This window comes from Capricornis sumatraensis, chromosome 22, assembly GCF_032405125.1.
Source record: "Capricornis sumatraensis isolate serow.1 chromosome 22, serow.2, whole genome shotgun sequence".
In the NCBI taxonomy this organism is placed as follows: Eukaryota; Metazoa; Chordata; class Mammalia; order Artiodactyla; family Bovidae; genus Capricornis; species Capricornis sumatraensis.
This window is the reverse complement of record NC_091090.1, coordinates 31,941,128-32,218,034: the sequence shown is the minus strand read 5'-3', so window position 1 is coordinate 32,218,034 and position 276,907 is coordinate 31,941,128. Positions and strand designations below refer to the sequence as shown.

The window sequence follows — 276,907 nt, the reverse complement described above, 5'->3', positions numbered from 1 at the left end:
CCAGTCGCCCCACCCAGGGTTCCAGACATCCCACGTTCTCCATCGCCATGACTGCCACATCTCTTTTTGAGTTAGTGTTTTCATTTTCTTCAGATAAACATCCAGAAGTAGAATTGCCAGGTCACATGGTAGTTCCATTTTTAATTTTTTGAGAGATCTCCATACTGCTTTCCATAATGGCTGCTCTAATTTTGTATTCCCACCAACGGTACATAAGAGTTCCTTTTTCTCCACATCCTCGTTCACATTTGTAGAAGACTTTAACTATCTGGTGTAAAGTTATCCGGGGTATCTGGTGGCTCAGACGGTAAAGCGTCTGCCTGCAATGCGGGAAACCCGGGTTCGATTGCTGGGTCGGGAAGATCCCCTGGAGAAGGAAATGGCAATCCACTCCAGCGCTCTTGCCTGGAAAATCCCATGGAGGGAGGAGCCTGATAGGCTACAGTCCATGTGGTCGCAAAGAGTCAGACACAACTGAGCGACTTCACTTTCACTTTAATTAAAGTCCAGCTTATCAATCATTTCTTTCATGGATTGTGCCTTTGGTGTTGTATCTAAAAAGTCATTACCATACCTAGAATTCATCAAGGTTCTCTCCTATATCATCTTCTGGGTGTTGTAAAGTTTAACATTTTACATTTAGGTCTATACTCCATTTTGAGTTAATTTCTGTGAAGGGTGTAATCTGTACGAGACTGATGTTTTTTCATATAGATGTCCAGTTGTTTCAGCACCATTTAGTAAAGAGGTTATCTTTCCTCCATTGTATTGCCTTGCTCTTTTGTCAAAGGTCAGTTGACAATATTTATGTGGGTCTATTTCTAGGCTCCTTATTCTATTCAGTTGATCTACATTGACCCTTAGCATCCACAGGGGATTAATTTCAGGGCCCTCAAAGATACCAAAGTCTGTGGATGCTCGAGTCCCTTTTAAATGATGTCAACCTGCACACATCCTCCTGTGTACTTTAAATCATCTCTAGGTTACTTCTAATACCTGTAATTCAATACCTGTAATTGCTATGGAAATGGTTGTAAATACAATGTAAATGCTATGTGAATAGTTCCCAGTGTGTAGTAAACTCAAATTTTGCTTTGGGGAACTTCTGGGAATTTTTTTTTTTTTTTCATGGTGAGGGCAATGGTTTGCCTGGTTTCCTCCCTTTTATGAATTCTAGAAGAATTGGTAATTTTTCAGCTCATTCAGGTTTTTACTTCTCTTAAGGACAGAAAGGTGATTTCCAAGCTGCTTATTTGTAGAACTGAAACCAGAAACTCCCCAAAGATCTTTTCACGAAACTTTCATTTTCCATTTCTAGAAAAGATGAGCTATAGTATTATGGACAAATCCTTCCACTGAAAAGAAGTAAAAATACCATGTTAAACTCAAAAACCATCTTCTTAAAAGCATCAATGAGTTGACAAGATAGTAATAAATGACTTAGCCTCCCAAAGAAGGGAAAGATCCTGCTTGCCCTTCATGGAGAACAGTGTCCTGGAAATGGAGAAACAGTTCTGTAAGTTTATTGCACCAGAGTCCACACATGGCAGTCCTCCACTTCCAGCTCTTTGCCCCAAGTTCCTGACTTTTTCTACCCATCTGTCTTCCCTTTCAAACTTAAACCAAGTTTTTAAAATTCTGATTAAAATGTATACAGATATTCTATAATATATAATAAAGTATGTTCACTATAGAAAATTTACAAAATGATGAAAATAAATGATACTAAAAATAGCTGTAGCCTTCACCCTTGGAAATATTCTGTTGTATTTTCGTCTAGTTTATTATAGAAACTGATGCTGCCCAGGTGCCAAAGCTCTAAGTTGATGGGCACAGATCTCAGTGGCCCCAAGCTCTGTGTCTGTATCTCTGCCTTCCAACCAGTGATGATGGATGGTCCCTCACCTATCTAAGGTCACCTCTCAGCTTGAGCGTAAGATTGGGCCCCTGCTTCCCCCAATAATCAATTTCCTAGTCTCTACTGTATCACTCATTTTTGCATACAGTGTGCTGTAATATTAATACCTCTCATTAGAACAAACAAAAGGAAACCAAATAAATGAAAACAAAATGGTCCCATTAAAATCCACCACTTGATGCCATATCGCCCCTCCAACCAGTGCCCCATTTCTAGGACTTTCCTTATAGAACAATACTTGAATCCATTCTCTCACCTACTGTGTTGTCTTTTATTTTTATCGGATACATACATGCACATATCTTGAACAATAAATACCACTACAAGGCCTGTTAATGGAAATAAGTGAGTGAGTGAAAGTCACTCAGTCGTATTCAACTCTTAGCAACTCCATGGCTTGCAGCCCCTGTCCATGGAACTGTCCGGGCAAGAATACTGGAGTGGGTAGCCATTCCCTTCTTTAGAGGATCTTCCTGACCCAGGGAATGAACCCAGGTTTCCTGCATTTCATGCAGATTCTTTTCCATCTAGGCCACCAGGGAAGCCTCCCAATCTTCCATACATCCCATTTCTGATCCCAGAGCCAACCTCTTTAACTTCGTGTGTTTCTCTTATTGGTATTTCTGTTCCTCTAAATAGCACATTCATAATACTCCTTTGTTTTTGTATGTGTATCATTTTAGTGACTTAGCTCTCTTTAACATACCACAATCCTTCAAATAGTTGTTTTATAATTTTTATTAGCTCAGTGTTCAGTGTCTACACTGTTATGACCGTGTAAACAAATGCTACTCACAGCTAAGCATTTAGTAGACCATGATAACTGTCCTCCCTTAAATTTTTAAAAACCTTGTTCTGGAGTTAATAAATGTCTTATTCCTTCATTTGCTTAGTTTCTGTTGTATTGATTATGAAATCACGCCCAAACTTTCCTCTGCAGCCTAAGGACTTATGAATATATTCAAGCACATAGATATTCTACCAACTTCGTCTCTTTGCACAGACTTTCCCACGGCCCTTGGTGCTGCCACACGGGGACAGGTTCCTTGCTCGCCTGGGCGTGGCTGACATTCAGAATCTCCTTCACCTTATCCCAGGCTGACCTCTGCCTCTCTTTCCTACTGGCTTCCCTGTTGCCTGGATCTCACATGTTCCTCTCTTTGGTTTTCTCAAACACTTTCCCTTTACTCCATCTAGTTAGTATCCTGAGAAAGGGAACATGTAAAGTAAAATATTGAAACTCTAAATATCTAAAAAAAAAAAATCCCCTGGAGAAGAGCATGGCAACCTACTCCAGTATTCTTGCCTGGAGAATTCCATGGACAGAGGATCTGGTGGGCTACAGTCCATGGGGTCTCAAAGAGTTGGACACGACTGAGTGACTAACACACACACACACACACACACACACACACACACACAAGTATCTAGAAATGTCTTCAGGCTACTAGCACTTATTCACATAGTGACTTGGTATAGAATTCTGTGTTGGAAATAATTTTCCTCAGAATTTAGAAAGCATTGCTTCAGCATTTTCTAGCTTCTCCAGAGCAGATTATTTTTTGTCTCTTGAAGTTTTCAAAGTCTCCTATTTTTAAAATCATTGTATTTACTTTACCTTTGTTTGTGCTGGATCTCCGTCGCCGTCCAAGGGCTTTCTCTAGTTGCCCCGAGCGGGAGGCGGCTCCTCTTGATGTGGAGCACAGGCTCCAGGCTTGTGGGCGCAGTAGCTGGGGTGTGCAGCAGGGCGAGCGGGCTGTCTAGTTGCGACACACAGGCTCAGGAGTTGTGGTGCCTGGGCTTAGTTGCTCTGGGCATATGAAATCTTCCCAGACCAGGGCTCAGACCCGTGTCCCCTGCATTGGCAGGTGGGTTCTTATCCATGGTGCCACCAGGGAAGTGCTCAAGCTCTCTTCTTTTCCACCCTTTTCACCAAAATTTCATCTGTGATATATCTTTGTGTGGATCTGTTTTCATCTTCTGTGCTGAGAACTTGGTTGGGACCATTCAAAGTAAAAACTTTTCTCTGTCAAACTCTGAGCAACTTTCTTGACATTTTAAAAATATTTGCTACTTTCCATTCTCTTTGAAACCTATGTTCTTGATGTGTTGGAATCCCTTGCTGATCACCTAGAATTCTTATAGTTCTTCTTTCCTTCTTGCTATTACTTCTCCATTTTGTAGCACTAAATGGAAGTACAACTTAATTTTCTGATTCTTCTATTGAATTATGTATTTCTGTGATCATATTTCTAATTTCTGAGAGTGCTTTCTCCTTCTCTGTTCACATACATGCTATTGTGTGTAATTCTGGCCTTGTCTCACATGCCAGATCTTTCTTGCATCGTTTATATATCATTGATTATAGTCATACGGAATCCATTAGGTCTCTTGATTATTTTCTTTTATGATCTCTGCTAAATGTTCATTTCCCTAATGACAGTTAAAGCACCATATCACCGAGGTCTTACTCTTGCTCTTCCTTCTGTTTCCAGAAACGAGCAGATCCTGACCCACTGGAGGCCTCAAAACATATACTGGATGATGGACTTTAGTGTGGCTCAGGCAGTCAAGCCACACTGCTACTTGATGTCCTCTTGACTTCTGGACCTAGCAGCCTCTTATCATAGAACATTCTGGAATACTGCAACAGTTCACTAGCATGGGGTGCAGAGTCATGCCTGCTACCTGACGGACAGGGAACTAATGAAAAATAGGTCACAAAGGTCTCTGAGAGAAGATATCCTGGGTTCAATCCCAACCCCAACTCCACCACCTCCTTAAACTCTCTCAGTACAAAATGATCACAAATTGGATGCTTCGTGGGTTTGCTTTGAGGATAAAATTTGACCATGTAAATCACATGGCCTTATTGCCTGAGACATATTAAGTGTTCCTTGGAGCTCAGACAGTAAAGAATCCACCTGCAATGCGGGAGACCTGGGTTTGATCCCTGGGTGCAGAAGATCTTCCCTGGGGAGGGACGTAACAACCCACTCCAGAGTTCTTGCCTGAGAAATCCCATGGGCAAAGAAGACCGGCAAGCTACAGTCCACGGGGTCACAGAGAGTCGAGCATGACTGAGCACACCATCGTTATACTGACTACAGCGTTTAGATAAGTTCCACCATTTTGCTTGTATAAACCACAAGTCAGGAAACATTGTTAAACACATATTAATATTTCTGAGACGTGTGTGATTATCTTCTTAGGATAAATCCTTTTCAGGAATTTAGTTACTTCTCCCTTTTGCTTTTTTTCTGGCCGCATCATTTGGCATGTGGGATCTTAGTTCCTCAGCCAGGGGTTGAACCCATGTCCCCTGCATTGGAAACAGAGTCTTAACCATTGGGAAGCCAGAAAAGCCCCAGGAATTTAGTTATTTCTGCATCAAAATACAAGCACACTTAAACTGTATGATTTGCAAAAGTGCCCTTTATAAATTTTACACTACTTTGGGTGGGAGGGAGGTTCAAGAGGGAGGGATATATATATATATATACATACTTATGGCTGATTGACCTTGTTGTACAGCAGAAACCAACACAACATTGTATAGCAATTATCCTCCATTAAAAAAAATTTTTAATACTAATTTATTTCAAAGTTGAAAAAGCTTAACTGCTTATTAAAATTTAACATACTCATTAATTCTTTTACTTCCCCCTCCAAATTCTATACTTCAAGATAGAGATGAGCAAAGGAGTCTGTATTTTAGATAGCTTTCTTTGAGTGGTTGAGAACGTGGGCTTTGTACTCACCACACTTAATTTTATATTATATAATGTTTTGGTAGGCTTCCTTTGTGGCTCAGCTGGTGAAGAATCCGCCTGCAATGTGGGAGACCTGGGTTTGATCCCTGGGTTGGGAAGATCCCCTGGAGAAGGGAACAGCTCCCCACTCCAGTATTCTGGCCTGGAGAATTCCATGGACTGTATAGTCCATGGGGTTGCAAAGAGTTGGACACGACTAAGTGACTTTCACTCATTCACTCTTTTGGTATCATTTATATTTAGACCATATCTAGAGAATCTAATATTCAATTACTAAATTAAATGTTCCCTTTACTCCTTACTTTGTAACCCTATAATATTCTAAGAGTAAACATAAATTAATAAGAGCTGGTAAGAAGAGGAGAAAAAAAGAGATTTTGTTTCCCCCAATACTACAACCAGTATATTTTTCCTTATACTGACAATATCCTCCTCATTCACTTTCATCTCTGACAAACTGATCTATTTTGTTATATTCCACTTCTTAGTGCACATTTTCATTTTTGTTCACATTTATTGCTAATATATTTGTTTGACATTTAACCTATGTTATATGTCAAAGAATTTACACAAATAATGGTGTGAGATAAAGGAACAGCTGGGAGCAGGAGATGTGTAAGTACAAGTGGGCAAAAGACAATATGATCGAGAACTGCAAGAAGCAATATAGGACATAAAACTTCAATATTTTTAATTATAAAACATAGAAAATAAACCAACCCAGATATTTTGTGTAAAGAGAAAAATGACAAGCTTGAAAATGCCATCATGGAGCATTAAGAATCAGATTTACTCTCTTGTCTTACACAATGATGAATTCAGATAAACATATGAAACAACAGTATTCAGACCCTGGACATCAGGCAGCACAAGCATTGTGACTTCTACAAAGAAGAAAACGAAAGCGGCAAGGCCTGCAGTTGTCCAGCTTCCTTCCTGGAGAGAGCTTCCAGGACACAGTGTGGGAAGGCAGGAGCCCTAAGACAGCCCAGCAGTCCCAGTGAGTTAAGGGGACAGAGTTGAGAATTGCAGAGACCAGGATGTTAGAATTAGCAGACAGGGACAATAAAAGTTACTCTAGATTATTATAGAACTGCCCTGGTGGTCCAGTGTTTAAGACTCTGCCTTCCAAAACAGGGGGCACAGGTTTGATCCCTCATCAGGGAACTAAGATCCTATACGTTGCACAGTGCAGTCAATTTAAAAAAAAGTTGCTATAAATGTTATACCAGAGACATGAAAGATGTTTAAAAGACAATTACAATTCTAGATGAAAATGTCTGAGATAAAAATACACTGGACGTGTATTGGTAGATTGGTAGATTATGTTAGATGTGTGATGGTAGATTTGACATTGCAGAAGAAAAAATCAGTGACCTTGAAGACATAAACATAGAAACTTCCCCAAATTATATGAAGTAAAAATTATTAAAGTGTATTATTAAATTTGGAACATACGGTTGAAGCAATATTATTCGTAATAACCAAAACACAGAAAGAACCTAAATGTCTATGAACACAGGAATGAATGAATAAATAAAAGGTGATATATCCACATAATGCAATATTATTTGACCACGAAAAGAATGAAGTACTGATTCATGCTACAATGGGGATGAACTTTGAAAGTATTTCGCTTTGTGAAAGAAGTCAGTCACCAAAGATTGACTTTGTATTATTCCATTTATCTAACGGGTCCATTTCCTCGAAGAGTCAGACACGACTTGGTGACTGAACAACAATGGGTCCTTAATAAGTGAATCTATAAAGACAGAAAGTAGATTTGTAGTTGCCTAGGGCTCAGGGAATGCTGGACAGAAATGGGGATGACTGCTTAGAAATAATGGATGTGTGGTGATGAAAATGTTTTTAAAAATGTTTTTGGAGTGATGAGAATGTTCTAAAATTGATGTGTGGTATTTGTTGCATTAGCTCTATGAACATACTAAAGACTACTGAGTTTAAACGACTGAATAATATGTGTGAATTATATCTCAAAAAGAAAACTGTTCTAATGAAAGTGATGGCTCCATTAAATGAAATATAGATGCCAGAACTGCCATGACAGTTTGTAGAAAGAAAGATGAAAAGGTTCAGAGAAGTGGGCCTGCTAGTCTGAATCTATGCTATAGAACTGGAAAACACACAGATGACTATTTCCTTGGAGAGACCCAAAGGATACTGTTTATCAGGCAATAAGGAATGCACAGGTAAGGGGAGTATCAAGCTCATTGTGTCTGTCCGTGGTGAGCTGGGGCTGACTCTAGGCAATGATATCACAGACCTTAGCATTAATGTCTCCTGAGCATTAATGGGGATAATAAGATCCCAGAAAGCCAGAGGACAGGTGACAGCAAGTACGAAACAAAGTGAGCAGAACTGTCAAAACAGCCATCATTGTCAGAATTGAGACCAGAAAAATTCTGACTGTGAGGAATTTTGGAAATGGGTGACAGACCATTATACTCCTTGGGGCAAGATAGAAGGGCAGCTTACAAGAGTGTTGCCTAATATTTGAACCAGTAGAAGAATGACAAATAAGCTGAAGGCAGAGATAAACGACCTCAATAGAAAGTTATGATTCCCTGACCAGTTTCCAGATCTGAGCCAGATCTCAGACCCAGAATCCATTAATTAAAGGCCCCTGTACTTTCTATAACACTACAGCAGGTGTGGTACATTAGTAACTCCCCAAGTCCTTCACTAAAGGAATCAGTGACCACAATACACTGAAGAAAGAAAATGCCCAGATCTTTGCTAGGCTTATTACACACAGAGTCCAATTTGACACTGATTTTTAGGGAACCAAAGCACCGTCATGGACTCCCATTAGAAGAGAGGCATGTGAGGACCAGGAAATAGTTTGTGGCCTGTCTCAGGTCCACCCGTGTCTCAGTGGATTCTCTGTGTCCACACATCCCCCCTGTGACTATTTCCCCAGTTTCCAAATGTGTCACTGGAATGGCCATGTTTAACAACTGCTGGAACCTCACATTTGTTTGACCTGTGCAATAAAAGCTTGGTAATATTATAGGCCAAGGGGAAGCCCATGAAATAGCCTTTGAACCTTAGCCAGGATAGAAAATTAAAACAATTTTATATCTCAAGGGTAATGAAAGAGCTTAATACCTCCCTTGAATACATAAGGGATGTGGGGTGGAGCATGGTCCAAACATAGCAGTGAATTTGCCAGTCTGGTTCTAGCAAAAATTGGATGGATCGTGGTAGATGACAGTGGACTGCTAAGAACTTAACTCGAATTAGCTTTATTGCAGCAGATGCGCCCAATGTGAGTTTTTAAATTAATTTACTTTTGACTGCACCGCTGGGCTTTTCTCTAGTTGTGCCAAGCGGGGCTTACTCTCCATTTGTGGTGCGCGGGCTTCTCATTGTGCGGGTTTCGCTTGTTTCAGAGCACCGGGTCTAAGGGGCGCAGGCTCAGCAGTTTGGGCACATAGGCTTAGCTGCTCCGCGCATGTGGGATCTTCCTGGACCAGAGATGGAACCCATGTCCCCTGCATTGGCAGGTGAGCTCTTAACCACGGGACCACCAGAGAAATCCTGCAATTGATTATACCATTACTCTACCATCCTGGAAATATCACAGATTGATCTTGATCTGGGCTGACTTGTATTCCAGGTAGGATTTTGCCCTTGCTTCCCACAGAGCTCAGAACTATTATCCAAGGGCTCATATAGTAATGTAAGTATAGAGGTTATACTTCTAGTCATTGGAGCTAAGTGATGGAGAGAACATTAAATTCTACTGGGCCCCCATTAAAAATAACAATATTTGCTTGTTTGGAGGTTCTAGCAGGGGAATGCAGCTACTCGTAATACCCTTGACCAAAGACCGGCCCACTTCTATCAGGGATGGTCATCCTGTTTGGCCATGCACGCAGCTTCGAGAGGGACACATGTGCAGCAGTGAGGGGGAAGGGGACTCCCGCCTAACCAGCCAGATCAGTTCAATCAACCCTGGTGATAAATGAGGTGAAGATGTCGAAACCCGATTGCCCTCACATCCACAATAATATCAATATTCACATTATTGTGAATAATACCGGGACTCTTTCAGTCACAAGTTAACAGTTCTAGCAGAAGAGATTAAATATGTTGATTTACCTGAGAGGGCAAGGATGGGGCTGACTTGAGACGTGACTGGATCCAGGGACTCAAATTTGTTGTCAGATCTCTCTCTTTGTTCTTAAGGAAAGTACCCAAGGTCATCTCTAACCTGCTTCACATTGCCCCGCTTAAACAACTTAAGAAGAAAGATAAACCTCCTTCTCACCGTGCCCATACATAAAGGACCAGAGACAGTTACCCCTGGACCAATCCCTGTTGCTAGGCAGATGTGGTATAATGTGGCTACACCCTGATTGGTCAGGTCTGGGTCATGTGCATCCCTTGGTACATAATAATACTTCCTAAGTTATTTAAGGTCATACTGATTATTGAACCATCTCACTATTAAATAAAAAGACCCTTGAGCATTCTTTGGTCCATGAGAAAAATGAGAGAACATTAACTATTAACAAAGTTGGCTTTCTTTTCTTTACCTTTAGTTTCTAGCCAACAACATTTGACTCTTTTCATCACAAAATTACTGGGTGGTAAACAGACAGACTCTAAGATCCTCCCCTACATCTTCATCTTCTGGCATCCATGCCCATGTGTAACTTTTACCTTTAGAGAATAAGCTGTAGATAGTGACTTACTGGTAGCAAATAGAATTCAAGAAGTGGGTGATGGAATATTTACTGGGGGATGACCAGGGACAGGAAATGAGGGAACTGGGATCAGTTGTCTTGAGTTCGGTTGTCCAAGCCAGGCTGGGAAAGCGGAAATTCCGAGTGAAAACCATTGTCAAGTGACCCTGCATTCCTTTTCCATCTAAGGAGTTCCTCCTCTGGATCTCATCCTTCACAGTCCCTGCCATCAGACTGCAGGAGGAGGAGGGAGAGACCACTAACCGTGACTAAACAACAGCAAGGACTGTTGTATATTGGTTTGAAATTACTTCAGATCCCCTTGTTCAGATCTTCTACCTTAAGTGGAGTCGTTTTAATCCACTTGTTTATGGCTAAGAGCAAAAAAATTTTTTTCTTTGAAGTACCCTTGTTTTGATATAAGAATGAAGTAAATTGTGAAGGATGTCATCGTGTCCTCTGCTGTTGACTGGCAAGCACTCAGCAGCCCAGTTGCTCGGAGGCTTGCTGGGGACTCACTGATAAGAACGTGTGCAGGAACAACTATGACAAAAGGACGGCTGGGATATAAAAAACCAAGAGACAGGGAGGACTATCTGAGAGTTTCCGTCAGGGCAAAACCATCCTTTGTAGATCTAGCTTTCTGAAGTTATTGAGACACTTGCTCCTGCTTTGGCCAAGGCACCCCTTTGGTCTGCTGTGATATCCAACCATGCAGCAGTCTCAGGAAGGAAAGGGATGACTGTTACTGCTCCACTAGGCCCTCGTTATTGGCAGAGACACGAGCCATGCAGTGTCCCTGGAGAGATAACCCTCTGAGCAGCCTCCCCCGCCTGCCAACGCAGGGGCCAGCGCTCCCTAGCCACACGCTCTAGCAAAACCTTCTCTCCCGAGAAACCAAACTGCTATAAAAGATGTGCCTCATGGTATATTTGGACATTATCTCTGTCATATTTCCTTGCCTAGAACAACAGTGTAGTTAATCATTTGTTTGGAGTATGTTATTTCTTTATTAGCTTATTAAAAGACATCATCCTGTATGCTATTGGCTTTTGAAATTATTATGATTTTCACAGTGAACCTCTGTTAAATGAACTATCGGCAAAGACAATCTCGATCTCTGAGTACAATTTGCCGCCTCCAAAACAAATCATAAAACAAACAAGGAATCTGATCTGTAGTGAAAACAGGAAGTGTAGAAACAAAGACTTCCAAACCTAGCACCTGGTGAGTCCCAGGGCCGGAAAGATCAGGAGGGTAAGTCTCCGATCTCCCCATGCTGCACCTGGGACCCAGCTCCCCTTACTCTAATTTAGAATAATATCCCGCCCAGGAGCCCACAGTGGTGACACGGCAACTGGATCTCTGCTCAGAACAGATCACCACGGCCACACACTCCTTGGAAGTCCTATTCTCTCAACAAGCATTAATTCAGTGTGTGTAGCAGAAACCCAAAGAATAGTGATCTAAACAGGATGGAAGAGACTCCCATGATAGTGAGGCAGGCAGTTCCAGGACAGCCTGAGGGGTTCTGTACCACGAAGGTATCCAGGCATCCAGGGTTCCTATGACCTACCTTCCTTCTCTGCTTTTCCTGAGGTGGTGCCCTTATTGGGATGACCCAAGGCACCTGAAGATAGTCGTGGCCAAGTGGTTAAGGCGATGGACTGAACCATCCATCGGGGTTTCCCTGCACAGGTTCGAATTCTGCCCACTACAGTTTTATCCACACAAGGGAGGTACCAAAGACCCTCATTTTCATGCCACAGTCAACTGAAACCGTTCAGCAGTCAATCAAGTCACTCTTGGGCCAAACAACCTGCCCTCCAGTTCCATTTGGTCTTGGTCATCTGGTGGCTCAGACAGTAAGAATCCGTCTGCAATGCGGTAGACCTAGGTTTGATCACTGGGTTGGAAAGATCCCCTGGAAGAGGGCATGGCAACCCACTCCAATATTCTCGCCTGGAGAATCCCCATGGACAGGGGAACCAAGCAGACTACAGTCCATGGGGTCATAAAGAGTCAAACATGACTGAGAAACTATGCACAAGATACCTAAGAGCATGTTCAGGGTCCATAAGCAACCAGGGAGAGCAGGAGAGGAGCAGAACGGAGCATTTAGAGGCAAAACGGGAAACTTAGTATCTGGGTCATCATATTGATCATAATCTAGTCACACAGGCATGGTTAAATTCAAGGAAGGCTGGAGAATGGATAGTTTTTAATCTGGGTGACTTTGTTCCCCAATAAAACTATTATTATGGAATAAGGATGAATTTTGTTACACTTGGTAATTTTTTAAAAATCAAGAATAATTTTTATTATCTTAAACTACATGAGATTTGTCTGTTAAAAAAATGGAATATTTTCAGAATATATTTTAAATTGAAAAACAAAGGCACAGATAGAACATATAGTAAAATGACCCCTGATTAAAAAGGGAAATCTCTGTCTATAACATATAGAAACCGGCAACAGTGTTGGGTCCAGGAAGAAAATTTGGAAAAACTGTAGATGGATAGGGGAGAAACATTTACTTTTCACTCTATACACTTTTTATTATTTGAGATTTTTCAGCCTTGTGCTTGTGATAGCTTATGGTGAACGATGTCGGATTTGTGATCTCCGAAGATTCAACTTCGGGAGCAGGGACCAAGCTTGACCACTCGGGGCTCTTGTGTGGCAGAAGTTTTGTTACAGTGAAAAGGGGCAGAGAAAGCTTCTGACACAGACATCAGAAGGCTGGCAGAGTGCCCCCCCCCACTAGTGTTAGCAAGGGAATTATATACTTTTTAAATTAGTTATTACAATAAATCAAAAGAATGTCTCAAGCTTGTAAAAATTTTACCAGACCCACTCCAACAATTTACATTTTAGGATAACAGGATTAGAACTTAATAATAGAAAGATCCTACCAGACCCCCTCCCATAATGTACATTCTAAGATATCAGGATTAGTCAGAAGGTTTTCAGGAAGGAGAAACTGTCCTCAAGCAGGATACACTGTTGTTACATAATCCCTAGTACAGCGTTTAATGGAGAAGGCATGGGGTTGCTAAGAGTCGGACATGACTGAGAGACTTCACTTTCACCTTTCACTTTCATCCATTGGAGAAGGAAATGGCAACCCACTCCACTGTTCTTGCCTGGAGAATCCCGGGGATGGGGGAGCCTGGTTGGCTGCTGTCTATGGGGTCGCACAGAGTCAGACACGACTGATGCGACTTAGCACAGCGTTTAAACTGAGTTGTTTATTGTGTAATCATTAGTTCAGGGCTTAAAGAAAAAGCCGTTTTATGTGACTAAGACTAAGGAATGTAGAGAAAAAAAAGTTCGCCATTTCCCCCTGGAGAACCCCAGAGCTCTCCTGGGTTGCTGCACGAAGCCTTTCTCTAGCTGCAGAGTGAGGGCTACTCTCTAGTCGCGGTGCTTGGGCTCCTCATTGCAGTGGCTCCTCTTGCTGTGGAGCACAGGCTCCAGGCTGCGTGGGCTCAGTAGTTGCAGCACGCCGGCTTACTTGCTCCGTGGCATCTGGGATCTTCTCGGACCGCAGATCGAACAGGCGGCCCCCATGTTGCAAGGCAGATTCTTAACTGCTGGACCACCAGGGAAGCCTGTATGTCTTCTTTGGAGAAATGTCTTCTGCCTATTTTTTGGTTGGGAATTTGTTTTAAGATATTGAGTTGTATGAGTTGTTTGTATATTTTGTATATTAACTTCTTCTCAATCACATCCTTTACAAATATTTTCTCCCACTCTGCAGGCTACATTTTTCATTTCATTGATGGTTTCCTTTGCTATCCAAAAGCTTCTAAGTTTGATTAGGTCCCACAAAATCACTGCAGATGGTGATTGCAGCCATGAAATTAAAAGATACTTACTCCCTGGAAGGAAAGTTATAATCAACCTAGACAGCACATTAAAAAGCAGAGACATTACTTTGCCAACAAAGGTCCGTCTAGTCAAGGCTATGGTTTTTCCAGTGGTCATGTATGGATGTGAGAAAGCTGAGTGCCAAAGAATTGATGCTTTTCAACTGTGGTGTTGGAGAAGACTCTTGAGAGTCCTTTGGACTCCAGTGAGATCCAACAAGTCCATCCTAAAGGAGATCAGTCCTAGGTGTTCATTGGAAGGACTGATGTTGAAGCTGAAACTCCAATATTTTGGCCACCTGATTCAAAGAGCTAACTCATTTGAAAAGACTCTGATGCTGCAAAAGATTGAGGGCAGGAGGAGAAGGGGATGACAGAGGATGAGATGGTTGGATGGCATCACCTACTCAATGGACATGAGTTTGGGTAAACTCCGGGAGGTGGCGATGGACAGGGAAGCTCGGTGTGCTGTGGTTCGTGGGGTTGCAGAGTCAGACACAACTGAACAACTGAACAGACTAATCTGAGAAAATACTGCTATGATTTATGTCCAAGTATGTTTTGCTTATAGTCTCTTCTAAGAGATGTATGGTGTCAAGTATTGCATTTAGTTCTTTAAACCATTTTAAATTTATTTCTGCATATGTTGTGAGGGAATGCTCTAATTTCACTGATTTACATGTAGCTGTCCAGCTTTCCCATGCGCTGGGAAGTTTTTGATTATTGATTCAGTCTTCTTACCCGTTTTTGATCTGCTCGGCTGTTCTGTTTCTTCATGATTTTCTCTCGGTGGGTTGTGTATACCCACTTCTTCTAGTTCCTCCAGTTTGTCTGCTGTATAATCATTCATAGTCGTCTTTCATACTCCTTTGTATTTCTGTGATATCAGCTGCAACATGAAAGACAGACACTACATCCTTCCATGAGAGACGAAAACTCAATTCCCCAAATATACAGCTGGGAAAGATGAGGCACTTTTAGCCACATGACATGTGCTGATTTGTGACTCTGGACATAATGACACATATTTGCTGGGTGTGTGCACACGCCATTTGGCAAAGGTGGTGAGTGGCAGGAGTGACGTTCAGTTGCCAAGAGCAATAGTGATAGCAGTTCTAGCCACACAGCTGAGCGTCCAGCATCAGGGGTGTCATTGTAACAAAGGCAACTGTGTCCAGCAGCAGAGCAGTGGTTCCTGTATGTACGTTTAGAAAAGCATCAAGAATTTTGTTCCCGAATGTGCTGACTCAGTCCCTGAAATAAAAAGAGCCAAGTATGTAAGCATATGTACACACACACACACACACACACACACACATATATGTTTAAATTAGAAAAACTTGGATTCCACTGATTGCACCAAGATGTGAATGAGAAGTCAATGCAGGGAATAGTTTCGGAGAGTAAGGATTCAGAGACGTTCTTTATGCTGAGCTGATAACCACTTTCTCAGTTTTCCACCTGGCTACATATCCCAGGGTAGGGCAAACAACATAAATGTCCCAGCAGATGTCTTGCTTTTTTCTTCCCAGGAAAAAAACAACATTTAATTGTGGATTTAAGACCCTTCCCCAACCTGAGCGCTCTGATCACTGACCCTTGTCAGTCGTCCTCAACCTGGTTAAGACCTAAGACTGCTTATAGGTACTACTGCAAAACACTTGGGCCTCTCCCTAGACCCACCATTTCAGAAAGCTGAGAACAGAGCCCAGGACTTGCTTATCAACAAGCCCTACAGGTGAGGCTGCTGATCAGCCATGTGGGAATCCTGCTCTATGTTTTTGCTACTATATGTGTGCTCTGACGATGAGCAGCATCAGCACCAACCTTGCTGTAAGTTCAGATTCTTACATTCAACTTTGAACCACTGGAACTTAATGCGATGTCCGGGGAATTCTCATGCACAGGTAAGTTGGGAACTACCTGGTCTCCGTGCTGTCTAGACGTGTGTCAGAATCATGCAGTCTGCTCAGGTGCGTGATCCAATCAGACTATATAGGGCTGTGAGGTCCAGGGTTCAGTCCTTGTTCCTTCCTCCTCTAATCCCTCTCAGCAGGTTATAAATAGCATTTATATGGTGTCACTTCCAAAATCTATTTCTCCACCCAAGACATCTCTCCTAAACTCCAAACATGTGCCCCAACTGATAACCTAACTTGAATTTCTAATAGGCATCCAAATCCAGCATTTCCTCAACTGAATACCCGTTTTTTGTTGTTTAGTTGCTAAGTCGTGTCCAACTCTTTTGGGACCCCCATGGACTGTAACCCACCAGGCTTCTCTATCCATGGGATTTCCCAGGCAAGAATACTGGAGTGGGTTGCCATTTCCTTCTCCAGGGAATCTTCCAGACCCAGGGATCGAACCTACGACTCTTGGGTCTCCTGCATTGGCAGGCGGATTCTTTGCCACTGAGCCACTTGCACAGTGTGAAAGTCTGGGTGTCCTCTTTCTCACAACTCAGACTTAATCCACTAGGAAATGCTGTAAAGTCCCTCTTTAGATATATCAGTTCTAGTCACTCTGTAATACTTTTCCCTGCCCACACGTGAGACAAGCACCAACATTTCCAACCTGGACACTGCACTGTTTCTACAGTCTCCACTGCTGCCTCGTTCACCCTGCACTTCTCAGCTCTGTCCTCAGCACAGCAGCCAGACTGATGGTTCTAAAAAGAAGTCACACCGGTCCCTCTTCTCCCAAAACTGTCTTGGAGCACTACATCTTTCTCAGAGAAGAGTCAATCCAATATTCTCAAAGCCACATGATCTGCACGCACATGAGACCTCATCTGAATTCTTCACTCCACCAGCCACACCTGACTCCTCTTCACTCTTCCTTGAACACAGAGCTCTCCTGCCCTCGTGCATTTTCACTGAAGCGCTTCTGCCTGGAGAGAACTCCCAGACCTCCTTGTGGGCATTCCCTCCTGTCCTTCACATCTTCCCTCAGAAGTCACCTTCTCAATGAGGCCCACTGACCACCCTAGTAGCACAGCCACCTTCCCTGGCCCCACACACTCATACTCTGGGTCACCTTCCTTAGAGCACTTACCAACCTCGAAGGGAAACACTCCCTTACTTACTAGGCTCATAATGTACACTCTGCCCCTTCTCACTAGAACAAGCTCCACAGGCCAATAACTTTGCCTGACTTTGCTTTTCTGAAATTTCTTGGATGCAAAAATAATGTGTGATGTATCTGACACGACACATAGATCAGGTGACTGACTGATAAGTGGACAGCACCTCTGTATTCTGTTGGGCTCTGTGCAACCTCATGGAATGTAGCCCACCAGGCTCCTCTGTCCATGGGATTTTCCAGGCAAGAATACTGGAGTGGGTTGCCATTTCCTTCTCCAAGGGATCTTCGTGACCCAGGGGTCAAACCCAGGTCTCCCACATTGTGGGCAGACTCTGCACCATCTGAGTCCCCAGGGAAGTCCCTGTTCTAAAGGCAGCGTCTTTAAAGGCCACGTGCTGTCCCGCGGCAGCTGCAGCACAAGTTTACTCTGACTGGTGTCAATGCTGCCTTGCTTTTCTCACAGGTGCTGCTCTCCCTCCCTCCCCCAGCTCCTTCCTCCCACAGCAACCCTCCTGCACACCACAGCACACAAATTCATGTCCCACTCGAGAAAGCAATGGTCCTTGACCTATGGGTCCTATTTCCCAAACCACTGCAAATCTAAATTAGACTCAGCTTCATAAATCCATGAGTCTGGATTTGAGCCAGCACCAGCACTTCTAGCACTAAAAGCACAGAAAACAGCCTTGGAAGGGGGTTAAGAGCTGGATGAGTCATTTCTGTAGAACACACACACTAACTATAGTGAGCAGGGGCCCCCTGGGCCTTGTGGGGACAATGACAGGCAAAAATTACTCCTGCTCCTGTAGAGATGGGGGACACCTGGAGGAAATTAAGACTAGAATTCATATGCAAGAACAAAAAGAAGAGTAATTCTCTATAGAAATACAGAAAAAAAAAAAAAAAACCACCTAAAAAACGAGGACTGAGGACCAGACCCAGTCCTGAGCACTGGTTGACCTGGCCACATAAGGTCCTCACTGCCCACAGTCCAGAAGACAAGACAAGGTTCAGGTGATGTCTCAGTCCTTGTGATCACAGGTCCTGGTGAGACAAGGTTCTACTGAAGAGACAAGGACACAGGAGTTGAGAAGATGAGAACAGCAGTGACCATATCAAAGCCCATGATGCTCTGACTGGGCCCAGGCCCCGTCCACACTCAGCTCCTCACAGCCTTCTCCTGCCCCACCTGCAACAGAGTCGGCACAGCAAACACACAGATTTTAAAAGCTTCTCAGCACTTCCATTCATTTCTTGCAAAATTTAAGAATCTTCCTAGCCTTTAATTAACCCAGCAACCCCACCTCATGACAAGAATCAGGAAAAACAAATTCAGGGCTCCCCTGGTGGTTCAGTGGTTAAGAATCGCCTGCCGATGCAGGAGACACAGGTTCAATCCCTGCCCCGGGAAGATGCCACGTGCCATGGAGCAATTAAGTGTGTGCCCACTGCTACTGCCCAGAAGCCACTGTAATAAGAAGCCTGTGCACCACAACTAGAGAAAGCTCGCGACAGCAACAGAGACTCGGGGCCAAAAATAAACAGGGAACAGAAAAAATGCATTCATATCCAGATTCCTATTTTCAACAAGAAGTTGCAACTCAGTGTAACATGGAGTTAAGACAAGGATGGAGATGGCCCAGCCCCACCTCGTTACAAAGGAGGAGGGTGGGGGCATGTCGGGAGCTGCATTAGGCATTACTGACAAAATGGAGGCACAGCCCCCAGCCCCCTCTCCTCATTCCGCAGGCGCGGACCCGGGATTAAGGCGTTAGGCCTTGTAATTCTGACTTGTTTTTTCCTCTTCTCGGCTGAGGTGACTGAAAAGGAATATTAAGGTGCTTATTGTTCTTGAGAGGAGCATGAGAAGGCACAAAGCCCTCTGCAGCATGAAGAAAGTAGGTGTGCAGGCCTGAACCAACCACCTGCCCAGAGGCCTGTCCTCACAGTGACCTTCCCTGACCTTCAATGTCCCCATCACCAGATTCATCACGTTGATACTGGTCTCCATTTTCACATGTGCCTTACAAAGAATAAGTGCAAGCAAAAAGCCCCAGACTTACCAAGCACATGTGTGTGGAGGTTACTTTCCAGTAACGAGACAGGCAAACTTCTACCTGGGCTTGAAACCCCCAGTGAGACAAGAAAAGTCAGATCCCTCCCTCCCTTCCCTACCTGAGGGCTTCTTCATCCAGATCACAGCTTCAGTCACCACAGCTCCAGTGACCACGAGGAGAACCAGGACAACAATGATGCCTATGATGGGGACGGAGGTCTTTGGAGGTTCTGCGGAAGAAAGGAAAGGGGCCCTGACCTCAGGCATGAATCCTAACCTTGCTGAAGTTCTCCGGAAGGCTCCTGATTACCCGATAATAAGGTTGACCATCCATCCCCCTCCTTACCCCATCTCAGGGTGAGGGGCTCCTGAAGCCCCTCGTGCTGCACACGGCACGTGTATCTCTGCTCCTCCCCAGAAGGCACCACCAGGGCCGCCCACTTCTGGAAGGTTCCGTCTCCTGAAGGCCTGGTCTCCACAAGCTCCATGTCCTGGGTCTGGTCCTCCCCATTGCGCTGCCAGGTCAGTGAGATCTCCTCAGGGTAGAAGCCCAGGGCCCAGCACCTCAGGGTGACCTCATGGTCAGAGATGCGGTGATGAGTCATGTGTGTTTTGGGAGGCTCTGTGGTACACAAAGCAGGGAGGGCTCAGGCAAGGGTTTGTTGAGTAGCATCAGCTCCAAAGATCAAGCCACCACAACTCCTGATGGCTCATCTGCCAACCAGTGGGAGAAAGGGAACTTCCTCTATCTGAGGGCAGAGGGACCCACAGTAAGCTGAGCCAGCCTCAAGACAAGGGTGTGGGAACTCAGTCTAATGTTCTCCTCCAGAATAAGAGCCCCTTCAAAGGCTCTCGACTCTTTTATCAAATCTTTGGTCAATGTTTTCTAGACACAGGTGTGTATCTAGTGGGAAAGTGCCAAAAGGATGAAAAATCTCCAAGACTCTATAAGGCAGGGCTGTGTCCTCCTGAGAGTAGTTTCCCCAGCACTAGTAAGAATGAGTGGCTCAGGGAACCTCCCTGGTGGTCCAGTGGTTAAGACTCCATGCTTCCACTGCAGGGGGTTTAGGTTCAATTCCTGGTCAGGGAAGTAAGATTCCACATGCCGTGAGGTGTGGTCAAAAATAAACCAAAAACAAAAAACCAACACTGTGAATCAACTATACTTCAGCAAAATAAATTTTAAAAAAATAAAGAATGGGTGGATCAGATGGCACTGCCCTGGAGACTCAAGATAGAAAGTCCCCTCACTCCCCATCTATGGCTTATAGGGAAGTTGTCATCAGCACATTGGCCCCAGCCATCCCACGTTAAATATCAACACCCCCGTGCTGAGTCAGTTCTGGAGGAGACACCCTCACCCACACTCTGCAGAGAAAATGGCCCAAGCTGGGGATGGGGGAAGGACTGAAAGGGTGGGCTGTGGGAAGTCATTACCGGTGCGGTTCAAGCTCTCCCCTCCAAACGTCAAGTATCTCCACAACCACAGGATGCACTCCTTCTCCAAGTAGTTCTTGTCTCTCTCTATGAAGTTCCCAGCGGCCTCCCATTTTTGTTTGGTGTATTGAGCAATGAATGTGGCTGCTGTGTATTGCAGAGGGTCCATATGCAAGCTCAGGTAGTCCTCACCATCATAGCCATACCGCCAGTGCCACGTGGTCCTGCCATCCTCCAGGAGCTCACAGCCGTAGGTGAACTGGAGGGTGTGGGGACCTGCCCAGCCCCAGGACAGTGGTGCCAGTCAGTGTCAGTTAGCCACAGTCTGCCCCCAAGGCCTCCCACCCGTGGTTCCAGCCCCCCCATACCTTCCCATCTCTTATCTTCTCCTTAGAGGACATTCAAATTCCATAGACAAACTAGTTTTGCCCTAATAACGATCTCTTTTCATTATAGTCAGTTCTGCTCTGAGGAATGGTCTATGGTTGGTTCCAGGAGGTATTGAAAAGGCCATGGATTGGGAGTTACAGATTTGAACTCTGCCATGAACTGCGTGATCTGGGCAAGTTATTCATTCTATATTTATCTTGCATAAATGGAGGGTTAGATTATGACCTAACAGGTCTCTTCTAGGCTAACAGCCTCAGAGTCTAAGCTCAAGTTCCTGAAAACAGGACCACACTACACAGCATTAACACAGGAGGTCACAATGTACTGAGTAGTTTTCCTTGAGCGCTATGGACCAAATTTTATCCCTCCAATATTCACTATATTGAACCCCTAACCCTTGATGTAACTGTATTCGGAGATTCTAGGAAAGTAATTAAGTTTAAATGAAGTCATGAGAGTAGCGCCCTAATCCAACAGGGACAAGAGGGGTTAAGGAGCTCTCTCCCTCACTCCATGGGCACACACCAAGGAAAGCGAGAATGTGGCTGACTGCAAGCCAGGAAGTGAGCCCTCACCACAGAGAACCCTGCTGAATCTTGACCTTGGACCTTCCAGTCTCTAGAACAGTCAGAAGATACATTTCTGGTGCTTAAATCATGCAGTCTGTGGTATTTTGTCATGGTAGGCCAAGCGGACTAATATGCATACTGTTGTTAAATCACTAAGTCAGGTCACTTGCTGTTTAGTCACTAAGCCCGTTTGCAACCCAACTTAGCAACTAAAGGACAACACGAGACAGTAGAGAAAGCAAATAGCATCAACAAGCCCAAACTGCTGAAAAATTTCCCAAATGAATTTCTAAGTCATATGTGAACAAATCTGAGATCACTGCAGCCTGGATTCACCACACGCGCTTCTAGGTGTCTACAGATTTCCAGCTCAAGTTCCTAATCTAACGCTTGCATACTCTAACTTTATTGTGTACCATCACTCTCTTCTTATACTGTGAGCCTCTGAAAGGCAGGGTCTACATCAGTGCCTGTAAAGTAACCATCAGATAAACCTTTGTTGAATTCATGTTCCTAGAAGGATCAACTGGTAAAAGCTGAGCAGCCTCAGTATTCAGCTTGAATTATACTTCTCACTGGCTTATGCCTTGATTGGGCTTCAAGGCCCTTTTCAAACTTGTTTCAACAGACCTAAACTCTCAAGAGCCATTAACTAGAAATGATTAAATTTCAATACACCCCTTGAGCTCACTAAGACAAATCCTACCCCACGCCTTGCTCCACTCTAATTTCCTACTGCTTGGAACATCTTTTATGTTCTTCATAGACCTAAGTAATACACATCCACCAGGTTCTATATAAACCTCCGTCTCATTCATGAAGCTCTGACCACTGCGGTATCTCATCTATGAATCTCAGTAAACTATGGCATTCAAGGAGGTTCCTGTCTTTGACATCTCTGGGTATGCAGTGAAGGGTCAATAAACTTTTCACAGAAGTGTGAGTACCTTCCCATATGAATTATACGCTCTTTGAAGACAAACATCAGTTTATACATTTCTGGATCCCCATTTCTAGCACTCAAAAGATGTTCAGCATATATCCACAACCCAATAAACTGCTTAATTGATCTATTAATTATTAATTCTTGTCACACAGACCCTACACCATTGTGACCAGACCAGCTCAGCTTTCATTCTCAAGTGATAACTTGTACACATTCTTCTGCCCCAGCCTGACGCTATGGGAACACTTGTCGAGAGCCTTTCACCCCTGGGGATTGGTATGAAGTGACAAGCGCCACTTCCCTCTGCTTTCTCCGAGGCACCTACTTGTTTGCTTTTGTGCCAGTGCTCTGTTCAGACCATCCTCCTTGGTTTGGTTGTAATATTGCTGCACATTCCTCAGATTTAAGTGGAAAATCTTCATCCGACTTGTGAAGATCTTGGTCTCATCATCAAAGTAACTTGGCTCCTCCCTCAACCAATGAACACAAGACTTTGCCTTCATCTCTTCACTGTCATAGCGAATGAAGGGCTGGTTGTCCACGAAGCCAGAAGCCATAAACGAAGGGACTCCTGGACCCGGTTCAGACACAACTGAGTAGAAATACCGCAGAGAGTGTGATCCTGAGGTGAGAACAAGCGACAGTGGGTCAGAGCGAGCTCCAGAATTTACTGTGTGAAGATCTAGGGAATGAGCGTGTGTATAATAGGAGACATGGCGCACAAGATAAAACAATGAAAAGACAATTACAACCCTCTGCATAAGTGAATTGAAATTCCACACAGAGTATGCACTGGGAGAATCTGGATAAATAAATGTACACACATATGTATACACATATAAATATGTATGTATGCACTATACAGATATTTATATGTATGTAACAACAGTATATTTACATATATACAGGGTAAGATTGATTTACTCTAAGGAATTAGCTCATGTAATTTTACAGGGCTGGCAAGCCCAAATCTGCAGGGCAGAGCTGCATGTTGGATACCTAAGGAAGACATTGCGGCTTATGTCCAAAGGCAGTCTGAAAGTAGAATTCACTCTTCCTCAGGAGTGGATTAAGGCCTTCAACTGATCAGATAAGGCCTACCCACATTACCAGCTAGGGCAGTAGTCCTGAAGCTTTTTGGAACCAGTTTCATGGAAGACAATTTTTCCGTGGCCCCAGAGTGGGGGAGATGAGAGCAAAGTGCAAATTTTTAACAGTTGAAGTACAGTTGCTTTACAACATTGTGTTGGTTTCAGGTGTACAGCATAGTGATTCAGTATTCTGAAAGATTATATTCCATAACAGATTAAAGGTAGTACGTGTAATTTCCTGTGCTATACAACAAATCCTTGTTGCTTATCTACTTTCCTTAGTATCTACTAATCCCATATCCCTAATTTGTCCCTCCTCTGTTCTCTCCTCTTTGTAATCTCAAATTTGATTTCTATGTCTGTGAGTCTGTTTCTGTTTTATAGGTACATTCATTTGTATTATTTTTCAATTCCATGTATAAGTAATCTCAAATAGTATTTTTGTCTGACATTTCACTAAATATATTTTCTAGGTCTAGTCACACTGCTATAAATGGCAGCTAAAATACATACATTTTAGTTTATACATTAATTTATGAAGTTATATGGAACATAATTCCATGCTTATCTGCCAGTTGAATTCATTCTTCTGTAAATTATTTATTCATAGCATTTCTGTTTTTAACAGCATTGTTCTTTTTTCAGAAGAACCTCTGCACTTTTACCCCTTGACATGGGCTCCTGCTCTGATGAATAAAGTCCCTCTCACTGTGAACTGACCCCACTCAGATCTAGACTCCATTGAGAAACACCTACTGAGTTCAGAGGTCATTCCTCAGGACCCAGTGAACATGCAAGTCCTTGTCTGCTCTCTGCTGATCCCTACTGTGACCCTGCACCTAACAGGGGCTATGCAGGGAGCAAGGTTAGATGTTCGGAGACACTGAACTCCAGGGAGTGACTGTGGAGAGGGAAAACAACAAAAACAAGAGCAAAAGGGAGACACTGAGCACAAACTCCCCTTTATTATACGGCTCAGCCAAGCAGCCATAGCTGGGTGACATTCCATTTAGGCAGATAGGAAATGTATAAATATGGAAATGTTTACACTGTACTCCTATTAAAGCACTCACCACACCACTTACCCCTGCACAGAAACTGATTCCTAAAAATTATCATTGTGTTGGAGCATTTCCTCTGTGGTTTGCTGTTATTTCTTTAATTCTTTTAATGACTGTATGAAGTAGCTGCTTAAATTCCATGTTAGAGGTGAGAAAACTGAAGCTTAGTAGCAAAGCTTTATTTAGAACCCATTTCTCCTTCTCTCTTGCTCATAAATAGGTAAGACTTAAAAAAATTCACCCTGCCAGATATGTTTCAGATATGTCAATTCACATAAATTCTGATATGTCAAGAATTTGTTTCATTTTCCATGAGTCGTTACTTGTTGGTCTGGAAACATTTTACCCAGTAATTAAGTCATGAGTCTGGCTTTCCTTCTGGCTTTCTCCATACACTTCTAGAGTTTGGAGTGCAACAATAGCTGCTGAGAAACTGTGCTAGGAGACCTGTGGCTGGGAACAATGGTTTTGCAAACAGTCTGCATGTAGGAAAATACAAAAATTGTAGCTTAGTGGGTGGTGAGAGTTTGCATCCTGTCCCTATGGGGTTTTCCTGATGAGCCATATTTAAACAAATACTTCAGTGAAGCCCTTTGAATAAAAGATGAATGTGTGTGCTACGTTTTTTCTTTCAGTTGTCATTAATCAAGCTTGTGCTCAATTTTTTTTAAGTTATTTAAAATATTTTGTCTCATCTTTTTGGATTTGTTTCTGTAAATTCGTATACTCTACATAATGTATTGGTATAATGGAATATGTACATACTTTGTAAATAAATAAACACTCTAAATTGTAAAGAAAGATGATCTAAAACCTTGGATACCATCCATCCCAAATTTTTGCTTCTGGCTGTGCCTTTGCCCTTCCGAATACTTTAAAAATGAAAGTGTTAGTCGCTCCCTCCTGAACGACCGCATAGACTGTTCAGTTCAGTCCCTCAGTCATGTCCGACTCCTTGCGACCCCGCATAGACCGTAGCCCGCCAAAATCCTAGGGGATTCTCCAGGCAAGAATACTGGAGTGGGAAACCAGGAACGTCTATTCTGAGCAAGAGTACAGAATTATGACTTCTGACCTGGTTCAGAGATCTGCCAACTTCTTTCCTGTTTACACTGCTGCTGCTGCTAAGTCGCTTCAGTCGTGTTCGACTCTGTGCGACCCCAAAGACGGCAGCCCACCAGGCTCCTCCATCCACGGGATCCTCCAGGAAACAATACTGGAGTAGGGTACCATTTCCTTCTCCTCTTGTTTACACTAGCTGCCCGCATTGACAGAGCCCGCACAAATTAGCCAGTGACGGCCTGCACCAAGGTTTTGGAAAGTCACCACGGAGCTTCCAGTGCTCTGAAAAATTCCACTCTCGGCCGGTTTCGGCTTCTCCTACTCTCCCAGCCCTCCACCCCTCGCTCCCAACTCACGGGTTTGTGTCTCTGGCAGGTAAGCTAGGAAGAAATTCAAGAGGACAGAGCCCCACAGCATCGCCGTAGCTGTTCCGATTGGCCCCAAGACTTCGGGGCACGGCTGTGGCACACAGCTCGGAGACCACCGTCTTCACTCCAGCTCCGGACTGCATGTGGGCGGCGCCTTACAGGAACCGAAACGGCTTGAAACTACTGCAGAGCACCAGCCACTCAGCGATAAGCTCGTCAGGAAACCACTGGGGAAGGACGACTGAAGCTGAATTTGGAGAAAATGAAAGCCCCAGCATGTGGCTTCCCGCATAGCCGATGCCACAGCAGGTCAGCCAGTGGCCCAGGACAGGTCTAGACGGCACCCACCCACTTGGACTTCAGATCCTAGGCGAGCCTCTCCGCTTCGGAGCCTTGGTTTCTTCCTCATCCAAATGCAAATAAGGTTAATCTGTATTTGGAAAACTATGGAGAAGCTGAGTGACTAGCAGCTTGGGAAAATGTAGCCATATATATGTTAAGTGGGGAAACGTGGTAAACAAGTTATTAAAGCTGAACTGGTAGCCATGTCAAAAAAACACGGAGCATTAAGGAATTCCCTGGCGGTCCAGTGGTTTGGACTAGGCGCTTTCCCTGCTGAGGACTGCGGGGCAAGAAAAAAACAATTACATGTTTAGGGAGAAAATAGACAATAAAGACACAAAAATAAGGTTCTCACTTGGGGTGATTAATGGTGTGAACTGCCACTCATTTAAAATGTCCTGTCAGCCAGACTGGCAGTCCTTTACCAGTACAAACATATATCAGATCATCATGTCCTCCACCGTTAATGAATATGTTATAGGTTAATTTCATCTGAAACACTGGAGGGAAAATAAAATGTCCAATTAAAATAAATCCAGCAGGATTACTGTGTAAGCCAGAAACTACTATGAGGAATTTGGGAGGGGCGGTTCCTTCCCCTGCTCTGGAGGAAATGAGTCCACCACTGAGTCAGAGTTGCCTCAGAGTAGGGGATGGCACCCCACTCCAGTACTCTTGCCTGGAAAATCTCATGGGCCAAGGAGCCTGGTGGGCTACAGTCCACGGGGTTGCAGAGAGCCGGACACGACTGAAGCGACTTAGCAGCAGCAAGCCCTTTTCCATGGCTTGGCAGTTTAAGGGGAGAAGGTTCAAACCCCCACAGTGGGGTTGAGGCAGGATGGTAGAGCCTGGGACAAGGACGTGGAGCAGAGAGAAAGATGAAAAAACAAAGGACATCGCCTTTCCATCTCCTCTTGGCTTTTTGTTATCTGGAGAGAATTTTTAAAATAAGCCAACCCTGGTTCCTCTTTATCTCTTTCCTCTTACATGTTGCTGTAACATAAACAGGAAGATGAAACCAAGCAGCACCAATACTTTGCTCAGAAATCTCCTTAGCTATATAACGTTTCATTTCTTACAAATTCTGCTTCCCACATAACTGCAGGAGATAATTTAGCTGAGCTTTCCACTACTATCAATATTTAAGAAAGATTTCCCCTTTTTCTATTTTCCAATAAGATGGTCCTCATTTTCTTCTGAACTCTCACTGGCAGAGTTCTCAAAGCCCTGGTTTCTACCAAGTCTGTTCACAGAAACATAGGCTTTCTCCAACATGCTTTTCTTTTGGCAGCGCAGGAAGGCTTGCAGGATCTTAGTTCCCCAACCAGGGATCAAACCCAGCAGTGAAAGCACAGCCAAAAAATAAAAATGCTAGAAGTCTGCCGTGCTTCAGTCCATGGGGTCGCAGAGCTGGACACAACTGAGTGAGTGAACAACACGATATTAGTTACAGGTTTTTCATACATACTTGTATCAGGTTAAGGGAGTTCCCTCTGTGACAGACAGACTCTAAGATGACCCCCAGCGATCTTCTTCTAATCTTTATGACCTTTCATTATCCCCCACCTCGAGACTGTCTCTGAGACCTTTGAATTGTTTCAAACCAAGAGAACGTAGCAGGGACTTCCCTCATGGCCCAGTGGCGAAGACTCAGAGCTCCCAATGCAGGGGGTCTGGGTTCGACTCCTGGTCAGAGAGCTGGATCCCACGTGCCACAACTAAGACCACAGGCAGCCAAATTAAAAAAAAATTTTTTTCTTTTAGAGAATATGGCAGGTGATAGGATGTCATGCCTATGATCACATGGCCAGAGTCTGTTTTGCTAGTAGACTTTCTTAAGACATTCTGCTGTGCTGTCTTTGAGGAAGTAGCCATGCTGAGAGTCCCATGTGATAAGGAACTAAAGGGCGGCCAATAGGAGCTGAGGCAGCCTCCAGTCAACCAGTCAAGTCCCTCAGTCTTATGATATAACCACAGGGAAGGGAATTCTACTGATGTCCTTAGTGAGTGTTCTTATCCTGCAGATAAGAACACAACTGACATCTTAATTGAAAAAAAAAAAAAAAAAGGCTTGCAGAGAATCTAGTTAAGGTATGCTTGAAGTCCTGACCCACAGAAATTGAGATAAAAATGTGTGTTGATTTGAGGTTTGTAATTGCTTATTATGTAGCATAGAAAACTACATATGTTTAATCCATTCACCTTTATTATGAGTGGATCTGTTTACCATTTTTCATTTTTTCAATGTTTCACATCTTTTTCTCTATTCCTTCTCTGTCTTTTATTAAGTATTTGCTATGACTCATATAAATTATTTTGTTCAGTCTCAGTGTAATTTTGAATTATAGTGATTTCTTTAGAAATTACAATCTCTACCTTAACATATCATGATAGACTTTGGATAAATACTACTTTAATTCCTGTAAGCACAGAAAACTTGCTCTGATGTAGCTTTATGTCTCCTCTTCTTTGTGTTATCATATATATGACATCTATGTGTATATTATAAAGCTGACAATATAGTGTCATACTGATTTATATAATTTTCTTTTAAAATTGAGGAAAGAAAAAAACATACTTGAGCCTTTCATTTTAAACTTTGTATTTAGCATTTCCAGTCCTCTTCCTTCTTGTGGATTCAAATGACCATTTTTGTCATTTCCTTACTCCAAGAGTTCCATTCCCTCCCCCATCCTTTGTCCAATTAGTCACATGAAAAGATATCTGTAGGTGTTATAAGCTCAATACAATAAATTCATTGTTTTATGTAATTTAAGTCAGATAAGATAAAAATACATTTATAATATTTTTCATAATTACCTTTCCTGGTGCTTTTTTTCATGTGGACTGGATAATCTGGTGCCATTTCTTTTCAGTCTAAAGAAGCTGACTTTAATATTTCTCGTTAAGACAGCTCTATTTTTTGAATTAATGTAATTGGAGGATAATTACAATATTGTGATGTTTTTTGCCATACATCAACATGAATTGGCCACAGGTATACATGTATCCCTCCCATCCTGAACCCCCCTCCCACCTCCCTCCCCACAGATCTGCTATTAATACCAATAAATTCTCTCAGGGTCTTTATCTGGGAATGTCTCTGTCTTCAGTTTCAAATCACAGTTTTGCTAGATATAAGATTCTTGGTTATCAGGTTATTTGGTGGTTTCTGTGTTTTTAGCTTTTCACTTTGAATATATCAATGCTTTTTGGCCTCTGTTTTTTCTGATGAGAAGTTAGCTGTTATTGGGCGTAGGAATGTATGTTTAATATGCAATGTTTTCCCTCATTGCTTTCAAATTTTTCTCTGTCTTTTGTTCGTAATCTCTTGACCTTAATGTGTCTTCGTGTGGATCTCCTTGTGCTTATCTTACGTGGAGTATGGCATGTCTCTTGGGTGTACAGATTAATATTTCTCATCAAATTTGGGAAGTTTTAAGCCTTTTTTTTTCTGCTTTTTCCCTTTCCTCCTTTTCTGAGACTATTATGCATATGTTGGTACACTGATGGTGTTCGACAGTATCTGAGATTCTGTTTGTACATTTTTTATCCTTATTTCTTCCAGTTCTTCATATTGCATAAACTCTATTCAACTGTCTTCAAATTCTTCCTTCTGCCAGCTCAATTCTGCTATTAAGTCCTTCTACTGAACAGGTTTTGGTTTTTGCTTTATATATATATATTTAAAGACTTCATTGTCTTAGAAAAGTTTTACATTTTCAACAAGATTGAGAGGAAGGTACGGAGATTTTCCACACTTACATCGTCTCTCCCAGTTATCAACACCACTCACCAGAATGGTACATTTTTTACCAAGGATGAACCCACATTGACACATCACAGCTACAGAGTCCCCAGTTTTCCTTAGTATTCACTCTCGATGCTGTACAAACCAGGCTTTGAACAAATGTGTAAGGACACATATGGCTTCCCTGTGGCACATCGGTAAAGAATCCACCTGCCAATGCAGCAAACACAGGAGACGGGTTGGATCACTGGGTCCGGAAGATCTCTTGGGGTAGGAAATGGCAACCCACTCCAGTATTCTTGCCTGGATAATTCCATGGACAGAGGAGCCTGGCAGGTTACATATAGTCCATGGGGTAGTAAAGAGTCAGACATGACTGAGCGACTGAGTACGCACGTACATAATGACATATGTTCATTATTATTACAGCATACCAAGTATTTTCATTGCCCTGAAAATCCTCTGTGTTCTGCCTGTTTATCTCCCTACCCACCCCACCAGCTGCCACTAGATTTTCTTGTCTCTGTAGTTTTGCCATTCCCATGTCATATAGTTGGAATCAGCCTTGCAACATTTAGACTCCCACCTAGTTCCCCCCAGTACGTGCAGAATATTTTAAACAAAATTATAAATATATCATCTGTAATATTTTTACTATATCACTAAAAATAACTTCATAAATTTGATCATTTTAAATCATTTCTAAAAACCATAATAATTAACATCATCAAACATCTAGGGCATGTTCATACTTTTCTAATCATATTATTATTTTTTCCTTAACAACTGAGGTGTTAAACCAAGATACAGAGACACACTTGTTGCTTTTGATTGCTTTGTCTCCTAACTTACTAATTTCATTTCTTTTGCATTTTTCCCTCTTGACATTTGGTTAGAAATCAGCCTTCACTCCTACCACAGCTTACCTACAGCTTCCTGTTTCCTCCCCTTTGAAGTCACAAAATTCTAAGTTAAGATACTAACATTTTCTTTGAAACTTTCTTCTCTTATTTTATTTGGTGCCTTTAACACCTCTTTCTTCATCGTTAGGTTTCAAAAGTCTAGGAGAACACATCCCTTCATAAGGGGGTTTATGACCCCCTGTCCTAAGTGAGTTAATATTATCTTTGTATTACAAGAAGCAGAACTGTCTGAAAATAACACCGAGCACTCGTGGGTAGCCTGAATAATGAGCTAATTAGAACCTGGGGTTCCTTCTTTTCCCAGTGAGTGGAGCTGCAAGAAGTTACCTTCTGGGACTTCCCTGGTGGTTCAGTGGCGAAGACTCCACATTCCCAATGCCGGGGGCCTGGGTTCAATCCCTGGTCAGGGAACTAAATCCCACATGCCGCAACTATTAACAAGATCCCACATGCTGCAGTGAAGAAGCAGTACAAATAAATAAATACAAAGAAATATTTATTTTAAAAAAGAAGTCACCTTCTAAGGGGATCAGTGGTGTTTTTAACACTTGGCAGAGGAGACTGTAATTTGCCATGGGCCCCCAGGTCTCCAGTTATTGGGCAGTTAACATTTCCAAACACCTGCAATGTATTATCTCCTGCTGCTGCTGCTAAGTCGATTCAGGCGTGTCCGACTCTGTGCGACCCTACAGACAGCAGCCCACCAGGCTCCTCTGTCCACAGGATTCTTTAGGCAAGAACACTGGAGTGGGTTGCCATTTCCTTCTCCTGTATTATCTCTCACTACGTAACAAATTACCCCAAAACAAGAGGATTGAAACAACTCAAAGCATCTCAGAGTTTCTGTGGGTCAGCAACCCAAGCACAGCATAAGCTGGGTCATCTACTTTAGGGTGTCTACAAGACTGCAATAAAGATTTTGGCAAGAGTGGGGCTCATCTGGACTCAACTAGGAAGGGATTTATTTTCAAACTTACATTTTTTAAGCAGGATTCAGTTCCTTGAGGGCTGTGTACTGAGGGCCTCAGACCCTCACTGGCTGTTGGACAGGGGAGACCTCTCAGTTCTTTACCACATAGGTCTCTCCAACATGGCAGTTTGCTTTATCAAAGACAGTAAAGGAGTTTCTTAGCAAGATGAAAGTCATAGACTTTTATAATCTACTCAAGGAAGTGATGTCTTTTTCCTTCACCATATTCTTTTGGTTAGAAGTCAGTCACTAGATCCAGCCCACACTCAAGGGGAGGGGATTTCACAAGTATGTGAATACCAGTGGAGGAGGATCATTAGAGGACACTGCAGGAGTCTGTTCACCACATCCTGTCAACAGCTGACACTAACCCAGAATGCTTGGTGCCTAAGCAGTTTGTGTCTCCTCACTGATAAGGTGGCTTCCACCTCCCCTCCAAAAAAGGGGATGTGGCTGCACTGAGTCTTGGTTACAGCATGTGAGATCTAGTTCCCTCACCAGGGATTGAACCTGGACCCTCTGCATCAGGAGCCTGGGGTCTTAGCCAATGGACCATCAGGGAAGTCCTGGTAAAGTGGCTCTTGCGCTGCTTGCCTTACGATGAGAGCAGCAATGTGGCAGGATTCCCCCACTATCCCCTGCTCCCACCCTGTCTGCCCAGAAGGGTGCCCACTTTGCTTGTTTATTCAAAGAGGAGGAGGAATGGGACTCGTGCCCTCTTTTTACTTGCTGACGCTGAATTTGAAACCTATTTCTTAACCTGTAGCATATGGTACTGTGGTTTTCTGTTGAGTCCTGGTGAACAGGTGGTGACCCTAAAGGGGCCCACTCTGCATGATAATCACATCTGATTTTCCTCTCTCAGCCTTTTTGCTTCCTGAGTCCTTTCACCCCTGAACACTGCTTTCTGGCTGTTTTCATGGCTTCTGTCTGTAGCTTGAAGGACATATTCTGCCCACCCTTTGCTCACCAGCCAATTCTGAAACCCTAGTCTAAGCACAAGATGTCTAGGAGCATGGTTCTGACATTCTTTATCAACTTTCTTCCACACCACCAGCACACGCACACGCGAGTGCACACACACACACATCCATTCTAGTGGGAACTGATAGCTACAGTCCTATGTATATACGCCCTCAATACACACACACATATCTAACAATATATACATCAAACAGTCTTCATGGTTCCCTACACTGTTAACGCACAAACTAAATCATGCATTCTTCCTTAGTTAGTATTTCCTTTTCTGCTAAGTGTAGGTAAAATCTCCAGCTTTATTTTTCTATTGTCCACACCACGCAGCATTCAGCATCTTAGTTCCCAGACCAAGGATCGAATCTGTGACCCTGCAGTGAAAGCACAGCCATTTGTTGGGGCGGCGGGGGGGGAGGGGGCGTTGTTTTCAATATGCTTTTTGTATTTTTATTTTTGGCCACACTGCGTGCCATGTGGGATCTTAGTTCCCCAATCAGGGATCAAACCTGTGCCCTCTACACTGGAAGGCAGAGTCTTAACCACTGGACTGCCAGGGAAGTCCCTGTTTTGTTTTCTGAAGTGTGAAATCTTAACCCCTGGACCACCAGGGAAGTCCACTTAAATTCAGTACAGTACCTGACACACAATAAACATGGAATAGATGTTTAACTCACTCAATACTCAGAACAACCTTAAGTAGTTACTGTTATTCGGTTTCAGGGTGAGGAAAATGAGACATGTGGCAACTGAGGAACTGAGTACACTTATTTGACTTACTGGATTAAATTAAACATACTAAAATTATTTTCACCTTTTTAGCTGAATAAATATGGCTACTAGAAAATTTTAAATTGCACACGTATGCATTCTACTTCTATTGAACTGTGCTCATCTAGATAACACAAATTACCTCCACACTGCCCACGTCTTACTTTACTCAAAAATTTTCACTTTTATTAATTTCAGTTTAAATTCTAAATGTATTAATAATTAGGGGTGGGTACCCTATGCAGCTTGTAGGATCCTAGTTCCCTGACCAGGGATCAAACCCAAATCCAGCACTGGTCTAACCACTGGACCACCAAGGGATTCCCTAAATGTAAATTTTTTATTTTTTAACAGCTTTCTTGAGATGTAATTTACATACCATATAATTCACCCATTTAAAGTGTATAATTCAACACATTTTAATAAATTTAGAGTTGTTTCAACCAGCACCACAATTTTTGAAGATTTCCATCAGCCCCCAAAGAAATCCCTTATCCATGGGATAAGGGACTTCCCCCCACCTAAAATCCCCCAACCCTCTGGCAACCACTATTTCCTATTTCCATGGATCTGCCTATTCTGGACATTTCATAGAAATGAAATCATTTGTCATCTTTTGTGTCTGGCTTCTTTTACTCAGTATATTTAAGACTCAACTAGGTTGTAACACTTATCAGTACTTGACTTTTTATTACAGAGTAATATTCTATTGTATGAATATATCATATTGTGATCATTGCTTAAATTTTATATTTTAAGGCAGGACAAGAAAAACTAAACACTAACTTTTCTGTTTGGATCTCCACCCTCCCCTCCCTAACCACATTCTATAAGTGTGAGAGAACCTCCTCTCTCATAACATGCTATTTTCTAAGTGTGAAATAACTTGCAAGAATGACAGTGAATCCCAGTCTTGCACTAAGCATTTAATAACATCTAGCTGCAAAGAGGAGAGTGAAAAAGCTGGCTTGAAACTCAACATTCAAAAAACGAAGATCATGGCATTTGGTCCTATCACTTCATGGCAAACAGATGGGGAAACAATGGAAACACTGACAGACACATTACTTTGATGACAAAGGTCTGTCTAGTCAAAGCTATGGTTTTTCCAGTAGTTATGTATGGATGTGCTAGTTGTACCATAAAAAATCTGAGTGCCAAAGAACTGATGTTTTTCAACTGTGATGTTGAAGACTCTTAAGGGTCCCTTGGACTACAAGGAGATCAAACCAGTCAATCCTAAAGGAAATCCGTCCTGAATATTCATTGGAAGGACTGATGTTGAAGCTGAAGCTCCAATGCTCTGGCCACCTGATGCAAAGAACTGACTCATCTGAAAAGACCCTGATGCTGGGAAAGATTAAAGGCCGGAGAAGGGGACAACAGAGGATGAGATGGTTGGATGGCACCACAGACTCAATGGACATGAGTTTGAGCAAGCTCCAGGAATTGGTGAGGGACAGGGAAGCCTAGCGTGCTGCAGTCCATGGGGTTGTAAAGAGTTGGACACAACCGAGTGACTGAACAATAAACAACAAAGCTGCAAATTATTACAGAACCACCAATACCCAGGCCACCTCATCTGACTTTAGAAATAAAGCGAAGAAACTTTCTCGTTTTTATTCAAACTCAGTCTATCTACTTTTGTTTATTCAGCTAAAAAGAATCAGAAAAAACAGAAAGACCATACCTTCCCCTCACTCCACAAGAGCCATGCATTAAAAGCAAGTATCCTAACTCTTGAGGCCTCTTATTACTGTAATTTCTAAATATGCCCCACCTGACTTCCAAACCTAACCAGCTCAATACTCAAAAGTCATGCTGTTGTTTAGTTGTGTCCAGCTCTTTTGCAACCCCATTGACTATAGCCCGCCAGGCTCCTCTGTCCACAAGAGTTCCCAGGCAAAAAGACTGGAGTGGGTTGCCATTTCCTTCTCCAGGGCATCTTCCCCAACCCAGGAATCGAACCCACATCTCCTGTACTGGCAGGTGGCTTCTTTACCATGGGCCACCAGGGAAGTGCTTAAAAGTCACAGTAGCATATTAACTAATGCTCACAGCCCTCTACAGTATTCTGTTCCATACTGGTATTCAGTTAGCACACACTAGTAAGCCATACTGATTGCTAAAGAAAACAAAACAGCCACTGATAAACAGTAAAAGAAGTGATATCAGTCCTAACATATACTCATTAGCAATGTCTCGGCTAACACAGGCTCTATCAGTAGAGGAATTCCTGTCATTGCAGGAGACACGTTCATGGTACCACCTGCCAGTTCAGTCACAAGCTCTGTGGCTAGGGTTGTACATTCTTCATTCTACATTTATAAAATTCATCACTTTGTTAAATCCTCATACTGCTAAAATTTCCAAACAATATATCTGTTTGGCTTCTCCTTTGTTACTGTTGTTACTGGACTGCTATTCCTGCAGTAATAACAGTTGTGCAGCGTTTTCGTATCTATAAATGCCAATAACTTAAAATTTGAGGAATAAACGGAATGAAGTGAGGAAGTCTGGATACACTTTGTATTTATTTTCATTATTTTTGTTTATTTGGCTGCACTGGATCTTAGTTTCAACCAGGCATCAAACTCAGGCCCCCTGCATTGGAAGCCCCCAGGGAAGTTCCTGGATACATTTTTAACACAGGTTTTAAATTTTATAAACATTCATCTCGTGGATCTGAGAGGGAACAAGGAAACAATGACATGCATCAGTCTGAAACACATGATACTGTACAAAAACTATGACAAGTAGCAATGTCTTTAATACTGTGTAAGATTCAAAGTAAATAGTAACTGGCTTTTCTAATACTTAAAAAAAGTGATTTTGACAAAACTCACCTGGGGCTTATAATTGTTAGCAATGTAAATACTGGTTCTAAAGCTGTGTGAAAGTTGAAAGTACTCAAAACATTGTCAGCGCTCAGGACTCAAAATAATTAGCAATGATCACAAAGAATTTAAAGAGCACTATGAATTAGGTTCACACAACAAAGTATCTGCTCTAAAACTCTTGAAATAAATTTTATCATAAAATCAACAAAACATTGAAAAGGTGCCAGAAGAGTCTCAGTCCAGCTTTTTAATTTTACTGGAGTATAGTTGATTTACAATATTTTATTAGTCTCAGACATAAAACAGCAAAGTGATTCAAAGTGAAAGTGTTAGTTGCTCAGTTGTATCCAACTCTTTGTGACCCCATGGCCTGTAGCCTCTGCCCATGGAATTCTTCAGGCAAGAATACTGGAGTGGGTAGCCATTCCCTTCCCCAGAGGATCTTCCTGACCCAGAAATCGAACCCAGGTCTCCCTGATTGCAGGCAGATTCTTTTATTGTCTGAGCCACAAAAATCCCAAGCTCTTGATTTATCCTCCCACCTCTGCATCTCCCATTTGGTAACCAGAAGCTTGTTTTCAATATCTGTGTTGATTTTAATTTTGTAAAAAAGTGCATTTTTAAAAATTAGGTTCCACACATGACTGAAATCATCTCTGACTTATTTCACTCAGTATGATAATCTCTAGGTCCACCCATGTGGCTTCAAATGGCATTATTTTCTTCCTTTTTATGTCCGAGTAATGTTTCATTAGATACACATGCACCACATCATCTTTGTCCATTCCTATCAATGGACACTTAAACAGTGCTGCAATGAACACTGAGGTGCGTGTATCTTTTCTAATTATGAGCTTCTGTGGAAATATGGCCAGGAGTGGGATTGCTGGATCATATAGCAGTTCTATTTTTAGTTTTTTAAGGAATCTCCATACTGTTCTCCATAGTGGTTATACCAATTTACATCCTCACCAGCAGTGTAGGAGGGGTCCCTTTTCTCCACATCCTTTCTAGCATTTACTGTTTGTAGCCTTTTTTTTTTTTTTTAAGAACTAAAGATTTTATATTTTCTTGGGTATGTATTCACTTTTTTATTTTACCAATTAAAATACCGTTTATTGGCATCTTCTCTTTTTTTTTCATGTCCCTACTTTTTTTTATTTTTAATTGGAGGATAATTGCTTTACAACACTATGTTGTTTTCTGTGTTTATCGACTTTTTGATGATGGCCATTTGTCAGAATGGTATGAGGGAACACGTCCCTATAGTTTTGATTTGCATTCTATGATAATTAGTGATGTTGAGCATCTTTTCATGTGCTTTTTTGGCCATCTGTATGTCTTCTTTGGAGAAATGTTTATTTAGATCTGCTGCCCATTTTTTGAAAAGTACTACAGAAGGAGAAAGATGCTAGGTCTTATAAGGTAGGTAAATCCTTTGATTGTTTTGTCTAAAATAGGTATGAACCTTGGGATGGCTTGCTCTGTTACTTTTACATAGTTACAGAAAAATTAACTACTGTATTCTAAATACAATTTTAAATGCAACAAAATAGCTTTCAATCCTGGATTATGTTGGTCAAAATTATTTGTGAATGTGTACTATAGTACTTCACTTCTAAAATTCCCAGGCACTAGAGAACTGAAATTTCTCTACATGCATGACACAGAAACATCAGTGTTACTATAAGATTTCACATTACTCTCCAGAATCCTCTAGAGGATTCTGGGTGTGAAGAAAACATCACCAGATGCAAAGCTGAAAACAGCAAGAAAGCCCTGAATAGATATGAAGATTCTGTCAGAGGTTCACAGGAGAAGCAAGTAGGGTAGGGGGGAGGTGGGGAGAACGGGAGAGACTGCACAGACCGGACTGTATCCAACAGTGTTCTGAGACTATGGAGGGAGAGGCGTGAGTGGTGTCAGGCGCCGCAGAGAAGCCTAGGGAAAGGCCTCTGGGGACCACTGGAAGACAGAGTTCAGTGGTGAGAAGAGGAGGGATTGCAGAAGTCAGAGAGAAGTGAGAACGGAGGAAACTAAAACGTATACCATTGCTTTCATTGCAGCAAAGGGAAGACTGCTGCTACCTAGGTCAGCAGGGTCGATGAAGGCTTTGTTACATGCTGATTTGAAAGCAAAAAAGCAACAGCACAAGAGGAACTAATAATCTTAAGAAAAAAGAAGACTATGAAGACAGTAACTCTAAAGGAGTTATGATCAAGACAACAGATAGTTTGGAACTGGTTATATCTCCAGAGCAATACTTTAAAACTAGCTGTCTGTTTTCCAAGCTATGATCACAGATTCCTGAAGGAAATATGCCTGTCTTGTTCACTGGTATCCATGTGACCGAGCACAGTGCCCAACATAGTCTTTTAATAAAAGTTTGTTTCTGATGGACTCTCTTTCCAGTATTTTGGGAATACATGCTTAATGAGTGTCCTCAGTGGTCCGTGGCCCACCTCTGTTATTACAAAGAGAAAGAGTAATTTCCATGAGCAGTTTGCAAAGATCTTGGCTTCCCTAGAAAGTACTCAGTTTGACAAAAGAGAAGGAGCCCTTTGCTTCTTTCATCAGCCAAAAAAAAGACTGTAGAAAGACCTTCTCTCCTTACATTTTAATGGGATCACATATGGAATCCCCAAAAACCTAAGTGCACAAAGATGCAGTTGTCTGCTGCTGCTGCTAAGTCACTTCAGTCGTGTCCGACTCTGTGTGACCCCATGGACGGCAGCCCACCAGGCTCCCCCGTCCCTGGGATTCTCCAGGCAAGAACACTGGAGTGGGTTGCTTTCTCTGCAAATGGTCTGTTCTTCCTCATAAATCCCCCATCTATAAACGTAGGACCGTCCACTGGTCAAGAATATCAAGAGCCTTGTAAGCCATTCCAAAGAGATTTAGATTTTATCCAATAGGTGAAGGATAAAAGTCATCATTAAAATGGCTGAGTAGTCAGATGACAGAGTTCTGAGTCAGAAACGTCACCAAAGACACAGTACAGAGGAGACACTGGGGGCGGGGCAACAGAGCAAGAACAAATGCTCAGATAAAGGCAGGGAGTCAGCGGCCACCATCCGGGAAAGACCTGAAACGGGACAAGGCGGAAATGGAGGAGACAGCTGAGATGTTTAAAAATGTCAGCAACTGGCAATTTATCAAATGGGAGGGACACAGGAGAGGAATAACAACATAATTAACAAAATAGTGAAGCACTGAATATCAATAGCAAAGAAAATACTCTTTAAAAAAAAAAAGAAAGAAAAAAATCTCATCCCAATAGTTTCACATCCTAAGAGTCAGGCTCCTCATCTGAATCTTTCTGTGGTTCTCTGTGGGAACAGGGAGAGGACTTTAGGACCATCATTTTGGGGTCATTTCCTAAGCAGCAGAATTCTTAGGATGGGAGGGAAGACGTTCTAGTTTCTCAGGGATTCACTGAGGTGAATCCTCAGGGTATGATCAATGACAACACTGTGTTGACCCCAAACTAAGGTCTGAGTGTGAGAGATACAGTTTCTGAAGTCTCTCTGAGAGATAAACCCATCAGCTTCTGGACCCTACTTAATCCTCCAGTCCTAATCTCCTTAACCCTACATCTGAGTTTAGTCAGCACCTCTAGAGTGAAGTCTGAGACCTCAGCAACAAGAGAAGCAGAGGTGGACTCACTGAGGCAGCCACAGAAAAGAGGGAGATGGAGAAAGACAAAGTAACAGGAGACCTGACTCCATCACCTCAGTAGTGCCTTTCATTCTCCTGTGTTTTCCAATAAGCTGATCATCTGCCATCTTCTTTTTCTTCAAGAATCAGTCAGGGGATTTCCCTGGCAGTCCAGTGGTTAAGACATCGCCTTCCAACGCAGGGGGTGTAGGTTCGATCCCTGGTTAGGGAGCCAAGATCCCACACTCCTTGCAGCCAAAAAACAAAACATAAAGCAGAAGCAATATTGTAACAAATTCAATAAAGACTTAAAAAAAAAAAAAAAAAGAACCAATCAGAACTCAAATCTGCATTCCGGGAAACAGGAATTTTCAGGAAGCCCAGGGGTATCTTTTCAGGACCTTGGAGAGCAGAAGGTAGTTGCTCCTGAGGAAATCTCACATCTCAACATGCAAAGAAAAAGAATAAACGGTAGTGGAGTCACCTATGGAGAGCATTCAGGTAAGGTACAAAGACTTGGAACATAAGGTCCAAAAGGGCCCTATAAAGCACCTAAACAACACTCTTCAGCTGCTTAGCTTAAAATGAATCTACAGGGAATTGAGACTTTTTCAATTTCCTTGGAAAAAACACATACAAAAAGTACCTTTGGTTGATGACCCTAAAAAGAGCATTACAAACAAGAATCAAAATATCATAAAGGTAAAGAATTGCACCCAGGCAGGATAACACAAACAGCTGTCAACTCAAGGTTAGTTCTTGGGTCTCCTGACACCTGTGCAGCGCTTTTTTCTTCACAGCTGTTGAGTGATTTAGGATCTAGATTCTCCTTCTGGTGCTGCCATACACCAGCTGTGTGACCTTAGGCAAATTACTCTTTCAAGCCTTGATTTCCTCCTTTGAACTAAGGCTTCCCATGTGTCAAGACACTATGAGGTGACGGGAAAACAAGGACTTTCTGTTCTCAAGTAGCTCTCAGTCTAGTGGAGGACAGATATAAAAACATCAATAATTCAAGAACACGGTAAAAGTACAGCAGTATTGCAGAGAAAAATGTTAATAACTTGGAGGTGGGAGCAAGATTAGGAGGAATCCAGAAGAAACAACAAATATCTAGCTGTGAAGTAGGGCACTAGACTTAGGGAACTGCAAATAACTTAGTTCTGACGGATGGTACTTTGGCAGTGAGGAGAACTGGAGAGAACTGGAGAACTTCCACATACTGCTGTTTTGGAAGTCAAAGGAGTCAAAGCACTATACAGGTAAACATTTAGCTATGTACTACGCCAAGAGCTACCCCATGAGGAAAAAATTCCTTAATTCAACATGCATTTATAGAATACCTTCTATATACTCACTGTACTAGGAGCTGACTCTTCTCCTTCTGCTCCCCTCCCTAAAATACAGCCAGCTTGAGAACCAAGAAAACCAAATTCTGCACTCTTTCCTAGGAGGTAAAAGTGCCTCTTCTGTCCCTATCAAGTAAGGGGAGTGGAGGAGCGCTTGACAATCCCATGATTCCTCTACTGAAGAGTCACTGAGATTTTAAGAGGCTTTGCCTACAGACGGAAGGATGCCAGAGATGACCTCTGGTATGACCCCTTGGCACCAAGTAATCAAGCAAGGTGGTACGATGACACAGAGCCAGATGATCAAAAGTGGCAAATGTCCCAGGCTCAGCTGACAACGAGAGCATACATAAGAGTGGTTAGAAAAGTCATCTTTATGTCTATTTTCAACCTCCTCTGCTTAGTACCAATTCTCTTAGCTTCCCATAACCAAGCACGTACATATGAATGAGTAACATGTACATATGAATGAGCAGCAGCCAAGGTTCTATTCTACAATCTGACTAGTCCACTGACCAACTCAGTGTCTACACTGAGGACCTCTGGAGATTGCAGCATCATGGAAACTTCTCTCTGGTGAAGTGTCTAAAGATACCAGTGAATTTTTAAAAAAGATTTATTTCTGTATTTGGCTGTGCCAGGTCTTAGTGCAGTATGGGATCTTTAGTCGTGGCATGCGAACTCTCAGTCTTAGCAAATGGGATCTAGTTCCCCGACCGAGGATAGAGCCAGATCCCCTGCAGTGGGAGCGCAGAGTCTTAGCCAGGGAGCCAGTGGACCACCAGGGAAGTCTGACACCTGTGAATTTTATTTCTATTATACTATACTGGATTGAATAGTGTCCCCTCCCAATTCATGTCCACTAGGAACCTCAGAATGTAATCATTTCGGAAATAGGATCTCTGTAGGTGTAATGAAATTAAAATAAGGTCATACTGGACTAACATGGGTGTTAGTCCAAAGACTGACGTTCTTATTAGAAGAGGAAGTTTTGGACACAGACACACAAACACACACACACAAAGAACACCTTGTGACAGGGGAGAGGGAGAGACTGCCAGGGAACACAGAGGACTGCCAGCAAACCTAAGAACTCGAAGAGAGGCATGGGGCAGGTTCTCCCTCAGGGCCTCCAGAAGCAATCAACCTGACCAACACTTTGATTTCCGTTTTCCTCCAGACGTTCGAGAGAATAAATTTTGTTCTTCTAAGCCACCAGTTCATGAAACCTTGTTACAGCAACCCTAGGACACCAATATATTAACCCCCAGAATACATGTTTTCCTCCTACATGCTCTAGGATTTAGGATATTTTCCATCTTCTTGGACAGAAAAGGATAGATACCAATGCTAGTAACTGTCTTAGCCCATGGAAAGGGGTGCTGGTGAGAGCAGCAGAAAGACTCAACAAATCAAAACAGCAACTTCACAGGTGATGTCATGGGCAAGGGAATTTATTTCTGAAGGCTCTATAGTGAGACTTTTTCATTTCTGCAGCAGTTTTTAAAATATCTACAAATTCTCTGATACTCCGGAGAGGGAGAGAAGGACAGCAGTTAAGAATTTCTAGAACTCAGTAACACATTAGTCATGAAAAAGAGAGAGGGAAAAACCTCAGGTTGTACATGTTGAGCTCCAGATGTCCTAGTTTCAGGAAAGAGAGACAAGCCAGAAACAAATTTTGAGAATCTTCAGCATACAGATTTGCAGATCTCAAATGAGCTTCTCTGGCCAAATGCATAAGAATGAGCTGGGGAAACACATGAAAACATGGAGTGCCAATAATACTTAAACTCTATACTTAAAATTTTACTGTTAATAAGAGATTATGATAGGGGTCTAGATGTAAGAAATAGTCAAATATCAATTATTTCTTCTTTATCCAAGCAATGAAGCACATGGTTTGCTTATCAGAAACTGGGGGAGAAATCTCCATGCATAACACACACCCCCCAAAAAAAGGTAAAAGAATCTGTTTTTTAAAATGAGGATCTTATTGAAGAAATAAAATGAGACCTGAATAAATGGAAGGCAAACCAAATCCATGACTGGAAGACAATATAAAAAATGCCAACTATACCCAAATTAAATTATACATTAAACCCTTTTCTGTTTAGAATCACAATAGGTTTTTTAAATTCCTTTGAGGGGAGAGAACAGTAAAAAAAAAAAACAAACTGATTTAGAGTTTATATATGGAATACATGTCCAAGAACATCTAAGAAAATTCAATGAAATAAAATCTGTGGTGTTGGTGTAAGAGATAAATAGATTAGAATACAGAATCAAAAATCCAGAAGCAGATCTCACTATGAAACAACTTCAGGTATGACAAGTGTGAAATTTAATTCAACAAAAACAGGATGATTATTTAATAATGAAGCTAGCATGAGCCATCCATCCAATCCATGTAACACATGCTGTTCAACAAACGCCACTAGCCACATGGGGCCTCCGATCAACTACAACGCACCTAGTCTGAACTGAGATTTGATGTAAGTGTAAAATACACACTGGATTTCAAAGACTTAGTTTAATAATTGTTCAAAATAAATTACATGTAAAAATAATATTTTTATATAATGGGTTAAGTTGGTGAAGTATACTATTAAGATTAATTTCACTTGTGTTTACTTTTTTTTCATGTGGCTTGACTGAAAACTTAAAATTACATAAGTATCTTGCATTCCATTTCTATGGGACAGCATTGCTCTAGAAAAAAAAGATCTTCCTTTTACATCATATATTTTTTTTAATTTATTTAATTTCTACAACTTTTTATTCATGGAAAATTTCAAGCTATATCATATTTTTAAAAATAAAGATCTAAATGTAAAAAATAAAAAACATTGTAGGAAAATGTAGAAAAGTAAATTAGAATCTGGGGTCAGACTGGATTTCTTAATGAGGACAGTATGTCATGCGTGGTATGTATGTATACGTTGATAAGCAAAAGACAGACAATGCAACAGGAAAAACAGCCAAAGATTGGAAATGCACAGAAAACAAATCCCAGTAACAAACAAACAACAACAAAAAGATACTCAAAATTCTAAGGAAGAAAAAAATGGGATTCAAATAACCAAACATCTCTTTTCTGGCCAGAAAGAAATAAAAAATAGATAATAACCATCTCTTCTTGGGGATGTGGGAAACAGGAAAGCTCAAACACTGCTGTCAGTGTAAATGTAAATAATAATAGCCTTCTTAAAAATCAGTACAGAAATATTCATTAAAATTAGTACTACAGCTATTCCCCATGGATACCAAAATCCACTGATGCTCAAGTCCTTTCTGAAGAACGGCAGCTCTCCATATCGACAGATGAGGAGCCCACAGATACAGAGGGCTGATGTAAATTATATCCTTCAACCCAACCTTTTTCACAGTAATAAATCCACTAGCACCTATGGACAAATGTTCAGAGAATCTTTTAACACTGTTTATGCAGCAGCAAAATTTAAAAAAAATTTTATAAAGGAAATTAAGTAAATGCCCATCTGCTGAAAAAAGGCTGGAAAATGTACATTACCTACAGAACAAGATCTGTTATGCAATCATCAAAAACTTTTAATGAAAAATATTAGCAAACAATTTAAAATATGAAAACATCAACACTGGCTCCACCATAAGCAAAGAGGTCATCTCATAACATGCTGGTGTGGGCATAAATAGGTACAACCTTACGGCAAGGAAACTGAAAAGATGATTAGGATTTTAAATTTCCATGCGTTTTCACAAAGAAGCTCAGTTTTCAGGAGTTTGTCCTACTAGTACAGAGGTTATGACAATATAAAGATACATGTGCAAATATGTCGAATAATTATGTTGTACAACCTAAACTAATACAGTGTTTATAGGTCAAGTATTATCAGAGAAAAAATGAGGGAAACATATATTACAAGTATGTCCACTATAGCCTTTAATAAGACTTGGGGGATATTCCCTGCCAGTCCAGAGGTTAAGACTTAGCGCCTTCACTGTCAAGGCCCGGGTTTCATTTCCGGTTGGGGAACTAAGATCTGCAAGCCCTGTGACCAAAAAATAAACACCCGGAAAGGCTCTAAATGTCTTATTTAAACAAATGGCTGAATAAATCATACGTCTACACAATGAAGAAATAATGTAGACTTAAAAAAGAACAAAGTAACTCCAGTGTTATTGAACTGGAAACAGAAAAGCCAATGTAAAGTATAAAAAGACTGTTAATTTAAATTTTTCATAACTTAAAAAAAAAACGGTGGGGGAAAATTAGATGCTTTCCCTTTTTCTGAGTAAGAATTTCAGCAGTACGGACAGCTGAACCCTTTCCCCTCCTCAACCTACCATATCCTATATCCGGCCTTGACCAGTTTCCTACCTGGCAGTATTAACCCCCTTTTCCTCTATATGACTCAATGGTTCCACAAGATCCTCTATATAAAAGATAGATCAGATATATCCTTTCCTGATATAAAAACAATATTAAAGTGTATATTTAAAATTTTTGAATTATCCTTCACATTACTATTATTTATTTTTGCATATTCCTGTGCTGGAAATCCTTTGGTCTAAATCAACACCACAACTCGGTGTTATTCCACCTCTCCTGAACTATAATCCCTTTTTTAGACAAGGAATACCTTTTCTTGTTTAAAGAATGTATTTGTATCTTATTAGTATATTCATAATTCTCACGTGATCAAGTTTCACAGGTCATAACAAATACAAATTTGTGTTAAGATCTCAAATTTCTTTTATTATTTTGTGTGTTATCATATAGGCAGATGAAAATAAGAGATCATAGCATTGTGATCACCCTCTTTCTCAATTATTCTCTCTTGAAAAATACCGAGTACTTCTTTATTGTTCTATGTAAGGGGTCAGCAAACTATGGTCTGCCACCTGTGTTTGTACAGCCCACAAGCTAAGAAATGTGTTTACATTTTCAAATGATTGGGGGTAAAATAAAAAAGAGAATAAAATTTCAAAACAAGTGGAGAATTTATATGAAATTCAAACTTCAGTAATGCTCACCGTTTAGTATAATCTGATGCAATTTTCATACCACAAAGACAGTATGGCCAATAAAGCAAAAATATCTACCCCTGGCCTATGACACTGGACTATGCCCTTCTAAACTGTATAGTATAGTATAGTATATACTGTATAAACTGTATAGTATAGTAAACTTCTAAACTATAATTTTATAGTTTTACCTATTCTTCCCCCCCTTTTCTTCCATATTGAGCATGAAAGTTAAGTAGCTCAGTCGTGTCTGACTCTTTGCTCTTGGATTGTAGCCTACCAGGCTCCTCCCTCCATGGGATTCTCCAGGCAAGAATACTGGAGTGGTTTGCCATTTCCTTCTCCAGGGGATCTTCCCAATCCAGGGATGGAACCTGGGTCTCCTGCATTGCAGGCAGACGCTTTAACCTCTGAGACCCCAGGGAAGCCCTACTGGGCATGAAGTCCACTTAAAAATCTATTACTCGAGGCCAACACATTCTTCATATTCCTAGGCAATGTTCTTGCTCCTGATCATTTCCTTAGTACCACATCTGTTTTTACAAACAGAAAGCGAGAGTAAAGTGCTAGGCAACACCTTAAAAGTTACAACTCACAAGCCAGAACCAAACCTCACCACTCTCCCCATAAAGCAAGCCCAAAGAGGCTGACCACCTAGTTAATGGCTTTCACTACCTTCGAATTGAGGCAGTCCATAAAACAGAAAACGTACTGCTCCTAAAATTCCTAACAAATAATGGGGTGGAGAAGAGTTAATGTAATTTTATCGAATTTAATCTTCAACCACTGGCTAGTGAAAAAAGAAAAGAGAACAAAAAGCAAAGAACAGTGAAGAAAAAGCAGATCAACTGTCCTTCGCATGTCTGACTCTAAATCTTTATACCTCCCATATTAGATATTTTCTGCAAGTAAATAGTTCCTGGCTCCCAGGATGCTCGAGGTTAAACACTGCACAGTGTTTGTAAACAGCATCACAACTTACACAGGAACAAGGGCCATATGGCCATTTCCCCTCGAAGGGGACACCAAAATTTGCTTATTTCTTCCAGTCAGCATTCTGTATGCCAAATATTGGGGGAAGAGGGGAGGTGGGCTGCCTTTTCTCCCAGCCGTGTCTGCGCTTAGAGCACTAACTCCTACCCAGCCGCATCACCCATTTACCCAGCACCCACCCTCCCCAGCTCCATCAACTCCGCACCTCCTCCCAGTCTCATCACACCTCCATCAGCAGACTCTTCCAGCCTCATCACCTCACCCTCGTCCTCCAGTCACAGACCTGCGAAGATTCCAGCAACAGGAGAGGAAAGTAAGGAGGTAATAACGCAGGAGTCTGGAGTCTCCATACAAGCACTATCTACTCTTGCGGAGAAACTCAAGTCACAGCTCCCAAACTGGAAAAAGACGGGATTCTCCCGCATTCAGAACCCGAGTTCAAGGCGCGCTCACTGCAGTCGGGCCCCGAGCAAGCAGCCGAGGATGCAAAGGTGAGCAGCAGAGTCGCAGTATCAGCTCTTTTGAGGCTCCCACTCCAGCGGAGACAGCAGATAATTTCCATAAAGCCCGCCTAGAAGGGACAAGGTAAGGAATATCCCAAGGCAGGACTGAGCTAATCCTTGAATGTTAAAAGCCTAAAACGCAACTAGTCGGAAGTGACGTGCCAGCTGAGATCAGCAGGACCGCCACATTATTGGCCGCCGACTCGGCGAGCCACCTTCTCCCGAGACTGGCCAGGAGAGAGGAGAAGTGTAGCTCAAAGTCCGCAACCTGCCCCTGCTCCGCCCTCGACAGCTCCCAGCGCCACCTGGAACCAACCGAGCCAGACCAGAGTCCGGGCGCGGACCCTGGGCGGGACAGTACCGCTTGCCCCGGCGCCCGTAGGCGCCCTGAGGGCAATGGGCTTCAGCGCTCCGCCACGCGCATGCGCGGCCCTCTTTCTCCAGCGGATTCCTCGGGTCACCTGGACGACCGCATTCCAGCCACCTGCCCCTGACTCCTCCAGCTGGTCCTCACCTCCGCCCCCCCGCCTTCTTGCTCGGCAGGCGCCGTTAGGCCCTCCCGCGGTCGCCCGCCGACACCCCAGCTTCCACTGACACGAGCCTCTCGGCGCGGCTTCCGCTTCCGGCGAGTATTGTGTGTCGCGCTGCGGGGCGGGGGCGGGGGGAGGAGGAAGGAGGGAGGCAGCGCTCCGGCGGCTCCGTGCCCCGCACTCCCGGACCCGAAGCCGGGAAGGTAGGTGCTGTCCCGCCGCCGCGCCGGGACCCTGGGGCCTGCCCCCGCCCGCCGGCTCCGCACGCCGCGTCCTAGCGCCCCGCGACTGCGTCACCGGCCCCCCGCACGTAACCACAGCTGCCTCCGCCCGTTTCAGGCCCGGGCGGACGTTTTGCCGCCCCGGCGACGTCAGCGCGTCCGGCGTTGCTTGGCTACCCCGCCGTTACCCCGTCCCGCTGCCGCTCGCCTTCCCGGGTGAAACTCTGACGCCGTCACCGCGGGTCTCGGCTGCGTCATAGCGGCGGGCATCCCATCTTCACGTCACACCTTCTCACCTGGACACGCATCCCTCCCTCCCTGCCAACAACGACGTTTCCTCTCCCCCCTCTCCAGCCCCCCTGCGCCAGATCAGGCGGGAGAAGATGGAGACGGGGGTGGGACCGAGTTGTGGACCACGCTCAGGAAAGGGGCGCAAGGTGGGACCCCCCAACAGTGGTAGAAACACAATGAGGACCTCTCTGAAGTGTGCCCTTCTACTGAGACACGAGGAATAGGGGGGAAATGACCCAAGGCCTCGCTAATGCTGTAGCTCCAAGCCCTCTCCCCATACTTCCCTAACCTTTTCCCCATCTTTCTCTAACGCTACTTTTTCGCCAGTCTAGATCCATCCTGGTCCCTAACTCAGCATACAGTTCAACTCATCTCGGGTGAGGCCACCACCTAATTTCTAGATTAGGAAAAGGGAAGTGTTACTGGTCGAAGTTGGATTCCTGTAGGTAAAGAAAAATCATCTAATTGAACTTCTCTCGTGGTTAAGGGAGAAATTCAGGTCCAAATATGTTATCAGTTCCTACTCCAAATTAAACACTTTTCACGTTTGCCATCAGTATATACAGAAATAATCATTGTTAACCCAACTCACTACATGGCCACTTCTCTCTAAACACATAAATAGACTTACTAAATTTCCTCTGTTGGGTTCCTTAGAAAGAGAGGTTAAGGGGTAGAGAAATGAAATATTTCATGGATAATAGTGGTTATGTTTTAAGGGTGGAACGGAAGACCAGCCTTCTGCTTTATACATCTCTCAGGGGCATTTCCAGTTCTTTTGAGGCTTCATTAGAGTTTTTGATTGCCAGTTTACTTTTCCCTCTTAATTCCCGACCACCCAGAACCTGTTAGTTGGAAGTACAGTATATCCAAGGAATTAGTTATCAACAACTATTTCAAAAGACTCCTGTCAGCACTGAATACTTGGAATAAATTTGTCAACTCTTCTTTTCAAGAAATTATTGCCTTGGGCTCAGTAATAAACTCTTTGGTATAGCTGCTGTAAATTTATCACTTTTACAGCAGCTCCAAACATCCAAATGCACACAAATAGGAAACAGTTGTTGTGTGAATCATTTCATTCCATGATGAGTGCACACTTCCTCTAGGCCTGGTAAAGGGAAGCATAATGTCACACTTTTCTGAAAAGAAGAGGTTGTTACCCTTGGCTAACTCATTCCAATATTTACCATTTGAAAGACTGAGGGAACAGTGGCAAAGAATCAAGCTTAGGCTTCAGTGGGCTATTGTAGTAGAACTCTTCTGTAGCATTAAACTTTAAAATATACTTGATTTAAGCAGTCTTAATGCTTTGACTCTTAAGGCACTTTTCACTTTCCCATACTCTTTTTTCATCTATTAGAAAAAGATGTCAAACTAAGAATACATTTTTCTGAAACTGTACGATACTAGTGGAATGAACCTGGATCAGGATGAATACTCTGGGCTAGACTTGAAAGAAGCGTCTGCTTCTAACAAGAGAAGGCAGTGGTGAAAGACGAGACTGAGGGTTGTGTGTCAGTTTGCTCATAGGTGGGAGTCACAATTTTGGGAAATGGAAAAACCAAAGAGATTGACTGGGGGAAGAGAAGATGTAAAAATACCATGACAGTGCTAAGTCTGGAGTTAGGATTTAACCTGGGGGTAAATGTCAGGCCAGGGATGCAAAAAAATTAACCCCCCCAACTAACTTTTTTTTTTTCTCTTCTCTCTTCTTAACCTCAAGTTAAATAATGGCAGAGACAAGTCTCTTAGAGGCTGGGGCCTCTGCAGCCTCCACAGCTGCAGCTCTGGAGAACCTACAGGTGGAGGCAAGTTGCTCTGTGTGCCTGGAGTATCTGAAGGAGCCTGTCATCATTGAGTGTGGGCATAACTTCTGCAAAGCTTGCATCACTCGCTGGTGGGAGGACCTAGAGAGGGACTTCCCTTGTCCTGTATGTCGAAAGACATCCCGCTACCGCAGTCTCCGGCCTAATCGACAGCTGGGCAGTATGGTGGAAATTGCTAAGCAGCTGCAGGCCGTCAAGCGGAAGATCCGAGATGAGAGCCTCTGCCCCCAGCACCATGAGGCCCTCAGCCTCTTCTGCTATGAGGACCAGGAGGCTGTGTGTTTGATATGTGCAATTTCCCACACCCACCGGGCCCACACCGTCGTGCCACTGGACGATGCCACACAGGAGTATAAGGTAGGGAACCAGACACTTGATGTCAATGCAGGGCAAGAGGGAGGAGCCCAGAGGATGGGCGACTCCCTGGGTAGAGAATCATAAGTTCCTGAGGGCAAGACAGTCTCTGGTGCTTACTCTGTAGTCCCCTTGGAGGTACAGAGCTACGTACTGGGGTGAGGGTCAGGGGGTGCAGTGCGCATAGTCCCGTTGGATTGGTTGTCCTCACGCATGAAGAGCAGTAAGAAGTACGGCCCAAATTTCTCTCATGACTTTTGTAACACATTTGAGTATGTGTGGTCTTAGAATGTATCCTATTTTTCATAAATGAATGAAACCACACAGAGAATCTCAGACTTAAGAACTAAAAAATGGTCTGGCTCCTTCATTCTGTCCCCCCTGCTCAGCACACCGCTTATTTACCCACTGGTATTGGGAACAGGTAACATCATTTTAGAATGATCCCAACCATTCTAAACCATCCCAACCATTTAGATGAAAACAGCTAAACCAGCCTGTTTTCATCTTCCCCAGATAATGGGTAACATGGCATCTGGTTTAACTTACTGCTGAGACACAGGGTAAATGTTTGAGTAATAGGAAATAGAGATTTTACTGTCTTAGCACTTTATCAAGTAGTTTGCCTAATTATATTAATGAAGTCTTACAAACAAGACTTTATGGTAGTTCACAGAATAATCAAGATTTTATTTTATTTGCAAGTGGTTAGAGTTGTATAGGAAAACAAATTTTAAAAAGGATATTAGGGACTTCCTTGGCAGTCCAGTTGTTAAGACTCCATGCTTCCAGTGCTGCAGGGATTCAATCCTTGGTCAGGGAACTAAGATCCTGCATGCCAAAAAAAGAAGAAGGATATCAAGGTACATAAGGGTACATAACTGCCTGTCAGTACAGGCAGTTCCTTGTTAGAAAATGAATAGGGCTAGGGAAGAACAGAGAGTTGGTGACAGCTGGACACAGTGAGATTCAGTTAAAGTTTTGCAAGCAAGGAAGGCATGGAGAGAGGCTGGAGGCAGGATGAGGGACCTGTAGGAAGTTGACACTTCATGAGCAAGGAACGGAGTTGGATTAAGAGGTGGTCAGATGAAAGAGGAGAGTGAAAAAGTTGGCCTAAAGCTCAACATTCAGAAAACTGAATGGCATCTGGTCCCATCACTTCATGACAAATAGATGGGAAAATAATGGGAACAGTGTCAGAGTTTATTTTGGGGGGCTCCAAAAATCACTGCAGATGGTGATTGCAGCCATGAAATTAAAAGACGCCTACTCCTTGGAAGGAAACTTATGACCAACCTAGATAGCATATTGAAAAGCAGAGACATTACCAACAAAGGTCCATCTGGCCAAGGCTATGGTTTTTCCAGTGGTCATGTATGGGAGAGTTGGACTGTGAAGAAAGCTGACTGCCAAAGAATTGATGCTTTTGAACTGTGGTGTTGGAGAAGACTCTTGAGAGTCCCTTGGACTGCAAGGAGATCCAACCAGTCCATTCTAAAGGAGATCAGTCCTGGGTGTTCGTTGGAAGGACTGATGCTAAAGCTGAAACTCCAATACTTTGGCCACCTCATGCGAAGAACTGACTCATTGGAAAAGCCCCTGATGGCTGGGAGGGATTGGGGGCATGAGGAGAAGGGGACGACAGAGGATGAGATAGCTGGATGGCATCACCGACTTGATGGACATGAGTCTGAGTGAACTCTGGGAGTTGGTGATGGACAGGGAGGCCTGGCGTGCTGCGATTCATGGGGTCGCAAAGAGTTGGACACGACTGAATGACTGAACTGAACTGAGATGAATAGGAAGCAAGTAGTTTAAAACAATTGGGTTAGGCTCTGAACATAGGCTGTACCAGCCAACCACAAATGTTGTTCTCCTACTTCACACCTCTCAGGAAAAACTGCAGAAGTGCCTGGAGCCCCTGGAGCAGAAGCTGCAGGAGATCAGCCGCTGTAAGTCCGCTGAGGAGAAGAAGCCTGGCGAACTCAAGGTAAAGGCAGGCAGTCCCATTAGGCCTGCCCTACAGGCAATTAACTGAACATTGTCAGTCACTCAGTCGTGTCCAACTGTTTGTGACCCTGTGGACTGTAGCCCACCAGGTTCCTTCTGTCCATAGAATTCTCCAGGCAGAAATACTGGAGTGGGTTGCCATTCCCTTCTCCAGGGGATCTTCCCGACCCAGGGATCAAACCCAGGTCTCCTGCATTGCAGGCAGATTCTTTACCATCTTAGCCACCAGGGAATCCCTGAACATTAGCCGTACGTTATTTAACTAAACATTAATGATGCATTATTTAATCCAACATTTTTGGTTTATTAAAAAATGCTCTTTCAAAACAATGATATTTTATTAAGCTTGATTGGCATTAAACATTGTACTTAAGAATGTTTAAGTACATTCTTAATGGATTAAGAATTGAGGAGAAGGATATAAGGGGTGAAGGATTTGGCGAGCTGAGGGAGTTCATGGCCGCTGGTCTCCTTTTCTTTGTAGAGCAGGAAGGAGGCTCTCTGCTGGAGAATGTGGAAGGTGCATTGGGGAGGAAGGATGAAGAAGCTGCCCAAGAGCTCCCAGAACCCCCCAGTCACATTAGAACCACATTCTCTTAATTCACATAAGCTCGAGTATGCTAGGTAGTATGGTTTCCTAGAATGTTCTTTCCCTTCCCATCTTCTACCTATAGTATCCTGTCCATCCTAAAATGAAAACCATTTACTATGTAGCCTTTCCTGACCCTTCAGAAATTCTCTTTCTTAATTTTCATACAATTTCACATCTTTTCTATAGTATTATCATATTTGTAGACTGGTATTTTGATACCTGCCTTATTTCTTCTATTGGACAGTGAAACATGTATTAATTGTAACAGTAATAATAGGGCATTAATTCATTAGGTGTTCATGACATTCCAAAGTTAAAGTATTGTATTAGGTCTTAGGCTTGGTTCTGCCCAGTTTTAAGTTCTAAGAGATCAGGCTAGACTTGGCCCCAGTGGAACATAGAGAATGTACAAGAAAAGGAGAAGGGAGTCCAGCAAAGCTTATTAGGCAAGAGTGAACTTAGATACCCTATAAGATAAGTCTTATTATCCCCAGTTTACACAGAAGGAAAAGAACTTGAATCAGTGTCTAGTCCAAGATCATACAGCCAGTATGTGGCAAAACTAGAGATACTAATTCTGCAGGAATCAATAAATATTTATTAAGCTTCCAGTATAGGCCACACCCTGTCTTTGACACCAGGCCATTGATGACCAAAAACATGGTCCTTGCCCTCCTTGAGCTTACTGTCAGGTAGAGAAAATAGAAACAACAGACACAAAAAGTACAGTTGCAAATTCCCAAGAATATGACAGAGAAACTCAATGTCATTAAAGCCTTCCAGAAGAAATAAATGAGATTTAGGGATTACCAAGAACTAAGCACAGGTTTGAAATTAGTGGAAATTAGTTTGTTTGTTTGTTTGTTTTTTAACAATGACAACATTTCAATAGGAAGCAAGTATTATTACCTTAGTCCTTTAGGCATTTTAAAAAGAAACATTTGAATTTTTAAAAAGTTGAACTAATTTTGATTGCAAAGGTAAACTTAAAAAAGTTATTGTCCTGAAACACTAAAAATCTGTGAAAATGAAGCTTATTCCTAATCATTAGCTTTCCTCTTCCTACTGATCACATTCTTAAGGATAAAGGATGGAGAAGGAAATAAAAAGTTTAAAAACCTGCTAAATGCTTGAATAGAACTGTGGTGTGGGTTTTTTTTTTTAATGTAAATTATCATTTCAGTGGTCTCAGAAACTGTCACCAATCACCAACTTTCCTTCAGTGACCTTTTGAATTCTCTTTCCTCCCTCTCCCTCATCCCCACCTCCAGACCCAATGCCCCTTTTATTTTTTCACATCTATAACCCATTCCTGGAGTGTAAACTGTCAGTCTCTGAAGTGACTTGAAACTGTTTAGCAGGCTCAGCCCCAAAATCTAAATTTATATTTTATAACACTCCATTACTAAAATCTTACTGATTCTGATATTTTTCCAGTTTTTCCATCTCTGGTTTTTATCAGGTAGATGTCTTGCAGTGTACAAATGATGACAATCTCTAACTTTCGAGTATCTGTGCTTTCCTTTTCTTCACAATTTGCGTTAGCTAGAACTTAGAGTAGGAAATAGCAGAGGTATCTCTGCTATCAGTACTTGTCCTATTATTACTGCCATCTCTCTGTAATAGTACTTGTCATATTATTGAGTTCTTATGTCTTGAATTTTTTTTTCTAAAACATAAAAGTATAGCTTTTTTAGAAGTTAATTTAGTAAATAAAATAATTTTTTCAGCATTGGTTTATTTTTTTATCTCAATGATCTTCATCCCAAGTTATCAGTAAGGGTGCTAATGGGGATGGAGCCATTCTTTACAGAAGGAAATATCAATGGAGAGAAACATGAGTGTCCTTTTAAACTCTTTCCAATGGCACTTGAAGTCTGAATTCATACACATGGTGCATGAGGAAAGGTATCCTATGCCCCACTGACCCTGTTAAACATAACACCCACCCTCTGTTCTCAGAGACTAGTGGAGAGTCGCCGACAGCAGATCCTAAAGGAATTTGAAGAGCTTCACCGGCGCCTGGATGAAGAGCAGCAGGTGTTACTTTCACGGCTGGAGGAGGAGGAACAGGACATTCTACAGCGCCTCCGAGAAAATGCTGCTCACCTTGGAGACAAGCGCCGGGACCTCGCCCACTTGGCTGCTGAGGTGGAGGGCAAGTGCTTACAGTCGGGCTTCGAGATGCTTAAGGTTCGACCTTTGCCCCTGCATAGCCACTCAGGCCGAGCGCAGTCTAGCTTTGCACAGGTCATTCTGTCAGCCTGCAATGCTCACTCCTCCACTCTGCCTCTCTAAATCCAGTTCTTTCTTCCAGACATGCTCAAAGGATCTTTCTCTACAGAAAGGCTTCTCTGATTTCTCACATCCCTTTTGATCACTTCTGTGTTCTTATGTCTTGTCAACAATTATGTGCTTAATTTGTACCAAAGAAAAAACTCAATTTTTTGAGAAGAGGGCAGTCTAGTCTAAATTAGTGAAAAATCTATGCATTAAAAATTGTGTAAAATGCAGTAACCATTACTTTTAAGTCCTGGAACTTGACTTACCTAGTGCTCAAAAAGAATAGAAATATAGTGTGATGACACTTGAAATAATGTATAGTAACATGCTGCTTTTGATATGTAAATAGTGCCTCTAAAATGTTTGAAATAGTCTGTTTTCTTAAGCAAATGAATGGTGTTAGCAAGATTCCAGGAAACATATTTCTTATCTTAGAGATCACATTACCAGCATTTGAATCAGCGAGGCTTCGTTGTATATTTATTTGCATGTTATATATTGCTTGGTATTTATTCTCATGTCCTTTCATGTATGTGTGTTCTGCCTTCCACATTAAACTGGGAAATCCTTGGCGGGGCAGAGATTTGTCTTCTTTGTCTTCTGGACCCCAAGTATTCACAAATCAGGATTGGCACACACTTATAAATATTTATTAACCAATACTAGACAAGGGATACCAAACCACAATGGGAGAGAGTGATTCATTCCTATGCCAGCAGTCTAGAACTATCTCTACTGATTCTCGAGGAGGCAGGTGTGTGGTTGGTACTTGGGGGACAGAGCAAAGAGCAGACACAATCCTATCCCTGGCATTGAGGTCCCGGTGTTCTTGAGGAACAAAGACAAACACACAGGAAACTATTTGGAAGTGACATCAATTACCAAGTTTCATGATGACTGAGAGCTGAAGGTGGGGGTTAGGTTGGGAAAGATGTACTCAGATCCCTCTGGAGTTAGTCCCCTTTGCACTGTGACCCTTAGTTTGTCCTGTGCCTGTTTAATAGTTCTAGAACTTTGGGGAGGAGGGGAACCTTTTGCCTATAGGGCCCTTGACTACCAGGACCAATATTGCTTTCTTTTCTCCTTCCTCTAGGATGTCAAAAGTACCCTGGAAAAGTAAGTGATTCTTGTATCTCTTCGAGTGAGTTAGGTCTTGGCTTAAAGACTAGGGCTGCAATAGGGAGCTGGGGGAGTAAGAATGGGAAAGTCATGCAGTGTTTGGGTAGAAAAAGGGAGAAGGGCTTTTGCATCCATGAAGCCAATTACAGAACAAATGATTGGGAGTACTAGTCTGTTCCCCTTTACCCTTTGAGCATCAGGACTTCCTTGGTAGGGTAGATACCAACATAATGTAATAGAACCAGATTCTGCCTGGGCCTGTGGGTGGAATCATGTCCAAACAAGATGGAAGGAGGAATGGGTTGGGGAGTAGGGGTGGTATCTCTTTGCATGAAATATAACAGTACCTCCAGAAAGTTCTAAAACTCATTCCTAAGGATTTGTCCAGGGGACCATCTCTCTTTCCATAGATAGGCAAAAGAAAGCAGTGAGTACTTGTCTTGAGAGAGGAGAAAGTACGAGGATGAATAATTTTAGTTTCTCCCTAAAGATGACGGCATCTGAATAGTGACTAAGCTGGAGCTTCCCCTGACCCTGCCCTTTCTTCCCCTATCTCCCCATCCCTCCTAGATGTGAGAAGGTGAAGACCATGGAGGTGACTTCAGTATCCATAGAGCTGGAAAAGAACTTCAGCAATTTCCCCCGACAGTACTTTGCACTAAGGAAAATCCTTAAACAGCTAATTGGTGAGTTGTTCCCAAAAGGAAACTAGCAAAGGGAATCAACAGAGAGAAGGTAGTCTTTAGGTCCTACTTTATCTGGACTTCAGTTATCCCTGTTGTCACTCTTCATGCCTATATCCACATCCACTCCTTTACCTGGCTTCTAATCTCACTCTGAGTCGCAGAACTCAAAGTGAGGAGCCTTAGGTGTCATCTGCTCTATAAATAGGGACCCAGAGAGGTTAAATAATTTGCCAAAAACTGGTCTCCTCTTAGTCCCACATTTTTCTAAATAGGGACCCAGAGAGGTTAAATAATTTGCCGAAAACTGGTCTCCTCTTGAGAATGAAAGGGAGTCTCATTAATACTTACTCAGAAAACAGGCATAAGCCAGACTGTTACAGGAAAACAGACACATTGTCACCCTATCGCCAGACTGTAATGCTCTCTTGCTCTGTATCCTTCTTAACATTTTTCATTGTTTCTGGCCCCTGGTCTGTGCCTTGTACTTCTCCACCCAGTGAGATGCATGATGATCTCAGAGGAACAGAGGGAGGACCAGGCAGGAGCCTCAAGCACCAGCCCTTGCAGAGTCAAGAGATCATTACCTGTTTATTTTAGGGCCAGGATCAGAAGCCATTGTTCCCTTCCCTCTGCCCCTCCCCTCCCTTAGGTGACCCTGAGGATTGAGAAGGTTAACCAAACCACAGGGTTCTGGGGGCTTTCACAGGGCAGGCTCTGTAAAGGCAGGCTGGAAGAGTGAGGCGGGGGCGTTTAGCTATTCCCATCCTCATCTAGCTCCCCACTGTGGCTTCTCCCGCCAGCGGATGTGACCCTGGACCCTGAAACTGCTCATCCTAACCTAGTCCTGTCGGAAGATCGTAAGAGCGTCAAGTTCGTGGAGACAAGACTCCGGGATCTCCCTGATACACCACGGCGTTTCACCTTCTACCCTTGCGTCCTGGCTACTGAGGGTTTCACCTCAGGTCGACACTACTGGGAGGTGGAGGTGGGCGACAAGACCCACTGGGCAGTGGGCGTGTGCCGGGACTCCGTGAGCCGAAAGGGTGAACTGACCCCGCTTCCTGAGACTGGCTACTGGCGGGTGCGGCTATGGAACGGGGACAAGTATGCAGCCACCACCACGCCTTTTACCCCTTTGCACATCAAGGTGAAACCTAAGCGGGTGGGCATATTCCTAGACTATGAGGCTGGCACACTGTCTTTTTACAACGTCACAGACCGCTCTCATATCTACACCTTCACTGATACTTTTACTGAGAAACTTTGGCCCCTCTTCTATCCAGGCATCCGGGCCGGTCGGAAGAATGCTGCACCACTCACCATCAGGCCCCCGACAGACTGGGAGTGACAGGTCGGGGCATGGGAATCATCAGGGTGAGGCAGGGTCAAGAGCTACGGGCCTTCCTTCCTGTGACCTGCTGGAATGTCTTCGTGTCTGCCTGGTTCTGGTTCTGAACCATGTGGGAGAACCATGTGGTTTCCTGAATGGTTTATATGGAGGAGTAGGTAGGACTGGACTAGGTCGAGAGCACTGCAGTGTCTCCCTCCTGACAGGGTGAAGAGCTGGTTCTCAGGGGGTGGTCTCCCCTGAAGTCCATCGGGTTTGCTATTGCACAAGGACCGGTTGGGAAGGAAGGAGAGACTTTTCCAGAAAAAAGTCTGTGGAAGGGTCTGGCTCGCTCAAACCAGAGGAGGAAACAGAAACCCCTGTACAGCCTTTCAGGGGGTTCTTTGACCCAGAATAGACCTTTTTTTTTTTTTCTTTTTTAGGAAGATCACAGGGGTCTTTGTACCTCTAATTGAAATAAAGGTGAATGACAGTTGTTCTCACGGGTCTAGAAGTTGAGGAGTTATTTTCAGGGCAGAGATTGCGCATCAAGAAGTTTAGAACGAAGGTCAGGAAAGAGGGCTAAAGAAAGAGAGAAGGGTTTCTTTGGTTCCATTATGAGTAGGATTGGCCAGAGGTAGGAATGTGAGGAGGAGGGAGTAGGAAGAAAGAGAACCCAGGTCCCTGCCTCCATCTTCAGCAGGCCTGGCTTATCGTCTCCCTTCTTGTAGTTGTTTGTCTCCAAGAGCTGTTACCTTGCTCATCTGGAGGGGCAAGATGCAAGAGATCATGCAAGACATGTCTACCCTCTCACTGCTTCCCCAAGGGAACTTGGAAAGGAGAGAGTCACGTATTAGAGGAAAGAGAAAAGCATTCCTATCCAAAGCCCGGGCCTTAAAGAATGCCTCCAAGTAGCTGCTCCCAAGTTGTCAGCCTTGTTACCTGGCTAAGGTATCCAAGCCAGACAGGGAGAAAGAAACTGGTGTCTTCCTTACCCTGGGGACAGGGTAGAAGAGGGTTGTATGTTTAGGGAAGAGCCATGCAGGCAACTTCCTTTGGCCTGTGTTTATCTGGCCTGAAACTAGTGTTCATTAGAGCCGGTTTTTTGTTTGTTTGTTGCCATTGTTCACGTTTTGCCATTTCTCCTATCAGAGAATGTAAATCATTTTAATGTTAGGCCAAAATAAACAACCTATATGGTACATATGTTACAGAAAAGGTAACGCAATGCATGCCAAACCAAACTAAAATGACTGGATTATCTGCTACTGGCTAATTGGGTTCACAGAAGACTGGGACAAGAAACTGCAGTTTATTGAGGGCATTTCAGCTCCTCCTACCACCTCAACAGGACTTCGTCCAGACTCTCCTCTTACCTTTGTGCCTTGACTGTGGTTCTTTGTGGCAAGATGCTTTGGTTGGTAAAACATAATATGGAACAAAGGATCCACTGAAGTAATCCTTGTGTCCTGTGGTAATTTGACAATAACCTCTGTTGATGTGTTAGAAACTTAAATGTTAAAAATGCATGTTCTTTGGAATTCTCTGGCAGTCCAGTGTCAGGACTCCACACTTTCACTGTTGTGGGCCTGGTGGGAGAACTTTAGATCCCGCAAGCCTTGTAGTTTGGCCTCAAAAAAAAAAAAAGCATATTCCTGGTGCCTGCCCTCAGTAACTGATTGAGGTCTGGAGTGGGCCTGGGCATATCTGCCTTTTAATCATACGCCTCATTTGAGTCTGGAGGCCTTTGTGAAAGTAATCTGAGAGGAAATTTCAGCCATTTCTTTCAAACTGGAGTCCTGATTGGGGCAAGGTGTGGGGGGTGGTGGTTGAGAGAGGAGAGATTTCTCATGCTCTCCTGACATTGCTATCCTCTCCCCATCTCAGGGTTTATGCATATTCTGTCCCTCTACTTCTAACCTCAGGAAGGAGTGGTATTATGAAGCAGAAGCAGCAGGTCAAACAGGAAAGGAGAGGCAGAGATTGAAAGGAGGGACGTGAAGTACTACAGGGGATGTTTCTTCAGGCGGATGCTGTTGAAAGGTTTCTGTGCTCAGTTCCTGAGACTAGGGGTTAGTGAGGATCCCCTACTGTGGCCAGCACTGCATCTGCTAAGTGGAAAAGATTGGGAGGAAGCTGTGCTTTCTAAGGGCCAGGAGCCCTCTTCCCTCCCTCCACTACCCTCATGATCCCTTCCAGCGTCACTCCCACTGGCACCAGTGCCTTTTTTTAAAAAAGGGAGACCTGCTGCTTCTGTCTGTAGGTTTTCCAGGCATCTGCCTTTGTCTTCAGGAGCATAGGGCAGAAAGTCTAGCTGGGTATAAACTGCACCTAACCATCTCCCAACCTATCTGCCTAAAAAGAAGAGTCTTCTGTCCTGACTATGTTTAGGGGTTTAAGACTCTTCTGCTCAACTAACTTCTCCAGTCTCTGCCTAATGTAATTATTAGCTTGAAAAAGACTAGGAGGAGGCCCCTGGACTCTCATTGCAGGGGCGGGGTGGATTTGCGAACAGTTGGGTCTGTGAGGCCATAGGGTGGCGCCAGAGAAAGGAAGGCCAGAAAAAAAGGAGTGCGCATCGCTCCCGGAACTACAATTCCCAGGAGGTCTCGCGCGGACGCCGGGGGCGTGGCTATCCTGGGGCGGGGCCTGTGGACGGTCGCGTGTAGAGAGCTCGCGCGGCGCGGATGGCGGGGCCGGTGAAGGACCGCGAGGCCCTCCAGAGGCTCAGCTTCTTGTACCAGGTGAGTTCGCGGCGCACGCACGGCGGGGAGCCCAATGCGGAGGGCCCCCAGTGACGGCTCACTTCCCCAGGCCGCCCACTGCGTCCTCGCACAGGACCCAGAGAACCAGGCGCTAGCGAGGTTTTACTGCCACACGGAGAGGACCATAGCGAAGCGGCTCGTATTACGGCGGTAAGAGAGGTTATGGAGCCCGGCAGCGGGCGGGACGGGGGAAGGACTGGAGAGGGAGAGGGGGCGTCCGGACCACCACCTGCCTCCGCCCCCAGGGACCCCTCGGTGAAGCGAACTCTCTGCCGTGGCTGCTCTTCCCTCCTCATCCCGGGTCTGACCTGCACCCAGCGGCAGAGACGTAAGTACCCTCTTGCTGAGGTGGGATGTATGAGGAACACCTGTGGGCTGGGGAGGGGACGGGCAGTGATCCCTTTCTCGAGGCAGACGCGTGCCAGGTGTGGGATTTGGAGTCGGTGGCTTTCTCTGAGTTGTTAACTCCACTTGGACAGACAGATCTGGGCAGTAGAAAAATGATGTTGCCCTGAGAGGCAGCCTCGCCCGGCCATGATAATAGATGTTATTTGACATCATAGAGGATGATTCCCATCTTCATTCGTTCACTCAAGAATTATTTTTCTGAGATGTGTCAAGGATTGCTCTAGAATCAACATTCTCATTGAAATATGGTCTCATGGGATGGACTAAGAGGAACGATTAGAATAGCCTAGAAAAATGCTTCAGTTAGGGGAGTAGAATACGAAGTTACTTAAACCAGTGGTGGTGAGGTTCTTTATAAGGGCAGGGGAGTAGGAGATGGAAATCCTTGCCATTTGTGAGGCCTCAGGAAAGAAAGCCTGTGGTGCTGTCAAGGAACTGAGAGTTCAGGAGGCAGGCTTTGAGGTGGGCAAGGGCAAGACCTGAGGTGGGAGAGGGAAGCAGGGCAGATCTTGAAGAGTCTTGTTAAGGAGTTTGGACTTTGTCTTAAAGGGTGCCAAGAAAATGATAGACTTTGTTCAGGGACCTGACACCATCAAATTTGCGTTCAAGGTGGGGAGGGAGGAGAATCCCTACTAGAAAACAGTGGAGGCAACACTGGGTTCAGGAGACCTTTTCTTCTCCCAAACCTGGGCACTCTCTTTCTCCCACATGCATTCCAGGCTGCAAGGGTCAGCGCTGGACTGTACAGACCTGCCTGACATGCCAGCGCAGCCAGCGGTTCCTCAACGACCCGAGGCATGTGCTCTGGGGAGACCGGCCCGAGGCCCAGCTGGGGAACCAGGCAGGTGAGAGGTGGTTGAGAAAATGGGGGTTAACCCAGGGAGTAGAGACAATGGGTAACAGAGAGCTGCAGAAGACCAATGGGTGAGTTTGGGGTTGGTGTGGAAAGTGCCAGTCTTCAAAAACTAATTCTGCTCATCTACTTAGATCCCAAACCACCACAGCCCTTGCCAAACACAGCCCACCCCATTCCAGCCCAGCTTCCTGAGGAGAAAGTGCAGCCTCAGAGCTCCAGTCACCAGTGATGGACTTACTCTGTCTTCCAAATAAATTTTAATTCTGCTTAACTTTGTGTAATTCCGTTCTGTGAATGTTTCAGCTCTTTCCTCTGTTTCTGTCTGCATTTCTCTGTCTCCAGTTAACCTCTTCTTTGTCCTTTTTGTCTTTTGTTGTTGTCATCCTCTTAGTCCCACCATTCAGGGAGATAGATCCCAGTTTCCACTTGGCCCTGGGAAGTAGCTCTCATTTCCAGGACCCTGCCTCCGAAGTGCCCCTCCACCCTTGCCTCCTTGGTACAGTACCATGGTTGGAACTCAGGCTCCAGGGATGTTTGCAAAGCCCTGAGCCTTAAGATAGTCCATTTTTAGGTAGCTCTGACTGTTGACTAAAGGGCTGGACAGACAAACTGCTGATGCCACTGATGCTGTTTTTGTTTTATTTTGTTTAATATCTATTTATTTGGCAGCACTTGAACTCTTTAGCTGTGGCATGCAAGGCTCAGCAGTGGCATGGTTTCTTCGTGGCATGTGGGGTCTTAGTTCCCCCACCAGGGGTAGAACCTGCATCCCCTGCATTGCTAGTCAGATTGTTAACCACTGGACTACCAGGGAAGTCCCTGATGCTGTTTTTATTTTATTCTTTTTTAAACGTTATTATGGAGTATAAGTACTTTACAGTGCTGTGTTTGTTTCTGCTGTACAACAAAATGAATCAGCTATGTGTGTACATGTATCCCCTCCCTCTGGAACCTCCCTCCCACCCCCTTATCCCATCCCTGTAGGTTATCATAGAGTACCCAGCTGAGCTTCCTATGCTATACGGAAGCTTCCTACTAGCTAGCTATTTTACACACTGTAGTGTATATATGTCATTGATGCTGTTTTAACAGAAGAAAAGAAGTTAGGGTGGGGTTGGCAGAGGGAGGGTTCAGATTCTGCAGGCCACTTTGTGTTGGGTCTTTTCCCAATCTCTGTTTTCTTCTATAAAATTCTAACGAGACACTGTTCAACTTGAACTAATTAAAGTCAAAAGTACTGACAGAAGGACATTGGCAGATATTATACAATAAATTCTGTAGGTAAACCTTCAAGGTTTTCTTGAGAATCAGTAAACAACAAAAACTGTTTTATTTGATATCCCTGGACAGTTTACTTGAGGACAGAATATCAGACTGACTTCTTTGCTGGGTGCCAGCTACTCAGCTTACTCCAAAAGTAGAGAAATAAGATTCAGTATTTCCAGAATGCAGTTTTCTTTCTTCCCTTTCTCTTGTAAATCTTGGTTGCAGTTATTCATTGCTGCATAAAAATCACTGCATGATGTTGTAGCTTAAAACAGTATGTTATTTCCCCTGATTCTGTAGGCTAGACTGACTGAGGCCTTGGCTGGGTGGTTATTCCATTCTGTACGGCATCAGCTGGAATCACTCAGCTGCATTTAGCTGGTGGCTGGTACCTGGTCTGGAAGACTCAAGAAGCTTCATTTGCGTATATGATACCTCATTGCTTCTCCGTGTGGCCTTGCTATGTAGCTGGCTTTGACATCCTCACAGCATGGCTGTCTCTGGGTGGCTGGACTTCTTACATGGCTCTGACTTCCACAGAGAGTAATCCAAGAAGACAAGCTCCAAGGTATGAGTGCTTGTCAAGCCTCTGTTCTCATCAAGCTTGCTAATGTCCCCTAGATGAGAGTAAATCACATGGCCAAGTCCAGGTTCAGTGTGGAAGGGGCTACGCTGGGGTGTGAATATTGGGAGGTTCACTGATTCCCTAACAACTACCAGTGTAGCAATCTACCACATCCTCATTTTGCCTTTGGGCCTAACTCATTCTCTCCACCGATTCCCTCACATGTGGATACATTATTTGTTTGGAAAATACTAATCTCAGTGCAAGTAACTAAATGTTTCTGAGTTATTCTTTAACATTTGTTTCTGGAGATAGTGCCCAAGGAGTCAACTGTAGCAGCCAACACAAATGTGTAGCCTGAAGGTACACTCTGTGTAGGCCTGGACCCTTTGTGGCCTCAGCTCACCTTCCTTGGCTCCCTCGTCATTTCTGAGCTGGTTGGTTCTTGCACACTGAATCTGACTCTTGGCCAAGTGGTTTCAAGTGTGATTTATGAGGACACATGACTGAACATGTCCACAGTGAGATAGAGGTTCCTCTCACTAGACATCATAGCCAAAACTCTGTCCTTTTTCATGTTTACTTATTATGACACAATAGTCAATATGTGCAAAAATGGATTTCCTGTAACAAAGAGGAAATCAAAGTCCTAGTATGCAGTAGTCAGCTTTCTTTAATGTTTCTAAGCAATTTAGTAGTCCAAAATCTGTGCTCTTTTAGGACTCGTTAGATAAAATTAGAGGAGAAGAAACTTATGTCATCACAATTGGTTCAAGAAAACAAGGTCTGAGAATTCCTTGGCAATCCAGTGGTTAGGACTCAGCGCTTCCACTGCAGGGGCACAGGTTCGATCCCTGGTCAGAAACTAAGATCCCATATGCTATGCAGCACAGCCAAAAAATAAATAAGTAAACAAGGTCTTCCAAAAGCCATAGAAACTGAGCCTTAATTATTCCTGAACCTTAGATATGCTTAGCACTTTTTAAAACTAGTTAAAAAAAAAAAAAAAAGAGTATAGTTATTGTCAGGGGACAGAGAGGAGTTGAGAGACTGTTCTGAATTTGGAAGGGAATGCAAAAATTACTTAGATTCTCAACAAAGAGAATAGTAAATAATTTTAGCTTTATGTGACAAAGTTGCTTTAACTATCAGATGAGATAATATATGTGGTGACACCTTGAAAACTGAGTATTAAGAGGACTGCAGTAGAGTTTAATTAGTAATCAAAATTATACTATGATTATAATAACAAGCAGCAAAGTATTTTAGAAAAGACAGGTCCTGGACATCAGTGAATCTGAGTTATTGTCCCCATAGTACACATTTGTACATGAGGCAGTTTGACTGTGTTCTTTTCCTAAAGCTTCTTCCAACACTGAAGACCAACAAATGAAGTTATCCAGTTTTCCCACTAGGTATCAGAAAGCCAGGATTTCATGCATTTATTTAATAACTACTTTGTGAGGGCCCACTCTATGCCAGGCCATTTGGTTAGGAATTAGGATATAAATCAATGAACAAGAGTCAGAAGTAAGACAAGAAAAAAAAAGCAACCTATGACAGTAAATTATGTATTCTAAAGGGATATGTGCAACAGAAAAGGCCAAGAGAGCAAAGAAGCTGTGGAATATAGGTTCCAGGTTCAGTTAGAGCAGCCCAGGCAGGCAACACTGAGAAGGTGTCCAGCAGACTCTGAGGGTGCCTCTTCCATACCCCCTCAGACAACCTCAGAAGGTTACCTCCAGCAGATCCTTCCCACCTATGACAGCAGCTCCTGTCTCAGGCCGAGACTGTTACCTGGAAACAAGCCATGCAAGGTAGGCCCAAACTGCCAGGGAGTAATATTCCTGGGAGCCACCCCAAACAGTGAGGGATGAGTATCGGTGGGTAAATGTTCTACATAGTCTCAGGGCCTCCAGCAGAGTGGAGCCCTGGTGGCACTATTATTTAGATGTGCCCTCTGTACACTTTCCTCCCTTTCTCCTTGTTTTACTCCCCATTCCCTCACCATAGTTCCTAGGATCATCTTCCAGGTAAACTACCTGCACCCAAGTCTTTGTCACTGAGTTTGCTTTGAAGAAATCCCAACTAAGAGTGCCATTTGAAAAAAAAGATTTGGGACTTCCCAAGTGGTCTAGTTATTAAGACTCCATGCTTCCACTGCACAGGGCCAGAGTTCCATATCTGGTTGGGGAATGAAGATCCCACATGCTACCAGCTGCGGCCAAAAGAAAAGAAAAAGACTTGAGGGAGGTAAAGGATCTAGTTGTTGGTTCAAAACCTTCAGGGCTTCCTAAGTAAACTCTGAAAGCAGCCCCCATTCACGGAGGGCAGGGAGAGATGAAAGAGGTAGACTGCTCCAGGTTGGTAGGTGACAGGTTTAAAATAAGCAAGGGAACTTATAACAATTGAAGCTTATTCTGGACAGCAACAAGACAAGTAGATCTCCCTACTCACCCATAAGAATCTTTATTATATAGAGGCCTTGACAGGCTTCAGTCACGCCTTTAGTCCAGATGATCTCTACTACACCTTGCTCTCTCAAAGCTGTGTCCTCGGAACAGCTCCCACTGTGGGAACGGTGGGCAGAACTCACACTTGAAGGACAGGGGAGGACTTCCCTGGTGGTCCAGTGGTTAAGAATTTGCCTGCCAATGCAGGGGACATGGGTTGATCCCTGCTGCTTATGTCGCAGGGCAACTTAGGCCTGTGCGCCACAACTACTCGGCTTGCGAGATCTGTCATAACACTGATGGGTATGTCATTTAGCATGCTAATATGTTACAGTGAGTGTATACTGAGGCTTAAGGTCTACTGAGGTTGACTTGTGTGCCATCTTGGACCTAGTTGGTTCTAACCAGTTTTTGTCATGTCCTATTGCTGTGTCATTTTTTTAAAGGTTGTTCCCTGCCCCCTTCCGTCCTGTTTCATATCCACTTGTTTCTCTCAAGGTTTCTTGCCTTCCAAGATGGCCCACACTCTGGGGAGTGTGTTTTCCTCTAAATAAATCCTCTTCTTTGCTACCACTTTGTCAATTGCTGAATTCTTTTCTGTGATGAGACATCAAGAACCTGAGCTTCATTACATCCTCAGACCAGGTGTGTGATCTCCGTCAAAAGATCATGGTTTCAAGTCTCAGTCTGAGTTGCACAATTTCAGTTCCTCACAATCAATCAGTGTTCTGGCCTCTTAAAACAATTGCTGGGACCTCCCTGGTAGCCCAGTGGCTAAGACACCACGCTCCTAATGCAGGGGACCTGGGTTTCCCTGGTGAGGGTACTAGATTCCACACGCTGAAACTGAGAGTTGGCATGCCGCTGCAACTAAGATCTTACACAGCCAAATAAATAAATAAACTATTTTTTAAAACACAATTGCTCATATAAGAAGCACTCAAGATCTCAAAGTTCTCTCTTGAGTTTTGTTTGTCATTTCAGCACTTATCTCATTGCATCTAGTTTAGTAAGCATCTGATTGATGCTTGGATTTCTGTCTCAGCTGCTACGTCTTGGGTTCTGCTCTTTCTGTCGTATTATACAAGAATTAGGAAGCATTCCCTGAATACAAGAATTTTCTGTCATCAGGACTGAATATGAACTGCTGTTAACATCTTGGGTGTTGTGCAACCAAGCCTCTTAAACTTGCAAGCTCTCCAAGGTTATCTAAACCACAGTGTCCAATTTCCTCCAGTGTGCAGGAGGAGCTGATAACATCCATTCCAGAGATGTGTTTTTGCCAGAGTGAATGATCCTGAACTGTTTTAAGTTCTGATAAGCGTATAGCCAACATGAATTCCATACTGACTGCAGGAGTCCTGATCTCTTAATATTCTTGCACGAAAGATCACCAGGAACTATGACTTAGGCATTTACAGGTTTCTTTCTTGGGCAGCGGCCTGAACTTGTCTCAGACACCATCCATTTCTTTCTTCTTCTGCCACTGTTGGGGCTTCACTTGGCAGAACCTTGCCAAAGCAGGCCAGGGCTAGGGACTGGGAGCGACCCCTGACCCCCCGCCCCGGGCAAGTAGCAACAGAGCCCCAAGGCACGTGGTTCTGCTTGCAGCTGGCCCTGGTGCCAAATCCATGTCACCAGATCAATGTCTCTGCAAGAATTCCTGGAGTTCTGTACCTGCACAGCCCAGCATTGTGGCTGGTAGGTAGAGGATGTAAAATAACCATTGATTTAAGGATTTATTAAAATAACCATTGAATAAGCGACACAGCAACGCGTCTGAGCTGCACAGCAGGGAAGCCGCAAACACTCGCGGACCACGTCAGGGTCTGGCTCTTGCCCAGCTGCTGAGATTCTTTCTTTCCATTTCACTTCACTTTCTCTTGGAGGTCCGGCTGACTCCCACTTGAGAGCTTCCACGGGTTTCTCCCTATCGTCATACTTCATAGACCCCTGTACCATCCCCACTACATGCACGGATTTGGGATCCCATGTCTTGCAGGTTTCTTGGTTCTTCCAGCTCAGATGTGTTCCCCAAACTTGGGTGTGCCCTTTGCTTCCCAGAGATGTGGGTGTAAAAGAAGAAATTCCATTTTATCCTTTGAGCCTTTTGTGTCTGGGAAGTGTGGGAAGCTGTGGGTTAGTGAGAAACGTGGAGATAAAAGGGACAGGATTCTCTACGCTTATTGTCCCTTAATTCCAGGAGATGGTGGAGGACAGAGCATCCTGGCGTGCATGGGGTCGCAAAGAATCAGACACGACTTAGCGACTGAACAATTGTCCCTTATTGGAAATTTGCAATATCTCAATAGGAAGATTTTTCCACAATATAAGAGGAAAAGTCAAATTGTAGAAAGAACCAGGAGGAAGAAGAGAGGATAATGGGCTCCGATGCTAGAAAATGGTTCACAAGAAACCTAATACAATTGAAAAAAGAAAAATAAAAACAAGGAAAAGTGGCTTTCCTGAAGTTCCTCTGCAGTTGCGTTGGTCACAGTGTCAGCATCCCTCGCCCAGAGTCCGCTCCTTTAGCGCCACCTTGTGGCAGCTCCATCCCCCGATTATGCTCATTCTCAGCTGATGTTCCATCCCTGCCCTCATTCCACTAGCACCACTCATTCCAAGTCCACAAATACTTAGCACTTAAACCCAATATACCTAACAGTGCCTCAACTCAGGAGATCCATGTCCCTTGGAACCTGTGACTCAGCGTGGGCAGGCTTCTACCCAGTGCTGCCCTTGTCTCTGGTTCAGCCTTCCCTCCAACCTTTTGTGGCTGCTTGGTCCCAGGCGTTTGACCCTGGCAGGGATGCCAGTCACAGTGTATGGCCACTGCCCTAGCTGAAACCGTCATTATCTGTCCCTGAGATTCTGCCAAATTTTCCTAACATATTTCTTTGCTTCCAGTCTTCCTCTCCTCCAAAGGCACTGCCAACACCCAGAGAGATATTTGTAAAGCAAAATGTTATTTGGTCCTTCCTCTTGTACTTTTCAGTGACCCCCACAACCATTTCTAGAAAACATAGCTCCAAGTTGCATAGTCTTGAATACATATACAGCAAAAGCTATTGGTATGTTCAGTTCAGTTCAGTCACTCAGTCCTGCCCAACTCTGCGACCCCAGAAATTGCAGCACACCAGGCCTCCCTGTCCATCACCAACTCCCAGAGTTCACTCAAACTCACACTCATCGAGTCAGTGATGCCATCCAGCCATCTCATCCTCTGTTGTCCCCTTCTCCTCCTGCCCCCCAATCCCTCCCAGCATCAGAGTCTTTTCCAATGAGTCAACTCTTCGCATGAGGTGGCCAAAGTACTGGAGTTTCAGCTTTAGCATCATTCCTTCCAAAGAAATCCCAGGACTGATCTCCTTCAGAATGGACTGGTTGGATCTCCATGCAGTCCAAGGGACTCTCAAGAGTCTTCTCCAACACCACAGTTCAAAAGCATCAATTCTTCGGCGTTCAGCTTTCTTCACAGTCCAACTCTCACATCCATACATGACCACTGGAAAAACCATAGCCTTGACTAGATGGACCTCAGTTGGCAAAGTAATGTCTCTGCTTTTTAATATGCTGTCTAGGTTGGTCATAACTTTTCTTCCAAGGAGTAAGCGTCTTTTAATTTCATGGCTGCAGTCACCACCTGCAGTGATTTTGGAGCCCAAAAAAATAAAGTCTGACACTGTTTCCACTGTTTCTCCATCTATTTCCCATGAAGTGATGGGACCAGAGGCCATGATCTTCATTTTCTGAATGTTGAGATTTAAGCCAACTTTTTCACTCTCCACTTTCACTTTCATCAAGAGGCTCTTTAGTTCCTCTTCACTTTCTGCCGTAAGGATGGTGTCATCTGCATATCTGAGGTTATTGCTATTACTTCCGGCAATCTTGATTCCAGCTTGCGCTTCTTCCAGCCCAGCATTTCTCATGATGTACTCTGCATAGAAGTTAAATAAGCAGGGTGACAATATACAGCCTTGATGTACTCTTTTTTCCTATTTGGAACCAGTCTGTTGTTCCATGTCCAGTTCTAAGTGTTGCTTCCTGACCTGCATATAGGTTTCTCAAGAAGCAGGTCAAGTGGTCTGGTATTCCCATCTCTTTCAGAATTTTCCACAGTTTATTGTGATCCACACAGTCAAAGGCTTTGGCATAGTCAATAAAGCAGAAATAGATGTTTTTCTGGAATTCTCTTGCTTTTTCCATGATACAGGGGATGCTGGCAATTTGATCTCTGGTTCCTCTGCCTTTTCCAAAACCAACTTGAACATTTGGAAGTTCACGGTTCACATATTGCTGAAGCCTGGCTTGGAGAATTTTGATCATTACTTTGTGAGATGAGTGCAATTGTGCAGTAGTTTGAGCATTCTTTGGCATTGTCTTTCTTTGGGATTGGAATGAAAACAGATCATGAACTCCTTATTGCCAAATTCAGACTGAAATTGAAGAAAGTAGGGAAAACCACTAGACCATTCAGGTATGACCTAAATCAAATCCCTTATGATTATACAGTGGAAGTGAGAAATAGATTTAAGGGACTAGATCTGATAGAGTGCCTGATGAACTCTGGACTGAGGTTCCTGACATTGTACAGGAGACAGGGATAAAGACCATCCCCATGGAAAAGAAATGCAAAAAAGCAAAATGGCTGTCTGAGGAGGCCTTACAAATAGCTGTGAAAAGAAGAGAAGTGAAAAGCAAAGGAGAAAAGAAAAGATATAAGCATCTGAATGCAGAGTTCCAAAGAATAGCAAGAAGAGATAAGAAAGCCTTCCTCAGTGATCAGTGCAAAGAAATAGAGGAAAACAACAGAATAGGAAAGACTAGAGATCTCTTCAAGAAAGTTAGAGATACCAAGGGAACATTTCATGCAAAGATGGGCTCAATAAAGGACAGAAATGGTATGGACCTAACAGAAGCAGAAGATATTAAGAAGAGGTGGCAAGAATACACAAAAGAACTGTACAAAAAAGATCTTCACAACCAAGATAATCACGATGGTGTGATCACTCACCTAGAGCCAGACAAAGGCCCCTAATCATATCTTAATCAGTGAAAACTGTAAATAATGCCTTAAATGGTAAAAGGGACTTCACAGATGTGATGAAGTTGAGGCCCTTGGGGGAGGGTATCATGAATTTTCAGGGTGGGTCAAATGTAATCATAACGGTCCTTATCAGCTAAGGAAGGAGGAGTCAGAGGAGAAGGCAATGTGATGATGAAAGAAGAGATTGAAGGGATGTTGTTTGAAGGTGGAGGAAGGGCCTACAAACCAGGAGACATAGGCAGCCTCTAGAAGCTCTAAAAGGTAAGGGAATGGGGTTTTCCTTAGAGCCTCCAGCGGGCACCAGCCCAGCTCACACCTTGACTTTAGCCCCCTGAAACTGATTGTGGACTTCTGACCTCAAACCTCCAGACAACAAGTGTGTTTGCCCCTAAGATTTGGAAGACCCAACACAACTTTTCCAATTCAAACGTGGTTCTGTTCTGACTGGAACAATGGTCTTCCAGGATCTTTTTCTTCCCCAGACTGTTCAGCACAATTTATTTCAAACAGACCATGTGTTTCACTGTAGCTGGGAGCAGTCAATTAAAGGGATTAAAGGCAGAAAAGCTACTGCAGCAAAAATATTTTAAGTTTTTGTTCTTGTGCAGCTGTGCTTTCTCCACTTCTCAGAAATCAGAATTCCCTCACTCAACACTTTTTCTGGCTGTTGGAATTGAATGGAAGACCCTTCTTTTTTTCCTGTTGTTCAGTCACTAAATCATGTCTAACTTTTTGTGACCCCATGGACTGCAACACACCAGGACTTCCTGTCCTTCACTATCTCCCAGAGTTTGCTCAGATTCATGTCCATTGAGCCAGTGACGCCATCCAACCATTTCATCCTCTGTCGTCCCCTTCTCCTCCTGCCTTTAGTCTTTCCCAGCATCAGGGTCTTTTCCAATGAGTCAGTTATTTACATCAGGTGGCCAAAGTATTTGAGCTTCAGCTTCAGCATCAGTCCTTCTAATGAATATTCAGGGTTGATTTCCTTTAGGATTGACTGCTTTGATCTCCTTGCAGTCCAAGGAACTCTGAAGAGTCTTTTCCAGCACCACAATTTGAAAGCATCAGTTCTTTGGTGCTCAGCCTTCTTTATGATCCAACGCTCACATCCGTACATGAGTACTGGAAAAACCATTGACTTACACGAACCTTTGTCGGCAAAATGAGGTTTCTGTTTTAATACTTTGTCTAGGTTTGTCATAGCTTTTCTTTCAAGGAGCAAGCAACTTTTTCTCCTATGTATACATTTTTTAAAAGAAACCCTAGGGTCACAGATTTACATATTTTCAACAGCTATGTTATGCATATGGTGTAAGCATAGGAGTGGGTTTTTGGTTGTTGTTTTTTTTTTTGGTCTAAATTCCCTTAGCATGCCTAAAGAACACATCCCTCTTCCCAGTTTATAGCTGAACAAATGAAAGTAAAAGGTTTTCCTAAAACACTGTAGGTTAGGCACTGTCAGAAAAAAAAAGAAAAATTGAACCTTTGTTTCCTATTTCATTGACCTCTCCAAACATATCACATTTCAATTCTTGTTGACTTAACACTAGAAAGTATCAGAGAAATCATTCCATTCTGCCTCTCCGGGTACTGACCGAAGCTCACCTTGAGTAATGCCCTTCCCAGAGTCTAGTGGTCGTAAACCTTCTGGTCATCAACTGAGTCAGCACTCAGTTCTCCCCATGGCTGCTTGTGATTTTAGTGCCACATTTAAGAAATCAGTGCCTAATCCAAAGTCATAAAGTTTGCATCTATGTCTTCTAAGAGTTTTAAGTCTTTGATCCATTGTGAGTTAATTTTTGCATGTAGTGTGGAATAGGGATCCAGCATCATTCATTTGCTAGTGGTTCCAGCACCATTTGATGAAAAGACTCCTGCTTTACCCCATTTAATTGTCTTATCCTCTTCAAAAAATCAATTGATCATAACTGTGAAGGTTATTTTTAGACTCTCAATTCTACTCCTATTTTATTCTTGGTGGTGGTATTATAAATTGTGTTCTTAATACATTTTTGGTTTATTCATTGATACTATATAGAAATACAATAGATTTTTGTATGTTGATCTTGCATCCTGACAATTTGCTGAACTTGTTTTTAGTTCCAATGATTTTTTAGTGTATTCTTTTGGATTCCTATGCATGAAATCATATCCTCTGCACATGGAGATAGTTAATCTTTCTTTCAGATATTGATAACTTTAATTGTCTTGCTCATGGTAGTTTTTGTTTTGTTTTATTGGCTTTGTTTGGTGGGGTTGTTTATTTGATTTGTTTTGTTGCCATACCTCACTGCTTGTGAGATCTTAGTTACCCAGTCAGGGATCAAACCTGGGCCCTCAGCAATGAAAGCACTTTGTTGTAACTGGACTGGCAGGGAATTCCCATTGCTGTAGCTTTTTGAAAATGAAATCATTCTATTCAAAATGCCCTGCTTTTTGCTGTTTTACATGTACAATATCATCCTGCCAGTGGTATCTCATAACTATAAGTTTGACTTACATTTCAAATTGGCCATTGTGCCAGTGTCACAAAGTAAACTTTAATACATCATTTTTAATACTATTCTGTAGTATTATAGCTTCCCTAGTGGCTCAGATGGTGAAGAGTCCACCTGCAATGCAGGAGCCGTGGGTTCAATCCCTGGGTCGGGAAGATCCCCTGGAGAAAGGAATGTCAACCCACTCCAGTATTCTTGCCTGGAGAATTCCATGGACAGAGGAGCCCAGCAGGCTGCAGTCCATGGAGTCACAAAGAGTTGAACATAACTGAGCAACTAACACTTTTATCACATTATGTTTGGAACTACTACCCTATCAATAAATATTTAGGAGGTTTCCTTTATTTATCACTACTGTTGATATACAGTACATCATCATATATGTTCTGTACATATATTCTTACACATATATCTTTACACAGCCGTCCCAAAATCTTTTGATTTTACATAATACTAGACTGTGGTTATGACCAACCTAGATAGCATATTGAAAAGCAGAGACATTACTTTGCCAACAAAGGTCCATCTAGTCAAGGCTATGGTTTTTCCAGTGGTCATGTATGGATGTGAGAATTGGACTGTGAAGAAAGCTGAACGCCGAAGAATTGATGCTTTTGAACTGTGGTGTTGGAGAAGACTCTTGAGAGTCCCTTGGACTGCATGGAGATCCAACCAGTCCATTCTGAAGGAGATCAGCCCTGGAATTTCTTTGGAAGGAATGATGCTAAAGCTGAAATTCCAGTACTTTGGCCACCTCATGCAAAGGGTTGATTCATTAAGACTCTGATGCTGGGAGGGATTGGGGTCAGGAGGAGAAGGGGACGACAGAGGATGACATGGCTGGATGGCGTCACTGACTCGATGAGCATGAGTCTGAGTGAACTCCAGGAGTTGGTGATGGACAGGGAGGCCTGGCGTGCTGCAATCCATGGGGTCACAGAGTCGGACACGACTGAGTGACTGAACTGAACTGAACTGAGACTGTGGTAGTTAAACTGATGATATGACTGACGACTGACTGAAATCCCATTTCTGCTGTGTATAACATAAAAATAATAACTGTAGGACTTCCCTGGTGGTCCAGTGGTAAAGAATCTTCCTGCCATTGCAGGGGACACGGGTTTGATCCCCGGTCCAAGAAGACCCCACATGCTGCACTGCAGATAAGCCCTTGAGCCACAACTGCTGAAGCCCATGCACCTAGAGCCCATGCTGTGCAGCGAGAGGCCAGCACAGTGAGAAGCCCATGCACCACAATGAAGAGCAGCCCCTGCTCACTGCAGCTAGAGAAAGCTCGAGCACAACAGCGAAGACCCAGCACAGTCAAAATTAGTTATTTTTTAAAAACAGTAACTACATCTGGAACTCAGGTTCTCTACGCCCAGCTACACTTGATCTTTCCCAATCTCAGAGTTTCCCTGTCTGCCTACTTCTCTGTCCCTGGAACTGCCCTTGTTCTGCAGTCCAAGGACTGGTCTGCCCCTCTAGTCCTTGTTCTACCACTTGTTAGTTTACTTACATTGCCGGAGACGGGAAATAAGGATTTTTATCTGCATTCACTTCAAATCTGGTTATCAAATCTCAATATCAAAAGTAGCTCACACAAATTGAACTGAAAACATGTTTGTTTTTCTCTTGCCACTACACCCATAATTATATACTTTTTCATACCTTAGACCTACTCAAAGATTTGTAACCATTGTCCAGATAGGGTAAATTCCTGGGCATGCATGCTAAGTCACTTCAGTGTGTCCAACTCTGCGAATCCATGGACTGTAGCCCACCAGGCTCCTCTGTCCATGGGATTCTCTAGGCAAGAACACTGGAGTGGGTTGCCATGCCCTCCTTTAGGAGATCTTTCTGATCCAGAGATTGAACACGCATCTCTTAAGTCTCCTGCATTGGCCGGCAGGTTCTTTACCATTAGCACCATTTGGAAAGCCCCCTGAGCTCCTCACACCCTACCAATCCAGTCCACCTCCTACCTTAAGAATATGTTCCTGCCAGACCAGTCTCCTTGGTATTCCCCACTCCCCATTCCTTAATTATACGTGCTTCTGGACCTTTGCTCTTTCCAACCTTCTTATCAATTCTCAAGAGTTAGCAGTGACCTCTACTTTCAAATGTAATGAACTTTTCTGCCTTCATTTCCCTCAGCCTCTCTAGGGTTTTTTACAGGACACAGTTGTCCTTCTTGAAGTGCTTACTTTGGTCTAAATGCTGTTACTGTAGGCTCACTGTAGATAGGCTGCCTGGCAGAAGAAAGAAACTCAAGTGATTTACTGCCCCTGTGATTCACTTCCTCTTCTGCACAAACAGGGTCTTCTGTTATAGTGACATCATGGTTAATGCCATGTTAAAAGTGGGAGAGAGTCAGAATTTGAGATTGTGATTAATGACTGTGTTTAAAATCACAATTTCATGACCATTAAGGTTTTCCTTAAACTTTCCTCTCTGGTATGCCATTGCGTCCAATTGAGAGAGAACTCCAGCTCCAAATACACTGCATATAGAGTACAGAGTCCATAGACATATAGATCTGTCCAGGGTGCTGAAACTCTTAAATTGGCAGGTTCCACCAACTCCATGAATAGTCTTCTTACTGTGGAAAACTGCTCTAAAATTGAATTTATAATTCATAATTTATAGGTTTAGATTATCTGAGTTACTGAACAACCCAGCAATAAGTTGAGAGGACGACATACAGAAAGATCCACAAAAGATTCTCTTATGCCCTATACTGAAATGTACAGAACAAAAGAAAAATAGATGACATAATGAGTGAGTTTATCTCTAAATTTTTTATCAGACTATAAAGAAATTCAGTATTGTTGTGGAGGAAAAAGATAAAGAATGCACAGTACCTTGCTGGTAGTAAAATATGATCTTTCCTCCACTTCCTCCCAACCATTCCCAGGGCAAGCAAGGGCCCTGAGGCTGCTGCAATGTCAAAGGAACCAAGAGGAGACTCTAACCTTCTGACCTGAGTGGGTTGGTACACTCTAGTGCCCCTCGTGGCTCCAATACTGGAGTTAATGTAACAAATGGCTTCAAAATTCATCTACTTGAGTGGACTCCCCCCCATACACTTTGTATACCCCTTACCACCACCATTTCCTAGAAGGGTTGTTCTACACATTGTTCACTGATTTGTTTTTGCCAGCTGGAGAGAGAAAGGATAGAAGGGAAGCCCACCCAGCAAACCCCTGCATTGGCAGGCAGATTCTTTTTTTTTTAAGATTTATTTATTTTATTATTAAATAAATTAAATAAATCTTAGAAAAAAAGATTGTTTTTGGCGGTGGTGGATCTTCGTTGCTGCACACGGACTTTCTCTAGTAGCTCCAAGGACCTACTTGAGATGCACAGTGAGATTTTTCAGCTCTAGGGAAGACATCTGCAGGTCTTTATTTAACAGAGAGTGCAAACCAATGAGAAAGCATAGAGAAAAGCAAAGAGATTACCACAGAAGATGGAACCACGTTTCTTTTTAACTTTTTAAAATATTTATTTATTTTCAGCTGTGCTGGGTCTTCATTCCTGCACACAGGCTTTCTCTAGTGGAGCTACTGTCTAGCAGTGGTGCACAGGCTTCTGATTTCGGTGGCTTTCTCTTGTTGCAGGACATGGGCTCTATCTAGAGCATGAGCTCGGTAGTTGTGGCACGTGAGCTTAGTTGCCTCCCCTTCCCTGCCCCAAATGTGGAATCTTCCCAGATCAGGGATGAAACCCACGTCCCCTGCGCTGGCAGGCAGATTCTTTTTTTTAAGATTTATTTATTTAATTATTGAATAAATAAATCTTAGGAAAAAAAGAATATTTTTGGCTGTGGTGGATCTTTGTTGCTGCACACGGGCTTTCTCTAGTTGCTGCATGCAGGCTTTTTCTAGTTGTGGCAAGTGAAGGCTACTCTTCATTTCAGTGTACAGGCTCCTCATTGCAGTGGCCTCTCTTGTTTTGGAGCTCTGGATCTAGGCACATGAGCTTCACTAGTTACAGCTTGTGGACTCAGTAGTTGCAGTGCCCAGGCTTAACTACTCTGTGGATTATGGGATCCTCATGGACCAGGGATTGAACTGTTGTCCCTTGCATTGCAAGGCGGATTCTTGCCACTGGGCCACCAGGGGAATCCTGGAACCTTGTTTTGATAGTGAGGTTTCAATGGGGGAGGGGTACTCGAAACTTCCGGGCACTGACAGAGGTTATAAATCTTGACTAGGAGATAGATTTAATAGAATTTCTAAGTGAAGATTACATATATGTTTCTGCTGTTGTTTAGTTGCTCAGTTGTGTCTAAGCGACTCCATGGGCTACAGCACGCCAGGCTTCCCTGTCCTTCACTACCTTTCAGAGTTTGCTCAAACTCATGTCCACTCAGGCACTGCCGCTGTGACCTGGTAGATGCCTAACCTTTTCACTTGCAGTTCCTTCTCCTGTAATGAGACTAGCAATGGCTAGGACAAGAGGTGGATGATGGAAGGGCCCCAGGTGAAGCCAGGTCAGTGCCTATAGATGTGAAACCCCAGCCTAGCCAGGTAGAGGGTCTCGATCTCCAGAAAAATAAAATTTTTACCCAAACTCCCCAAATTTTTACCTCAAATCCCTAAGTGCTGAGGGCCAAGACCAGTTGGAATGTCGTCATGAGAATCCTTTTCCTTGGCTCTGGGACCTCAGCTTTCCCCCTTCTTACTTCAGACCCCCAGATTCATGATACCAAGTATAGGGTCAGCATGGATACTGCTGATGTGGGAGAACTTTTGGTCCAGCCTCCTCTGGAGGGCACCCACCTTGCTCTTGGCTGACTTGCTGGGACTAAGGGAGGGAACAGCCTTCCCTGGTGGCTCAGACAATAAAGAATCCACCTGCAATGCAGGAGACCTGGGTTCGATCCCTAGATTGGGAAGATCCCCTGGAGGAGGACATAGCAGCCCACTCCAGTATTCTTGCTTGGAGAATCTCCACAGACAGAGGAGCCTGGTGGGCTACAGTCCATGGGGTCTCAGAGTTGGACACGACTGAACAACTGAGCACAGCACACAAGGGAGGAGACTGGGTTGGGACAGAAAGGGCTGCTGTTATAAAATCTCCCCACCGCAGCCTTACTTGGCTCTGAACAAAGAAAAAACCTCTGGGTTTATCAAGTCACAGTGAAAAACTCAGCCACCACAAACCAAAACCCCAGATATTTTAAAGCTGTTTAACTGGTTTCAGGGGCTAGCACTAGGGAAAGAGCAGGTGAGACCATGGCCATCCAGGATCCCAGGGGCTCAGGGAACAGGGTTCCTGTTCCTTCTCTCTCCAGTGGAGGAGACTGCAGCATGAGCAAGCCTGACCTTGGGCTCCAGGACATTCTTATGGCTCCAAATCCAGGCTAGCCAATCCTGGAAGCCCCACAACTCAGCCAGACCAGATTGACAATGAACGTGGGTGGGTAGAGCCAAGGTGCTCAGGAACCAGGTAAGCCCAGCCTGGAAGGGCCTGGACCATGTTGGTTGCAATCACTGGGTGGAGCCTTCCATGCCCGTCTACCCAGTCTACCCTCCCTCCATGGCTTGGGGTGGGACTGGGTCAGCTGGGTGCTGTGAGGACAGGATCTGCGTTCAGCAGGCTGGAGAAACACTCTACGCTTTGAGGGTCCACACCCAGCTTCCCTGGGAGAGTCAGCGCTGTGACAGGGGAGACAGATGGGGCAGGGGTCTGGGGTGGCGTGGGTGGAACAGGGCTCTGGCCACAGGTCCTGGCCATTCTGTTTCCTATCTCCTGGCCTTTCAAAATAGCAACCTCAAAAGGACTGGGATTCTGCTGTTTCTGTCCAATGCAGGCCCCTTTCCCCTTTTACCTGAACATGAGAGTGTCACTTGGGGCAGGCCTGGGTGGAGGTGAGGTTTCAGGGGATAGCATGGAGCTCAGAGCTGGGGATTGTCCCCAGCGACAAAAATAAATACTCTTGACCATGTAGTCAAGATGGTAGTCAAGATGGACTGCATAAGCTAAATTTATATTTCTCAAAGATCAGTTCGAAGACAAAAAATGTTTAGTTCACCCATGAGAGCCCCCTTCCACTCTTCCTATACCTCCTAGCTTCGCAAATAGGGGTCTGACTGGCTGGGACACCTGCAATGAGTCCTTTGAATGTCCAAAAAACATCTATGGGGACAAGTGAGACTAGACATGAAGAACGGGGAAACTTGCGACTGAAGGGTTGGGCTCTTGGAAGAGATGAGAAACCTCCCCCGACTCCAGGGGGAGTGACCAGACTATGGGCACCACAAGCACAGGAACACCAGGGCCCAGTTGGAGCCTCAGAGGCACAGTTTTATTCTGTATCCGAGCATCCAAGGATCAGCAGCTCTGTCCTCAGTAAGTTCTGGCTGCTCTGGGGGGAGCTCGACCTGATACTTTATTTCCCTGGAAGAACAAGGTGTGGGACAGACTGCTCTGTACCCAGACAACGAAGCCTTTGAAAATAGTTATACAGAGAAAAAAATGAAATTCATTTTTCTTTGCCCTATTAACTACAGCTTACCTATTAACCCAAGGGAGACAGTGCCTGGACTAAAACGGAGCTTCTGTGTTTCCATCCAGTGCCTCTCATAAAGCCGGGTCTCCCCGCCTCTTCTTGGGAATAAGTGACCATCCCCCTCCCCACCCCACCCTACCCCAGCCCCCAGGGATCTCAGGCCCCAGGCCTCCAATTCAGCCTTGGCATGCCCCGCACCCACCACACTGCCCAAAAGTGGAGAACCACACCTAGCCGGGATTGTAGCTCGAAAAGCCCTAAACTGTGCTGCAGGGCAGGGAGTGCAGAGGGCACAGACAAGTATTGGGTTCCCAGGGACCGGCTGCCACAGACTGTCCTGCAACTCCTCACAGGCCCATTTTGGAGCAGGACTGCCCAAGGAAGGCAGGAGAGGCTATCGGCTGGTGAGTTTGAGGCTGCCTGGACTTTCCATATAACGGGGGATGGAGGTGAGAGGCGAGGAACAGTGACCTTGGCATGGACACCTAGACCACGGTGGAGTAAGGGAACGGGTGCTTTGGCAGTCTAGCAAGAATAGCAAGGGAGTGGCGGGGGAGTGGGGGAGACCTGGACTGCAGACCCTGCCTGCATGTGGGATCTTAGTTCTCCTACCAGGGATCTAAATGGTACCCCCTGCTTTGGACGCATGGAGTCTTAGCCACTGGACTGCCAGAGAAGTCCCTCAGGTGAATACAGTACACTGTACATCCTTCATGGTAAATATTCTAAAGACTAAAAGAACAGCGAATAAAAATATTAAATTGCACTTATTTTATTGTCAGTAGTATTAAACACTAATTTTGAAACTTTTATGAATATTTTAGGATAAAGCAAATAGATGTCAAGCTTATTAAAATTTTAAATTATCCTGATGAAAGACATAAAATACAACATGAAAAAAGTTAAATTACAATATAAAATTTGAATTGGAAATATCAATATGAATTCATTATTTTTCTTAACATTAAAAGTGTCTTAAAGCAGTGATACTCCTGCAGTAATGAGTTCTCCCAGCATCTAAATAGTGGTTTCTATATACCATTTTTCATGAAAAGAACCAGTACTCCCTGGAGAAATGGCTAATTCCATGTTTGGAGCTTGGGAAAGTAAAAACTGAGCCTGGGACATCGTCATGCCAGAAGCAAGAAAGTAGTCACAGACAACTTTGGAGCATGTCGAAAGGACACAGGAGTCATCTTAAAAGGGCGCCTACTATACACATTTGGTACAGTTTGAGAACAAAAGGAATAATGACTGTGATTGGAAAATACTAAATGGATAAAACCCAGAAACCTATAGGTTTTTTAAAAATAGGCTAACTTTCCAGTTGATGAGGGAAAGCTCCCCTCTAGATAAATATCTCCTTATAAATGGAGTAGTGGGAGAAGTAGAAAAGCACCAGTTTGTAACCCTTGATGAAATAACTCATTCAGGCAAGGGTCACTATGGATGCCAATTATTGGGTGAAAGTTTTTTAGAATATTTACAGTGTCAGGAACTTCCCAGCAGCCTACTGGTTAGAACTCCAGGCTCTCACTGCCAGGGGACTGGGTTCAATCCCTGCTCAGGGAACTAAGATCCCACAGGCTGCAAGATGCAGCCAAAAAAAAAAAAAAAATCACAGTGTGAAAGAACCATGCATATAACTTGCTAACTGCAAAGGGGAACACTTTACTTTCATAGGACAGTTGATTACACTTCACATCACTAGCTATGGGATGACCTCGTATTATGTGCATTCCAGTGTGAAACAGTGTGACAAATGCAGCACTTTTGAAGAATCAGTCCCCAAATTGGGTAACTAGGACCTAAATTTTTAAATTAAAAAATATGAGCTAGAGGAATGGTTAAATGACAACACAGAAACAATAAGACAAATCCAGAATGTAGTATATTCTATAGAAGAGACTGGCCTAGTCTCTTCAAAGAGTCAGTTTTATGAAGACTGGACTGTTCTGGATTAAAAAGAAAAGGGGAAGGACCTCCTGGCAGTCCAGTGGTTAAAGCTCTCTCCCAGTGCAGGGATGTAGGAGTTGAGGATTCGATCCCTGGTCAGGGAACTAAGATCCCACATGCTATGTGGTGCGGTCAAAAAAAGAAAGAAAGAAGAGGGGAAAGAAGAGGACATAATCACAGCAAAGAACAGTGTGTGGAACTTGATTCCTGGTTTGTTCCTTTAATGCTGTAAAAGACATTTAAATTGGGAAAGCTTGAATATGATACTAGGTTAGATTAGGAATTACTAACTCATTAGACATGGTAAGTCTAGTGTGGTTGTGCAAGACATATACTGATGACTTAGGAATGAATGAGCATGTCTGCAACTTGCTTCCAACCAGTCTAGGGGAAAAATAAATAAAAGATAAGTAGACAGGATAAACAAGACAGAGACTAGTGGCAAAATGTTAGATTTGTCAAATCCTTGTTTAGGTGTTTGGGTGTTTATTGTCCTTTTTTTCAGTTTGTGTGTTAGACAATTTTCTAAACAAAACGTTGGAAAGAATTTTGATCTTTTTTTTTTTAAAGAAAGAATTTTGATCTTTTTTTTTTTTTTAGCATAGTAACAGAAGACATCATGAGCAGCAGCTCATGAATATTTCTTCTTTGTTCTCCCGTGGAACCAAAGCATTCCCATTTATGATATTTCTGAAGGCATATTAAGAGACATATTCAAACTTTATCTCTTTATTCAAGTTTGGCTTTAATAGTTTATTAAAAACTCTTATATTTGTAAATATTAAAACACTGAAATTTACTACTGATGCAAGAATGACAATGTACTAGCAAGAAAATCAAAGCAGAAGCTAAACTATTTCGAAGCAATAGCAACTCCATAATTCAAAGATAATTTGAACAGGCAATTTTAGAGTTTAATAAGGCTCAAAGCAGCCGCTTAGCCTGCAGTGACGCTACCCCACCGGCAGATGGCGCTGCAAAGCGTCTCAGGTACAGCGGGAAGCCCATTTTGCCAATGGCTGTCGCGGTCTCATTACTTGAACTGATGAGTTCGTATTATAATGTATTTTATTAATCATTTTTACTGCTTATTGCAGTTACTCTTATACTACTTACTAACTGGTACAGAAGTGTTTTAACAACTGGTTGAAGAGTACCAGTGCAAACCGGCTGAATGTCAGCGCTGTCTCCTCCAATTAGGACAGAAGCCACCAGGCTCCCGTGGGAGGGTAATCCCTGCGCCGGGACTGTCAGTGCCGCCCCCGCCCGCTCTCCAGGGCTTGTTCCATCACTAATCCCCACTTTCCTGCATTTTCAGTCTTTCCTCCTCCACTCAACCCTTCTTCTAAACAGTATGTTAAAACGTTCAAAACTTAAAGCGAATTTTTTTCTCGATTTTATATACTCTGCTCTCTCCATTTTTCTCTCCTTCCAAACACAACCAAACTTCTTTAAAAATTATCTCCTTTCCTCCACTGCCTTCACTTCCTTCCTCCAAATTATTCTCAATCCCTTGACATCTGGGACTTCTGATCTCACCTGTCCAATGCAGCTGCTCCCACCAAGACCAGCAAGGCTTCTTTTTATTAAACCCAGTGGACATTCTTCCTTCTTGTCATTAACCCTCAGCAGCATTCACTGTGCCCTTCCTTCTTCCTTCCTTGGCTTTCAGTGCACCACACTTCCGAGGTTTTATCCTGTCTGCTGGTTCCTCTTTCCCTGCCCTCCCTTTTATATTCTCCACATTCTTCCTCAGCTCTCAAGGATCTCAGCTACCCTCTTCCCACCTGTATGCTTCTGATGCCCAAATCTGTCTACAGCCACACCTCTCTTCCCCCAAGCCCTCTAATTCTGGTTTCCAGTCTTTCTCTGGGATCTCTGCAAAAGTCTCTGATCTCTCCCCCTTTTCCAAACCAGTCTCCACAGTGCGACCAAACTGACATTAAAGCACAAATCTCTCCTCCTTGGTCTTAGGCTTGAAGTTCTTCAGTGCCGCTCTGGATAAAGCCTTCATCTTTAGGACGGCTGATGAGACCCAGCAAGAGCTAACCCAAGCCTACCTCTCCAGCTTTACCTTCCCCGCCTTGCACCCCCTGCCCCAGCCATGCTGAACCAGTTAAGTCTTCCAAACTGTCACGTGCTTGTTCCTATCCTTTGCTTTCTCCTCTGGAATGCTCTTTCCCTCTCAATGCCTGGCTAACTCCTGCTCACTTTTCAGGCCTCAGCTTGGACCTCTGTCCCTCTAGGAGACTTTTTCTGACTCACCAAGACTGACCCGTTGGGTGTTCCCACAGCAACTCTTTACCACAGACCACTAATTTTTCCCCCCCCCAGTCTCATATAACTTGCTATACAATCACAGTTTCCAGCTCTGTCCTCCACTTCTTTCTGAGCAACATCACAAGACCCTTCTACATGAAGCCACCACTATCCAACAGAACCCTGTATCACCCTTCTCACAGCACTTATCACACTTTTTGGGTAATTATTAAATTGTTTTCATATTCCAATAAATTGTGAGCTCCACAAAGGACTAGTTCTGTATCACTTACCACTTAGCAGTGACTGGCAAAGAGTAATTGTTGACAAATGGACAAATGTTCAGTTGGTGAATGGATTCTTGGGGTGATTATAATTCTAGACACCTTACTTAGGTACAATTCAGTACTCACGTACAGCAATTCTTTTATGATTTACATGGTGACATGGAGTAGTATCATTAGTATCTGGCTGTTCTGTTCTTAGAGGGTGCGGTCTATGCCTTGACTCAGTGTTTTTGTCCCAGAACTCAGCATGCCTGACACACATTGTTTTCAACCAATTTTGTTGATTGTTATCAATGAATTACTCTGGACCACACACAGCTACTTTGTCCCAGAACCATGACTGGAACTCAGTCTAGAGAAAGAGAAGCTCAGAAGTTGTTCAACATCTAAATGGAATTACAGCATGAGTAAGTACTAGTTTCTGGCCATCAAGAGAAGAGACTGGCCAGCTGTGCAAACCCCCAGAGCCTGAGACCTCCACAGTCAAGTGTCTCCACAGTGGATATGTCCCAGGAGGGGCGCGAGCACAGGAATCCTGGGACTTTCAGAACTGGACCCCTGGTTTCCTTTGTCCCCTTTTAGTCAGTTTCAACCTCCGGCACTGGTGTTGGGTTATTATTTATCCTTCTCCTCCCAAATCAGTTTGTTGCTAAGATAGTTCTTTTCCCAGTGTTACTTTCCTACAGAGTGAGTACTGATTGGGAAGACTCACTTGCCATCTCTAGCCCCTTGGGGATGTTAGCACTGCTTCCATCCAGGTCTTCAGCATAAAAACCCTCTTCCTTGGCTTCCCCTCCAGCATCAGGTCTCAACTTTCATCTCCACCCCCAGATCTCCCAAATGCTCCTGGTGAAACTCGTAAGACAGAACAAGATAAAGACAAGTGAAGAGATGTGGCACAGAGACAAGGGTATAAATAGAATTCTGATTTTTCTCACTTTTCTCTACTTTTTGAGACAATTCCAATGTCCCCATCCCACCTCCAGCAGTAGAGAAGTCCCCTGAGCTTCCCTGACTATTACGAACCTTCATAGGATGATCAGTAAGGGTCCCCCTTTTTTGGTCAACAGACCTAGCCCTGAGGGTACAAAGTGCAAGATGGGAGACAGGTGGGTTTTTCTCTCCACTGAAACTTTTTCTCTTTTACAGCAAATTGTGGGCAACTTTCGCACACATTCACATGCTGTATTTAAACTCTGCACTGGAATTCAAACTCCAGAGCTTATGTCCTCACTGGGACCAGAGGAGGAGGGAGCTGGAAGAATGACCCAAATATGGGCCACTTCACCTCAGCCTCTTTTGCTTCTGGGGTGACTGGGTCTCTGCTAGAATGAAAAGTAGCCTGAGACCCAGAACCTGAACAGAACGCTTTAGAGAGAGGAATCATACGCCCTCTTTCTCCTCACCCCCACCCCTGACGGCTAACCTATCAAACAACACTTTTTGCTACCACCCAACCCAGACAACATTGTGGCAGCCAATGAACCAAAGCTCATTCTTCCTTTTCTCCAAGAATGAAATCTAGGAGTCCAGCTGCTTGCCTATCAAGGGGGATGTACAGCAAGGCCTAAAGCGCCCTGACTTACAGAAGAGCTGACCTCTGCTGAACTGCGCCTGATATCATAAGATAGCCGAGACCATGCACTGGGTCTCCTTGGCTCCATCCCAAACCAGGGTTAAGTGGGACTCAGGAGGCTGGGTGTGTGCCCTCCCATTTGAATCTAGTAGACCCTTAGTGTTAAAGCTCTATAATGAGACTTAAAACTGCACTTACAGGGCTCTTCTGCTCAGATAAATGTGCACCCCACTTGTTTGCCAGTAATTAACACTACTCGTACACATTTAATTAACATTTTCACAAGCATCAAGTCTTAGCTAAGTATCACCACCAACAGGAAGTTCTAGAATTATACCGTATGAGCCCTAAGGATTTGGAGAACATTATACACCCATCTTAATCCAAAAAGTTGGGTACCTGATTAATGAGGTCTTGATCATGGCCAGGCTGTATATTTAGGTCAGGTCTGTTTGTGCAGCTTTATATGCTCAGTGCTTAGCATAAGTCTAAACACACAGTTGGACCTCAATAAATATTTGTTGAATTTGAATAAATCCTGTTAAAAAAATCTCACTTGGAGACATCAGCTGTGACATCTCTTACTGCTGCTTCTCCCAGAAGTTCCTGGTATAACCCAGGACTGACAGCAGGGGGCGCACAGGGGTTGTTCCAACACCAGAGGGACCCAGCACAAACTCCCAAAGGGGACTGGATTTTGACCAGGCCTCAGAAGCCTGAAGTGACCTCCCCTCCCCATGCTGATGACACAGTTCCTAAGGTAAAGTGGGAGAGTGAGCAGAGGGAGCGGTTTTGGGCCTCAGAACCCACTGAATTAACTCCTAAGAGAACTCTTCTTTTGCAAAGAGAATGCACGAAAAGAGAAGGGAGAAGAGCAGCCAGCCTCCCACAGCTGTCAGCCTGAGACAGCTGCTCTCACCTCAGTCCATCTAGGGAAGGGGCTACAAAGCAGACAATCTTTATTCACAACTGGGGCGGCAGACGGGAGAGACCCCCGGGTCAGTCCAAAAGCAAAGATATTGGGGAGGTGGGGAGATGGAGTAGGGCAGGGACTCAGCACTCGTCCTCGCCCAGCAGGGCATAAGGGTTTCGGGCGGCCAGGCTGGACCCTGGAGCCGAGGTTGGGGTGTCCTCATCCCCTTCCCCCTCCTCATCCGCATCCCGGTCCTCCTCTCCCTCCTCCTCACAGGAGCTGCTCAGCTCTTCCTCTTCCTCCTCCTCCTCGTCACCCGCTGGCCCCACCCTGCCCTGCAAAACCACCAGCTCCATGGTCTCTGGATGGGACTCCCAGGTGCCTGGGGAACCAAAACAGAAAAAGAATGGGGGAGAGTTTTGAGCAAGAAACTAACACCAGGCAAAGATGGGGAAGAGGCAAAGACTAAGAATAACAACCATTTTTATAGCTGCTGGCATTCATTTGTTCACTCATTCATTCACCCTCTCCTGTGCTGGGCACAGAACAGAAGCTTTGCACACATTAACTCCCATCTTGACCACCTCCTTGCCAGGGGCAACTAAGCACCCTGGTTTTGTAGATCGGAAAGTCATCTCAGACTTGCTTAGTCACACAGAGCTGGCCGATGGGGGCAGAATCCGAATCCTCACACAGTGTGGCCACAAAGCCCACACCCTTCTGCCTCTCTTACAGCAGGGGCTGGGGAGGATCACCAGCTGACTGACCTTTCTGCTCATTGTAGCCCGGGGGCTGAAAACACAGGCTGAGGCGGCCGTCCAGTGCCAGCCGCAGGAGGCTGTTGGCTGCTCTGTACACATCGTTTCGGGCGGCTTTTGCTGTCTTGTAACCACGTTTCTCTGCCCAGGCTGGAGGGAGAGAAGGATGGGGATGAAGACCATCAACTGGGCCCAGTCACCATCATCCCACACCCCTAATACAGTCCTTCCAGTTTCTCCCAGAATATTCCAGACCCAAGATCTTGCTGGCCCTGAGACAGGGTCTGTAGGTGACCAGCCAGCTGCCCCATCAGGATGGCAGGACCTCTGAGGAAGGACAGACAGGAGACAGGGCCAGGGGAGGAAAGCCAGGCACGTGGAGCCCACCTTCACAGATGTCCCAGGCACACCAGGGGTGCTCTGCAGAGGGGTCCTCAGCCTCTGGGTGGCGCAGATGGAGCAGAGCCTGCACGGGGATGCGGGAGGCCAGGTAGCCCACAGCGGTGTACGGCTCCTGGATCTGGGCGATAGGGTAGATCCCCGCCAGGACCTGAGGGGAAGTAAGAGCACTCAGCACCTGCCTCTCTCTCTTGCCTTCTCCCCACTGCTGGCCCTCTGCCCTCGTACCTGCAACTGCCTGGGCAGAAGTGAGGGGAATATGAGGCCGGGACAGTCACAGAGCTTCACGGAGGGAGTGAGAAAGTAGGTCTGAAAGTATCGTGTGTGGCCCGGAGTTCTGGAGACACTCACAACCTTCCGGCCTACCAGCCCGTTGATCAGCGAGGACTTGCCCACATTGGGGAAACCTAAGGAAGACAAGGAAAATTAACACTGACAGATCCTTACTCTGACAGGTAGGACACGGTGCTGTAGCTATAGATGAACCGGCAACTAAGGTGCAGAAAGAAAGGACAGACGCGGTATAACGTCAAAAGTTACAAACCAGGCTCTGGCCTCCCAGAGCCAGGATCTCCCAGAGGTTTCCTCCACCCCTCTGTGGTCTTACCCTGGGCCTGTCACTTCACACCTTCCAAATCCCACCTACAAGCACCTCTCTCTCTGCCCAACACCTCATTTTTCCAGCTTACTTATTCTGGATCTTCTATTCCAATGAGCCTCTGACCCTGACCAACATGGGCTCATGCCCTCACCTCCCTTCTTACTCAACTTAGATCCCACGGTCCAGCGCGACAGCCAGTCCCTTTCAAGGAGCTTCAACTCCCTGGCCCTGCCTCTCCCCTTCTTCTTAGTCATATGGCAAAACTCCAGCCTTGTAAAATGCAACTCTGCCCGGTCAGCAGCTGACTGAGGCCAGGCAAAAATGCACCCTGGTGCTGACTGTGCTCTCTTTACAACACACTCACGCACAGCCGGTCCTTGCTATCCACAGGTACCAAACTCCAGGGAGGCTCGTCCCTTATATAAAATGAAACAGTACAGTTAGCCCTCCATAGCCATGGGCTCCTTGATTATACCTCCTCTTGAAAGGGGCTGGGGAGACAACTCTCCTCTGACAACTCCATTTTTCTCTCCCCTTTACAGTAAAACTCTTTAAGACTTGCCTATTTTTTGTCACCACCTCTTCACACCATCTTCTTTGTGACCATAAATTATAACACACACACAAAACATGTAAAACATAAACATGCCTGATGAACCCCCACATCACCCACCCCTGAGCACAGAATGAGTCACTTCCTCAGAGGCCCCATCCCTTCCTTCTCGATCATAACCTTCTCCCTGTGCTCATGGGAGCCTGATCCTGAGGGGAACCGAATTCTGCTGCTTCGCTTTCCTTTCAGTTCCGTGGCCTGTGAATCCTGAACAGTTGGTGCAGTCAATTCTACAGCTTTGGAGCCTTACACAAATGGGACTGTACAGTATGGATGCTGATGTGTCTAGCTCCTTTCTCATACAACTTTACTATGTCATTCCCCATCCTCTCATCCGCCACCCTAATCTGGCTTTCTCTTCTCCACCCACTGAAACCGCTGATCTCCATGTTGCCCAACTTGTTGAGCAAGTCTCTGTTCTTACCGCTCTTGACCTGTCAGCGACAGTCAACACGACTGAGCCCTCTTCTCCTCTCCAAACTTTCTTCATTGCCTGTTGGAACACTCTTTATTTCGTTCTCCTTTGCCCAGCCTCTAAACACTAGCCTAGTCTCTTCTCCATCTGTATCCTCTCCCACATCTCATCCCATCTCATGGCTTTAATCACCATTTATGTCCACTACTGGCTCCCCAAGTTTAAATCTCATTCAAATTCAAATCTCCAGCTCTCTCCTCTAAGCTCTTGGCCCACTGCCTAGTCAACGTCTCCACCTGGGATATTTAAAAAGACTCTCAAACTTAATCTGATTCCCTTCCCCAGTCCCTCCAAATCTGCTCCTCTCCCAGTCTTCCTACTTCGGTGTTCCCGCTGCTCAGTATAAAACTTTGTAAGTCCTTCTTTATTCTTTGCTTTCTTTTATGCAACCCAAGAGAAACTCCTCAGCAATCTTGCGTTGTCTACCTTCAAAATAGATCCTGACCTGTCTCCCCACCTCGGCCTCTGTTCTGAGCAAGTCTCATTTCTCCCCTAGACTGCGACTGCCTCTGACCACACTCTCTGCTTTGTCTTGCCCATCCCTACCATTTACATTCCTTCATCCCCCACTGAGAGCAGAGACAAAGCTCTTAAAGAAGATTCTCTTTACAACAGACTGAAAGAGTTAAGAAAGAACCTGACACTTGCTAAGCTCTTGCTATGATTTATGATGGACTAATTATTACAACTAAAAAACTTAATATGTAAGTTACATAACTGACCACAGCAAGCATCACATAATTCTTAAAATTATTATTATTACTATTATCACTATTTGTTAGACTTTTTAAAACTCTCTTTACACTCTTCTCCCACTTCCTCCCATCCATTCTTTTAACTGAGCATCACTGTCCTCATTTTTCAAATCAGAGTCACTGAGACTGAGAGTTGGAAGATCCCTTGCTCGAGATCAATAAGCTAAGAAGGCAAACTTAACTCAGGTGTCCTGTGATCATTCTGCCAATGGGAGACAGCCTCCTCGGGCCTGAGAGACCTTGGAGCCTAGAGGAACCTGACCACCTTCTCTGTTTCCCAAATACTGAAACCCTGTGCCTCCCAGGCAGCCGCTGCTTCCTTACCCACACAGCCAATAGTCGCCACCCCGTCCTTGTAGCGCTCCCGCGCAGGGCCCGTCGGCTCCATCGCAGAGTCAGTCTGCTGCTCCACCAAGACGGCCGGCCCGTCCTCCTCCTCCTCCTCCTCCCCGGAGCCGCTACCCCAGGTGGCCCCGGCCACATCCCGGGCAATCTTCTCCCGCCAGCTGCTCAGGTCCACTGTGCAGGGAAGGAGAAAGAGGAGGTGGTTCTCCCCAGGGCCGCTGCCCATGATGATGGAGACCATGCTCTGCACAGCCGAGGTAAATGGCGCCCTCTGCATCTCGCAGAGCCAAGCTGCCTAACAGCAACCTCCCCAGCCTTCGCTTGACCCCACCCCAGAATCAGGGGCATTTCTGAGTTTCTAAAAAGCACCAGCAAGACTGAAGGCAGTCAGCCACAGGGGCTCCTGCCTCCCTGCTGCCTCTCTTGTCCTACCAAGTCAGGCAGCTTCCTCTCCTGGCCCTCCCTGTGGCCTCTTGCCTGAGCTGATACTAGAGGGAAGGTATGCAAAATGATTCGGGGCCCTGGGTAACCCCCACTGGCCCCCATACCTCCCCTGGAAGGGGCACATACCTTTCCCCGCAGTGATGGCTTCACAGGCTCTCAGCAGCTGCTCTGGCCCCAGTGCCCGAGTCCATCCTCTTCCCCGCCTCCGACTCTTCTTCATGACTGAGATCAAAGGGTGCAAAAGCATGAGCTCACCCCATGCGGCTCAGGTACCCTCTCTCTCCCACCACCCTCAGACCCCAGATCAGGTCCTCCCCTTTTGTCCCCTGCCCCCCCTACATCTCCCACACTGCCCTCCTCACTGCCCACTCACCACTGCTAGGGTCCTGTGGGGTGCGGGGATCCCGAGGGAAAGAGGTGAAAAGAACAATGTGGAGCTGGGGATAGTGTTGATGGAAATAATGCTTCCAGGCAACCACGAGAGCTGGCGGGGCCAGATCCACCTTGTTCAGGACAAGCACCAGGGCCAGCCCAAGCTCTCCAGTCACGTACTCGTAAAGTGCTGGTGGGAAATTCACAACCTGGAACAGGATATAAGAGGAGGGAGTGATGCAAGGTCAACCCAGAGTTCTCTGCCTACAGTGCCCTACTCACCAGGCACAGCTTGGAGAGAAGACCCGGGTGGTAGCAGATTCTGGGGCAACAAGGATAGATCAGCCAAACTGAACTAGGGAGACAAAGCAGCAGTGAGCATCACCTGTATGTCTGTCTCTGGGCATTCCCTGTGGGCCCGATTAGGGATGGTAAACAGCTAAAAACAAGGAAGCGGACCTAGCAATCGGGGATAAATGCTAGGATCACTCACAGGGATGAGGACTGGGATAGAAATTAGTATCTATTTTTACACACACATCTGTCTGCATGTGTACACAAGCTTATGTGTCGGCATGCACGTGTGAAGTTTGCATTGAGCACATGTAGTTAAGTGAGTGTGTGAATGCACACGTATGTCTCCGACTATGTAGAGGTGTATGTGTACATGTTAACGATCTCCAACCTAAATATCCACACAGACTTCAGACCTCCCTTTCTCCCCCTGGAGAACAACAGTGAAGCAGCACAGCCAGATCCCAGGAGAGCCGTCCAGCAGCATGTCTAGAGCCTTAACCACTACCCTAGCATCCCAAGTGAGGCTGAGTTCTGTAGTGACTCATATGGCAGGGAAGCCCACTTCACAGACTCCCCTGGAGCTCCACACTGAGACTTCCTATTAGCTCTGGTGTGCTAGGAAACAGGAACAGTTTTCCATCAAAGGATTAAAGAACAGGAGAGGCAGTTGGCCAGAGGAGGAGTGACAGGCTCTGACACTGATGAATAAAGACTGAGTTCCCAACTGCAGACTTCAGCAGGGTAGAGGAGACTGGAAAGGAAGGGATTACATCTCTGTCTCCCAACTACTGCCTCTGCCCTTTACCCCACCAGAACCTCCCTCCCTCCTGCCTCTTGCCCACCCTCATCCCAGGACTCACTGGATGTCGGATATCAGTAATCAGCAGAACAATATCAGACATCTCTAACACTCGCCACAGCTGCCTCCATGTCTGAAAAGACAAAATCAGTGAAAGAGAACTTGAGCCCAGCGTCACTCTTCTGCCTGACTCAAACCAATTTGGCCATGGGTGACTATGCCCCACTCCTGTCCCCACTCTAGTCTCACCTCCAGATTGTGCTCAAAGTAGCTGAGTTTCTCAGAGGTGTAAGCCCCATGAATCTTCCCAAGATACTCCTGGAAGCTCCGTTCCTCCTGGCTCATCAGTTGCTCCTTAGACATCTCATAGCTCCAAGGAGGACGTCGGGGAAAGTCCAGGACTGAGTAATCAAGAAAAAGTTCAAATAAGTTTCGGGATAGTTTCAAGACTCAAGGGTGCATTTCTCAGACCCCTTCTTCCTCCCAGTCGGCTCTTACTCTTCCTAACTCCTTTCCCCAGCCCACTGCCTGTCCCAAGCATCCAGGCGCTGAGCTCTCACTCACCAGAGCCGGGCTGGTAGACCTCCCGGATGTCCAGCTCCAGCAGCTCAGCACTGACGGGCTGTAGCACTTGCTCCCGGGCAGCTCTCTTTCTCCTCTCCACTTCCTCCCGGCTGTCTCGCTCAAAATGCAGCCGGTATCTAACAGGGAAGGGACCACAGCATCCATCGCAATCCTTGGCCCACAAACTCTTCTCTCCAGACTTCAAGTCTCGCTTCTCAGCCGGCCCTCCCCCAAATCTCTTTCGTGCAACAACAGGCCTTCCCCTAAGTTTCGTCCAGAAACAGCCGAACTCTCTCCAGGCTCTGCGGAAGGGAAGATTGTAGCCCGCTCCACAAGCTTCCCTTGTGCCCTAGCGGCCCATGGAGAACCGTGGCATCCCAGCCCTCCCCCAATCTCCAGTTTCAAGCCTCCACCAGCAGCAGCCTGCTTTCCCCCAACGCTCTGACTTCCGGGTAGGCGGGGAAACTTGGGCCAGAGCCCCCCACCCACTCTCACCGATTTGGGTCATAGCCTCGCGGGCCCAGCCCTTGGGAAGGTTGCTGGTTGAGCCTGCGGATGTGATGGGTCACAGACTCCCCGTCCGAGGTGTCGGTCTGCTCCTCCCGCCGCTCTCGGCTCCCGCTGCGGCTGTTGGAACTGGATCGCAGCCCATCTTGAAGCCCTGCCGGGAGGAGCCGGTGACGCCAGTGCTGGCCAGTTCTCAGGGGCCAAAAGACCCCCTCCCCGGTCGGCCTGGCTCCTCCCCACACCACCGCACTTCTTTTGAGACCGGGCCCTCCCACCTACTCTGCCCAGGACCCTCCCGGATGTGCGTGGGGGGAGGCACTCCTCCTCCTCCAGGGATCTGCGGGGATGGCGCCCCGTTGGAGCTGGAGGGATTCCCCTCCCCCAACTCTCCATCCTTCCCCACCCCTTCCAGATGTAGGGGGCTGCGGTGAGGGAATCCCCTCCGCGGTCGCCCACGCGCGTCGGCACGCGGCCGCCACCCCCTCCCACGCCTCCCAGAGGTGAGGCGGGCACACCCCTCCTTCCAGATGTGCGGGAGTCCGAGCCCCGCCCCCTCCTCTGGCTCCCGCACTGACCTCTCTTCCGCTCCCGCTTGTCCTGCAACTGCTTTTTCTTCTGCTTCACGCTGAAAGGCTTCTTCCTCGGCATGGCCCGGACCAGTCACCTGGCCCGCCCTCCGCCGAGCTCCCGCCGCCTCAACTGACTCCCCCCGGGGCAGCCCCCGCCGCAAGGGCCCGGGACCCTGGAGGGGGCGGGGCTGAAGGTGACGTCAGCGGGCGGGCCCGGCCGCTGCGCCCGGGCGGCCCGGGTGGAAGACAACGGGGAAATACAGTCACTTCCCAGTGAGAACGAGGCGAGAGGATGATGCAGGGTAGGCTACCCGCACGTGAGAGCCAGTGGCACGGAGAGAGCGCTGCGGCGGCGAGGAAGGAGGCGCGCGTGGGAGGATCGGGCTAACTTCGTCACGGACGCTACCAACTCGCCTTCAGAGGAGGGGGGACGCGTGTCATCACTACCTTGCGCGCCGGGGAGAAGCTACCACTCACCTGGAGGGGGCGGTGGAGCGGAGGGCGGGTCCTACCACCTGGGGAGAAAGGGGCGTGGACGCGCATAAGCTACTTTACCAATCCTCCAGCTGGGCCTTAGAGGAAAGGCGCGACTGCGCATCCCGGGAAGGAAGCAGAGTTACTGAACTACACTGGGGGCCGGGTCAGAGGTCTTGAAGGGCGGGTGGCGGTCTGGAGAGCCCTGGGCAGCGCCCTGCTGGGACCCAAATTCCTTGTGGGAACGATGATAAGGAGCAGGCTTACAGATCATAAATGCAAGCGCCGCCGAGGAGAGAAACCCAGGTGGGACAAGGATTTTGGGAGGGAGGTCATAGGGCACCAAGTTGTGCCTGCAGCTGTTACCATAGAAACCGGGGACCGGATATGGCGATCTCAAGATGCGACAGCCTTCTCTTCTCAGGCCTTCTGGCCCGAGAGTCTGTCGACTCTATGGCAGGCTGTGAGGAGCAGCCGGTTGTGGATTTTTTTTCAGCGAGGGGAGGAGCGAGCAACTTTTTCAAAGCGTTTATAGCAACGCAGCAAAGGAAAGGTTTGAGATTGCTGCCCTGCCTGGCAGAGACTGCGGGAGGCGGCTGATGCGAGAAGAACCGCACAAAGATTCTCCGCAGCCTTCCGGAAGTGAAATGGCGGGAGCCTCAGCCTGTGTCCACCCCCCCCGGAAGCGGAAACAGAGTCCCAGCGTGCCCCTTCCTCACTGCCCTCCAAATCCCGCTGCAGCCATTGCCGCAACCACGATGCCGAAACGAAAGAAGCAGAATCAGCAGCAGCAGCTGCAGCAGCAGCCCCCACTGCCAGAGCGGGATGAGACTGGAGACGAGGAGGATGGGAGCCCCATCGGTGAGGAGCCCCGGAGGGGTGCGCACATGCCTGTCACCCTGTCGAGGCGAAGGGTTAGAGGCTGAAAAGATGCGGGGGAGAGGGGTCTAACGGGAGGAAGGGCGCACGCGCTGGGGCGGGGGCCAGGGGGGAAGCCTGTGTGGGATGGAACACTAAATGAGTTCTCTTTCTTGAATCCTCATCTTCAAACTGGCCTCTAAACCTTTCTAAAGAAGGGAGAGGAGATAAAGAACTTATGTGCGCAGCCGCAAAACGTCAGAGGGAGAGGAGCCCTAGAGAAGTTGCAGATTGCGATGACTGGGATGACAGTTTGTGACCACACTTGCATGGGGAAGGTGGAAGTAGAGCTTTCTGTGAACTCCTTGCGGATAGGGTTAAAGGAGAGGTATCTGACTGGCCAGCAGTTACAGAGAGGGATTGGTTTTATCTCTGGAGTCACTTGGGATCTATTGGATAGCAACAATGTAAGAGAGAGAGAAAGTTTGTAGGTATCGTTTTCTCATTATACGCCGTGACAGGGCTGAGTCTCCACTTTGCAAATCCTGAAAATGCTTTGGAAATAGATGGGCGTCAGAACCCATAACACTGGTGAGAATATACCTGGCTTTACTGGTTAGATTAAGAAATGAGTAATAGAAGGAAAGCATATAAGAACAGGATCATCAGTTTTTTAGTCCATTCTGATGACCATATTTTCATGTCTACTCTTAGGACCACCCAGCCTTCTGGGCCCTCCCCCCATGGCCAATGGAAAGCCTGGTGACCCCAAGTCAGGTGAGAAGAAAGGGGCCCTGATCCTTTGATTAGGTCGTGAAAAGGGAGCAAGGGAGGGACTAAAACCCACAAGGGATGTAAAAAAAAGATCAAGAATTCGGTACTTAAATGAAAAACTCAATGCTGTAAAATGACAGTTCTTCCAAAATTGACCCATAGATCCATTGCATTCCCACTTATAATCCCTACAATGTTTTTGTAGAAACAAGCATTCTGCATTATTATATGGAAATGCAAAGGATCAGGGTGAGAAATTGCAAAGACAATTTTTTAAGGGGAAGGGCTTACTCTGAACATCAAGACTTATCTTAAAGCTGTAGCAGTTATGGCAGTGTGGTATTGGCCCAAAAAGAGACATATAAATTAACAGAATGGCATAAAGAGTCCAGTAACAGGCCCACACACATACGGTTATTTCATTCTTGAAGATGGAATTGAAATAGTGGCCTTTTTAGCAAATCATGGCAGGTTAATTGGATATTCATGGGCAAAGAAGTAATTTCAGAAAACAAATGTATTTCATGGTCTTAAAGTAGATTAGAGTTTTTAAACAGACAAGCAACACACTAAGCATAAAGGAAAAATAAACTGAATTACATTAGAAAATACAAACTTCTACTAATCAAATCACATCATTAAGTTAATAGGAAGCCATAGAGTAGAAGATACTTGCAACAGATATAACCAGTAAAGAGTTAAAATCTTGAATATATAAAAAAACTCTCTGACAATGTTAGAAAAGTGGGCAAAAGACTAGAACAGCCACCTAATAAAAACTGAGATCTAAATGGCCAAAAACATGAACAAGAACACAGCATCGTTAGTCATCAAATAAGGGCAAGATAAAAGCATATAACTTGGAAACCAAACCTTTTGTGTACTGTTGATGGGATTATAAAGTGGTGAAACCACAATGGAAAACAGTATGGAGATTCGTCAAAAAATTAAAATAGAACTACTATGTGATCTAGCAGTTCCACTTCTGGGTGTTTACCGAGAAGAGTGGAAAGCAGGATCTTGAAGAGGGAGTCACACCCCATGTTCATAGCAGCACTATGCACAGTAGACAAGATATGGAAGCCACCAGATGCCCATCGATGGATGATGGGTAAACAAAGTGTGGTATAATCATGTAATGGAATGTGATTCTGCCCCTCAAAAGAAGAAAGTCCTGTAGCAGGCCACAGCGCCGATGAACCTTGACGCTAAGCCAGTCACACAAAAAAAGTGCTGTATGGTTCCACTGATCTGAAGTATATAAAGTAACTAAATTCATACTAACAGAAAGTAGAATGGTACTTGCCAGAAGCTCCGGGGAGGAGAGGGAAAGAGTTGTTTAGAAGCTACTAAGTTTCAATTTTGCAACATGAAAAGTTCTGGAGATCTGTTTTCCAATAACAAGAATTTACTTAACACTACAGAGATACACACTTAAAGTACTAAAGTGGAAAGTTTTATGTTAGTTACAATCACAATTTCAAAACAAAACACCGCTTTTCACACCCACCAGAATGGCAAAGATGAAAAAGATTGTTACCAAGTGTTGTCAAGGAATAACAGCTTGTTTGTGGTGGTAGTGGGAGTGTGAATAGGAACAACCCAAGTTTCGAGTTTCTTAAACGTAAGCATACATATATTCAAGGATCCAATAATACCTCTACCACGTATATACTCAACAAAAATGCATCCACGTGTGTATCGAAGACTTATATAAAAATGTTCATAGCAGCATTTTTTTTGTTATATCCCCACACTATAACAAATGTGGAATCTAGTAGCATGTCCACCATCAGTAGAATGGCTAAAGCAGTTGTGCATACGTGTAGTGGAATACCACACTGCAGAGAAAATGAAGGAACTCCTGCTACGAGCAACCTGGATGAAGCTCATAAACACTATGTTGAACCAAAGGATCCAGACAGAAAAGAATGCAGACTGTATGATTTCCTGTACCGCAGAGTTCAAAAACTAACCTATGGTGATAGAAGTCACGACAGCTGTTACTTTGGGGGAGGAGGGTGGGGTAGTAGGGGAGGAGGGACACAAGAAGGTGGGGCTTCTGAAGGGCTAGTAAGGCTCTGTCCCTTCTCTAGCCTGTCTTAGTGGGAACACAGGTGTGTTTACCTTGGTAATAATTGAGTTATGGACTTGTGTATTTCTGGTGTATATATTGTACTTCAATAAAACGTTTTTAAAACAAAATCAGGGTTGCATTATCTGTATTAAGCTGGCCATTGATGATCTTCCCGTGTCTCTCTCTGTCTCTGTCTGTCTCTTCAGCTTTTCACAGAGGTCCTCCGGGATCAAGGGGACCAATGATCCCACCACTGCTGAGTCTCCCACCTCCTCCCCGGGGCAGAGGCCCAATTCGGGGAGGCCTAGGCCCCAGGTCTGGCCCATATGGTCGTGGTTGGTGGGGGGTCAATGCCGAGCCTCCTTTTCCTGGACCAGGCCACGGGGGTCCTTCCAGGGGAGGCTTTCACAAAGAACAGAGAAATCCTCGAAGGCTCAAAAGCTGGTCTCTTATCAAGAATACCTGCCCACCCAAGGATGGACCCCAGGTTATGGAAGGTGAGGTCCATTTTTTTATGCCTGCACACATTTAATACCCATCACTCCCAGAGCGACCTCATGCCTAGAATATCCATGGCTCTTGTGCTTTGGGTTGTCCTTTGTCCTTTTGGAGTAGGAGTAGCCCTGAATGTTTTTTCTCCCTCGAGAAAGTCTGTCATTCCATAATACCTGGAAATGGTAGCAAGTAGGAAATCTGACCACCTTCTCTGTCTCTGCTTTTTAGATTTGTTTGTTCTTACATTTTAAACTGCCCAACTTTTGCTTGTTCACAGACAAATCTGACCGCCCCGTCTGCCGACACTTCGCCAAAAAGGGCCACTGTCGATACGAGGACCTCTGTGCCTTCTACCACCCGGGCGTCAACGGGCCCCCGCTGTGAGGCCGCCTCCCCACCCAGACTGGAAGGGGCCCCCGGCCTGGCGGCCACGTTCTCCCCTGCGGCCCTGTGCTGGCCACCGTGAGGCTGTTCCTTGCGCCACCCCCAGTCAGTGACGCCCACCCCCCTCACCGCCCCCTCCCACTGGGGGCCCAGAGTTGTGTTCCAGGACTGGTGTGCGGTGTGCACTCTTCTGACCCAGCCTCCAGAGCCATCTCCAGGACCGCCCCTGCTCCGTTCGGCTGCCTCCTGGGTCCTCCTGCCCCTCGCCGGCTGACTGCGGAACAGGAAACCTCTTTGGTGCTGTTTCTTGGGCATCTGTCCACCCAGCCCCCGGTATCGCCCTGGATTCCTGAGAGCCCTGGAGCAGGTTCCTACCGTTCCCTCCTCGCTGCTTGTTTTTAAGTCCTTTCCGTGTGACACCCCTGCCCCAGCGTGGTCAGCGGCCCTGTGACGCCCGCCCGGTTGGCTGACCTGGGGTCAAGTGTGGATGACTGGTGCAGAGTCACTTCCCGAGAGGCCACACTCCCCGCTCTTGGATCTGGTAGTTCTGCGTCAGTAGCATGATCCCCACCGCTGTGGTCTGTGCTCACTGTGCTTTGTGAAACGCTGCATCCCCCTGCCCCCCACCCCCATAGCCTTTCTCAGTGTCCGTGGCATTTTCGTGACTTCCCAACACTAGAGTAAGTTTTTCTGCCAAAATGTGTGGGGCCGTTGGTGCCGCCTAGACTTTCCCCACCCCCCAACGAGGAAGAACTGTGAAACTCCACAAGACCGCCTCCCTGGTCGTCTCATCCTCCCCGTGTCGGTTTCTCGGGATTGACACAGGCCCGAGAGATGTCGTCTGAAGGCTCAGATGGGCCTCTCCTCTCTCCAGCCCATCTTAGTTAGACTGCATCATCGTGAGGCCACCAGCCGTTTCATTTGAATTCCGTGAATCTCCACCTGGCCAGTGGGTGGAACTCGGACAGTACTGTCGCCCTCTTCCAACCTTCTTCCCCTGCATCCCTGGCACTGGTTGTTTTCTGTGAAAACGGCAGTGAACAGGTTCAGTTTTGAACTGGCCCTGAGGAAATGGGTCAGGAGTTGTGTGGGCAAGAGGGAGGGATGAGAGCCGTTGGAGAACTGAGAATGAATTTTTTTTTAACATTTTTTTATATTAGTAATAAATGCAGTGGAAACAAGCATTTTCTTTAATCCCTGTGTTGCGGCCATCTCTCGAAGTGCAGAGGAGGCTGGGAGTCAGTGTATGCTTCACTTAGAATGTTGACATGTTTTTCCCAGTCTGAAGAAACCATCGGGGCCCCTTACCCTGTGGAGATCAACCGGACCAGCTGCATTATATTCAAGGGCTAAGTTTTGTTGGAGAAAGGAATGGCCTGTCCATGGAGTCATTTTTAAACATTTTACCTGTGTTTATGGTTATAGAGTGGAGGTGGCAAAGCAGTCTTTGAGCAAATACTGGTAAGAGTGCCTGTGGGCCAGGCAGCATACAAGACACTATAGCAATAACGGAGAGCCAAAATCAATGAATTTAAAATCTACAAGAGGAGACATGTTCGTCAAGTCACAAATATGTGTAAAGTACCTGTCAAAAGTGCTGTGAAGAAGCGAGACGTGGGGGAATACATAACGATTCTGGGGAGGTGACAGCTGAGACAAGCTCTGAGGACAAGCAGAAGGCGAGGTGGGAAAGCAGAATCTGGGCAGAGGTGTTGCTAAGAGGAGATGGGAAGAGTGGGAAGTCAGGGAGAAGGAAGAGGAGCTAGCACTCAGGGCCATCCAGGATGTGAGGATGTGGGTCATAAGACAGAAGCCTTTGAAGAGCCTGTGATACCTGCCTTTTTAGGCAGGTGAGTATCATAGATTGGTTTTACAAAAAGATCACCTTTGTATGGAGCTGGCCAGCTTGGAAACGGCATTAGCAAGTTGAGTAGTCTGAGCAAGTTGTGGTATGGACTTGGGTAGCGGAATGGAAGAAAAGTGGACATTTGGAAATAGGTCAAAATGAAAGTATTTTAGATTTCTGAGGGTTGTTGGCTTGCATAACCAAGTGCTGTTTGAAAAGACAGTGGAAGAAACAGGTCAAAGGCCACCAACTTGCTTTTGGAATGGTCAAATCTGAGCTGCTTTTTAAGACATCCAAGGATGGAGACAAAATAAGTAGTTGGATATACAGGTTCGGTACTCAGATTAAAACTAGAGACATTAAGTTATCTGCATATAGGTAGTGGTTGAAGCTATGAGCATCAGTACACTTGTTCACTTTGTAAATATTAAGCACCTGTGATGGCCCAGTGTATCAGTTTTAAGTTCAGTTGTGACAGAAACCAAAATTAGTCTTAAAGCAAGATTGGAGTTTATTTTTCTCACAAATCAAGGGACAGTGCAAAGCATGTATGACAGTCATGCCACCAGGCCCTTGGGCATTCATTCAGAACCCTTGCTCCCCCCACTTCTCAACCCCGTGGTTCTTGGGGCCAAATCCTCCTATTCACAGTCTGAAATGAAGCTCTAGCTCACTTGAGCCTCAGGATGGAGGAAAGGCAGAGGAAATTACCTGCAAGCTAACATTCAGCTCTCTAACTTCTATGTCATTGGCCATAAGTCAGTATGTCCTATGGCCTATAATACTCAGCTCCAGCAAGGCTTGAAGAGTACTCTTTATCCAGGCAGCCATGTACTAACCAGCAAACTCTTGGCCCTTCAGCAGGTGAAAACATTAGGGAAGGGCAAACATCCTCTGCCAGCCCTCCCTGCTAGAGTTAGGGTGAGAGATAGAGAATGGGACAGTAAAAGTGTCAGTGTCCTCCGGCCAAGGACCAAACAGCGACCACCTCTAGTTAAACAGTTGGGTTTTGTCACCTGCAGAGATCTTATAAAAGAGAGAATTAAAAATGACAGGATGAGGGTTTGTGTTACGTGATTCGGGGGAAGATTCAAGGAAGAGGGGGATCTAGATTGAGCGCTCCCAGGAAGTGGGGACAACTCTATGACTGCACATCTTAGTACCATTTTAATACCGTTGTCTCTTAGGGTATAGGGAGCACTGGTTCCAGGACCCCTTTATGTGCCAACATCCAAGGATGCTCAAGTCTCTTGGGTAAAATGGTATAATATCTGTGTGAAACCTGCACACATCCTCTCCTATACTTTGTCATCTCTGGATGAGTTATAATACTGAAAATGTAAATGTCATGTAGATAGTTATAAATTCAATGTTAAATGCTATGTGAATAGTTGCAAATGTGCAGCAAATTTAGTTTTGCTTTTTGGCACTTTCTGGAGTTAATCTTCTCCCCTAATATTTTAATTCTAGGTTGCTTTAATCTGAATATGTGGAACCTGCAGATACAAAGCCTCTTCTTGAGGGGAGAGATGAAATATGGCTGAAGCTGTAATTGGAAAAAAAAAAAAAAAGGCAGCCACTCCTCATTTTAGCTGAGAGGTACTTGTTCAGAATTTATGGTTTCCACAGTTACCTTGTTTTTGTCTTCGATTAGAAAAGATGACAGTCTTTATCTTACTTCATCACAGTCACAGGTTGGCCTTGCCTGACTTGGATGTTCTGTGAGGTTATGACCAGTGCAAGAGCACCATGGCCTAGATATGAGGGCCAGACCAGCTGCTAGCAACACCAAGGCCTACCTGCCAGGGTCAAGTCAGTTTCCAGTTGTCAGGCACTGTTTTTCTCAAAAACAAACAAATGAGTAATTACAGGTTGTGGTTAATGATATAAAGAATATGAATGGGGCACTCTATAGAGACTAATGGTTGGGAGCCAGTGGTGGTTAGGATAGACCTTACTGAGGAATCTGTAGCTGAGATCACCTGGAGGAGAGTGTCAGATGGGGAGAGCAGAGGGCCCAGGACTTAGCCTAGAGGACAGCTGGCATTCAATGGCCAGGAGAAGAAGGACAAGAGTGACCTGACCAAGAGGAGGGATAGTCAGAGAGGCGGGGTGAGAATGTGTCGTTGTCTGGTTGCTAGCCCTGCGCCAGGTACCATGCTAAGTTCCCGATACGTATTGTCTTATTTAAGCCTCACGTTCATCTAATGAATACTTAGTGCCTACTCTGAGCCAGGCACTGTTTTAGGAGCTCAGGATATATCGGTGAAAAAGGCAACATTTCTGCGCATATGGTGTTTATAGTTTGGTGAAGATGGTAGACAATAAATACGTATATAATTTCAAGAAATACTTTGAAGACAAAGTGAAAGGAGAGGTTGGAGAGTGACAGGTGGAAGAGAACAGGTCAATACTACAATAGGTAGTGGTTTTTTGAGGAGATAGCCTACGAATAGAGGCAGAAATTAAGTGAGGAAGCAACCATATGAGTATCCTGAGCAAGTGCATTCCAGGCATAGGGAACAGCAAGGGCCAAGGCCCCGAGGCAACAGTGAGTTTGAGGGATTTGAAGTAGAAATAGAAGGCGAGTGGGTCTAGACTGGGCGATGAGATCAGGAAGTTCAGCAGGGGCTAAATGATACAAAGCTGCGGCAAAGCGTTTGGATTGTGTGTGTGTGGAGGGGGGTGGGCTGTGCTGGCTCTTTGTTGTGGGCTTCGTATCCTTTCAACATGTGGAATCTTAGTTCCCTGACCAAGGATCAAACTAGAGTCCCCTGCATGAAACTGGATTCTTAACCACTGGATCATTCTGCGTGGACATGCACCGACCGCTCTGAAAGGCCCAGGGTGTTCTGAAAAAATGATTTATGTTTTAAAACTACCATTAACTGTAGGTTGGAAGGATAAACTAGAGAAGGAGAATGACAGCAGGGAGAACAGGTATGAGGCCACTTTGGTGGTCCGGAGGAAAAAGACGATGTAGAGGTCGAGAGAAGTAGGAAGATTTGGGATATGTTTTAAAGTCTCAGTTGATAGCATCTCCTTCTAGTTGCTCACACCAGAAGTCTTGAGGTCATCCTTAGTTTTTTCTTTTTTTTTTGGTCACACCTGATGTCTAGTTCATTAACAAAGCTTGCTGGCTCTTTTTGTCAAATATATTCAGAAACCAGCCATCTTCACTACCTCCACTACTACCACCCTGGTTTGAACCTTCACCAACACCTCCAAGAGGTCACTCTGCTTCTGCCATTTCTCCCATCTCATGCCCCTCCATCAGTGTGAACCCAAAGTCATCCTTCTAAAATATAGGTCAAGTCAGGTCACTCCTCTGCTCAGAACCTTGTAATGATTTCCATTTTAGTCAAGAGTAGAAACCCAATGATCTGAAAACCCCTTTCCAGTTCACAGCCTGCTTTCCTTCTCCATTTGCCTCTCCGGCAATCCTTGCTCATTCCTACCACTAGAGCCGCCTTGGCCTCCTTGCTGTTTGTTCCGCAGATAACGCCAAGCACACTGCTTCTACAAGGCACCACACTAGCTGTTCCTTATACCAGAATGCTCTTCTGGAAGTCCTCGTGGCCAGAGCTCTCACTTTCTTCAAGAATTTGCTTGCATTTCACATCACTGAGGCCTCATGAAGTCTATTTAGTGCTGAAACCTGCCTTCCTGATACTTTTTACCTTGATGTATATTTTAGCATAGTAGTAACTCCTCTGCTAGAAATGTAAGCAGAAATCTTCATTTTATTCAGTGATATCCCAAAGGCCTAAAAGAGTGCCTGGCACATACTATGCACTCAGTATACTTTTGAATGAATGACTGAGGCAGACATGGCTTGCTGATGAGGAGCGGGAATGGAGAAAGGATGACCTTTTAGTTTTGGCCTCAGTAACTAGATGAAAGATAGTGTAATTTCTTGACATGGGGAAACCTGGAAAAGATACAGCCTTGAGGAATAAACATAAGAGCTCAGGGACTTCCTTGGTGGTCCAGTGCTTAAGAATCCACTGGACAATGTAGGGGTTTGCTCCCTAGCCCAGGAGGATCCCACATGCCACAGGGCAACTAAGCCCATGAACTACTGAGTCCCCACAACTACTGAGCCTGCCCTCTAGAGCCTGTGAGCCATAACTACAGAAGCCTGCATGCCCTGGAGCCTGTGCTCCACAGCAAGAGAAGCCATCGAGAAACCCGTGCACGACCAGGAAGAGTAGCCCCCACTCGCCACAACTAGAGAAAGCCCTCACGCAGCAACAAAGAGCCAGTGCAGCCAAAATAAATACAATTATTTTTAAAAATTAAAAAAGTAAAAGCTCAGTTTTGTGCATATTAATTTGTGATAGCTATAAGAGATCTCAGAGAGGATGTCCAATGAACAGTTGGATTCACGAGTTTAGGGCAGAAATTGGAGCCGAAAAGAGAGATTTGGGGATTTTCATCAGTTTTGGATGATATTTAAAGTTATGTGCATGCGTGTGTGCTTAGTCACTCAGTTGTATCCAACTCTTTGAGACCCTTTGGACTGTAGCTTGCCAGGTGCTTCTGTCCATGGCATTTTTCAGGCATGAATACTGGGGAGGGTTGCTGTTGTCCTCCTCGAGGGGATCTTCCCGTCACAGGGATGTGTAATAAGTCTAGACAAAAGACAGCTGAGCCTGGAGGCACTTCAATATTTACACTTCAGGAGGAGAAGCCAGGAAAAGGAAAAAGGGAGTAGCCAGGAAAGGAAACTTGAAAAGAGCAGTGCCTCTGAAGAAAGGAAAAGGAGAAGGGAGTGACCATCTGTATCAAGTGCTGCTGAGAAGGGAGTAGGATAAAGACAGAGAACAGGCCCCAATCCATTGACCTTGGCAAGAGCGGTGATCTTGCCAGGGAATGGTGAGGACAAAAACAAGACTAGCAGTTTAAGGAGAGAAGGGAGCTGGCAGAGCTATGGGAGCACTTTGGTCCCACATCTATTAGAATTGGAAGTGTCCCAAATATTGATTTTGGTGGTGATTTAAGATCATGGCATACGGTCCCATCACTTCATGGGAAATAGATGGGGGAAACGGTGGCTGACTTTATTTTTCTGGGCTCCAAAATCACTGCAGATGTTGACTGCAGCCATGAAATTAAAAGACGCTTGCTCCTTGGAAGGAAAGTTATGACCAACCTAGACAGCACATTAAAAAGCAGAGACATTACTTTGCCAACAAAGGTCCGTCTAGTCAAGGCTATGGTTTTTCCAGTGGTCACGTATGGATGTGAGAGCTGGACTATAAAGAAAGCTGAGTGCTGAAGAGTTGATGCTTTTGAACTGTGGTGTTGGAGAAGACTCTTGGGAGTCCCTTGGATTGCAAGGAGATCCAACCAGTCCATCCTAAAGGAGATCAGTCCTGGGTATTCATTGGAAGGACTGATGTTGAAGCTGAAACTCCAGTACTTTGGCCACCTCATGCGAAGAGCTGACTCACTGGAAAAGACCCTGATGCTGGGAAAGATTGAGGGCATGAGGAGAAGGGGACGACAGAGGATGAGATGGTTGGATGGCATCACCGACTCGACGGACATGGGTTTGGGGGGACTCTGGGAGTTGGTGATGGACAGGGAGGCCTTGAGTGCTGCAGTTTGTGAGGTCTCAAAGAGTTGGACACGATTGAGTGACTGAACTGAACTGAACATGTCAAAACTTATAGCATTCACTTTGCAGTTTACTGGTTATCTATTGTATTAATATATAAAGTTTACCTTAAGTCACTTACACCTCGGAAAAGCTGTTACCAAAAGAAAAAAAAAAAAGTGAACCCAAGCCCCACTGCACTGTGATTCCTGTTTGTTAGGCTACAGTTCCTCGTTTACATCTCTACACCTCGGGATTTTGTGACACATCTCAACACTAGACCGACAAAGCCTCTTCCTGAGTTAGTGGACTTTGCTTTTCTGCTCCTGACTAATCAGAAAGGACGGGTAACAAGGTAGCGTTCAGTTTTGTTTTTGTTTTTAAAGACTTCATGGAGAAGGAAATGGCAACCCACTCCGGTACTCTTGCCTGGAAAATTCCATGGATGGAGGAGCCTAGTAAGCTACAATCCATGGAATCTCAAGAGTTGCACACGACTGAGCAACTTCACTTTTATTTAAAAAAAAAAAAGACTTCACTCTTTCATACTAGTCGGAAATAATTATGTTCTGTCACTTAGTCACGCGGCGTCGTAGAGTCATTGGGGTTCCTCGACTGTCTTAAACCTGCTGTCGCGACCCGAGTGGGCGGGCACCGGCCACGCCCTGTCATTGCAGGCCACGCTCCCACCAGGTCGCAGGCACGCCCACTACAGGACGGCGCGGCGCGCACGTGGGCCGTCCAGGGGCGGAGTCGACAGCCCAGACGTAGAGAGCAAGTGTGGTTCCGGGCCCCACGCTACCGGAAGCGGAAATAGCACCCGGCGAAGCCAGAGTTACCGTAACTGCCACCGAGATGCCGAAGGGGCCCAAGCAGCAGCCGCCGGAGCCCGAGTGGATCGGAGACGGAGAGACCACGGGCCCCACAGGTAAGTCTGGCAGGCAGAGGAGAAAGAAGATAGAAAAGAGAAGAGAGAGAAATGTGCGCCGGGTCCCAGGAGAGGGTGGCGGGCGCGAGACTCACCCGGCCGTTCGGGGGGCTACTGCGCATGCGTGCAGTGGGGCCGGGAAGAGTTTGCCCTGGCAGGAGTGCTTTTGGGATGCCGGCGAAAAGAAAAGGTGTCGGGCTGTCAGGCACGAGCTTCAGTAACACCGGGCAAGAGACGGAGAAGAGCGTATGGGGGACTTCCCTGGTGATTCATTGGTTAAGAATTGACCTGCCGATCCAGGAGGTGCGGGATCGCTGGTGAAGAAGCTAGGATTTCCACAAGCCTCCTGGTCAAAAAACAACACATAGAAGCGATATTATAACAGATTCAGTAATGACTTTAAAGAGGGTCCTCGTTAAAAAAAAAAAAAGAAACGTAAAAGATTTCAGGAAGAGCATTTCGTAGGAAGAAGAGATGGGGAAAATGAGAAAAGCCCTATTTTCTTCTCTTCTGGATATCTCGGTAACACCGTATTCCACAACCGGCAGGAATATATAAGCTATGCCTCGACCTATTCCGTACCAGCGCAACTCGCACTGACCTGGAGTCCCATCTGCTTCTCAAGAGAGGCTGATTCCTTCATGGAGTCGTGCCTAAGACAGCTTTCATAAGACACCTTTTTGACTCAAGTGGAGCAAGAAGGTAGATACTGGGTATTGGAATGGAGGATTATGTTTTACTTAAAAACAGCTAATGTTTGTTGAGCCACTTGTGTTTAATTATACATTGTGCTTTGGAGAAGGGACAAAAAAATATGAAGACCTTCTCCCAGACTTGAAGGTATTTCAAGAGGGAGATAAGATGGGTGGAAATAATTATAGTGGGTAAACAGTGACTAATTTTACAGAACTGGAGATGTAGGGATGAAAAGACTTGCCTATGGAGAAGGGGCAAGTCTAGTATAGGGGACAGAGGTTTAGTCAGGGAATGTGCTTGAGAATGCTGTGGGACTAGAGAAGACAGGGGCAACATATAGGCAGATAGGACGGGAGTGTCAGCAAAGCCTCCCAGGAATATGTGATAACTGAGTTCATTCTCCAAGGATCATTATGAGTTAGCAAAGGGAAGAAGGTTCTAAGCAAGCAGAGGGTACAGTTAATGCAAAGATAGAGATGTAGTTGAGCCTGGCTGGTTCTCAATATTGTATTGACTCATGTGATGGTATTGAAAAGGTGTGCAAGACAAGATACTGAAAGGCTTTATACACTGTTCCAAGGAATTTAATCCTAAAGACGTTAAGAAAGAAGACCCATTGAAGTGCATAGAAATGATTGGAGTCAGGGAGATCATTTAGGAGGCCCTGGTAAAGATCCCTGTGAGAAGTGATAAGAGAGGAAGCCAGGGCATTGACTAGAGCTGGGAACCAACTAAGGGGAGAAGAATTAAGGCAGACACTCACTTGGAATAATTCCGTGGGTACTAGGCTCTTCATTGAAAGCTGTAATAGGCTATGGGTTGGGGAGCAGGAAGAGGTAAGGTCAGCTATTGAATGCTAAATTGAAGATTTCTGAGACGGCAAGGAGAGAGTTTGTTCAGTGGCCGTGGAGAGAGCAGTAGACTGGGAGTGAAGACACAGGTGTAGTTGAGCTGTTGGATCCGGGGAGTCCCCTAGAGAGTGTCTGTGGATTGAAATGAAAAGAGGTCTAAGATGGGAACCCAAGAGAACTTCAGCAATTAAGGGAAGGCATATAGGAGGCTGAGGATATGAGACTGAGAAAGGTGAGCCGCCAGAGAAACTAGAGGCAGACCATCAGAATCCCTGACGCTAAGTAACAACAGGAGAGAAGAGTGAAAATGATGAGGGAAGTCGCACGGGATGTTGCTGAGTAGTCAAGCAAAATAAGGACTACCAAAAAACCCCCCACAACAACAATTCCTTTTTGAATTGAACAACTAAGAGGATGGTGGCAGCTTTGACAAAAGTAGTGTTCATTAGAAGGTAACGCCCAAATCAGGTTGTGGTATATTCAAAAAGGAATGGGAGACGAGGAGGGGGCTAGTGTGGACTGCACTTTTGAGACTCAGTGAAGACAAGAATAGAAGCAATAATTGGGTGGGGGGAGTGTAAGATTTCAGAAAGTGGTTCACTTGGCTTTGAAATGAAGAGCCCTTCAATGGTGTCCTTACAAAAGGGAGGAGCCGTTGTGGTGGGGGGAAGACATGGAGGATACAGGGTAGCTTTAGCCACACTTAGCCTTTTCCTGCTCCAGGGTGATAATACTTCTCACACTTGAACCAATGGTCAGGAGGCATGGTTGTATTAGTCCATGGAGAGAAATTAGTGTCTGAGTCACTTCTGAGTGTCGTCAGAGTGAGCCGATCGCATCATTCCGGCTTGTGAACTACAATGGGTCCTCCCTCTTAGTGCCTTTAGGATTAGACTCCTCAGAATAGCATATATAGAAAGTCTTTCATAATGTCTCCACATCTTTTCAGTTCCATCACACTAGTCACCCAATACAGGGATCAGATTTTGCAGTGTGTTCAGGGTGGAGGTCACCAATTAAGCAAAGACAGACATAAGCATGCCTGGGAGTTACCAAGAAGCAGGGAGAAGCCAGTGTCCACGTGGGTATGGGTAGGGAAAGAGCAGAAGAAATAGGATACGCCCTTCTCATTTGTGAGGCCCTAAATTATAGGGCTTGACCTTCATTTTATCCACTTTTTGACACTGTAGATGCTCAGCATCTGATAAATGATTATTGTGGACTCGGTGGCATCCTGGTCTGAGAATACTTAATGTGGTGGATAGCAGAAGGCTTTGTTTTGGTTTTGGGATGGGGGAAACTTAAATGACTGCAGGAGTGCCTTTGGATAGAATTGAATAGCAGTAGGCGGTAGGATGGTTGGGGGTGAATGTGATGGTGGATAGGCCTAGGAGTGGAGAGAAATCACGAGGCTGCTGGCTGCCTCCCCGTCTTATGTCGGGAAGGAGTTAGACGTAACCCTCTGTCTTCAGGGAAACGGAGATAGACAAAAAGGAGAGGCTGGGAATTTGTCAGTGAACTTTTCTTGACTTCCCACTTTGCTCCCTGAGAACACGAGCTAAGCAGTGTCTCAGGTCACTCTGGGATGAAGGATTGATGCCCAGTGAAGCCTAACACAGCCCGGTTTGTGCTGGAATTGCAAGCGGAGCAGCTGTGGCATAGACCCAGGTGTTTGTTGACTTAGCAGACGGCTTTGTTTCCGTGGCCTGCAGGTTCCAAAAATGACATATAATACTTTATCCTACTTTTCTCCCCTGTGGGTGACTGGGGTGGGGAAAGGTCTTTCTCTCCCAGTATGTCCTGAGTTATTCATAGTACCTCTAGCTCAGCTAATCTTGCCAGCTAAAAACATTGGCATCATCTCTGAAAACTGTCTTACTTCCCACCTTTGGCACCATCACCTTGTGGATTCTCCTTTTCTGCCTCCCACTAGACTAGCCACCGTTGTCTGTCTCGTGGGACAGTGTCCAGGGAGGGAGCTAGAAAAACAGTGACAAGGAAGGGTAGAGTCCACTAAGGGTTGGCAGGTGAGATCAGGGTGACTTTGGAATTTGCAAATCATCATTCACAATGTCTGCTTAACCCTTCTAGACAAAGTGGTGAAGAAAGGGAAGAAGGACAAGAAGACCAAAAAGACGGTGAGGCAATGACGGGTGAGGAGAGGGGGCTGTGGGTGTTTCCCAGCAGAATGTGGCCCTGTGAAGTTGGTGGGGCCAGGAGGGAGGGGAAGAGGTCTTGTCGGGAGAGGGAGCAAGGTGGGATGGCGTGCCTGGCGGGTCCCTAGGTACATGGGTGGTGGTCAAGGACTTGATTGGTCTCTGAGCCGTGTTTACCTGGATCTTAACTCCTGTTTTAGTTCTTCGAGGAGCTGGCAGTAGAAGACAGACAGGCTGGGGAAGAAGAGAAAGTGCTAAAGGAGCAGCAGCAGCAGCAGCAGCAGCAGCAGCAGCAGGTACGGATGTCAGCAGACCCACCACTCCATGGGGGCATCTTCAGTCTGCCAGCCCCTCTGCAGCCCGCGCTGGTTCACTCGGCTGGTGGGGAGCGTTCTCTGGGGCAGAGATACAGCAGCGGCCCAGGCTTCATTCTCTCACCCTGTTTGGCTTTCAGCAGCAAAAAAAGAAGCGAGACACCCGTAAAGGGAGGCGGAAAAAGGATGTGGATGATGACGGAGAGGAGAAGGAGCTCATGGAGCGTCTTAAGAAGCTCTCAGTACCAGCCAGCGATGAGGAGGATGAGGGTAAATGCACTGAGGGGAGATGGGTACCTGGAACCCTTGAGTCAGGAAGAGTCAGGTGCCTCATTCCTTGATCTGGAGTTAGAGTAGATTGAGGAGCGGACATGGTCGTTCTCTTTCCCAGCTCACCTTCTCCCCTTGTCATTTCAGTGCCTGCCCCAGTACCCCGAGGAGGGAAGAAAACCAAGGTAAGCCATCTGTCTGGGTGGTAAACAGAGACCCCAGGGGTGCAGCCTTGACCATCCTACTGACTTCTATGCTTTCATTCTCCAGGGTGGTAATGTTTTTGCAGCCCTGATTCAGGATCAGAGTGAAGATGAGGAGGAGGAAGAAAAACATGCTCCTAAGCCGGCCAAGCCAGAGAAGAATCGGATCAATAAGGTGATAGTGCTGGCTCTGCCGGTCCCTCCCACCCCATGTGGCACCTCTGGCTACAGTGTGATGATTCCCTGGCTTCTTTTCCTGCTTTTCAACTAGCTCTTCTAGGCCAGGCCAGTCTGCTTATACTGTCAGCTTATCCTGTCAAAATCAGCTTTTTTAAAAGTACTCTTTATCGCTCGGAAATTTACAGCGATTCTGTTGCTTTCAAACTGAAAATCTAAACCAAACACCTTCAAGTCTTTGCCCTTCCACCAGGACCCTTCTGCAGGATTACTTGGGACTTGCCTTGTATGCCGATCAGCCTCATCAGATGTTTGAATCCAGCCTGACTGTGTGCTGAAGCCTTTATTCTTTATGCCTTCTCTTCTTCCTAGAACGTCTTCTCCAAGCCCACGACCAGTATCTCTTCTCAAGATTTGCCCTCTGGAGGAAGCCCTCCAGTGTTAGGGCCATCCCATCCACATAATTCATTTACCTAACTCACAGTCCCTTAGCTTCGCTGTTCACTGTTCGTCTCTTCACTGTCTGTCTCCCGCTGGAGGCCAGGGTTTTTCCGGGTCTCATTTTCTCCCTGGCAGACTTAGTATAGTTAACTGCTACTCCTGGACTACTAGAAATTCTTGTCAAGCTGCTGCTGCTGCTAAGTCGCTTCAGTCGTGTCCGACTCTGTGCGACCCCATAGACGGCAGTCCATTGCGCTCCCCCATCCCTGGGATTCTGCAGGCAAGAACACGGAGTGGGTTGCCATTTCCTTCTCTGCTACATGAAAGTAAAAAGTGAAAGTGATGTCGCTCAGTCATCTTAGCGACCCCATGGACTGCAGCCCACCAGGCTCCTCCGTCTATGTTATAGCAAATTAATTTGTGTGTCTGTGTGTCTTCTCCAGGCTGTATCTCAGGAACAACAGCCAGGGTTGAAGGGCAAAAAGACAAAGGAGGAGAAGTCAAAGGGGAAGGCCAAGGTGAGGGAACATTGGCGGGAGGTGGGCTGGTCTGAAGAATCAGAGCAATTGCATCCGACCTGCTGGCTTTTCCCTGTAGCCTCAAAATAAATTTGCTGCTCTGGAGAGTGAAGAGGAGGAGGATGAAGAGGAAGTAACAAAAGAAAAGGAACCGCCCAAGCAAGGGAAGGAGAAGGCCAAGAAGGCTGAGCAGGTGTGTGTTTCGGTGTTGTGGGGAGGTGGGCTGAGGGGCCCAGGCCTGGTGGCCCTTGGGCCAGGGGCAGGACGTGAGCTGCAACCTGGGGCGCTCTTACTCCCCAGGGCAGAGGCTGGCAAACTTCTGTAAAGGACCTTCTGGTAAATACTCTGGACTTGCAGACCGCATACAATCTCTGATACGTATTTTTCTTTTCTGTTTTTGGAAAGACTGAAAATGTAAAAGCCATTTTTTGTTCAAGGGCCCTAATTTGCACCTCTTGATCCAGAAGAGCAAGGGACATGGCCGGCACCCTCAGCCCCGGTTCTGGCTCTGCCACTCCCTGTGTGATCTTGAGTACGTCTTGCCACCTCTTCAGGCCTCACTCTTCTCATCTGTGTCACCGAGTGACCTCTGAGCTCCCCTGTACCATCAGCACCTGCTAGTTCTCATCCTGTTGGATTCCTCAGTGGGTCTGCACAGGGCTTCTGGACCTCTGCTTTGCATGTTTACCTGCAGAGAGACTCGTTTGATGCTGAGGAAGAGAATCTGTTCCTTTTGTTCTGCCTTTAGTTACATTGTATTGACAGTTGCATAGGTATAGGTACATATACGTCTTTACAGTTCATATATGCGTACATAGGTACCTTCCTGGTGGCACAGATGGATACAGGGCTACAAGGAAACCAGAGTGGGTGTGAGAATGTGAGCACTGCCAAGATATTTCAGGATTCTTGGAGAGAGACAGAGCTGACTGTGGAGCTGGGAGTGGATGACATGAAGTTCTCAAAGGGCTCCCTTGTTTTTACCATTGCCTGGTTCTCACAGGGCTCAGAGGAAGGAGAAGAGGAGGAGGAAGAAGGGGAGTCCAAGGCCGATGACCCCTATGCTCATCTTAGCAAGAAGGAGAAGAAGAAACTCAAGAAACAAGTAAGACCTTGGGTTCTTAGTGGTCAAAGGTGGAAGAAGTTTTTATTTTAATGCTTCAAGTAGGGGACGTGTGAAGGGAGAGCTTTGGGTGCTGGGTTGAGTACAACAGCTGCAGTAAGGAAACAGCTGTGTTCTGTGAGCACAGTGTCATGGTGCCTGGTGACACGGGTCTGTATTGTGGCAACTGGAAAGTGGCAGGCAGTGGCCTCAAATGTGATCTTTCCTTCCTTCTCAGATGGAGTATGAGCGTCAGGTGGCTTCGTTAAAAGCAGCCAATGCTGCTGAAAATGACTTCTCTGTGTCGCAAGCAGAGGTGTCTTCCCGCCAGGCCATGCTAGAAAATGCCTCTGACATCAAGGTAAGGTCCGAGGGGGCCCCTCCTACCAGCTCAGCCAGGGACCTGCCACTTCTCCCCTTCCCCTGAGAGGCCATGGTGACTGAGAAAGTGGGTGTGAGGGGGAGGTCTGCTGGGAAGAAACCTGGGAGGCGTTCTCCACATCTTGAGTTCTGCAAACTTGAACAAGAAGATAGAAGAACCAGCATAGGAGTCCAGCTTTGGAGGGAAGCAGGGTGGGACAGGCTGGCCACGCTTAGGGTGTGGACTCCGATTAGAGGCAGTGGATGGGGAGGGGGCTTCCCTGCAGAGAAAAAGTTGCAGCTGCTAGACATACGGAAGGGCGTTCTCACATGCTCACTCTTTCCTGACCGTCGCAGCTGGAGAAGTTCAGCATCTCGGCCCATGGCAAGGAGCTGTTTGTTAACGCAGACCTGTACATCGTCGCTGGCCGCCGCTACGGGCTGGTGGGACCCAATGGGTGAGGAGAGGAGGGGCTGGAGCTGTGAGAGGGGAGGGGCCGGAGGGAGAAGAGACTTGTTCTCGGAGGCGGCCTGGTCCTCAAAGCTCTCATTCCTCAGCAAGGGCAAGACCACTCTGCTCAAGCACATCGCCAACCGAGCCCTGAGCATCCCTCCCAACATCGACGTGCTGCTGTGCGAGCAGGGTGAGGCCGCTGGTGGCAGAGGGGCTGGTGGGGTAGGGGAAACTCAGGGGCTTGCGAGGGGCTACCACTGGGGTCTGTGAGCCAGCCAAGAACAGAAGAGCCTGTGGCTGTGAGTTGGAAGGGTTTTGTGGGGAGACTGGGGACTGGAAAATGGGTGCCACAGAAGTAGGCAGGGTGCGGTGAGAGGCTGGAACAAGTGCTGAGAGCTGGGCAGGGTCAGGCAGTCCAGAAACGGAGCTGCTGGGAAGAAGGGGCAGGAGCCTTGGCCCCTGGGTGCACCCTGACTGCTCCCCGGCCCCCAGAGGTGGTAGCTGACGAGACGCCAGCCGTGCAGGCTGTCCTTCGAGCGGACACCAAGCGGTTGATGCTGCTGGAAGAGGAACGGCGGCTTCAGGGACAGCTGGAGCAGGGCGACGATGCGGCTGCTGAGAGGCTCGAGAAGGTAGAGGAGATGGCGCAGGGGACACGAGCTAAAATGGGGGGCTCCCGGGACCCCCCAACATGTGTCCTCTTCTCCCTCCTCCCAGGTGTACGAGGAATTGCGGGCCACTGGGGCGGCCGCTGCAGAGGCCAAAGCCCGCCGGATCCTGGCCGGCCTGGGCTTTGACCCTGAAATGCAGAATCGACCCACACAGAAGTTCTCGGGGGGCTGGCGCATGCGTGTCTCCTTGGCCAGGTGGGCTCCCAGCCCCTGCCCTTCTGGCCTCCGCCCACCCTTCCTGTTCTTCCCAGGCTGTCTTCTCCCTCCCATACTGTCTGACTTGTCAGATTCGGGGGCTTCTCTCCCTGTCTGGGGGTGTGTTCTCATCTGTCTCAGGAACTCTTAGGAGAGATTGGGAAGGAGTGTTTATGCTCTCAGGCTCCACTTAGCAGAGGCTTCTGTGGGTTGTCTGAGCAAGGGTCTTCCTCCCACTGACCCTGCCTTCTGCCGCCCACCCTCTAGGGCGTTGTTCATGGAACCCACGCTGCTGATGTTGGACGAGCCCACCAACCACCTGGACCTCAACGCTGTCATCTGGCTCAACAAGTGAGTGGCCCTGGATTATAGGTTTGTATCGCTGGTCTCCACTCTGCCCCTGACAGCTCTCACCCCAGTCTCTCTCTTTCGATTCCTGCCCCTGTCTGCACTCTAACCTGGAGATTGTGACATTTCCACACTCTTTAAAACCCAGCTACCTCCAGGGCTGGCGGAAGACGCTGCTCATCGTCTCCCATGACCAAGGCTTCCTGGATGACGTCTGTACTGACATCATCCATCTCGACGCCCAGCGGCTTCACTACTACAGGGGCAATTATAGTACGTGGGACGTTGAGGGCGAGGAAAGGGATGGCTCCTGGAGAAAGGCCTGGGAGGGAGGGACATAGGGACGTGGTGATAATTCTGAGTATTAGAGAATTCTGGAAATGACCCCTACCCCCACCATCCCCCATCCTCCTGGGGACAGGGACAAGCATTGATGACCCCCCATCCCCTTGCCTCAGTGACCTTCAAGAAGATGTACCAGCAAAAGCAAAAGGAACTGCTGAAGCAATATGAGAAGCAGGAGAAAAAGCTGAAGGAGCTAAAGGCGGGCGGCAAGTCCACCAAGCAGGCGGTGAGCACTGGGTCTTCCTGGGCAGGGATCTTCTCGGGAGAAGGAGGAGGCCTTGGACCCTGCCTGCCACTCAGGGCCTCCTGTCCAAGGCTTGGATGTCTCCCTTTCCCCGTCCTCTTCAGGAGAAGCAAACTAAGGAAGCCTTGACTCGAAAGCAGCAGAAGTGCCGGCGGAAAAACCAGGATGAGGAGTCACAGGAGGCCCCCGAGCTGCTGAAGCGCCCCAAGGAGTACACCGTGCGCTTCACGTTCCCGGACCCACCACCGCTCAGCCCTCCAGTGCTGGGCCTACACGGTGAGCGGCCGCGGCCCTGCCTGCCCGCCCGCCCCTCCAGGGCTCTAGGGGGACTCTGAAGAGAAAATAAAGTGCTGCTTTTCTTGCCTTCTCAGGTGTGACCTTTGGCTATGAGGGGCAGAAACCACTCTTTAAGAATCTGGATTTTGGCATCGACATGGACTCAAGGAGTGAGTTGAGGGGAGGCTCAGTGCAGGGTTCGGGGTGGGACTCAGGCCGTGGAGCAGGAGCCCCAGGGAGTTTCTGGGGACCTCACCTCTGACCTCTCTCTTCCCTCGGGCAGTTTGCATCGTGGGCCCTAACGGCGTGGGGAAGAGCACCCTGCTGCTGCTGCTGACAGGCAAGCTGACGCCGGTGAGTCCAGGAGTCGGAGGGCTGTGGTGACGGGCGAGCGGAGGCATGAGCACACGGCTGTTCCCTGGACGCTCCTGGGGAGCCCTCTCTGCTGTGGAGAGTTAAATACAGAACTTGTCATGGATGGTTCTTTTCCTTAAGAGGTGCTGTAGAGGAGGACAGTTTAGATCAGTCAGACCTGGAGACAGACCTGGAGAAGTGGGCCCAGGTGAAGGGCGTGCCTCCCCCATCCTGCTTGTGTGTTCTGGTTATGTAAGAAATATATGCCCATTGTAGAATCGTTAGAAATTATGTGAACCAGGGAATTCCTGGCAGTCCAGTAGTTAGGACTCAGGGCTTTTACCGGCATGAGCCCCGGTTAGATCCCTGATTGGGGAACTAAGCAAGGGACAGATGAAAAAAAAATTACATAAGCCAGAGAAAAATCTAGAGATAACCCGTATTAATTTTAATGGATCGCTTTCCTTTTTTTTTTCTTACAAGCATATATGTAATTATTTTTCTTAACAAAAGTGGGTTATCCTGTGAATTGTTTTGTAGCTAGCTTTTTTCAGATAATGTATATGAAGCATTTTTTTGTGCTCGTAGTCAGGTAGTGGCACCCCACTCCAGTACTCTTGCCTGGAAAATCCTATGGACAGAGGAGCCTAGAAGGCTGCAGTCCATGGGGTCACTGAGGGTCGGACACGACTGAGCGGCTTCACTTTCACTTTTCACTTTCACGCATTGGAGAAGGAAGTGGCAACCCACTCCACTGTTCTTGCCTGGAGAATCCCAGGGATGGAGGAGCCTGGTGGGCTGCTGTCTATGGGGTCGCACAGAGTCAGACATGACTGAAGTGACTTAGCAGTAGCAGTCTTATATGCATTTTTCTCATGGACCTATTATAATTTACTTGACGTCTGTTGTTTAGAATGTTTCTGGTGTTTCACTGAAGGACAACAGTAAAGAGTCTTACTGTACTTGTTCATGAATTTAGTTTTTCCTTAAGATGAATTCCCTAGAATCGCTTCGGGGACTTTTGCGGTATATGCAGTGCCAGGTGGTTGTAACCATCTGTCTGCCCTCCAGGCAAGTGTGGAGAAGGCACATTGCCTCGCACCCCCAGAGTAGGTCTTCAGGAAGGTGTCCTAGACCCTCCCACAGACTCATGCCCGTCTGAGGTGGGACCCTGAAAAATTCTGGCTGGAAGGTGGGGACAGGGTTTTCTGCTCGTGGTCAGCCTGCTCCTGGTTCTGAATCTCCACTTCCTCCTCGCTTTTCCTCTTGCCTGATTTCCTGGCCTGCTGTGGCCCTGTTAGAGACACACCTGTGTTACCTTTCTTGTGCTAGCTCGTTCCCAGCCCCGTTCTGGTGTTCATTTCCCTTCAGAGTTGGGAGGTGGAGCTGGGGCTCCTCTCCGCCCCCGCTTACTCCACCCCGCCTTGCTTTTTCCTTGCAGACTCGGGGTGAAATGAGGAAGAACCACCGGCTGGTAAGTGGCTTTGGGAATCAGGTAGTCAGAGGCCAAGAGGAAGTCTGACTTTCATTGACCACCTTCCTCTCCTCTTGGGCAGAAAATTGGCTTCTTCAACCAGCAGTATGCAGAGCAGCTGCGCATGGAGGAGACGCCCACCGAGTACCTGCAGCGGGGCTTCAACCTGCCCTACCAGGATGCGCGCAAGTGCCTGGGCCGCTTCGGCCTGGAGAGCCACGCCCACACCATCCAGATCTGCAAGCTCTCTGGTACCGGGCCCGGGCAGGCGCCCCCTCCTCAGAATGCCCTCCCGCACCCTCTCCTTCGAGGCGGGAGGGAAGAGGAACCGCGACTTGGGGGACCTCAGTGCACACGCACGCACCTGCATGCACACACGGGCGTTCAGGGCTCCCCTGCAGACATGTTGGGTGGTGGAAGGTGCAGTGGTTCTTCCCCTTTGGTCTAGGTGGGCAGAAGGCACGAGTTGTGTTTGCAGAGCTGGCCTGTCGGGAGCCTGACGTCCTCATCTTGGTGAGTGAATGGGGTTGCGGGGTGGGGCCGGCACCAGGAAAGGTAGGGGTCGTTAACACTCAGTTTCGGGACGCCTCCTCTCCATAGGACGAGCCCACCAATAACCTGGACATCGAGTCTATCGACGCTCTAGGGGAGGCCATCAACGAATACAAGGGTGGTGAGTCAGCTCGGGCTTGCCCTCCTCCTACCCTGCTTGGGGATCGGACTGTAGGTGTTCTGGGGCCGGGCACCCTTCTTGCAGGTTTTGATTCCCCTCTTCCTTTTTGCCTGTCCTCCATTCTCACTGTCTTGCCTCGAAGCTGTGATCGTCGTCAGCCACGATGCCCGACTCATCACAGAAACCAACTGCCAGCTGTGGGTGGTGGAGGAGCAGAGTGTTAGCCAGATCGACGGTGACTTCGAAGACTACAAGCGGGAGGTGTTGGAGGCCCTGGGAGAAGTCATGGTCAGCCGGCCCCGAGAGTGAGCTTTCCTTCCCGGACATCCCCCATCTCCTCTCCATTCGGAAGCTTGCTCTGGACTACAGCCGGCATGGCAGCTGCTCGGGCGTGTGAAGGCGGAGTGTGGTCTTCATGTGACCAGGATATTTGATTGCTTCCTTTTCTCTGAAAGACTCGTCTGTTCTGCTTCTCTTGAGATAACTGAGTGGGCCTTGTCCTTGAAGTCCCTCTGTACAGGCAGAGGTGACATTTGTCATCATGGGGTTCCATCCAGCCAGCTCACGCAGCCAGTTGTCTGAGCCTCTGTCCTCACGGGGAAGCTTGCCTCTGGGCCGCCCCAAGCTTCGGGCGCAGCTGCCGCCTGGTCTTGAGTGGTGCTGCCCTCCTCCGGTGGATTCAGTGCTGACCTAATAGATACCAACAGCTGCTGCGGCTCCTGCCACCCAGGATCTGGTGCCTGCAGTATCTGGTCTGATGGGGGACTTGGGGACAGGAAAGGAATGCTGCTGAACTCGAATCGCCCTTTACAGGGGGAAGAAATAAAGGAAAGGAGTTGCCGCCACCTTGTTGCTGTTTGGAGATTTGTGGAAGCTGGAACTCTTCTGAATCTTGATTTGCTGTGTTCGCTTTTCTAGCAGTGGGGGGCAGCCTCTCTTCCCCACCGGTGCAGCCGGGTGCCACTTGCAGTCTTACCTCACTTTAGGTAGTGCTCGCTGTTTGAGGAGCCTCTCCCTTCCCCCAGCCCTTCAAATGAGTGCAAGGGAAAGGGAGTCCTCCCTTCTAGCCAGGACTAGGACACTCGGGTTTCTCACTATCCAAGCTCCACCCTGGGGTTAGGGACCAGAGTGTCTATCCCCACAGAGTTACTGTGTGCACTGTGGGGTATACGGGAAGGGCACAGACTGCTTTTGTGCATAATCTAGACAGAGAAGACTTAGAAGACGTGAGTGGACAGCGTTGATACAGGTAATTGCCAAATGTGTGGAGTTGTAGATTCTAAGTGGCCTTGAGCTCATAGAAGAGAAAGGTTACCCAGAACTTGGTTTTGTGGCAGGATCACTTGAGGGAGGACCTTGAGAAATATTAAGGCTGTTAACCATGAGCAGGGAGCCATTTTTTAAATGTAGGAAAAAGGGTGGATCTAAGGAAGAAAGAACTGTTTAGGGAGTTAACATGGCTGATGTGGCGACTTTTTCTTTATTAGTGTTAGATTGGAGAGACGGGTTTGGAAAGTAAAACCCAAGTGGCATGTGGTTGGTTGGTGGTCATTTCAGTGAGTGAGGAGTGAGGTGGACTATAGAGACTTACAGGACAGGCCCCAGAAACTTCCTAGTGGGGATGAAGTGATACATCCTGAATTAGGATGTGAGAGAGGGGTGGAAAGGACGGGCAGGTGGATAGAGCCAGGTGTGCAAATTGAAGGGAAAACAGGTGCATCCACTTCTCGGGAACGTGAAGAACGATCTCAAGGCTTCCTGAGGTGGGATGTCTTAACTTTGGGAAGTTACGTTCTGGCCAGAAATAGTACTGGACCTCAGTTACAAGGTTTATACTGAAAATTAAGATTTGGTATGAAGATAGTCACAGAGGTAGTACCATCAGGTACGTGTCCAGCCAGATTAGAAAGGATCTTGGAATTTGAGGGAAAAAAATCAAGGCCTTTTGCCAGGTAAGATGTTACATGTTAAAGTAGTCTCCGTAGTAAGGTCCTTTGTAAAACAATGAGAACAGCCTTCAAGTCCATGACTAATGGAGTGACCTTGGACTTAGCCTCTTGGTACCTGTTTCCGCATTTGTGACATGAAGGAGATGAAAAGTGCATACCTCACAAGGTTACTAAGATTTCAGATAAGTATTTATAAAGTGCGCTTTTTTAAAAGTTTTGTTACATGTATTTCATGTACAACTTAACACTTTGCACTTCAGTTGTTCAGTTCACTAGTATAAATGACACGTAAAACAGAGAGGAATCTTATTTATAAGATGAACACCAGAATTTTGCATTTCAAGTATTTGATGCTAATTTCACTACAAATACTTCAGATGCTGAAAGTAACTTCCATCCACAGGCAGAAGTTTTGTTTGTTCCCTCAATATATATACTGTTGTAATGCAGCTAAATCTGGACAGAGAATGCGCTTCTCCAGAAAGGGGAGCCTAACCCAGTGCAGTGTATGGCTAACCCAAAGCCTGAAAAATGAAATCTCATTAATAAAATTAAATGTTTGTATTCATGACAGTCTTTGTCACCTACAAATCAGGCACTGATGTGGTTCATAATGAGCACTGTAGGAATGGTTTAAAAAATTCCTGATTCTTCTGCACACCTTTCCAATGAGGAAACAGACCCTGAGCTGCCCCTGGCCACCCAGCCTGGACAGGACTGTTCCTGCGATGGCGACCCTTGTTTTCTGACCCCAGCACCCTGGGCATTCTCCCTCGGCTGTAGGATGTGGACAGATCCTTACTATTTCTCAAGGGTCTTCCCTTACATGATCCTGCCAAATCATCAAATTCTGGGTAATCTTTCTCTCTTCTGAGCTGAAGGCAATTTAGAATCTAGAACACCACACATTTGGCAATGTGGACGAGGTGACTGAAGGATGAGTCCTCAGGGGGCACGAGAGCCAGGACAGGTGTGTTAGGGCGGACTGTCAGCACTACAGTGGGAAAGGTGAAAGCCTTTCACTTAGAGCGCTGCGGCCATGCAGAACTCAGAGGAGGCCTGGGTGCGTGAGAAGCGGCCCTTGTGAGGCCAGTGCTGACGCAGCAGCTCAGATGCTTGAACCGGCTGCTCTAGGACCACGGTTCTCTACGTGTCCTAGACCAGCAGCAGCAGCAGCACTCAGAGTTTGTTAGAAATGCAAAGATAGGGTTGACACAAGTCAAGTTACAAGGTTATTTGGGGGGTGGGGGTGGGAATGGAATAAGAAAGGAAGAAGAGGTCAGTTGGAACAGGAGAGCTGTGCCTGCAAGTCTTGGTGAAGCAGAAGTGGGCCCAGTAGCACCTTTGGAGTTTGTCACAGGAAATGGTGTTAGAGTGGAAGGTAGGGTCGCCTTTAGTTTGAGTGATGAGGGAAGACTTCTCAGGAAGTAACACACTAAAGACAAGGCCTATAGGTGGACAAGGAACCAACTAGATGGATAAGAAAGAGCCTTCATGGAAGGGACCAGAAAGTGCAATGGCTCAGAAGCTAGAAAGAGCTGGTCCTGGAAGATGGCTTGAGCTTAGAGCTTGAGCAGCGGCTAGGACACATGAGGCCTTATACACCTTGATAGGGAGTTAGGATACGGCTCTAGGAGCATTAGAAGGCCATCGGAGTGTATGCAGGAGTGTGAATTTTCACAAAATTGTTCTGGCTGCTGGGCAGAGTGGTGGGTGGGAGGGTGATAGGGAGAGGAGATGCCAGGAGTGCTGTTAGATAATTCCTTTGGGCAGGAGAAGATACCCTCCCTCCTCTAAGAAAGGAAGGGAGATAACGTGAACTCAGATATTTTCAGGTGAAGAGAAGAAACGGTGCTCACTTTGGATGGGGCTGACTTTTTCAGAGGATTTGGTGCCAGAGAGTCAGGAGGAGTTAGGAAGTTTGCCAGCCAGCTGTGAATGTTGAGTCACTGCTAGTAATTTGTACTGGGCCAAGATAGTAGGATTTCATGATTTTTCAACATTAGGTGTACTGCCTGGGAGCAGGAATGGGAGAAATAGAATAATGGTGATTCAGAATTGGAGATGGAACCAGTGTGCTTGGGGAAGGGTTGACAGAGGAATCAAAAGTTAAAAGGTAATTTTGGGGGTGGGGGTGGAAATGGAATAAAAGAGGAGGAACAGACCACCTGAAACAGGAGATGTGTCTGCAAGGCTTCAGTTCAGTCGCGCAGTTGTATCCGACTCTGCGACCCCATGAACCCCAGCACGCCAGACCTCCCTGTCCATCACCAACTCCGGGAGCCCACCCAAACCCATGTCCATCGGGTCGGTGATACCATCCAACCATCTTATCCTCTGTCGTCCCCTTCTCGTCCTGCCCTCAATCTTTCCCAGCATCAAGGTCTTTTCAAATGAGTCAGCAAGGCTTAGAGAAACAGAAATGGGTACAGTGGGTACAGTGACATGGACCAGATGCTCAAACTCTCTCCCTGCCTTGAAAAAGGAAACTCTCAAGTGACAGGTTATTTTGGATTTTCATGGAGAATTTGCAAGAAAAATGGCTGAATTTAGTTTTAAAATAGAAAAAATGAAGTTCTCTTAAAAGGTTCTTGTGGCCTGGTGCAGGAGATGGAGGGAGGAGGGGGAGAAGCAGGCAGTCGATGGAACCAGAAGCACAAGAATTTTTAACTTTTTTCACTTGAACTGTGTATTTCGTTGGTTATTTCTTAGCGTGGCCCTTGTATTATGTCTTCTCAGGTCCTCTCCCAGTGCACAGAGCACCAGGAGGCCAACTGAACACTCTCCCAGGAAGGGGCAAAAGGATAAAATTAGCCAGTGCAGGTGGCAGGTGTGAAGTTTAGGGAATTGCTGTCCTCTTGTGGCCAATCCTGGAAACAACAGCCAAGAAACTTGTGTTCTAGGGCTGTGTCCTTTTAGTGTTTTCCAGATCAGCAATCAGCAACACTTGGGAATATGTTAGAAATGTAGAATCTTGGAATTCATCCCAGAGATACTGAATCAGAAAATCTGCTGAACCCCATGCCCAATTCCGATGACACTGAAAGGTTGGAAACCACTGTTCTCAACTTATAGCCCCAAATCCCCATCCTCCCTTAGTAATCTCCTAATATCTAATATAGAATTAGCAGGACTTCCTACTTAAAGTTAATCCTCCTTGTGCCTCCTGTCTCCCTAGGAGTGTTTGGTTGGTTTTTTTTTTAATATACTTTTCTTCTTCTTGGCTGCACAGCACAGCTTGCATGATCTTAGCTCCCCAACCAGAGATCAAACCCAGGTCTCGGCAGTCAAACTGCTGAATCCTAACCACTGGACCACCAGGGAATTACCATCCCTGGGAATCTTACTCCATCAATTACACCCTCAATACCTAGCCTTAAGATCTAAAAGTAACTGAGTCTACACCTAGCAGCAGGCCTGTTTCCCTCTACACTGCAGAGCTGTGGGAATAAGCTGTCTACACTCTAAAATTTTTCCGCTGGAGCTGCTCGTATTGCAGGAATCCACCAATTTTTCCTTCCTTCCCTCCCTAGGAACTGCTCTTGGATTTTTCCTTCTTCACTTTTATCCCTCCCATAAGCTAGTCACGGGGCTGGTAGATCAACTAGAATCAACACACCTGTACCTCCTGCAGTTCAGGTGATCTGTGAGCTCTGCCCTCCCCAGCATTGAACTGCACGCCACCTACCCTGTACTGTGTGTGTGGTATTTATAGTCAAAGCACTCCTTCACCCGTGTTTCACTTACCAAAAACGGATTGAAAACCACACTCGAGGTACTGATGAACCTTTGACCACAGCTGATCATGGTTTCTAACAGAGTCCAAACACACCAGAGGTTAAATACTTCTCTTTCCACTGTTTATTATTAATGTACAAAATATACAAAACCAAAAGAAAAAGAAAATACTCATCCTCAAATCCATTGTGGCTCTAACCCAAGACCCTGCACAAAACCTAACCAACCCACTGTTTTCATAGAAAACAACTGATGCTGAGACGGGTGAAGGAGAGGACTGGGAGAGGACAGGTCATTATCGAATCCACCCAGGAAGGCACCTGGTGGGGACTCAGAGGTGGCTGACAGGGCAAGGGAGCTGGAGGCCTCACACCTACGAGGTTCCAGGTGGGGAGCAGGAGCGCGCTCACTCCCAGAGGCAGTGCGTGTAGTGTGACTGTCAGGCCCAGCATGCCAGGCTTCAGTTGATGAAAAGCTGGTCTCACTGTTTTACAGTTTCCAGAAGGAGCTGCAGGCAAGGGTGGACCACTGCCATGGCCTCACCTCTGCCAGCTAAAGCTTTCTCGGGCTGCAGATGTGATTTGCCATCATTGAACCTAGCACACCCAAGGCGCAAACTTGAGTGTCCTCAAAGATTGCAAAAGTCTCACTTGAGAAAAGGACTCAATGTAAAAAAGCCTATGTTCGGGGAGGGGTGGGGATGATGTGTTCCAGAACTCAAATCCAGCCTGATTGAGCCCTCTCACTCAGTGCAGTGGGGTACACGGTACCCCTTTACATCCCCACCCATGGGGAAATGAACGTGGCTGGGAGGATTTCATAAGTGCAGCTGATCCCACGTCAGAGTTCCGTGTGCATGTGGAAAGACTCACAGCAGGAGAGCAGAGGTGTTCTCCAGGATAACCAGCTCTAGGTTCTCAGGCGTGAAGGGCAATACCGGAAAGGGGCTCGGGATACAGGGCAAAACTCCTCAAAGAGTGAAGCCAGCTGGGTCTCCTCTTCAGCAGTCCAGGGTACAGAATCCGTCCAGTCTCTCTCCTCCCCAGACTGGAGGAAAATATGTACATTGATGCGCACCAGTGATCAGAAAACCCCCAGAACCCAGGCGTGTGGGCCCTGAGGGGCCGGCTCCTCATCAGCTGGGGGAAGGGGAAATGGGCCTCACAGAAGCCATAAGAGAGTGGAAGGAGCAAGGCTGCAGTCCACAGGGCGGGGCGGGCGGGGGCCTAGGGCAGGGGCGGCCCGTTGACGCCCGGGTGGTAGAAGGCACAGTTGTTCTCGTAGCGGCAGTTGCCCTTCATCATGAAATGTCGACACACGGGGCGGTTCGACATGTCTGTGGGGATGAGGATGGGATCGTTAGACAGGAAGGCTCAGAGGCCGGTGCCACTCATCCCCCCAGTCCAAGGAATCCTGAGAGCCATCTTTCAGAGACCTAGTCTTGGGGGCCTGGGAGAAGGGCAAAAGGGGCATGTGGGAACTGTGTGAGGTGACCTCGTGTTCTGCCTGACATACCCCAGTAGTGAGGCCTCCCAGAAACTTGTACGGGACCCCAAGAGCTGCACGTGGGGGACAGGAGGCACACTCACCTCCTCCGTGGCTGTGGCCGCCATCATGCCCTCGGTGGCCCCCTCCTCCATGGCCAGGGCCATCGTGGCCACGGTGCTCGTGAGGGGGTGGCCCGCGGTGGTCGTGGCCTCGGTGACCAGGGACATCATGAGGCCGGTGGCCATGGGGCCCCCCGTGTCCAGGGCCTTCATGGGGCCGATGGCCACCACCAGCACCCATTCCTCCACCAGGGCCTTCATGGGGGCGATGTCCACTGCCTCCACCCATGCCACCGCCAGGGCCTTCGTGGGGGCGGTGCCCCCCACCCATGCTACCACCAGGGCCTTCGTGGGGGCGATGTCCACCACCCATGCCACTGCCAGGGCCTTCATGGGGACGATGTCCGCTGCCACTGTTCATGCCGCCACCAGGGCCTTCGTGGGGACGATGTCCACCGCCGCCAACCATGCCCCCACCAGGGCCCCCTCGTCCATTTGGAGGCCCGCCTCCAGAGCGACCTCCTCTGGCCCCCCGGAATGGAGGAGGAGGAGGTGGTGGTTCATTGCCTCCTCGGCCACCTCGGCCTCTATGGTATGGTCCAGGGCCAGGTCCTGGCCCGCCCCGCATCGGGCCACCCCGCATAGGGTCACCTGGGCCATCCCAGAAGGGGTCACCCCCCCGGGGAGGGGGTGGGGGACCCAGGAGACGTGGACCCACTGGCCCACCAGGCCCCCCAGGGCCTCCATGGGGACCTGTTAGGAGGGGGAAAAAAAGGGAGAGACAATGTCAGCTGCCTGAATTATACCTAGGGACCACCATCTCCCAACCTAAACCACCCCAGGTCTGGTCAACGCTGTGCTGTTACCAGGCCCAAACCAGCAGACAAGCCCCTTCCAACCACTTGCTCTCCACCTACCTGGCATAGGCCCCCCAGGTCCAGGGGGGAAGTGCTGCATGCCCTTGGGGGCCCCAGGGCCTCCGGGTGGGAAACCATTGGCTATCGGACCAGGGCCTAAAAGCCCATGTGGCACTGTTGAATAAGGAGTGAAGCAGTCAGCAAGAGGACTCGAGAAGAGCAGCATGGTGTCCTCCCGCTTGGGCGCGTCCAGCCAGCCCTTCCCACCAACCTGGCAGAGTGCCGCTCTCTGTCCAGACTTCCCCTCCCGCGTCTTGCCGCCCAGTAGCAACACCCGAGCTCCCCCAAGTCCACTGCCAGTCCCCTCGCCCAGGCCCGGGGGCTGGCCCTGAGCATTACCCAGCATCTGCTTGATCTTGTCTGAATAGTCTGCTTGCTTCAGCAGTTCTTCTGAGGGGTGACTATTGGGGCTACCCTGTAAGGCAAGGTCGTTGAGGACAAGGTCAACAGAGAACAGGGATAACACCCTGAGGCGCGAGCAGGTGGGGAGGCGAGCAGAGGGAAGTGAGGAGCAAGGGAGACAGGACAGCGGCAGGAGGGGGGCTCGTACCATGATGGAGGTGAGGATCTCCTGCACGTTGATGCCGCCTCCTCCAGGACCCTGGGGGCTCTTCCCGGCACCCATGCTCCCCATAAGATTAGCCAGAACCGGAGGCAACTTGGAACCACCTGCTCCGTCAGGTGACCCACCGGCTCCCCCAGGTTCCAGGGTCTCAACATATGGGGTCTCATCCATGGAACATTCCTGGAAGAACAATCAGGACCAACAAGGAATGAAGAGACTGTCTCACATGAAAGAGGCATTAATACAATCACAACCTCCATCAGCACGCAATACTCACCTCATCTAGGGGGATGAGCTTTGGGGGGATAGGCTCATAGGGCTCAGGATCCGGCTCATGAGGACTGTCAGGAATGCCGCAGGTGATAGAAAAAAATAAAAGAATGACAGTCAGATTATTTACTCAGGCCCTCCACTTTCTTCCTAACCCCACCCTCTTCTGATTACCTCAAGGCCCGTTCCCCTCAAGGGCTCAATACCTCAGGGAGCGACCCCCCGCCTCCTGCTCACCTTTCCTTGTTCAGGAAAAGCTCCTGAAGGATCCCCTTCTCCCGCTCAGCCTGGATGTACCGCTCCTGGCTGTTGCTTCCAGGGGTGACGAGGGGCGAGGGCAGCACCAGGGGCCGGGGGCACACCCAGGGCACCTTCTCCTCCATGTTGTCATGGCTCAGACGCCGGGCCGTCTCAAATGCATGTCGGTCTGACAGTATCTCTCGCTTAGCTGCTTCACCAAAGTCCTTGATCTTATTCACATTTACTATCACCCAGGAGAAAAAAAGCAAGAGGGGAAAGTAAGCCCAACCAAGTCCATTTACCAACCAAGTCCTTCAACCCCACCTCCTACAGAGGAAACCAGATCGCTCACCTCGCTCAGTCTCATCCAGTTCAAAATAGAAATACTCTCTTAGCTTGCCCTCCTCCGGCCACGTCACAGTTTTCCTCTTCCTGCCTTTCCGGGTCAGCTGGCTAGGATCACTGGGACTCTCCACTGGCTTCACATCCAGAGCTCCTGGCTCCAAAGAGGCTGGAAGCAGAAGTGATTTCAGACCAGTCCCTTCCTTTCAAAGAACCCCCAAACCTGATCCAGGTTCTGAACTCACCAGTATCCACGAGCTCTGGGACTTCAACAGGGGGAACTGGGGTCCCGGGACGTTCTGGGTCCATAGCCTCAGGAGGTGCTGGCTCTGGGGAAGAAGGTTTGGCCACACTTGGTTCTGTGCTTGTTTTTCCTTCAAATGGGCTTGGCTATTGTGGAAGAAAAAGAAGTCACTGGGCACACAGGAAAGGCAAGGTCAAGGCAGGGCAATCAGTTCAGGTTCTAGGAAGGATCCCCTGACACTTCCTGTCAAGGAAGACCGCCTCTGACAACGCTCTGCTGCTGCCACAGTCTACGTCTGAGACAACGCCTCTTGCCTTCCCCAAGCACTCCAAGCTGCTGGGCCCTTCCTTTCCCTGTACCTTTTCTACCTGGTCGCGGTACCTACTGCCCAGTACCCATACCTTGGCAGCTGTGGGTGACAGCACCTTCTTCTTCTTCTTAATTTTGATGCCTGGGACAGGGGCTGAATTGAGCGCATCCAGAAAGCCCAGGCCCTCCATAGCTGCAAAAGAAAAAAACATAAAATAGCGTCATCAGACCTCTTCATGAGCCTATTCTTACAAAGCCTGGGCAGAAAACTGGTCAATAGAGATGCTGCCTGAATGTTGGACACAATAAGCTCAAGGTGACCAGGAAGCGTATGTAGGAGGATTTGCACAAGAAATTCTCGTCATTCTTTCTTTCAAAGGCAGGCAAGCCATGGCTCTGGATATGAATCACAGCTCAGGTAAGTGACAAAGCCAGCCCCCACAAATGTGATAGCTGGGAGCACCCCAACCAGTCACTGAGTAGCAAGCCTCCCTAACTCCATCTCTCAAATCACTCCTAAGCCATCCTCTGAACGACTCCCATGGAGGGAATTTCTGAGGTACACACATTAAAGGACGCCAAGATGTCAAATGAAAATGGAGAGAAGTGTTTCATTCCCATGAAGAGCTGGCTCCCGGTTAAAAGTGCGTGCTCCCACTTTAGACTCACGCTGTGGCGGGATGATCTTCACTTTGATCTCTTTGGTGGCATTGGGTGTTGTGTTGAGTGGTTTGTATTTCTTCTCTGCCGGAGGGGCAGCATCTCCTGGGGCAGCTGCGGAACTGTGAGAAAGGGAACCGTCAGCACCAGACTTGCCCCCCTTCCTTCTCTCTCAGGGCCACAGACCCCGACCATTCAGAACCCAGAATGTGGTCTGTACCTCTGACGCTTGAGGGGGATGGGTTTAAGGTTGTACTTGTCAGAAACCACCACTGCACTGGCATTCTTCTTCACGGGCACCAGAGACGGGGTCTCCAGCTCTAGTCCTGAGGGAAAAGACATGGTGTTGGAAATGGACTTTCCCCCCTTAACCTTCATCAAGCCGTATAAACCCCCATGACGCCTCACCCACTAGAGTTCCGTCTTCTACAGAGTTACGGCAGAAGTCTGTAGGCCCGGCTGTGTACCTACCCACAGACCCTCCGGAGGCCAGAAGGCAGTCTTACCGGTGGAGCGGAACTTGGCGTGACTGGGCGCTGTGGTGCGGAGAGACTTGGGCTTCTCCCTCTTCTTTTCCGGGGCCTCCTCAGCCCGAGTTTCAGCCTTCACCTCAGTCACCGGTCGCTCAGGAGGGGTGGTTCGACTCTTTCCCTCTTCTTTCCGTTTCTTCTTATCTTTCTCTGTTGTGCAAAAAAAGAGAAACAAAGGATTTTATTTAGACAAAGAGAAAGACTGTCAGAAGTAAAAAGCAGGCTATGGGCATGGAAGGCCACAACCCAGTGGCAAAGAAAGAAAGAAATCCAAGGGATCAGGGCCAAAGAGCTTACCAGCAGGCTGGGTACTGCTCTGGGAGCGGATGACCGCCATCCAGTCGCTGACAAGGACTGAGGCCAACTTCCGGAGTTCTGCAGGTAAGAGAAAGAGGAAATGCCTAAGTAATGTAACATACTGCATGGAGATTCAAGTCATAAAACTAGAATATGGCAGAATAAACCCGTGCCTATGCCCTTCCCCTAACCACTTATTACAATAAAATCAGGAGAAAGGTGGGCAGAGTTCAAGCATCTGAAGGGCTATTAGATTTAAAAAGAAATTGTATTAGTCTACCTCGTCCTAAAGGGAAACTTAATGCAAAATTTCAAGGAGGCACATTTAGATCCTCTTAAAAAAGTATTTTCTAGGCAACCTTTTTTTCCTAGAATGCTGCTAGTGACAACAGCTTTTTAAAAAATCAATTAGATGTTGCAAGAGTGAAAAAAGAAATGAAAAACAGACCAATTTAGGATGAATGAAACAGTTTATCTAGAGAAAAAAGGTGATCAGAGAATTTAAAGATAAAAAACAATTTATTTCTAAATACATGGGAGAAAAATTTGTTGCCCTTTCTTTCCTTCTGTACTTGGCAAATAACATCTCCTATCTACAGGACCTCTTTCTGGGCCAGTGTTCCAACTATGGGCTCATTCAATGACGAGATTATGGTAGAACATCAAAACAAGTTTTCAAAATAGTCACAAAACCGGTAACTTCTATACTTAATGCAGTATGAACCCCAGTGCATCCCCAATGAAGAAATATAATATCCTAACATCTTTTGGGAGCAACTGATACTATGGTCCAGTGACACAGTTGATAAGGAATGTACAATTTCAGTATCTAAAGTCAGTACAGAATAATGAAGGCAGCATAATTAAGCTAGCTGAAAGAGGAGCCAATACACCCTAACAGATAATCAAAAGATGGGCAATGATTTAACGGGATCTTTCTGTGTTATAGACAACCCTACAAAACTACTCTGAGATGTCACAAAAATAGTGAAGTGCTCATTATATAAAAGGATGGAAAGCCAGGGAATATTTTTCACTTAAACAACACAATGTGAGTTAAAACAAAATCAAGATCGTTTATCCTGGAAAATGTTCCCAGGTTTTCTGCTCCAGCTAACGGAACTACAGCTAGGCCTGCTGAGGCCTGGATGCTCCCACCACACCAAAGCCATAGCCTCTTTCCAAAGGAACCAAATACATCATTGCCCACAAAGAGCAGGCCTATATTCTGATCAGGAGAGCAGCTCTGCTGCAAGACTGTTCACTTGTGGGAAACTAGTATCCTGTGCTCCTGGATTACACCTTGGGTATAAAATCTGGGGTGAACTCTTGGATGGATGTAAATCCTTTTCTTTTCTAAAGAAAAGCCAGGGAGTTCCCTGGCGGCACAGTCGATAAAGAATCTGCCTGCCTATGCAGGGAACACAGGTTCGGTCCCAGGTCCAGAAGATTCCACAGGCTGCAGAGCAACTAGGTCCGTGCACCACAACTACCGAAGCCCATGCGCCCAGAACATGTGCTCCACAATGAAGAGTAGCCCCCGCTCACCATAACTAGAGAAAGCCCCTGCACAGTAACGAACACCCAGCACCACCAAAATACATAAATGAATAAAATAAAAATACAAAAAAGAAAAGCCAGAACTGTATGACCCTTGCCAGGAGCTCCAAAACCCTTTGTCTTAGAAAAGGAAAGAATCTCTTGCCATCAAAGCTAAGACATACCCAAGGAGTCGCGATTCTGCCATGCCCTAACAGCAGGGTGTTTACTGGGAAAACTAGCATATATGTTGTTAGGAAAGGACAGGCCCTCACCTTCATCGTCGCTCGACTTGCTCAGCTGCTTCACCAGTTTGGCTGTGTTGTTCTATCAAAGAAAGGGAGCAACAGGACGGTAACTGACAGGAGGAAAAGCTGCCCCCTCAGAGCTCACCACCCCCACCGACTCACTCACAGTCTCTCAACAGGCACTAACACTGCACACACTCTCTCTCTTATAAAGCCCTGGGAGACATATTCTTACTCTAAATCAACCCACTTAGGTAGGTTCAATCACTCCCATTTTACAGATGAAAGAACTGAGGCTTGGATATACACAGTGCCCCATGTCACACACCTATTAAAACAGACAGATTTGAACCAAATCTTGATTCTAAAGTCCTACTTTTTTTTTTTTTTTTTAACCATTCTACCTCACAGGTCCAAGACTGCAGCCACATCAGAGTGAATATGGGTTTTTCATCTGTTAGGCTAAACCAAAAAGGAAGAATCAGGATTCTAAAGACCGAAGGTACCTGCTTGAGATGGTCAACAGTGAGGGGCAGGTGCTGCAGGGTCAGCAGAATCTGCTGTAAGAGGGGAATGTTGTTGGTTGTCTTCGAATACGTCAGCCAATTGTTAAGAAGCTTGTAACCACCGACGTCAATAAACCTGCAGGCAGGCAGGAGGATCTGTGATGCCCTTCCTGGGCCTTGGGAGTACACCTCACCCTCCTTGTCCCCCATCAAAGACCGAAGAATCCCATGCCTCAGCACCCCACTTCTAATTACACCTCCCCATCCCAGTCATCCAGGTCCCCGCTTACTTGATCAGTACTTCCGGTGAACGGGTCTGCAGGAGAATGTTCAAGTACGTGCACCGACTCACCATCTTCCGTGCCTCCTTCATCAGGCTGTGTAAGAGGAAGCGCAGTCAGAAATGCAGGGCGTCTAATCTGCAGAAGTGCCCGGAGATTCCTGAGAACTCGGGACTCTGCTCCCGGGCTGGGGACCACACAGGCCCCCAGAAGCATGGGGTGGGTTAGGGGAGATGTGGAAATCCCTAGAAGGGTGGAACACAATGGAGGAGACGCACTGAAGTCTCCAATCCGGGGAGGCGGGTGTCCCTGCTTCTCTCACACACAGGACATGTCTGATGCTGCTTCCGGGTGAAAGTCTTTGCCTTCAACTACCATCTCTCAGGACTGACTCAGTCCTAAGTCACTTTCTCCTGGAAAACGTGAGGATTCCTGAGGGAAGACATAACCAAACCAAGACTCCTGTCACCTGGCTCCTCTGCTTCCTTCCTTCGCTTGGGACTGTGGCTCTCCAAATATCCAGAGGCCATTAGGGCCAGGGGCCAACTTTACTATCACCAGTTCTAACATAATTGGATTTGAATCCTAGTCCACTGACTCCCACTCCTCAGAAACACACTTCACTATGTGCTTTAAGGATAGTCATATTCAGTTCAGTTCAGTCGCTCAGTCGTGTCCAACTCTTTGCGACCCCATGAATTGCAGCACGCCAGGCCTCCCTGTCCATCACCAACTCCCGGAGTTCACTCAGACTCATGTCCATCGAGTCAGTGATGCCACCCAGCCATCTCATCCTCTGTCGTCCCCTTCTCCTGCCCCCAATCCCTCCCAGCATCAGAGTCAACTCTTCACATGATGTGGCCAAAGTACTGGAGTTTCAGCTTCACCATCAGTCCTTCCAGTGAACAGCCAGGACTGATTTCCTTTAGTCATATTACAACACACAATATCCCCTACTCACAACAAATTCAAAGGGTACAGACTCACCTGAAGATTTTCGAAATCCCATCCACACTCTTGACTTCCCCATCTCGGTTAAGGAAACTATCCAGGCCCTTGAGAAGCTCTTTGGGGTCTATGGGACCCGAACCCATGATCAAGGTTTTCTAAGAGGATAAAACAAACACAGAGAATAAATGCGTGGCAAGGACAGCTCCAACTGCCTCTAATAAATTCCATCTCTACATTTGACAGATTAGCAGTGACTCATTATTCAATCTACATTCAACTATATTCACCATTACCCAGATAAGAAAAGTCAACACAGACCATTGTTCCCACTAAGAAAACAGCCCTGGCAAGTGTTAACACTGACTGAAGTGATAATAATTAGACTGGAAGACTGAGGCAGCACCTGTCCTCTTGCTCCAAGTGACATCCTTCCTAGGATAGCTGAACTTCACAATGTGTAACAGGTAAGGTTCACGTTCCCAAAACACTCAACTCTCCAAGGCATTTTTGCTTATTATGTATGGTTTCTCCTTAGTTGTTAATGAATCTACCTTAAAATACAACACATACACCGCCCCCCCCCCAAACTATTAGCTTGAGAATAACTGGGCCAATCATGGGTGTTGGGTTAAGTGTCTTTCATGAGTCAATTATTTTTTGTCTTAGCCCACAGTCAACTGCCACAGGTGGCAGGATAAGGTATGTTTCCATCAGTAGATAATCATTCTAAGCTATAGGTCAAAGAGAAGGAAATAAAACTTGAAAACTGACCCTCTCCCCAATGGGAGTTAGGGTTGGCTCCCAGAAATCAGACAACTGGAGGTAACGAAAATCAAGCAGGTCCTCTTAAGCCCTGAAAAAACAGGTCCCTCATGAATCAAACACTGCACAAGTTTTTACTGTTTCAAAGTTAAGGGCAAGATTACTTTGTGGTTTCAAAAGCAAAGAGGAGGCTCGGACTCCTAACTCCCCACCTAAATGAAACCACCACCCACTATCCCTGAGGAGGGCCTGAAATTAGAAACCATGAAGCCAAAAAGAAAAGAACAAATAAAACCAAAAGCTGGGAAATGCCATTACATTTTCAGTAGCTACTTTAGACCAGGTTAGAAAAGAAGTTAATTAAAAGCTGAACACAGCTGTTTTGGGACAGAGAAGAGTAAAGCCATTTCTAGGCCAGAACCCAAGTTCAGGAGAGGCAATTTAGAATCAATATGGTTCTGATTAGGATTTTTATCCCCAATGCCCCTTAACACTGGCTTCTGAGAGGCAGAAAAGGCACCTTAGTAATATCAACATCTGGGAAAGACGACACTGGGTAGGAAGGTGGCAAGGTGAAAACAGCCTCCTGCATTCAGTGCAAAGACAAAGACAGGAAACAGTGGCGTCCTACAAAGACAACTATGCTTTCTGCAGAAAGCAGGCTTCTTTTAAGATCACGTCAGTTAGTGATATTGAGTCTCAAGCTAAGAGAGAAAAACAACCGTAACAATCTCAACCTTTTACTCTTCCCAACAAAAAAGTCAATAAATTGCTAAATTTCCAGGTCCTAACAACCTAGGCCAAGAAGAGGCAGAGGCGGGGGTTGGGGGTGGTGGTGGAGAGACTTGGTTCCCAAGACCAGAACCTGTGGGTTGAATACAAGGAGAGAAGAAGAAAGGTGAGCGAATCTGGGGTAACTGTGCTGTTGCTACTGCCCTGCAATCTCCACAAGGGCAGGTAGAACCTAAGGTCAGAGAAAAAACATTCAAGTCCAATACCAGATAAACTAGAAGTCCACAGGCCAAACCCACTGAAGTATGGTGACTCTTACACACAGAGACACAGGGATAAAGGAGTTTTCCCCAGGTAGTAAGGCACTATAAAGTGATACATACACACAACAAAGCAATACATAAAACAGTGTTCTCATATGCTAGAGCCTGGAAAAGCAAGAGTGACTTCCAAGTAATATATATCATTAAGTAACCAATGATATGCCATTTGACAAAAAGCTTTCCATGTAGCTTCACTTCAAACCAATACCCCCTAAATAGAGCTAGGCCCTCAGATTCAAAGCCAGAGCTGAATACACAGCACCTTGGAAAAGTCCCTTTTGCACCACCAGTTAGGCCAACAGACCCATTCACCCTACTTCCTTCACACACACATATAAAAAACCTGTCACCTGAGCTCAAATGTTCCTTTGCTTAAGAGGGTGGGAGATTAGAGAACTTTCTTTCGAGAGAAACCAGTGAGCACATGGAAAAACTCTGTCCAGTGCCTTCTAATAGGAATGGGACCCAGGGACAACTTTTTAATTCCCAATTGTAACAAGCAAGAATAAAAGACAACAGCCAGGGAAAGCTAGAAAACAAAGCAGAAGAAAAGTTAAACATTCAATTTGCACTAGTTTTCCTATTATTTATATTCTGGAAATATAATTAAACTTAACTTTATCTCACAATCATGTGGCTTTAAAATCTAGGTGGATCTTCTCATGATGGTTTTTCTTCAGGGAGGATAGCTTTCACTCACTTAGAAGGACCCCAAGTGGCTTACAACCTAACTGCCTTATTTTGAAGTCAATACATTTATAAAGAAGGTCCAAGGCACTCAAGTGGAAAGGAAAGAGCCGAGAACTCTGGCACAGGCCTACTGCAGAAAAAGGCAAAGGAGCTGACCAGGAAAGGAGGGGCAGTGACCATGTGCCACAACATATCAAGATCCCGGAAGGAAAGCTTAAGGAAGTTTTCTGGCAACAAAAATAATCCAGGGCATGATATGTTTTGATTTCCTTGAAGGCAGAACATATAGGAGGGTGGTGGGCAAGCAACCTCTGGCATCATCTCTACTTTGTCCTAAACCTGGGCTCTCCTTTCAGAGAATGTTGCTGGCAGAGACATGCAGACACAAGGCACTGGGCAATGTTCTACCTTTCTTACCAGAGATAAAATTAAGTCCAGAAGTGACACCAACTCCTGCCTCCAAAATAAATTTTACTGAAGAGTTATCAAATAAGGTGCAAAGTTACTCCATACCCATCGCCAATGAATCAGAACTGCATTGGTTCAGGACAAAAATTCTATGCCAGTTTAAAATCACTATTCAAAGGAGGGAGTCCAAGTTTAACTTAAGAGGCCTCAGCACTTCTGGAAATGAAGGGCTTTGTAGCTTACATTCCCTGCTTCCTAAGGCATCTGATGCATTTCCTAGTCTGTCTCCACAGTGAACTGAATTATGTCTCAGGTGATTCGCAAGGTTGCACCTCTCAGGTAGAAAGTCCCTCCCCTTCAAAATCATTCTGGAAACCTGGTAGCCCCTGCCCTACTCCAAAGCCTTTTCAATAAAAGTGTAAATTCACTTCCCAACCCACAGAACAGGGTCCCAGGAGAGAACTCTGGCCACAAACTCTAATGATCAGGTTGTCCGACGTTCTCAGGATGGATGTGGGTCCCCTAGAAGACCTTTTTCCCATCTCCCACGTTAAGGCAGATCCTCTTTACTATAATCCCCTGCTCACTAGAGATCAGGAACCCCAGTGGGTAGAATGTTCAGCTCCCAAGGTAGGTATGCTGCAGAGGCACATGGCAAACTGCTTAAAAGATAAAAAACTTGTGGTCAATAGGACATGTGGAAGAGTCCCTCCCACCAATCCAGACGTTGAGTCATTGAGAATCCATACCCAAAACATTAGCCCTATAGTCTCACCAAGTCAGCACAAAGCAGTTGTACAAAATTGCTTTCCAATTCTGCCTAGACCCTTCACAGCTTCAGGGCAGGACTTCAAAAAATGAAAACTGTATGTAGAGTCTGATTAAGATTTGACTTGGAAAAACTTGAGAGGAAGAAAGGTAAGAAAGGGACAAGACCCTTAATACCACCCTCAACTCGGGCATGGTTTTCAAACATGCACCTAATGCTACAGCACCACACAAGCTGAAAACGAGGACATCATTTTCCCACTGTTTTTAAGGAATTTTAGAGGGGAAGGAAAAAGAAATTCAAAAAAGGGTGGCTCTTTGGAAAAAAGAAATGAAGATTGTGAAATGTAATACCAGAAAGGTTTTGCTTACCAGAAACCGTAGCTTGAATCCCCCTGCCTTGAGCTTACACCTGCCGCCTCCTTTCCTAAAGATTCACTTCTCATCTTAGTACCAGTGTACAGGAAGGAGCTAAGCAACTGGAGAACTGGGACAGCACTGAACACAAAGAGCTCACCCCCAGACCCAAGGCGGGAATAAGGGCCATTTAGAAATCAGTCCTGAAGGACCCACTCTCCCCCAGATTTCCATTATACAAATCGACCAAACGCAGGAGGCCCAAGGACGGACTCAGTCCTGAGCACAAACGGCACATTTCAGGGTCATCAGGCCCCAGCTGTTTACTCCTGTTTCACCATCTTTGTGTCTTCCCCCAGGATCCCCCAACACACACTCACACCCCCGCTAAAGCTTCCAGTCCTAAAATACAGCTGTTTGGTTTTCCACCCCAGGCAACTAAAGTAGGGAAAACTTCCAAGCAGTAGTGATGAGAGAGGGTGAAAATAAAAGCAACAGGCTCTGGATCCTTATATACAAAAACTAGAGCTGCCCAAGGAGACAGCTTCAAGATCTAATTGCTACAAGTTTTTTTTTCCTTTTAAGATAATGGTTACAGAAGGTTAAGGAACATAAGGAAAATGGCTCTTCCCGTCTAGCAGCAGCGTGCATGAGGAATCCAGAAGGCATCTGCTCGGGGGCGGGGTGTCGAGAGGGTGGAGAAAGGAGGAAGAAAGCTGATTACATCACCTTTCAGGGCGGCTCCTCCCCCTTGACCAAGTTTCTAGGGCGGCCCTAAGCTCTAGATGGCAAACGGGGAAGGAAAAACAAAGAAGCTGGGACGCCATTTTGTAATGGAGAAGACTCAAACTTAAAGCTATCCAGGCTCCGCCGGTAGCTCTTTACATTAAAAAAAAACTTTTTTAGTAAAAAAACAAAAAAGAAAAAAAAGCAGCCCATCCTGAATAGTCTGACCTATTTTGAATCAATAAGAGCTTTGTGAGAATACAGGCAATTAAAATATTTAAAATAACAATTTTCTGCGGGGAGGAACTGAATTTGCAATTGAGGTTCAACTTGCTACTAACGACCACCCACCGCCCCCCCCCCCCGCATCTTCCCTATAAAGGGAACCGGGGGGGGGGGGAGGACTTGGACCCCTCTCAACAAATAGGGTTGAGGTGGGAGGACAGGAGAAAAATGGGTCAAGACACAACCTGCGACGCCGCTTGGAAGACAAAGGACAAAGAAAGTCGCCATATTGAAGCAGGGAAGAAAAAAAAATTCCTTTTAACGACACAAATCTTTTAGATAGCATTCAATTGCACTAAATGGCTTGTAAAATTAATACTCCTGAACTCCACATTCCCCCAACCTTTCCACCCTCTAACTGTATTCCCCCGACCAGAAAGTATCAAGTTAAAATGTTACTTTTTTTAAATAACCTATGCAATCTGCAACAATTACAAAACATTCTTTACCTCCCCAACTATCAATCTTGTATGTATTGGCACTAAGATTATATTTTGCCCTGAATTAAGTGTCTTGCAATCTTTATTCCTAGATTGCCACCTAAATTAACCACACAAATATACCCCAAGCATATTACATTAAAATTGAGAGGCGTTAACAATCATTTAAAAAGATACCCAACTATTACTTCTCTCCGCCCATCTCCTTACCCTGCAATCTTTATGTACAGATTGCTTATTAATCTGGCAAATTGAAAAGCGCCCTGCTTGTCTCACACACAAAGAAGTGGGACTTCTGGGCCACAAGATCCACCATCTTTTGTATGTGAGCTCATTAACCCTTTTGAAGACTGCTAACGAGAGGAAGGTAACCATTCCTCCTTATAAAAAGCAAACACTTATAGCTTTGGCAGTCTGGAAATTGGCTGGATTACCAAGGGTTAACCATCAAAATCCTAACTCGCAGGCCCTCCCTCCACCCTCTCCTTGCCTGCGGCAGAGCAGGGAAGAGGTAGGTGGTTAAGGGAGAGAGAACACTGTTTTAGACCCAACGGCCCTTTTTAATGGAGATTAAGTGACCGGATCGGTCCTTCTCCAGTTCTCTATTTGTTCTATGGTCTCATTTCTTCCTCTCATTATTTTTGGTTTCACAACGGGAAACGTTGATTTCTTGTTGCAAGGCTGGTTTTTGAAAATTCGACACTTACTATCCAATTTTTTTGCGACGTCAGCACCTCGGGCTCAGGGGGGGAGGGGATTAAAATTTTGGAGAAAAAAATAAAACAACCAACCAGGACCCAAAACTCAATTATTTGGGGGGCCTCATTGGATCAAAAAATCTCTTTAGAAAAAATAAAGGCCAACTCAGTATTCATTTCCCCCCCACCCAACTCCATTTAGGGAGGGGGGTCGTAGAAAAAAAGTTCTGAGTGGATTAAAAAAAAGTAAACGCTGGATGAGTGGACTTGGGTGAGTTTGGGAAGGGTGGGTGGTTGATTATTTTTGGAGTTATGTGGTGACGGTCCTTCGGCCACAGATTTCAAGTCCCAGGCAGCGTGGGCTGGTGGGGTGGGCAAGATAGGTGGGAAGGGGCAGAAGACACAAGTGGTTGGGCTGGTGGCTGCTCTTTTCCCTTTCCCCCCTCTCTCTGGATCCTTTCAAGGGCTTAGATGTTGCTGCGGCTTGTTTCTTTTCTCCTGGTGGCCGGCCTGTCTTTCTCCGAGAAAATTCAAACCTGGGATAAAAGGAACACAAGGGAGAAAGATGTAATCAGTACGGGCTGCTATTAAAACACCCAAAAGTACCATTTTTGTTGTCCCCAAACACTTCCATGTCCCACCCCGAATACAGCCGCTTAATACAAGTCATGGCTCTCAACTGAACCCGCGTTTGACCCGTTCCCCAGGCCAACTCTCCGAGCAAAATTTTACCCACCAACCGACAAAATGGCAACACTTACCTCTAAACGAACCCCAGAATGGCGGCTGCCCGCTCGGGCGGAGTCTTTTATACGAGGACACCGCCCAACGCGCCCAAACGTGCTAGTGAAACGCCCTCTTCGCGAGACAATTTGCGCGAGGCGTGAATTCATTGGTCAACCAGGTAAACCACTCACCAGCTGATTGGATATCCGGCCTTAACCTTCGCTCAGCCCCTTCCCCCGGGCACCTTCTTCCGCCTCCTTCCTTGGTTGGGGGTGGGGGCCCTAACGCGTGCGCGTGACCAAGCAGCCTAGTACCTCCCTTTCCTCTGCTTCCACCACTTCCGCCCTCGAGAACATTTCTTACCAAGGGTTGGTAGAATCGGCCCGGCGCATGCGCAATGAAAGGATCAGGGTCAAAAGCAACTTCAAAATTGCTTAAAACACAGACTCTAAGAATGAGAGTGAAAAGTCATAGTGACTGGTCCAGCAAAAACGCAATTTTAAGGCCGAATTCGATCGTGACGCAGTTGAAATTGCCCTCTCCCTACGCCCGCCCCTCACGCTTCCGTCCTGACGCAGACGCGCGTCCGCCTTCCGCACTGCGGGGTCGTCCTTGGCCCCACCCTACTCTGGTTCCTGGAACATGCGCAGTCTCGTTTGCGGACTTGCCTGCTCTGCGGGTACGTCAAGATGGCTGCCTCCATATTGAACGTGTTGCTGAGGCGCCTTCCTAACATTTCGCCCTTCAGAGGTGCCTACGGAGTTCAGGTAACTCCTTGGGGCACATTTTGTACAACCTCAGATTTGGTTGTACTTTCTCTAGGTCGTCGCACCACTGCCAGGGATCCAGGAGCGGAGAGCTTCCCAAGTGCTTATACATTAGCTGTCAAGGAAACGCTCTGCTTCCCCCATCCTCCCCCTTCCCCTCTCATTCCTCAGTACAGCGCGTTTTCTAATCTCGAGACAAGGATAAAGAGCCAGGGTTGGATGTCATTCTCTTCCCACCTTTCCATCTCGGCTGAATATTTAGGCGATGGAATGACTGGACCCCTTGGCCAAACACAAACCAACTGTTAACTGTATGGTGGTGTCTAAATCTTTGATGCCCGAGGGTGTCATTGGGTTTTGAGGGACACTAACTACTACCAGCCCGGCTATCGCTCAGTAAAGTCAGAATACATTCTCACGACCGGGGGACCAGTTTCTCGGCTCTTTATCTCACTAAATCAGTTTCTTACTAAAGCGTACATGGGAATATAACTACTTTGGATGGAGGTTTCCCCTCAGTCACACGTACTCACCACCCTGGAGATTCTTGGTAGGGCAGATCTTGATGGGGCAGCGTGATATTGGAAGGCTTGCCCATCTGCCACTCCCTAAAGTGAGACTGAAGAGTGATGAGAGGGGCTACCAGAGTTAATTATAGACTCGGTAGCTTGGGACAAAGCGTTAGGACTCACGTTTGTTCTGCCATATGGAATGTTGACCATCAACTTTTTATAAGACCGGGCAACTCAGTGATTCAGGATTCAGTTGAGTTGGGAGACTCACCTGTCCTTCACATCCTTTTCGTAGCACACATCTTGACTCCAAGAAGATAGACATTCTCCCTTTTTTCTCCATTACACTGAGTTCATCTCAGGAAGCACAGAAACCTTGTGTGTGCCAGGTTTTTGAGTTGTATTTTCAAATACATTTGCTTCCCAGTCACCTATCCTATTTGTCTTCTAATGTTACCTTTTCTTGCAAGATCCAGCTGGAGGCAGGGATACCAGTTGTTGATGGTATAGATTTAATAAACAAGTCAGTTCTTGTGCTTGAACTCAGTGTCTCATTTTCCCTCTGTTGTTCAGTCGTGTCTGACTCTGCGACACCATGGACTGCAGCACACCAGGCTTCGCTCTGCTTTACCGTCTCCTGGAGCTTGCTCAAACTTATGTCCATTGAGTTGGTGATGCCATCCAACCATTTCTGCTCTGCCCCTCCTTTAATAGGTTCCCCTCTGTTGCTGATGGTGTAAGTTTAATAAACCAATCATGTTGTGTCCTTGAACTCTTGTCTCATTTTCTCTCTGCCTCTTCTTTTATAGGTTCCCTTCCAGACTCTTTGCACCAAAGCCCCCCCTGAGGATGATTCTCTGCCCCCAATTCCTGTTTCCCCTTATGAGGATGAACCCTGGAAATACATGGACTCGGAAGGTACTTGTTTATTTTTTTAATGTTTATTACTTATTTGGCTGCGCCAGGTCGTGGCTGCAGCATGTGGGATCTAGTTCCCTGACCAGCAATCCAATCCAGGCCCCCTGCATTGGGAACGCACGATGTTAACCACTTGCCTAGACCACCAGGGAAGTCCCTAGAAGGTACCTCTAAATAGACAAGAGGCGCGTCAAGTGAGGTCTGAAATAAGTGCACAGAGACAGCTCACCACCATCACCCAGGAGTAGCTTGTATGGTCTTTTCATTTCAGAATACCACAACCGCTATGGTTCTCGCCCTGTCTGGGCTGACTACCGTCGAAACCACAAAGGTGGAATACCCCCACAGCGGACTCGAAAGATGTGTATTGTGAGTTTCTGAGGATGGCACGTGGATGGGATGTGGAGTGGGGCTGAAGGCCATAGTGACAGAGGCAGCAGTACTTTCTCTGACAGGGCTTTGAACGTCTTCACCTGCCTGTTACTTTTCTCTACAGCGTGGAAATAAAGTTGCTGGGAACCCCTGCCCCATCTGCCGGGATCAGAAGCTGCATGTCGACTTTAGGGTAAGGAGAATCTCGTTTTCAGTATAAAAACTTAAAGCCTCTTTGTAGTACTAAAAGAGATTACCTTAGGTGCCCCATTCTTCATATCCTGGGCCCCTACAGTCCATTTTGCATTGACTTTCTGGCAATGTGAAAACATGACTCTTTCCAGCTTTTAGTATTTATTTACTGATGGCTGTGTTGGGTCTTAGCGGCAGCACACGGGCACTTCACTGTGGCGAGGGCGTCTCTCTACTTGAGACAAATGGACTTAGTTGCCCCGAGGCATGTGGTATCTTAGATTAAACCCTAGTCCCCTGGTTTGGAAGGTAGATTCTTAACCACTGGACCACCAGAGAAGTCCCTCCTTCCAGACTTTTGCCTTCTACTGTGGGTTATATATAAAAGATTCATCTCTTCCTTGTGAAGTTTACAGTCTAAATCGGCAAGAGAAATGCTCATTTCTAATGAGAGGGAAATGCCCAAAGGTTCATTTGTATCAATCAGTTACTTCCAGATAGATTGGACTAGTTTTTTCCTGAGATTTTCTTTATTTTGTTGTCATTGATGTTTGATTGCATGTCAAGACTTTGGCCGGGAGGGCAGATACACGAAACAGTGTCTAATCTAGTTATTAAAAAAAAAAACCTTCATTGTGAGGAGGAGAGGACTTGTTTCTTGAAGGATTCAGAAACTATAAAGATGACAGTGGAAAAGTGCCCTTCTGCATTTGCAGTATTAGAAGATGGTAGAGCAGAAACTGGCTGGTCATCAGGGAAGTTGGAGGGCATTCATATGTCAGTCAGCAGAGGCAAGTATCTGATTGCTTCCAGGCTTTTTCTGATACAGGTTGTAGAGGAGTCAGGGAGATACTTGTCAATTTCAGCTGTGTATTACTAGTTACCAAAAAAGGCTGTAATCATTTGATACAATTTATAAGAAATTACATGACTAAGGGAGAGAGAAAGGTTACAGATGGAACAGGGCAGATGAGTCCGCCTCCCATTGCACTCTGCCAGTATATCTGCTTTTCCTTTCCTTTTCCTATCTCCTTTTTTGGGAGTCTCATCACCTGTGACTAATTGCTGGCTGGGAGTCATTCTAACTATTAAATCTTTAAAATTGATCTTAACAAATATATACATTACATATAAGTATATACATATACTTCATATAAATTAGTCACTTACAAACATATAACACATACTGCATTTTCTGGGTGATTTCAAGGGTTTGCCACCCCGCTGTCCCTAATTTGTTGCATGAAGAACTGACTTTTGAACCTGAACCCTGCAAAAGAGAATTCTTTGTGAGTCTCAGTGACAGAATGTAGGATGTGCCTGTGAAATGGTTAAGAGGCCAGGGAAGAGGAAAAGTTTGCAAGAAAATGTGTTCAGTAAAGGGATGGGGCTGAAACTGGGACATGGTGATTAACCTCTAACCATTTTGCTGACTTCCCTTTCCTCTCTCTTTGTTTTTCCACCACTTTTCTCTACAGAACGTGAAGCTCTTGAAACAGTTTGTCTGTGCCCACACGGGTATCATCTTCCATGCTCCATATACAGGTGAGCCCATCATCCCCATCACCACCAGAATAGCTTTTTCTTACAGCACCTCTTATATTTATTAAGACAGACAACAGGTATTTCTTTGATGGCTCCTACTAATGGCATAAAAAGTGGGATGGAACCTTTTGGAAATCTTGATCTAATGGGAATAGTCATATGCTGAATAAATTACACGTGGACAAAAGATCCAGATGAGTACTGATATAAGCAAACTATCTAAATGGAGCTCTTGAAAGATAAGTGGTGCTGATTGTTTCTTTTCTCTAGGGTCTCTTCACATTTCTGGAAGGCTTTCTCATAAATTGACTGTTCTTTAATGTGATTGACAGTTCAGTTAGATTTCCCAAATTTGGTGTAAACTCAGCAATTCAAGATTACGTCTGTTTATTCCCTAACTACAACCACAGGCCAAATCCAGCTCACTCTCATGTCCATTTATTTTCATACTGTTTACAACTGCTTCCAGTCTGCAATGGCAGAATTGAGCTGAGACAGATGATAATATATGCCTAAAACATATGCCACAGTGCCTCTGGTGTATGGCCCTGTACAGAAGCAGTTTGCCAACCTCTGTTCCAAAGCAAGATAAATTTGCAAAGAATAATCAGAATCCACCCTTTTAGGGGGTGATAGCCTGGTCAGTGGAGTTTGGTTTTTCAAGAAGTTGGTTTTTTTTTCCTTTGGGCTGCACGTGCAGCTTGTGGGATTTTAGTTCTCTGACCAAGGGTCAAACCCAAGCCCTCAGCAGTGAGAACGAGGAGCCCTAACCACTAGACCCCCAGCAAATTCCCAGGGAATTTTAAGAAGAATTTTATAGTCAAGCTGTAAAAGGCTGACGGAACTATTTTGCCACTTTCTCAGATAATCTTCCCCAGATCTGAAATCCTTTCTTCCTTTATTGACTTTTTCTGGGTGGATTGTCCAAGTCAGCCCTTTAATCACACTTTCCTTTTCTTTTTAATATTTATTTTTATTTATTCATTGGGTTGCGCCAGGTCTTAGATGTGGCACACAGGATCCTTGAACTTCTAGTTGTGGCACATGGGATCTATAGTTGCAGCATGCAGACTCTTAGTTGTGGCATGTGGGATCTAGTTCCCTGAACAGGGATTGAACCCAGGTCCCCCGCATTGGGAGTGGGAGTCTTAGCCACTGGACCACCAGGGAAGTCCCAGCACACTTGCCTTTTGAATGGTGTTCTGCTCCCTGTCTTGAAGCCTTTACCATTAGATGGCTTCTCTGTACTGGCCAGACCCTCCTAAGTCTTCATCCTGGTTCTCAGAGAACATTCTTGCCACTGAGCAGAAGGGGAAACCGAGGCTCATGGAGTGGTCAGGGGAATGGGGTCATTAGGTAGAGCTGGTCTTCCATAACTAGCCCTCAATCACCATAAGGAAACAGGTGTGTTATTTATTTACTGTGCCTTATCAAATGACCTGTGAGTTACCTTTTTTCTCCCCACAGGGGTCTGTATGAAGCAACACAAGAAGTTGACCCAGGCTATCCAGAAAGCCAGGGATCATGGTGAGCGTGAGAAGAGGCACAGGGCAGTTTTCTTAGGCATAAGGATAGTGACTTAGGGCTGGAGAGTGGATATAAATCCTCCCAGCTATCTGAGAAGTAGCACCCAACATGTTCTTCTCAAGAGTCTCTCCTTTCATCATTCAACTGTCCTTTAGTTTCCTCTCCTGAGTCTCTTACCTGTCATTGCCCTGTCCCTTTGTTCTTTCTCTGCCTTCTTATTTTGTAACTGTTGGTCCCAGTGCCATGGCTAGATCTTAAGAGCTTTGTATAAATTTTTGATCCTGGGCTCCATGACACTTTTACACAAGTTAGGAAGAGGTAGCCCTCTGTTAGGGCAGATGCAGCTTCCTCACCCTGGCACAGGACTGCACAGTTTGGCAGGCAAAAGCCCAGGCAGCACGTCAGCCCACACTTGCCCCCTTGGCCAGTAGCCTTTGGGTGGCACACCACATGCATAAATGTACCCAGTGGCTCTGACTGGTCCCTTCCTCCTTTTATAGGTTATTTTCCTTATTACCTTTGTTAATCTGAATTACCCCTTTCCTCTCTCCTGGCTTTCTCTCTTATTTTTAACCCCCTAGGTCTCCTCAGTTACCACATTCCCCAAGTTGAACCTCGGGACCTTGACTTCAGTACATCTCATGGAGCTGTGAGTGCTACTCCACCAGCCCCCACTCTGGTTTCTGGTGACCCCTGGTATCCATGGTACAGCTGGAAACAGCCACCAGAGAGAGAGCTGTCCCGCCTTCGCCGGCTCTACCAGGGCCATCTGCGAGAAGAAAGTGGCCCTCCACCTGAGTCGATGCCCAAGGTGCCGCTCACGGCCCCCACTGAAGCCACCTCCACTGAGCAGGCAGGCCCCCAGAGTGCTCTGTAGGTGTAGACTGGGACGGGACTGGCGGGTCTCTTACACAATACTCATCCTGAAGAGGTGTGCCTACTTTGTGGCCAGTGGCAAGCTCAATCACCAGAGATTGTTGGTGAAAGGGATGAATACACATGAGGCTGAGGGAAGGTGGTACAGATTTGTATGGGAAACCTCAGTCCCTGCTGTTGTAAATAGATGGGTTACACATTCAGTTACTATTTCAGACTTGTGCCAGCTGCATTTTCCCACAATAAAGCTGTATCCTGTCTCTGGGCTGAATTTCAAATGAATGAATGCTATGGTGGGGGTTGGGGTTGCTGAGGGAGTGGGCAGTGGGTGCTGCTGTGGGGAGAGGGGTGGTCAGGTTTGAGCCAACCCTGCCGGTGGGCTCTTGGGACCAGAAGCCACCTGAAATGAGCAGTTGTACCATTCTCTCTTGATCACTTGTGGCCCCCTATGCCGGAAGCATAGTCTTCTCACTATTCCCAGCTGTTCACTGAGGGGCTGAAAGGTTTGGAGAATGAGACACTAGGCCCCAAAAATGGGTTGCTATGGCGCCCGCTGCCGTGGGAGGTGAGGATGGGCTGAGTGCTGTTGCTAAGCGACAGCTGGTCTGGCAAGAAGATTGGGGTCTCCGGGGCCAGCTGCTGCGATACAAGCGGGTGGTGGAGGAGGGGAGCGCGGGGAGGGGCGGTCCCCTGGGGACCTGCAGGCATGGCAGGGGAAATACAGATTGCGGTGGGAGGGGCGGAAGTGACGTCGCGCGGGGCGGGTCCGACCGCGCACAATGGGCCATGGAGTTCCCGTTCGATGTGGATGCGCTGCTCCCGGAGCGGATCACGGTGCTGGACCAGCACCTAAGGCCCCCGGCCCGCCGACCCGGAACCACAACGCCGGCCCGGTGACATCTCAAATCTTCCCTACGGCCCTTCTCTCCCGGTTCCACTTGGAACCTGGTCCAGGCACCACGCCCCCTTCTCGCGTTGCCTAGTGACCGCTCCTTTTGATGTCCTGGCTCCCCTTTTTGGTGACCTTTGACCCTAGACCTTGTGGGGTTGATCGGGGCTTGAATCTGCCACCTTTCACCGCTTGGCCAAATGCATGGTCGCAACCGAAGGATATGGTTGACCTGCCCTTCCTGCTTCCCCACAGTAATTTTAATGGAGAAGGGAGTGTACCACCCTGAAAGGAGGTGTGGCAAAAGTTTGGGTTTCAGAGTAGGGTGGGAAATCGGATTGGAAGACTCCAAGATAGAGGGAGGGCGTGAAGTACTGACCTGGGGTTATGGCCTAAGTTCCCAGGGAGTGATTGCCCAGGACCCTTTAACTCAGTGACTATCTGACTCTTCATCTCTCTTTCTGTAGTGTTGATCTGCAGCAACAAATTATGACCATTGTAGATGAGCTGGGCAAGGCCTCTGCTAAGGTACTGGGGAGTCTACATATGGGAAAGGGGAGGCCTCTGGGGACAGCTGGTAAGGGAGGCAGGGGTCCTTTGGAAGGGACTTGTGGAAAGTGTGTCTTAAAATTCCTGGCAGGCCCAGCATCTTCCTGCTCCCATAACCAGTGCATCCAGGATGCAGAGTAATCGCCACGTTATGTATATACTCAAAGATACTTCAGCTCGACCGTGAGTGTCAAGTGCTCTTCCATCCTGTGCTTAATTCCTTCCTCCCCCAGCCCCTTTCCCTGTTTTGATTCTACCTCTTTCAAATAGGTGCTCACTATAGCTTGTTATTTTCTTCATCCTACAGGGCTGGAAAAGGAGCCATTGTTGGCTTTCTTAAAGTTGGATATAAGAAACTCTTTGTACTGGTGAGTGTCATTGGAGACTGAAAATCCATATGCCTTGGCTCCTGAGAACAGAAGCGCTGGAGGTTGGAAGGTGGCAGTAATGTTTGAGTCCTAGAAGATCTTTTTAAGTTAAAAATTAGTATTGGCTGCTCTGGATCTTCATTGAGGTGCATGCTCTTTGTTGCAATGCAGGGGCTTCTCCTATCTGTGGGGCATGGGCTTTTCTTATAGCTCTAGAACAGAGTTGTGTTGCATGGGCTTAGTTGCCCTGAAGCATGTAGGATCCTAGTTCCCTGACTGGGAATGAAACCTGCTTCCCCTGCATTAGAAATCGGATTCTTAACCACTGGACCGCCAGAGAAGTCCCTAGAAAATCTTTGTTGTTCTTTTACCTCCTAGGATGATCGTGAGGCTCACAATGAGGTAGAACCGCTTTGCATCTTGGACTTTTACATCCATGAGTCACTTCAACGCCACGGCCACGGACGAGAACTCTTCCAGCATATGTTGCAGGTATTGCTTATCTCTTTGCCAGCTCTTCCCAGAGGCCTTCAGTCCTCCCAGAGGCCCTGCCTCCCATCCTCCCACCCCCACCATGTTCCCATATCCTTCCCAGGATTCCTGTTGGCCTGCTTTCCCCACACCTCCTCCTACCCTCAGTCTCTTATTCCCTGCAGAAGGAGCGAGTTGAACCACACCAACTGGCCATTGACAGACCCTCCCAGAAGCTGCTGAAGTTCCTGAATAAACACTACAACCTGGAGACCACTGTCCCACAGGTTAGAAGTTTCAGAGAATAGATCCCCACTGAGCGTTCCCACTGAATTTACCTAGTCTTTGGGGGGCAAAGAAGAGGGACCTTCCAAGCAGTCCCTACTCCCCATTGTATGCTGCTGCTGCTGCTAAGTCACTTCAGTCGTGTCCAACTCTGTGCGACCCCATAGACGGCACCCCACCAGGCTCCCCCGTCCCTGGGATTCTCCAGGCAAGAATACTGGAGTGGGTTGCCATTTCCTTCTCCAATGCATGAAAGTGAAAAGTGAAAATGAAGTCGCTCAGTCGTGCCCGACTCTTAGCGACCCCATGGACTGCAGTCTACTAGGCTTCTCTGTCCATGGGATTTTCCAGGCAAGAGTACTGGAGTGGGTTGCCATTGCCTTCTCCGCCCCATTGTATAGGACTTCTTTTATACAGCTAAGCTCAGAAGCGGGATCGGGGGATACCATCTCTCATCCTGGAGCTGTTTCATTATCATCTCATCTATTTTTGTTCTTCATCTTGGACTGTTGTGTACACCTAAAAGCATGTTTATACCCCAAACATAAGTCAGTTCATTTTCATCTCTTCATTTTCACATAGGCCATTACTTAGTCAATCAAGATTTAATTTAGTAAGGGCTCAGAATAATATATATTCCCTGTCTCCAGAGAGATTTGGTTTATTTGGGGGGAAGGTGGTTTGTAAGTAGATGCAATATAATGTTGTTAATACTGTCTGTCCATTCAGCATATATTTACTGAGCACCCAGCAATATTCTGGGCTTTAGGAATACTTCATTCAATAAAACAGAAAAAAGTCTCGGTTCTTACAGAGCTTATATTCTAGTTGGGGAGACATACGTAATAAACAAGTAGATACTCTTGTCGATAAGCACTCTAGGAAAACAAGAGCAAGTAAGGTTTGGGAATGCCCTGGTGAGGATGGGAGTGTGTGGGATTGCAAGTTTAAATGGGATAAGCAGGAAGGGCCTCACTGAGAAAGTGTCACTTGAGCAGTAACTTAAAGAGGTGAGACTATGAGCCATTAATACCTGGAGGGGGCACATCCCACGCAGAGGAAATGGTTAGTGTGAAGGCCATGAGGTGGAGTGGGCCTATAAATTTGGCTGGTGTGGCTAGAGCAGTGTGAGTGAGTGGGGAGTGTTGTAGAAGAGACAAGAGCAGTAACAGGGAAGGAAGGACACTTGGGGCCCTGTAGGTTATTGCAAAAACTTTGGCTTTTACTCTTAGTGAAAAAAGGAGAGCCATCATAGGGGTTTGAGCAGAGGGGGAATATGATAGGACTTACTTTAATATTCATTTGGCTGTGCCGGGTCTCCGTCAAGGCTGTGGGGTCTTTAGTTGTGGCATCTGGGGTCTTTTATTTGTGGCACGTGGGATCTAGCTCCCTACCAGGAATTGAACCCAGGCCCCCTGCACTGGGAATGTGGAATCTTAGTTACTGGACTCCAGGGAAGTCCCTAATGGGACGTACTTTAAACCAGAGCACTTTGCTCGTTAAGAATACGCAGTAGAGGAGTGAGAGTGCAAGCAGATTAAGAAGCAACAATCCTGATGATAAATGGTGGTGGCTCAGACCAAGATGGTGGCAGTGGAGGTGGGAAGGAGTGGTCAGATTTTAGGTATTCTGAAGTTAAAGCAAATAAGGTTTCTTGATTGATTGTGGAGAAAAAAGAGAGGGAGTTAAGGGTGATCCCAAAGTTGTTGGCCTGAGCACTTGGAAGGATGAAATTGCATCAACTGAGATGGAAGGAAGAGCAGCTTTGGAGGGGGGAAATAGTAGGAGTCCACCTTGAATATGTTAACTGGAGATGTCTGTGGTGAGTTCAGGTTCAGTACACAGTTGGTTGCTCCCATAGTGTTAGGAGAAGAGGTTTTAGGTGTAGAGTTTTCAGCACCTGTAGGATACTTGAAAGCAGCGAGACAGGATGAGAATCACCATGGAGTGAGTTACCAATCCAAGGACTTGAGCCCTCAGGCACTCTTGGAAAGTCTGGGAGAAGTAGCAGCCAATGTAGCCCAGAAGTGACTAGAGGAGTAGATGCAAAATTAGAAGTGACCTGGAAGGCCAGTGAAGAAACTGTTTGCAGAAGGAAGGAATAGCCTACTGAGTGAGCTGCTGCTGATCCATGAGGTAAAAAGAGGTCTGAGAAGTGACCATTGGATTTAGCTGCTTGAGGCCACTGGTGATCCTGACAGGCAGTTTCAGCTCAGTGGTGGGTGGAAGCCTGGATGAAGTGAGTTTAGGTCACAGCGGTCCTCAACCTTTTTGGCACCAGGGACTGGCTTTGTGGAAGATAATTCTTCCATGGACCCAGTGGAGGTGGGGGAAGGGGGGAGTGGTTTCGGGATTTTTCATACGCCTTACATTGATTATGCTGCCGCTGATCTCACAGGAGGCGGAGCTCTGGCAGTAATGGGAGCAATGAAGAGTAGTATAAACACAGATGAAGCTTCGGCTCGCCTGCTGCCACTCACCTGATATGTGGCTGGGTTCCTAGCAGGCCATGGACCTGCTGTGTGGCCCAGGGGCTGGGGATCCCTGGTTTAAGAGATTAAGAAGCTCAGTACTGGAGACAGCAAGAATAGGTAACTCTTAAATCCTGGTTTAAGGTCAACAAAGATAGAGCAAGAGCTCGAGAGGGCTGTGGATCAAAAGAGTTGATTCTTCTTAGCTGCATAAGAACAAACAGCATAAGAATGACTCAGAAAATTTGATGATGTCAGAGAAAGTGGGAAGAACTGAGAAAATCAAGAGAACTGCTGAGGCAGTGTTGCTGAGTGGGCTTGGGATTGGGTTGACAAGCGAGCCTTGGATAGGAGCACAGACAGTTAATCCATTGTAATGTGATTCATTCATGTGCTTACAGAGGAAGCATAAAGTGAGTGCTTACTTGGGTAAAGGAAGACTTGACTTAATCCTGAAAAGTGTTTGTCAGGGGGACAGAAGTGGACAGGCTAAAGTGCTTTTCATGCAGGAAGAAACATGAGCAAAGTCAGAGAGGTATTAATATACTTTTCAGGGCACTGCAAGCAGTTTTTTGTTTGGCTGGAGTGCTGAGCATATGCTTGTTGGAGGAGAATAATGTCATGGTAGACATTACAGCAGGGTCAAGGCAGGAGATAGACAGGGTCTGCTTAGAATGTGCAGGACATCATTTCTCCATTAAGAGGCAGCAGAGAGCAACAGAAGAAACATAGTATCAGTATCTGGCATCAAATGTATTACCCAAGTAACATGTAAGAGCAGGGCACTGTAGAGTGTATGCATGCTAAGTCGCTTCAGTCATGTCCGACTCTGTGTGACCCCATAGATGGCAGCCCACAGGATTCTCTAGGCAAGAATACTGGAGTGGGTTGCCATTTCCTTCTCCAATAGAGTGTATAGATATAGACAGATAGATAGATAGATAGATAGATAGATAGATAGATAGATAGTATCATAACAACTAATGTTTCATGAGCTCTGTGTGGTATCTACATTGCATTATCTCTGTTGATCCTTGTACATTTCTTTGAGGTAGTTCTTATTGACCCCATTTTGGGTTTATGTAGATTAGGGACTTGACCAAGTGTGCACAGCGAATGTTAGAGTTTGAATTTGAACCCATAGCCCACTCTGATGACTACACTGTATTCCTGACCAACATGCCTCAGCTAGAATCAGGAGTCTGGGGTTTGAGTCCCAGTTCTCCCCTGTGTAGCTACTTAGCTTTGGGCCAGCCATGCCTCCAAGCATGTATATTTCTAGTTTTCTTGGGTATATACCTAAGAGTATGTAAGAGTAGAATTCCTGGGTCATGTGGTTAATCCAGTGTTTAACTTTTTCAGGAACTGAGAAACTTTTTCCACAGTGAATGCAGCATTTTACATCCCCATCAGCAATGCATGGTAGCTCTAGTGCCTTGACATCCTCACCAAAATGTGTTATTTTTCGTTTTATAATAGCCATAATAATGGTTGTGAAGTTGTTTCTCTTTGTGGTTTTGATTTGCGTTTCCCTTTTGACTAATGATGTTAAGCATCTTTTCAAGTGCCTGCTGGCCATTTGCATGTCTTCACTGAGAAACGTTCAAGTCCTATGCCCCTTTTTAAATTGTGTTTGTTGCCTGTTTGTTCGTGGGTTGGAAGAGTTCCTTATGTTCTAGACACAACACCCTTATTAGATATATGATTTGCAAATATTTCCTCCTGTTTATGGGGTTTCATTTTCTTAATAGGAAATCAATGTCCCATTTAAGAAATAAACCATTTATTTCTTAAACAATGTCCGAAGTAATCAAGATTTTCCTTCTAAGAGCTTCATAGTGTTAGCTCTTACATTTAGGTCTTTGATCCATTTTTTTCTTCTTCTGTTTTCTTTTTCTTTCTTTGGCCACACACTTTTCTTTTCTTTGGCACACAGAACTTCCCTAACCAAGGATCGAACCCATGGCCCCTAAAGTGGAAGTGCAGTGTCTTAACCACTGGACCACCAGGGAACCCCCTTTAATCCATTTGTAGTTATTTTTTGATCCAAATTCAGTATCTTCCATGTAGCTATTCAGTTGTCCAAACACCAGTTGTTGAAGAGGCTATACTTTCCCTTTTGAAAGGTCTTTCACTTTTATTGAAAATCAGTTGACTGTTTCTGGACTCTGTTCATTCCAAGGGTCTGTTTGTCTATCCTGTGTTTCTACCACTGTTTTGACTACCATAGCTTTGGAGTAAGCTTTGAACTTAGGAAGTGTGAATCCTCCCCAAAGTTATTATTCCTTTGTTAATCCTGAAGATTATTTTGGCTATTTGAGGTCCTCTGCAGTCCAGCTTTAGGGTCAGCTTATCAGGTCCTGAAATTCTGACTGAGTCTGTCAACAAGGACAGGAAGGCTGGCTTTTGTTCCTGCTGTGGTTTTTCTAGCTCAGGGTTCTATACCCAAGTATGTGCTGAGTAGCTGAACGGACAACTACTATTTCTCTTGTTTCTTCTTACAGGTGAACAACTTTGTGATCTTCGAAGGCTTCTTTGCCCATCAGCATCGTAAGTTTTCTCACCTGTGTGTGTTGGTCAAGCAGTCGGGGTGAGGGGAAGGAAAGAGGTGAATTCTTGGTCCCCCCCGGCCCCCTCACTGAGGGGCACCGCCGCTTCCTTCCTCACAGGGCCCCCTGCTACCTCCCTGAGGGCAACTCGACACTCTCGTGCTGCCGCGCTCGATCCTATGCCCGCTGGTAAAGCTGCACTGAATGGGTGGATCTGTAGTGCTGTGATGGCTAGTCACCCTGGAGGCCACCAGGAGCTCAGTGTGTGATCTGTGGGCAATTTGAGAGAATTCTAAAGCAACCCAAGTCTCCAACAGACATTATCCATGGGAGCTCAGTGTATTTTATACCTGGCAAGACTTTTAATAAGCAAACTCACTGGGAGCCTGTTTGACCGTAGGCATTAATGGAGCCTCTTGCTGCTGCAGGCCCATCAAAATAGGCCAGAGTCATATTCCTTCTTAAACCCCTTAGGCTCTGTCAGCCAGTGAGCGACAGGCAAGTGCAGTCTCCCCTTCCACTTCCAGTCATAGAATAGTGACACGAATGGTCCAAAGCTTAAATACTAGTTCTTGAAGATAACACTCAGAATTTGTAACACTTCCAACCAAACAGTGGAGAAACCTAGCCTAGGAGGTACTGAAATGTTGCCAGGTTCCTCATTCCATCCTCATCCACACACATGCTGCCTGCCAGGCTGAGTCCTACCCTTTTTTCTTCCTTCTCAAGGCGGAGGGGTGTAGCCTTCTGCTGGCTGTGCGGTACACACCTGCACAGAAGGCCCCCCTTTCTGAAGGAGCTGCTCTGTGGCTAGTTCTCACCTCCTCTGTGGCCGGGAAACAGAGTAACCACCACCCAGACAACAGTGTTCCCAGTGACTAGCATCCACCAGTATCAGGCAGGGAGAGGCAGCTCATATCTGTGACTGGCTTTGATTTCCAAGACCTCCCCTCCGTCCAGCTCCTACTGACCAAAGGCTGTGAGGAGAGAGCCAACAAGGACAGTGAAGACCAGGTCTACAGGGGAGTGGACCCTAAAGCTTAACTGGATCCACTGGGCAGTCTCCTTTGCCACACATGATGGAAAAAGAACCTCTTGAGAGGGAAAGGGAGGGGCAAGTAGAGAAGAGAGGAGGTGGGAGGCTGAGCTTGGACAGTCTGTTAGCCTCCCATTTATTCTCTGGTAGCTCCTTTCCAGATACCTGTGTTGTTTCCTCATCCTTTTTTTCCCCCCCTAATGAAATGTAAATTTCTTCCTATCTTTGCCCTGGAAGGAGAGGTTCTGCCCCACCCCAACTTCCCCTAACCTCTCCACAGCAATTCCTGATTAACCAAGGGCTTTGTCCATCTCATCTAGAGGGACCTGGGGTCCTCGTTGGCCCGGCTGGGACCATTGCTCTGCCCCCGAATCCCAGGGGGGCCTGACAGCGCCCACTGACAGTAAGAGCTCGCCTCCCTTGGCCGTTCTTCTCCTGTACCTCCCAGGCCCCAGAGTCTCCCCTGGATCTTTCCCCCAACTCTGCATTCGGCCTACTCCTTCTGGCTCTCCTCAAAATGCTCCAGCCTTCCCCCTGAATTCCCTTCTGGTGTGATGGCACTGCCACAGAGCTGCTTCCGCGGCGGAGCTGACGTCTCCTTGCCCAGGAGGAACTGTGGTGTCAGGGACCAGAGGTTTGGGGTCGCGGGGGTAGTGGCCGGGAGGAGGGTGCACAGTGCGTCTCCCCATGCTCACCTCACCTGTGTCCTCTCCACTCCCAGCTCCAGCAAGGAAGCTGCCACCCAAGCGAGCAGAGGGAGACATAAAGCCATACTCCTCTAGTGACCGAGAATGTAAGATGGCGGGGGATCTGGGCCTGGGGGGCCTCAACCCAGGGGAGGGATTTGTTCTCTCTTAAGGCTCTGACTTCTCTTTTTCCTTCCCTGATCTTTGCTCTCATGACTCCCTTCCCTGTCCTTTTCCTCCTTTCTCTGTCTTGCTCTGTTTACTCCCTCCCCCCAGTTCTGAAGGTAGCTGTGGAGCCTCCATGGCCCCTGAACAGGGCCCCTCGCCGTGCGACTCCTCCAGCCCACCCACCCCCTCGCTCCAGCAGCCTGGGAAACTCACCAGAACGGGGCCCCCTCCGCCCCTTTGTGCCAGAGCAGGAGCTGCTGCGTTCCCTGCGCCTCTGCCCCCCCCACCCCACCGCCCGCCTTCTGCTTGCTACTGACCCCGGGGGCAGCCCTGCCCAGCGGCGCCGCACCAGGTAACAGGAGCTGGAGAGTTAGGGAGCCTCAGGACTGTCAGACAGGGCAGTTAGAAATGGCAGAGGGCAGTGTAAATCAGACATGAAGCAATGGGACAGGAGGATTGGAGACTCCTAAGATGTTTTGAGAATATACTGGAAGATATGTGTGGAAATGGTCTGGAAATAAATTACAGTTAAGGAGCAGAATAGGACTTAGGGGGAGCCTAGGGATGCTAGTGCCTAGAGGAAGGTTAGGAAGAACGCAGACCCACTGGTGGGGGGGTTGGGAAATCGTGGTTTAACACTTGCTGGGAGGGGGCAGGGTCTCTGACACAGCCTGGGGAGCCACTGGCCCCGGCTCAGTGCCTTGTGTGGTGGGAGCCCACCCCGGCAGGCAGGGACTGGGCCTCTCCTTTATTTCTCTTCCCAGCTTTCTCTTCACCTCTGACTTCTCTTTCTGTTTTTCTCTCCCCTCCATTTTCCCTCTCCCCCTCTCCTGTCCATAACATCCTTCCCCAGTTCCCTTCCCCGCTCTGATGAGAGTCGATACTGACAGACTGCTAACCCCCTCCCCTCCCTGGGAGACCTGGCGAGGGTGGAGACCCTTCTCCCTGAGAACCCCAGACCCAATCTTCCATTGCATCCCCCAGCATCTAGGGGAACTTGACAAGAACCCGTAGGATTCCCTTTACCCCTTTCTTGGACAACTGGGTGGTCAGGGTCCCAGATGGCCTAACACTTCATAGCTTTTCTTACAACAGAAAGCAGCCCTTCTCTCCTAACTTGGGCTCTGAACACTCCCACAGACAGCCCGATTTGCTGCCAGGCCTCTTGGTTGGGCAGCTCATACTAATTATCCAGAGAAGCACACTCTTGCTTGCTGTCAGATTCTAGAACATCACGGAAGGTCCAAAGGCCTCCTCTGCCAGGGAAACCTTTCTAAAAGAGTCTTGTCCATGGAATAATTCCTGTAGTCCCTCTGCACTGTCTGCTGGTAGCTCTAATACTGCTTTGTGCTACCGGCTGCAGCTAGCCTATCAGCCTGCTGACGCCAGCCACTGAACGAACTCTGCTTCGTAGCAGTCCGGTCAGGTAGGACAGGGACTTACCAGCTCCCCACGGGATCCACTCAACATTGCCAAACTCTTAATCTCCACATGTTTCGTGTATGTGTTAATCTGTCAGGACCCCTGAGCTGATGTCTGCTGTGGGACTCTAGACTCACCACGCTTCTATAGACACTACCACCTCCGCAGGTCCAGGTCCTCTGAAGGAGTCTGTTTCTTGGCAGTAGATCCCAGCCAACACCCTAGGATCACTCTTAGCCAAGTTTCAGAAGCTAAGCCTGAGTCTCAAGGCTCTATTAGCTCCTGGAATACCCTCTCACATCCATCCCTCCCCGGTAGCTAGATATGCTGATAGATTCCTGTCTTGTGAGATTGTCTTGATGATGGGGGGGGAACTCTTCCTCTGGCCTTCCTCTCTTCTTTCCTCCATAGCAAGAATCCTCCCCTGCTCCATACCCAGGCTATAGAAATCCTTCCCTCCCTACCCTCTGGATGTGTGCTAGTTCAGGTACCCCTAATGTGTTCCCCCAAATCCTTGGGAGCAGGATCTCCCTCTTTTCTGACTCACTCCTCCTTTTTCTTCTCCCTCTCAGTGTTGTCTGAATAAAGCGTGAACTCTTTTGTGTTTTTTAAATGGACATTTTCAATGAAAAAAACAAACAAACAAACAAACCTTAAGGTCTCAGCCTCGTTTGTGCGTCACCCTGTATTTTCCTGGTCTCTCAGGACTTCTGGCCCTCTTCTTCACCTCTCAGATTTGCAGATCTTCCAGCAAGGAGGCTTAGAGCTCCGCTCGCAGGATCTGGTGTCTGCCTGTCCCCATCTTCACTGCTGGATTTTCTCCTGCAGATTCTGTCTCCTCCAATGTAGTCACTGGATCCCTCCATATAGGCTTCTGTATCTATTCCTCCATTCTCTCCAGAAACCTCTAGTCTCTCTCTAGTAACTCCTACTGTTTACCCCAGGCCAGCCCTTGCTGAGATATTAAGATTTACTAACATCTCTAGGAGCCAATTAATTGCCTTCTGATAACAATCCCCTAATTGTTTCTTGGATTATTCTTCTCTAAACCCTTGGATCTCTTTCTCTAGGCAATCCTTTTCCTAAATTCAGCTTTGCCACTCCCTCTTCCCCTCTGGCTAAGGTATCCCATAATTAAGGTAACTGTGTTTTCCAACTCAAAACATCAGAGCACCTGGTTCAGCAATTTTTTGCCTTTATGTGAATCCATTTTTTGTTTTTGGCTGCACTGTGTAGCTTGTGGGATCTTAATGTCCCAACCAGGAATGGAACCTGTTCCCCTCGCGTGGGAAGCACAGAGTCCTAACCACTGGACCACCAGGGAATTCCCCTGAATCTTTTTATAACATGATTTTGATCACATTTAACCTTATGGTTAACACATTGCCTCAGCTAGAAATAATAAAGCAGCAAATCAGGATTGCTCCAGAAAACCTTGGGGTATACAATGCTCTCCCTTCCCTTCTCTGGGGCACAACTTGTATTAAACCCCACAGGAATAATAACTACCCCCTCTCTGTTCCTGTGCTGTTCTTTTATTCTTCTTCCCTGATTCCTCCATACCCACTCATCTTTCATCCTGTAGCCTCTTCCCCATCATTTCACATTTCTTCTACAGCGGGACTCCCCCAGGGCTGGTAGCCCAAAGCTGCAGCTATAGCCGCCATGGGCGGTTGAATTCCTCATGTCCCAATACAGGTAAGTTACTCATCTCCTTACCCTCAAATCAAGTAGCCCATATTCACTACCTACTACAGCCTTCCCATATACATGCCTGGTATTTCCACAGGCAACCAAGAACCGAAGCAGGGGGAACAGGAAACAGAGAATAGGTGAGGTCTGAGCCCCTTCCTTGCCAGCCTCTCACCACCTCTGACCCCTCTTCTAACATCACTCTCAGCTACTTCCTCCTCCTAAATCTCTCTCTCTGAACTGGACACCAGCTCCTCCCACAGAGCCTTCCACCTAACATCCTACAAGCCTCTTTCCCCATAGGTTCAACTCTGGTGCTTCCCTTTGGTGCCACTCTGTGGGGTTTCAGGTTTGGACATAGCACCAATGGTTCCAGCCTCATACCCCATCATTTGTCCAAGAGCCTGACAGACCTTGAAGAAGCTGTGCTCTTAATCCTCACTTTAGTACCCGTGTAACCCACTCTCCATCTCCCTCCCACCTACTAGGTGTGCCATTGAGGAGCAGGTCTTGTCCCAGCATGGGTCTGGGGAGGAACCTATGCACACAGTTCCTCCACAGGCCCAGGTTCCACCAGCCCAGGCTTGGACAATGGGTGGGGACATGTTCAACGCCAGGTTCATTCGAAACTTGCATGAACGTCGCAGCACCAGGCCTTGGTGACCGCAGTCCCCTCTCACACCTTCAAAGTCATTATTTCTATCTCACACAGGACCTAGTCAAAGCTTGCCCTCACCGTGGATGTATTCATTCATTCATTTATTCATTCTACAGGCTTTTTTTAAAATCAGTGCCAAGTCATTTGTATCTTATTTTTAACCAGAGCAATAAAGTATTTTTTACCACGAACGTTACTGAGAACTGCGGATGTCGTTATTTCAGTCCCACTCCTCACCCACCAGCGCCCACTTTTGTGCAAGCCTACAGGTGAGAGCCGCGCTCTAGGCCGCTAATTTACTGCGCAAGCGCCCTGAGACTGCCTCCGATTCGGCGGGCGCAGGCGCACTTGCTGTAGACCTAGCTCCTCACTGCCTCCCTGGAACCCGCCGCAGTGCGCAAGCGCGGAACATCTCCGTTTCCCTCCCCTCAGCCCCTCACCCCCCTCCTTTCCCCTTCAAGAAGCCGGCTCCGGGGCGCGCTCACCCCTGTGAGGAGGCCGGAGGCCGGACACAGGAGGCGCTCTCTCCATTCCCGGAAGATCATGTACCAGCCCAGCCGGGGGGCGGCCCGGCGCCTCGGCCCCTGCCTCCGCGCCTATCAGGCTCGGGTCCAGGTGAGAGCCGAGAGGAAGCGGGAGGGGAGAGGAGGGGGCGGGGAGAGACCCTCCTCAGCCGGCGCGTGGGGCGGAGCGCGCGTCCCGTTTCGCGCAGGCGTACTGACGTCCCACCACTGCTTCCCACCTGTGCGGAGCCGCGAGTGGAGGGGCGAGGGGCCTCAGGGACCGGAGGGCGGCGCTGCCAGCCCTGTCGCGCACGGGACGTCTGTCTCCCGGATCTTGGGGGGCAGGCGGGGTTGAGGCTGGCGCGGTGGCGCGCGTCCGCATTTCTCCCGCGTCTTCGCGGTTACCTGTGTCTGGAGGTGATTTGAAGGACAGAGGGCGGAGAGGTTCGCGGCGCCTCCAGGGAGCCGACCAGACGGACCTGCGGGCCGCGCTCTGCAGCCCACGCATCTTGCACCGGGATAGCGGTCCCGGCGGGAAGGCCGGCCCGAGTGGACCCGGTTCGGGCCCTTGTGCCCGGGCGGGCAAGATGGCCACGCCCCCGGCGGAGACGGCGCCTCCGGGACACCGTCGGGGACAGAGGTACCCGCGCGGCCTGCCCGCCTTCCCCGATAATAAGACCCCTCGGGGCCTCCTTGAAAACGAAGGAGCTCGATTCAGGCCTGACTTTGAGTGACCTCTGCCTCATCGCAGTTTCAACATCAGTAACCCAGGGGCATCATGAGGTCCATCCAGCCTTTAACAGTCTCCTGGGCTTTTTCGTGTCATTAGAGGAGCCCAGCTTACATTTATATACTACTTTACAGGTCGCAAAGTTTTTTGAACATTTATTATCTCTTAAAGTCCTCATTGTGACTCAGTGTGGCTTCATCGTCCTTATTTATAGGACATTTATGGGAAACTCAGGCTGAGGGAATTAAGAGTGCCTAACGTTACATTATAGAATTGGAACTCCAAAGTCTCCTAGTTCCAGTTGTTCTTTTCTCTGCAACAGCCGCCTCACATACTCCTGGAGTTGTGTTAGAGGCCGCATCATTTCATCCACAATATAACCAGACCTGTTTGGTATTCATTCATTTGTTCATTCTTAAGTATATGCACTCTTCTGATTCTTGCTGTAAGAGACAGACCTGCCCCCAAACAGGTTTGGAATCTTAAATCTAAACGTATTTGCTATTTTGGATAGGTATTTGTACTTAAGTCACAAAAAAGTATATCCTCCTGTTTTAAGCAGAGATGGAGGTGAATTTTTTCTCTAGTAATTCGATCTTTCCTGTCAGAAGGAGCAGGTGGATTGGAAGCATGTTAATGGGCAGAGTTTGGATGGAGGGGCATTAGGCAGCTGGATTCTTATCTCTTTGCTCTTTTGTTCTTCCTCCTTAGGACCAGCCTTCTCCATGGGCTCTACCATTCCCACCCCTTTGGCCTCACTCCACAACCACTACTTCTCCATCTTTGCCTCTTTTCTGGTCTCCCCCACCCCCAAGCCCTCCCACCCGACTGCTTCCCCCAGCTCCCCCACTGCCTCTCCCTCAGGTCCAAGCCCTCACCTCACCATGGGTGGTTCTCCCCCCAGGAAAAGGGGAGGAGGGGCCAGGACCCGAGTTACATAGCGGCTGCCTGGATGGGCTCAGGAGCCTGTTTGAGGGGCCTCCCTGCCCCTGTCCTGGAGCTCTGATACCTTTCCAAGCCCCTGGAACCGCCCACCCTTCCCCTGCCACTCCATCAGGAGATCCGAGTATGGAGGAGCACCTGGCTGTCATGTATGAGAGACTGAGACAAGAGGTAAGTCCATTCAAAAGTGGCCTTTGTCCAAAATGGGGAGAGATCTAGGTAATTCTTAAAAAATAAGAAGTTAGTCAGCTGGATTCTTTCTCGGAACCATGAGACAGGCATCGAAATATGTTCCAAACATTTCCCAAGGAAAAGATACTCCTCAGTTTGAATTAGGGATGAGATAACCTTTCATTCAAGAATAAGGAGACACTCAGTATAGAAAACTGAGGAGTAGGATCATCTTTTCTTTCCTCCTGGTCTCACGCCGCCTTCTTCCACCTAGCTTCCCAATCTCTTCCTTCACTCCCACGACTACACTCTCTACTCATCGGATGTGGAATTCATCAATGAGATCCTGAACATGCGTACCAAGTGAGAATCCACTGAACGGGTAGGGCCTTGGGCAGGAAAAGGACCCAGTGCTATTTCCACTTATTAGAGAAGGTCCTAAGTTGCTTCTCACCACCGTCCCCAATTGCTCTGTCAGAGAAGAGTTTGGTTTTCTGATTGTGCTGTCATGAGATTTCTTCCCCATCTCTTCCTCTCAGAGGCCGGACGTGGTACATTCTGTCACTGACTCTCTGCCGCTTCCTGGCCTGGAACTATTTTGCACAGCTTCGGCTGGAAATTCTGCAGCTGACACGCCACCCTGAGAATTGGACCCTGCAAGCCCGCTGGCGGCTTGTGGGACTGCCCATCCACCTGCTCTTTCTTCGTTTTTATAAGCGTGACAAGGAGGAGCTTTACCGGTAAGAGAAGTGAGAAAAGAAACACACTGCAACTTTCTAATCTCACCCTTTGGCGAGTCTGCAGGCTAGTCTCCTAGACAATCCTCCATTTACCCTGACTTGACTGTAGGCTCCTTGAAGGCAGGCTTTGTTTTAGTCTACTTTAATATAGCAAAAATAGGGACTTTGAGTATACAGGAAGCTTCTGAACTCAGTTTCTTCATGTACATTACCTGGCACATAGTAGGGACTCATATGCTTAATGAACAGATGAAAATAACCTGTCTCGTAAGTTGTGCTTCACAGCCTTGGGTAAAGTACTTGGTAAATTTCCGGCACAGAGTAGAATCCCGAGAAATTCTTAGCCTAAGCCCACACCGGTAGTTCCTAAACTTTGCTGCACAGTGGATTCTTGGATTTTTTTATCCAAGAATCTTTTTTAAAATATTGGTGCCAGACATCCTGATTTAATTAGGCCCAGGGTAGAACTCAGGATTTTTAAAAGATCCTCAGGTAATCTAACACATAGCAAAGATTAAGAACTACTTGTTTAAACAAATGCTTGAATTAAAACTTTAGGACCAATAACCCTCTCTCTCAGTGAGCCTCTTTCTCCCTTCACCAGGACCTATGATGCCTATTCCACCTTCTACCTGAATTCCAACGGCCTCATTTGTCGCCATCGCCTAGACAAAGTGAGTGCAAGGGCTGTGGGGGGCGGGGGGTAGTGTGCGGGGTGACAGAGTAGAACATCACACCAGCTACATTAACCTTTCTCGCTTTAGCTGATGCCTTCACATTCACCCCCTGCACCTGTGAAGAAGCTGTTAGTGGGAGCCCTGGTGGCTCTGGGGCTGTCGGAACCAGAACCCAACTTACACCTGTGTTCCAAGGACTGATCAGGAACTGGGGCAAAGGCAGCACTGATGACTTTGCTACGCACAAAAAGAGGCGGTGGAGGCAGCTGAGAGCCTCAGGGCCAGTTACCTCCCCTCTTCGCTCTCCTCTACTTTGCATCTCATGCTATGTAAAGCTGCTGTGTAATTTAACTTGTAAATAATAAAATCTACATGAATATATGAGATCCAATTTCCATGTCACTTTTTTCTGAATCTCAAAAGTTCACCATGGAATTTACCTGGTGGTCCAGGGGTTAGGACTCCACACTTTTCACTGCGGAGGGCAAGGATTCAATCCCTGGTTGGGGAACTAAGATCCCACAAGCCAAGTGGCCAAAAAAAAAAGTTCCCCATAGCTTTACTCTAAAAATATTTTTATTAATAGATATTAAATAAGGTACAGAAGGAAAAGGAGCTGGTGTTAGGTTCTGATTGTTCTGTCCCCTGCTCTTCACCCTAGCTCTTCCCGTGTCTTGCCTATTTTTTTGGGCATTTTCTTAGCATGGGGATCTTCTAACTCCTTGGCCTTGTAATAGTGGGGCGCCACTTCGAGAAGCCAACTGCTCTCAATCTCCAATACCTGCAGGAGGAGAGAAAATCAGCAAGATTCTCTTGTCCATCCTAGATTCTGAGATGTGTGTGATTTTTAAAAAGGTTCTCCTTTTCCCTTCGTCTGCAGGGCAAGGGAAATGGGTATCTGGCTCTAATACTCTAGATCTCAACACTCTGTTATATGTTGTTCAAGAGCACAAGTAAGCTAACCCTAAACAAAAGCCTGAACCTAACGACTAAAATACACTCAGGACAAAGGCCACACCTGCTGCTTTCACCATTATTATCACGGCAGCCCCTGAAGCACCGAGACAATGCATTCAGCACTTAGTGAATGAACAGTTAGATCTTAACGGATGCTGAGACAGCTTTAGAATGGATGCCTTTCTGTCTTATCCTACCTTAAACCAAGTTGCTCTCCTCTTTCTCTGCCAGTCCCAGCAACCTGAACCTGGGTTTTTCGCATGCCAGAATACCATCTCCCACACAAGCCACCTGCCTGGGCAGGCCAAGGTGCCCTCACCTGTCTCATGAACTCTTTGGTGGTCAAGACAAGTTCATGGTAGAGCAGCCAGCGTGGCTGTTCCTCAAAGAGGGAAGAGTTGGGATGAATGAACACTGTCTGCTGCTGTTTGACTGTGCGGTAGCCGCTGCGAGTCAACCGTGCTGTGTGGTAGAAGTAGCCAGCAGTGATGGCCTAGAAGCAGGCGGGAAAGGAAGTCAAGGGGAAAGGCCAGTATCCAGGGACCCTCAGCACTCGCTACCTTTTTAGTGCAGGTTTTCACTTCACTTCACTTTGGGAGAACTAGGAAGGTAAGAACCTCCAGTGCCCCAAGAAGAAAGCACAAGGGGAACCCACCTTACCCAGGGAAAGGGGCACGTTCTCAGGTCGCTGGCCCCAGACAAGCTTGCTCCTCAGGAGATAATGGGTGGACTGCAGGAGACTAGACTAAGGAAATGCTGACCTTTCGGACACGGATGTAGTCCCCTTGGCAGGAACTGAGACCAACTTCCACACGTTCCAAGAGCCCTTCCAGCTGCTCCCGCACATCCCGGGCTCGGCGCATGGATCTGAACTGAACAAAGTTCTCATAGCACCACTGGGAAGAGTAACCACTCTCAGCCCACTGTGAAGAGAGGGGAGGGGAAAAGGGGGTGTTAAGTTTATATAGCAGGACCAGAGTCCCCTGTGCCCTCCTCATTCCCATTCACCCAAGCCCAGGGACCTGTGTATAAACATTCAGCAGAACCAGGTGGTCCCCACCAGGGAGGAAGAAGTTGACCCGAGCATTGTCAGCATGGACGACCTTGTCCTTAGGTCGGTAGAAGATGGAGTTGTTGACAGAGAGCATGGCAGCCACTGTCAGGATCTCCTCTGAACAGCTGTACCTGGGGCAGGAAGGGAGAAACATGAGAGCTCAAAGCAAGACAGAGGAACAGACTTGGTGAACAGGAAAGGGACTGCGGTGTGATGGATGTCCTCACGCAGGGGCTGCAGGCTGGGCTGATGGCTACAAATCAGCGTAGACTGCTTCTGGTGGCAGGGGCGCAGGATGGGGGTCCAGGAGGTGAGGTCAGGCTGTAGATAAAACAGCAACAGGAGAGACGTGCAGGGAGGCAGGGGCAGGAAAAGGTCATGAGGGTTCTGCAGGAAGAAGGTGTGCATTACAGCAGTTCCTTTAAGTTCATGTAATGCCTTTAACTTCAACCACAGCCAAGGTATGGCATTACAAAGTGGTCCCGCCACAGCTGCATCTAAATGCTCTAGTCAGAAACTGGAGGAGAGAGTAAGTCTCCAAGCCAGCCCTCCCTCAGCACCCCTCACAGATAAAAAGTTCCAATTTTCTTCATGCTACATTCTTGGCTATCTCACCCATTTGATATCATAACCAAAGACAGGATGGTGTCTTGTGGACCTCAAAAGGGCAATAAGAGTTATCCAACAACTTGTTATTGGTTAAAGAGTAATGTGGTGGAGAGAAAAAGGAAGCATACAAAGATGGCCCCAGAGACAGAAGCAGGCATGGCCAGTGTGTGTGCCAGGGGCCCGGCTGAGTCCAGGGCTTACTTCTCAGAGGCCAGGATCATTTTAGACAGCATGGGGTCCACAGGCAGCTCTGCCATCTTTCGACCAGACTAAGGAGAGGAAAGAGAGTTGAGGCCACTCCTTCAGGTGTCCCCCCGCCCCTCGAGGGGTCACCCCAGCCCACTGCCCTTCCACCTCACCGTGGTGAGCTCCCCAAGGTGGTTGAGGGCTCCTAGCGCATAGAGCTGCTCCAGAGCCAGCAGCAGGGTCTCATATGGCGGCGGGTCCAGGAAATCAAAGTGCATTAGGTCATGGATCCCTGGAAAAGGATGAGCGGGGTTAGGACAGAGTCCTTCGCGTGACCAGTGATGGCAACCCCACCCTCCCCTCTCAGAGGACTGGGGAGCCCAGTCACCTAAGCTCTTGAGCAGCAACACGACATTGCCCAGGCTGGTCCTCTGAATCTCGGGCACCGTGGTTTCCTCCAGCTCGTGCTGGTAAGCCCAGGCAGTATACAGGCGGAAGCACTTCCCTGCAGCCACCCGACCCGCCCGGCCAGCTCGCTGATTGGCAGAGGCCTGGAAAGAAAGGACCGTTTGTCAGGCCCATTGACAGTCTGGTGATGGAAAAGAGAAAGGGCGGTATTTCTGCAAGAAATCTGGGGGCTGTGGGTATGGACCACTAACCCCCTGCTGAGCCATCCCCACTGCTTCTGAGTTGGCCTGTTGTCCCCCTCGCCCCATGGAGAACCCACTCCAGCCCAGGCCCACCTTGCTGCAGGGTGTGACAGTGAGCGATTCCATGCCTGTGCGGGGGTTGTAGCTCTTCTGCTTACAGAACCCTGGATCCAGCACGTAAATGATGCCCTCAATGGTGAGCGAGGTCTCAGCAATATTGGTTGCCACAACCACCTGAATGAGAGGATGTGGGGTCACCCAGAAACTCCACCCACCTAGTTACCCAGAAAAAGTCATTTCTGGAAGATAAGGAGTGGACAAACGGGGGCAAAGGAGCAGGAGCTGAAGCGATCTGTGGCCAAGGTCAAGAGAGGGGAACAGACCAGCAGAGAGGGGAGAGAGACGTGGGAATAAGCAGGGCACAACAAGGAAAGGAAAGGAAGAGGGTTCAGGGAGTTTTTTTCAGAGATGGGAGTTGAGGGTGTTAGGCTCCTGCCCCATCTTTCCCACTGTTGCTTTCATAATCACCTTCCTATGTTAGTTCCTAAAATAAACCCCCTGATGAGTCTCGCTGCTCTACTCCTGCCCCTGGTTATGTGGCATCCAGAATGGTCCTTTTAAAATGTGAGCCTCTTACATCACTGCCTGCATCCTTCAGTGGTTACCTTCCTACCTGACAATCACAGCCAAGCTCTTTTAGGCCCCAAGTTCTCCAGCCCCTGGCTACCCTTCTGATCTCATCTCTGAGCACCTGGGCTCCTTGCTCCACCCCTGCCCTCACACCCATCCTCCCAGTGCGCGATTCCCTCCACTTGGCGCACTCTTCTTCCGGATTAGATGTCAGCCTGGCACCCTCCCTTGCCAGGCTGCAGCTCCAGCTTCACTCTCACCTCATCAGATGGGGTGTTCCTACACCCTAAGGAAAATACCTTCCTGCCATTCTTTCCCCACCACCACGACTCCCCTGGATGTGCACTGTACTTCTTCAGAGCCTTTGTCACAAATTGACATTATGTATTTATGTGTTATTTCCTAACCTCTGTTAGTCTAAACTCCCTGAGGCTAGAGACTTTGTTTAGTTCATCACTGTATCCTCATCCCTTAGAACAGTTCCTGGAAAGTGGGAGGAGCTCTGTAAATATTTGTGGAAAGTTACATCTTTGCTCACAGTCCTTTGATGACCACTCACTGGTCTGAAGTCCACACTCTTCCTCCTGCCATCAAAGGCTCTCTCTAGCCACCATCCCTTTACTTTGCCATGTGAGCCTTCCACTAAGCCTGCTAGATTACTCTGACCTCAAACACCCCTTAGGCTTTCCTCTGATACTCCCCCAGCATCTTCTTTAAAGATCCAGTTCAAATCCTGCCTCCTGGCACACCCAGACCCTCCCTTCTCATTGCATCTCTGCCACACTCACTTTCTGGACCATGCATTTGACTACCTCTCTGTCCTTGCCATTGTCACCCTCTCACTCCAGCGCCAGCAGTGAGGGGCTGGCTGACTGCCACCCAGCCTCGCAGCTGTGCCCAGGACACACCTTGCACAGGGCATGGGCATTCTTTCCTTTTCTCCACTAACTGTGCAAACCATAGGGGATGATGAACGTGGGCTTCTCCAACTGACCTTCCGTGCCCCTGGGGGCGTGGGCTGGAAGATCCGCGCCTGCATGTCAGAAGGCAGGTTGGCATAAATGGGCAGCACCAGGAGCTCCCGGATCTTGGAGCCCAGGCGGCGGCAGCGATCCTGGAGCATCTCGCAGGCAGCCTCGATCTCCTCCTGGATTTGGGTGGGGAGAGCAGCACAGGACCCAGAGTCACGCAGGGCCGACCCGCCAGCCCAGTCTTCCCCGGGATACGTACAGCAGCCCTGCCCCACATCGCACCTGTCCTGTCAGGAACACTAGGATGTCCCCGGGGGGCTGAGTCACGTGGATCTGCAGCACGGACACCACACAGGCCTCCAGGTAGTCCGCCTCCGGAGCCTGGGCAGGAGGACGCGGAGTCATGGGAGGGCCACCTGCTCCAGCAAACCCCTTCCTCTCCTCCCAGCTCGACATACACTTCATCCCGGTTCCCCTCAGGACTCTCATCCCTTCCTTCCCTCCAAGGCCAATCTCCCCCAAGGCTCTGCTGCCTTCACACTTAAGCCCGCCCTCCCTGAGGGGGGCACCTTGGTGTAGAAGATGTCAACTGGAAACCTGCGTCCAGGGATTCGGAAGATGGGGGCGTCATCGAAGAAGGTGGAAAAGCGGGCCGTGTCCAGTGTGGCTGAAGCCACCAGGACCTTGAGCTCAGGTCGGAACCGCGCAACATCCTTGATCAAGCCAAAGAGAATGTCTGTGTGCAGGGTCCGTTCGTGGGCCTCATCCACCATCACCACGCTGGGGAAGGAACGGGGGCAGCAGTGAGCCGGGGAGGGGTGGGACACTGAGGCCCCCAGAGGAGAGAAACAGAAGAAAAGAGCCAAAGGGTGAATGTGGGAGGAGGGGGCTCCAAGGAGAGGCCAGTCATCCCAGTTAAGACAGACAACAGCAAGTCAGAGAAGCAGCGGGCTTGTGAGTCTACAGCATATCCCAGCCTGCGCAGACAACAGCACCCACGATCTAACCCTGACTCTCTGGGCCCATCTCAGTGCTAGGTCGGTTAAAACCATAAAGATTCACGAACCGGTGGGTAAGTCAGAAAGGAAGACAATGGCCAAACTGGCTGTTGGAAGTGAGAAAACAGGGTGGGAAGGAAGGAGAGAAAAGCCAGAGGTGAAAGGATAAAGGTGCTGAAGGTCGGGAGAGCAGCAGACGGGAGGGAGGCGAGGGTGGCCGTGGGAGCTGGGGGAGCTGTGCAGACCTGTAACTCGCAAGGTCAGGCTCAGAGAGGAACTCCCGGAGAAGCATCCCATCCGTCATGTAGCGCAGGACGGTTCGCTCTGACGTGCAGTCCTCGAAGCGGATGCTGTAGCCGACCTGTTGAGGGGTCCGGGAGTGATGGACAGTTGGGCTGGTGCTCCTGGGAGGGAGGGCCAGGGGACAAGGGCGAGCACCTGGACGGGCAGGGGCTGAATCCCAGACCCGAAGGGCTCCCCGCAACCCTCAGTCGCCACAGGTCTCACCTCATTGCCAAGCTTCACACCCATCTCCCGGGCCACTCGGGCAGCCACACTCATGGCTGCCACTCGCCGGGGCTGGGTACAGGCGATCTTCATACCCTTCCTTGTGTAACCCTGCAGGACAAGAATAAAGAGGAGGCTTTCCCTTTGCTAAACATGCAATTCAGAGAAGCTGGAAATGCAGGCCAGGGCAGCAGGAACGGAGGAACAGACAGAAGCCGAAAACCAGACAAAGATCAACAGATAGGATGGCAGACCTGGAGCTCCCAAAGGGTCCTCACCCAGCCCTGGCAGTCCCAGCCTGTTGGGTCATCAGGTTCAGGGCTCTGCGAGATGTGAGCTGAAAAAGGACTGACCGGCCGGGCAGACCCCAAAGCAAGGGGAACAAAGGAAGGCATAAAAGCAGGCGAGGTCTTTTCAGTCCTCATTGCCTGGCCCTGCAGAGGCCAGGCTGGTGGAGCGCGGGGTCGCGATCACACCCACGTGCCATCTATCCATCTCCACCTCCTGCCGCCTCAAAGGCACAGCGCGCCCCCCAGGCATGGACCCCGTGGCAGGAAGTGAGAACAGAAACGGGAAAAGGGTGTGGTCCTTCCTTTGAAGACCCTCACCACTGAGCAGAAAAGACTAAGGGAGTGAGACGAAAATGGAAAGCAATGACATAAAACCCCACGACAAGGAGCTGCCAGCACAGCTTCGGGTCAGTGGCAACTGAGGGCGTGGCTGCCGTACCTCCTCAAAGAGGTACTGTGGGACCTGGGTGGTCTTGCCGGAGCCCGTCTCGCCTTCGATGATGAGGACCTGATGGTTCGCAATAGCGGCCAGGAGCTCCTCGCGGAACGGGAACACAGGAAGGCTGCGGCGCACGGCCTGGATGGACTCCTTCTGCTGGGCCTGAGTGGGGGCGGGCGGGGGCGACGGCTCCTAAGGAGGAGGGAGAGGGCCGTGAGCATCAGGGCCGGCGCCGGCCTCCTCAGGACGTCCCTGTGCCCCCCACCCTCACCTCATCGCCCTGGAGCTGAGTGGCCCGGACAAACTCAATGGTCTCCTCCTCCTCCAGCACCAGCTGATACTTGGGCTCCTGGGAGGCAGCATCTCGGGCCCCAAACTTCAGGGATGCTGCCCCGAGCCGGGCCTCCTCCCAGCGCCGCTGCTCCTCCCCAGGGGCGCCGGACTCCTCCTCCACTAGATCTACCGCGCGTGCAGGCTACGGAGACAGGGGGACATGGAGACAGGGGGACATGGAGACCGAGCTGCCCTCTCTGCCCAGCGCCCCCTCCCCAGCTGCTACTGCCACAGAGAAAGGCAAGACAAGAGAGGGCCCGCCAAGCCGCCACCCTAGTCCCCGAAGCCTTCCCTCCCCTCCGCTCGGGCACCTGGGCCGGAGCGGCGACCCCTCGCCTCACCTGTCCTCGGGTCTCCTCGGGCATGTGGTAGCGATTGGTGGCCTCCAGCTTCTCCTGCTCCCCAGCCGCCCGGTACTCCCGGGCCAGATCCCGCACACGCCGCTTGTACCTGAGCTCCCGGCGCTCGTGTCGGCTCAGCTCCACGTCCCCGAAGAGGAACTCCTCGTCCGCCAGCTCGGCCTCCAGGTCTTCCAGCTTCTCTCGCTCCCGCTTGGCCAGGTACTCTCGGCGGGATTTCTTCCTCAGCTCAGGGACCTGGGTCAGGCCAGGGCAGTCAGAGCCTCCCCTCGCTAGAAGAGTGACCCCTTCCCCCTGTCCCCCTAAGAGGCACAACCTCCTGGGCAGGCCGGCCCGGGGAACCTAAAGATGTGACCTCCACCGCCCTTCCCTTTTCACTGAACAGCCTAACGAGGAGCCCGACATAGGGCCCACACGCTGCCTGCCAGCAGCCCGGACGGTCTTTCCAGGCAGCCTCACCATCTTTGCCAACATCGACTCACCAGGATGATTATGTGCGTATTTTCTATTCTACCCTCGCTATTTCGTTCGACTCAGTGTAAAGGGAGAAAACATGACGATGTGGAGGCAGAGGTCTGCAACTGAAAACAACTGAGACACTCAAAATCTGCCAGGGGCCCTCCCCTCGGGGGCCAAGTGTATCGGGTTGACCAAAGAGTTCATTCCAGCTTTTCTGTAACATCTTATGGAAAAAATGCCAATGAACTTTTTGGCCAGCTCAATACTTAATTGCTTGGTTTTTTGTTCCATGATACACTAAAACGGAGTTTATGCTCATGACCTGATCTGAGTACCACAATCAAATTCTCCTTCAGCCTGACAGGCACACCGCTGGACAGTACCCGCCCCTCGCCCCACCATGGGATGTACACACCACCACCCAAGAGGCGCTGCTGCTACAGCTGTTTAATCTGAGTCTAAGAGAGCTGCAAGACCCAATTTCCACTTTAAAGTAAGCACTGGGACAGAACTTAACACCACAAGATACAGATCAGATAAATCCAGAATGTAGGACATGCCATACAAGATAAGACAGAAAGAAAGAGAGAAGGGGAAAATGAAACAAACTGAAAAGACCTCACACTCAAATGCAACGCATGAAACGTGACTGGATTCCAGTTTGGAAAAGCAGTTATTAAAGACATTTTGGGATAATTGAAGAAATCTTATTGTGGGCAGACTCTTAGCTGATACATGAGACTCCTCTTCTCGGCTATGACAGTGCAATGTGTGAGAATGTCTACAGGCACCAGGGACGTGCTGATGGGATAAAATGCCACAATGTCTAAAACTTTCATATGGTTCAGAAAGGACCAAAAAGCTGCCATTTACACAAACATTGAAAATACTGCACGTGGTATTAGCAATTTTTTAATCCTAAAAGCCTGGATGGATGTTGTTATGCTATTCTTGCAACTTTCCTGTTTGTGTAAATTATGAAGATTTTCATAATTGAAAAAGGAAAGAAAAGTTCAAGCAAGTAAAAATACTACATCAGCACCAAGAGACATCTCAGAAGTCTCTGGCTACAGTCACTTTCTGGGGTGTAACCTGAGATGGATACATCGGGGAGACCCGATGGCCACTAAGGCATTGTTAAGACACCAAGAGTCCCGAAATTCTTTGGGGGAAATCTAAGCGTGACTGACATGGGAAGTCCAGGCCTTCAGAAAACTGCAACCCTACCGAGGCTCCCCGGTAACAAGTCTAGGGCATGAATCGTAAGGGCCCAGTCCCTGTACAGTGAGAAGACCAACTCTGAAAATCAGTGGGTGATCACAAAGCCCGGGGGAGGGGGAGGTGGGGTGGGGAAACGGAGGGATTAGACGATAGGAAGGTACCGGGAGATGGTGTGCACAAGCTCAGCGGTCAGCACATCCCTGGGCAGTATGACCCTGCCCTGCCCCTGTCCTCCAGCCAGCCCCTTGACCTTCCAGCTGCCTTTTGAGTACACCTCTTTAAGTCCCAGGAACAGGGAAATACTTCCCTCACTAACATACTGTCTGATCTGATCCTAAGGAGTCAGAGGGTTTCTGGGCCACTTCCTTCCCACTACAGTTTAAGTCTATCCTTAGCTGGCGCCTCAACCAGAGACCCAACAGCCCCACCACACCTCCTCTGCATGTTTCCTCCCTACCCTAACCACTCCATCAGGAAGCCTTTCCCTTTGTCTTCCTGGGCACAGGGACTCACCATGGCTTTCCGGTCTTCCTCAGCCATCTTGAGGCGCTTCTGAGCCTCTTCGTAAGCCTAGGAGAAGGCAAGAGTGGTCAAAGTCCCCGTGCCCACAGCCATTCCTGTCTAGAATCACAAGGATCACTCAGATGTTCCCTAGCACAAAGAAATGTACCCCCTTCACTGAGGAATCTCTGTGGTTACAGGTTCAGCAGAGAGCCACCTTAGCCCAAAGAGATGACCAGACTACTGGAGGCGGCCCCTTGTCTTCCCAGAGATCACTATCTGCGGTCACACCCAACCTCAGATCGGATCCAGGGGTCTGCCTGAGGACTGATGGAACGTGCTGCTCCAATGCACCTTCTTGTCTGACCGCTCCAGGACATTGCGAGTCCGATCCTTGTCCCGCCGCCGAACCCGCTCAGCGAATGCATCGCGTTCCTCCAGGTCCTGAAGGCGCTCTCGCTCTGTCCGCTCCCACTCATCCTCCGACTCCGGCTTTTCTGTCTGCTTTTTCTTCTCCCTGCAGCCCAGCCCGGAGGATTAACTGAGGGCACTCAGAGGCTTCCTGTCCCATCACCCTCTCGCCCCCTACTTCTGACTTACCCTGTCTTCCTCTTTCCTTTCTCAGAAACTTGTTCCTCCTCGTCGTCTTCCTCTTCCTCCTCACGTTTCTTCCTGAGGTGTTTCCGTTTTTTCCGCTTCTTCTGGACACTGCTCCCAGCCCTGCCCACAGTCTCCTCGCTGCTCTCCTCACTGTCCTCCAACAACATATAAGAGCGGTTCTTTTCCAGCAGGGCTCGGGCCTCTCGCTCGGCTGCCCGAGCTGGCTTTTCCACCACTGCCTTCCGTGGGACCTGTCGGGAGAGAGAGAAGTCAAGGGGATGTAAGCAACTCCTGATCTCTGCCCACCTACTCTGCCCAGTTCCTAATTTAAGGAGTAACTGATCTTAAACCAGCTGTCATTCTATCTCTTCCCCAAGGCTTCACACCATGTCCATCAGCCCAAATGGGGTCTCTCAGTTTCTAAGCCTATCCCGTGCACCCCCTGCTAGGTACTAGAGATATAGGGGTAAAGAGACAAAACTTCCTGCCCTCATGGACTTTACATTCTCACACTCAATTCTCAACTGCTCAGCCTCTGTTCTTCCCGATGACTAAGTCATTCCTACCCAAGGACTGGACAAGGATTGTCCAGATTGTTTTGCAGAGCCCTGTCATGGGCCGGCACTGTACCGGCCTCCAGAGATACCCTGGTGAACGGATTAACACAGAGCTCCTACCCTCACATCAAGTACATTCTCATCTTTCACCAAGTGCAAATGGGACAGCCACACCAAGTTATCTGCCATGAACAAGTTCAACACTTTTAGTCTTACTGTATAATTTCTGAGCTCTTGTTCTGCAGGGTACAATTAGGTGGTATGAATACAAAGACAAAAATCACAGTCTTGCCTTCCAGGAGCTCACCATTACACCTTTACTCTTCCCCTTTCTTTACCCAACAAACTCCAGATAATCTTTGGGCCTGCTTTTCTCGATCACAGCCACACCACTTCTACCCTCCCACAACACTGCCCACACATCTCTTCTATAGACTCACTCTTCGAAGGGTGGGCAACACCCAGCATCACCCGAAAACTTACAAGATTTGTTAGAAATGAAGAAACGAAGAAACCATCCCAGACCTACCGAATCGGAATCCTCATTTTAACAAAAAGCCGTGGATGAATCCTAAACCTGTTTGAGAAACACTGCTCTGTAGACCCTTAGTTCAGTTCAGTTCAGTTCAGTTCAGTCGCTCAGTCATGTCCGACTCTTTGCGACCCCATGAATCGCAGCACGCCAGGCCTCCCTGTCCATCACCAACTCCCGGAGTTCACTCAGACTCACGTCCATTGAGTCCGTGATGCCATCCAGCCATCTCATCCTCTGTCGTCCCCTTCTTCTCCTGCCCCCACCCAATCCCTCCCAGCATCAGAGTCTTTTCCAATGAGTCAACCCTTAAGCCCTCCTCAATCTTCTCCACGAAAGTGGTCGTCCAGCCCGAAAGTGATAACTGCTTGCAAACTGAGCTTAATTCTCCGTTGGACAGTTAGCCCAAGTGAGTCCAAACTCCGTTGGACAAGTAACCTGGGGGCCCCTCCCCTGCTCCACCCACTTTCCCGCCGCTCCCACGCCCGGTCCCGCCTCTCCCAGCACCTTGTTCCAGAGTCTCAGGGCGAAGTCCCGGGCCGGCCCACTGAGGTCCAGGGTATCGGTGTCTCGCAAGCGCTGCACGAACTCCTCTGCCGAGGCACAGCGCTGCGCGGTACCGATCAAGAACTGGGCCACGTGCCGCTCGCTCAGTCCCAGTACCGAGTGCAGCTCGTCTTGCACCCAGCGCTCCAGCCCCGCCGGTGTCGCCATGGCGACAACACGCTCCCTATTCCCGGCCCTGAAAGTGTCTCCAGCTGCCACGTCGGCGGCCGGGCGGGTCGGGGGCCTAGAGCTCCAGGATGGAGCCTCTGCTCCGGAATGGAGCTGCCTGAGAACCGAGGGGTTCGGTTTCCGATAGTCCAAAACAATCTTCCTGGACCGCTGAGGCCGGAAGTGGCTGCTCTTTTCCGGCCTATGCACTACGGTGGCCGAGCGAGTTCAAATCTCGCGTAATTGTACGCGAAGCTCGGAATAAAACATTTTCATTTCTTCCCCTACTGAATTTCTGTTGCCCTCTGTTGATCATTCGTGAGTATTACACCCATTCATTTCATTCAACTATATTAAGAACCTAAAGTGCCTGGTGGCTCAGGTGGGTAATGGCACCCCACTCCAGTACTCTTGCCTGGGAAATCCCATGGATGGAGGAGCCTGGTAGGCTGCAGTCCATGGGGTCGCGAAGAGTCGGACACGACTGAGCAACTTCACTTTCACTTTTCACTTTCATGCATTGGAGAAGGAAATGGCAACCCACTCCAGTGTTCTTGCCTGGAGAATCCCAGGGATGGGGGAGCCTGGTGGGCTGCCCTCTATGGGGTCACACAGTCAGGCACGACTGAAGCGACTTAGCAGCAGCAGCAGCAAAGTGCCCGGTGGCTCAGGTAGGAAAGAATCTGCCTACAATGCAGGAGACCTAGGTTCTATCCCTGGGTGGGGAAGACCCCCTTGGAGGAGTAAATGGTAGCTCACTCCAGTATTCTTGCCTGGAGAATTCTATGGGCAGAGGAACCTGGCCTACTACAGTCCATGGGGTCACAAAGAGTCGGACATAACTGAGCGACCAACACTTTCAGTGTGGGCCAGGCGCAGTTTTAGTACCCAGGGATATAGCAAGGAACAAATCAGAAACAAATCGCTTACTGAATTTACAGTGGCAGAGGGTTGGGGGTGGGGACCAGCCTGACAGAGACAAGATACATAAAAATATAAAATACTAAGTTATATGGAGCCAAAAATAATGCAAGGTGTGTTGTGGGTGCTTGTGGGGTGGGGCATTCAAATTAGAAGATCAGGTCCATGCTTGTTACAGATCAACTAATTAGGAGTGACCTTTGCTAGGACCTTCTGCAAGAAGTGAATACAGGTTAGGCTTAATCAAGGACTCCAGGCAGATGAAAACTCAAGATGTGGAGAAAAAGCAAAGGTACCCTCTTTTCTTGGTGCTATCTCATAATGTTATTTTAAAAGATCTGCAAACTAAGAAATATGCAAATTGTATTCTGCTTTTTTTTTCTTTTGCTAACAGCTTGAGAAAGTCACTGGTGTCTGCTTAATTTTAAATACGCAGAACTTGTTGCTTGACTGCTGTCTGGCCTCTGGTTCTGCTTCATAATTTTACAATTAATTGGATTTATCTGACACTGTGTTGGGAAACTAAACATTTGTTATTCCAACTAACAGCCACAAGTAGTTCCACATCATTGACGTCATGAGTGCACTGTTTTCTGTTTCTGAAATGGACTGTGAACACCCCTGGCATCTCAGACCTTCTTACTTCTGCTTTCCTGGGTCAAAACTAATTAGGGTCTTTACCTAATTAGCTACTAATGTGAGTACTCTCCCTCCATACTCACACCCTCTCTGAAGTGGCTTATTCTTTTGACACCTTGCTTATTCCCTTGCTGGGAACATATCTGGCATGTGTTTAAGATCAATTTTTCTAATACATTTTGTTTTTAATAAAGGAGGACCTTCCTCTAGTGATAGGACTATATCTGCCATATCTTTATTAGCATGGAGAACTGGAAAAAAAATCTGATAAGTAAAATGTAAATATTCCACACGTAGAAGATACAAATTCAGTGAAACAGGAAAGTGTCCCAGTGCCAACTATAGTTGGGCCACAAAGCCATGAATTATCTATGGTTCTTAAAACTTTAGGAATGTAAAACCAGTTGTCTATCAGAGAAGACCCTTTTCAGAAATCTGCCCCTCTGTACTATTTTGCAGCAGTTTCAAGAGATTTATTACTTACAGTCTTGAGTCTTGGAGTAAAATCCCCTGGATTAGCTAGCCACTTCTAATCATACACTCTCTGGCTGCTTGCCTTGCACTAGGCTTCTGGATACCAGAATCTTTCAGTTCAGAGTGTCCTTTGCTTCCAAATTTTTATCTCCTTTCATCTGCTCATTCGTTCATTCATTCTGAAGATAATTGTGTGTGTCTATCAGGTGCCAGGCATGGGGATGCTGCAGTGAACCCAGCCGACTGTTTGTTATCATGGTATGTCCAGTGTGGTGGATGATCCAACTGTCCTTCCTCAAACCAGCCCTAGACTTAAAAAAATAATAATTTAAAAAATTATTTTCAAATCATTTAAAATAGTTTATTTATTTTTGGCTGCACTGGGTCTTCAATGTGCATGAACTTTCTCTAGTTGCAGCAAGTGGGGGCTACTCTTTGCTGAGGTGGGCAGGAGGGCTTCTCACTGTGGTGGCTTTCCTCGTTTCAGAGCATGGACTCTAGGTACCCGGGCTCAGTATTTGTGGTACACCAGCCTAGTTGCCCTGCAGCAGGCATCTTCTGGAGCAGGGATCAAACCTGTGCCCCCTGCATTGGCAGGCGGATTCTTAACCACCAGACCACCAGGGAAGTCCAAAAAATTTTTAATTTAATTTTTTTAAAAAAGAGAGAAAACAAAACAGGGAGTTCCCTGGTGGTCTAGTGGTTAAGATTTGATGATTTCATCATGGAGGCCCAGGATGAGTCCCTGCTTGGGGAACTGAGATGCCGAAAACTGAGAGGCACAGCAAGAACAAAACCAAACCAAAGCAACAACAAAAACTCCCCAGTCCCTCTCCTGTTGGTCCTTGGAGAGACCAGTGCCAGGTTCTCCCAGAACCCACTCTCCACGGTCAGTGCTGAGCTTCCGGGTCCCTGTCATATTTTCCCCTCCCACAGCCACGGCTGCTTCCTCTTTATGGCTAGTAGGAAGGTGAGAGAGGCCTGGAATGAGGAACCCAGAACCCACTCCATCCCCCCCTACCCCCATTCCCTTTTTCAAAAGAAAGAGAAGCAGCAGGAGAGTCGGAGAGAGCTCCATTTTATTACAGAAAATAAAAACAAAAAACAAAAACCCAGGCAATTGAGAAGGAAGGAGACACGGGGGGAAGAGAGCTGAGGTCCCTCATGACTCACCTCACACCCTCCTCGCAATTCAATTCAATTGTGAACCACCAGGAGGAACAGAATTAAATAATTAGAGGGGGATACAGAGTCAAGATTCCCAGCCTTCCCTCTTCGGGGAAAGTGAGACACGGGAATACTGAGCAAAAGTGGAGGAAGCCATACCCCGGGTCCCCCCAGTGCGGGGACTTCAGGGGACAGGGAAGAGGATTCTATGTGGACACGCAAGTAGGCGTGGCTTGTAAACCCAGGACTTTGGCAGGTGGGGCTGGGGATGGTGGGGGTGGGGGGCTGTAAACCAGGCTGTAGTCAAGAGAAGCAGCAGGAGCTGTAAACAAAGGGGCAGGGACCTAGGAACAGGAGGGAGAGGTGCTGGAAATGCAGTGGGGGCTGGGTCTCCCAGGGAGATGGGGGAGCCTCCAGGGGGCAGGAAGGAGTCAAGGAGAGCGTACCCTGCCCATGGAGATGGCAAGGGTGCTCCATCTCTAACCCCGCCCTGTGAGCTCTGTGCTCCTCCCCAGGACTGGATGGGGGTCTAGGATCACCTAGGAGGCACCAGCGTGTCTGAGGAGGGTGGAAACTGAGCGGTTGCCTCTGCCCCCAGAAACAGGAAGAGGAAAGTGAGGTGAAAGATGCTGGTTGCCCTTCCCTGCCAGGCTCATGTTGAGGGTCTCTGTCTGTCTGCTCTGAACCTTCTGGGCTCCAGAATCTTCAGTTCCAGGAAGGAGGGAGGTATATCTCCGTGTTGGAAGAGGGTCACCTCCGGCAAGACTCATCTGTGCGAGAGGAGGCAGCAAGGATAGAGGATGAGAGAGGGTCTCCGCCTCCCGCCTCCCCACCCACTCCCCACACTGAAGGCCAGTTGGCATGCAGAAAATCTTATAACATCTCTCACATCCTGAGTGCCTCTTGCTACTACTAGTAACAGCAGGATCACTCATTTCATTTAGCCTGGATTCTCTGCCAGCCATTCTCATAACTTGTTTAATCTTGCAATAACCCCAGGAGAGGTTAAGTTATTCAATGTCCAGCTGTAGTTCCTAAGTGCTTCCCCAAAAGTTCTTAACCCTCTCAACAATTCCAAGAGGTGGTTATTATTAACCTCATTTCAAAAATAATAAACTGAGGCCAGAGGTCAAGCAGTTACCCTGAGGTAACACCACAAAGTAAGAGACAAGATGGAATTCAAACTCAGGCCTGTCTGATCCAAATCCTGTGTTAACTACACTGTAGTGCTCAGAAAGAGTCCTGGTTTAGAAATGTGGAGATCTTATGTGCCCTTTGCTTCTCAGGACCTCAGTTTTCCCATCTGTTAAAAGGAACTGTGAAAGAGGAGAGTGAAAAAGTTGGCTTAAAGCTCAACATTCAGAAAATTAAGATCATGGCATCTAGTCCCATCAGATCATGGCAAATAGATGGGGAAACAGTGGAAACAGTGACAGACTTTATTTTTTGGAGCTCCAAAATCACTGCAGATGGTGACTGCAGCCATGAAATTAAAAGATGCTTGCTCCTTGGAAGAAAAGCTATGACCAACCTAGACAGCATATTAAAAAGCAGAGACATTACTTTGCCAACAACGGTCCATCTAGTCGAGGCTATGGTTTTTCCAGTAGTCATGTATGGATGTGAAAGTTGGACTATAAAGAAAGCTGAGCACCGAAGAATTGATGCTTTTGAACTGTGGTGTTGGAGAAAACTCTTGAGAGTCCTTTTGACTGCAAGAAGATCCAACCAGTCCATCCTAAAGGAATCAGTCCTGAATATTCATTGGAAGGACTGACGTTGAAGCTGAAACTCCAATACTTTGGCCACCTGATCTGAAGAACTGACTCATCTGAAAAGACCCTGATGCTGGGAAAGATTGAAGGTGGGAGAAGGGGACGACAGATGAGATGGTTGGATGGCATCACCGACTCAATGGACATGAGTTTGAGTGAACTCAGGGAGTTGGTGATGGACAGGGAGGCCAGTCCATGGGATCCCAAAGAGTCGGACACGGCTGAGAGACTGAACCGAACTGAACTAAAGGAGCTGTAGGGCTAGAGTCCCCGCCAAGCTCCTACCAAGCGCCAACATTAAATCCCCCTTCCTCCTGAACTGCAGTGCCCGCTCAGACCAGCAGGCGGCGCCAACGGGCCGGCGAAGTCTGCGCTCACCCACTATCAGGGCCTTGGTGCGCAGCCCGCCCTGAAGCTCTGGCTGCAGCAACAGCAGCTCCTCCTCCTCCTCTTCGTCGTCGGCTTGGGCCGCTGGGGGACTGGGGGCGCTGGGGGCCTCAGGCTCCGGGCCCAGCTCTTCTAGCACCGAACTCTCCGAGGGATACTGATACGTGGTCTCCAGGGCTGTCTCGCTGAAGGAGATCTTGAGCTGAGGGTGGGCGAGAAAGCAGGGAGGAGGCGAGGTCAGACCGCAGGGTAACAGGTGCAGGACCACAGGGAGTGGGGCCTGGGTTTGGGCACGACTCGCTGACTTTGCCCGCCCCGGCCACTCTGGAAGCCAGTTTTCCTTTCAGTACTCGCTACTCGCTGGCCAATCCCAGATTTCCCCTCTTCAGTCATATCGTTTGAAAAAACATTGACTTTGGCCTGAGCTTCGGCAGGGGCCTGGGTAGCAGGAGTGAGGAACCCAGGATCAAGGCTTCTGCATTTGGAGTGTGGGAAGTGGAAAGGTAAAGAGAAATTAAAAACCTGGATATAAGTCCTGTGATCAGAACTGAGTCTTTGGGCACCCTGGGAGCAATCGGGGGGCTCTCCAGGGGAGGTGAGAGCTGAGTTTCCTGGGCAGGAAGGAGCTGGCTGGGAGGGGGTCACAGGCAAAAGCCAAGTCAGGCACATTGGTTTCCAGAGCCTTGGTCCCTTACTGTTTGGGGCAGAACCCAGGACCCTGAACACCAGCCCTTCCCACCTTTTTACACACTCCTCTCCTGCAGCTGAAGTAAGCCCCCAGGAAAGGGTCTTGGCTCTGACAGGGGAGCGGAGACCAGTAGAAAAGCCAGAGGACCCAAAACCCATTGAGATGATAAGCCCAAGTCCCTGAAAGCGGTAGCTGCGGGGGAGGTGACAGGGCAGAGAGGAAAGTCCAGGCAAACACAGGACGGGGGTGGAGATTGCACCAGAAGGGACGTGCAGTGACAGAGACAGGCGACCAGAAGGAATCTGGAGGGGGCAGAAAATCCTCGGAAACATACTGGAGCAAGAGCCGGCGAGCCCCAGCTGTTCTCACCACCTTTTTACCCTTCCCCTCTGCCCTCCTAAGAAGCTCACGGGGAAGGGGCAGGGTGGGATTAACTCTAGGAGCCAAAGCGATTAAGGAGACAAACAGGATTCCATGTGAACTGCTCGGAAAGGTCCAGAGGATCTCCTCGGGCCTTCTCCAGCATCCGTTGGGGAACCTGGGGATTGGGGGCCCTGCATCCCCGAATCTCTCCATCAACTGGCATATGAGAAGAGAGTAACCCGGATGGTGGCTGGACAGGTGGTTGCTAACACTTGGGTCCCCATCGGAAGCGAGAACTCAGAGACGTGTGTGTCACTCTCTAGGTCCAAACCTGGCATGGGCCCACCTCTCTGGGAACAAAAGCCAGAACCTGGCCAAGGCCTAGGAGGGGCTCCAACGTGCCCCTCCCCACTCAACACTGTGCACCCTCCTCCACTCCAGCCACATGGGCTGTGAATTCCTCCAGGCTCACCCCAGGCATTCTTACCTCAGGGGCTTTGCACTGGCTGTTCCCTCAGCTTAGAATACTCTTCCCCCAAATATCGCTGTGGCTCCCTCCCTTTGGATCATGCTATTATAAAGTCGTATTTGCTCCTCCCACCATCTGGCCCTCAAAGTTCCATTTGTCCCTGTCCTAATTATTTCCCATAATCACTTAACCACCTTCTAACCTAACCTACAAAAAGAAAGTCGCTCAGTCGTATCCAACTCTCTGGGACCCCATGGACTGTAACCCACCAGGCTCCTCTGTCCATGGAATTTTCCAGGCAAGAATACTAGAGTCGGTTGCCATTTCCTTCTCCAGGGGATCTTCCCGACCCAGGGATTGAACCCAGGTCTCCTGCATTGCAGGCAGATTCTTTACCTTTTGAACCACCAGGGAAGCCCTAACCTATCAGAGGATTTACATATTTGGTTACTTATTTTTGATGCTGTCAATAGAAGCATGGAAGTTGCTTCAGTGGGTAAGGAAGGCTCCATTCATCCAGACGTCAGATGGCATCCCAGCAGACCAACCCTGGGGGAACACTCTTGCTGGGCGGAGGGGGGGAGGGTGCAGGCCAGCCTGCACACGGTCTACCCCCAGTCCGCGTCTGTGGAACAGCCAGCTGGTACAGTTGAGTGACAGGAACCAGACCCCTCATATCCTAACTTCTCCAAAGGAACCACTTCTCCTGCTGACAGGTTTACCCAAACTTCTGGGAACCCACTTCTGTTTTCTTTTCATGTCACCTTTTGAGATAACGAGCTCTATAGTTTATTACCGCTCTGGCAAAAGGAGCCATTTTATTTGCTCTCTGACCATGTTTGTCTCTCCCCCAACCCTGCTTCTCTCACCACCCCCCCAACTTCTGACTGGGCTTCTCAGGAATGCACAGCCTTCATGGGGTGTGTGTGTTGGGGGGGGTGGGAGTGACTCACTCCTCTCTCATCAGCTATATAAGGTCACGAGGGGGCTGGGGAGAGGAGGGGCTGACCTCCCAGCCAGAGGGGCCTCTGGGGAAGGGCACGGGCCATGGCCCAATCCCTGGGCTCCGTGGCAGGGCTGGGGCTTCTTTCCCGGTGGCAGGGAGACCTTTGATGGAATTAGCCTGCAAACAGGAGTTATTTAGGGAAAGGGGGACAGTGTTAGATGGCAGGGTCCTCCTATCCCTGATCTGATAGGCAGGGCTGGACATGCCCGTCCCTGATGAGCAGGGTGCTGGGAGAGAGGAGAAGGCCTCAGGGAGAGCTGAGGGGAAAGTGTCTGGGCCCAGAGAGCTCTGCACTGCTTCTTCCCCACCCCCACCCGAAGCAGCTGCTTCCTTATTCTCTCACCACATCCTGAGCACAGTTCTGGCCAGGCCCGTGGCCCCATGTTCGCCACTCAGCCCCACCAGCCTTCCGGCCCCCACCCCAGGCTTCCTGTTTGGGCGATCTGCTTCCGGCTCCCTAGCTCCCTGACCTAGGACCTAGGACCTCCCTCACTCTCACAGGTCCTGCCCTGCACTCAGTCCCCAGCCTTTGGGCCCCAGACTTCATGTCTTCCCCTCTTTGTTCCTCCCCAGAGGCACAAGACAGCCTCTATGGTAGGAAGTGACTTCTCTGAACATCTCACCCTGGTTATTCCTGACCTAGTTCCTTGCCCAGCCCAGAGGCAAAGGGGTCACCTAGCAGTCAGCTCAGGACAGACCCAGGGTCCACGGCTCTGGGATGGGAGCTTAAGCTTCATGTGAAGATGAACTGGGGTCTCCAGTGACTCCCGACCTTTGTGCTTTCCCACTGACACCGGGGACACGAAAAACAACCTGAGGATGACACACACGGGATGAGGGCTGGAGATGTTAGATACAGAACTTCTCTTTCCTTGGAGATTTTCAAGCTGGAAACTGGTGTATGGGGCAGGAGTTGGGCCAGCGCCAGGGTAAGAAGTCAGCTTGGCTGTTTCCAACTTCCCTGCACTGCCTTTTTTCCAGTTTAACCTCTGACCTTCTGCTGGCCCCAGTCCCTCACCCTGCCCTCGACTCCCATTGTGCTCTCTGCTCTCAGCACAGTGCCTCCAAATTCACTTCTCTTTCTTTCTACCCCAAGAGGAGGGAGAGGCCAGGAAGAAAGGGGAAAACCAACTGCTGAGCCAGTTCTGGAGAGGGAGGGGACGCCCAGGGAGGAAGGACTGGGAGGGAGTGGTGGGGCGGGGAGTATTTTGGAAGAGGAGAAGGCTTTTCTTGTCCCAAGAGAGAAGGGAGCACTGTCTGAAGCCGTGGCCCAGCTGGGGGTGTGCAACCCCGAGGTCACCCACTTCAAATGGCCTCTGTGTGCATCTCTCCCATGGGGCAGACTCGGGGTTCAAAAGCCTTCTCTCTGCTCCTTGGCTAGCCCCTGTTCCACTCCCCTCCCCAACTATGCTAGGATGTCCCCACTCCCCCCTTCCTTGGGTCTGTGAGATGTTCTTCCACTCGCTTCTCCCTGCCATTTCTCCCTAAAACCCGAACCCCTCTGCCTCCCCAGGCTTCCTACCCCAGCATTCTTTTGCCCACTTTTGCCCTGCAGACCCTGCCCGCATAGATTCCAGGCTGTGGCCTCAACTCTGGTCTCCCACCCAGATGGGCTGGGCTGGGTCAGAGACTCGGGAATGGAAAGCATGGGGGGGTGAACTCAGAGCCTGAGGGAGAGAAGAGTGAGGAGCCTGGGCACACCCTGAGAGAGACACACCCAGGACAGCGAGCCTGATTGCGGAGCAGGCTCCTTGGGCTGGGAAATGAATGGAAAAGAAGGGCCACAAGAAGGAAGGGTGTGTGTTCAGGGGAGGAAGGGTGGCAGCAGGAATGAACAAGAATAGATGAAGACAAGGATACAGAGGTATAAAAGAAGGGAGAGAGACAGGAGTCCACAGAGCAGTGATGGGGGGCTGGCCAAGAAGTCTGGGTTGGCTGCTCCCTACCTGTTTGTGGCGCCTTTCAGGGGACCCCTTGACAAGGCAGCTGCGGCTGAGGCGGAGGTAGCCCCCCAGAACCAAGATCTCCTCGGCAGTCGGGTACCGCTTCTTCCCAGCCCCAGGGACCGCCGTGTCAGCTGTGGCTGGGGCAGCTGGAGTGGCGGGGGCTGCAGGGGGCGCGGACCGCCGGGGGTTGACTGTGAAGGTGTGTCCGCTGCGGCGGGGGGCCCCCACCCCTGGCCCTGCCTTCACCCCGTAGAAGAGCCGGCTCATGAGGGGATCCCCAAGGGACTGGGGGGCAGGTGGGGCTGGGGGTGGGGGAGACAGAGGGGCTGCGGGTGGGGGCCGGAGTTCCCCTGCTTCCTCTTCCTGCCGTCTAGAGGCTCCAGTCCCGGCGTCCTCTGGGGAGAGGGGGGAGGGCGCAGAGCAGCGGTCCTGCAGGGCGCCCAGAGGCCTGCTCTGAGCGCCCGCCTCCTCCTTCTCAGCCTCTGCACCCAAAGGACCCACGTGCTTCTCGACAGACTCTGGAGTGTCTGGTTTCTGGGGCTGAGGCTCTGTGTCCCTGGGTGTCCAGTCTCGGGCCTTCCCAGAGTTCAGGGTCCATTTCCATCCTTCCGGCGGCCGCAGGCCCCTCTCGCCATCCTCTACGGGGCTGGGCCTTTCTTCCGCTCCCTCTGGTCCTGCAGAGCGACTGTCTGGAGCCTCCCTTGTTGGGGTCTCCGACGACGCTGTGGTCCCTTCTGGGTCCATTCTTGGAATCGGCCTCTCGTCTTTTCTCCCCCATTCCTCTGAGCAGTCTTTTCTTTCTTCTCCTGAACTCGGCCTCCACTCTGATGCCTCCAGTTGTCCCAAACTCTGTCCCGGAGACTCTCTGGGGTCAGGCCTCCATTTATGGGAGTCTGTCAGGCCCAGCTTCTGGTTGTCAGACTCTTCAGGGCTCCGTTTACTGTCCACCACCTCTGTTATCCTGGGGCTTTGTTCTCGGGGCTCTGCCAGTCTCAAACTCCGCTCAGTAGTTTCTCCAGGGCTCAGCCTCCATTTCCGCACCTCTGACAGTCTGGAGCTCCTGTCTCCAGCCTCTCCTGGGCTCTGCCTCCAGTCCCGAGACTCCAAAGGCCTGGGGCTCGACTCTCGAGCTCCCCCTATCCCCAGCCTCTTCTCTCTGGCCTCGCTGGGACTGAGCCGCTCTTCCCTGGACTCTCTTCCCTTGGGGCTGGGATCCCGTGTCTCCCCGGGGCTGGGTCTCCGCCCCCGGGTCTCCAAAGGTCCAGGCCGTTTGTCCGTGAGTAGCTCTTCACTCCGCTGCTGTTGCTGCTGCTGCTGCTGCTGCTGGCGCTCTTGCCGGATAAATCGGTTCTGGTGCACAGGCCCAATGGCCTCCAGGAGGACAGCAGACTCGTCTGGGTTTGGAGGTCCAGCCTCCGTAGTCCCAGGCGCAGGGCTAGGCTCCCCAGGAGACAGACCAAGCTTGGCCCGGCGGCGCTCCAGAAGGCCCCGCTTCCAGGCTGGCATCTGCGACAGCCGCTCCCGCTCTGCCGTCTCACGGCCGCGAACGGCTGCCTCTTCCTGCCGGCGCCGGGCTAGCAGCTGTAGCTTCCAGTCTGGGATGGTGGCCATGGTCGCCTTGGGGAGGGTGGGGGAACGCTGGGGGGGCAGAGAACAGGAAGGAGAGGCTCCAGAGGGGCCCAGGAGGTGAGAATGGGGCTGGGGGAGAGGAAGCAGGGGGAGAGGTGGGTCACAGAGTTGCTGAGGGTGAGGGCAGTGGGAAAGGGGGCGGCGGAGGCGGGCAGAGAAAGGGGAAAACCTGAGAAAGTGAAGAGGAAACTAAGAGCCGGGTGATGGGGTTGGGGGAGGTGGGTCGAGAGGAACAGTGGAGATTCAGGGCAAAGACACAGGAGTCAGATTTGTGGGTACACGTTACTGGGCATCAGAGACAGTCCCCAGGTTGTGAGGAGAGGGAAAAACGAAAGAAGTTGGCACGAGGGAGAAGAGAGAAGAGAGGCTGGGGGTCAGCGGGGCAGGATCCGAGCGAGGTTGCCTGACCGCTACCTCAGGAGCGGCGGGAGTGGGAAGCGAGGTCAGCGGGATCCCCGGCGGAGAGGGGGCAGTGGGACCTGAAGGGGTGTCGGGAAGGTGGGAGGGCGGAGAGTGGACAGGTCCAGGGGAGAAGGGGGAATCGGGGGCAGAGGGGCGAGGGAGCTCGGCGGCTGTAGCCCGGCGAGTCTCAGCGCGGGCCCGGGAGGTCCGGGCTCCCCTTCCAGCTCCGCTTGAGCCACGCCTCTCAGACCCCCCAGCCCCCACCCCTCCGCCCTGCACTCCGCCCCGGGGCGGGCCAGGGGAAATACCCTCCCCCGGGGACTTTCGGAACCCGGCGATCGGAGCTGCCAGCTCGTTCCCAGAACCCTGGCGTCCACCCCCCACCAACCCTAACCCGGTCCGGGTCCCGCCGCCGGCCTCCGCCACCGGCGATGCCCCGGGGTCCCGGGCGAGCGAGCGCCTCAGGCGTACGGAGCGCCGGCTCCACACCGCTTCTCTCCGGAGCCGGCCAGTCTCGCGCCGGGGTCTCGGCGCTCATGGAACCCCGACCCCGCCAGCCGTCCCCACCCGGCTATGACCGCACTGACGGGCAATCTCGGCACAAAGAGAGGAGAGACAGCCCGAGGTCCGCGCCCGGGACGGAAGGGAGGGGACACCCCCTGCCCAAGTCTGAAGCCCCTGGGTCAACTCACATGCCGCGGGGCTCCCGGGGGAGGGGGTGCGAAGGAGCCTGACGTCCGGAGAGAGGAGGAGAGGAAGAGGAGGAGAGAGGGATAGAGGGAGATCCGGGGCAGGAGGTGGGGGGGCGCGGGGGGGAAGGGAGGAGAAGGGGAGGGACGGAGACAGACCCGGGGGCCGAGCGGGGGGCGGCCGCCGCTTTGTCTGAGGACAATGGGGAGAGGGAAGGGGGCGCTGGGCGGAGCCGGGCACGGGGGCGGAGCCTCGCTCCCCGGGTCCCCCGCGTGGGGCCTCGGCCCCGGGACTCCTCTTTTCCCGCCGCGATCCCCGGCACTCCGCGGTCCTTCCCCAGGGCCTCTCACGCGGCTGCCGCCCGGTAACCCTGGACAACCCAGGTGTCCAGACCCCCACCCCCAGCTAGCCAACCCGGGGCGGCGGCCCGTGACTCAGACCCCTCGAGGGACTTCGGGAGGAAGCGGCAGCTGCTCGGAGCCGGGCCCGCCCTTCCCATCTCCTGCCGCTCCTCCCCACGCTTTTGCCTTCCCGGGCCAGCCTTTGTTACCGTGGGGGCGCTTGCGGGGCCCGTGGGGAGGGGGCGGCCACAGGAGCAGGGCTGGGAAGACAACGGTTTCGGAAGCTCGCTCCCTTACCCGAACCGTCTCCCCACTCTTCCGTTTCAGCCCGTCCCCACCCTGGGTCTGCAGCAAGGAAATTGGGAGATTTGGAGGAAGGGGGACCGGGTGCTCCGGGAAGGGGGTGGAGGGCTGGGTCCGCGGGGAGTGGCCGCCGCCCAGCGGTCACCAGAAGGCGCGGCCGATGCCCAGACTTCAATGTAACTCGCCTTTCCCAGAGCCAGCCCTGCAGCTTTGAGAGACACTGACAGACTGCATTCTACACGTAGAAAAACCAGACTGAATTTTATTTTCCTGTAGCGTGAGTTCCTCGGGAAAGCAGGGAGCCTCTAGTCACCTTAGCTAAGAACGGGAGAAACCGCTCAACTAGGTTCAGGAGGATGGAGCCTAGGGTCGGGGCCTAGGGAGCTGAAAAGGCCAGACAGTGGGCCTCAGTCCAGCCCCTGGGAGGGAGCTAGACGTGGAGAAAGGATCCCTGAGGCACAGAGGGTAGTAACAGGGCTAAGGGAGTGGTCAAGCCAGACTCTTCTCTTGGTGAGGAAATTGTTAACGGAGGGTCAAGCCCTGAACTGTGAGAAGACGGATAAGTTCCCAGCTACTCCTTCCTGGCTGGTGAGAAGTGGCCCTTGGAGTCCAATGGCTGAAATTCAGTATGGAGCTGGAACCAAGGAGTGGAGGCTCAAGCAAGGAAAGGGACCACTCCTTCAGTCCATGGATTTGGGCCTCTGGTCTGAAGCAGCCAAGGCCTGGATGTTAAGGGAATTTGGGATAGGAGGGAGAGAGGAAGTACAGGGCTTGCAACCAGGGTTAACCCCTTACTCGGCCTCCCCATCCTGGGGCCGGGAGAGCAGGTGGAGTTTTCTTTGTAGCTGGTTCCGGAGATAGCGGAGATCATGCTGGTCCAGTCCATGAGCCAGGCCCAGGTAGAGGGTAAGGAGGAGAGCAAGGAGCAGGCGGTCAGTGCCCAGGGTGGGTACCACCCATAGCACTGTCAGCAGCTCCACGCACACTGGATGGCGCAGGTGGGAGAAGAGTCTCAGAGCCCGGGGCGACTTCAGGGCCAGAGGCTCGCCCAGCCCCAGCACATGGTAGTACACCTAGCAGAGGGAGAATGGCTTAGGAATGGAGTCGAGCCCTTGTCACAACTTAACTGCCTCTTTCCTCCCCTCCTGGGCACCCTCCTTCTATGACAGGCTCAGGAACCACCCTCCTGAGACTGGAGGTCCCTGACCCTCATCTCTGGCCCATGAACCTTCCCAGGCCCAAGAAGCCCATGATTCCTAGCCTTTGAGGGAGGGCTGGGGGGAGACTGTCTTATAAGAAAGGGAGGTGAAGGGCTCAAAAACAAGAGGCAGGTGGAAGACAATGGGAGGCACAGGGACATCCTTGGAGGGGAAAGAGGTATTCTAGAAAGGATCAGATGTCTTGGGTAGGGATCTGGGAGCCTCACCTGTTTCAGGCCCATGAGCTCTGCGTAGTCGAAGACGAGAAGGATGCTGAAGATGAGGAGCCAGGAAATGACGTGGAGGACAAAGCAGAGGAGGGGCACCCAAGTGGCCCATGGCTCAGCCCGAGCCTCCCACAACACAGGACCCCTGGGCACAGGCTCCCAGTACCGCATCACCAGCTGAGGAAGGAAGAGGAACTGGGTTTCCGAGCAGCCCACCCTTGACAGACCCAGACCCAGGGGCTGCCTCCAGTCCAGGCTGGCCAGCTGTTCCCCCCACCTCTATCATGAGCATGTTCACCATGTGGAGGGTGCTGGGTGGGGTCCTAAGGATGTAAGAATGACTTGTCTCCACTCTGAGGACTTAGAGAATGGATGAGAGTGACCAGATAGGCACACAAAATAGCCTATACCAAGCACCCACTGAGGAGACAGGTGAGTACTAACCGGGAAGCTTTCTCTTGAGATCTAGGGAAGTGCTTTTGAAGAAAGGATAAGACTGAAGAGGTGTTACCAAGGCACTCTCAAGTGGGACAACAGGAACGACGTTGCAAAGGTGAGAATGCACACATCATGCTTAGGGGATGACAAGCAGTACATACTTCTTGATAAAAAGGAGAATGTGTGCCGTGAAATAATGGGAGCTGAGACTAGTCCTGAACACCCTCAGTTCTCCTCCTAAACCCACACTTTATCCGAAGCCTGAGGTTCTTGCAGCTCCAATCAATGACATCCTTCACACATGCTGTTTCCCTTGAGGACTCAGCTGCCAGGGCTTCATACCTGCAAGGCCAGGGCAGTGCATGCCACGTACAGTGACCTCTGAAGGACCCCAAAGTACCGGGACATCCATTCCTTCACGGTCTCAGTTGCCATGAGGCTGTGCTGCCCCACAAACAGTAACAGGAGCCCCAGATCCCAAACCAGCGGGACAAGGATGCTTTGGTCCTGCAGGGCAGCCAGCCATCCCTGGCGGGCATCTAGCGGGAGTTGGAAAAAGGTACAAAAGATCAAGAAGACTGTGGGAAACACTCTCTACCTTCACCTCCTCTTGGGGACCCCGGGCCATGTCCCTTAATGCTTTCAAGAGCCTTATCGCTTCCTCTCTAGGCTTTGCCCACCTCACTTTGCTGTTCCCTGTTTCTCCCCCTTTCGCCATGCTTCTTTCAGAGCTGGGGAAGAACATTCCTGTTGGGCAGTCACGAAAGGCATGGCTGGAGTGCCCTTCATGTTTCGGTTCTCCAAATGCTCCCTCTTTGTAACACCCTCTATAGTCCTCTCTACGAAGCACTTTCCTGAGAATTTCTGTTCATTGCCCTTTCCCTCCCCCTCAATCCTCACTCTCCCGCCTCTCCAAACCGCTAATCCCAGAGTTCCTAATTTAGCTCTCCGGTCTCCTCGGCCTTGTCTCGGCGGCTTTCAAGGCTCTAGTTCCCTCTCCAGGACTTCCCCTGTCATTTGTCTCCAAGCCCCGCCCCACGCTCCCTCTGCTCCGGCTCCACCTCCCTACCCTACTCATCCTCCGTCCCTCCCGCTCACCCGGATTGCCAGACTCCGAGATTCTTCCAAGAAGTGGCCGAAGGGAGGTAAATCGTACGAACTCCACTCCGGTGCCAAAGGCCAGGATGAAAGAGGCGAGGGCAGCAGGGACCAGGAGCAGTGCAGGAGCCATGGCAAGAAGTGGAGGGGTGGGGAAAAGGGCGGGTTTGGGATTCCCGCGGCCGCAGGCTCCGCCCCTGCCCCGCCTCCCGCCTGGGACCCTGCCCGGGGTGGGCGGGGCTCCCGCGCGCCTGTGCCGGGTTTCCGGCCGGTGAGCGCAGCTCGCTCACGCGCAGCTCGCTCACACCCAGCTGCGGAGCAGCTCCCCTGGGTTCCCTTCCCCAGCCGCCGGTCTCCGCGTCACAGAAGGGAGTGTTAGAATCCCGAGTGAGGGATGAAAAGGGCAGAGATTGTGCAGTCACTCACGTGGGTTGAATTGCAGCTAGGTTAGTTTTCTCATCCAAAATGAAGACTATTTCCCTCTTGCAGGGTTCTTGGAGGAACAGCACTATGAACCAACCCCCTTTCCTTTAACAGCTTTGACTTGAAAACAGCCAGAGTCAGAGGTTACAGAGCCTCAGTTAACACTTTAGTAATGAGCGGTGAGAGAACGGAAGACTGTTGACCTAGGCTGAGAACCCAAAGCTCTGAATCACCTATTGCAGCTTGTTAGGTGAAAAAGAGTGACTATTTTACCACAAATTAATGCTTATTCTGTAATGTATTATAAAGGTGCCTCTCCACTTGCCAAGGGCAGAGAACTTGTCTGTAACACTGAAAGACTGGGTCTAATAATGCCAAAAACAGCCAAAGTTGGCTGTTTTGTAACCATGAGTGTAACAATATGTTAAAATATTTGTGATAGAAAACTTTGTTATAGTTGTAACTTTTGTAGTAGGTTAAACTTGTGATAATTAACTACCTATGACTTTAGTCTGAAACCTCATTAGTTTGACTCCACTTACTAGTCAGAAAGCACTAAGATCTTTTGTCCAAAATGTTTTCCTACAGATCTATTTGTAATACCTGCAGATGAACATTCACATCTAAAAATCAAAATAAAAGCAAGGTTTTTCTCCACTAAATATCATGTAGCTAAGGAGCTAGGCATAAGCTGGTAAGGACCTTAGAGATCATTAAGCTAATTCTTTCAGATGATAGATGAAACATAGGCCTAAAGAGATAAAGAAAATTTCCTAAAATAAGGAAATCCCTGTGGATTTCCCTGTGGGCTCAGGGATGACAAAATTGCCAAACAGCATGCCACAGGCTCTACATTCCTTTCCCCTCCCAGAGACTCAGTACTCCCATTCTCCTCTGAATCAAAGCTACTGTGAACTGTGCTACCAGACAGCACGGTTCCCTCCTGATTCACTCTCCATCCTGCTTTCTGCCTCAGGAAGCTATCCTGAATGTACCTCATCAAAGAACATCACAGCTTTAGAGGGAAGCCTCTCTATATAACTGTTCCATCCTTGCAAACCTTTTGGGTTCACAGGTGGTCACAACAGACCTTTGGGTACTGGGATACTGCAATATACTTTGTGATTGCTCTACACTCTGCCTCCTAATTTTCACTTCATTAAACTCTCTCCAAATTATCTTAATTTGACTTGCCATCGTTTGTTGTTAGGCTCCTGATGGATTGACATTACATGATGTACTATGTATGAGCTGTAGGATTCATTGGCAGTGTAAGAAAAGATCTCTTCTCTAGAAATATGAATTGGGGCACTTAAACGTTACCAGTCATAAGTGGATGTGCACATGAGTGGTAAGTGGGGCTATAGAGGCAGCAGGTGCTGTAAGAATGTTCATCTGTAGTCCAGAACCTCAAGGACTCAAGACAGCGTCAGACAGTACAAGCCTTTGGGTAGGGCAAGGGGACTAATATTTATCTAGGTCCTACTGTGGGCCACACCCACAATGGCTGTGCTTAATATATATTGTGAGGTTGGGTATGGTTCTTTTTTTATTTTTTATTTGGCCAGCAGCATGTGGGATCTCAGTTCCCTGACCAGGGATTGAACCCATGCCCCCTGCATTGAGAACACAAGGTCTTAACCACTAGACCACGAGGGAAGTCGCAAGATTGGGTATGTTTAAAAGCTAGCACAGTGTTTGGCAAAGCTAATGCTGTTTTTACTACACCAAAGTTTTCCAAACTTAACTTAACCTGCAGAAAAGTGCACAAAACCAATCAGTATTTTTTTTTAATTGAAGTGAAATTCACATAACATAAAATCATTTTAAAGAGAGCAGTCCAGTGGCATTTAGTACATTCATAATGTATGCAACCACCACCTCTATCTAGTTCCAAAGCATTTTCTTTTCACCCCAAAATAAAACCGTGAACCTGTTAAGCAATTACTCCCCATCTTCCCTCCCCGAAAGCCCTTGACAAGCACTGCCTACTGTCTCTGTGGACTTACCTATTCTGTGTATTTCCAACAGGTGGAATCATACAATGTGACTTTTTGTGTCTGACTTCTTTAACTTAGCATAATGCTTTTGAGGTTCATCCTCAAAATACTGTAGCACAATTAGTACCTCATCTCCTTTTATGACTGAATATAATACTCCATTGTATGGATATGCCACATTTTGTTTATCCAGTCATCTGCTGATGAACATTTGTGCTTTCATCTTTCGGCTCTTGCTAAAGTGTTGATATGAACATTTGTGCCGAAGTATTTGTTTGAACATCTGTTTTAATTCTTTTGGCTGTATATCTATGAGGAGAATTGCTGGATCATATGGTAATTCTATATTTAACTTTTGAGAAACCATCAAACTGCTTACCAGAGAGGATGAATCATTTTACATTCCCATGAGCAATGTATATGGGTTCTAATTTCCTCAAATCCTTATAATCAACCAACTTTTAAGATTTAAAAAATAAAACTGCACTACACCATAAGGCACAGAGTGAATATTTATTTATCACAGACATTAAGCCTAGGCTTTAAATTTATAAATACTAGAAAAGCAAGCCAAAAAAAGAAAAATTGCAGAGATTAGCTCAACATCAAAGCTAAAGGACGCGTCTAACAAGATGGGGTAAGGAGAAAGGAAATTTTAGGAGCGTTCCATAACTCCACCCTCAAACTTACTCACTCCAAGCATCTTTTCAAGTTTCTGACGCTAAAATTGTTTTCACTATCTTGTACAGGATGAGTAAGAGTCCCAGAAAGAAACGACGAGGAGAAATAAATGGCTTCCAAACAGGAGGCAAGACACTGTGTGCCACAAAGCAATCGGTACAGCAGGCCAGCCAAACATGAGCGGCGACAAGACATCTGAGCCTGGGACTGGCCAACTTTAAATGGCCATTTAAGAAAACCCATGGCTCCCAGTCTCCCTATCTTTGTTTACCAAAAGGCCTGTTTTGGTCCCACACATGTTCCAAGACAAATCAGATCAGACACCCCAAACTTTTCTAAAGCCCTAAGTTCTTTCTTCTGAATATTTCTAACATTTTCTATATTGGTCTGGGAGGGAAAAGGGTACCAGGGTGGGGTTTTCAGGTGGATGACATTTCCACAGTGGAGAAAGCAAAGGCCTCTGGCTTGACTTCCTGCTTCAGTACTCCCGTCAGCAGGAATTCGGGTGAGAGGATAGGCAGCCCAACCCGATATGGAACAGCACATCGAGGAAAGTCCTGGGAACATGTGATCACGAACCTCTGAGGCTGGAGAAAGACAAAGAGCGAAAAGAGAAAGTCAGGCGTGAAAAAGAATCCAAGAAATAGGTTCAGGACTCATTGATCACTCTGAGCATCACTAAAACAATACTTCCTGATGGGAAGTCACATGGCACACACTGTCTATGCAGAACTCTTGCCAGAAAGTTGAACCTGAATTTGTTCAAGTTTTTTAAGTGAACTATGATTTACAGGAAATACAGAAGATAGAAAAACAAGGTAAATGATATAACAGAAAAATGCAGACCATGGGACATTCTAAAGGAAAACTGACCTAGTTTCTGCTAGAAGTCAGTGGCAGAAAAAAGGCTGGGTGGGTTGGGGTGGATGCTCTAGACTAAAAGTGAATCAAGAGATACAGCAATTGTGGCAATACATGGACTTTGCTTGAATCCTTACTTGAACTGTAGAAAGACACTTTCAGATGACTGGAGAAATTTGATTAATGGACTATGACAAAGTGACAGGAAACAATTTTGTTTTTGACTAATAGCGACATGTGATTATACAGAAATGTGCATATTTCTTACAAATGTATATTTTAAGTATGTAGGAAAAAATAATAATGATGTTTACAGATTCCCTTAACAACCTCAGTGAACGAAATGAAACAAAAAGAAAAAAAGGGAGCAACAGAGCAAATGCAGCAACATCTAAATTAGTCTGTTGAGTCTGAGTGATTGGTATACGGAGGTTCGCTGCGTTGTTCCCTTTGTGTACATTTGAAAAGACTGTAAATATAGGAAAAAACAAGCCCATTTGTATCCGCAGACTTCTTCCGTCTTCTCCACCCGTTTCTGTACCACAGGACTTCCCCAGCCTCTCACTGCTCCGTGCTGCCAGCTGCACCTCCATTTCTCCTCTCACCTGTACCCATTCCAGCCACCTCTCCAGACCCTCAGCACACCACCCCTACCTTGTAGGACCGAGGCATGCTGGGCAGGATGGCGCCTCCACAGCAGTTGATGATTTCTCCCATCTGAGGTGGCGGTGGCTGGACTCCGGGGGTCACGTGAATCTCATAGCCCTAGGAGGCAGGAAACAGTGGAGACAGTAGATGCTCTGAGAGGCTGTGGACGGCTGGGAAATGGCTGAACCAGGGGTCAGCAGACAGCCTCACCTCCAGCAGCCTTCGCTCCTGAGCTCGGCTCAGGGCCTCCCGAAGGCTGAAGCCGAAGTTCTTCTCCTGCTCAGGATCAGTCACCAAATATTCGTCCGGGGGCAAGAAGCAGCCTGCCTTGCGGGACTAAGAACGGTAACAGTCAGCACCAAAGCTCAGCCCAGCCCTTCACACAGCTTTTCTGTCTAGAGTTTACAGTAGGGAGCTCAGGGAATGAAGCCTTCTGGTTCACTAACCTCATTTTCCTGTAGCCACGCTCCTCCCACCACTTCTTAGAGCCTCACCTGACTGTCTCTGCGGGTGTGTGTCACCATCTCCTGGCTTCTCACCTCATGCAGCCAGGCCAGGGAGAGGATGGGGATACCCCGGCCCAGGGCACAGAGAAACTTGACCGTCCGGCGGATCCGATCAGTCACCAGGTGAGAAGCCTCGGCCACCGAGCTGGCCAAACTGCCCCCCAGGGCCAGCACCGTCCTCTCTCCCCGGGCATCCACCACACCGGTGAACAGCACCTGTGAAGGGGGTTAGCCTGAGCTGGTACAGCAACCAGCCCCTCCCTTAAATCCCCTGGGTCTCCTTCCGTCCTCCCACATCTCCATCTCCCATGAGGCCCCTTGGGCCTTCTCCCCTACTTTGGGGGCCGTGGACTCCTGGATCGGTTTGGTCCGTCGCAGGCTGCGGCTCGGTCTTCCCTGGGACTCCTCCTCTGTCTGCTCCCTCTTTCTCTTGCCTGGACCTGGAATCACTACACCCTGGGGGATTGAGAGAGAACTTGGTGGAAGTTTCCGAGCCCCCAGGCCCTTTCCTAACTTCGTGGCCCCAAGCCCTCTCCTCACCTCTTCCTTCCTCGGCCTCGCTACTGGATTTTCTTCTTCCTCCTTAAGGGATGCTGCCTTCTGAGGGACTCTCCCTCTCTGGAGCCGTTTTTGAAGTGGAGGTGAATGTGCAGTAGCTGAAGGCCTCTTGTGGTTTTGAGAGGCCCTAGGCTGGGGCTCTGGGGTGAAGCCTGATCCATCTGCTGCCTCCTCCTTTGGCACCTGGGGAGTGTGAGGCGGTGCCTCGGGGAGCTGGGCAAAGGCAGGCTCAGGAATGGTGCTAAGGGGCTTGGCTGCTTTCACTGACCCATGTCTTTGGTTCCTTGAAGAGCGGGAGTTAGGTTCAGGGGGTACGGTGCAGGGCTCATGAACATGAGCTGTGGGAGACCCATGTTTCCTAGTGGCCCTCAGCCTCCTGCTGCAGTTGACTTCGGGGATGGGGTCAGGGGGAAGAGGCTGTTCTGACGGGACTGGAGACTGGAATTCAGGGGTAGTAGGAACCAGCACAGCACTTGCTGTGGAAGCCCTTCCTGTCCTGCTTGGACCACCCTGAGCTATGACCTTGGGAGTGACAGGCTGGTCTGTGGGGGAGGAAGGTTTGAGGTCAGGGGCTGTGGGTTCCGTTGGCTGGGATGTCTTGACGGAAGACCTATGTGTTTGGCTCTCAGTGGCCTGAGATGTGGGCTCAGGAGTGACAGACTGGTCTTTAGAAGTGGAAGGCTGAGGTTCAGGGACTGTGGGGACAACTGGTTCTGGGGTCTTGACAGAAGACCTATGTCCTCTACACTGAGTGGCCCAAGGACCAACAGGCTGGTCTGCAGGGGCAGAAGGCTGGAGCTCAGAGGCTGTGGGAACAACTGGTTCAGGAGTCTTGGCAGACAACCTACGTGTCCTGCCTCGAGGGGCCCGAGATGTGCGTTTGGGGGTGACAAGCTGGTCTGTGGAGGTGGAAGGCTGGAGCTCAGGTGTTGTGGTGGTAACTGAATCAGGGGTTTTGACAGAGGACCTCTGTGCCCGGCCCCGAGTAGCCCTAGATGTGAGCTCAGGAGTGACAGGCTGATCTGTGAGGGCAGAAGGCTGGAGCTGAGAGGCTGTGGAGACAACTGGTTCAGGAGTCTTGGCGGAAGACCTAGGTGTCCTGCCCCGAGGGGCCCGAGACGTGGGTTTGGGGGTGACAGGCTGGTCTGTGGGAGTGGAAGGCTGGGGCTCGGGGGTTGTGGGCATATCTGGTTTGGAAGTCTTGATAGAAGACCTCTGTGTCCTGCCCCGAGTGGCTCTAGATGTGAGCTCAGGAGCAACAGGCTGGTCTTTAGGGGAAGCAGGCTGGAGCTCAGAGGCTGTGGGGACAGCTGGTTCAAGAGTCTTGGCAGAAGACCTAGGTGTCCTGCCCCGAGGGGCCCGAGATGTGGATTTGGGGGTGACAGGCTGGTCTGTGGAAGTGGAAGGCTGGGGCTTGGGTGTTGTGGGGTTATCTGGTTTGGGAGTCTTGACAGAAGACCTCTGTGCCCTGCCCCGAGTTGCCACAGCTGTGAGCTCAGGGGCAACAGGCTGGTTGGTGGGGACATTGGGTTCAGGGGTTTTGACAGAAGACCTCTGTGCCCTGCCCCGAGGGGCCCGAAGTGTGGGCTTAGGGATGACAGGCGCGTCTGTGGAGGTGGATGGCTGCAGTGCAACGGCTGTGGGGACCACTGATGAGGCAGTTACATCAAAGGAACTACGTGTCCTGCTCCGAGAGACCCCAGATATGGGTTCAAGGGCAATAGGCTGGCCTGTGGGGGTGGTAGGGTGGGGCTCAAGGGGTAGAGAAGAAACTGGAGAGGACGCCTGGAGCCTGACTTTGGGTTCTGGGTGGACAGAGTTCAGCTCTGAGGAGAAGGGAGTCTCTGGAGCTTCCTGAGTCTCATTTTGTCTGGTCCTGGGAATAGGCAGTTCTAAAGGAGCTGGAGAGGGAAAAAGGAGGGACTGAGGTGTGGGATGTTTTTGGATCTGAGAGATGAGGGAATTTGGGAGTGCGGCTGAGGCTTCAGGCGCTGCAGGAGGCAGACAAGCATCTGGGGATTCCTGATCACCCTGGGGAGAAAGGGAAGCCAGTGAAGAAGAGGCAGAGAGAAGGGAGAGGGGACTTGAATATTGTTCTCACTACTTGTTTAGACAGTGTGCTCATGGCACTTCTCTTTCTGTTTGTTCCATTAGACTGGAATTAGAATTTTATTAGTTCCATTAGAACTGGAATTTTCTCTTTCCCAAAGACCTCGCCCCAAAAGGCCATATATGGACAACAGTAATAAAGAGGATGGTTGGGAGAAAGAAGGGAGGAAAGGGACATGAAAAAAGGAATGTTCTGAGACAGGCAGAGGAAGACAGAACGTGGGAAATAGATATGGAAAATAACCGGTGTCAAGGTAAACAGAAGCTAACTAAGGAGCAGTGAAAATGGAAGAAAAGTAATAAGAAAAGGAAAGGAGTAGATGAAAGCAAGGTCAGGGGAAGGGGCTGTGCAGGAGATGGAGAGATGACCTGTGGAGTGGGGTGGGGGTAGAGACAGCAGTTCTCACCCTGGAAGCCTTCTGAGCAGGTGGCATCTCGCAATTCAAGTCACCTGGACAGAGGGAGAGACAAGCAGCTGAGGTCTAAGCAGTCAGTCACCTAGGGGTCAATTACCATTGGGATGTGGACCACTTTGGGCTCCCCTCTACCTTCACTTACCTCTCTGCTGCTTCCTGGGGCTCCCTGGGGCTCCCCTTCCTCCACCTGCCTGGCTCCCAGAAGCTACTGGGTCTGAAGCAAGTCCCTGAAGGTCTCCTGCCCCTGCTCCAAGCTCTGATGGCGGACCAGAGGCTTGGCCTTTCTGGTCCTGGTCCCCCGCCTCTGTCTCCCCCATCTGTGGGCTTCTGTCCAGTAGCTCTTGGGGTCCCTTGACTTCTAACCCATCTGCCTCACTCTCTCTCTCTACCAGTTTCCCTGCTTCACTCTCAAATATTTCCCCTGCGAGAGTCTGCTTTTCTCTCTCTTTCTCCTGTGTTTCCTTGGGTGTCTCAATTTCTACCTTTACAATCTCCATTCCCCTTCCAGAACTTGCACTTCTCACTTTTTTGTCAGATTCTTGGCTCTGAGTATCTCTAGCTAACACCTGATTTTTTCCTCTGCCCTGTATCCCCCCGATTAATTCTTCCTCTCCCGTCACATCTTCCCTCTCTCCTTCCGAGGGCAGTTTCTTGGTTTCCTCCTGCGGTGGCCCTCCCTCAGGGATCACCCTCTCTGCTGCTTCTCTTGGGGTACCCATTTCTTTCTCCACAGTCTGCATCTCTCTGCCTTCCATCCCTGGGCTCTCTGGATGTTGCTCTTGCTGTGCTGTCCTAGATGGAGGGGGGCAAGATGCACGGGTGTCAAGGAGGGTGACAACGGTTTGGGTCTCGGAGGCCTCAGACTCTCTCGGACAGAATGGCTGTGTCGCCAAGACCTCCCATGACTCATCCAAGGAACCTGGAAGCAGAGTCAGAGAGAGAGGGATGTAGGTTGAAGAGGTAACAGCTTGAGAAAAGATTAAGACAAATTCATGCATAATAAATTTAAGTGAGTTATTAAAGGAAAGCTGGGAATAAGGAAGAGAGCCATAACATTTCACTGGTGGTCCAGTGGCTAAGACTCTGAGCTCCAATGTAGGAGGACCAGGTTTGATCCCCGGTCAGGGAACTAGATCCGACATGCTGCAAGTAAAGAGTCCTCGTGCTGCAACTAAAGACCCTGTGTGCCACCACTAAGACCTCGTGCAACCAAATGCATAAATTAAAATAAGCTAGTTGCTAGAGTAGTTGCTCTCTGGGTCTGACTTAATGTAGCATTCTTTTCTGCTGAGATGGAGGAACATCAGCAAAAAAATGTCAAAGGCTATAAAGACAGGCTTTGGAAGGAATGATGCTAAAGCTGAGACTCCAGTACTTTGGCCACCTCATTCGAAGAGTTGACTCATTGGAAAAAACTCTGATGCTGGGAGGGATTGGGGGCAGGAGGAGAAGGGAACGACAGAGGATGAGATGGCTGGATGGCATCACTGACTCGATGGACGTGAGTCTGAGTGAACTCCGGGAGTTGGTGATGGACAGGGAGGCCTGGCGTGCTGCGATTCATGGGGTCGCAAAGAGTTGGACACGACTGAGCGACTGAACTGAACTGAACTGGACAGAGGGGAAATAAGGATGCCAAGTTAAGGGCACGGAAGAGGCGTGAGTTTCTCATACCTGTGGCCTGGGAGCTGCAACAGGAAGGGCCAGGCTCTTGGGGCAGAGGAAACAGGAAGGCCTGGGTGGGCTCATCCTCCATGCTGGGGGCTGCTACACAAAAAAGCATGGCCTGAGCAGTGCTCCTCCACAGAACTCTGAGGGCCCATTCCCAGTCTTCTCTGCTGCCTATGCCAGCCTTCACATCCTTCAAGGACCACCAATCTAATCTCCCAGCTCCTGCTTGTACCAGTATCCACAACAAAGATGGCCTCACCTTCCAGGCTCTGATTCTGTCTGTCTACAAAGCACTGGGTAGCTGGTAGGTCCAGATCTTCAGAATCTGGTGGGGAGGAATGCAGGATAATTAAAAAACCAGAGCTGATCCTAACTCCTTTTCTCTACAGTTCTCTCCACAGCCCCAATCCTATGCAATAGCCTGAATCTGTGTCTCCCCAAATATTCTTATGTTGAAACCTAATTTCCAATGTGAGGGCATTAGGAGGTGACTGGGAGGTGACTAGGTCATGAGGGCGCAGCCTGCATGAATGGTATTAGTGCAGGCTCAGCCGTGGCTCAGTGATAAAGAATCTGCCTGCCAATGCAGAAGACACAGGTTCAAGCCCTGATCCAGGAAGATCCCACATGCCCTGGAGCAACTAAGCCTGTGTACCACAACTACTGAGCCTGAGCTCTAGAGCCCATACTCAACAAGAGAAACCACTGCAATGAGAAGTCAGTGTACTACAACTAGAGAGTAGCCTTGGCTCCACATAACTAGAGAAAAGCCAGCGCAGCAAGGAAGACCCAGCACAGCCAAAAATAAATGAAGTCATTTAGAAAAAATGAGAGAAAGACTCCAGAGAGCTCCCTTGGGCCCTTTTGCCATGTGAAGACATAATGAGAAGACGGCTATCTATAAGATGCAGGGCCTCATCAGATACTGAATTTGCTGGTGTCTTGATCTTAGACTTCCCAGCATTTAGAACTGTGAAAAATAAACTTCTGTTGTTTTATAAGCTACCCAGTCTATGGTCTTTTGTTATAGCAGCTCACATGAACTAAGACATGCTAGAAGCAAGAAGCATTCTTTATCGCAGGCCTCCAGGGAGGAAGAAAGGCCAGCACTTACCGTGGAGGTTGTCTCCAGAGTCTGTGGCCCTATTCCCATGTGGTTCTCTCTCCCTTCCTGTAGTGGTCTGGGCCCCCTCTCTCTGCGGTTGGGGCTCCCCTGGAGTGCCTATGTCCACCACCATATCTGCTAGGTCTTCCTTGAGACTGGGAGAAGGTCTTGCTCCCCTGGTGCCGTGGATGACCCACCCTGGGTCCTGATGGCAACTGCTCTGTCCTGTTCAGGAACGGCTGCAGCCCACGTGGTCCCAGCATCTTTTTCCACCGGAAGCTGGCTCTTTCTGACACCAGATGTGTTCTCCGAATCTAGTTCACAGTCCCCAACTAGAGGAGGCCGGGCTTCCTCTAGATGCAGCACGGGGAGCTGTGCCGGGTCCCCTTCTGCCTTCGCATCGGTGTGATGTGGCCACACTATGCCTTGTACCTGACGCTTCTCCGGAAGTGCAACAGCTGGCCCCAGTGGGACCTCATCCTCCACTTGTGCAGAGGCCTGGCTTCTCTCCAGGTGGACCCCCGGTGAGCTCTCATCTTCCTTCCCCTCTGTATCACTGTCCCTGGGAGGGTGCTGGCTCTTTTTTGAATATTCCCTGTCCATGTAACCCTTGGGAACCATTCCCCTCCTTTCCACTGGGAGCCCCTCTTCCTCCACATCTGTGTCACTGTCTCCCCCAGCAGAGGCCTGGCTTCGCTCCAGAAGGGCCACAGGTTGGGCCCTGGTCTCTTCTGCATCTGGATCTCGGTTCCACTTACCAGCCTGGCTCTCTCTTAGACGTGCCAGTGTCAGTGCTGCTGAGACTTCTTCCTCATCGTCTGTATTGCTGTCAATCACCACAGAGGCTTGGCTTCTGTCCAGGGGGGCCTCCCCCTTCTCTATATCTGTATCACCATCAGCTGGCCTCTCCTGCCGACGTGCCACACCAGGTGCCTGGGGGCTCTGTGTACCAGCTTCGTGGAAGATCTGCCTCTCCTTCATGGGAACCACTGCTGGGGTAGCAGGGATCCCCTCGTCCTCTCCATCGGTATCACTGTCTTTGAAGTTACAAGACCAGGCCCTTTTCGGACGGACCCCAACAAGCCTTCTTCGAGGCCCACTCTCATCACTCACATCTGTGTCACTGTCCTCCCCAGAAGGCTGGCTCCTCTCCAGAATCACTCCAGTTGGAACCACCCCATTCCTCACATCCCTCTCGATTTCTGTGTCCCTGTTCCTCTCCTTCACGGAATACTGATCCTTCTCAATCTGGATCTCGGCTGTGACAGGTTCAGGCTGTTCCGTCTCTGCAGCGGTACCTCTTCTGGCAGCTGAAGAGGCCTCCCCTGCTCCTGATTCCTGACTTTCTTCCTCATCCGTGTCGCTGTTCAAGTTGAAGGCAGAAGGTGGCCCGGGCCCATCTGGGGCAGGGGAAGGCCCTTCTTCATCACTGTGAAGGGAAGAGAAGAGAAGAAACCTATAGAATCGATTCCCCCAGAAGGGATATTCCACTCAAGTAGGAACTCCTTGAGAGCAGATGCAAGGTAGTACTTGCTGTTCTGTCTCCAGCAATTAATTCTCTAGTTGGCCCATGAGATGCTCAGTAAAAATTCAGTTGAGTGAAGGAGTATGTGTGGTTCCCCAGCCCAGACTTTGATGGTAATTAGCTCTCCCAGAGATGGCTCCTCCAGCCCCTGCTTCCTCATCCATTTGAAGACTCAGATGCCTGGCCCTTTGGACACTCACCTCTCTGGAACGACTGTTGCCGAAGAGGAGGTCCTTGGTCCTTTCACCACACACTTGTCCAAAAGGGAATCTGTCATGAGTAGAAATGAGTAAGTGGAGAGTTTTACACTCACCGTCCCTGTCTCCTCACCCACCCTCCTGATACACAAACTTACCTACTTCTTCCTCTGAGTCCTCAGCCAACAGAAGCCTGGGGGGTTGAGTTCCTCCCTGTACCCTGGGTGTCTCCTCTACAGTTAGAGGGCCCCGGGAGACAAAAGGCCGGGGGACATCCAAGCGATGGTACTGGCAGGGCAAGTCAGCAAAGAGAATCAACTCCCGGTCCCGCAAACGATGACTCACCCCAGGGCTCAGGACCTTAGGAGGCCGCAGGATTTGAGTGCCATTGAGGCTCCCGCAATCCCGGAGGACAGGCGCCTTGTCCCAGGCAGAGATTTCAATCACTGCATGTTGTTTGGAGATTGATGAAAAGGGCAGGGCCACAGAGCAATCAGGCATTCGGCCTATCATGTTCTTTCCAAGGTAGAGTGGGAAGTCTAAGAATTAGAGAGGTAGGTGAGTTCCAAAGCCATACTCCTAACTTGCTATTAAGAAAAACATTTGTTAAGTTCCCCACGACTCACTCAAGGTCCCCCCCACGCATTAGAAAAATAAAAGGCCCTAGAATAACTAGCTAATAAAGAATATGTGCAATGCATTATTCATAGTCAACATTCCATCCATCTACACTGGACTGTTTCTATTGTGGTAAAATATATATAAAATTTGGGCTTCCCAGGTAGCTCAACTGGTAAAGAATCTGCCTGCAATGCAAGAGATGCCGGTTTGATCCCTGGGTCAGGAAGCTCCCCTGGAGAAGGGATAGACTACTCTCTCCAGTATTCTTGGGCTTCCCTGGTGGCTCAGACTAGAAACAATCCGCCTGCAATGTGGGAGACCTAGGTTCGATCCCTGGGTTGGGACGATCCCCTGGAGGAGGGCATGGCAACCCACTCCAGTATTCTTGCATGCAGATTTTATGGACAAGAGTCTAGCGGGCTACAGTCTATAGGGTCACAAAGAGTCAGAAACGACTGAGCGACTAAGCACAGCACAGCATACGTAAATTTACCGTTCAGCCAATTTTTAAATGTATAGCACAGTGACATCAAGTACATTCACACTGATGTGGAAAACATCACCACCTTCCATTTCCAGACCTCACTGGATTTTTATCTGAATTCGAATTCCTTCATCTTCTCCTAACAAAGTAAAATCACCCCCATGGAGTCCAGGTTCCTTGCCTGGAGCAATGAGATAATCATCCCCACTTTTACATCCCCAGTAAGACATTTTTTTCAGATTTCACAGATGCATATCTAAGCTTGCAATCATCCTATTACCTCCCCACAGAAATAAGAGGCCAGTACTTTAGCACGAAATTACTCCTGACCTTTTTCTGGTCCATAGGAACTACTGAAGATATGCAGCTGTGCTAGGGGCTCCAAGCTATACCCCAGAGATTCATTGGGGCTCTCTGCAACCTCCTCCTCTTCTTCAACTTCCCAGTTTAAAATCTGGGTGTCTTCCATGATCTGGGAAAAAAACACATTATCCCTTCCTTCAGTGGCTCACACACACAGCCTCAGGGAGGAGACTGGTTACTGCAGTCTCCTGGATAGCTATGGAGGCTGATGCTTCTCTTTCTGCCAATCATTCTGTTGTTATTCCTCTGAAGCATTTAAGAAATATCTCTGACCATGACACAGAATAAGAAAGAAATGTAACAGAGTTCCAAGTACAGAAATATAAGGGTCTTCGCTGGTTGTCCAGTGGTTAAGACTCTGCACTTCCACTGCTGGGGGGGTGCAGGTTCCATCCCTGGTCAGGGAACTAAGATCCTGCATGGCCAAAAAACCAAAAAAAAAAAAAACAAACAAACAAAACAAACAAAAACTCAGTTGAGAGACTTCTCTGGCAGTCCAGTGGCTAAGACTCTGTGCTCCCAATGCAGGGGGCCAGGGTGTAACGCCGGGTTAGGGAACTATAGCCCACATGCCCCAACTAAGTCCACACAGCATGTGGGATCTTAGTTCCCTAACCAGGGATTGATCCCCTGCCCCCTGTAGTGGAAGCACGGAGTCCTAACCACTGGACTGCCAGAAAACTCCTTATTTTACTTTCTATTTCTCAGATAAAGAAACTGCAACAGGGATGGAGTAACAGATTTGTCAAAGATCACTCAGATAATGGGGCTTCCCTTGTGGCTCAGCTGGTGAAGAATCTCCCTGCAATGTGGGAGACCTGGGTTCAACCCCTGGGTTGGGAAGATCCCCTGGAGAAGAGAAAGGCTACACACTCCAGTACTGTGGCCTGGAGAATTCCAGGGACTGTAGAGTCAGACAAGACTGAGTGACTTTCACTCAGATAATGTCTCTTCCTGTTTAATATTCTTTGATGGTTTTCCATACCCATAGGATAAAATATATCTAAACTCCTTAGCAAGACCCTCAACGATCAGAACCTCATCTCCTGAAATGTGTGTCCCATCCCCACCCTGTCCAAGCCTGTGGTTCTACAACATGGACCTTCTCCTTAATCTCTGAACACACTGTCCTCGTTCTCTCACATCTGCAGGCCTTAGCCAGCTCCTTAGGACGTTGCCCCTAGTGTTGTGATCCAACTCCTATCCATCCTTTTAGCTCAAATGTCACTTTCGCAGCAAAGCCTTGCCTTTAGTCTTCTCTGTGTTCTGGTACTTTCCCCTATTTCCCATGTATCCTAAGTGTTTCACGGCGGTTGGTGGACTTATATTATCCTAATAGGTCTCACCATAGTGTAACTATTACATTCCATTTCTGCCTCACACATCCCCCTTGAGAACTGGACCAGTTAGAACTGTCTTTTCCCCAAGGGTCCATCATGTTAATTCAACAGTAGTTACTGTGTACCTGATACCATTAGAGATATTTCGAATACATTCATGAATCAAACGTAAAATTAACTCTGCTCTCCTGATGAAATAATAAGATGAAAAGTCAAACTAGTATGGGTGGGAATTAAATTTGAAAGATGCTACCTTAAAGGGAAAATGTAGACAAGGAAAGTGGGACACCTCCATGGAGAAAGTGTTAACATCGTTTCATGAAGGCTAAATGAGCGGCGCCCATGACCTTCGGCTCCAATCCAATGGGCCTTCAACTTTTATCTCGATCCCAAGGGTTCCCTCCGAGCCCAACCTCTCCCAGTGTCTTCATACCTAAACTCAGGGAGGGCCGTCAAGTGAAGATGAGGGTTATAATCCGAGAAGCAAATTTCCAAGAATCCTCCGCCCAGTCGTAACCAAGGCACGCCCCTCCCGCCCTCCGGGAGAACCAAGATGGCATCCGGGTAGTCATGGGCGAGGCCCCCCAGAACTCACCTACTTTGAGTCCCCGCGCGCGCCACCAGTAACGGCTGCGACAGGGGTGGTGCCAGTGCCTGAGCGGGGAAGGGGCTGATTAGCGGATTGGCTGAAGCCTTTGTCTTTCTCGGCCCTGCGGCAAGCAGACGGAGCAATCCAACGCGGAGGCATAGCCGGAGCCCCGCCCCCGCCCCGCCCCGCCCCGCCCCGCCCCCTTACGGCTCAAAGGGGCGGCTTCTCCGGGGAGACAGATCCGTTGGACGAGGCGGTAATCGGAAGCCTCGGAGGCGCACAGAATAGTGCACTTCGATTGGGCAGCTCCAAAGGGACAGCCCACTGCAGTTTCACCACCCACTTCCCGCGTATATTTCCAAGTTGCGACCACAGAGTCTGGATGCCAGCAGCGGATAGAGGGGCTTACCACAGTCGTCGACCTAAGCATGTAGTGCGGCCAGAGCGCCTTCTCTGGTCCTCCCAGAAATGGTGTCCGCTGACTCATGAGAAATATAAGGGTTGCGGGCTGCAGTCGTGGCTGAAGACTTCAGTCTGGAGAATAGCCCGTAGGCGTGGCGCTTGAGGACTCACTACAATGGAAGTTCATTTCCTTTTGATTTAGCTCATCTAGAAGTCATGTCATTTCCTCCCTGAGAATCCATTCCTGATGGACACTTTGAGGTCATTATCCTAGAGTAAAGATATCTAGGCAAACGGAGAGAACTCTTTTGTTAACCATCTTAAAGGCTGACCGAGGTCTTTGAAGGGCTACAGAATGATAATTATTTTGCTAAATTTCATACTAAGACAATTTCACAGGAATAATTTAGGAGGACCTTTTGCATTCGTATTCTCACTTCGTTCTGACCAGAAATAAGAGTTCTGCGGAAGTTAGCTTGCCTAGGCTCCTACGGCTGTTAGAGACAAATTGAAACTGTTTAATCGTGAATTCTGAACTCTCTTCACTACCACAAAATAACTACTTTCACTGTGATTGTGCCTTCAAACATAAACATTTTAACTGGGTAGACGAGTTTTACAGAAATTTATGTTCTTCTATTTAGAAGATGAGAAATGTGTGTTGAATCCAGTGTGAATTAACACCTTGCTCTCATCTAACCAAGTGCCTCATAGGTAAACAGCCCTCTTGCCAATTCAGGAGACGCAGGAGAAACGAGTTCGATCCCTGGGTCGGAAAGATTCCGCGGAGAAGGAAATGGCAACCAGCTCCAGTATTCTTGCCTGGGAAATCCCATGGACAGAGGAGCCAGGCGGGCTGCAGTCCATGGGGTCGCAAAGAGTCGTACATGACTGAGCACATACTCACGGAGCCTGATATCCCATGTCCTTTAATCATGGTGCTTACCACACTAGTGGTTATACACTTCTCACCAAATTGCAAGATCCTGGAGGACAGTGAGGTGAGGTGAAGGTGAAGTCGCTCAGTCGTGTCCTCTTTGCGACCCCATAGATTGTAGCCTACCAGGCTCCTCCGTCCATGGGATTTTCCAGGCAAGAGTACTGGAGTGGGTTGCCATTTCCTTCTCCAGAGGATCTTCCCAACCCAAGGATCGAACCCGGGTCTCCCACGTTGTAGGCAGACGCTTTACCGTCTGAGCCACCAGTGAGCTAATCCTTAATCATTTTTGTATTCCTAGCTCCTTTGGTGGACAATTAATATCGCTCAAGTTGAATTAATCCCTGAGAAGAAACATGCCACTCAGATTTGAGCTCATCCATTTTTCCCCCATCACCCTCCCTACTTTTATTTTAATCCCGAGGTTCTTGAAAGATTGCAATGGTCAACCACCTCTCAGTGAAATCAGCGAATTGAAAAAACACTGACTTCATCAAAGTGCCTATCAGGTATCTCACCCCACAGTTTGCCTCTTGACAAAACTGTGTTAAACGCTGCTCTAAGGCGCAGATTCCCCACATGGACGGAGACTTCCGGCATATCTGCTTCTCTATTCTTGAACATACCTTCCAGACAATTACTTTTTATACTGAAAAGTCCTTGATGCAATTTTGTTTCTTTCTAAATATTATCGTTAGAAAGCTCCCAAGGAAATAGGAAGGCAATGCCCTCCTCCTTCCCGAGATATCTGGGGGAGCCGCAGCTCACTGGAGTTCATGCCAGTTGGGTCACCAGGGACCAGCTGTTAGATAGCAGATCAGGGTGCCGCATTTCTCCCCGTTTTCGCTGAGCTAAGCAGTCCTGTCTTCCCAAGAGCTACCGCAGCGGGGAGCTTTCAGGGCGTGCCCTCACTCCACCTTCCAAAGCCTGGCACACCAGGGTTCCCAATTCCTGTACCCCCCTAAAACTACTCTCTTTTGATACCAGGAGAGTCAGGCATAGAGGAAGGAACCCTAGCGCCAGGCCGTTTTTCAGTCAAAACACCTAAACCAAAACCCCCAGACCCAGTACCCACCCATTCGTCCTTTCATTTTGCAGCGTGGACAACAATAGAGAACTACAACTCCCAGGCAGGACTGCGCTCGTCCAGCAAGGACCAATGGACTTGTGATACAGGACCGGCACGGACTAATCAGGGCCAGCCTAGTGAGGCTTTGTCTCTCCACCGCGGCGCGCGGCGAGTTCTCCCGCCTCCCGGCCCCCGCGCACGCGCGCCCCGCCCTGCCCGCCTTTCCTCCCGCGCCCTCCCCTCTCCTTTCTCCCTCTCAGAACCTTCCTGCCGCCGCGTTCGGACCTCGCTGCTTCAGCCTCCGGGTCCCGTTCCATCTTTTCACCCTGCGACCAGCAGCAGAGAAAAACTAATTCCGTATTATTTTTTTGCCCCGTACATACTTTGAGGCGAGCAAAAAAGATTAGAATAAATTTTAACAATGAGGGAAATCGTGCACATCCAGGCCGGTCAGTGTGGCAATCAGATCGGTGCCAAGGTAAGGATTTTTAACCTCTTTTGACTATTTATTTTTAAGGAAAAAAAACAACAGGTATATTATGACGGATGGTTGTAGAACGTTTGCATCTTCCATTCTTAGTCAAGATTTGCCCCTCAAAACTTTTATATATAAATGCACCTTTGAACCTTAGGATTTGCTTTTGATAAATGAGGAATTATTTTTCTTGGCAGGCTTATTTTGGGGAAGCTGTTAAAAGCACCCTTCAGGGTTAGGGGGCGGGAAAACCGAGTTTCTGTAAAATTTTACTTAGAAAGGGGATCTCCTAACGGTCCGAGGACCGGGGAGCGAGGGAGATGCGGAAACGGCCCGAGACAAAAGCTGGATGAGGTTTTCCCCATGTGCATCCCCCTTGGCGGGGCTTCTTGGGGCTAACCCAAAAGGGGGAATGGGCGAGGATGGCGGGCAGCTGCCGAGAGGTCAGATCCAAATGTAGGGGCGCGCTGAGCCAGGTGGGCTGGGCGATATCCTTTACAAATGATCGGGAATCTCCGGGCGCCCGCGATCCCCAAGGGGCGGTCCCGCAGTTTTTCGTGCATGGAAGGCTAATATGTGCTAGACTAATTTGTTCCTTTTATTTCCCCTTAACAGACTCTTAAGGGCGTGGACAGATAGGGAGAAAGGGCGAGGAGGGAAAGGGAGTCCGTTCTTTGAAGGGGTTCCTCAGAGCTAGAGAATAGGACAAAGGAATAAAAACCTCATTTAAAGCAAGGGGGTTAAAAGCTAGCAAAGAAATGAAATTTCGAGGCCAAGGGGGAGGGTTTTTTTTTTTTTGCGCGCGGTTACAGTGTAGCGGGGGAGGGGCAGGGAGGAAGTGCGGCTGCTACGTTGTAGCAGAAGGGCGGGACCCGGGCGCCCCTGGCGCGCTGGGACAATGCGGTCAGGCTGGCCGGCGGGGGGCGCGCGAGCCCGAGCCAAGCCCCGCCCCTGGCGCGCGGAATTCGCCCTTCGGCCCCGCCCTCGCGCGGCACCTCCCTTTGTCGGCCGCCTGGCGCGTGCGTGAGCCGCGGTCACGTGCAGGGCGGGGTGGGCTGCTGCAGTGGCTCCTTTTCTCTGCCCCCCTCCGTCTCTTTGTGCCCAGGGTGACTACCTCCATCTACCCACCCCCCGCAATCGCCGGACCCTTTAAGCCACACACATCCCAGGCAGTGAAAGCTGCCTTTTTCCCGAAGGTGCATGTGGCCAGGGGAAGGGTGTGGCAGGCAGAAGAAATGCTAGATCTTTGGGGAGGGCCCGCCACAGGCGAATCTGGATCTAAAATGGCAGTAGGGGAGCATAATTGGCTGGACCCTGAGATGCTGAAGACTCTTTGCTCTTCCCTGGCAGTTCTGGGAGGTGATCAGTGATGAACATGGCATCGACCCCACCGGCACCTATCATGGGGACAGCGACCTACAACTGGACCGCATTTCCGTGTACTACAATGAAGCCACAGGTGAGGGCAAGAGCCCGGGAAGCAGGGGTCCCATCACTCCCACTTCTTTGGGGTCTCTGCCTCCCCGGGACACCTTTTACCCCCTTTGAATGAATCTATCTACACTCACTGGAGACCTTTCTTGCTTTTCCCAGTGTCTCTGCTGCCACCTGGTGGCAGTGTCTGAAGTCACACATTTGGGTCCCCGGCTCTCTTGGCCCCAATTTATTTACCTCTATGTCTTCCAGTTTTCACTCTTCTACTTTATTTCTTCTAGGTGGCAAATATGTCCCTCGTGCTATCTTGGTGGATCTAGAACCCGGAACCATGGACTCTGTTCGCTCAGGTCCTTTTGGTCAGATCTTCAGACCAGACAACTTTGTTTTTGGTGAGTTAGGGAAATATCAATAGATAGTGCTAATCGAGTTATTTGGGTGCAGCAAGAGTTAGAAATAATTGTACTGGAGTTTATACAGACTTGTGTTTTTAAATCTAATGGAGAGTGGTGGTAGTAATTTAGATAGCAAATTATACAGTGGCAGATGTATCATCGGGGAGTAAGAAGGAAGATAAATCCACTGGCCTTAATCCAAAAGTTGAAAGGTAGAAATGGGGCTGTGTATCTTTCACACTTGATTGAACAAGCTTGCCTTTTAACCCCATCACAGGTCAGTCCGGGGCAGGCAACAACTGGGCCAAGGGCCACTATACAGAGGGAGCCGAGCTGGTTGACTCGGTCCTGGATGTGGTTCGGAAGGAGGCCGAGAGCTGTGACTGCCTGCAGGGCTTCCAGCTGACCCACTCATTGGGTGGAGGCACTGGCTCCGGAATGGGCACCTTGCTCATTAGCAAGATCCGTGAAGAGTATCCTGACCGCATCATGAACACCTTCAGCGTGGTGCCCTCACCCAAAGTGTCCGACACTGTGGTTGAGCCCTACAATGCCACCCTCTCCGTCCATCAGCTGGTGGAGAACACTGATGAAACCTACTGCATTGACAACGAGGCCCTTTACGACATATGTTTCCGCACCCTCAAGCTGACCACGCCAACCTACGGAGACCTGAACCACCTCGTCTCGGCCACCATGAGTGGAGTCACCACTTGCCTCCGCTTCCCTGGCCAGCTCAACGCTGACCTCCGCAAGCTGGCCGTCAACATGGTGCCCTTCCCACGCCTCCACTTCTTCATGCCTGGCTTTGCCCCTCTAACCAGCCGTGGCAGCCAGCAGTATCGAGCCCTCACTGTCCCTGAGCTCACCCAGCAGGTCTTCGATGCCAAGAACATGATGGCTGCCTGTGACCCCCGCCATGGCCGGTACCTCACCGTGGCTGCTGTGTTCCGTGGGCGGATGTCCATGAAGGAGGTAGATGAGCAGATGCTCAACGTGCAGAACAAGAACAGCAGCTACTTCGTGGAATGGATCCCCAACAACGTCAAGACAGCTGTTTGCGACATCCCACCCCGTGGTCTCAAGATGGCAGTCACCTTCATTGGCAACAGCACAGCCATCCAGGAGCTGTTCAAGCGTATCTCAGAGCAGTTCACGGCCATGTTCCGCCGGAAGGCCTTCCTCCACTGGTACACAGGTGAGGGCATGGACGAGATGGAGTTCACCGAGGCTGAGAGCAATATGAATGACCTCGTCTCCGAGTACCAGCAGTACCAGGATGCCACCGCAGAAGAGGAAGAGGATTTCGGTGAGGAGGCCGAAGAGGAGGCCTAAGGCCAAGTCCCTATCACCTTAGGCTTCTCAATCCCCTCAGCCTTCTTCCTCAACGACCCCTTTCCTCTCCCTCAGAATTTGCATTTTCTGCCTCTATCTTGTTTTTCTTTTTTGGGGGGGATTCTAGAACAGTGCCTGGTACATAATAGGCGCTCAATAAATATTTGTTGTTTGTTGAATGTCTCTTCTCTCTTTCCACTCTTGGCGAGCCTAGATTTCTGCCATTCTGGGTAACCCTGTCATTTTCCTTCTGGTGCCCACTCCTCCCATCTGTCCAGTTAACATTTCCCTCTTTGTTTTCAAGATAGCTCTTGAAGAGGCTGGGTTTCCTCAAATCTCATTTAGAACCATGTGCTGAAAACTTGGATTGGTGACTGCCATCCTAGGCCATTGTGCTGGCCCAGGGGAAGGAAAGTGAGCAGCGGGTAGAAGTCCCTACCAGAAAGGGTTGGGTTTGGAAAGGGGCATCCAGGGTACTGAAGTCCTAGGTGCCAGGTATCTCCCCGCTCCTCTCAGCTTCTGCAGAGCTGTTGACAGTATTATCTTCATTTTCAGTCTCCTTACAAGCTCTGTCCTGAGCTATTACCTTTGCAAGTTTCTGGCCCCGACCCTATCAAGTGGGAATCCTTCCTCTTCCACTTTATCTCCTTCATAATAACGTTGGATTCCCTCCTTTCCCCTGTTTGAGAAAGGGGGTGAAGAGAAGTAAGAGATAGCCCTGGTCTCTAAGCCTCTAGGAAGCCCCTCCCCACCCCATCTTTTCTTACCAAAAAAAAAGTACGTCAGCCCCTTCTGTACCCATATGGAAAGGTATGTGCTGCCACCTAAATGTCATTCCCCAAAGAGGGGACAGAACACCTGCCGTCTTTTGGCAAACAACTCATCTCTTCTGCTACTGCTTCCCCACCTCTTGATTTTGTCCTATTCTACACTTCAGATTTCTATTGTGTTGAACTTGCTGCTTTTTTTCATATTGAAAAGATGACATTGCCCCAAGAGCCAAAAATAAATGGGACCTGAAAAAAACTTCGCAACACGTGTGCTCATTCAGGGAAAGATTGCTGGTGGAGGAGGCATGGGGCTCCAGGTCAGTTACACAATATACTCTGCTCCCTATAAACAGGTGAGAATTCCTTACACCTTAATCCCTGGTACCCTGTCTTAGTAAGTGGGATAGAGGCTCAGATCTGAGGAGATCTAGGGATAGAAAGGAGAAATGAGGTGAATGTCATAAGTGGTTGCCAGATGAACATCCCTTTGAACTCAGAGAAACAGATTCTCCCACCTGCCCAGATGTACTGAACCAAAAGTGGGTTGGACCCCTGAAGTCTTTTTTTTAACAGTGCTCCAGAAGAATCTTGGGAAATGCACAGACACTATTTACCACTTCGAACACAGTACCTCCAGAGTTCCTTTTTAGTTAATGGGTATGTGGGTTTTCTTGGCCTAAGGCAAAAGTCACCTGGGGAGGGGTGGTGTCATATCATAGTCCCATTCTAAACTGACACTTTAGTGTTCCACCTATTAACTCATGCTACAAAGAGCACAATGTTAACAGTCTCAAATTTCCCTTTTTGCTTTATTTTCAGTAATTCTAGGGACTAACGTGAATTACTGATACTGCTTCTACTTAAGGATGCTTTTCTGACTATAATGAACTTCAGGGTAGAGTGGGGTATTCTACAACTCTTATCAGTATACAAGTAACTGCCGCTTCACTCCCACTGTAAAAACCACATTGACTGCAAGAGAGAAAGCTACACTCTAGCGTTCATTTTGAATTCGTTACACTGAACTAAGTATCAGTACTTACTGATTTATTTCACCAAGTTGAGACCTGCAGACCATCCCTCAAGATTTGGTCAGGGAAGAATTCTGGACAACAGGCTTAGTTTAAATAAGTTGGGGGTGGGTCATCAGAAGGCATGGGAGCCCTAGGGGACTGGCAGTCTTGGCAGTATGGGATTGGGAAAGGGAACAACTCCCTTCCAAGGCAAGGCACAGGCTATTTGGCAAGGAGAGGTGATGTGCTCAGGGAGCCAGCTGAAGTGCGTGCAGTAACGGGACCATTCAGGCAACTTGAGTTATGAGATGGGGCATCACGAAGGTCCAGGGCTCAGGCTGTTCGCAGAGGCTTGTGGTTCACCTAGCAAAAAACAACAGTGGTGACTGTGTGAACCAGGTACCCTGTTCTCCCAGGCTCCTATATGGGCGAATGGGCTGCAGGGAAGACATTCTTAGAGAAGTATTCTAGTTTTTCCTAGTACCCTATCTCACCCCCTTTGCCAAGCAGTCATTCAAATTCTTGCATGAGTGAAGAAAGGGATGAAGGGGGCCAGATCTCTGCTTGTACAGGCCCTCAGCTCCCAACATACAGTGCAGCCCTCAGGGAGACTCCAAGGAACCCAGCTTAAAGGTCACTGATTAAGCCCAGTGCTTTTGTTTACATAGGCATTTATTTAACACACTCTTCATATAGTACTATGTGCTAGGCACTAAACTCTGCAAGTATTTACCCATTTAATCCCCTAACAATTCAACAAGGTGGTTACTTTTAATTGACCTGGCTTTAAGGTGAGGAAATAAGTGCAGAGAAGATGAACTTGTCTAAGGTCAGCTGGCATGCCCTGCAGCCAGGATTCACACCACAACAGTCTGGCTCCAGATCCCACTCCCTGATCCCTACCATAACCAACAGGTGACTAAACAGGCACCAAGGAAAGCAATGATACACCTTGGAATTCAACGTCAACAGGCTGTAACCAGTTCCTTCTGCTAGTGTGTTAGTTCCCTGGTGACCCAGAAGAGAGTCTGCCTGCAATGCAGGAGACCCAGGTTTGATCCCTGGATCAAGAAAATCCCCTGGAGAAGGGCATGGCAACCCACTCCAGTATTCTTGCCTGAAGAATTCCATGGACAGAGAAGCCTGGTGGGTTACAGTTCATAGGGTTGGATAGAGTTGGACACAACTGAGCTACATACACAGAGCCACACACACACACACACACACACACACAGGTTGACCAAGAAGAGCACAGGCTCTACAGACAGCGGGCCTGGGTTTGAAGCCCAGCTTCACCATGTATGAATGACATGGGCTAAACTGAAAGTTCAGTTTCTTCACTTTGTAAAACCCTACACACCCCAAAGGAAGTTTGATTTTAAAAAGTTTTCTAAACCATTTCTGCAGGAGCTTAGCACTCTGTCTGGCACACGGAAAGCAATAACTAAACGTCAGCAGCCCCAGGCCTCCTGGGTGCTAGCCCCATGCTGGGCCAGCTGTGTCATGTGCCGCAGGAACCTGGCAATTTGGCTCCCAGCCCCACCCTAGAAACACTCACCTGGGAGATGCTGACGCCGGTGAGTCTCTCGACGCTCTCCGGCAGGCGGCTCAGGATGTCCAGCACTTCCCCGGTCACTTTGGCCGCCCCCATGGCCCCACTTCCACTGGACACCAGTGTGATCTTATTGGCTGAGGTCAAGGGACCACTGATCTCCTCCGCCACCTGGTAGGTAAGATGTCCACTCAGTACCAGGGCCTCACTACACCCATCCTAAGACTCCTTACTCTGGGTTTTAAGACCTTGTTCTTCACTTTTGTGAGGATCACCCTTCCTTGTTCTGGTCACTGGCTTGTAATTCCCACCCCTAATTCATGGCCCCTAGCCTGGTTCTCCCCGGCCCCTCGTTCCCTCCTGTCCCTCCTCTGCTCTTGTTCATATGCCCTCCACCACCCCCACCCCCACCCCAGACCTGGGGCAGCTTCTCCAGCAGCATGTCCAGCTGAGCAGCCTCCTGGTACAGCTGGAATGCCTCTGCCTTCTTGGCCATCTGCTCAGCCTCGGCCCTGGCTCGGGCCCCTATTGCAAAGGCCTCTGCTTCCCCACGCATCTGAGGAGGGTACAGGACACGTGAGGTACAGTAGGTGAGGACAAGAGACCCCAGCAGCAGCAGCACCCCACTCCCTCCACCAACTGGCTAACTCACCCGCACAGCCTCTGCTTCTGCCTCCGCCTGCATGATCAGCTGGGACCTGGGCAAAGGGGAGTGGAGGGGGTAGTTGAAGAAGAGCCCTTGCTCTGGGAGAAAGACTCGGCAGAAGGAGGACAGGTAGAAAAGGCCTCAACTTTTTGTCTGGGGATGCCCAGATGGTGAAGGAACCCTGAGGGGGGCAGGGAGGGGTGCTTACTTCTCTGCCTCCGCCAGGCGCTCCAGCTTGTAGCGCTCGGCTTCTGCCGGCTTGCGCACGCGGGCCTCCAGCTCCTTCTCCCGGCGGGCGATCTCCTGCTCCTGCACTGCCACCTGCTGGGCCCGCTCCACCACCTGCACCTGCACCCGCTGCTCCTCGATCTGCTGTTTCGTCTTGGCCACCTGCGTAGGACGGATGCTCAGAGTCAGGGTTGCAGAGCAAGCACATGGGAAGCAGGGAGGGCCAAGGCTCCAGGGCAGGATATTAACACAGAGCACACCATGTGCAGCTGGTCTCTGTGGGCTCAGCCTGCCCAGTGCAGTCCATTTCTGGGACACATCTGAGGTATGGCCTGGGGAGGGTTCTGGTCCTCCCCCAACAGAGCTAATATCCATGGTTAGGGCTGTTGCCCAGACAGTCTTAGCTAGCTTCAGGGCTGGATAGGGCTGCAACCCAGCCTCTGTTTGCCCTCAGGCCAGGTGAAGCATCCCTCCACTGAGCTCCCCAACCCCCTATTTCTCCACCAAGTCTTCCTGTAGAGTATGAGCGCCTGGAGAGCACTGCACGCATGGTGACCATCCCTCACCTCCAAGTCCAGCCATTTCTCTCCATCAGTGCAGTGGTTATCATAGTGCAAGCCACTGGCAACTGGCTTCTGAATAGCCTCTCGCCAGCTTTTGGGGAATAGAGGGACGGTGTGTGTGTTTATCTTTTGTAGGTCATCCAAATTCAAAAGAAAAAAAGCAAAGCAAGATCTCTTCCCACCTGTTTCTCAAGCCACCTGGTTGGTTCCCTTCCTCTCAAACCACCACTGTGACCAGCTTGTTGTGTATCCTTCCAGGGCTACTGTAAGCAACTACAGGGGTATGTATACATCATAGACTACTTCCTCTTACTTAAGCAGATTTCATTTTCTTATTCCTTGGAGAGTACAGGGGTCAGAAGGCTCTTGCCAACATGTCAGTGAGCAGAGGTCTGGAGGAAGAACATACTTCTTGCCTCACTGCTCTGGCTTAGCCATGCACCATCTTGCCTGTGATATATCCACATGAGAGATGGAGCCCCTGCCTTTAAAGGGCCCATGTGTTCATTCCAGAGGAAGGGGGCTTCTAGACGTGGTACCCTGTCCTCGTTGACCCTAAAATTTCAAACCTGTTCCAAACTGGACTAGTTAACGCTTGACCTCAGCATGCAGCTCATGGTGCTCCTGTGTTAGAGCCCCCACTTCCACCCACTTCTTTCTCTTCTTTAGACCCAGCCTCCAGCAGTTCCCTCAGAAAGAGTACACGGGATATAAGTTTTTTGAGATCTTGCTTCTGTGGGTTTTTGATTTCGTTCTTCTATTTGAATGACGATACAGTTGAGTACAGGTTGTGAAAGTGAAAGTGTTAGTCGCTAAGTCGCGCCTGACTCTTTGCGACCCCATGGACTGGTAGTCCGCCAGGCTCCTCTGTCCATGAGATTCTCCGATCAAGAATACTGGAGTGGGTTGCCATTCCCTTCTCCAGGGGGTCTTCACAACGCAAGAATCAAACCAGGGTCTCCGGCATTGCAGATAGATTCTTTACCGCCTGAGCCACCAGGGAAGCCCCCTGAGTTCAAGTTACTATGCTGTTATTAATTTTCCACCAGAATTTTGAAGGCATTGCTCCATGGTCCTCTAGCTTCTTGAGAAATCTGAAGTCATTCTGCTGCTTGACCCTTTGCTTGAGATCTCGTCATTCTCTCTGGAAGCTTTTAGTTCTTTCATCCTTGGTGTTCTGAAATTTCAGTGATGTGCTTCAAGGCAGATGTTTTTCATCCAGTATGTTAGGTACTTGGTGGATCATTCAATCTAGAAAGTCAGATAAACATGTCTGATTTTTTCCGCTGATGACTTCCTTCCGTTTTGTTCTGTTTCATCTCCTGGTCTGGCCTCTAATATTCTTTCCTAATTTTTCCATCTGTTTTGTTCTATCTTCTGACAAATTTATTAGAATTTCTCTTCCATTGTTTTTTTTTTTTCTTCCATTTCTGCCACCTTATTAATTTTTAAAAGCTCTGTTTCCTATGTCCTGACTTGCTGGATATGAATTATTCTTTTATCTTACTGAGGATATTACCTTTTTTTAAAGCTTTCTTCTCTCTGCATAGCACATATCCTTCAAACTGCTCTGCCCTCCTTGTGGTTTTGGCCTGTCCTTCTTGTTGCAGGACCCTTCATATGTCAGGGAGTCCGTGCTTGTCTGCTCACAGGGAGGAAGGTCAGAAACACTGAAGGGAAGCTCTGGGTATGTGGGTGAGGCTCAGAGGCTTTGAGCTTCACTCTAGGGTGACCCGGGTAGTTCATCTGCTGAGGAACCTCTGATTTAGGACCTTCAAGTCTTTCATGTTGGGTTGGTCATGTTCCCCAGAGCAATCTTCTGATCTCTTCTTTGGAATATGGAGGTTCTGGGAGTCATGTGGAATAAGGGGCTGGGGAAGCAGTCAGTATTCAGCATTCAATAGGCAGTCTCTTCACGGCTGTTACTGGGAGACGGAGCATCGCTCAGAGGCAGACAGCTCTGAGAAGTCACTTTTCACCTGTTTCTCCTTATTTCAACTGACTTATCCCAGCTCCAGAGGCCCCTGGTGCTGACAACTTCTGTGCCTTGGGTCATTTCATTGTTTTCTCCCCTGCAGCTTTGCACTCAGCTGTCTCAGACACTTCTTTAGTCGTCAGTCGCCCTGACTTTCCAGCTTCCACAGCGATGCCATGGTTTCTGTTCCTTCTGTTCCTATTCGCTCCACCTTTTGTTTCTCCCCCAATTACTCTATGTGAATTTAGTGAGATTTTAAGAGGGAGTGCAATTAGCTGCATTTATGTCATTCATCAGCTTTGACAAACCTTCTAATTCATCTTCTTGCTTCCTCTGTTCTCTTTTGACAATCAATTCTTGATGCAGCAGCTGGACTGCTCTTTGTAAAAATGTAAACTAGACCAGACTGTGGTGTTGGAGAAGACTCTTGAGAGTCCCTTGGACTGCAAGGAGATCCAACCAGTCCATTCTGAAGGAAATCAGCCCTGGGATTTCTTTGGAAGGAATGATGCTAAAGCTGAAACTCCAGTACTTTGGCCACCTCATGCAAAGAGTTGACTCATTGGAAAAGACTCTGATGCTGGGAGGGATTGGGGGCAGGAGAAGAAGGGGACGACAGAGGATGAGATGGCTGAATGGCATCACTGACTCGATGAATGCAAGTCTGAGTGAACTCCGGGAGTTGGTGATGGACAGGGAGGCCTGGCGTGCTGCGATTCATGGGGTCGCAAAGAGTCGGACACGACTGAGCGACTGAACTGAACTGAAACTAGACCAGAGTACTTCCCTTCCTGAAGTTCTCCAATAGTTTCCCCTCGTGCTTTGAATCTCCTTCTAAGTTTCCATCTGTTGTGTGCTTAGTTGCTAAGTCATGTCCTACTCTCTGCGACCCCATGGACTGTAACCCACCAGGCTCCTCTGTCCATGGTGATTCTCCAGGCAAGAATACTGGCTCCCCAAACCCTAGGAGATCTGGTTCCCTCTGCCTCTCCTCACTCACAGCACACCAGTCATGCTGGATCAGAAACCTCCTTTGTGTTCCTGGGACACAACCCCTCTTTTTTACATCAAGATCTTTGCATGTGCTAGTCCCCTGCCTAGTCACTTGCCTTATATAACTAAGTTAAAATAAAAAAATTATACAGCATTTCCATTATCACAAGTTCTATTTGACCAGCACTGGACTAGAGCGTTCTTGGCTCGCAACTCTTAACATTGCTGGCTGTTTCTCATCTTCAGGGTTATCTATCATTTTCTCACAGAAGCTTTCCCTGATCATCCCAACCTAACAAGAGTACCCCTCCGATAGAATACCACCAATTTATTTTCTTCATAGCACTTAAACAATTTAATTAAAGCCAATGAAGATTATTTATTTGCTTATTAGTTGTCTCATATATTATAACATAAAGCTCCATGAGGGCAGGAATTTTATTCTATCTCATTCATACTTATATACTCACTTCCAAAACAATGCCTGGCATTTAGTAGGCATTTAATAAATCTCTGTTGAACAAATCCTTATTTTTACAGCACCTAGCACAAAGTCTCGGAGAAGGCAATGGCACCCCACTCCAGTACTCTTGCCTGGAAAATCCCATGGACAGAGGAGCCTAGTTGCTGAGGGTTGGACACAACTGAGCTTTCACTTTTCACTTTCATGCACTGGAGAAGGAAATGGCAACCCAATCCAGTGTTCTTGCCTGGAGAATCCCAGGGACGGGGGATCCTGGTGGGCTGATGTCTATGGGGTCACACAGAGTTGGACACGACTGAAGTGGCTTAGCAGCAGCAGCAGCACAAAGTCTGACACAAAACAAGGGTCTAATAAAAGTTGAACAGAACCCAAACCAGGCCATCCTTTGATTAGCAGACAAGGAAAGCCATGTTGAGAAGATAAAGTCCCACGCAAGCTGGTGGTTTTCACTAAATCAATGCTTCTCAAACTTCAATGTGTACATGAATCACCTAGAGATTTTGTTAAAATACAGATTCTGATTTGGTCTATTGGGCTGGAGCCTCGGATTTTGTATTTATAACAAGCTCACCAGGGATGTGCTTGGAGGCAGACCACACTTTGAGCAGCAAAGTACTATGCCACACTCAGGTACCTGTCAAGCCACCCAGGGATTTAATATCATAACTAAAGATGTGTTACACTTAATGCTTTCAGCCTGCACCAACTCTTGGCAAAAATGAATCTCATAATATTGGGTAAAGGTTTCAAAGTACAGTTGATCCTCATTATTCATGGTAGTTCCGGTTTTCATAAAGTAGCCATAAACATTGAATTAACAAATACTTATTGTGGGATCTTAGTTCCCCAACCAGGGATTGACCCCTGCACTTGGAAGCACAGAGCCTTAACCACTGGATTGTCAGGGAAGTCCTATATATCTTTGTTTTATGTATTTCTGCGTAAAGACACCATATGTAATGTATTTGTTGATTCATTAACAATGAACTCACATCCAATAGCACTATAACTCATGCCTGAAAGAAGCTTATCTAACACACGTTATTTTCTCCATCAAGCACATCAAGTCTTCTTGGACTTAGGAACGCTAGACGGCACTCATTACACTTGGGGGCATTTTGAACTGTGAAATCACCAACACAGAGCACAAAAGTGCAAAATATGTAGCAGTGAATATACTGCGAAAATGACACTGTTTACAGCAGGAGCTAAAACAAGAAGGGAAAAACATCTTGTTCAACCTCAACTGAGAGGCACGTTATCAGGCAACTGAAATTTTTCTCCACTCTGTGCATGTCTGCAAATGGTCATCAATACAAAGAGCACTAGGAAAACCAGTGTTCTTTTAGCATTTAAACCAGTGCTCATTTAGCATTAGCTCTTTAAAACATTTTAGCATTGAGGCAAATTCTCAAATACAAGATCTGCAAATAATGAGGATCAACTACGCTTTGCTGCATTATCAAGGCCCCCACAGGTCACTTTGTGGGATTCAGAGCCCAAGTCCACGTTTCTCTTCCTCACACCCTGTGCGATCACCAGGGCTGCTGTGAGCCTGTGGAGGACTGCCGTGCAAATCAGAAAAAGGCACTCGTTCCTCTGGGGAGATGCAAACCCATTCACAATGCACAGCTTGGGGAGGGGAGCACAGACCGATCTGAGCTCTGGTTCACCCTTCATCCAGGTGCCCTTGCCCAGGACACAACCCGCCCCAAGCCCGTGATCAGCCCTATCTACACCCCCTTTCTAGGCCTTTTCTTTGCTTTTCAGCTGAAACATTTAGGTCTTTTAAATCTTCCTCATATGGAGGAGTTGGGTCAGAAACTGAGAGTCAAAATAAGGGGATCAAAGTCAGGATATGAGAGAGAGTGGTAGCCTGAGGAGAACAGGGAGGGAGTGAAGTACAGCTTGGCCGCAGGGCCAGCATGGGGACTCTGACCTGAAGTTGATAGGCCAGGTCAGCCTGTGCTCGGCGCGTGTTGACTTCGATGTCGTATGCGGCCTTCTTCAGCTCGTAGTCCCGCTGTGCCTTGGCCATCTCGATCTCACTCAGGTACTGAGCAGACACCTTCTCCTGCTTGGCTTTGGCCTCCTGTTCATGCAGAGATTGGGTAGGGCATCAGAGTAGGCAGAAGAAGGCCCAAGGGAGAGAGCTTGCTCTCCACCGAGCTCCTCCATCTTCGCCCTGGGCCCGGCCTCGTCTACATCCTCTGCCAACCCTGCTCCACTGGCCCTCACGCCACACCCTCTCCCATCAGGTACACAAAAAGCCCTCGGAGACCAAGCAACCCCCAGCTCTCTCACCCGGATCCCAGCGTCTCTTTTGGCCTCTGCTTCCCCAATCCGAGCATCTTTTTGGACCTGAGCTGTTCGAGCCTTCCCCAAGGAGTGCAAATAGTCCTGTGGAGAGATGCAGATGTCTCAGTCCTCAGGAGAGAAGGTTTACCAGATGGGAGCAGGGAAGCAGGGAGGACCAACTGCTGAGGTTTACCTGATCGTCGTGAATGTCCTTCAGGGTGTAGCTGACCACGCTGATGCCCATGTTGACCAGGTCTGAGGAGGCCACTTTGAAAACCTGCTCTGAGAATTTCTGCCTGTCCTTATAGATTTCCTGGGATAACAGGATGGAAGGAAGAAGGAAGGGACGTGCTCAGATTCTCTGGCCACCATCTTCCTCAGATTAGCTGGGTTCTTAGGCCCCTTGCGGTCTGGCATCCCTTCCCGATCTCTCCCTGCCCTCAGGCCCACCTCCACGGTCATGTGGGCCATGATAGCCCTCTGGTGGCCCTCCAGTGTCTCCAGCGCGATGTGGGCGATCTCTGCCTCTGTCTTCCCCAGGAACATCTGGCAGGCGGCGGCCAGCATCTCCTTGTTCTGACCCTGGATCTTTACCTGTAGCCAGAACAGAGTTGGGGAGGGTGTGCAGAAGGCCTCCTGAAGCCAGAGCAGAGGCAGGGAGAGTCAGGTGCCTTGGGGATCCCTGGAGATGTGGAGACTTGCAGAGAAATTGCTCCACAGGCAGAGATAGGGAAAGCCATGGTCAGAAGATTCTTAATGTCTGGGGACACAGAAGATGCTGGGTGGGGGAGCGGACTTTGGGGAAAAGGCTCTGAAAGCCTCACCTGGGCAATGCCAGTGACTGAGATGGGGACCCCATGGCGAGTGTAAACCTTTTCACTCTTGACATTGAGGGTCAGTGTGTTGAGTGAGATCCTAAGGGAAAGAGAAGGGGTGGACAGCGTGAAAAGGAAGAAAGGGAGAAAACGGGGGTTCCCTTGCCCCAGTTTTCTTGCTACCTACCTCTGGATTTGCTGGATGCAGGGCAGGACAAAGACACGGCCTCCAGCCACCATGACTGGGGGGCTCCGGCAGAAACCTGCACAGGGAGAGGGCAGTGAGCTGTGGTGGCCGGTGGCCGTGGTAGAGCTGTAGCGGTAGAGCTGTAACGTGGGAGACAGACCTTGGGGAGGGAGCGGGGAGCAACTTCCACGAGGAAAGCTGGAAGCTGACAGGGGCGAGGGGCAGTCTAGGCCTTGGAAGGCTACGCAAGGAATAATCACAAGTGGGTGGCATGCAGCCATCGTGGGTGGGGTGGACAGGAGGCCTGGTGCTGGGGAGCTGGTAGGGAGAGAGGGAAGAGGCCTCTGCAGGGACTTCCTCTGAAGGGACCTCTGCAGGGGGTGCTCACTGGCTGAGCAGAAAACAATACTTACCGGAGACCACCATGGCCTCATTTGGGCCACAGGTGAAAAACATGGCTCAGGCTGGAGCTGGAGGAGGGGGAGACAAAGCCTTTGCGGATGCGAAGGGGCGCCGCGCAGCCCACAGGAGCGAACTCTTTCCCTTTCCAGTCAGTCCCGCCCAGCCTGCAGACGCCGAGGCCCAGGCTCTTCCGCAACCCCGGATTCGCTAAGGCTTTTCCTGTGAAATTTCGCAGCCAGCGATCCTCAGCCGCTCACCGCGCCCCACCTCCAGTGATATGAAGCTCTCCAGACCCGGAGAGGTCCCCAGACCCTTGCGCTACCCTCCCTGTTCCGCTGCAACCCACTCCATCTCCCCTCCCCCACCTACCTTCCCGGACTCGGGCGGCGGCCGGGCTGGGGTCCCGGGGAGGGCGGGGCTGCGTAGGGGGCCTGGGAGTCTAGCAGATGCCACTCGCGTAGGGTCTCCCTGGGAGCTGGGCCCGCGCCCCCAACTCAGCCGCACCCTGTTACTGCTGCAGACGCGACCCGCCCCCCGCGGAGGACCACCCCCCTCCACCCCACCCCCGGCCTCGGGCGTCCGACCCGCCCCTTTCCCGGCAGGCCCAGCTCAGATCCGCAGCCCTCGAGAGCTGCAGAAGCGGCCCCGGTATGGGGGAGGAGGCCACACTTAGCCGCCCTTCCGGGGCCGGAAGTCCCGCCCAGGCAGCCCCACGCCCCGCCCCGTGCGACGTGACTTCCGTGGGTACCGCTCTCGGGCAGAGGGAGGTTGACTCACGTCGCATTTGCCCCTTGTAAACTAACTGAGAAAAACCACAGACTGGGCAACGACTGACAGCGTCCGGTCACAAGATGCTGAGTTCCATGGCTCCGGGAGGAGGGACTCAGGGGCCTGGGGAGGAGCACCGGCTGGGGACTTGACCGCGGCTCCTCCTCCTCCTGGCGCCTTGAAAGTGGGGGACCGCCGCTTGTAAAGAGACACACACATGACTACCGACAGCAAATCAAGTTTATTTGTGTTCATAGAACATACGGGGCGACCCCAGAGCAGCCTCCTGACAGCCCACCAACCCCGCAGCCACCCCCTTGGAGGCAACTTCAAGGAGATGGTAGGCCAGGGACCTTATTCTCAACGGTTCCCCCAGTCTTCACAGACTCGCGAGTTGAGATGCTGGAGAACTGAGAGTGTCACTGCGACCCACCCACCGTCCTTGACTCCCAGCCCGGGCGCCTTCTCGACTTGGGTTTCCTCCATCTCTTTTCCCGGCCTCGCTCAGTTCTGGGTGCTTGCCTCCACCAACCCCACAGAGCCCAATAAATACCCAGAGACCTGCATTTGCAGCAAGGTGCACATCTCGCACTCCTGCATAAGTTAAAATAAATATTACATACACCCCTCCATCACCTAGGGGGACACACATAAATACACATAAATATTATTAGGAGCAATGAGAAATAAGTTAACGACGCACTTCTTCCCCACCCGGCCTAGCCCCGGCGTGCCGGTGCCTGTCTCTCCCAGGCTCGGACCGGCGTCTTCGCCATAGTGTTCTGAGTGCGAGTTGCCTCGCGAGTCCCAGTTTGGGATACGCTCTCGCGCACCAGGTACACCCAGTGTTTTCTTGGTTTTTCAGGTTCTTTGGGGGGATGTGGGGAGTCCCGGTTAGAAGGCGGCTGGGTGTTGCTGGAGAAAAGTGCTGAGATCCAAAGCGTAGTCCGAGGGCTCCGAGGTCAGATTAAGGGGCTCGAAGACCGGGGCTGCAGCGGTGGGCGCGGGGGACGGTGCGCTGGAGGTGTCCTCCGGGGCCAGGGGTACAGACGCACCGTCTTCAGCCATCAGGATCTGACAGAAGATGATGGTCAGCAGGACAAAGAGCAGCCTTTTGGCAGGGTTCGGTTCCTCGACTGGCAGCTGACGCCGGACCTGAGGGGAGGTGATAAAAAGAACAGGTCAGATCGGGGCCCCGGCGTCTAGTGGTTCACCCTGCTCTTCCCCCGGGGCTGTCCACTTCGGAGACACTCACCACTCGTGGGTAGAGGACCCTACGGCTGCGCTTTCGATGCCCGCGGGTGGCGCTAGGGCGCGCAGCGGGGGCCACCGCGGGCTCCGGGAGAGGGTCGAAGGTGAAGATCTCGGGACCGGAGCCCCGTCGGGGTCCCGGGCTGGTGGAGGAGACCGGGGTCGGAGCCCGCAGGACGGTCATGGTGGGGAGGGAGCTGCGAGAGTGACACATTGTGCGCTGAGCTGAGCCGAAGGACGAGTGGCCCCGCAGTCCCGCAGAGCTAGTTATGTACCCCGAGAACTGGGCGGGTCCTTCTCAACTCCACCCTGGGCTGGGAGCTGTTGGACGGTCGGCTGGAAATTCCGAAGATTAAGCAAAGGGAGGGGGCGGAGACTTGGCCAGTGCCAACCGTAGGCACTCCAAGTGTGTGTTGTGAGTGTGTGAGTTGTGAGTGGAGGCGGGTGAAATCCCAGACTGCGGGCACATGTCAGGACATGTGGCAGCTGGAGAGGGGCCCACAGACAGTTTGAGACGGTTCAGCCACAAATCCCCATCTCTGGGGACGTGCAGGAAGGCTTACATAAGGAAGTCTGGCCCTCTTGCTACAATCCTGATCCAGCAGAGTCTAGGAACCACAGTTACAGTGCATAGTCACACGTTTGTAGGGACTCAGAAAACAGCAGCCTAGGAGGGAAGTCATTAAGAAACAGTCAAGAAGCCCAAGAGAAATGAACACACTAGCACACACAGACACAAGTCTGCCTGCTTTAGCTAGCACACGCACACACACACCATGTTGTCGAGGTGGAAAAATGTCTCCTTCTAGTTTCTTTGGCTGGTTCAATAATTAAATTGACCTAGGACAGATCAACAGGAGAAAACAAATTTAATTGCGTACTTAACAGAAGCCCAAGAAAACTTGAGACTCAAAGGCAGTCAGGCAATTGAAGTTTATATGCCATCTTTAGCTAAGGAATGGGAAAGAGGCCTGGGGCTTTAAGGGGAGGTGGGTAATTCACAGGAAGATGGGAAGAGCAGGTGATTGCTAATGAGATGTTTGTCCTGCCAAGCAGGTAAGTTTTTCTGGTGAATGTTATCACTGGACCAGGCCCCCTACCTCAGTTATTTAGGCCGTGAAGGGAGAGGTGCAAGGCTTCTTTTGATTCTGCTGGGTCTTGATTGCTCCAAATAATTCACATGCCAGAGGAGCACATTTTGGGGTGGCATATTCTGCCCCCCTTCAGCATGCATATTACACACACATATGCTGCACAGGGGCAACCCACAATGTGCAGAAATGTTCATTCATGGGTGGAGCAGAGGACCACAAAATACAAAGGAAAGAAGTTAGCCACCTGGGTTTAAGTTTATATGAAGAACATTTAAACTGTGACACATTATGCAAATGTTGTGGTGATGATAATAACGCAAGAGAGAATGGACACATTTTCATAACTGCTTTAGAGACAGCTGCTATGGACACAGAATTTAACATCTCTTGAGCATTCAGTAGGGCCAGTGTGTGTGTGTGCGCACGCTAAGTTGCTTCAGTCGTTTCCAACTCTGCAACCCTATGGACTGCAGACTGCCAGGCTCCTCTGTCCATGGGATTCTCCAGGCAAGAATACTGAAGTGGGTTGCTGTTTCCTCTTACAGGGGATCTTCCCAACCCAGGGACTGAATTTGTATCTCTTACATCTCCTGCATTGACAGGCGGGTTCTTTACCACTAGTGCTACCTGGGAAGCCCCAACAGGGCCAGACACCCTGTTAAAAGGTACTATTGTGTACTGGGGTAGGTTCCAGCATGTGTGTTGGTGAGTGAGCTAAGCCAGATAAAGCAAGCATATCAGGTTCTAAGAAAATGGAAGACTAAGTCTAAGAGGAACCCAACAGAGCAACTGTTCCTGTGTGTCTAATCAATCAGACAAGGCAACAGGGAAGAATGGCATTTGAGATAACCTTGAACAGTGGGTGGGATACCACAAAGTCAGATGTGGAAGATGACTGAGAAAGAGAATGGAATCAGCAAAGGCCTTGAGCTGGAAAAGTACAGGATGTGTTTGGGGAATCACAAAAAAAACAATCTCAGGATAAGCTTCCCGTCAAGCAGTGGTGGTGAAACCCAGCAGGACCCTGTGGGGCCCTCCTGGGGGCCAAAACCTTTCTGTGTCCCCTGTTTCTTGTTTCTAGGAAAAAGGCTTCAGCTTCTTAGACTGTCCCTGGGCTCCAAAGGGCAGATGCAAACAGTTACTAATTAGGGAAGGAAGGGAATGCAGAAACAGAGGAGGAGCAGTCAAGAAACAGCAGTGCAGGGCTTCCCTGGGGGTCCAGAGGTTTAAGACTCTGAGCTTCTACTGCAAGGGGCATGGGTTTCATCCCTGTTCAGGGAAGATGCCACATGCCTGCACAATGCGGCCAAACAATTAAAAAAAAAAATACTGCAGTTAAAGCAAGGTCCTGATTCCTTCTCATGGGATATCCATGAGTGCTAAGTTGCTTCAGTCTTATCCAACTCTTTGTGACCCCAAGGACTGTAGCCCCCCAGGCTCCTCTGTCCATGGGATTCTCCAGGCAAGAAGACTGGAGTGGGTTGCCATGCCTTCCTCCAGGGGATTTTCCTGACCCAGGGATTGAGCCCGTGTATCCTGTGGCTCCTACATTGCAGGCGGATTCTTTACCACAGAGCCACTGGGGAAGCCCCCTCAAGGAATATACATACCAGTATATCTTAGTTCTCTATACAGGAACTGAGGACCCCATTCAATTGGAGGATGGCACCTTCCGGCTGAGCACAACATTCCTGGAGCACTGTCCTGTTACCACCAACCAATCAGAAGAAAGTCACACACCCCGAAGCCCTAACCCCAAATTTTGCCTATAAAAACTTTCCCCAGAGGGAGGGGGGTTCAGGATGGGGAACACGTGTATACCTGTGGCGGATTCATGTTGATGTATGGCAAAACCAATACAATATTGTAAAGTAATTAACCTCCAATTAAATAAATTTATATTAAAAAAAAAACTTTCCCCAAAAAAACTATCAGGGATTTTTGAGTACGAGCCACCTGTTTTTGCTCGGCCCTGCAATAAACCTTTCTCTGCTCCAAACTCTGACATTTCAGTTTATTTGGCCTCACTGTGCATTGGGCTGGTGAACATGAACTTTGTTCCTTAACAGTATCTTCAAAATCTCATTTCTTCCTCTCCAAATTCATTTTAACCTTTCTTCCCCTCTTCTGCTATGCTCCAGCCACCCAGAGCCTCGGCCTTTCATCTCCCAGGACTTACAAAGCTGTTTCTCACCTTAGGTCCTCTGCTTATATTGCTCTGTCTGGGCACTTGCAGCTTTTGGCACCTTCTCAGCCTCTTCATAAAACAGGAGGGAAGGAGACAGCACACAATCTTTAGAAGAATGACATAGCCCTTGAAGATCCAAATTTTGCTTTTAAAAACTCTTCCCTGAAAATCATTGGGGAGTTCTGGTGGAGAGGGGTTGTTCTTGCTTGGCGCTTCGCATAAGCCTTTCTCTGCCCCAAACTCTGATGTTTCTGTTTGTTTGGCCTCACTGTGCATTAGGCACAGGAATCTGGCTGGGTTCGACCACAGTGGGAAGTGACGATGGCCGGGAAGAACTGGGAGGTAAGGAGAGCTTAGCTGTCAGGCCAAGGGATAGTGTTTGACTGTAGACCATGGAGCTTGTGGATCACGGGCTGACATCAAAGAAGGGCAAGTTCAAAGCTGGGAACTGAGTGGGATGAGGAGTATGCCCTGGATGAGGAGACACTGAGCTGGAGACACTGAACCAGAGGCAGGGAACAATTGGAGAAGTTCGGGCAGAAGGAAACAGGGGCCTGAAATGGGCTATGACACAGGAAACCAAAAGAAGGAGTGGCTTCAAGAGATGTCACCAGCATAAAATAACCAGAATTTAGTAATAAAATGGGTAACATTAGAGTCAGGAAGCATGGAGAGTTGGGGTGCTAACAGCGAGAGGATGAAGGGACCAAAGCTGGTTCCATAGATGTGAAGTGCCTCTGGCACAGAGCTTTGTACTAGATCATATTATGCCTGGGGCACAAAGATTGAAGGCAGGAGGCGAAGGGGACAACAGAGGACGAGATGAGATTGACTGGATGGCATCACCGACTCGATGGACGTGAGTTTGAGCAAGCTTCGGGAGATGGTGAAGGACAGAGATGCCTGGCATGCTGCGGTCCATGGGGTCGCAGAGTGGGACACGACTGCGCGACTGAACACAACACAAGGTGAGCACGTGTCTGACTGACCTCTTCCATCAGCGGCTGTGTCACACGTGTCTTTGTGTCTTCCATAAAGCCTGGCGGAGTGCCGTGCTTGTACTAGTTGTTCAGTAATCTTGATAAATGAAAGATGAAAGCACAGAACTAAAAATGCACATATAGCATACATAAACTGGCTGGATCACCCCAAGCTTTAGACGCAGGTATAAGGGAAGTGAAGTCGCTCAGTCGTGTCCGACTCTTTGCGACCTCATGGACTGTAGCCCACCAGGCTCCTCCATCCATGGGATTTTCTAGGCAAGAGTACTGGAGTGGGTTGACCATTTCCTTCTCCTGGGGTTCTTCCCAACCCAGGGATTGAACCTGGGTCTCCCGCATTGTGGGCAGACGCTTTACTGTCTGAGCCACCAGGGAGTCCCTGAGACAGGTATGTACTCCTTCACACACATTCTTGATTGAAAATGCCCTTAGCTGCTCCTTGTTTGCTGTCTGTGTAAGGCTTGTTCCAGCTTTTCTTAAGAAATTCATATGTGGGATTTGAGACGGGTATACACTCCTTCAAATCCCACATATGAATTTCTTAAGAAAAGCTTATACACTCCTTCTAATCCCACATATGAATTTCTTAAGAAAAGCTGGAACAAGGCTTACACAGACAGCAAACAAGGAACACCCAAGGGCATTTTCAATCAAGAATGTGTGTGAATGTAAATAAGAGAACAGCTCCAAACTGGGCTATAAATAGAGACATTCCTGCTGTATTGGGCTTATTGGTTGCTTTATTTAACACCCACCACTCCTGTCTAAACACAGGAGAAACTTCCAGCGTTGCCCACCTCTTCCTGATGAGGTATAAAACACACCTCCTCTACAAAGACATATCGCTTTCCCACACCTGCCTTTCACACCTGCCATCAACCTTACATTTACACCCAAGCACAGTGAGCCTACCCACCTACCCACGCCCTCATTCCAAGGCAACCTGCACACAAGGATCAGCATCAATACACAACGATTTACATGTGTGAACAGGCTCACATGCTCACACAGACATAAATTGGGGATGGGGGAGACGGTGATGTTAGAAGAAAACTGCTTGTGGGAGAAGGGGAGAGTCACCCAAGGTCAGGAATGCATAACTTGTTTATGATGGAAAATTTCTCCAGGGCACTTAGGCAGGGGAGGGGAAATGAAGGGGATGTCAGGATCCTGTTTCGCACTACCTCCCACATCTGGAATCTGGGGCTCCAGCTGGACCTAGTTATCCCCAGTGTCCTCCTGGCACAGAGAGACCTTTCTTTGTGGCAAAGCCAGAATGGGACCAAGAGAAGAAGCAGAGCGCCCAGATGGCTCTCCATTCATTCCGACCAATCCCATCCCTGGTCCTGGGATCCTCGGAGAGCCAGGGCTCTGCCCCACCCCCTCCCTGCCACACAGGAAGCTGGGGAAGGTTGAGAGTGAATCATTAAGTCAATGACTGTGTGGGGGTGGGGGCTGGGGGATGAGTTAAGGCCAGAAAGGGCCAGGGGCTGAGACCAGCTGCTGCACCGGTTCTCACTGCCCTAAGGCTAGGGAAAGACCTTTGCCCCTTTCCATTTCCAGTTCTCCTCATTTCCTCCCCATCTGCCCAAGATCACCAAGTCCCTTCATTCCTCTCCTCTGACCTGTGTTCTTGACTTCCCACTAACCTTTCTTAGCCCCTTGTTTGTTTTCTTCTTAAGGCTGACCACAGTAGGGAATCATCTGATGTGTTTGTTTACTTTCTGTTGTTGTCTCTCTTCCCCACTGGAATCTCATCACGAGTATATAGGACCATATCCTCCTGTTTACTCTGTGGCTTCTCTTGAAAGTACTTGGCCTTTCACCTAGTGGGGGCATAATAAATATATGTATTTTAAGTGAGTTTTGTTTTATGTACAATATTCTATTAGTTTCAGGTGTGTGATATAGTAATTCAATATTTTTATAGATTATACTCCATTTAAAGAAAGTTACTATAGGGACTTCTCTGGCGGTCCAGTGGTTAAGACTCCTCACTTCCACTGCAGGGGGCATGGGTTCCATCCCTGCACAGGGAACTAAGATCCTACATGCTTCGTGGCACAGCCAAAAAATTAATAATAACAGTTAAAAAATAGAAATAAAGTTCTTACAAAATAATGACTCTGCTTGCCTGTGCTATACAATATATCTTTGTCATTTATTTATTTTATACCTATTTATTTATAAATTAAGTTTATATCTCTTAATTTCATACCCCTATCTTGCCCCTCCCTCTTTCCCTCTCCCTATTAGTAACCACTAGTTGGTTCTCCACATCTGTGAGTTGGTTTGTTTTGTTATATACATGAGTTTTATTTTTTATATCCCACATATAATTGATAACAGAGTATTTTCTTTCTCTGTCTGACTTATTTCAGTGAGCATGATACTCTCTAGGTCTATCCACATTGTTGCAAATGGTAAAATTTCATTCTTTTTTATGGCCAAGTAATATGGCTAAGTGTATACACACACACACACACACACACACACACACACACATAGATATCTCATGTCTTCCTCCATTTATCTACTGATGAACACTGAGGTGGCTTCCATATCTTGGCTATTGTAAATAAGGCTGCTATGAACATGGAAATGAATGTACCTTTTCAAATTAGTGTTCTTATTTTCTTCAGATATATACCCAGGGGTGGAACTGCTGGATTATACAGTTCTATTTTCAGCTTTTTAAGGAAACTGCATACTGTTTTCCATAGTGGGCTGTACCAATTTACATTCCCACCAACAGGGAATATAAATTTACTAAGGGAACCTCAATATGCCAACAAATTTGGAAAACTCAGCAGTGGCCACAGGACTGGAAAAGGTCAGTTTTCATTCCAATCCCAAAGAAAGGCAATGCCAAAGAATGCTCAAACTACCGCACAATTGCACTCATCTCACACGCTAGTAAAGAAATGCTCAAAATTCTCCAAGCCAGGCTTCAGCAATACGTGAACCGTGAACTCCCTGATGTTCAAGCTGGTTTTAGAAAAGGCAGAGGAACCAGAGATCAAATTGCCAACATCCGTTGGATCATGGAAAAAGCAAGAGAGTTCCAGAAAAACATCTATTTCTGCTTTATTGACTATGCCAAAGCCTTTGACTGTGTGGATCACAATAAACTGTGGAAAATTCTGAAAGAGATGGGAATACCAGACCACCTGCCCTGCCTCTTGAGAAATCTGTATGCAGGCCAGGAAGCAACAGTTAGAACTGGACGTGGAACAACAGACTGGTTCCAAATAGGAAGAAGAGTACGTCAAGGCTGTATATTGTCACCCTGCTTATTGAACTTATATGCAGAGTACATCATGAGAAACACTGGACTGGAAGAAACACAAGCTGGAATCAACATTGCCAGGAAAAATATCAATAACCTCAGATATGCAGATGACACCACCGTTATGGCAGAAAGTGAAGAGGAACTGAAAACCCTCTTGATGAAAGTGAAAGAGGAGAGTGAAAAAGCTGGCTTAAAGCTCAACATTCAGAAAATGAAGATCATGGCATCCGGTCCCATCACTTCATGGGAAATAGATGGGGAAACAGTGGAAACAGTGTCAGACTTTATTTTTGGGGGGCTCCCAAATCACTGCAGTGGTGACTGCAGCCATGAAATTAAAAGATGCTTATTCCTTGGAAGAAAGGTTATGAGCAACCTAGATAGTATATTCAAAAGCAGAGACGTTACTTTGCCAACTGAAGTCCATCTAGTCAAGACTCTGGTTTTTCCTGTGGTCATGTATGGATGTGAGAGTTGGACTGTGAAGAAGGCTGAGCGCCAAAGAATTGATGCTTTTGAACTGTGGTGTTGGAGAAGACTCTTGAGAGTCCCTTGGACTGCAAGGAGATCCAACCAGTCCATTCTGAAGGAGATCAGCCCTGGGATTTCTTTGGAAGGAATGATGCTAAAGCTGAAACTCCAGTACTCTGGCCACCTCATGCGAAGAGTTGACTCATTGGAAAAGACTCTGATGCTGGGAGGGATTGGGGGCAGGAGGAGAATGGGACAACAGAGGATGAGATGGCTGGATGGCATCACAGACTCAATGAACGCGAGTCTGAACTCTGGGAGCTGGTGATGGACAGGGAGGCCTGGCATGCTGCGATTCATGGGGTCACAAAGAGTCGGATACAACTGAGCGACTGAACTGAACTGAACTGAAGGGAACCCTTGATAAATATTCCTAAATCCATCTCCTTTGAGGAGACACCCCCAGAGGTGTCTGTTTATACAGCTGTGTCTCTTCAGAGGCCCCTACATTTCCTCTTCAAAGAGGGAGTTGGGGGATGCTAGACTGTGGCTCAGGGTGACCTGCCAGTGAATCAGGAATAACTGTGCAGTTGGTGGATGGCAAAGCTGTACCCCTCACCCTTTATGAGTGACATAAGATTGAGTCATGCCTGCTACCCCAACTGGAATACTGCTGTATTGCTGACCGCCAGCTAGAATGGGGGACGAAGGTAATGGGAAGGAAGCAGAATGGGCAGTGGAGAGGGAGACAGATATTTGGAAGTGGGAGCTTCTGAGAAAGAGAAACAAGGGGAGAGGGATGGATGCAGGGTCTTGGGGTCAGGGAATAAAAACTGAAAGCTCTCAGCTGCACTGGCATTTAGTAGATGCTCAATAACTATTTGTTGACTTAAGATGGGTTTAAGATAGAAGGGGAACATGGGGTAGCAAAAAGAATATGTTATCTAGTGGCATTTGAAGAAAGTGGGTTTAAATTCCACCTCTGTTACTTATTAACTACAAGGTGCTGGGCCAGCTACTTAACTTCTCTGACAATGTTTCCTTAACTGAAATATGGGTCAGTTGGCCTTAAGGTTGTTTCAAGGATTAACAATATGAATAGGCACAATGTAGGTGCTTTTTCCATGGTGGACATTATGATTAAGGGAAGAGGAGCTGCTTTGGAGCTGAAATGGACAGTGATAAACTAGCCCAGGAACAGAAGACCAGGATGGGAAAATAGCCTCCAGGTACCAAGATCATCAGAGGATACAGCTTTTTTTTCCATTGACCTTTCCCTCCCTCTCTCCACTTCAAGTAGGTTTTGCAGCTCTTCCTTTTCTCCAGAGAAGCAGAGACTTCTGCATTCCTAGCTTTTCTTCAGCCAATGAGCATGGCTGTAAATACCTTTTCCCTGTTTGCCACATGCACACACATTCTAGTCAGAACAGTTCTTGCCAGAGGCATGGTGGTGGTAGGGAGCAGTGGTGAGTTCTAGCCAGCAACTTAATAAACGACCCCCAAGACTTTCATTTGGGCCTTAAAGAACGCCAAGATCAGGCCGTGGCAGTTTTCCCTGACGCAAAAGGACGGCAGGGGTGCCTGGAGCCCCAAGGTCACCTTGATATCCCCTGCCCTGGATGCAGTCCAGCCTGGCCTGGCCCAGCCCAGTCCCACTCAGCCAAACCTCCCCAAAAGCTGCTCAGAGTGGGGAGCTGGGAAAAGAACCCAGCATCCCCGTTCTGGTCCAACACTGGCTTCCTAGGACCCCAGGGTTGTGACTCCTCTCTCTGGCCTCAAATTTCCTTTCAACCAGATTATAACTCCTTGAGAGCAGGACTTTATCCATCTTGTTAATCATTCTGTTTTCAGTCTCTAGATCAATACAGCTGCCTGGATGGGAGGGGAGTTTGGGGGAGAATGGATCCATGTATACGAGTCCCTGAAACTATCACAACATTGTTAATTGGCTTTGTTGTTCGGTCTCTAAGTTGTGTCTGACTCTTTGCAACCCCATGGACTGCAGCACGCCAGGCTTCCCTGTCCTTCACTATTTCCTGGAGTTTGCTCATACTCATGTCCATTGAGTTGGTGATGCCATCTAACCATCTCATCCTCTGTCGTCCCCTTCTCCTCCTGCCCTCATTCTTTCCCAGCATGAGGGTCTTTTCCAATGAGTTAGTTCTTCCCATCAGGTGGCCAAGGTATTGGAGCTTCAGCTTCAGCATCAGTCCTTCCAATGAATATTGATTTCCTTTAGAATTGACTGATTTGATCTTCCGCCCAAGGGACTCCCAAGAGTCTTCTTCCGCACCACAGTTCGGCTTACCCCAATGCAAAATAAAAAGTAAAGAAATATAGACTGCCTGAAAAGGCTAGAAACACAGGGCTCTTTCACTCATTAATGTTAAAGTTGTTCATGTGGATATTGCTCTATCCACTGCTCCAGTGTCAGCACTGGAGTGTATGATTGAGATTTAACTCAAACCATCATCATGGGCTTCCCTGGTGGCTCAGATGGTAAGGAGTCTGCCTGCATTGCAGGAGACCTGGGTTTAATCCCTGAGTCGAGAAGATCCCCTGGAGAAGGAACTGGTAATCCATTCCAGTATTCTTGCTTGGAAAATCCTATGGATGGAGAAGCCTGGCAGGCTACAGCCCATGGGGTCACAAAGAGTCCGATGTGACCGAAAGACTTATCCACATAATCGTGGTGGGGGGTGGGCAGGAAGTGCAATAAATAAAGTATTCCCCTTTTGTCTTGCCTTTTCAGACACCCTGTATTTACCGCATGAGTTGATCTGTAAAGTCGAGCTTAAGATTAAAGGCTCTCCTAGGGGCCTCCCTCCCCTGCAGCTCTGTGATTCATTGGCGTCTCCTCTGTATGTTCAAAATTCAGCCGTGCCTCCCTGCTCGCTCCAAAGCAGTGGCCATAGGCCCTTTTTCTTTGAAGATTGGGAGAGACCCACGCTCCTCCCAGAGAGGCCTCGCGGGGCGGGGCGGATGCTCCCCGCTAGTGCTAGCCCGTTTACAGCCGCAGAGAGGATCGCGTGTTAGGACTGGGGCTTGACCGGCTGCCAGGGGTGAGCCTTGAGGCGGTTTTCTGGGAAGGAAAGTTGCCCTGTGTGACTCAGAACCAAGTTAGGGAAAAAACAAGCTCACTCAATTGCTGGCACCCCCTGGTCTGGCCTGGCTTTGACCATGAGCTCATGAAAGAGGAAGCTGGGCCTGGCTGGCCGGTAGCCCTGCTTTCCCTCATGTTCTCTCTCCATCACCTCACGGATTCCCGGGAGTGTCTGGGCCTCATACTACGGTCATCCTGGCTCAGCGGCCGTGGCCCTGTTATGACACTTTCTCTTCCCAGACCATTGGTCACTTGTTTCCCCAGGTTGGAAATACCACCCAACAGTGAAGGGGATTGCTCACAAGAGGAGGCTGAAAATATCACTGCGTCTCTTGACTCTGATGATCTCTGCTGCAGACCATGACTACTTGGGTTTGCTCCTGTGATGGCTGCAGCTCCCACACAGACCAACTGATGCTAACCCTGGGAGCCTAAATGAAGAGGTTGCTTGGGACTGAGGGTTCCCCAGTTTAGGAGAAAAGCAGAGGGTCCCAAAGTACTGGGCAGCTGAGCCACCTTCAGGGCTGATGTACCCTGGTTGAGAACTACTTACCTAACACTTTTGGTATTCAGAAAGTCCACAACCAGAAAGGCACATTTCATTTCAATGGAAATGATGACAAGGACGGGCTGCAGAGAACGCTTCTAACTCCTCTCCCTACATTCCATCTTCTGTGCATTCTCCAGAGCTTTCTTATGAAAAGATGGACTGGACCAATTCAGTGTCTGGGTGGGTGACTTCAGTGTCTCCAGACTCTCTGGTGGGGCTGACACTGGCCTCCCATCCTGAATCCAGGCAGCTTCACAGGCTTCTCTCTCAACTCCCGCGTTGCTTTCCCTGTGCCCTGAGCTAGGGCACTATATACGATTTTGTACTGTTTCTCATTCAGGCCAGACTCATCCATTAGACCCTTCACACATGCTGTTTTCTCTCCATCCTCCTGAGAAAACCCCACTGGTGACTCCTTGGTGCAGACCAGTCCGTCTATTAATACCTTTATATAAATGTCTTGAAGCATCAAACACAGTATATTAAGACTTTTGTCTGTAGATCTTTCTGACTGCTTAGAAGTGCACTTGTGTTGTGATGCAGCCATTTTGATGCCAGGGACCTTTTGACAAGGCCTTCTAAAGTTATTAAATTGTCAGCATTTAAAGCAAATCAGTAAAAATGGGACTTGCCTGGTGGTCATGTAGCTAAGACTCTGGGTTCCCCAATGCAGGGCCTGGGTCTGATCACTTGTCAGGGAACTTGATCCCACATGCCACAGCTAAGAGTTCCCCCGCCGTGACTAAAGACCCCATGTGCTGCATCGAAGGTCAAAGATCCCGAGTGCTGCAAGTGAGACCTGGTGTAGTTGAATAAATAGAGTCAGTAAGGAATGTATGAGCAGTATAGTCTCAGCCCATCCCTGTGGGTGGTGCTCATCCTGTCTCTATGACTCGCACCTTTTCACAGAGAACTTGGTAGTGCTTGATGATAGTACTTTTTTGGAGGAAGCAGTGCGTGTCATGGGGGATCTTAGTTCTCGACCAGGGATTAAGCCTGAACCCCTTGCAGTGGCACTGCCAAATCCTGACCACTGGACCAACAGGGAATTCCCTACATTTTCTTTTTTTTTTAATGCCCAGTATATTGAAATATGGTTTCCCAGGTGGCTCAGTGATAAAGAATCCACTTGCCAATGCAGGAGACCTGTGTTCCATCCCTGGGTCAGGAAGATCCCCTGGAGAAGGAAATGGCAATCCACTCCAGTATTCTGGCCTGGAAAATCCCATGGATGGAGAAGCCTGGCAGGCTACGGTCCTGGAGTTGCCAAACAGTCAGATACAACTTACCAACTAAACAACAACAACATATTGAAATACAGCTTCTTTTACAGTAAAATCTATCCTTTTTAGGAATGCAGTTGTATGAGTTTTGACATACTCATATAGTTGTATAAATGCCACTACCATCATGATATAGAATATTTCCATCACCCCAGAACGTTCCTCATGCCCTTGTTCACTCCTAGCCCCTAGTGACCACTGATCTGATTTCTGCCTGTAGTTTTGCCTATTCTAGAATGTCATATAAATAAAACTACAGTAGGCACTCTTTTGTGTCTAGATTCTTTTGCTCAGTATTTCTGTGATTCATCCATTTTCTTGGTTGAATCAGTAGTTCTTTCCTTTTGATTTCTGACTAGTATTTCATAGTATGATATAGTTGGCTTATTCATTCACCATTGATGGACATTTTCGTGTTTTTTTTTCCCCTTGGTTTTGGCTATTCTAAATAAAACTGCCATGAGCAGTCAGTCATATACAACTCTTTTTGTGGATGCGTGTTTTTATTTCTCTTAAATAAATATCTAGGAGTAGTATAACTCAGGATATATTTAACTTTATAAGAAATGGCTGAGCGTCCCTGGTGGTCCAGCAGTTAAAATTCCATGCTGCCACTCCAGAGGGCATAGGTTTCATCCCTGGTCCCTCCGATTAGAGAAGTCCCACGTGCTGTGGGGTGCAGCAAAAAAAAAAAAAAGAAAGAAAGAAAGAAAGAAATAGCCATCATTAGCCATTTTACAGTCTAACAGGGCTGTTCTAAGAAACTACATCAAAATGTCTCCGGTGTAAGTTCTTGCATCAGATCTGCCAAGTCAAAATGTTTTCCTTGTCAGGGAAGAGGTTCACATGCAAGGGACAGGGATGGGCCGGAACCCGCTGCGCCCTGAGATGCCTGTCATGTCCTCAGGAGGCCACAGTGGATGCGAGGGCCACCCTGCTGTTGAAGCAGCTCTGTGTCTGCCGCATGGCTCTGCACTCCCCGGGACAGAGTGTCAAGGAACGTGGGCCCACACTGTTTGGGCCCACACAGTGCCTCCCAGGTACTGTCCTGAGCACTACCGAGAAATCAATCCATTAAACCTTCACAAACCCCCACTGTCATCATTGTCTGTCTCCTTATTTTACCGAAGAGGAAACTGAGAGGTTCCATGAGGCAGTTCACTTTCTCAAGATTACATAGTGGGAGTTAGATTCAAACTCTACTCTAGCTCATCCCACAGACCAGCATTGTACCACATCGATCAGAGAGTGGAAGCTGGAGCGTCAGTTCCATGTTCGGGTTCAGTTTCATGTTCTAGTTCATCTAGTTTTCATGGTAAGTCTCAGAAGAAGGCCTTTACAATATCCGTTTCATAGATGAGGAGACAGCGCAGAAACCGCACAGCCACGAGGGCTAGAGCTGGCATTGAGTTGCAGGAAGTTGGCTCCAGAGGCAAAGCAGCCAAACGCTACGCTTCCCTGCCTCTCAGCAGTCCTCACTGTTAACATGATCGCCTGGCTCACTGCTCTGGCTCTTGCGTCTTTGGGGTTTCACGGTGCTCTCATGTCTGCCTCCTTGCTTGGGTCTCACTTTCAAATTCTGAATGGGCTGTGCACACATGCCCCAAGGTAGAACAACCTTGTTGGGCAGCCGTGTTGGGTAGTCTCACCTGTGGTTATATCACTGGCCTCTTGCCAGCCCTTGGGAGATGTGTCTAGCTGGGGCAAAGATCCTAACCCAGCAGGGGAAGTAGGGGAGGTAAGGACATCCGCAGGGTGACCCTAGCCTAAGATATCTCCAGCTACTTTTCTCAGGAGGACGTGGTGTAGCCACAAGACACGTGAAAGTCTTAAGTTCATCTCAAAAGATCGTTTCCTCCAACAAATGTTGAGCTCTTCCAGATAAGAGACTGAAGCCCCTGTGGGGGCTGAGTACTGTGCCTAACTTATTCTCAAAACTCAGAAGATTTTGGTTGAATGATGAATGAATAAATGAACAAAAAGAATCAGATTCTCTTAATTTAGCCCTGTGCTGTCCCATATGGTAGCATGTGGCTATTTAAATTTCAACTGATTAAAATTAAGTACAATTTAAAATCCAGTTCCTCATTCACATCAGCCACACTTCAAGCGTACGATAGCCTCAGGAGGCCAGTGGTTATCATATCAGGAAGTACAGATACAGTGTATTTCCATCATCACGGAGTTCTATTGGACAGCACCAGGCTAGACGGCGAGTGGAGTGAGAAAAGAAAACTGCTGCCCTGTGAAAACGTTCGCTGATGGCGAATGGCTTTCATTTCCTTTCAGTACTTTTAAAGCTGTCATCATCCGCCTGTTCTCCTTAGATGATGTCTCATACCACCCATTCAGAGGTCTAGAAATCACTTCTTCAGAAACCTATTATTGAAAAAGGGAAATGTGTTTCTGGTCATATACATGACCCAAACTTCTGCGAAAAGGAAAAGAGGTTGAAGGGGGAACTAAGCAGTTGAGTTCTTTCTCTCACAGGCCACATGGAACCAACCAATCCAGGGTGCTCTGCACCCGTTATCTCATCCAGCCCTCCCAGAGGTGGCCCCAGAGGACACAGGAGGGCGGTGGAGATAAGTGGCCGAGGGTCACAGAAATGATGGAGGCTATTCTCTGCACTCAGGTCATCAGTAGATTGTCAAATGTGATCCAATTGTGAGCAGCAGAAGGCAGACAGATGGATAAACAGGCCTTCAGAAATTTATAGTCTAGTTAAGGGAAAACAAGAGCCAAACATGTAATATATAAAACTGTACATACTATACACACATATATGTACAGTGTATACTTATATGTATATATTTTTATATGTACATATATATGTGTACATATAAAATATATGTACACACTAATATGGGCATCCCTGATGCCTCAGTGGTAAAGAATTTGCCTGTAATGTAGGAGACGCAGGAGATGCACTTTCAATCCCTGTGTCCAGAAGATTCCCTGGAGGAGGAAATGGCAACCCACTCCAGTATTCTTGCCTGAAAAATCCCAGGGAGAAAGGCGCCCAGCCAGCTAAAGTTCAAAGGCTTGCAAAGAGTCAGACATGAGTGAGCGCACAACACACATACACTAATATATGCACAGACACAATAACATAATAACTAACAATTATTTATTTGGCATATTAGAGCTTAACAAGTACTTTTCCTCATATGAAGACCCAGCAAATTAGTGTTGAATATCAAATGAATGGAATGTTGAGACAGAAAGCAAGCATTTTAGGAATTCAGAGCAGGGTGAGATCATTGCAAGAAAGGGTGATGGGGAAAATTTTGGTGGGGCGTAGAACTAGCAGAAATGCCAGTAGTCACACAAACCCAAATACAACTCCTGGCTTCCCTACCAGAAACCTGCCAGGCTCTTCACTGCTAATAGTTTTAAATGAGATAATTTTAAGTTCATTTTACCTTCTAGAAGATAAAATGCTGCCTAAGAGTGCTTACTGGTCTGTGTTTTGTCACTGGTCCTCCACCCAAATGATCAACATATTAGAAAAAAAAATACTCCCATGTATTTCACAGTGATTCTAAAATCACAGAGTAACTTGGATACTCTAGATGTGAAATAGTTTGAGTTGCCTTTATTTAATGACCCAGTGACGAGCAACTGATGATACAGCTCAAATGCCTTATTAACACTCAGAGTTACACAAGGTCAGCTCTGCCCAGAATTTCTGCAGTGTACAATGCATGGAAATCCAGCCTGCGAGTTGACTGGGCTTGCCTACGTTCTCCTTACATAATCATAACTATTTCTCTGCCAGTAGTGATTGAGGAATGTCTTTCTGAAGCCCTGTTCTCTCAGGTTCCTTCAATTTTTCTAAAGCGTCTGCCCTCTTCCTTAGCATTTGGTTTGCTTTGGTTTCAAGCCACAGAAACCCATTATGGCTAACTTAGAAAAACTGAGTGTTGCGAGGATATTGAGTAGCTCGCAGACTCAAAGGAAGGCTAATGAGCCAGGCTCGGGGAACACAGGAACCAGGGCAGCTCCTGGGACTCAATAGCAGAAATCAAGTCTCACCCTCACTACCTGATGAAATGAACGACAACGAGTTTTTTCTTTTTTTCCATTCCTCACATTCATGTTCATCATTCAAACTCTGGCAGAGAGAGTCTGATTAGCCTGGTTTAGTAGGGGCCCAGGGAATAAAGGACATCTGAACTGACACCTCAATGGGACTGCCCACAGATAATTACCCCCCAAAATCCAAAGACTATTGTCAGAAGAGGAGGAGAAAGTCATTGCTGCTTGTCAAAACCCAGAAAACATCCTCTTTACCCCACTTTTCCTTCCTAACCTTCATTTCCTACTTTTTCTAATTATCCACAATAGGAATGACCAATGTATCTTTTAGGGTTGTGGAAAACATATAAATATTAATATATGGAATTTATTTATAAATATACTGGAATTTTTCTCCCAAAAGAGTGATGGTTGGGGAAGTTTGGCCTTACCTCTTAGGGCTGAGTTAAAGGATACTTGTTGTTTAGTAGGTGAGTCATGTCTGACTCTTTTGCGACCCCATAGACTGTAGCCCGCCAGGCTCCTCTGTCCATGGGATTTTCCAGGCAAGAATCCTGGAGTGGGTTGCCATTTCTTTCTCCAAAAGACTTCCTGACCCAGGGATCGAATCTGTCTCCTGCATTCGCAGGCAGATTCTTTACCACTGAGCCACCAGGGAACCCCTTTAAAAAGTAAAAAGATTAAGGAAGATAATACACGTAAAATGCCTCTCACAGTGCCTGGCACCTAGTGAGATTAATTACGTGAATTGCCATTTTAACTCCCCTGCCCCTCGTCCATTTGCTGGAGCCAGCACATACCAGCTCAAACCAGCTCACAAGAGCAGATCGTGATGTTTTCATGAATTTTGTGAGCCAACTGCCATAACACTGGTAGCTTTTAGGTGACCTTGATGAGAATATTTACACCATGGAAACTGGAAATGGAGCCAATTTGACTCCCCTCAACCTCCAGGCAGTTGTTAATGTTTCTCAGCACAGGAGTTCAACCACCTTATAAACACTTACTTATACAAGGTCAGCTCTGCTCAGAATTTCTGCAGTGCATGGAAATCCAGCCTGCATGTTGACTGGGCTTGCCTAGGTTCTCCTTACATAATCGTCGCCACTTCCCTGCCAGTAGAGATTTAGAAATATCTTTCTAAAGCCCTGTGGACTTTGCCTCAGCTTCCTTTAATTTTTCTAAAGCGTTTACCTTCCTTGCTTGGTGTTTGGTTTCCTTTGCTCTCGAACCATAGAAACTCATTATGGCTAACTTTAACAGAAAAGTTGAGTATGTGTATCAGATAGGATTAGGTTCAGCTGTGAGTGGCAAAAAATTAGAATAGTGGTTTACTAGCTATAAGTTCATTTTCTGTGACAGAAGCAACGTCTAGATTGAGATCAGCAGTTCAGGCTTGGCTAGAAGCTCTATTTTGTTGTCTTATGTCTTGAATACATGGTTTTTTTCTTCATGATCTAGGATGGCTGCCCAAACTCCACATTCCAGTCGGTAGGACAGAGAAGGGCAAAGAGACACATCCCTTTCTGACAGAAGCACAGAGTTTCTGCTTCTATGAAATAGGCTGAAGCAAAGTCATTTAACCATATCCAGCAGCAAGGGAGGCTGTGTGTCAGTCACTCAGTTGTGTCTGACACTTTGTGACCTCATGGACTATAGCCTGCCAGGCTCCTCTGTCCATGGAATTCTCCAGGCAAGAATACTGGAGTGGGCTGCCATTTCCTTCTCCAAAGGGAGGCTGGGATATATCTTATTTACTCAAGGCAGCCCTGTGCCTAGCTGGAAATGGAGAGGAAGGGAAGGGTGGATACTGGGAGACTGCTGGCTGGCCCTCCCACTGCTGGGCAGGGTTTAGGAAAGCATAGGAGAAAGGGGAGCGCGGCGCTAATGTGATGGGAATAAGTGTGCTTTGTGCAGTTTTGAAGGCGCCAGCTGGAGTAGAAGATTAGAAATACTGGAAAATGAAGTTAAATAAGCAAGGTGAAAGCGAGATCTCAGTGAGAGTCCAGGAAAGCAGACAAAAGAATCTTTATCTAGTGCCATTAGAAACAGGACACAGTGAACTTTGGGGTAGGGGAGCTGCATGATCAAAGGCATTTGAGAGATTTTAATCTGGCATTTACGTGTGAGTCCAGTTGGTGAGGTTCGGGGTGGGGGAGGAAAAACAGGAAAGGGCAGGGAGGTTGGAGAGGAGACCAGTTTTACAACCCAGGTGTGAGGTGATTATGTGGGGGCAGTGGGAATGAGAAGAAATACATCTGAGAGGCATTTGCTAGAAAATATGTTAGGATTGATGGCTAACCTGATAGAGAGTTTCAGGGTGGGGTGGCCAAGAAACAAGTAAACAAGTGAACCTGGCTTGATAGATGTATTAGGCTGGGTCACCTAGAGGCAGAGCCTGGCACGGAAATTTTCTCCAAAGGACTGATAGGGGAAGGAGAAGAAGGGTGAGGGGAATGGAATGACAAAGGGAAGAATCCAAGCGAGGATGTGGGTTAAGCCGTAATCTGAGTCTACAGGGAGATTCTCTGGCACAAATTGCTTCAGAGCCACCGCCACCTTGAGGGGAGGGGGCTGGTGGTCTGCAGCCGCGCACCAGGTAGTCAATGGTGGATGTCGGTCCAAAGTGTGTAGTGGGGGCAGTGGCTTGTCTACCATTGGGTCCAGGTCAACTCTCCAGAAAAGGAGACAGTTGTGTGGGATTATCAGACAAGCCTGATTCCTGGGGATGAGTAGACCAGCTGTAAAGTGGATCTGGGTGAGGCCCAGACAGAAATCCATTACAGAGGGTCGACTTTGGATGTGTTGGATTCAAGGGGGCAAAGAAATAAGGTGTTGACACATGACCAGAAGGAAACTAGAAATACAAGATAGGCAATCATGTTGATGAATAGGGCTTCGCAGGTGGCTCTGGTGGTAAAGAATCTGCCTGCCAAAGCAGGAGACAATCCCTGGGTCGGGAAGATTCCCCTGAAGTAGGAAGTGGCAACCCACTCCAGTAGTCCTGCCTGGAGAGTTCCATGGATAGAGGAGCCTGGTGGGCTACAGTCCGTGGGGCCACAAAGACTCGGACCTGACTGAGAAGAGTGCAGTTGATGAATAGGACTAGTTACGGAGATACTGGCTTGGGAGACTCTACACACAGGTGGTGGTTCATCAAGAAGTGAGCTCTTTGAGAGCCAAGGTTAGAGAGAGAGGAGCAAGCCTTTGGGAAGCAAATTGGTTACAGCCTAGTAGGAAGGTGGGAGGGATAAGAAGGGCCAATGAGTAAAGCAAAGCAGAGAGGGGTAGAGAAGCACGTCCATGTGGTAATTGACTGTATATTTTGACGGGAAGTCAAGGAAAGAAGTTGAAGGAGAATGAGTATGGAGAAAAACCTGAGGTGTTTGGTCATTTGGGAGTTTGTTGGTGGCCTTTGAGGGAGCAATTTCACAGCAGGACAGAATTAGAAACCACGTGGTCAAGGCTAGTAATGCTTTCCACATTTAACGCCATTCCATCTGACTAACTCAGTTCCTCTAGGGCACTTTCTCCTTCAATTTCTATGCTGCTCAGAGGGCTGAGATTTGATCACTGATCCCACATACCACAACTAAAGATCCTATATCCTGCAAGGAAGATCAAAGATCTCTCAAGCCACAACTAAGACCTGGCACAGCCAAATAAATAAATACTAAAAATTTTTTTTTCTACATTGCCCATTCAGGCTCTAAAATCACTGCAGATGGTGACTGTAGCCATGAAATTAAAAGACGCTTGCTTCTTGGAAGAAAATCTATGGCCAACCTAAACAGCATATTTAAAAGCAGAGACATTACTTTGCTGATAATAGTCCATCTAGTCAAAGTTATGGTTTTTCCAGTGGTCATGTATGGATGTGAGAGTTGGACTATAAGGAAAGCTGAGCACCAAAGAATTGATGCTTTTGAACTGTGGTGTTGGAGAACACTCTTGAGTCCCTTGGACTGCAAGGAGATCAAATCAGTCAATCCTAAAGGAAATCAATCTTGACTGTTCTTTGGAAGGACTGATGCTGAAGCTCCCATATTTGGCCACCTGATGCAAAGAGCTGATTCATTAGAAAAGACCCTGATGCTGGGAAAGATTGAAGGCAGGAGGAGAAGGAGCCAACAGAGGATGAGATAGTTGGATGGCATCACCGACTCAATGGGCATGAATTTGAGCAAGCTTCGGGAGTTGGTGATGGACAGGGAAGCCTGGCGTGCTGCAGTCCATGGGGCTGCAGAGTTGGACACGACTGAGAAACTGAATTGGACTGAACATTCCTGCTAGTCCTAAATGATCTGATTATCTAACACGGCCTAGAAGATTACCCCAAGATTTAGCGGGCATGATACTCTTTGTTACTGTCAACTACTAACTGGCACTTGCCAAGAGCATTTGCCAGCGACTGAACATCAACAAGGGCATTTGCCATCTGCCTGTGCTGCTGTGGCTGCTGACCTTTGACCCTCCCTGAAGAGAGTTCAAGGTAGAAAATGAGGCACTCTGTGCTCCAGGGAAACTGGTGGAACAGGTCTTTAGATAGTTGTATTTTTCAGGAACTTATTTCATGATCCCAATCTTTGCAGCTCCTTCTGTCTAGAAAAGCACTAAATCCCTTCATGGTGACATCAGCTCCTTGTGACTAGCGGAATACCTTTTGTAAAATGAGCGCTTGATTACACTGAACTCCCCCTTCACCAAAATCTTATATTAAGATTTCTCCCCACTGCTTCTTTGGAGCAGTCTCTAAGAGCTATCTGAGGTGCTGTCTCCCAGGCTGTCATCCTCATTTTGACCCAAATAAAACAATTCACAACTCTCACATTGTGCTTTCCTAATGGCTCAGTGGTAGAGAATCTGCCTGCCAATGCAGGAGACATGGGTTCAATACCTGGGTCGGGAAGCTCCCTTAAAGGAGGGCATGGCAACCCACTTCAGTATTCTTGCCTGGAGAATCTCATTGACAGAGGACCCTGGAAGGCTATGGTCCATGGGGTTGCAAAGAGTTAGACACGACTTAGTGACTAATCAGAATCTCACGTTGTGTATCTTTTTAGCCAACATTACCTTTATGGGTTGTGTGGATCAGGAGTTTGGATGGAGTGCAGGGAGGATGTGCACGGCTTGTCTGTGCTCCAGGATGTCTGCGGTCGAAGCTGGGAGACTGGATGCCTGGAGACTGGGTCTTTCATCTGCGAGATCCTTCTGTCAGCGTTTAGCCGAGGATGCTGGCTACCACCTGGGGGCCTTAGTTCCTTTCCCGTGGTCTAGATCGGGCTTCCCTTGCATGGTGTCTGGGTTACTGAGAAGGAGAACCAGGCATGGACTGTGTTCTTTCTATGACCTCACTTTATTATGATCCATATTGCTCTCCTCGTATTCCATTGGTTACGGCAGTCACAGCCCCACCCAGATTCATGGGGAAGGAACACGAACTCACCCTGGAGTGTCAGTCCTGGGACCTGACGAGCAAGGGGGAGGGGCACACATCTTTGGAAAATGCAACCTTTCATCCTCTGTCAGGGTTCTCCATTTGCTTCTTATGGGTGGCTCCACTCGGTCAATGCTGCTGCTGCTGTTCCGTCGCTTCAGTTGTGTCTGATTCTGTGCAACCCCATAGACAGCAGCCCACCAGGCTCCACTGTCCCTGGGATTTTCCAGGCAAGAACACTGGAGTGGGGTGCCAATGCCTCCTCCTCACTCGGTCAATAGTCATCAGTAATAATAGAAACTGGAGAAACTTCCTGAGGGCAGGGGTCTGGCCTGTTACTATTGCCTTTTTTTAATCTTTTATCCTGAACATTTTGAGGAATAGTAGGCCTGCAGTTGATCTTGTGGAAGGAAGAACTCTTTTTAAGTCTGTTTTTCTCAAATGCCGCATCACTTGATCCTAAACTAGCTATCATGACCATTTCACAGTTGAAGAAACTAACGGACTTAGAAGGGTAAGTGGTCTACCCCTCAGATGACTCAGCCAGCAAGAGCTCAGCTGGTGATGTGAACCCAGGTCTTCTGGGTTGAAGCTATTTTGTTAAGAATTTGATGCCTCCAAACAGCAGAAGTGTCCCTTTAGTGCCCCTGCCTGCTCCATCCTTACAGTAGCCGAGGGCCAATTACAGGGCTATGGATAGAGATCCCTCAGCTGCTGACTGGCCAATCCTGCATTTGATACACTGATTTAGCATGGTGATTTCATACCTTCATTTAATGTGATAGTGAATCTCTTTTCTCATGAGAGCAGGTAAGGGCTAGGTCACAGACCTTCGTGCTGCACTCAGCTTCCGAGCTGGGTAGATGGCCAGTTGGTCCTCGTCTCTCTAACTGGGCAGCACTCATGTCAGGACTGTGGGGTGAGTGGAGATGCCAAGAGCTGGGACAGTCAGATGGTGATCTGAGGCAATTTCATGGGAAGAGGGGGGTGATAGCCTGAATGGAAGTGGCTGAGGCAGTTCTGGTAGGTCCAGTTTGGAGGGGAGAAGGGAGCCAATTTCCGTCCCCTCCCCAACTCACATCCCAGCCCTCAACTGCATCACAGGCTCAGGAGGAAATTCTGGCCGAGTATCAAGTGTGGGTGGAGGGAATGCTTATCTAGATCAGGAGTGGGTGGAACAGATCTTAGAACTTGTATCAGGCCCCAAGTTTCCAAATCCTGCCTGTGCCCCGCCACCCCCACCCTCTCACACGGATCTTTGACTTTATCTCTTTAGAAATGTCTCCAGGCTAACAGTTTATTTCTGAGAGATTGCAGATCAGGAAGGATCTTTGGAAACCGCAGTTTCCCCTTCCGCTGTTGGGCAGAAAGCATGGGACAGCCTAAGCCATTGGTGCCTGGGAAGTGGCAGAAGACCAAATCTACCCCATGTTGTAGGACTACTGGCCTCACCAGATCTCCGCTGTCACCCACCAGCCCCGAAGGGACCACTGAGGGTCCTTCTGTCTCAGGTTTCTCCCCATCCTGCTCGCCTCGGCTACAGTGCCTACTCTCCCTGCTCATGCCCTTTGAAGGGAGCTCACTGTGACTTTTCATATCACCTCCAACTGTGTGGCCTCACCTTCGTGGACCTTGGTGGACCGGCTTTGACTGTATCATTTGTGAGTCACCCCTGCTCCTTTGTTCCAGCCCCATCAACGTGCTTGTTGCTCTCCCCCAGGCAGATTACTCACCGCTTAAGTCACTAGTCCCTCTGGAATGTGCCCCTTCTTCCATGACACCCATTCTCCCCACATCCTTGATTATTTTGTTTAAACTTACAATGTTCCCTTCCCAACCCCGCCCCTCTCCGATGATTAAAATAATGCGTGTTTGTTGTGGAAAATCTGTGAAATGCAAAATGTGTACATGCTAAAGAAAATAAGTACCCCAAATTCCACAATCCCAATGTAGCTAATGTTCCCATTCCAGTGGATTTCCTTCCAGTATTCTCACCAGCACTCCTTCCCCCTTCAGGCCTTCATGTACCTGTATTGCTCCTTTTTATTACCCCTAAAGTCTCTCCCTCTCTCCTCCTCTCCTCTTCTTTCTTTCTTCACCTCCTAGTTCTGTGAGTCAATCAACTCACCCTTACTATCATAAAGGTCATTCTCTCAGTTAAGCCTCCCTATTACGTGTTCACAGTACCCAGTACTTTTCCTTGTAGCACTTACCACAGCTAGAAATAAACCATAATTTTTGTCCTCTTGTGTTTAACGTCTGTCTTGGCCACTTGACTTAAGGTCCATGACTGGCTTTCTTGTTTATTCAGATGACCCTAGCATCTACCACAGTCCCCTGGATACAAAGAAAAATACAACACCTGGCACCAAGATGCCTTCTTGAATTACTGTGTATCTGTCCTCTCAGCACTGTAAAATAGTCAATTTCACAAATACAGCGAATCAGTTACCATAGGCCTGATATGACTCCAGGTACAGGATACCCAGTTCTTGCCCTCAAAGAACCCTTAGCCTTTTGAAGGAATGCTAAGTGACTGACTCTTTGTGACCCTGTTGACAGTAGCCCTCCAGGCTTCAAGCTCTCTGTCCATGGGATTCTCCAGGCAAGAATGCTGGAGTGGGGCGCCATGCCCTCCTTCAGGGGATCCACAGGGCAGTAAGTGGAACATTCTAGTACATCTTTAAGTACATGATGACTGATGGTATTGAGTAACACATAGAGGAAGGGTCCCTAAACCTTGGGGAGAGGTGACACCATTGTTTTATTTTGTCCTTGGTAATGCATTTACCTTATAGAATCTCTGCCTTCCTGCTTCTGTAAGTTGAGTTTCTCTTGGTTCCTCAAATATGTCCATATCTCTTGGATATCTACGCCTTCTATCACCTTCCCTCCTTCCTTCCTTTGCCTGCTCCACTTCTATTGGGTCTTTGTGAGGAAAAATCGATCTAGCTTTGCAATAAGCAGATATGGTTTTGCCCCGTTTTGGCCTAAGTCCATCGAGGCATCACGGGATCTGACGTGGACCTCTTTGAGAATCACATACTCTTGAGAACTAAGAACTGAAGACGGTGGCATGGACAACTTCCTTCGTGAGTCACAGACCAGAACTCAATTCCTGCTTTATTGGTGAGCTTCCTCCTTCTGGGTCTATATTTTGGCCTTTCAGTTTCTTCTTAGGGAGACCCACTGAACTGACTTCTTGAAGAACATGGCTCTCCCTGTAGATAAGCAATAAACTCAGCTTTCCCTCCCCCAGCTCTGATGTCTCTCTATTTTGGATTGTCATTTGCAAGTCTCAGTTAAACGGCAGTCCCTAACGAAGGTCTTCCCTGATACCCCATTCTGGGTTTTGTCCTCTGGCTCTGTATTCCTATGGCGACTTATTTTCACCTTTTAGAAGAGTCACCGCCTCATTTCTGTTTGTCTCATGTCTGTCCTTCGGAGCTTCATTGTGCAGGAAGCATCTCCATCAGGATGGTTGCAGTATCCAGGGAACTAGTACAGGGCCTGACACCTCGTGGGGTGGGCAACAGCAAATACTAGCTTTTCTGAGTAGATGCTCCATAAGTATCCATTAGCCTGCCTTGTCCTCAGAGGGTTTCTCATATAGTATATGCGTTTGGTTTTCTAAAGTGGACTAAAATTTCTCAGAAGAATCCTGTCTTTTCTTTAAATCTCCTGCACTATGACCATTGTAGGTTTCTTCATCCAAGAAACATTTCATAAATGATTATTAGTTGATCTCCCCCACAATAACTTTCCCAACAGGCATCATAGTTGAAGAAATGAGAAAATTTAAGTAAATATGTTATATATAGCAAGACCACTTCTTACGTATTTATTATAACAATAATCTATTGAGAATTAACAAGGAATAAAGGAATTCTTCTCTTCCTCTTCTGCATTGTCAGGACTTTGTGTCCTTGAAGTTGTGGGTTTCCTGATCCTTGCTACTGCTAAGTCACTTCAGTCGTGTCCCACTCTGTGCGACCCCATAGACGGCAGCCCACCAGGCTCCCCCGTCCCTGGGATTTTCCAGGAAAGAACACTGGAGTAGGTTGCCATTTCCTTCTCCAATGCATGAAAGTGAAAAGTGAAAGTAAAGTCACTGAGTCATGTCCAACTCTCAGCGACCCCATGGACTGCAGCCTTCCAGGCTCCTCTGTCCATGGGATTTTCCAGGCAAGAGTACTGGAGTGGGGTGCCACTGCCTTCTCCATTCCTGATCCTTAAGGGGTTTGAACATGTGTGTGTGTTTCAGAAAGAAAGGGAAGAATCAGGCTGGGTGGGTAGGAAGCCCACACCAATGCAGGCCTTGGTTTTGGAAGGTGCTGGCTGTCTGGTCTGAGAAGGGAGGCTGACACCTTGTGGGGTGGGCAACAGCAAATACTAGCTTTTCTGAGTAGATGCTCCGTAAGTATCCATTGGCCTGCCTTGTCTTCAAAGGGTTTCTCATATAGTATATGCGTTTGGTTTTCTAAAGTGGACTAAAATTTCTCAGGAGAATCCTGTCTTTTCTTTAAATCTCCTGCACTATGACCATTGTAGGTTTCTCCATCCAAGAAACATTTCTAGTAGGCTATTTCTTGGCTGATTCTTGGACCTCTGGGGACTCAGTTTCTCCTGAGCATGTCGAGAGCTGGGCCTTTTCAAGGGCAACCTCTCTGATGGGACTGGCTCTCAGCTTCGGCAAGAACTGCATTGGGTATTTTCAGAATTACAACAACCGCTTCCCATGCCCCAGGCAAGGCCAGATCCAGACGGTGGACAAACAGAAACTGTTGTGGTGCCCCTCGTCCCAGTGTAATTAAAAATGAAAAGAACTGCATAAAACCAAGACAGATTTAAGGATGTACTATGTGATTTTTCCTAGATGCCTGAGTTCTTTGATGCCTTCTTGTTCTCTATCTCCTCCTCTTCCTTTTTCTTCTTTGTCCTGAATATCAAATTATTTCCAAGTTGATGTTTTTATTCCCCTCTCCTGGCTTTGCTGATGATGTGCTTGGCTGATTAGGAATTACTCAGGTCAGACTTGTGGCCTGTTTCTGATGGACCCCAGAGGCCTGGGTAAGGAATAAGATGATGCTGACCACATGGTCAGAGGAGAAGAATCTCATCTGTGTCCTGAGAACTGCAGAAACCTTGGTTTCCTTGTTTGATCCAAGGCAGGGTGTCTGAAGACTGTCAGACACTAAAATACCATCAGTGATGGTCAGGGTTGAAGCCAGGCTTGGTATGAGTCCACGAAGAAATAGGACATTATATGAGCCCCAAGAGCTGTGGATCAGTTCATTCATATGCATTACATTTACAAGGATATACATGCTTGTGTGTATTAGTTGCTTGGTCATGTCTGACTCTTTGCAACCCCGTGGACTGTAGCCCACCAGGCTCCTCTGTCCATGGAATTCTCCAGGCAAGAGTACTGGAGTGGGTTGCCATTCCCTTCTGCAGGGGATCTTCTTGACCCAGGGGTCAAACTGGGGTCTCCTGTGTTACAGGCAGATTCTTTATCATCTGAGCCACCAGAGAACTCCCTCTATACACGCTTACATACATAGACGTGTTTCTATATAGGTGGAGAAAGAACTAGCACTGGGACTACATTTTTTTTTTAGACTGAGGTTTCTTTTAAACATTGAACAAATGTTATTTTTACAGTAAAAATGTACTTCAAAAACGAAAATGGGGACTTCCCTGGCTAGTTCAGTGGTTAAGACTCCATGTTTCCACCGCAGAGGGTGTGGGTTTTGTCCCTGGTTGGGAATTAAGATTGTGCATGCTGTGTGGCATGGTTTAAAAAAAAGAAAATTAAATCAGCAGCAACAATAAACTCCTCAGATCGCTAATATTTACAGATTTCAGACTATAGGACAGCTGGAGACTCTGCTTTCCAGGAGGGCTGATCCTGTGAACCAGGCCTGGGCTGTGAAGGGGGGCTGGTGATGCCTTCCAGCTGCAGCCTGTCCAGTAGGCAGCCAGAGAGCAAGCTAAATATAGAGTAGTCTGCAAAGGGTGCCAAGATGAATCAGGGCTGGAGCCAGAACATTCCTTCACTGTGTCCGTGAGCACGTACCCCATCCCTAAGTTCCAGGCACTGAGGATGGAGGAGTGAACAAAGGAGATGGGGCTCCATGGGCCCCAGATTTGCAGTCGAATCACAACTACCATCAAGATATAGAGCAGCTCCACTGCCCCCCAAACTCCCCTCTGCTTCCCCTCTGTAGCCACATATTCCCCCCACCCCTGCACCACATCTCTTGCTATTCTGATCTAGTCTCCTCACTTTAGTTTTGTCTTTTTTAAAATGTCACGTAAATGGAGTCATATAGCATGTAACCTTTTTGAGACCAGATTTTTTCACTCAGCATAATGCCTTTGAGATTCCTCCAAGCTGTTGCATGTATGAATAATTTGTTTTTGTTTCTGGATAGTATGCCATGGTATATGAATAAGTCAAGTGAGGCTCTTACCCATTTTAGCCAGTTTTTGGCAATTACAAATAAAGTTGGTCTGAGTATATAGTGTATAGGATGTTTTTCTCTTAAAAAATTTTTTTTCTTCTTTAGTTTTCAGATAGTGTATAGGTTTTTATTTTTAGTTTATTTTATTTCTCTCATGCTGTGTGGCATGGTTAAAAAAAAAGAAAATTAAATCAGCAGCAACAATAAACTCAACAATAAGCAATAGTGGATTATTGACTTGTATGGTAAGTGTGTATTAACTTTACGAGAAATTGCCAAACTATGTTCCAGAGTATGAGTTTGTGCTCCACTAGTAATGAACGAGAGTCCCTGTTGCTTTGCCTTCTAGCTAACACTTGGCAGTGCTGTCAGTATTTCCCTATTTTTGTTACTCTAACAGATCTGTAGTGGTATTTCATCCGGGTTTTAATTTCGTTTCCCTAATGGCCAATGATTGAACAACTTTTTCTGTATTTATTTGCTTTCCTCTTATCCTCTTTGTTGAAGTGTTTATTCAAGTCTTTTGCCTACTTTAAAGTTGGGTTGTCTGTTACTCGCTGTTGAGTTTTGAGAATTCCTTGTCCTTTGTTGAATATGTGACTGGCAAATATTTTCTCCCACTCAGTCCCTTGTCTTTTCATTCTATTAGCTGGGTCTTTGGCATGGTAAATACTTTTATTTTGATGAATAATATTTTTTTCAGAATATTTCTTTTGTATTATTCATCTTTTTTGAGATGTAAATGACACAGCAAAGTGTACAAACCTGGAGTGTGCAGCTCGATAAATTTTTACATTTGTCTTCACCCATTTAACCACCATCTAGATCAAGATAGTATCACCCCATAAGTTTCCCTGGAACCTCTATCTAGTCAATATGCAAAACCTCTGACTTGCCCGCCTCTAAATGAACTGCTATTCTGACTTCTATCACCCAGACTAACTTTGTCTAGAAGGTTTCTAATGACAGTGCTCCAAGTTTTGTGACCTACTTGGTTTTTGTGTTGAAATCAGAAGTCTTCCAAACCACACATTGGGGAGAGACTCCATTGCCCCTCACCAGATGAGATGCAGATGCCATCTGGCCTCTGGCATTCCAACCAATCAAGCTTCATAGCAGAGTCCAAAGACTGGGTAGAAAATGATAGACAAGGCTTAGGCACCCTAGAACCTCCAACAAAGGTCTGTCTAGTCTTGTAGTCATGTATGGATGTGAGAGTTGGACTATAAAGAAAGCTGAGCACCGAAGAATTGATGCTTTTGAACTGTGGTGTTGGAGAAGACTCTTAAAAGTCCCTTGGACTGCAAGGAAATCAAGCCCATCAATCCTAAATATTCATTGGAAGGACTGAAGCTAAAGCTGAAACTCCAATACTTTGGCCATCTGATGTGAAGAACTGACTCATTTGAAAAGACCCTGATGCTGGGAGAGATTGAAGGCAGGAGAAGGGGACGACAGAGGATAAGATGGTTGGATGGCATCACTGACTCAATGGACATGAGTTTGAGTAAGCTCCAGGAGTTGGTGATGGAGAGGGAAGCCTGGTGTGCTGCAGTCCATGGGGTTGCAAAGAGTCAGACATGACTGAGCGACTGAACTGAACTGAACCTCCAGTGGAGTGGCAAGGGCACAGTCCCAGGAATCAAAAGGCATGGGTTCAGCCCAGCTCCCCTGACATTTACTACGTGTCTTTGAACAAATAACCTTCCTGTGCCTCAACCTCATCTGTAAAATGAGGACAGGAATATACACCATGTTATCAGGACTATTCACCAATAGGTGAGTCTCTCTGTCCTTCCAGATTCCTAGGAAGACTGCATGTTGCCACATCATTTCATTTCAGTTCAGTTCAGTTCAGTCGGTCAGTTGTGTCAGAAGCTTTGTGCAGTCATGGACTGCAGCACACCAGGCTTCCCTGTCCATTACCAACTCCCAGAGCTTGCTCAAATTCATGTCCATCGAGTTGGTGATGCCATCCAACCATCTCATCCTTTGTTGTCCCCTTCTTCTCCAGCCTTCAATCTTTCTTCCCAGCATCAGGGTCTTTTCAAGTGAGTCAGTTCTTTGCATCAGGTTGCCAAAGTATTGAAGTTTCAGTTTCAGCATCAGTCCTTCCAATGAATATTCAGGACTGATTTCCTTTAGGATGGACTGGTTGGGTCTCCTTGAGGTTCAAGGGACTCTCAAGAGTCTTCTGCAACACCACAGTGCAAAAACATCAATTCTTCAGCACTCAACTTTTTTAATAGTCCAGCTCTCACATCCATACATGACTACTGGAAGAACTATAGCTTTGACTAAACAGACTTTTGTTGGCAAAGTAATGTCTCTGCTTTTTAATATGCTGTCTAGGTTGGTCATAACTTTTCTTCCAAGGAGCAAGCGTCTCTTAATTTCATGGCTGCAGTCACCATCTGCAGTGATTTTGGAGCCCCCAAAAATAAAGTCTGTCATTGTTTCCCCATCTATTTGCCATGAACTAATGGGGCCAGGTGCCATGATCTTAGTTTTCTGAATTTTGAGTTTGTAGCCCACTTTTTCACTGTCTTCTTTTACTTTCATCAAGAGGCTCTTTAGTTCTTCTTCACTTTCTGCCATAAGGGTGATGTCATCTGTATATCTGAGGTTATTGATATTTCTCCTGGCAATCTTGATTCCAGCTTGTGCTTCATCCAGCCCAGCATTTCTCATGATGTACTCTGCATATAAGTTAAATAAGCAGGGTAACAATACAAGCCTAGACGTACTCCTTTTCCCATTTGAAACAAGTCTGTTGTTCCATGTCTAGCTAGTTCTAACTATTGCTTCTTGACCTGCATACAGATATCTCAGGAGGCAGGTCAGATGGTCTGGTATTCCCATCTCCTGAAGAATTTTCCACAGTTTGTTGTGATCCACAGTCAAAGGCTTTGGGGTAGTCAACAAAGCAGAAGTAAATATTTTTCTGGAACTTTCTTGCTTTTTTGATGATCCAATGGATGTTGGCAGTTTGATCTCTGGTTTCTCTGAAGCCAGCTTGACTGTCTGGAAGTTCACAGTTTACCTACTGTTGAAGCCTGGCTTGGAGAATTTGAGCATTACTTTGCTAGCGTGTGAGATGAGTGCAATTGTGTGGTAGTTTGAACATTCTTTGGCATTGCCTTTCTTTGGGATTGGAATGAAAACTGACCTTTTTCAGTCCTGTGGCCACTGCTGAGTTTTCCAAATTTGCTGACATATTGAGTGCAGCACTTTCACAGCATCATCTTTTAGAGTTTGTCATTTAACTCCTACCAATTAAGGAATGGCTATGTGACCAATTAAAATGTGTCCCTTCTACATGGAAGTGTTAGAAGCTAGCATATGCTGTGCTTTTCCACATTCTCCCCCTCTACGATGGCAAATGGCGATGTTCTAGGTAGTGGCTGCTCTGTCATCCTCAGGGGTTTCCCAGGTGGTGCTAGTGATAAAGAATCCACCTGCCAGTGCAAGAGACATAAGAGATGCCAGTTCGATCCCTGGGTCAGGAAAATCCCTTGGAGGAGGGCATGGAAACCAACTCCAGCATTCTTGCCTGGAGAATTCCACAGACAGAGGAGCCTGACGGGCTATAGTCCACAGGGTTGCAAAGAGTCAGACATGACTGAAGTTACTTAGCACACACATGCTGTCATCCTGGGCCCTGAGGTTAGGCAATGATGGCTCAGAGCAGAGCCTCAGTCAACCCACTGTCAATAAGTGGGTTGTATAAACGCAATAGATAAATCTTTGTTGTGAAAAACCACTGAGATTTTGAGGTTCTTTGTTACAGAAGCATAACCTAGCTTCTTTGAATGACATGCCATGCTATAAGCTTATTACTAAGATTATATGAAATAAAACGTGTGGGACTTCTGTACACATAATAAGGATTGATTTCCTTCCTTTCAAAATCTCCTTCTTCCTTTCTGAGGAGTCATGAGCCCAGGGAAACTCTTAAACAGCCCAGAATGCTTGATAAGAGGTAAGAGAACAGAGACCACCACTCCACCACTCAAGCACAAATGAAAGATGAAAGGAAAAGAATACAAAGCAGCAAAGGGTCTAGATATATGACACAGAACAAGGAGGAGAAACAAGGTATTAAGGAGTGGCCAAGCATAACAGCAGGGAAAAGGGATAGGTACAGAGGGTGCCTGAGACAGAGACAGGGGTGATTCTGAGAAAAATAGTGGTTGAGAAGAATGGAAACTGTATCTGTTCCAAGATGTTCATCCCAAACCCAGGCAAACAGCATCATCTGTTAAGGTAGCTGAACGTCGGAATTTCCTGGAGGTCCAGTGGCTAGGATTCCATGCTCTCACTGCCACGGCCCAGGTTCAGTCCCTGGCAGATCCCATAAGTCATGCAGCATGGCCAAGCAAACTGGTACTCTGTTAGTTCCTGGTCTTCAACAGTCTTTCCACTCAACCATTACTGATCACCTACTGTGTGCCTAGCACTGTGCTCATGCTGAGTTTACTGAGATGAGCAAGACCCAGTGCTGGCCTTTCCTTTCAAGGATCCCCCAGGCTGGTGTGAAGCAGTCACCTGAACAGTTAGGGTACAGTTTGGCCTGTGCAGTGATGGAAGTGCCTGCTAGGAACATAGCGGAAGGGGCACCCAGCTCTGCTCAGGAAAGTCAGAAAGGGCTTTCTGGGAGACATGAATCTGAGAGTTTTAAAGGGCCACCAGGGAAGCTCAAAAGGTAACTAGGAGTTGGCAAAGCAGGGGTGGGGAAGGCAGGCTGGACCAGCTAGCGGAGGTGAGAAGTGCCAGGCAGTCTGGTGTTGCTGAACCCTTGATGAGAGGCAGCAGGCAAGAGGAGATGCTGGAGAGGGCTCAAGGGCCTATCACCAGGGCTTGGTGTCTACCTGGGTGCGAGGGTGGGGCTGGGGTAGATTTGGGTGGTGAAACAGAGGAGTGACACGGTCAGATTTCAGTTAAAGAGCTCTGCCTGCTGTGTGGACTGTGGGTGGGGGTAGAATCCCCCTCATTTTGGGGGGAGGGGCCCATGCCAAGAGGCTTGCAGAATCTTAGTTTCCCAACGGGGGTTGACCTTGAGCCCTCGGCAGTGAAAGCATGGAGTCCTAACCACTGAGCAGTCAGGGAATTCCCAGGATCTCTTTTCGTGAGATCTCCTGGGATTGGGCTGAACATCCAGGTCAGGGCCTGCGGGTGCGAAAGATGGCCTGGGGAAGGATTATCCGGCTAAGTCTTGGTGAGCACTGCCGCAGCTGGGAGATGATCTATGTGCTCCAAGTGGAGTAGGTACTTCACCCTCCTGGCAAGCCTGTGATGAGGTGGGTATTCATATCATCCCCCATTGTGACCACGAGGTAACTGGGCACAGAGAGTTTAAATTATGTGTCCCGGCTGCACATTCTGGTGTAGGCTGCCTGGCTCCTGGATCAGCCTGCCTCCTCAGGGTCTTCTGCCCTCTGGAAGGCAGAATGATGATGTATTGACATCCTGCTTCAGGTTTATGAAATCTTTCACATGGATGACCTCATTCCAGACATGCAACAGTAGCTTCTGTGAGGAGGTATTATTACTCACAGCTCAGAAAAGCTACCGAGGTGATTTGTCAAAGGTTAGAATTTAGGTGGCAGAGACCCAGACTTGAGTCTTCTGGCCCTGAGTCCAGTGTCGGGTCTCACGTTCATTTGTCAGTCAGTGCCACGGCCAGCCTCATGGTCAATATGCCGCATGGTTCAAAGGCCAGGGCATTTTCCACTCCTACTCAGCTGCTTCCTGTCGAGGAAAATGCTTTTCTGAATGGAGGAAGACAGTCATAGAGAAATGTGTTGCCAGCATCAATTTCCTCTGATTGGGCAATGGTGTCCGCCATCTGGACCAGGTGACGTCAGCCGTCTGGCTTTCAGCCAGTGTTCTCCCACCCAGGAAACTGACTTCCGGCCAGACTCCCAGCCAGCCAGCTCTGGCCTCCTGGAAGAGCAGACCTCTTTGTTTGCAAAGTGAGAGGCTTTAAATCAGATCTCTAGGAGGGTTTGGTATAGGGAAGGCGATAAAAATGGGGAAGAGGAGTTCAGAGGACACTGGCTAGGAATAGGCAAGGCCCCACGCCCCGTGTGGGATCTAGGGTCTTTCTTGGGCTGATTCAGAGGATCCAGGGATTTGATGGGGAGGTTTAAAATTTTGTGACTAATGGACTTAAGCAAATTGAGGGGCAGTGGGGGAGAAAGGTAAGCAAAGCTGACGAAATCTGGAAAAAGTTACACAAACACAGAAGGTCAAACATAAGTCAAGAATAGAATGTTGTTCTCAATCCTCATGCACTTCTCTGTGGATGTTAAGTCTTGAATAAATCAGTAACACAGGAATAAGCCGCTCTTTACTGCTTTATTTTTGAATTACAAAAATGTACCAGTTTAAAAATCTAGACAATAGATAAACAAAGTACAAAGCTTAAGTGTCCCTCCCCCATTCCAAACACCCCTCTCCAGGCCTGGTTGATAAATGATGTTGTTTTAGCTAATCATCAGCCAAAATTCATCTCATTTACTGTTCACAATGACCCTATGGGGTAAGAACTATTATTATGCTTTGATTTTTGTTTATTTATTTACTTGGCTGTGTCGCGTCTTGGTTGAAGGCACTCGGGACCTTTGTTGCGTCATGCAGGGTATTTTGTTAGAGCTCACCGGCTTGGTAGTTGTGACACATTGGTTTAGTTGCCCCGACCATGGCTGGAATACAGTGTCCCTGTATTGGAAAGTGGATTCCTAACCACTGGACCCCCGGGGGAAGCCCTTCCAATCTGTTTTTTGATTCTAGCTATTTTAGAGGGTGTAAAGTGGTATCTCATTGTGGGTTTATGTAAGTGTTTTTCTAATGGCTAAAGATGTTGAGAATCTTTTTATGTGGTTATTGGTTATTTGTATATCTTTGGAGAAATGTTGATACAGATCCTTTGCCTATTTGGTTTGTCTTTTTATTACCGAATTGTAAGAATTCTTAGTATATCCTACTAGATACAACCCCCTTAACAGATCAATGACTTACAAGTATTTTCATCTCATTCTGTGGGTTATCTTTTCACTTTTTTTTAAAAAAAGGTTATACTCCATTTACAGTTATTATAAAATATTGGTTATATGCCCTGTGCTGTGTATCCTTATAATTTATTTTATATGTAATAGTTTGTACCTCTTAAACCCTTGTCCTTATATTATCCTTCCTAACTCCCTCTCCCCATTGGCAACCACTGATTTGTTCCCTGTATCTGTGAGTCTGCTTCTTTTTTGTTACATTCACTAGTTTGCTGTATTTTTCAGATTTCACAGGTAAACGATGTCTAGTATTTATCTTTTTCTGCCTGACTTACTTCACTTAGCATAATGCCCTCCAAGCCCATCCATGTTGCTGTAAATGGCAAACTTTCACTCTTTTTATGGCTGAGTAATATTCCACTGTGTATACATACCATATCTTCTTTATCCATTCACCTGTTGATGGACACTTAGGTTGCTTCCATTTCGTATCTTGGCATCTTTTCACTTTTTTGATGGTGTCCTTTGAAGCACAAAAGTTTTAAATTTTGGTGAAGTCCAATTTATCTGTATTATCTTTTGTTACTTGTGCATTTGGTTTCATAGCCAAGAAACCATTACCTAATCCACAGTCACAAAGATTTGAGCCTATGCTTTCTTCCAAGAGCTTAATAGATTTAGCTTTCACTTTTAGATTTTTCATTTGTTCTGAGTTAATTTTCTTATATGGTGTGAGATAGGGATCCAGATTCATTCTTTTGCTCATGGATATCTAGTCATCCCAGTGTTACTACATCTATTTGGCTTTGTTTCGTTTGACCAAGCTGCACGGCTTGTGGGATTTTAATTCCTACACCAGGGATTGAACCTGGGCCCTCAGCAGTAAGAGCTCAGAGTCCTAACCACTGGTGTTGTCCAGTAGCTCAGTCATGTCCGACTCTTTGCAACCCCATGGAATGCAGCACACCAGGCTTCCCTGTCCTTCACTATCTCCATGAGTTTGCTCAAACTCATGTCCACTGAGTCGGTGATGCCATCCAATCATCTCATTCTCTGTCGTCCCTTTCTCCTCCTGCCTTCAGTCTTTCCCAGCATCAGGGTCTTTTCCAAGGAGTCATTTCTTCGCATCACATGGCCAAAGCATTAGAGCTTCAGCTTCAGCATCAGTCCTTCCAATGAATATTCAGGATTGATTTCCTTTAGGATTGACTGGTTTGATTTCCTTGCAGTCCAAGGGACTCAAGAGTCTTCTCCAACACCACAGTTCAAAAGCATCAATTCTTCGGCACTTAGCCTTCTTTCTAGTCCAACTCTCACATCCATACATGACTACTGGAAAAACCATAGCCTTGACTCGACGGACCTTTGTTGGCAAAGTAATGTCTCTGTTTCTTAATATGCTGTCTAGGTTGGTCATAGCTTTTCTTGCAAGGAGGAAGCGTCTTTTAATTTCATGGCTGCAGTCATCATCTGCAGTGATTTTGGAGCCCAAGAAAATAAACTCTGTCACTGTTTCCATTGTTTCCCTATCTATTTGCCATGAAATGATAGGACTGGATGCCATGATCTTCTTTTTTTGAATGTTGAGTTTTAGGCCAGCTTTTTCACTCTCCTCTTTCACCTTCATCAAAAGGCTCCTTAGTTCCTCTTCAATTCTACAATAAGTGTGGTGTCATCTGGACTACCAGGTAGTTCCCAGTATGCCTTTTTACAGATGAATAAATTGTAATCCCCATGAAAAAAAAAGTCCTTAATTTTGCCCACCATACTCCCCTCAGGATTCACTTAACCCCATACATGATATACATACAAGATGCTCAATAAATAATAGGGTGAGTCAATAAATATATGCATGATTGAGTCTCAAAGAGGTTAAATAACTTGTGTAGGTCAGTCAGCTGGAAAGCGCCGCACATTGTTCAATTCCAAGACTTTTCATTCATTTCTAATGAAGAGTTTTTGTGCGTCAAAGTTTCTGAAAGTTTCTCAGGTTACCAAAAGCTCTTTACCATCAGATTTCCTCAAAGTTTCATTTGCTGTCTCTCCCTGTAGCATTCAAATAACTCCAGTGTTTGTGAGCAGCCGAACTTCTTATATCTAGTGAGCCTCAGGCCCCCTCTGCCTCTGCCTCCCCTCCCCTAGCTAGAGCCAAAGACTCCGCTTCCTTACAAATTTGTTTTATAATTGGAAAGTTTTTCTAGCTATCTAACCACAGCCTTCTGCTGCACAATTTTACCATAAATCCTCATGAGTGTTTGGTGTTTGGTATATTATGGGACCTGGTTTGATGCAGGAGGCACGGTGGGTGCGCAGGAAGCTTTGTGTGCTCTGCTGTGTGGAGACCAGCTTTAGGGAAGCCCATTGTCCTTGTTCTGGTCCTGATGTGGAGCCCCCTTTGTGGACTGTGGTTTTTGATTCTGGGTGTAGCTTAAAGGAGAACGAAGCCAGCTGGCATAAACACCAGTTAATGGAATATTTAAATGGACTCATCTCTTTGAGGATGAGGACAAGGGTGAGCCCTGAAGAGAGAAAGAGGTATGCCCTTCAAAGTTTTGGCAGTTAAACTCAAACTATAGTGAGAGTTGGGTTGAATTACCAGCCCCCACTCTAACAGTGTTGAGTTTGGGCTCCCCCTGTTGGACCTTTTGAAAAATAATTATTTGAACTGGGGCTTCCCCGGTGGCTCAGCGGTAAACAATCCGCCTGCAAAGCAGGAGCCGCAGAAGATGTGGGTTTGATTCCTGGGTCAGGAAGATCTCCTGGAGGAGGGCATGGCAACTCACTCCAGTATTCTTGCCTGGAGAATCCCATGGACAGAGGAGCCTGGCGGGCTACAGTCAGCTGGGTTGCTAAGAGTCGGACACGACTTGAAAAACAGTTACTTGAACTAATACAGGCAAAATTAAGACAAAGATAGGGGAACAAAAGAAAGGACATTTGAAAGTTTGCTATACATTAAGCATTTTATTTGGGTCTCTCATTTCATTCTCAAAGTGATCCTTCAGGGAGTTTTTATCAATCCTAATTTGCAGAGTTGGAAGCTGAAACTTGCCCAAAGTCACACAAGTATTTGAACCGAGAGCTCTCCTGACTCCCAAAAGTCATCCTCTTTACAGGGCTCTGAGCCAAGGAAACCAGGGGGTAGAAATAGCACACGAAGTCTTCTCCTTATCTTTACTTCCACCAGGCCTATTTGATCACTTTATCAAGACTTCTCAGGGGCCCAGAGACACACTAGAAATCCTCCTGAATTGGTGGTATGCTGGAGCCAGCTCAGACGGGCTGGTGAGAATGTTAAGTATTCAGGAGTTTTTCAAGCTCATTGTTAAACCATTGGTAATTGGAAATCAATCATGGTAAAAGGGAGCATTTACACCATGGAAACTGAAAACCCCTACAAATTAGGGATTTTCCCCCCACCCTGTAGCTCCCCCAGTATAGATTTACCAATATACCACCATAACTGGACTCTCTTCTGAGGTTGTCAAAGACCCAACAGAGCATTAACTTTGAGTCCCAGATTGAGGGCTGAGGACAACAGGGTCTGCCCTCGGTGGTCACAAATTCCAGCTGTAGACTGAGGAAGACTGACAATGGGCTGGAAAATGAGGGACTGTGGGCACATGGGAGAGAGCTACAAGGCTGTAGAATGTTGGTTATTCACACATGGGCAAAGTACCACTTTTTTTTTTAACTGAAACTGAAATTTTAATTAATTTATTTTTTATTCACTACTTCAAAAAAAAAAGACAATTGACTTTCAACCTGGAGTCAGGGGACTTTTTAACTGGCTCAGATGCTGCAAAGAAATGGACATCTCCCGTAATAAGAAGAGATACATCCTCTGAGGGGTGGCGGTGGGAGGGAGCATCTCTGTGGGGAGAGCAAGGGACTTCCCAGCCCTGCCACGTCCCTAGAAGTCTCCCTGTCCTTGTCCTTTTGTGCTTCTGAACAACCACAGCTGAAGTCATCAGCACCTCAGAGACTTTAAACAATTAAGCAGGACTTCTGTAAAGGCATAGAGTTAAGAGAGAGGAAAGCAAAGAACTGAGCAGCAGGTAACCCGATAATCTGATTCACCAGACAGGCTCAGCTGATTCATCTTGTGCCCACAACCGATGGCAGGGATCTCCGCTCCCTGGCTCCTGACCTGCTGCCTCCATCCCAGAGAAATGTCCGAGTCTTGAGGGAAACATGGAAGTTCCCACCCCTGCCTGCTCAAGGCTCCCTTTCTTTCTTTTTTATTTTATGTATTTTTGGCTGTGCTGGGTCTTGTTGCTGTGTGGCCTTTTCTCTAGATGCGGGGAAGCGGGGACCACTCTCCAGTTGCGGGGTGCGGGCTTCTCGCTGCGATGGCTTCTCTTGCTCTGGAGCACAGGCTCTAGGGCCCGCAGGCTTCAGTAGCTGCGGGGCAAAGGCTCAGTCCTTGCAGCTCCTGGGCTCCAGAGCACGGGCTCAATATTGTGGTGCACGGGCTCAATATTGTGGTGCACGGGCTTAGCAGCTCCACAGCAGGTGAGATCTTGCTGGATCAGGGATTGAGCCTATGTCTCCTGCATTGGCAGGCAGATTCTTTTCCACTGAGCCACAAGGGAAGCCCTCAAGGCTCCCTTTCTGAGCTTCACCCTGAGGGCCCCCTCACCTATGCCTCTCGGTGCCAGATTCTCCATTTCTCTCAGACACCACGTTACTGCCAGGTGTATGATCTTGTCCTACAGGGCGCAGAAAACCAGGTCTCCGGTTAATCCCCACAGCCAGGGGTGGAGTGGGGTGTGGTCATTCCTTCCAGGAGTTGTTGACTCTCTTGAGGTTCAACCCAGGACCAGAGATTGTGATCAAAGGGATACCCAGATTGGATGGGTGTGCACAGGCAAGATCTGTGAGCCTGACTTGACAGTTAGGATTAATCAGTCCTTTCTGCAGGGCAGGCTTCCATCTGCTGGTACAGCTCCCAGGCAAGGCGAGCCTAGGCAGACCTCACGGCAAGGCGGACACCGGAAGAGGTGCGCAGTGGGAGGGAGACTGCTAGTTTCTGTTGAGAAGAGGTTGGCATCCACGAAGCTGACAGTCAGCTAACTGCTAGCTGGCGCACCACCTTCTCGAACCTTTGAGAGAACCTGCTCCCATTGCTTATTCACATCCATTCATTCAACAAATATTTACTAAATTTCTCTTAGGCGCCAGGTGCTACTGGTTAGAGCAGGAACAGGACAACTGTCTCACCTCCAAGGAGGTCACAGGACAGAGGAATGAAAGGCAGTGAAGTAATTAAAGGGAGATGAGTGTTATGCAGGAAAAGTCCAAGGAGAGTATAATGAAGTACCTAATTAAGTCTGGGGTGACAAGGGCTATCTACTGAAGGAGGTATCATTTAAGACACACCCGAGGAATCAGTAGGAGTGAAAATAGAAGCTCCATGAAGACTGGGACCATGCCTGACTTATGTACTCATGCCTGTCTCTGGCATGGAGTAGGCATGGACACCTCTGGTTGAGAGGATGAAGGAATCCAGCTGCATAAAGGGACTGCGTGTATGTGTGTGTAGTTAACCCTGCTTTAGTTCTGCTTCGTAAACAGCTTTTATAAAACTGCTGATGCTCTGTGTGATTAATGATAGATCAGAAAGGGATATTAACGAGATGTGCACCATTAGAGGCAACTTAGTAATAGAACAAGCCCTGACATAGATTCCTTCCCGTTTGGGTTTGAATCCTGAATCTACCACTTACTAGCTATGACGATATGAGCTAGTTGCCCGCCACTCTGGTGCCTTGTTTTTTTGTAAATTTTATCTTCCAGTACTGTGAGGATAAAAGATAATGTATATAAATTGGAATGTTATAGTATACTATAACATTAATACTATATAACTGTTACTATAGTATAACTAATATAGATATTACATTATAGATGATATATAGAATAATATATATATTTCACATATAGTATGGTATAACAACAACTATTAATGTAATTAATAACCATAATACTTGGTAGTTACCTTTGTTGTTTATATATACCAAAAGTGAAAGTGTTAGTCACTCAGTCGACTCTTTGCAACCCCATGCACTGTAGCCCACCAGGCTCCAAGCTTATATCTGAAAGGACATTGATAGTTATGAGATATAAACATGGTAAACCTGGACATTGTTTAACAAGAGTAAAATAACAAATCAGGTAGAGAGGGAAGTGAGGATGAGTATGCAGTGTTGGATAATATATGTGTAGAAAGAGGATGAGCCTTTGGAAAATAAATCAGAAGCCTTTTCTAATGGGAAAGGGCTGCTATTCGAGGCACACTGGCTGCTTATACCCACCTCCCTCCCCATGAGAAAATCTTGTTCCAGGGAGTTCAGAATTTTTCAACCTCTAAGGCATGTTTGTAGCACATTTTGGGTGAGGGATACTGAAACGAAAAGATGGATGTGTATTCAACCATCGGCCATGCTTACAGAAAGAAGAGCAAACTTTTGACCTTTACAGAGATCTTCATATGTCTCCAAATTTGATGATCCATAAGTATTTCTCCAGATTTTCTGGGTCTTTCTGAATCCTATTTACATGGAGAGGCTGCTGATTCCTGCTATAGACTCTTACCACAAATTAACCGCTGCTCTTTCATTTAAGTTTTGTATCTCACTCTGTGTAAGATTTTTGAGCTGCCTGAAAACATTTCCTGAAATGGTTTCTCAAATCTCTTTTCAAACATCTGCAATTATGTGGATTAAGAAAGCTAAATTGCCATCAAGATCAAAACACCAATCTTTAATTTATCCTAAATTACAGTTCTGAAAAACCATTACTTTTTCACAACTCTTCACATCTTCATTACTTCCAGCAACAGTGTTAATGATTAGTTTTTTCTTTCGTGTGTGGGTGTGTACGTGGTTGGGTGGTGGTGGTGGCAATATATGCAAAGAAACAGTTTTTTGTTTCATTTTTGGCCTTGCCAAGTGGCTTGGGGAATTTTAGTTCCTCATCCAGGGGTCCAACCAGGGCTGCTGGCAGTGAGAGTCCTAACTACTGGACCGTCAGGGAATTCCCAGAAACAGTTTTTAAAGTCGTTTTTATTTTCTGGTAGGTTTCTGCCTACGGGACCACTTGCTGAGAAACACAAAGCTGTTTTGGGAAGCCGGCTGGTCTGCTCTCTTCACTCAGCTACACCCAGCTGGGTGGCGCCATTCCTGCCCGCATCTCAGCAAAGCTGCACGTTCCCACGCTGTCAGGGGTCTTTACTAACAGCTGAAGCAACCAGCATGTTAAATCTGCAGATGCCACATGTTTACTGTACCGAATATCCATATCAAGGGACACAAACAAGTGATGAAGCCATGTGCTCCATTATTACTTCATTGATTCACTGAAATAATTCTAGATATGATGAATTGTAGCTACAGAGTGAAGCCCCATTGTTAAGTGTGTTTTGGTGGTCTGGGGTGGGGGACAGGTTAATGGAAACACATCTCAAATGTTGCTCCTTCACCAAGGAGAGACAGAACTCACATAACACAGTTTGCACCTTTGCCTTCTATGTAAATTCCTCTCCTTTTTCTGTCGTTGCATCACTGCTGAGTCTTCAAGGCATGACCCTTGTTAGGAAATTATGGAAAACATGCAATGACTCTATCATCACCAGTTACACTGTGCCTTCTTGCTTGTAAATGCACCCAACTTTCAGTCTCATTTACTGATGATAAAATTGTAACAGGTCCAACAGCCTTTGTTCAGCGGGTGGATTTCCTGGAAAAGGATCCTAAATCGTAGCTGGCCAGATGACTCGCTGTGAAGGGAGCAATGGCTTGTCACGAGTCCCGTCAAAGACAAAGCCCTGACTGGAAGAGTTTGGCATCTTTTGGACATTTTTTCTTTACAAAAATGACAAATTTCTTTAGATAGGCTTCCTTTTAAACACTGCATGAAAGAAGCTTTGTTGATTGTGTCAGGGAGGTCTTTGACCCTCCAGAGACCTCAAACTCCCCATATTGGACTGAGGCTGTCCCTCCAGCATCTTTGTTATACATATGAAACTGCAGTGATTACATGTAACTGCCAGGTGTTTGAAATAGGAAATAGGTAAGAGATGTATGTGTTCCTGAGAAGAAGGAATGAGGCTGCACTTGAGAAGAGGAGGTTGAGAGCATTATCTATAGGTTTCTGAGCATATGAAAAGGTATGATGCATGAAAAGGACCTAGCACAGAGTTGGCATATGATCCAGCAATCCCTCTCCTGGGCATATATCCAGGCAAACCTATAAATGCATGAAAAGATGCATGCACCCCAGTGTTCACAGCAGT

The 276,907-nt window shown here is 47.7% G+C and overlaps 17 protein-coding genes across 39 annotated transcripts; 8 read left to right on the top strand and 9 right to left on the bottom strand.

Annotated features, from left to right (window-relative positions):
* Nucleotides 1-12,736: 12,736 nt before the first annotated feature.
* On the bottom strand, nt 12,737-26,465 carry LOC138069776 (BOLA class I histocompatibility antigen, alpha chain BL3-7-like). Its single transcript, XM_068961116.1, has 6 exons — nt 26,328-26,465; nt 23,083-23,379; nt 20,853-21,128; nt 19,762-20,037; nt 19,535-19,645; nt 12,737-15,529 (listed from the first exon to the last, which is right to left on the bottom strand). Exons 1-6 carry the CDS (start codon nt 26,386-26,388, stop codon nt 15,483-15,485), a joined length of 1,068 nt encoding a protein of 355 aa, XP_068817217.1. The 5' UTR covers nt 26,389-26,465; the 3' UTR covers nt 12,737-15,482.
* Nucleotides 26,466-48,696: 22,231 nt separating this feature from the next.
* TRIM39 (tripartite motif containing 39) lies at nt 48,697-61,030 on the top strand. Its single transcript, XM_068961169.1, has 8 exons — nt 48,697-49,153; nt 49,795-49,839; nt 51,189-51,648; nt 53,540-53,635; nt 56,210-56,440; nt 57,624-57,646; nt 58,220-58,335; nt 59,136-61,030. The coding sequence occupies exons 3-8, from the start codon at nt 51,196-51,198 to the stop codon at nt 59,681-59,683; spliced, it is 1,467 nt and encodes a 488-aa protein (XP_068817270.1). The 5' UTR covers nt 48,697-49,153; nt 49,795-49,839; nt 51,189-51,195; the 3' UTR covers nt 59,684-61,030.
* Nucleotides 61,031-62,322: 1,292 nt separating this feature from the next.
* On the top strand, nt 62,323-86,110 carry RPP21 (ribonuclease P/MRP subunit p21). 4 transcript variants are annotated; one of them, XM_068961170.1, is made up of 5 exons: nt 62,323-62,406; nt 62,477-62,577; nt 62,673-62,755; nt 63,555-63,680; nt 85,974-86,110. In XM_068961170.1, exons 1-5 carry the CDS (start codon nt 62,350-62,352, stop codon nt 86,108-86,110), a joined length of 504 nt encoding a protein of 167 aa, XP_068817271.1. In that variant the 5' UTR covers nt 62,323-62,349. The 4 variants fall into 4 exon arrangements, with proteins under 4 accessions (XP_068817271.1, XP_068817274.1, XP_068817273.1 ...); XM_068961173.1 differs by lacking the exon at nt 85,974-86,110 and adding an exon at nt 67,244-67,340; XM_068961172.1 differs by lacking the exon at nt 85,974-86,110 and adding an exon at nt 63,823-63,950.
* A 3,064-nt stretch (nt 86,111-89,174) lies between these two features.
* GNL1 (G protein nucleolar 1 (putative)) lies at nt 89,175-96,664 on the bottom strand. Its single transcript, XM_068960623.1, has 12 exons — nt 96,539-96,664; nt 95,952-96,117; nt 95,457-95,593; nt 95,142-95,293; nt 94,954-95,025; nt 93,798-94,005; nt 93,551-93,646; nt 92,960-93,154; nt 90,420-90,598; nt 90,180-90,342; nt 89,802-89,942; nt 89,175-89,416 (listed from the first exon to the last, which is right to left on the bottom strand). Exons 1-12 carry the CDS (start codon nt 96,609-96,611, stop codon nt 89,175-89,177), a joined length of 1,824 nt encoding a protein of 607 aa, XP_068816724.1. The 5' UTR covers nt 96,612-96,664.
* A 752-nt stretch (nt 96,665-97,416) lies between these two features.
* PRR3 (proline rich 3) lies at nt 97,417-102,751 on the top strand. Of its 2 annotated transcripts, XM_068960899.1 has the most exons (4): nt 97,687-97,867; nt 98,579-98,641; nt 100,922-101,212; nt 101,488-102,751. In XM_068960899.1, exons 1-4 carry the CDS (start codon nt 97,765-97,767, stop codon nt 101,592-101,594), a joined length of 564 nt encoding a protein of 187 aa, XP_068817000.1. In that variant the 5' UTR covers nt 97,687-97,764; the 3' UTR covers nt 101,595-102,751. The 2 variants fall into 2 exon arrangements, with proteins under 2 accessions (XP_068816999.1, XP_068817000.1); XM_068960898.1 differs by lacking the exon at nt 98,579-98,641 and having other exon boundaries at nt 97,417-97,867.
* Nucleotides 102,752-109,870: 7,119 nt separating this feature from the next.
* ABCF1 (ATP binding cassette subfamily F member 1) lies at nt 109,871-122,921 on the top strand. 3 transcript variants are annotated; one of them, XM_068994104.1, is made up of 25 exons: nt 109,871-109,970; nt 113,609-113,655; nt 113,874-113,969; nt 114,131-114,257; nt 114,405-114,442; nt 114,528-114,635; nt 115,522-115,596; nt 115,676-115,789; nt 116,600-116,701; nt 116,937-117,059; nt 117,416-117,516; nt 117,617-117,702; nt 118,005-118,144; nt 118,230-118,378; nt 118,646-118,729; nt 118,875-118,999; nt 119,185-119,297; nt 119,420-119,591; nt 119,687-119,761; nt 119,875-119,945; nt 121,387-121,419; nt 121,502-121,670; nt 121,868-121,932; nt 122,020-122,092; nt 122,235-122,921. In XM_068994104.1, exons 1-25 carry the CDS (start codon nt 109,898-109,900, stop codon nt 122,399-122,401), a joined length of 2,526 nt encoding a protein of 841 aa, XP_068850205.1. In that variant the 5' UTR covers nt 109,871-109,897; the 3' UTR covers nt 122,402-122,921. The 3 variants fall into 3 exon arrangements, with proteins under 3 accessions (XP_068850205.1, XP_068850204.1, XP_068850206.1); XM_068994103.1 differs by having other exon boundaries at nt 114,128-114,257; XM_068994105.1 differs by lacking the exon at nt 116,600-116,701.
* A 5,044-nt stretch (nt 122,922-127,965) lies between these two features.
* PPP1R10 (protein phosphatase 1 regulatory subunit 10) lies at nt 127,966-143,938 on the bottom strand. Of its 2 annotated transcripts, XM_068961111.1 has the most exons (19): nt 143,424-143,938; nt 137,262-137,380; nt 136,284-136,370; nt 135,994-136,129; nt 135,515-135,566; nt 133,701-133,778; nt 133,380-133,553; nt 133,094-133,199; nt 132,883-132,995; nt 132,306-132,406; nt 131,906-132,050; nt 131,671-131,829; nt 131,316-131,562; nt 131,086-131,149; nt 130,794-130,988; nt 130,583-130,658; nt 130,244-130,357; nt 129,369-130,079; nt 127,966-129,115 (listed from the first exon to the last, which is right to left on the bottom strand). In XM_068961111.1, the coding sequence occupies exons 2-19, from the start codon at nt 137,366-137,368 to the stop codon at nt 129,006-129,008; spliced, it is 2,775 nt and encodes a 924-aa protein (XP_068817212.1). In that variant the 5' UTR covers nt 137,369-137,380; nt 143,424-143,938; the 3' UTR covers nt 127,966-129,005. The 2 variants fall into 2 exon arrangements, with proteins under 2 accessions (XP_068817212.1, XP_068817213.1); XM_068961112.1 differs by lacking the exon at nt 143,424-143,938 and having other exon boundaries at nt 136,284-136,519; nt 137,262-137,315.
* An 867-nt stretch (nt 143,939-144,805) lies between these two features.
* Nucleotides 144,806-151,090, top strand: MRPS18B (mitochondrial ribosomal protein S18B). Its single transcript, XM_068960869.1, has 7 exons — nt 144,806-144,907; nt 146,229-146,337; nt 146,609-146,706; nt 146,834-146,902; nt 148,380-148,446; nt 149,914-149,973; nt 150,555-151,090. The coding sequence occupies exons 1-7, from the start codon at nt 144,830-144,832 to the stop codon at nt 150,848-150,850; spliced, it is 777 nt and encodes a 258-aa protein (XP_068816970.1). The 5' UTR covers nt 144,806-144,829; the 3' UTR covers nt 150,851-151,090.
* A 537-nt stretch (nt 151,091-151,627) lies between these two features.
* Nucleotides 151,628-164,235, top strand: ATAT1 (alpha tubulin acetyltransferase 1). Of its 4 annotated transcripts, XM_068994317.1 has the most exons (13): nt 151,628-151,742; nt 152,206-152,266; nt 152,379-152,470; nt 152,595-152,655; nt 153,034-153,147; nt 153,312-153,413; nt 158,387-158,432; nt 158,552-158,620; nt 160,189-160,260; nt 160,430-160,673; nt 163,362-163,441; nt 163,533-163,575; nt 163,924-164,235. In XM_068994317.1, exons 1-13 carry the CDS (start codon nt 151,636-151,638, stop codon nt 164,096-164,098), a joined length of 1,266 nt encoding a protein of 421 aa, XP_068850418.1. In that variant the 5' UTR covers nt 151,628-151,635; the 3' UTR covers nt 164,099-164,235. The 4 variants fall into 4 exon arrangements, with proteins under 4 accessions (XP_068850418.1, XP_068850419.1, XP_068850420.1 ...); XM_068994318.1 differs by lacking the exons at nt 163,362-163,441; nt 163,533-163,575; nt 163,924-164,235 and adding an exon at nt 161,175-161,361; XM_068994319.1 differs by lacking the exons at nt 158,552-158,620; nt 163,362-163,441; nt 163,533-163,575; nt 163,924-164,235 and adding an exon at nt 161,175-161,361.
* A 322-nt stretch (nt 164,236-164,557) lies between these two features.
* C22H6orf136 (chromosome 22 C6orf136 homolog) lies at nt 164,558-168,177 on the top strand. The gene is given in 10 exon segments (XM_068960780.1): nt 164,558-164,764; nt 164,766-164,817; nt 164,819-164,932; nt 164,935-165,037; nt 165,040-165,236; nt 166,038-166,439; nt 166,714-166,802; nt 166,979-167,179; nt 167,784-167,853; nt 167,944-168,177. Coding segments are annotated over 10 exon segments (1,470 nt in total). The 5' UTR covers nt 164,558-164,636; the 3' UTR covers nt 168,058-168,177.
* Nucleotides 168,178-168,474: 297 nt separating this feature from the next.
* On the bottom strand, nt 168,475-180,529 carry DHX16 (DEAH-box helicase 16). Its single transcript, XM_068961174.1, has 20 exons — nt 180,217-180,529; nt 178,621-178,871; nt 178,375-178,537; nt 178,033-178,089; nt 175,822-176,076; nt 175,419-175,622; nt 175,148-175,339; nt 174,419-174,529; nt 174,157-174,272; nt 173,483-173,693; nt 173,196-173,294; nt 172,937-173,089; nt 171,406-171,546; nt 171,051-171,213; nt 170,836-170,954; nt 170,678-170,745; nt 169,836-169,998; nt 169,575-169,736; nt 169,133-169,306; nt 168,475-168,637 (listed from the first exon to the last, which is right to left on the bottom strand). Exons 1-20 carry the CDS (start codon nt 180,421-180,423, stop codon nt 168,509-168,511), a joined length of 3,138 nt encoding a protein of 1,045 aa, XP_068817275.1. The 5' UTR covers nt 180,424-180,529; the 3' UTR covers nt 168,475-168,508.
* Nucleotides 180,530-183,586: 3,057 nt separating this feature from the next.
* On the bottom strand, nt 183,587-192,432 carry PPP1R18 (protein phosphatase 1 regulatory subunit 18). The gene is made up of 3 exons (XM_068960458.1): nt 190,259-192,432; nt 185,778-185,988; nt 183,587-184,394 (listed from the first exon to the last, which is right to left on the bottom strand). Exons 1-3 carry the CDS (start codon nt 191,867-191,869, stop codon nt 184,375-184,377), a joined length of 1,842 nt encoding a protein of 613 aa, XP_068816559.1. The 5' UTR covers nt 191,870-192,432; the 3' UTR covers nt 183,587-184,374.
* A 1,483-nt stretch (nt 192,433-193,915) lies between these two features.
* On the bottom strand, nt 193,916-196,718 carry NRM (nurim). Of its 4 annotated transcripts, none has more exons than XM_068960777.1 (4): nt 196,586-196,718; nt 195,830-196,026; nt 195,050-195,244; nt 193,916-194,696 (listed from the first exon to the last, which is right to left on the bottom strand). In XM_068960777.1, the coding sequence occupies exons 1-4, from the start codon at nt 196,716-196,718 to the stop codon at nt 194,415-194,417; spliced, it is 807 nt and encodes a 268-aa protein (XP_068816878.1). In that variant the 3' UTR covers nt 193,916-194,414. The 4 variants fall into 4 exon arrangements, with proteins under 4 accessions (XP_068816878.1, XP_068816877.1, XP_068816879.1 ...); XM_068960776.1 differs by having other exon boundaries at nt 195,050-195,226; XM_068960778.1 differs by lacking the exon at nt 195,050-195,244.
* Nucleotides 196,719-199,592: 2,874 nt separating this feature from the next.
* On the bottom strand, nt 199,593-210,859 carry MDC1 (mediator of DNA damage checkpoint 1). The gene is given in 15 exon segments (XM_068994321.1): nt 199,593-200,276; nt 201,205-201,315; nt 201,409-201,534; nt 201,738-201,920; nt 202,041-202,160; nt 202,245-204,293; nt 204,779-204,822; nt 204,930-205,706; nt 206,462-206,554; nt 206,718-206,783; nt 207,573-207,723; nt 207,726-208,992; nt 209,289-209,358; nt 209,444-209,824; nt 210,721-210,859. Coding segments are annotated over 15 exon segments (5,745 nt in total). The 3' UTR covers nt 199,593-200,108.
* Nucleotides 210,860-215,364: 4,505 nt separating this feature from the next.
* On the top strand, nt 215,365-219,730 carry TUBB (tubulin beta class I). Of its 7 annotated transcripts, none has more exons than XM_068960771.1 (5): nt 215,365-215,568; nt 216,916-217,024; nt 217,281-217,391; nt 217,672-217,763; nt 218,370-219,730. In XM_068960771.1, the coding sequence occupies exons 1-5, from the start codon at nt 215,512-215,514 to the stop codon at nt 218,727-218,729; spliced, it is 729 nt and encodes a 242-aa protein (XP_068816872.1). In that variant the 5' UTR covers nt 215,365-215,511; the 3' UTR covers nt 218,730-219,730. The 7 variants fall into 7 exon arrangements, with proteins under 7 accessions (XP_068816872.1, XP_068816870.1, XP_068816867.1 ...); XM_068960769.1 differs by having other exon boundaries at nt 217,672-217,783; nt 218,126-219,730; XM_068960766.1 differs by having other exon boundaries at nt 217,672-217,818; nt 217,918-219,730.
* Nucleotides 219,731-220,344: 614 nt separating this feature from the next.
* On the bottom strand, nt 220,345-231,224 carry FLOT1 (flotillin 1). 4 transcript variants are annotated; one of them, XM_068994230.1, is made up of 13 exons: nt 231,025-231,224; nt 230,667-230,874; nt 230,254-230,329; nt 230,076-230,166; nt 229,702-229,845; nt 229,445-229,564; nt 229,258-229,353; nt 228,893-229,045; nt 222,919-223,100; nt 222,717-222,762; nt 222,483-222,620; nt 222,071-222,235; nt 220,345-220,875 (listed from the first exon to the last, which is right to left on the bottom strand). In XM_068994230.1, the coding sequence occupies exons 2-13, from the start codon at nt 230,707-230,709 to the stop codon at nt 220,846-220,848; spliced, it is 1,284 nt and encodes a 427-aa protein (XP_068850331.1). In that variant the 5' UTR covers nt 230,710-230,874; nt 231,025-231,224; the 3' UTR covers nt 220,345-220,845. The 4 variants fall into 4 exon arrangements, with proteins under 4 accessions (XP_068850331.1, XP_068850330.1, XP_068850332.1 ...); XM_068994229.1 differs by having other exon boundaries at nt 230,667-230,723; XM_068994231.1 differs by lacking the exon at nt 230,667-230,874 and having other exon boundaries at nt 231,025-231,223.
* Nucleotides 231,225-231,685: 461 nt separating this feature from the next.
* IER3 (immediate early response 3) lies at nt 231,686-232,890 on the bottom strand. The gene is made up of 2 exons (XM_068960943.1): nt 232,679-232,890; nt 231,686-232,578 (listed from the first exon to the last, which is right to left on the bottom strand). Exons 1-2 carry the CDS (start codon nt 232,886-232,888, stop codon nt 232,318-232,320), a joined length of 471 nt encoding a protein of 156 aa, XP_068817044.1. The 5' UTR covers nt 232,889-232,890; the 3' UTR covers nt 231,686-232,317.
* Nucleotides 232,891-276,907: the final 44,017 nt, after the last annotated feature.

Excerpts from the sequence above, each read along its gene's own strand:
- LOC138069776 (XM_068961116.1), bottom strand. The coding sequence starts at position 26,388 with ATGCTGTGGGGCTCTGTCCTCTTGAATTTCTTCCTAGCTTACCTGCCA. Across the intron at positions 21,129-23,082 it reads ACTGGCACAAAAGCAAACAA|GTCCCCACACCCTCCAGTTC; the intron begins GTAGGTGCCTCG and ends GGGGCTGGGCAG. Across the intron at positions 19,646-19,761 it reads GCCCCTCACCCTGAGATGGG|AACCTCCAAAGACCTCCGTC; the intron begins GTAAGGAGGGGG and ends TTTCTTCCGCAG.
- TRIM39 (XM_068961169.1), top strand. The coding sequence starts at position 51,196 with ATGGCAGAGACAAGTCTCTTAGAGGCTGGGGCCTCTGCAGCCTCCACA. Across the intron at positions 53,636-56,209 it reads AGAAGCCTGGCGAACTCAAG|AGACTAGTGGAGAGTCGCCG; the intron begins GTAAAGGCAGGC and ends CTCTGTTCTCAG. Across the intron at positions 56,441-57,623 it reads CGGGCTTCGAGATGCTTAAG|GATGTCAAAAGTACCCTGGA; the intron begins GTTCGACCTTTG and ends TCCTTCCTCTAG.
- RPP21 (XM_068961171.1), top strand. The coding sequence starts at position 62,350 with ATGGCGGGGCCGGTGAAGGACCGCGAGGCCCTCCAGAGGCTCAGCTTC. Across the intron at positions 62,578-62,621 it reads AAGCGGCTCGTATTACGGCG|GACTGGAGAGGGAGAGGGGG; the intron begins GTAAGAGAGGTT and ends GGACGGGGGAAG. Across the intron at positions 63,681-63,822 it reads CCAGCTGGGGAACCAGGCAG|ATCCCAAACCACCACAGCCC; the intron begins GTGAGAGGTGGT and ends TCATCTACTTAG.
- GNL1 (XM_068960623.1), bottom strand. The coding sequence starts at position 96,611 with ATGCCGAGGAAGAAGCCTTTCAGCGTGAAGCAGAAGAAAAAGCAGTTG. Across the intron at positions 93,647-93,797 it reads CCCACAGGACCCTAGCAGTG|TCATGAAGAAGAGTCGGAGG; the intron begins GTGAGTGGGCAG and ends CTTTGATCTCAG. Across the intron at positions 90,599-92,959 it reads GGCGACTATTGGCTGTGTGG|GTTTCCCCAATGTGGGCAAG; the intron begins GTAAGGAAGCAG and ends TGTCTTCCTTAG.
- PRR3 (XM_068960898.1), top strand. The coding sequence starts at position 97,606 with ATGCGAGAAGAACCGCACAAAGATTCTCCGCAGCCTTCCGGAAGTGAA. Across the intron at positions 97,868-100,921 it reads GGAGGATGGGAGCCCCATCG|CTTTTCACAGAGGTCCTCCG; the intron begins GTGAGGAGCCCC and ends CTGTCTCTTCAG. Across the intron at positions 101,213-101,487 it reads TGGACCCCAGGTTATGGAAG|ACAAATCTGACCGCCCCGTC; the intron begins GTGAGGTCCATT and ends GCTTGTTCACAG.
- ABCF1 (XM_068994103.1), top strand. The coding sequence starts at position 109,898 with ATGCCGAAGGGGCCCAAGCAGCAGCCGCCGGAGCCCGAGTGGATCGGA. Across the intron at positions 114,443-114,527 it reads GAGGAGGGAAGAAAACCAAG|GGTGGTAATGTTTTTGCAGC; the intron begins GTAAGCCATCTG and ends TTCATTCTCCAG. Across the intron at positions 115,790-116,599 it reads AGGCCAAGAAGGCTGAGCAG|GGCTCAGAGGAAGGAGAAGA; the intron begins GTGTGTGTTTCG and ends TGGTTCTCACAG.
- PPP1R10 (XM_068961111.1), bottom strand. The coding sequence starts at position 137,368 with ATGGGTTCGGGTCCCATAGACCCCAAAGAGCTTCTCAAGGGCCTGGAT. Across the intron at positions 133,200-133,379 it reads CGCCAAGTTCCGCTCCACCG|GACTAGAGCTGGAGACCCCG; the intron begins GTAAGACTGCCT and ends CTTTTCCCTCAG. Across the intron at positions 130,989-131,085 it reads AGCTCATCCCCCTAGATGAG|GAATGTTCCATGGATGAGAC; the intron begins GTGAGTATTGCG and ends TTGTTCTTCCAG.
- MRPS18B (XM_068960869.1), top strand. The coding sequence starts at position 144,830 with ATGGCTGCCTCCATATTGAACGTGTTGCTGAGGCGCCTTCCTAACATT. Across the intron at positions 144,908-146,228 it reads GAGGTGCCTACGGAGTTCAG|GTTCCCTTCCAGACTCTTTG; the intron begins GTAACTCCTTGG and ends CTTCTTTTATAG. Across the intron at positions 146,707-146,833 it reads GGACTCGAAAGATGTGTATT|CGTGGAAATAAAGTTGCTGG; the intron begins GTGAGTTTCTGA and ends TTTTCTCTACAG.
- ATAT1 (XM_068994317.1), top strand. The coding sequence starts at position 151,636 with ATGGAGTTCCCGTTCGATGTGGATGCGCTGCTCCCGGAGCGGATCACG. Across the intron at positions 153,414-158,386 it reads TGGAGACCACTGTCCCACAG|GTGAACAACTTTGTGATCTT; the intron begins GTTAGAAGTTTC and ends TTCTTCTTACAG. Across the intron at positions 158,621-160,188 it reads GCTCGATCCTATGCCCGCTG|CTCCAGCAAGGAAGCTGCCA; the intron begins GTAAAGCTGCAC and ends CTCCACTCCCAG.
- DHX16 (XM_068961174.1), bottom strand. The coding sequence starts at position 180,423 with ATGGCGACACCGGCGGGGCTGGAGCGCTGGGTGCAAGACGAGCTGCAC. Across the intron at positions 173,694-174,156 it reads CCTGACCTTGCGAGTTACAG|CGTGGTGATGGTGGATGAGG; the intron begins GTCTGCACAGCT and ends TTCCTTCCCCAG. Across the intron at positions 171,214-171,405 it reads CTGTCACACCCTGCAGCAAG|GCCTCTGCCAATCAGCGAGC; the intron begins GTGGGCCTGGGC and ends CTTTCTTTCCAG.
- PPP1R18 (XM_068960458.1), bottom strand. The coding sequence starts at position 191,869 with ATGGCCACCATCCCAGACTGGAAGCTACAGCTGCTAGCCCGGCGCCGG. Across the intron at positions 185,989-190,258 it reads CTGAAAGGCGCCACAAACAG|CTCAAGATCTCCTTCAGCGA; the intron begins GTAGGGAGCAGC and ends GCCCACCCTCAG. Across the intron at positions 184,395-185,777 it reads CACCAAGGCCCTGATAGTGG|ATGAGTCTTGCCGGAGGTGA; the intron begins GTGAGCGCAGAC and ends CCTCTCGCACAG.
- NRM (XM_068960777.1), bottom strand. The coding sequence starts at position 196,718 with ATGGCTCCTGCACTGCTCCTGGTCCCTGCTGCCCTCGCCTCTTTCATC. Across the intron at positions 196,027-196,585 it reads CTCGGAGTCTGGCAATCCGG|ATGCCCGCCAGGGATGGCTG; the intron begins GTGAGCGGGAGG and ends AACTCCCGCTAG. Across the intron at positions 195,245-195,829 it reads GCACTGCCCTGGCCTTGCAG|TTCCTCTTCCTTCCTCAGCT; the intron begins GTATGAAGCCCT and ends TCGGAAACCCAG.
- TUBB (XM_068960765.1), top strand. The coding sequence starts at position 215,512 with ATGAGGGAAATCGTGCACATCCAGGCCGGTCAGTGTGGCAATCAGATC. Across the intron at positions 215,569-216,915 it reads GCAATCAGATCGGTGCCAAG|TTCTGGGAGGTGATCAGTGA; the intron begins GTAAGGATTTTT and ends CTTCCCTGGCAG. Across the intron at positions 217,392-217,671 it reads ACCAGACAACTTTGTTTTTG|GTCAGTCCGGGGCAGGCAAC; the intron begins GTGAGTTAGGGA and ends ACCCCATCACAG.
- FLOT1 (XM_068994230.1), bottom strand. The coding sequence starts at position 230,709 with ATGTTTTTCACCTGTGGCCCAAATGAGGCCATGGTGGTCTCCG. Across the intron at positions 222,621-222,716 it reads CAGAAGCAGAGGCTGTGCGG|ATGCGTGGGGAAGCAGAGGC; the intron begins GTGAGTTAGCCA and ends TACCCTCCTCAG. Across the intron at positions 222,236-222,482 it reads TGCTGGAGAAGCTGCCCCAG|GTGGCGGAGGAGATCAGTGG; the intron begins GTCTGGGGTGGG and ends CTTACCTACCAG.
- IER3 (XM_068960943.1), bottom strand. The coding sequence starts at position 232,888 with ATGTGTCACTCTCGCAGCTCCCTCCCCACCATGACCGTCCTGCGGGCT. Across the intron at positions 232,579-232,678 it reads GGGTCCTCTACCCACGAGTG|GTCCGGCGTCAGCTGCCAGT; the intron begins GTGAGTGTCTCC and ends ACCTCCCCTCAG.